Here is a 279,847-nt window from a genome sequence, read left to right on the forward strand (position 1 = left end):
GACAAGGTCTCTCATAGCCCAGGCTGACCTCAAATTCACTCTGTAGCCAAAGATGATCTTAAACTCTCGGTCGTCCTTTGTCCCGCCTTTACCTCACAACCCCCTGTCCTTGGTTAGGTAGGTTTTCCTTGCTGGGTGTGGTGGCACCTGTTGGTAATCCCTGCACTCAGGAGCCAGGCTATCAAATCTGAGACCAACTGGAGAGCCTGTCTCACCCAGAAGGCTGGAGTCAGTCAGTAAAAGTTCAGTCAGTAAAGCGCTTGTTCTGCAAGCCTGGGGACCTGAGTGTGGTGTCTGATCTCTGCAGCCCCAGGCCTGGGGACATGGACACAGAGGGACTGCTGAGGTCAATGTCCAGCCATCCTAGCCTACTTCAAAAGCTCAAAGCCAGTGAGAGACCCTGTCTCAAAACACAAGCTAGAGCATACACGAGGAACAACACTTTAGGTTGACTTCTACCCTTCTTATATAGACATGTATGAGCACACACATCTGCACATATATGAATATGCACACAAACACAACCTCACCATACCAAGATAGGAGTAAACCAAATGTGGTGGCACAAACCTATAATCCCAGCACTTTCGAAACAGCCCTGGCTGTCCTGGAATTCTAGTTGTAGACCAGGCTGGCCTCAAACCCAGAGATCTGCCTGCCTCTGCCTCCCGAGTGCTGGGATTAAAGGCGTGAGACCATGCCTGGCTTGAGAGTAGCAGGGTACTGGGGACAGGCAGCATTTCGATTTTTTTTTTTTCACTTTTTTTGGCGGCGGGGGGGGGGGGGGGTTGTTGTTGTTGAGACAGGGTTTCTCTGTGTAGTTTTGGTGCCTATTCTGGATCTCACTCTGTAGACCAGGCTGGCCTCGAACTCAGAGAGATCCACCTGCCTCTGCCTCCCAAGTGCTGGGATTAAAGGCGTGCGCCACCGCTGCCGGCTTTTTTCACTTCTTAAATGTAAACCCAGAGAGGTAGGATCATAGGATTGTGGCCACTCAGGGAGCGGAAGGAGTCTGAGCCGTAGGGAGCACAGTCCATAGCTGATGATCCTGGGATAAGAGGAGGTTTGAGAACAGAAAGTAGTCAATAGCCGCTGATGACGGAAGCCTTAACCTCTGGGTCCTGTACTCGGGGCTAGATCAGTGTGGGCCTACTAACTCCCTCTGGGTTAGCCAGTGGACAACAGAGACACATTAAATCCCACTGGATTAGGCAAAGAGTTCTTTGTGATAATACTAGAAAATAGAATTCCTAATTGGGATTTCAAATTTCTATATTTATGATTTCCTTGGGGAAATATAGGTCTCAGTAGGGGAAAAGTCAGTGGAGAAAAGGTCATTGCTAGCCTGGCCAGATTACCTAACTGAACTATTCCTGTCTAGCTCATTTATCTCCTCGGCCTTCTGGCCAGGCGTATTTGAGGACAGATAGGAAGGACCAGTACCAGCAGCCCCTTCTCTGGTCCAAAATCTCTGTGTTGCCCTTGCTGTAAAAGTCCTGACCTGCAGGTTGTGACCTTGACCTCTCCACTGAAGGGGTCTTCTGCTTTCTTACTAGCTGCAGGAATTGCTGATCCCTGGCTACGCTGGCTGAAAAGGCTCTTGGAAACAACTGGCCATGTGCCGGATGTATCTTTAGCCTGTGGGGCTGAAAATAAGGCGGGGAGATCAAGGGGATTGAATGAGCTTGGCAAGACAGGGACCTGTCCCGCCATTTGGAGGACAAAGGTTGGTGTGACCATTTGGGATTGGTTGTACTGCCTCAAAGACAAACTGTCATGAAAACCAGGCCATGTTTGAACTCTGCCCTGCCGGAGTCTTGCTTTTCTTGGCCGGTGACCTTGTTGGACAAAGCCAATGACGAGACCCAGCACCATGTGTACCTTTGCAAGTGGATCGACACCAACTCCACTGGGTAGTAGGGTTCTCTGGAGATGTCAGACAAGAAGAAACTGAGGCACAGAGTCTTGAAACGATTTTCTAAAGGAAACCAAGCAATGAGATGATGCTTTGCCTGTCAGAGATGACAGTCACTCCCTCTGGCTCAGCTTTTTGTTGTTGTTGTTGTTTTTCTTTTAAGTCTTTTGAGACAGTGTCTCCTATACCCCAGCTTAGCTTCAAGTTTTCCATGTAGCCAAGGGTTGTAGGCATATGCCACTATGCTTTTTTTTTTTTTTTTTTTTTTTTTTTTGGTGGCTTTTCGAGACAGGGTTTCTCTGTGTAGCCCTGGCTGTCCTGGATCTCACTCTGTAGACCAGGCTGGCCTCAAACTCACAGAGATCCTCCTGGCTCTGCCTCCCAAGTGCTGGGATTAAAGGCGTGCACCACCACCGCCCAGCAATTATGCTCTGTTTATGTGGTGTTGGGGATTGAAAGGAGGACTTTGAGCATGCTAGGAAAGTGCTCTACCTATGGAGCTACACCCCCAGTTCCCCACACCCTGCTTTGTTCTTGACCAGTCCACACCCTTGTTTACTTTCAAAGTTCAAACAACCATAAAAATGAGTTGCAGAGACCAGCTACCTTTTCCTTACCAAACCATAGGTGCCTAATTATTCTATCCACCTGCCTTCTGGCTTTCCAGTTTTCTTGGTTCTCCACAATCAACCTAAACTGCATGTTGCATCCAGATCTCTGTGTGGGCTCTCCTCAAACCACCGGAGTTCCTGCACCTACCTGTTTGCAGACTCACAATTTTACATGTCCTGCCCAAGTAGGAGAGGCCCGGGAGGGTAGGGTGGCACATAGGTCAGGGAGAGTAGGTTTCCTGCCTTAGAAGCTACTCTGTAGCCCAGGCAGTGGGCGCAGGGACACTTTAAACAACAAGAACTGTCCCTAATGGGTGTTATGTACGTGAGTGCCAAGCACACCTGGGTCTGGTGTAAATATTTGTGAGCAAGACCTCAACGGCTAAGGTGCCTTTCCAGGAAGGTTAGCTTTGCCCCTGGCTCCTGGACCTAGACTCGGGCCTCTGCCTGTCTGGTAGTGCTTGTGGGAAGTTGGGGAAAGGTCAGTGGAAACAGTTTAACTCATGCCTGGAACCGCTCAGGAATCTGGGGAAGGTGCGGAGTCTCGTGTCATCATTGGCTTTGTCCAACAAGGTCATCTGCCAGGAAAGGCAGGCGTCCAGGCAGGGCAGAGTCCACGAGTGGCCTGATCTCCACACATTCTGTCTTTGAGGCAGCAGTACAACTGATCCCTCCCGAGTGGTCATTCCAACCTTTGGCCTCCTTTCTCCTGTACCATGGGAAAAGGGACGTGAAGGACCGTGAGTGTGGAGAGCTGGGTGGAGATGCGGCTGCTGCCCTTCTCTGCTACCTCCTGTCCAGATCTTTGTTCCATTGCTTTAAGAATGGACCCGCAGGGCTGTGGTGAGTTCAAGGCCAGCCTGGGCTACAGAGTTATAAGAATGGACCCACAGGGCTGTGGTGAGTTCAAGGCCAGCCTGGGCTACAGAGTTATTATTATTTTTTTAATCAATTTATTATTTATTTATTTATTTTTAGAGACAGGGTTTCTCTGTGTAGCTTTGGAGCCCATCCTGGAACTCGCTCTGTAGACCAGGCTGGCCTTGAACTCACAGAGATCCGCCTGCCTCTGCCTCTCCAGTGCTGGGATTAAAGGTGTGTGCCACCATGGCCCGAAACCCTGTCTCAACAAACCAAAAAAAAAAAAAAAAAAAGAAGTTTCCAGGGACAGTGAGGTGGCTCATAGGGTAAGAGGAGGTGCTGATTCCTGCACGTTATCCTCTGCCCTCTACACACAAAGCATGGTGTTCCTGTAAACCCACCCCAGCCCTCCCCACCCCGTCTGCCTTCAAATAAATGAAATATAATAAAAAGGGAGTTTCCAGAGGAGCATCGGTGGGCTAGCAGGTGCCCCCCGCATAGCGCAAAATGTAAGTGATGAGGTTAGGATAGTGTCTCCCTCCTGGCTGTGTAGTGGACGTTGTGGAGAAAGACGAAAGAAAACCTGTCAGGGTCTTTCTCTTGTTTTCTGCTGTTCCTCCCTAGCTACAGCCACACCAGCTGTGTAAGTGTGGGAAACCCCGGCGACAAGTCCCCTGGCTCCACCCTTCACTCCGAGAGCTAGAAAAGGAAACACATCAATCATCACAAATTGCTCAATAACTCTGGAATGTTCGTTTCTATTCCTGTTCCCTTCTCCGTTTTCTTGGCCGGGCTTCTATCTCAACACTTGCTATCACATTTAAACGAGGCTTTTAAAGATGCTTTCCCTCCATGGAGCCTAAAGCCCCATTCTCCATGTACAGTGGGGTCAGAAATATCTGCCTTTGGGTTTCGGGTCTGCAGCTCACGATGCTGTAGGAAATTCAGTCGGCCTGCCTTTTAGGCAGTTGAGACATTTATTGACACGTCTCCCACATTCCATCCTACGACTTTTAAAGGGTGAGTGGGGTCTCCCGTGGTAGCACCCCCAGATATCTATGCAGGTCCTACTCAGTTTCTATACTGGACACGCAACTTACTCGTGTCTGTGGCATGTCAAGGGCATGCAACCAATCAGCTCGAGGAAGGCTTCCTCGGAAGCCAATCAGAGCCTAGGGAAGTGACCTCACCCAAGGGAGCGCTGTGTGGGCGAGGAAGCATCTCTTAGAGATGTGAGTGTCCCTAAATCACTCCCTTCCTCCCCACCCTCCGTACTTCCTGGAGGATAACACCGCCTACCCCCTCCCCAAAGTAGAGTGAGAAAGGCTAACTAAATTCCACAGAGGAAAAGAACTGAAAGAGAAGCTGCAAGCCATACACTCGCTTTGGGAGTGGAGAACAGGTTATTTAGGGTTCCCTAAATATGCCTTTCAAAGTGGGCTCTCCGGGTCCTGGAAGAGAACTGTGTAAGCTGAAAACAGTGTGTCACTCCTCTCTCTGGCCCCTGGCTTTCTTGACTCTGAACAAAAATAGCTGCAATCATTTGTAAATAAGGACACGATCAAGGTCAAGTGTGAGAAAGAGAGGGCTGTGTCCTTGTGGACGTGCCTGAATACACAAGTTCCTGTGCCCGCGCTGGAGACCAAGGACTGGGGCAGGCAGCTGGTCTATGGGAGACCCCGTGCTCTTCCCCAGAGTCGCTTTCAGACAGTGTTGAAGGAGATTTCCTGAGTGCCCACTGTCGGGGGAGAGAGGTCAAGGACAAGGTCCCAGCGGCACACAGCACAAGCTGGACACTGGGGGCACACGCCTGGGATCCCAGCTGCTTGGGAGGCTGAGAGTTTAAGGCCTGTTTGGGCTACAGAGTCAGTTCAAGGCCAACTTGGGCAACTTATCAAAACACTGTCTCAGAATAAAAAAATATATAAAGAGTTGGGGACATGGCTTAGTAACGGAACACTTGCTTAGCATTTGTAAGGCTGTAAATTCAATCCTCAGTACTTGGGGCAGGGTGGAGGGTGTGTGTGTGTGTGTGTGTGTGTGTGTGTGTGTGTGTGTGTATATGTATGTGAATGACTTGACTGGACATCCCCTTCAGAAGGCCTTTCCTCCCACCCCTTCCGGGTAGACATCACTCTGAGAGACAGATACAAACACTTTATTTACAAATACAAAACAGGCCTTACTCCTTTTGACTGTCTCCACCCCAAGTGTGTCCATAAAGGCTTATAAAAGTTGGGTAGAAGTGTGTCCACAGCTGTGTCCACTCTAACAACAACCCAGTTACACTCCAGCTCTTCTTTCATACTAAGATACCAGTCCTCTCCCCACGTGGAGAGGCGACACAGATGTGAAGGGAAGGAAGGTGGCTCATTGTCACATCGTCAGCACGCCCCGGGGAGCACACAGCCCCCCCCCCATTCCGACTAAATGCTTTCCTCTCAAAAGGAAATAATAGGAAGTTTGGTGTGGTGGTGTACCCCAGTAATCTCAAGACTTGGGAGATGGAGGTAGGAGGATCAAGAGTTCCAGGCCAGCCCGAGCTACGTGAGATCCTATCTCAAAAACAATAATAACAAAAACAGGACAAACCCTAAATAACTTTAGAGCCTAATCTCAAGTCAAGGAAGACACACGGGCCAGGTTTTCAGTATATAGCCTCATCCATATTGTCATCACTGTCACCTCCAAAGTCCTCTCCATTGTCAAAATACGACATGATGTAATCAGTTTCCTGAAACGTAAAAAGAAGCAAAGATCAGCAATGATCTCGGAGTTCTTCTTCCCCGTCTTTCCAGGCTCTCTCCCTCCCTCCCAGACACAGCTTTCCAGGTCTGGGACACCCCAGACAAGCGTCAAAAGTTAGTTTTATTTTTATGTGTCCGTGTGTCTTGTCAGCACCTGTGGCTGTGTGCTGCTTGCACACCTGGTGCCCTCAGGTGCCAGAAAATGGCATCAGATGCTCTGGAACTGGAGTGACAGGTGGTTGTGAGCTGCCATGTGGGCGCCAGGGATGGCGTTTGAGTCCTTTGGAAAAGCAGCAATTGCCCTTAACCACTGAGCCACCACTCCAACCCTATGCCATTTAAATTTAAATTACATTTATTTATTTGTGTTCGTGACCACGTGTGTATGGGTGCATGTGCATGTGTGTAGGCCCTGACACACGCATGGATGTCAGAGGACACTTGCAGGAATCAGTTCTGTCCTTCACAGAGTGGGTTCCGGGATTGAACTCAGGTCATCAGGCTTGGCAGCAAGCACCTGTGCCCTCTGAGCCCTCTCGTCCACCATGTTATGTGTTTTGAGACTAGGCCAGAGGCAGATGAAAATAGAGCCATGGGTGGCGTTGTCACTCTGGGCCCTGCACCTCTGAGAACATCTCCTGTGTAAGAGTTGAGAGTGGGATGGCTCAGTACAAAAGGAGCTTCCTGCCAACCTGCAGGACCTGGGTTCGATCCCCAGAACCCACATGGTAGAAGGAGAGAACCAACTCCCACAGGTTGTCTTCTGACCTCCACACATTTGCCATCACACACACACACACACACACACACACACACACACACACACAAATCAAAAAACTCTTTTGTATCATAAATCTGGTGGTATACTCCTGTATTCCCAACACCAGGAAGTAGAAGCAGGAGGATTTCTGGGAGTTCCAGGCCAGCCTGGCTTACATAGTAAGACTCTGTCTCAAAAACAAAACACAAAAACAAAACAAATGTGCTCGCTTCGGCGGCACATACACTAAAATTGGAATGACACAGAGATTAGCATGGCCCCTGTTCAAGGATGACAGGCAAATTCATACAGCAGTCCATATTTTTCCCACTTGAGCATAAAAATACCAACAACCGCTGGGCGGTGGAGGCACATGCCTTTAATCCCAGCACTCGGGAGGCAGAGGCAGGCGGATCTCTGTGAGTTCGAGGCCAGCCTGGTCTACAGAGTGAGATCCAGGACAGACACCAAAACCACACAGAGAAACCCTGTCTCGAAAAACCAGAGAGAGAGAGAGAGAGAGAGAGAGAGAGAGAGAGAGAGAGAGAGAGAGAGAGAGAGATGGAGAGAAGAGTCCAGAGCTTGGGAGGGGAAGAGAGGTCTGAGGGATAGGGAAGAGCAGCAGTCCCCTTCACCTCCTCGTGCTCTTCTTCATCATATTCCTCTTCTTCTCCTTCTTCCTTTTCTTCTTCTTCCTCTTTCTCTTCCTCTTCCTCTGAAGTCACTTCTTCCTCTTTCTTCTCCAGAGTCTCATGTGAGGATGAACAGGAAGAGAAGCTCACACTCAGCTACCACAGGGGGAACTGAGGCCCTAGGGGGCCTGGAGTCCAGCTGTCTATCATAGGTCCTCCTCACCTCTAGTCTCTGTATTGTCTCCTCCTTATCGTCTGTGGTCTTGGGGGGCCTCCTGGGGAGTATAATGGTGGTCCCTGTTTGGAGGATCAAAAAGTGAACCCTGGGGAAGCAAATCTCCTAACTAGCTTTCTCTCCAGTTTTAAAACTCTCTCTCTCTCTCTCTCTCTCTCTCTCTCTCTCTCTCTCTCTCTCTCTCTCTCTCTGTGTGTGTGTGTGTGTGTGTGTGTGTGTGTCTTGTGTGCTCAAGGAGACCTGAAGAGGGCACTGGATCCCCTGCAGCTGGAGTTAAGGCAGTTGTGAGCCGCCCGGTCTGAGTGAAGCTGTACATGCACTTAAGGACTGGGTTACTCTCAGGGTCGTCTTCTTTCTTTTTCACAAAATGTTTTGTTGTATGTTATTGTGTGTGTGTGTGTGTGTGTGTCTGTGTGTGTCTGTGTGTGTTTGCGTGTGTGAGTGATGTGGAAGTTAGAATGGGCTCTTCTTTCCACTCTGTGAGCTCTAGGGATTGGTGTCTTTATCAGCTGAGCAATGTCTCCTCCTTCCGGGCTCTCTGCAGCGCCCTCTGGCAGCAAACCTGCCACTCTGCTGCCCTCCCGTGGTTATTGTGGCATCAGCCGTGAACCCTCACCCTTCTCCTGGTTCACTCACGTTCTTTCTGTAGCTTCCGAACTCGAATCTTGAGCTCCCGGGGTAGCCGCCGCCAATCTGGGTAAAGTGAGAGTGTGGAGGTCAGCAGGACCCTGTCTGGGGCGTCCGTGAGCCACGACTAAGGGGCAGGGGAGGATTTAAAGGACAGGAAGGAGGACTGGTTTGAAGTCTGGTGGCACTGTTAACAGAACCCCAAAGTGTTGAGAGCACATCTAACATTCTAGTTTCTAGAGGCTTCGCAGGAAAGGGAGGGCGGTGGTTCCAGGTACCTCAAGGCACCTCTGAAGAAGGGCATTCGGTGAGGGCTAGTCACCTACCAGGGTTCCAATCGATGGCATTGTCAATCGGCCCAGACATCTGATACTTGTCTGAGTAACGTTCCACATCTGAGGGGTCAGAGGTCAGGAGTCAGAGTTTTATCCGTAGGAAAAAAATTGTTCCTAAGGGTCTACTCCTCTTAATTCTATTACTTATTGATCGCCCCACTCCAAACCCAGTGGGGTGAGTTTCAGTGAAGACCTTCCCTTTCCAAAATGCCTTTGTTACACTTCGCCCTTGGTGCAGACTGCTCTTCTGAGAGGCAGCGTGCTTCGCTGGACAGTACACGCCAGGATAAAAACCAGGGGTTCAGTCTTCTCCTTCCCTCTTACTAATAGGGTTAGCTTGGTGAGTCTCCCACCTCTGGGGGCCTTCAGCTCTCAAGGCCTCAGTGTTAAAGCCTTAACTGCCAATACTAAAACACTGTACTTCCTCAGCATGGGTAATTATCTGTTACCCCAAGCCGGCCTTCCTCGGTCTCCTGCTCTCACTAGTGAAGGGAAAATGCTTGGCATAGGTAGGGTTCTGAGACCTAGCATGGGGTCCTTCCAACTAGTTCAGAGGCAGCCGAGTTGTGGTAAAGTTTGTACTGCACCCCACTAGACACATGAGCTGCTAATGCTTCAATGTCCTATCAGCCCCGAAATTAAGGTTCAATTCAAACCTCGAGTAAGCCGATGCGGTTCAGACACAGAGGGAATCTTAATGCTCTCTCCATTAGACAGTGGACATCCTGAGTCGCCCTGGTCCCCAAGGGTGCTGGGCATGGGCACTGACCTCTCTTGGGGACAGCTGGCCGGATGAAGTACGGGAGCTGCCTCATGGCCCCACGTAGCTCTTGTTTCAGAGCCAGGACATACTCCCCTTCCTCTCCTGCGGGCAGAGGCACTGGGTGGAACTCCAAGGGCTGAGGAGGCACAATGGTTAGCTTAGGACGAAACCGCTGCAGAAAAACCTTAAAGGGCCTTCCCCTAAGTGGAATCCATTGTTCCCTGTAAACAGAGGGCCAGAGGAATGGTAGGGCAATACGGCATCTTTTGAAAGCTGGGGAGTGGGGAGTATGAAGAGGAAAAGATAAATATCCCTTTGTCTGGAAAGCGTCTTCTGTGGGTCAGGACTCTGGAGACAGAGGGTCAAAATGAGGGCAGCTTATGATGGGCCAGGAGGATTCTATGGTCACATGTAGTCAGTGGGGGGCACATGGGAGTCTTAGGAAAGGAAGGGAGACACTCACAGGGAAGAGTGGAGAAGGCTGTAGAGTGGGTGGGGGCAAAGCTTCACCCTTCCCAATGCCCACAGCCTCCATGTTGAAGGTCAACTGGCCTCGGCCACGACCCCGGCCCCCACCCCGGCTGGCCATGGTGGAGGGGGCCTGGATACTCCGAGATCCAGTGAGAAAAACCTAATAAAGACAAAAACAAAGAGATAAAGAAGTACAAGGAGCTACATGACACCCGATGTTCTATGTCAGGTGACTTTTTTCTCAATGCTGAGGTTCAAACCCAGGACCTTTCTCATGCTAGGTAATACTTTATGTCTGAGCTGTATTCCAAATTGTTTCTCTGTGACACTTAAAAAAGCCAATGGTGATTGGCAGTGGGTGGTGCATGCCTTTAATCTCAGCACTTGGGAGGCAGAGGCAAACAGATCTCTGAGTTTGAGGCCACACTGGTCTATACAGGACAGCCAGGGCTATGCAGAGAAACCTTGTTTTGAGAAAAAAAAAAGCAATATAAATAAATGATAAAAGATATAATTAATTAATTAAAAAATAAATAAAACAGCAAATAAGGAGTGATGCTACAAACCTGTAATCCCAGCCCCACACTTGGAAGGCTAAGGCAGGAGGATTGCAAGTTTGAGGCTAGCCTGGTCTACACAGAGTTCCAGGCTACTCAGGGTTGAATAGCAAGATCATGTCTTGAAATTAAACAAATAGGGACCTGGAGAAATCGTTCAGTGGTTAAGAGTATGCCCTGCTTTTTGCAGAGGAATGGAATTTAGTTCCCAGTACTTGTATCTGGTAGCTCCCAACCATTTGTAAACCCAGGTCCAGGGAATCTAACACCTTTGTCGGGCCTCCATGGGCATGGGTGCCTGCTCTCTCTCTCCCTCTCTCTCTCCCCCTCCCCTCTCTCTCTCTCTCTCTCTCTCTCTCTCTCTCTCTCTCTCTCTCTCTCTCACACACACACACACACACACACACACACACACACAACTTTAAAACAATTTTATTTACGTGCATTGGTGTTTTGCCTGCATGTATATCTGTATAAGGGTATCGGGTACCCTGGAACTGGAGTTACAGACAGTTGTGAGCTACCATGTAGATGGTGGGCATTGAACCCAGGTCCTCTGGGAGAACAGCCAGTGCACTTAACTGCTGAGCCATCTCTCCAGCCCCCTTTAAGACATTTTTAAAAAATATTTTTAAAGGGGGGTTGGAGAGCTAACTTGGTGCCTAAAAGTATATGCTGCTCCTGCAGAGGACCTGGATTTGGTTCCCACCTCTCACATCAGGAATTCCCAACTGCCTGTAACTCCGTTCCAGGAGATCCAATGCCCTTATATGACCTCCATAGACATTTCACACACATACATACACACACACACACACACACACACACACACACACACACACGGGGCTCCTATAGGCAAGTAGGCACACACACATAAGTCAAGTTAATATTTTAAAAGATTTTAAAGCATGAGCATTAATAAATTTCGGCTACAGAGCTGTCTCCATGGTTAGGGGTGGGAACTGCTCTTCCAGATGAAGTTGATTCCCAGCACTCACAAAGGTTGGCTTCTAACCTCTCGTAGCTCTAGCTCCAGGGGATCCAATGCCGTTGACCTCCATGGGCACCTGAATTCATGTGCACACACACAGACCCATAATAACAAAATAAATGTTTTTATTTTGGAGATTTTTGTGTTATTTTACGTGTATGAGTGTTTTGCAGGTATGTGTGTGTACTGTGTGTGTAGTGCCCACAGAGGCCAGAAGAGGGCATTGTTTCTCCAGAGACTGGAATTACAGATGGTGGTTGTGCCTGGTCAGGAGCTGGTACTTGAACAGAGCTCTTAATCACAGAGCCATCTCTTCAGCCCCACAATAAGAAAAATCAATTAGATTACAATCCCAAAGTACAAAGTAAATGTCCATCAGTACATAGTGATATAAATGACTGGGAAAAGACCAATGTCCTATGCAGAATTCTAAACAAACTATGTAGATAGTCCAAACTAAAACATAAACCAAAGCATGTAGATATGCCACGCTAACAGGACAGGAGCGTAATTCCTGATTCATAAGTGAGTTGTCCCACATGCTTTTGGCAAATTGGAGGGTATAGAGTAACTTTCTAGTGGACATCCTGCAGCCAGATGGCCAAAGTCAACATCCACAGCAGTAACTCACATGGGTAATACATATTCTTAACAGGATATAAAGACATTTGTTTCTTTTCTTGTTTTGTTGACTCAGGGTCTCAATAGCCCAGGTTGGCCTGAAACTCACTATGTAGCAGACAGTGACAGTGACCTGTGATCTGGGACTACAAGCCAGCAGCCTCCTTCTCGTTCTCCTCCTCTTCTCCTTCCATCCTTCCTTGACAAGGTGTCCTTATGTAGCCCAGGCTGTCCTTGAACACTCAGCTTCCCGAGTGCTACACCTCCATGTATGTGACGGATTTGAAATGCTACCTTTACCTCCATGTCATTGTTCCCGACACGCTTAAGTCTAGTTTAGTCAGTGAAAAACAATGGCTTCCAACAGAGGGCTAGCCTGCAGCACGTCTGACCAGTTCTCTTCAAAACTGTCAAGATTATAACAAATAAGAAACTGAGAAACTGTCATAGCTCACAGGAGCCCAGGGGGATGAGATAAAATGTAATGGGGTATTCCAGATGGGATCGTGACACATGAAAAGACCATTATATAAAAACTGAAGAAATCTGAATTGTAGTGTGAATCCTAATTGGTCTTAAAAATAAAAACCTGGAGCCAGATATCGGGGTAAATGCTTAAAGATCAGAGAGACAAAAAAGCCAGCCACAGCCACCTCTTACCTCACAATTTCTCAGCCTGAAAGGGGTGAGCTCCAGGCTCCTCCCACCTCAAATTGCTCTCTCCGCCCAGCCATATCATTTTCTGTTTCCTCTTTCCTAGTGCTGGGATTAAAAGGGTGTGTTACCACTGCCGGGCCTCTGTGGTTAACTAATGGCTAGCTCCGCACTCTGATCTCCAGGCAAGCTTTATTTGTTAGAGCATGAACAAAATATCACCACATTGAATGGAATGTGAACCTTGAAAAATAATAATACACCAGGCAGTGGTGGCACACACCTTTAATCCCAGCACTTGGAGAGGCAGAAGCAGGTGGATCTCTGTGAGTTTGAGGTCAGCCTGGTCCTCAGATTGAATCCAGGACAGCCAGGGCTACACAGAGAAACCCTGTCTCAAAAAGAAAAAAAAAGAAAAGAAAAAATATCCCCATAGTATAGTGGTTCATTAATTGTAACAAATGCATTATAGTAATATACAACATTAATAGTGGCAAAACTGTGTACCAGGATATATGGAAACTCTGGGGGTTATCTGCCCATTTTTGTTTTATTTTATCTTATTATTTTGCAGTACTGGAAGTTGAATGCAAGGCTTTCCACATCTAAGAGAGCACTTAGTGGATACACTACCTCCTTAGCCCTGTAAACATTGTTTTGGGTGGTTGGCTTTCATGTGTTCCTCTTCTTCCTTTCTGTCCTGTGTATTCAGTTTTTCCTATAAGGTATGAACACTTCTTTATAATAAGAGAAAATTACTAGGTAGGCATTGTGGCTGGAGCACTTGGGGGGCTGAGGAAAAAGGACAGCCAAGGAGTCTGGGGCTAGCCTGGGCTACACAGATATTCTAAACCCATGATCCTCCTTGCCTTACCTCCAAGTTCTGAGATTACAAGTAGTGCCAACATGAGCAGCCAATAAATAAAATTATTGATTTAAAATTTTAACCACGGGTCCAAGGAGAAGTCTCAGTGGGTGAAGGCCCTTGTCATGCAAGCTTACAACCTGAGTTTGATCCATGGAGCCAATGGGAAACAGAGACAGGAGATTGGTGGAAGGTTACAGGCTAACTAGCTTCAAGTTCACCGCTCAGTGGTTAGAGAACCTTGCCTCAACAAGGTGGAAGAGCGGGGGGACAGATGAGGTCAGAGAACTTGGAGAATTCTCTCTCTCTCTCAGACACACACACACACACATACACACACACACACACACACGTAAGAGTTTAAAACTGAACTAAATGTAAATATATTACATATCTTCTATACAGAATCGTACGTAAGACTAATCTATACCAGGAAGAAGATGGGTATCTGGGGAGGTAGGAGAGTCTCTCTCTTTTTTTTTTTTTGGTTTTTCGAGACAGAGTTTCTCCATGTAGCTTTGTGCCTTTTTCCTGGAACTCACTTGGTAGCCCAGGCTGGCCTCAAACTCACAGAGATCCGCCTGGCTCTGCCTCCCGAGTGCTGGGATTAAAGGCGTGCGCCACCACCACCCAGCGAGTCTCCTTTTTTTACCATGAAAAAAAGTGGGAGAAAAGATAGCTGTTGAGAGAGAGAGGACATTTCACGGCGACTCAGGACAGCAATCTTATCACCGTGTCTTTGGCTCCTTCCGAGGAAGAGGACTACGCAGCTGGCTGTGGTCTCTTTCCTCTTGACAGCTCCAGCTGGAGGAACGTGGTTCTGATGGCAGGGCAATGGGGAGCTAAGAAAAGGCCAAGAACTTGGAGGCTAGACAACTCTAACCCCATTTCCACATACTCACACATTCAACAAGTCATCACCAAAGACACGGAGGAAAACGACAATACTATTTAATGCAGGCATCAAGGTGGTGGTCAGAAACTAGACAGCATGGCTCCTCCCCTCTCAGCTCAGGAATCTGTAATGAATCCATTTAGGATGATAACGCATGGGACTGTAAACCCACTCAAAAGCTACAGCTACGGAGATCAAAGGCCCCATTGGGTAGTCACTGACGTTGTTCTGCTAAACACCTCCTAAATAACTATGTTTTCAACTCATGGGTTAGTGCTGATGTCGGCTTTGGTCAGAGGAACAGCTGTTACCGTCAGCAGTGACACCAGAGACTGGTCAAAGTACAGAGAATACAGGACTTGTCGGTTGTCACGCCATAAGACACCAGTGTCACCCACTCTAAGGCTCAGGAACTTGACAAAAGGGAGGAAAGGCTGGAGTGTGTGGAACACTGACTTCCGGACATGGCACGGCTGTGAACCCTTGAACTCACAGCAAGTGTGATTAACTACACAATGATCAGCACAAGACTGGGTCTGTTCATGTCCTGTCTCTGAAGGGAGGGATCATGGGGACCTACTCCTCCCCAAGAAGTTATAAGACGTGAGCAGCTGAAGGCAGAAACTGCGGGGAGAGGTATTTTCTCCAGTGGTGTAGCCACTGGAAAGGTTCTCAAGCTCCTATAAAGAAACCCTCCTTGAGCCTGGCTGGGTGGCGCACACCTTTAATCCCAGCACTCGGGAGGCAGAGGCAGGTGGATCTCGGTGAGCTTAGGTCAGCCTGGTCTACACAGAGATCTCCAAACCAGCCAAGGCTACATAGTGAGATCTTGTCCTTAGAAAAAAGAAGAAAAAAAAAGAAAGAAAAAAGAAAATAAATAATTTCCTATGCACCATAAACAACCCTAATGAAACTGATTGCATCACATACTGAAAAGACACAAAAGCACCAGAGACTCTAAGTGGGAAGAAGAGGGTCAGCAGGAATGGGAGAGGGACAAGAAAGGGTAAGTGTGTGTGTGTGTGTGTGTGTGTGTGTGTGTGTGTGTGTATGTGTGGTGTGTGTGTGTGTGTGTGTGTGAGAGAGAGAGAGAGAGAGAGAGAGAGAGAGAGAGAGAGAGAGAAGAGGGTCAGCAGGAATGGGAGAGGGACAAGAAAGGGTAATTCTCTGTGTGTGTGTGTGTGAGAGAGAGAGAGAGAGAGAGAGAGAGAGACAGAGAGAGAGAGACAGAGACAGAGACAGAGAGACAGAGAGAGACAGGGAGACAGAGACAGAGAGAGAGAGAGAAAGAGAGAGAGAGGATGTGATTGAAATACGCTGTACATAGATAATTGGAGCCCATCTATTAAAATGTCATAATGGAACCCATTGTTGTGTATTAACATGCACTAATAAAAACATTAAGAAGAGATTCCTGAGGAAATTCCAAGCCTCCTACAATGTGGCTCAGATCTGCTCTATTAACATCAGCCCTCCCTAGTGCTCCTCAGTGCACGGTGCTTTCCCCACACACCAGCTTGCACACCATACACTCAGGCCCGGTTAGACACACCTTTGTACTCTAGTAAAAGTTACTAAAGAGCACCTTTCAACAAAACATACCAAAAAAAAAAAACCCCTACCAACAACTACATGGTGTTTAAGGAAGGCAGAGCTGGGTGTGGGAGCACATGCCTGTGATCCTAGCACTTGAGATGTAAAGGCAGGATGCTCTGGAGTTCAAGGCCATCCTAGGCTACACAGTGAGTTTCAGGCCATCTCAGGCAACATGAGTTCCTGGCTCAACACACCAAAAACAAACAAACAAACAAAAGTCCAAGTTCTGTCAGGTCGTAGGTACATAAACTCTGATTCTTTCTTTGTCTGTAAAATGGGAATAATAATAAACCCACCATCTTAGTTACTTTTAAATTGCTGTGAAGAGACACCATGACCAAGGCAACTTACAGAAGAGACTTTACTGGGGGCTTACAGTTTCAGAGGGTGAGTCCATGCCCATCATGGCAGGGATGGCAGCAGACAGGCAGGGATGGCACAGGAGCAGTAGCTGAGAGCTCACATCTCATCCATAAGCATGAGGCAGAGAGAGAGAGAAGGCTAGCTGGGAACAATGAGGGCTTTTGAAACCCCAAAGCCCACCCCCAGTGGCACACCTCCTCCAACAAGGCCACACCTCCTGATCCTTCCCAAACAGGTTCACCAACTGGGGACCAAGCATCCAAGTACATTTGCCTCTGGGGGCCATGCTCACTCAAACCACAACACCTACTATGTGCCATGAAGTTGCAGAATGCTAACAAAACTCCTGTGCACCCCTGCTGCTTCCTACATGGAGTTTATATTCTGGTGGAGCTATCAGTTTACAAATAAGAGTTTAAGCCATGAGAGTAGGTGAGGTCCCAAAATGAGATGTTATAGTGAGCAGTCTTGGGGCACTCTAATTCTGTATTTGTAGTAAATATGATAAGATGTAATACTGTGTTAGAACTCTTACAGATCTAAATTGGAAAAAAAAAATAATTCCCTCCAAAAGAAATGCTTGCTGGGGATGTATCTCCAGGATACACCCCTTGCTCAGGAGGTGAAAGGCCCCAGGATCAAGCCCCTGGCACTAGAGGGGAAAAATAGCAAGTAAGATGGGCTTTTGTTGGTCGGGTGGTGGTGGTGGTGGTGGTGGTGGTGGTGGTGGTGGTGGTGGTGGTGGTGGTGGAACACACCTTTAATCCCAGCACTGGGGAGGTAGAGGCAGGTGGATCTCTGTGAGTTTGAGGCCAGCCTGGGCTACAGAGTGAGTTCCAGGAAAGGGGCAAAGCTACATAGAGAAACCCTGTCTCGAAAAACCAAAAAAAAAAAAAGACGGGCATGTTGTAGACATCTGTAATGCCGGCACTAGAGAAGCCGGGACTGCAAACTCTGGGCAGGTCCAGGCTACACGGTAAGATATCGTCTCAAAAAACCCAAACCAAATCGAAACAAAACAAAACAGACCAAGGCTGGACATGGTGTCGAGTACCTTTAATTCTAGCACTTGGGAGGCAGAGGCAGGTGGATCTCTGTGAGTTCAAGGCCAGCCTGCTCTACAAAAGAGTTCCAGGCCCGTCAAAGCTACATAGTGAGACCCTGCCTCAAAACAAATAAACAACAACAACAAAAAGGGACAAAGAATATAAACAGAAAGTTGACAAAATAATGGTCAATAAAACCATTTTAAAATATATCTCTATCAATCTATCTATCTATCTATCTATCTACCTACCTACCTATCTATCTATCTACCTACCTACCTACCTATCTACTTGAAACAGGCTCTTTCTACATAGCGCAGGTTGTTCTAGAACTATGTAGCCCAGGCTGGCCTCACACACGGATCTGCCTACCTCTGCCTCCCAAGTGCCGGAGTTAAAACCTCTTGTGGGTTATGTGCATGTGAGTGCTGGTGCCCATGGAGGCCAGCGGGGGCAGATTCCCCTGTAGCTGGAGCTGCAGACAGGTGCTGGGAAATAACTTGGGTCCTCTGTGAGAGCAGCATACCCTCTTAACCACTGAGCTGTCTGTCTGGCCCTGCTTTAAAAAATAGTTTTGTATGTATGTGTGTGGACAGTGTGTGCGTGTGCATGTGTTTGCGTGTGCATGCGCATGTGGGCTGTGATGCGTGTGGAGGTCAGAGGACAACTTTGGGTGTGGTCTTCACCCTCTGCTGCTTTGGAGGCAAGGTCTTTCTTGTTTGTCATAGCTGGCCTGAGAGCTCCTGTGGTGTTACCCCGCAGGCCGCCACATCTGTCCTGCTTTACACAGGTTCCAGGGATACAAACCTAGGTTTTCCAGCTTGAGATGGAGGTGGTTTTTATGGACTGAGCCATCTCCGCAGCCCAAGAAAACCAATTTCTACCTAACAAAGGGACTAACCAAAATTAAAATGATAAAATAAAAAATAATCAGGCTGTGGTGAGGTTCCCCTCGGATGGACATTGGCTGTGCTGGTTAGATTTCTGTCAACTGGCACAAGCTAGGGCCATCTGGGAAGAAAGAATCTTAATTGGGCCTGTGGGCAAGTCTGTGAGGGCATTTTCTTGACTGATGATGTGGGAGGGCCCAGGGCACTGTGGGTAGTGCCACCACTGGCCAGGTGGTCTTGGGTTGTAGAGAAGAGAAGCTGAGAAAGCCATGGAGAGCAAGGCAGTCAGCAGCGTTCCCCCATGACCTCTGCTTCAGCGTCTGCCTCCGGGTTCCTGCCTTGCTTCCTTCATGACAGACTGACTGGAATGTATAAACCAAATAAACACTTTCCTCCCTAAGTTGTTTTTGGTCATAGTGTTTTATCACAGCAGTAGAAAGCAAACTAAAACATGAACACACCTCAATGGGAAGAGCAAACAACCTCTCAAGGTTTTTAATCTCAATCTGGAAACCCTACTGTTAAAACTGTGGACTATTCCTTTACACTGTGTGAATATGTGTCACTGTGACTGGGTTAATAAAGAAGCTGACTGGCCAATAGCTGGACAGGCAGAGGTTAGGCGGGACTTGCAGACAAAAAGAGAGCTTGAAGAAGGGGAGGAGTAGCGGGGCGGTGGTGACATACACCTTTAATCCCAGCATTTAGGAGGTAGAGCCAGGCAGATCTCTGTGAGTTTGAGGCCAGCCTGGTCTACAGAGCGAGTTCCAGGACAGGCACCAAAACTACACAAGACTAAACCCTGTCTTGAAAAAAAAAAAAAACAAACACAAAAACAAAACAAAAAGAAGAAGAAGAAGAAGAAGAAGAAGAAGAAGAAGAAGAAAGAAGAAGGGAAGGAGTATCTCAGAATCGAAAGGAGATGTGGAGAGAAGGAGATGAACTTGCCATAGTGAGAAAAGGTACCAAACCACATCTCAGAGTGTAGATAAGAAATATGGGTTAATTAAAAATGTAAGAGTTGGCTAGTAACAAGCCTTAGTTATTGGCCAAGCATAATAATAAATAATAATAAATCTCTATGTGGTTATTTGGGAACTGACTGGCAGGACAGAAAAGTCTGTCTACATAAAATCCATCCTAAATAATCACATATTCTCAATAAAATATCAGAATGTTGGTTAAAGAGTTATTTATGGGAGCAAAAGTTGTGAAATAAACTAGGCATGGTGACGCATACCTACAGCCCTAGCACACAGGAGGCTAAGGTATCTAGGGAGTTCCAAGCCAGCCTGGGCTATATAGTGAGACCTTGTTTCAAACATCAAATTCTATAATGACATAAGTGGTCTAATGATAGATGATTTTTTAAAAAAGCCATTTTAGAGTATTATCAGTTATCACAAATGTCATGACCTCAAGTTATATACAGGCAGAAGGAGGCTCATAATATGGAATGTGAGGGGCGAGGGGGAATATGATCTAAAGCCATGTTTATCTGTTATTTTCTTTTGTGTTTCCATCCTTGGTATAAAATTGAATTTGTGCGGCCCTATATACTTATAAAACACACAAATTTATGCATGCATACAGAATAAACCGAGACTATCTATCAAGATGCAGTAACGGGCAGGTAGTTGGCCCAGCAGGTAAAGGCACTCACTGCATGATATGCAGGTCCAAGGACCTGAGCTCCATCCCTGGGACCACGTAAGGGTGAAATGGAGACATAACCTCACAAAGCGGCCCTCTGATCTCGACAGGAGCGCTCTGGCACATGTGTGTACAAGTACACGTAATAATAATAGGGTTTAAAATTGTAAAATACTGACCAGTAAATACTACATTAGGATTATGGGATAATGCACTCTTTTATTACTACATGTTTGCAAGTTGTATGGAATAAATGGGTATCCTACAATTAACAAGTAAAAAGGATGTTTTGTTTTTAAGAATGCAGGAGAGGGCTGGAGAGGTGGCTCAGTGGTTAAGCGCACTGCTGCTCTTCCATGGGACCCTGGTCCGATTCCCAGCACCCACATGATGGCTCACAACTGTCTGCAGGCACTGTATACACATACCGCACAGACATACACGCAGGCAAAACACACACACACACACACACACACACACACACTTAAAAAAGTGTAACATTGGTGCAATCTTCCTGTTTTACAATGGAAATGTAGAATACACTTCATTCCTCTGACCTCCACATGTGTGCCATGGCACACATTCCACCTAGCCCCACTAATAAATTAAGTTGAGCAAATAAAGAAAAAATTAAATAGTGGGATAACTCGAAAAGAACTAGTGGGTTTTTTTTTTTTTTAAACCAAAGATGTTGGCACAGAGGTATGGGTATAGCTCAGGGGCAGAGTTAATGCTTAGCATTTGTAAGGCTGGATTCACTCTTCACAGTTAAAATTAATTTTTTTTTAATTTGGGGTGTAGTGGTGCAAGCCTGTTACCTCAGCCTTTCAGGAAGGCTGAGGCAGGAGGACCGTAAGTTGGGGGCCAGCCTGCTTGTGCTGCAGAGCAAGAACCTGTCTCACAGTCACTCAGCAATTCATTGAACAGATTTTTAGCAGAGGGCTCTCTGTGATCCTCATTGTCCAGCATTGCGTCTGGCATGTAGTAGGTGCTCAGTAAATACCTGCTGTTTGAACAACTGACTACATGAGTCCAAAGACCTTCCACACTTGAGACCTCGTGAGTCATACTGCCTCCCTTCCGGTTCTCTTTGCTGGTTTCCTTCTCTGGTCTGAGAGTAATTATAAAACATTAATGCAATAAACCACCAATTTAAAGGTCCTTAATTATAGACCATGTTGTCTTCTATTGTTCCCTTATTAAGAGTTTAAATTCGTCCTCCTTGTCAAGAGCACTGGCTCCCACAAATCAATTCCATTCAATTAACGCTTATTGAGCACAATGTATTACCGACCACAATCTGTCTCACCAAACCTTCCGTCCAAATAGAAACTTCAAAGGAGAACCTGTAATCCTAGTACTTGGGAGGCTGTAGCAGAAGGGCAAGCTGGAGGCCAGTATAGGCTACACAGCAGGAGTCTGCCAATAAAAAGGACGGGGCGGGATGAGAGAGAGGGCCAGCCCCACGAAATGGTAAACACTCTTGCTGCCAAGTGGCCAGAAAACCTGAAGTCGTGGCTCAAGTTGTCCTCTGACCTCCAGGCTCCAAGCCGTGGCACGCACGTCTACACACAAATACGCACACAAATAATGTGATGTTAAGAATGAAAGAGATTCCAATAGTGCTAATCGGGCAGTGTCAGGCTGGGATCAATTAATCCTTCAAGAAAGGCGATCCAGGAGGAAAGCGGTGGGTAGGGGAGAGCGTTTCGGCTGACTTGATAGAGAGCAGGAGTCTGTCGGGGCTCTTGACAGGGGGCTAGTGTTAACAGACGCGGGCGAGGCTGGTACCATTCTGAGCTACAAGGATGAGCCTTCCTCGCCTTCTGCTTTAGTATCTGTCCCCAGGCACGACAGCAAGCCCTGTCTCTCTTAGATGTACGGTCAATACAGCAATGGGAGCCGGGGGAGAAAGGGTGGGGATCCAGAAGGGGGCTGATCCGACAGGCTGACAGGAAGCGTTGTCTAGCTTGCTGTCGGCACCGGAGGACTAATTTGGGAAGTACCGGACCAAACCGGGTCAGAGTCACCAAGTCGAAGCCTTACCTGCCGTCCCTCCCCCACTCGGGGCCCACGCAGCGGCCAACTTGAAATTCGCTTTTCTTCCTCCAGCCCGCGCTCTAGGCCCGCCTCCCCGAGCCCCCCATTGGTGGGTTTCCCGGCCAATCTTGGCGAGCGGAGGCGGGCCAGGCGAGGGGGCGGAGGGAGCGAGCCACGCCGGAACTGAGGCTTGGGAAGTGGGGCGCGCCGAGACCCGGGGCGGCCGTCTCCATCTCAGCCCGGACGGAGCAGGCTCGGGATGAGCAGGAGTCGGCCAAGATGACCTGCTCCTCAGAGCTCAGCCACGGTGGCTGAGCCAGAAGAGGAGAATCGCTGCCGGGGCATGGCCTCCTGGGTTGGGGAGACTGGGCTGCGGCTCGGCAGCGAGTTCGTTCCCAGCACCCGCCTGGAGGCTCCCATCCGCCCGGCTCCAGCGCCAGCGGCTCTGGCGCCCTCTTCTGGCCGTACGACGTGCGCGCCCCCCACCTCGAGCTCCTCTCTGAGTCAGTCCTTCCGTGACTTCCGACCCTCTAATCTAACGCAGGCTCCAGCACCACCAATAAATACTTAAAATTTTTTTTTTTTAAAGACGGCCTGGCTACCCAGTCTAGGCTGGCTTTGAACTCATGGTACTTTTGCCTCTGCTGTTCCTGAGCGTGGGCTACCAAGCTCAGCTCATAAATGCTCCCCCGCCCTCCACCCCCGTAGACTGGAGCTGTGTCTTAAGAAGTGGGAGCAGGGAGGGGGCTTGGGGATCAGAGAAGTCGTTGGGGGAGAGAAGGCAGGAACCCAATGGGGTTCCTTTCTTTCTGTATTTTCCACTGCCCTTCAAGCCCCTTGGTAAAGGTGGAGCGAGGGGGGGTGGCGGGGGGTAGGAAGAGGGAGTCATGCTTTCACAAGAGTAGAAAGAGGGAAATACTTCAGGATGGAGAGGAAGCTAGGAGTAGTCAACAAGAACATGCCAGATGTCAGAGAAAATGGCCTTTAGACTGGGGAGTTGTTTGTGGGTGCAGTGCTGTGTCCAGTTTTTGGACTAGTACAAAAACATAGTTGTGAAACTTTGGGGGAACTTGCTTAACCTCATCACAAGAAGACAATAGTTCCCACCTTATAAAGGAGTTGTGAGGGTTGGAGATGGTGTGTGCAAAGCACTCGGCACATCAATAACTAGTATAAGTGGGGCGTTTTCCCTACAAATATTTCTCTTCCTTTCCCAATAGCATTTTTTTTTTTTTTGCATCAGTATATGGTGGCTTTTGCCATTTGAGTTCTCTAGGATCCTTGATAAGCTTTCCAAACCCTTAGTACCCATCCAGTGCTCCCACTTCCCTTGGTACCTTCCAACTGGACACAAACTCATCCCTAAAATATGCAGATGGCAGCCTTGGTAACCATGGAGACAGGGCAGGTGGCACGGAGAGGCAGAGGCAGTGAGAGCAACAGATAGGAAGAGACAAGGAGTGATTCAGGCAGGGACCTTCAAGCGAGACAGAGTAAGGAGACGTAAAGAGAGCACCGTGTAACAAGGGTTCAGTCATTTCTCTGCCCCTTTCCTCTCTCGTATAGAGACACTTCTTCAAATATGGGGGAAAAGGAATCTGAGAATGCCCCTTGCCCTGGAAATGCCCTGGGAGGGCCACCTTCCTCATTCCCAAGGGAACTGAGATCCAAGTGTCTCTGCGGTGTGTGATGTTGAGAGAGGTGCAGCGGGGGGCACACTGCTGTCTGATTCCAGGCTATACTCTCCCTGATATTTAAACTATGGGAAGGGAGCCACATCTCCTGCCTCTCTCTCTGATCTGTGTGGACGCCGCTGCAGATCCCAACCGCCTCCCTACACCCCTCTCTCTGCACAGTGTGCCATATGCCGTGTGTGGCAGTCAGGTCTGGCATACTGGATATCATGGAGACCTGCTCAAGCTCTACGAAGAATCAGAATCGGGATGGTTCCTGAATGGGTCGCCGGAGAGTCCCCTAAGGAGCGTTTAGGTTTGTTGGGGCTGGGGGAGGTGGGTTAAGAAACGGAAGTCAAGATTGGAAGCACTAGGTTTTTGTTTTTTTTTTGTTTTTTTTTGGTTTATGTGTGTGCGCATGGGGGTGGGGAGCGGCTTGGTGCCGGACGCCCCCACCCGCAGAGACTGGGCTATAAATAGCACAGCAGAGCTCCGCCCCCACCCCCCCCCTCTTCTCTCCTCCGGAGCCGGCGCTGTGCCCGGGGCGCACCGGGAGGAGGGACCAGGATCCAGCGCTGGGGCGCAGATACTGACACCAAGGGAATCCGGGTGCCCCCCCACGCCATGTGGGCCCCCAGGTACCCGGCTCCTTCACCCCGGAGGCCCCCATGGCCCCGGCCTCAATCCTGGCCAGTCAAAGATTATGCGGACATTCAGGTATCTATTTGGGGGTACAGCCTGGGAGGGGGAAGAACGAGGAGCAACGGGGAACACAGCAGGGGTAAAAGAATCCCTAATTCTTCCTCCACCCCTTTAGGTCCCAAATGCAAGCTGCTTCCTTCCCCCCACTCAATTTTTGGGGATGTGGCAATCTAAAAGAGGTTAGGAATAGAAATATGTGTATGACTGTACGGGTGCATGTGTGTGGGTGGGTGGCGTTCAGTATCCTAGAGAGGGGGATTCCAAGTGTGGATAAGAAAAGGGGGATGTTGGAAAGGTCTGATAAGCCGTGGGGTGCGAATGGGGGGGTGCGAATATCTCTGCGCGTGCATGTACGTATTTGCATGAGCCCTTCAGTGCGGATGCACCCTTCCCACCTCCTCTGGCATGCACTGGGCGGGGAGGGGGGGGAGGCTCAAAGGCAGGAGTCAAGAGGAAGGACTGTGCATTGGAGACCCCCCCCTCTCCCGTCATACACCAGGCATCTTCATCGGTGCCTCAGTTTCCCTACTGAGCCTGTCAATAAGCTCTCTCTCCCTCTCTCTCTCTCCTCTTTTTCACAGGGATAGGCTTTACCACCAAGACCTCAGGCCTCTCCCAACCACCACCCCCACATTCCTAGCCATCTTCGTCAGGTCCCATTCCCGGCTCCATCGGTGCTTTCGCCCGAGCCGCAGCTATGCTGCACACCGAGGGCCACGCTCTTCTTCGGGCGGTGGGTCAGGGTAAGCTGCGCTTGGCCCGTTTGCTTCTGGAGGGAGGAGCCTACGTGAATGAGGGTGATGCCCAAGGGGAGACTGCGCTAATGGCGGCCTGCAGGGCCCGCTACGACGACCCTCAGAACAAGGCGCGTATGGTACGCTACCTCCTGGAGCAAGGCGCGGACCCCAACATCGCAGACCGTTTAGGACGCACCGCGCTCATGCACGCTTGCGCCGGGGGTGGGGGGGCCGCCGTGGCCTCTCTGCTCCTGGCCCACGGCGCAGACCCCTCAGTCCGAGATCACGCTGGCGCTTCGGCGCTGGTCCACGCCCTGGACCGCGGGGACCGCGAGACCCTTGCCACGCTGCTGGACGCCTGCAAGGCCAAGGGCACGGAGGTCATCATCATAACCACGGATACCTCGCCCTCGGGCACCAAGAAGACCAGGCAGTATCTCAATTCCCCACCGTCCCCGGGGGTAGAGGACCCTGCACCGGCTCCTCCTAGTCCAGGGGTCTGCACGTCGCCTTCCGAAGTCCAACTGCAGACTGCAGGAGGAGGACGGGGGTTGTTGTCCCCTCGCGCCCAGGAAGAAGAGGAGAAAAGAGACATATTTGAATTCCCTCTTCCTAAGCCCCCTGATGACCCTTCCCCTTCCGAGCCTCTCCCCAAGCCGCCTCGACACCCTCCAAAACCACTCAAAAGGCTCAACTCCGAGCCCTGGGGCCTTGTGGCGCCTCCTCAACCGGTCCCTCCCGCCGAAGGGAGACCGGGGATGGAGCGCCTGGCCGCGGAATTCAACGGCCTGACCCTGACCGGCAGACCGCGTCTTTCTCGGCGTCACAGCACCGAAGGCCCGGAGGACCCGCCTCCATGGGCGGAGAAAGTGACGGGCGGGGGTCCCCTCTCGCGCCGAAACACAGCGCCCGAGACTCAGGAGTCTGGTCTGCCTTCAGGGCTCCGGCAAAAACTGAGCCGCATGGAGCCGGTGGAGCTCGATACCCCTGGACACTTTTGCCCTGACTCGCCCGAGTCCAGCCGCTTGTCCCTGGAGCGCCGGCGATACAGCGCCTCTCCGCTGACCCTCCCTCCCGCGGGCTCAATCTCTTCCCCACGCCAGTCCCAAGAAAGTCTGCCCGGGGCTGTATCCCCGCTGAGCGGACGCAGGCGGAGTCCCGGGCTGCTAGAGCGAAGGGGCTCCGGGACCTTGCTCCTGGACCACATCTCGCAAACGCGACCCGGTTTCTTGCCTCCTCTCAACGTCAGCCCCCACCCTCCCATCCCCGACATTCGCCCCCAAGCCGGAGGTCGGGCACCCTCACTGCCCGCCCCTCCTGGGGCACCAGGGTCTCCCAGGACCAAGCGCAAGTTGGTGAGACGCCACTCCATGCAGACTGAGCAGATTCGCCTGCTAGGGGGTTTCCAGAGTCTAGGCGGGCCGGGGGAACCAGGGCGCTGAGAGAAGTCAGAGAGGCACCGAGGAGGGGAAGGGTCAGGACCCCGATGGCAGGAGAACCAGTTGATACCTCTGACACGGGATCTCTTGCATGTGCTCACGGCACTGTGCACGCACACATGGGTAAGCATGTGTCCACAAGCACAGTACACTTACTAGCCAGGAAGGATAAATACTGTGTTTACTGGGCGTATAGACCCACGCATTCGTGCCCTGGTCATTTCACACGCACACGGGATTACTTGGGTACCCAGAGGCACAGCACACCAACAAATAGAGGACCACTTGTGCTAGGGTCCCAGGCTCCCTGGCCTTTATTCGGAAGCAGCAGGGAGCCCCCACTTGAGGCTGGTCTCCTGGATCTTTGCTCTCCTGAAAAAGCAATCCCTTGCTTTCTATGTATGCCCGGAGACGTGGCCTATCATACTCTCGCATACTCTATTTTCTCTTCACGAGTATCTCACCCCGTTCTGCAGGTCTTGCTTCTCCATGCCTGGCTCCTTGCTCACACCCGGCATCCATCCGCTTTTCAGGATGTCTTCTTCTCTTTTCTGAGGCTCCAGCAGCAGCTCCCGGTCTCGGTTCTGTTGCTGCCTCTCATGCCCTCAACTTCCGGCTTTTTCTTCCCACCTGCTCCCCCGACCCACCCAACACACACCACTAGGGACCGCCTTGTTGACCCCAGGGGGTGGGTCATGGGCTCTAAGTTGCTCTTCTGTGTGTCTGAGCTTATGAACACCCCTACAGGTAGAAGTGGGGAGGAAGCCCAAGTCAGTCCTCTTACCACTTGAAATGTCAAATAAATGTGTTCCGAAGTCTCTGTTTAGTCTCTGCTGCCTGAAGGGGTGGGGTGGGGATAAAGAGGAGAGGGATGGGGGGGCGATGCTAACTTACCATTACAACCACCCCGGGAGGGTCTCCAAAGGTTACAGGAGCCCGACTGGCCGATTGTGGTTGTAGGTTTTCAGGCATGTGATGGGCCTTCCCTGCAGTCTCCCCATGCCTGGCCTTTAATGATTTAAGATTCTTACAGAAACATGCCCCCCTTCTCCATAAGCAGATACAACTTCCTATTTTTTGACATTTTTTTTGTTTTGCTTTTTTTTTTTTTTTTTTTATAAACACAGGGTTTAATTTCATTTCCCCAGGTGTGCCTCGTCCATTTTCTTTTCACCTCCATGTTTAATCTCTGAGCCACCCTAGGAGAGAGGGCAGGGCTGGTAAGCTCACCCAAGACGAAGTAAGGAACGATAATCAATCAACAAAACCGTGTTATAGTGTGTGTGCATGGGCGTCTGTGTATGGGAAAATAGTTGGAACTCAGCCTGAGGAGTTCTATGAACAAAGTGACCCTTTCCCACACATGTCCTGAATTTCTCAGTTTGATAGGTTTCTGCATGTATTCTAGCTCTTTCTTTCTGTACAGTGATAAACACATTCTACTTTCTCTCACTCCCTTAGTACATAGCTGAAATCTGAAAACCACCCCTAAATGTAGCATAGAGAAAAGACGAAAATCTTTGGATCAGACCACTTATGTCTGAATCCCCCTTACCATCTAGCTATTCGATTTGGAGGAGTGTATCTAGCCTTCCTGAGCATCACTTTCCTTGTCTGTGAAATAATAAAAGTCTGGTTTGTGCTTGCTATTATTAGGTAAGACAGTACACTAAAGTATACTACATAGCATGTTCTCACTGAAGCCGGCATCGTGCTGCGTTTTAGCTTCACCGCCAATTGTATATGAACTTAGACTAGTCACATGACCTCTCTGAACCAGACAAGGGATCTCTAAGAATCCTTTCCGGCTACAAGTCTACCCAGCCGTGCATCCAGGCCTATTTTTCCTTCAAGCCCCGCCCCAGAGGTCTGCCCGGATTTCTAGCGTTTACCACAGGATTCCCAAAGATGCTCCGAAGCTCTCCCTCTTAGACTGTATCGCCTTTTCTCGTCGCAATTGGCTCCCGCAGCCTCCGCCTTCCTCCATCATTTGCCTAAGGCGGCGCAGGGGCCCGCCCCTTCCCTCCCTCTCCACCAGTGATTGGCATGGCCTCTGGCTCGGCCCCGCCCGCCCTTGACTGACAGCTGGGCCCCGGCACCGCCCTCAGTCCCTCGGCTCTTGCTCACCGGGGTCGCTGGGACCGTTAGCTCGCCAGGCTGGCCAGCCGCGGGGCCCAGCTCTGCCGCCGGCCGGGATGGAGACGATGCGAGCGCAGCGGCTGCAGCCCGGCGTAGGTGCCGGCGGGAGAGGCACTCTGCGAGCGCTGCGGCCGGGGGTGACCGGGGCCCCGCCGAGCGCCGCCACACCCCCCGCGGGCCCGCCGCCCGCCCCGCCGCCCCCCGCCCCGCCCCCGCCGCCGTTGCTGCTGGCTGGTGCCCCCGGGCTGCCCCTGCCCCCCGGCGCCTCGGGGAGCCCTGCGGTGCTGCGCGAGGCCGTGGAGGCGGTGGTGAGGAGCTTCGCCAAGCACACGCAGGGCTACGGCCGAGGTGAGTTGTGTCGGGGGCTGGCCTCCGGCGGGACCCACTCTAGGCAGGGGGCTGGCTCCCGCTGTCCGCCCGGTGGCTCAGCTTGGCGTCCAGCCCTCGCGTGCATTTCCTTTTGGGGAGTTTCCTTCTGGACACAGACACAGACACACACGCTTGCGCGCGCGCAGACACACACACACACACACACACACACACACGGGGGGGGGGGAGAGAAGAGTTATTCATGTATTCTCCAGAGACTCCTTTTTTTTTTTTTTTCAGATGCAATCCTCTTTTCTTTAACTTTTTCTCTGTCAGCAGCAGAACTGGAGGCTTAAGGTTTTTAACGTCCTTCTCCCTTTGAGAAGCGGCCCCTATTGTGTGGAGTCCTGTCCTTTATCTCAGACCCAGGACATGCCTCATACCTACACTTCTTTCCTCTCTGATTTCAGCAATTCCTGTACTCGGGCTCCTTAACCCTGACTTTGTAATTCTTCACGTACTTCTCCACCCCACCCTACCCCCACCGTGAAATTTCCGCCCCGACTTCAGATCTGCTGGAGAATTAGGGAGTGCTTTCAAAAGTCACTCGCAATAATCGTTTCTTTGAATCTGGACCCACACCACTGAGGCCGAGCCAGCTTCCTGTGACTTGGTCCCTCACTTCAGTGTCTTTCAGTTGGGAACCTCACAGCTCGGGCCTCTGGCTGGCTGGCTCTGTGTTCCTGGCCCCTGCCCAGGAACTGAGGATAAATCGCAGGCCTTGGCTCTCTCAATGCTAAATTCTGTGGAAACGAGCCAGGCAGCAACCCTATTTTGCTTAGAAACCTCCAGCTTAAAGATGCCTAATTTCTGGGAAGAGGGATGTGAGGATTTTCTTTGTTGTTTTTGTTTAGGCAATGTTAACCAATTTCCTGTCAGAACTCTGGTTCCAAATTCAGAGGTTAAGCGACAAGGAACACACAGTGAAGGATGTGTGAGCCAGACTTTAAGTCTGGAATCTCAAACACATCACTTCTGTTTGCTTGATCAGGTCCTCCTTGGTCTGAAAGCAACTGTATCCTTTCTATTTTAATAGGAGAAAAGTTGCTCAGCATTCTCCTCCTCCTCCTCCTCCTCCTCCTCCTCCTCCTCCTCCTCCTCCTCCTCCTCCTCCCCTTCTTCCTCTAGCTCCCAACTACTGGCCCTCTCCTTCCCTCCCCCCTCCTTGCCTCTTTCCTTCCTTCTCGAGGAAGCAGGACTGAAAACAGCGAGAACAGGCTTTGGAGACCTGTCACTTGCCAGCTCTGTCTTTAGGAGGGACTCATGACTTCACTGAGCAACAGCTTCTTCAAGAGTTGTGCTATGGGTTAATTAAGATTCTGATAATTAAGATAATTGAAGGCAACATAATTGGGCACTTAAAATGATTGTTGGCTCAGATTTTCTGGTTAGCTCTTCCTTAAGAACATGTTTCATTTTCTCCTACTCTTAAATATTTGTAGCTTTGTAAAACCAAAGACTTCAATGAAAACAGATGTTCCAGATCCACTTTTGTTGCATGTCTGATGGTTCGTTTACTATTAATTTCCCTGCACTCTAACCAGTTTGGATTCTAACCATGGCTAGGACTCTGTGTGGCGCTGGGCATACAAGTGGCTATATTTCAGAAACTCGTGAGCCAATGTGGCTGCTTCCCAGATGGGTTCCTAGGTCTGATGAGGCTGTATGACAGAACTGCCGTCAGCTACATCCTGCTGCCTCAGGTCTTTTACGTCAATTCCAAGGGAAACATTTGGCCTCGGGGTGTCGTAGTAGCCAGTAGTCACCCTAATTCTGAAGAGTTCCTCTTGGAAATGTCCAGGTATTTGATGAACATTATAGGGAAATGTAGCCTCTTTCCTTGCCCCTGTTTCTCTGCCCTGAAGAGCCTCTGGCTGGGTGTCTAGAAAGGGCGAGGGAACAAAGGGTTCGCACTGACAAAGAGCAGGCAGTCAGGCTTCAGACTCTGTGGTGAGGCTCTCCTTCCGTCTCCCCACCTCCCACCACACTCTTATTATTCCTGAGTTTCTGGTTTCCAGTCTGGGTGTCCAGCTAGCGCTGTAGGAGAATTTGGCTCTCTGCTGATTTGGCTCAAAGTCCTTCACCACATGGAACCGCTTATTCTGCTTCAATTAATGGGCAAAGCTTCCACTGGCATGTACCCATATACCCTTGTGACTGATGGCATGATAGTCAGGGGGTGGCTGGACTGCTCTGAGTATAAGTTACTTTGGTCTCTGTCCAGATCAGCCTTTCATCTGGCAACACCTTACACACCATCTTCAATTCACATCCTTTGTCTTCTTCCTGTCGACTCTAAGCTCACTACTTCCACTACTGACTTTTTAGATCGACCTCCACCAGTGTTGGATCCCAGCAGACACGCACGCACGCATGCACGAACGCACGCATGCACGCACACACTTCCCTCTTTTGTTATTTCCCTACTCCCCATTCCCCTACCCATTCCTGCTCAAAAGTCACACACACTGTTGTGCTGGCTATTTTGGTTTGTTTTGGCTTTTCAAGACAGGGTTTCTCTGTGTAACAGCCCTAGCTGTCCTGGAACTCCCTTTGTAGACCAGGCCGGCCTCGAACTCACAGAGATCCACCTGCCTCTGTCTCCCGAGTGCTGGGATTAAAGCCACCACCGCCCGGCTTGGTTTGGTTTTTGAGAGAAGGTCTTGGTATATAGTCCAGGTTGGCATGGAGCTCATTGTGTAGTTCAGGCTTTCGAATTCATGGTGATCCCCCTGCCTCAGCTTCCCAACTGCTGGAACTACAGTCATGTGCCATCATGCTTGGCTTGCTGTTGGATCTCAAATCACCTCACAGTGTATAGAATTTGGATTGGGGCCCTGGCCCTGTCATACAGTGGCCATGTGATCTTGGCGATAAGCCTTACTCTCTTTATGCCTTACCTGTTCCAGTTACCCATTTAACAATATTTACTGTTCACCAGACACAGTGGTGAACAAGGCACATATTTAGTCTCTATCTTGATAGAGCTCAGTCTGCTTTAGAGCATGTGTGAGGATTAATGGTGCAATAAAGCAAGATAGTACAATAGAAAGAGGGCTTGTCTGGGAGCCAAATGAATTATTATTTCTTAATCCTACTTCTGTTACTTCCGGTCTGTTCCTTAAATTGTATGCTTTTTGCAAAATGAGTATTATAGTACTTGTCTTGATTTAAAATTTGTGTGTGTGTGTATATGAGTGTTTTGCCTGCATGCATGTCTATGCTCCATGTTCATGCCTGGTGCCCACAAAGACCAGAACAGGGTATTGGATCCCCAGGGACTGGAGTTACAGATGGTTTTGAGCCACTATGTGGGTGCTGGGAATTGAACCCAGGTCCTCTGGAAGAGTAGTAAGTGTTTTAAACCAATAAGCCATCTCTCCAGCCCAAGAATAAATGAATTTTATGTGATATTTTCTGCTTAGCTACTCTTTGTCATCAGAATCAGATTCTTTTCCTAAAAATGTCACTGGAGCTAAAATAGTATGAGCATTTACAATTTTCAGAAATAATGGATCCACACCCCTGTGAATTTCTCGTGGCTATCATAACAAAGTATCACAAATTGTGCTGCTTGAAACAACAGAAATGGAGTGGGTGTGGTGGTACACATCTGTAATCTTACTTGGGAGATGGAGGCAGGAGCAACAATGAAATTCATGGCCATCCTTGGCTATATGGGGAGTTTGAAGCCAGCCTGGGCTATACGAACCCTCGTTTCAAAAAACTAAAATGAAATAGTGTGTTCTTTTACAGTTCTGCAGGCCAGACGTCAGCATCAGTATCACTGGGTCAATCGGGTGTTAGCAGGATCCCGCCAGAAAGTCTAGCCTTGGCTTCTCCAGCTTCTGGTGGCAGCGGCATTCCTGAACCCTGATCATGACCACATCACATCGCGTCTGCCTCCATGCCTTCTCCTCTCCTGTGTTTTGCCAACTCTGAGTGCCCCTCAGTTTTATTGTTTCTTTTTGGTTTTTGAGACTGGCTCTTACTTGTGTAGTTCTAGCTGGCCTGGAACTCATAATGCAGATCAGGCTAGCCTTGAACTCACAGTGATCCTCTGGCTTCTGTCTCCTGGTGCCACCAGTATAATCTTTGATGATTTCCCTGAGTCAGATTCCTAAAACACACCTGCAAAGTCCTTGTCACAGGAGGTGATAGCCGCAGGTTCCAGGGACTAAATAAACACATCTTGACGGGATGCACTATTTAGCCTTCCTATGGCCCTGCCAAAGTCACTGCCACTTCACAGTGCTGCCCTTCCAAAACTTCTGTACACCGTAGGCTAGTCATGGTCTCCTAAAGACTGGGAAGGAATGTTAGGTAAAAGATTGTTGAGCAGCATCTCTCTTTTCCATAGTGTGTTCGATGAGCCTCCGCCAGCTTATTCTTACAAACCTGTATGAACAGGGGAACATTTTACCTTCCAATGTCATTACCTGTTTATTGTCCTCACCACAGTACTGTCTTTTTCTTACCTCTGTGTTTGTTTTGTTTTGTGAGGAATGCTCTCTTGTAGTCCTGGCTGGCCTCAGACTTGCAAACCTTCGGCTCAGCCTCCTCAGGGCTGGGATCATAGATGTATGCTTCCTACCCTGGCCCTGTAGTTATTCTTTTATTATTACTATTGCTGTTCCTATATCACTCCCCTCATCCTCCACAGCGCTTGGGAATTAAACCCAGAGCTAGAGCTTTGTGCACGTGAGGCCAGTACTCTACTACTGAACTATACCTAGATTTATTCCCTTTTTTAGATCTATTTTATGAGGTAGGTGTGGGGTGTGTGTGTGTGTGTGTGTGTGTGTGTGTGTGTGTGTGTGGCTGGCTGGGTCTACGTGCAGGTGTGTGCATACCCTAGTTCACAAGGAGGCCAGAGGTGGAACTGGATCCCTCAGAGCTGAAGCTGCAGGTGTTTGGTAGACACCTGGCTTGATCTGTGGGTGCTGGGATCCGAACTTTAGTCCTCTGGATTGCTCAACAAATGCTCTTAACTGCTGGGCTCTCTTCCCAGCCCCTCTTTTTATTCTCATGATTTCAAATGTTCTTTAGTTTCATGGTTTCCTGGGGAGCTAAGGGAAGGGGAGACTGGAGCTGGGGCTTGCACCGAGGCTTCAAGGATGCTAAGCACATATTCTTAACAACTGAGATACAATTCTAGCCCCGATGTGTTATTTTAATGTCTTTATCGATGTGGGTATGATTTGTCACTGACATTTCGTTTAGACAGCCATCTAGTGTTTTATTTCCTGCAGTAAAACCCTGAACATCCATCCCCTCTGTACCCTCACATCATGGTATAAGGATTTAACATTCCTCACTACTTTGAACTTTGCTCAACCCGGCATTTTCAGTCACTTCACAAAGCATCGCATCTGTCAAACAGATTCTGTTCAGCACTTCTTCACATATCCTACAGAAACCATTATGTCCTGATGCCTCACTGAAAGTCTGATTACAAAAACAAACAAACAAACCTGTTGTGCAGCGGTGGCACATGCCTGGAGTCCCAGCACTTGGGAGGCAGAGGCAGGGAGTCTCTGAGTTTGAGACCAGCCTGGTCTACAGAGCCAATTCCAGGACAGACAGGGTTACACAGAGAAACCCTGTCTGGAAACAAACAAACAAACAAAACAACCAACTAACCACCACCAAAAAAAAAACAAAAACAAAAACAAAAACAAAACAAAACAAAACAAAAAAACACCTATGGGCTCCTCACTTATAATGTACAAACTCACACAAAGCACACAGACAGAATTTTCTGTATGTTTCAGGGGACTTGTGAGCCCTTTGGAAGCTCTGACATGGATTGTATCTCGGGCTGGGTTTCCCAAGCTAGAAAGAACATTGGCTTTAGGATATATAGATTCATGCTGCAACTCTGCAGGCCTTGAGCCCTGGAGGAAGTCATCTGCCCTTCCTCAAGCCTGGCTGAGCTCCGGTCTCCTCCACTCACAGCATTACTCTGAGCATTTTCAAGTGTAGGACATAATGAATTGCTTTAAAACAAAACAAACAAACAAACAAAAACCCCTCTTCCCCACTCTCTCGTTTCACACTCAGTGTTTGTGGAATTAGCTCCCCCATTTGACTTTGAATAATCATTTAAAAAACTAAGCCTGTGCTGGATGGCTGTGCTCAGTTTAACTAGAGCTGGGCGGAACATGGGTTTTGAGCAGGCCCTTCCCCAGGGCGGCCTCCCCTTCCCTTTCACTCCCTGTCTTCCCCGTTGTTGGCATTGTTGGCATGTTAGGGGAGCTGTCACTTGTCTCAAAGAAGGGACGATGGAGACTGAAAAGAACTCGGGAGAAAGAACAAAGAGAGCGAAGCTCTCTGGGCAGGAGTGACTTGAAGATGGGAAAGAAAGCCTTTCCTTTTGCTAGAAGAGTGAACACTTCACAAGTCAGTTACATGTGGGAGATGAGAAAGGCCTTATGCTGCTTTCCCAGCTGGCTGCCGTGTGGGGTCTTTGCTTTAGTTTGCAGAGCAGGTAAGGGCTGACTTACTGGCCACTTGGCTTTGATCATCTCGCTGGCCGGGGTTGTGCACTGTTCCTTCCCTCCTCGAAGACTAAGTTTTGCTTGATGAAAAGGTTTGGGCCGGGTTCCTCTTCAGAAGCCAAACTGGCTCACAGCTTCGGCCCTGCCCTCGCTAGGTCCATCACCCCTTCTCGCACAGGCCACGGCTCCTGTTGCTGTCCCAGTCAATGACTGAGCACAAACAGGGATGCTAACGCAGCACATGGAGATGGAATGCCTTTGACCTAAAGGTTTCTTGGCTTGGCCAAACCTTTCTTGGAACTACATTGCCGCATGAGCAATCCAACCAAGTCTCTCTCCTCCCACATGTCAGACCTTCCTTCTCCTACTTCTCCGATAAATCTCTTGCATGTTTTTTTTGTTTGTTTATTTGTTTGGGTTTTGTCAAGACAGGTTTTCTCTGTGTAACAAACAGTCCTGGCTGTCCTGGAACTCACTCTGCAGACCAGGCTGGCCTTAAACTCAGAGATCTGCCTGCCCCTGCCTCTTGAGTGCTGGGATTAAAGGCATGTCCCACCACCGCCCAGCTATCTCTTGCATGTTTATCTCATCTTAGTATCGTCTTCACAGACCAAAACTAACACAATTTGAAAAAACGGATGCGTTTTTGTGGTATCAGGAATGGGAGGGTGGTCGTGCTGTAAGGTGCTAGAAGGCATGTGTGATGATTTATGGGGCTTCAGTAAAAGCCATTTGAAGTGTTTGGAGACCAAGTGATCCATTCCACCGATGAACTGACCTGATCCCCCCTTCCTATATAAAATCTGCTGCTTTGAATCTTGCCCTAGACAAGGCCCTGCTCAGTCTCTTCGCTGCCGTCTTTTGCAGCTGCATCCTGAGTTTCACATCCCTTCATTTTCCTGCAGCCACAGTGGTGTCCTATTCCACGTGTTGGCTGTGCTCCATCCTCGCTCACAGCCTTCATACCCACTGTTCTTTATAGGGAATGCTGTCCTCTCATCTTTTGCCTAAGGAGTCTCTGCGCATACTTCAGTCTAGTCATCACCCCCTCAAGGTGGCTTTTTTGATCTTCTTAACACTAGGTGAGAGCTGGGTGTGGTGGCACACACCTTTAATCCCAGCACGCAGAGACAGAGGCAGGTGTGTCTGTGAATCTGAGGACAGCCAGGAATATGCAGTGAGACTCTGTCTCAAAAAACAAAACCAGGCTGGGCAGTGGTGGTGCATGCCTTTAATCCCAGCACTCGGGAGGCAGAGGCAGGCGGATTTTTGTGAGTTCGAGGCCAGCCTGGGCTACCAAGTGATCCCCAGGAAAAGGCGCAAAGCTACAAAGAGAAACCCTGTCTCGAAACCCCCTCCAAAAAAACAAACAAACAAACAAACAAACAAAACAAAACCAGTCAATCACCCAACCAACCTCTCAAAAACACTAACCAGAAATGCCCACAACAGTTCTCACTGGCTATCGCTCTTATCAGAGTTGCAGTCGGCTCAAACACTTGAGATTGTCTGGCCAGTGTCTTTCCCCTTCTTCACAATGTTGCCCAAAAGAAAAGGAGTCATTGTCTCAGCCTAGGGTCTGGTTCACAGTCAGTCACAGAGCAGACACTGGTAATATGTTTGTGGAATGACCAAGCCCATCCATCAAGGAATGGCAGGGAGTGCTCTAGAATACTGTGTCGTCTCTGGAGTTTGATGTTTCCCTGCTTACAACTAATAACTTCGCAGTTCCTGTTTAATAAGTGCTTTGAAGTCACACGATTTCTGAACTAGAGATAATGGACTTTATGACTCACAGCACAGCAGAGAGCATCAGGTACCGTAGGTGCTTCAGTCTTCCTGCTTCCTAAGTCCGAAGCAGAAGGCTCAGCTGGGTTTCATTATGAGAGAACAACACTGAGCTCCAGAACCTTTCCTTTTGTAATAAGCACTAAGCAAGCTTGTTCTTCTTATTTATTTATTTTGTCGTCATCAGCATCAGCATCAGTTTTGTGAGACAAGGTCTCACTCAGTAGCCCAGGCTTGCTTGGAACTTACTTTGTCTAATGTCTCCCAGGCAGGTCGATCTTGAGGTAGTCCTCTCGTCTCAGCCTTGTGAATGCTGGAAAATGAGGTGTGAGCCCCTCTCTGCGGGCAGCAAGCTCCTTGCATCCCCCTTCCTGCAAACACAGTCCTGCGAAGTGACCCATGGAAAAAGTAGGCAGGGTTTTGCAGGGTTGCCGCAAACCCAGTAAGGTGTGGAGGAGCAGAAGAGACCCACGGGGAGTATTGCCCAATAAAAGGTCCCTCTACAAACCATTTATACCCAGACAAAGCCTCCGAAGAGCATCCACACCCTCCATTCTCTCTCTCACAGTATACACATGCATTCTAGACTGGAAAGGAACTGATCATTGGTTTACTCACTTGAAGCAGAAGTTGGAGTCTTATTTCCTTGAATGGCAGGGTTGTCTAAAGTTTTCAGCACACTGTGGGGGGCTAGGTTGGCTATGCCTGTAGTTCCAGAATTTAGGAGACTGAAACAGAAATGTCTCAAGCTCTGGGCCAGCTTGGGTTACACAGTAAGACTGTTTCTCAAAAACTAAGTGGCTGGAGAGATGGCTCAGCAGATCTGGTTTGGTTCCCAGATCCCACATGGTGGCTCTCAGCCATCCAAAGTTCCAGCTCCAGGGGATCTGACACATGCTTCTGACCTCCATGGGTCCCTCCCACATGTGCTCAGGCATATATCCAGGCAAAAAGCACTCACATACATAAAAGAAAATAAATAAATCTAAAATTCTACTGCTTAAATGGCTGAGCCATTTTTTTCTCAGCCTCACAAAACAACTTTTAAATGAAACATTGTAACACAATACAATCCAAAAATATACTAATTTTATAATTACATGCTGGGGAATAATGGGAAAATATTAAGTCTTTGTTTTCCGTAATTAAACGATTATGTTCCTATAAGATCTGAAAACTTTGTGTTAGAGGCACTGCAGTTGGTGATGTGCAAGGGTCTCCAGGCCAGGCAGGAGGAGGGTCCCCAGGCCGGGCAGGAGGAGGGTCCCCAGGCCGGGCAGGAGGAGGGTCCCTAGGCTGGGCAGGAGGGTTTCAGCCACCTTAGTGGCAGCATGAGGCACCAAGGCTGCAGTGTCGCGGAGACACTCCACCACCACACTGTCAGAGACACCTCGGTTCATTTCACATTTGAGCTGGATTAATTTTCAGTTGCAGCACATTCAGAAGCCTTTTGCTCTTCTGTCTCCCACTATCCCGTTTATTTGCCTGACCCCATATAAGGTCACGAGAAGGTAGGAGCAGGAGGACCAGGGAGGAGGGAAGCCCAACTTTGGCATGCTGATCTGTGGGTCTACGTTTACTAATCTAAGGGTTTTAAATGATGACCAGGAGCAAGGGACTTGGTCCAGGCACCTAAAACCCAGCAGTCCCTGGAGCTGCTCTCTGGGCTGAGCGACCTGCTTCTCTTGCAGTGAACGTGGTGGAGGCTCTTCAGGAGTTCTGGCAGATGAAGCAGTCCCGGGGCGCCGACCTGAAGAATGGGGCTCTGGTGGTGTACGAGATGGTCCCTTCCAACAGCCCTCCCTATGTCTGCTACGTCACTCTGCCGGGGGGAAGTTGTTTTGGGAGTTTCCAGGTAAGAGTTACAAGGCAGCAGCGTAAGGAAAAGTGTGTACGTGCTAATAAGGGCTCTATTACTTTGGCCATTAATCTCTGCCTGAAGTCACATATTTGAGTCACCAACTCTAGGCAAATCCTCCTGGCAAGCACCAGAGGCTCATGAGGTCACCGAGGTGCCTCATCAGCATGCTCTCTTTCATCTCAAATTTGATTGGGCCTTCTCTTACTGTGTCAGACTCCCAGCACCTAACCTTTGCATTAATCTGGCTTCCACAATTGCACTCCAACTTCCTGTCATTTCTTCTTTTTTAAATGTGTAGGGGTGTTTTGCCAGCTTGTATGTCTGTGCGTCACATGTGTGGAGTGCCCCAGTACCCTGGAACTGGAATCCCAGATGCTTGTGAGCTGCCATGTGGGTGCTGGGAATCAAACCTTGAGTCCTCTGGAAGAGCAGCCAGTGTTCCCAACCACTGACCCCATCTCTCCAGCTCTGATTTTATTCTTTAAATTTATGTATTTATGTATTTATGTATTTATTTATGTATTTATTTATTTATTTATTTATTTATTTATTTATTTATTTATTTATTTATATGCATTGGTGTTTTGCCTGCATGTATGTCTGTGTGAGGGTGTCAGATCCACTGGAGCTGAAGTTACAGACAGTTGTGAGTTGCCATGTGGGTGGTAGGAATTGAACCCCAGGTCCTCTGGAAGAGCAGCTGGTGCTCTTAACCTCTGAGCCATCTCTCCAGCCCCTGATTTTCTTTTTCTTTTTCTTTTTCTTTTTTCTTTTCTTTTTTTTTTTTTTTTTTTTTTTTTTTTCCGAGACAGGGTTTCTCTGTGTAGCTTTGCACCTCTCCTGGAACTCACTTAGTAGCCCAGGCTGGCCTCGAACTCACACAGATCCGCCTGGCTCTGCCTCCCGAGTGCTGGGATTAAAGGCGTGCGCCACCACCGCCCAGCCTGATTTTCTTTTTAATTACATGTATATGTATGTTGTCTGTGTGGGGAATGTATGCCTGCTGGTGCCACTGAAGCCAGAAGATGATGGTAGATCCCCTGGGGCTGGTGTTACAGGTGCCTGGAAACCTTGTGATGTGGGTACTGAGAACGGAACTCAGGTCCTCTGCAAGAGCAAGAAGTGGTCTTAACTACTAAGCCTTTTTTTTCCAGCCCCTCTTCCTCCTCCTCCTCCTCCTCCTCCTCCTCCTCCTCCTCCTCCTCCTCCTCCTTCTTTAAAGACAGACTTTCATGTAGCCCAGCCTGACCTCAAACTACGTAGGTAAGGATGATCATGCTGAACTTGTGATCCTACTGCCTCCGTCTCCCAAGTGCTGGGACTATCTGTGTATGCAGTGCTTGGGGACCGACCCCAGGGCCTCCTACATGCTAGGCAAACACTACAGATGAGTGCCAGCCCCAGCCCCCAGAGTACACTGTTTTGAATTTTTCCTATTGCTAACATTCTGTACAGATATGAAGCGCTGGCCATGGTAGAAAGAACTACCTTCATAGGACAGTAAGAAGTTACAGGGCTAAAGAGAGTTCAGCCATTACGAGCACTTGCTGCTCTTTCAGAGGACCGAGTTCAGATCCCAGCACTCACACCAGACGGCCCCAAACCACTGTAACTCCAGCTCCAGGGACCTGACACTCTCTAATGACACAAGCGCACGCACGCGTAAAAGTAAAAAAAAAAAAACAAATTATAAAAACTTTGAAAGAAATTATTGTAGATGGATATGAATATAATCATCAAGAATTGACTCCCCACCCACATTTCAGACAGGAAGGCGATCTTCCAAAATGTCAACTTAAGAGTCTGCACAGAAGTTTAAGGAATCTAACCAACAGACACCTTGGGTTAGTTTTGGTGTGGTTGTGTCACCTTCAGATAAGGTAGGGACCCTTGCTGTTTCCATAGCTCCTTGGGTCCCCCATTGTCCCGGCCAGCGGGGATCTTCAATGGAGACCCTAGAAGGGGGAGTGGGGAATGAAAGGGACAAGAGACACAAAGAATTGACAGCAAGACAGTATTTTGATCAAGCTGCAAAATTTTATTTTTCTCAGGCAGGTTTTATAGCAAGCAGAGCAGGAAGCTTTCTCTGGGAAAGAAACCAAGCAACCCAGCCGCAAAACATTCTTACTAATGGTCAGTGTAGTAAAAAGATAAGGAAATTTTCTAATAACTCGGGACTTGTCCAGGCATGTCACAAGTTTCTGGTTAAGTGGCTCAATACTGGAGAACAGAAACTTAACTCAGGCAGGCAATATGGCATGGCTTTTAAAATTGTCCCCAGCACCCCACCATATTAACTTACATCATTACTGATTATCTCTTCAAGGGTTTTGGAGTGTTCTGGTTTTTTTTTTTTTTTCTGGCTCTGTATATATGTATATGTGTGTGTATACACATAGGATTGAACCCAGGGCCTTGCAAACTGTCTTCTTTCTTATTTGGTATTGAAAATCTGCCACCTGCTGGGCAGTGGTGGGCACGCCTTTAATCCCAGCACTCGGGAGGCAGAGCCAGGCGGATCTCTGTGAGTTCAAGGCCAGCCTGGTCTACAGAGTGAGTTCCAGGACTGCCAGAACTGCTTCACAGAGAAACCCAGTCTCAAAAAACCAAACAACAACAAAAGCACACCGCCCACTCAGACCCGAGCACATAGACAATCACTGTTGCATTTTGAATGAGAACCACTGTAGCTCTCAGTTCTTGCCTCCAACAGGAAGCCCTGAGGAAACCTTGTTGACTTAGTTTGTTTTTCTGGACAGGGTTTCTCTGTAGTCCTAGCTGTCCTTGAACTCACAATGTAGAACAGGCCGGCCTGGAACCCGTGGAGATCTGCCTGCTTCTGCCTTGGGGTGCTGGGATTAAAGGCGTCACGACGACTGGCTTGGAAGCCTTGTTTTAAACCACATGACTCAGCACTTGAGCCGTTTCAGGTAGATAAATATAAGCCCAGCCTGGGAAGACGAATGTTTACATTTGGTTTTCCCTTTTCATGTGTGGTGTGCAGATAGTGTGTGCAAGTACACTTTTGTGTGTGCATGCAGACTCCTGCGTTGATGTGGGCAAACGTCCTCAACCACTCTTCCTCCTTACTCACTGAAGCAGTCTCTCAGTCAAACCCAGAGTTGCCAACATGGCTGCTCTCGCTAGCCAGCTTCCTTTAGGGATCCCATCTCTGGTGTTCCGAGACTGCAATTTCAGACAGGCGTTACGTGGGTTCCGGAATCTGGGGTCTGAATTCTGGTTTCACACTTTAACCACTGAGCCTTCTCAGCCCCCACGTTTCTTACTAAAGAATACTATGGCTCCTTCTTCTCACCTCCTCACAGTCTGAAGGGCAGTTTGAACTTTATGATGCTCATGAAGGAACCGTTACTGTACTTGGTTACTTTTTGAACTGAAATGATCTCTTCTTGGCCTCTTCAGCTCATTGTTTTACATCCACCTTGGCAGGTGAAACTCTCCCGGTAGCTTTCTTCACAGCCGACTTTTCAGAAGCTGTGTTATAGGATAAAGCAGTTAACGGGCTGGTACTAAAGTAGAAAAAGGAACTGAAGAAACTGAAGTGTTAGTGTGAATGTATCAAGCTCCATATGCCGTCTCGAGGGAACAGTCCACTGAGGGAAATAAGGAGGAGTTAATGGTGATAGTTAAGTGACGAACATCTCCCACTCTCCTTTTAAAAGCTGAAACATCAAACCAGTGTGGTGCGGCATGTCTTTAACCCCAGCACTGGGGAGGCATGGGGATCTCTGTGTGTTCAAGGCCAGCCTGGTCTACATAGTGAGCTCCAGAACAACCAGGGCTACAGAGACCTTGTCTCAAAAAGCAAAAAGCCACACCATTCCTCTTAATCATGAATGGCAGAGGATCCAGAGGCTTCTTCAGTACCTGACAAAAAGACTACTTATACCAGAGCAGTATGATGGCGAGGGATCTGAAATTGGGATGGGCCAAGCCTTCTGAAAATCAGATTTGCCCTGCTGCCCGTGTTGGCTACAGTTTAAAACAAGTTGCTGTTTCCCCTGCTTTCCTCCGTCAGCCTTTCTTCCCTCAGCTACCTATCTTCCTGCATCTACTGGTGGGGGGACATCTTCAGACTTAGAGCCTGTGGAGGAAGCTCCTGTGGCCTGCCTGTTTACAGCTAAGACTGAAGAGCAAGACTCCCAGATGGATGCTTCTAATGGGACATGACGTGTTTTCATCTTGGGTTATCTAGAATTCAGACATCCTTGCCTGAGGAGCTGGCCAGGATCTGGCTTTTGAGTAATTAGTTCTGTTGACAGTTTAAATAGAGGCATTCTTCATGTCTTAGGGTTATACGCTGACGTCAGCAGCCTTCCCCGCTCTGCATTCAATTTGGTGTGAGCTAGTCATCTCCAACTCTTTAATGACTTCAGGATGTTGAGTCAAAGTTATGTTTTCAAACACCCCAGCCATTTCACAGTAAAGCTTCGGAAAGTGTGATGAGCGCAACTGATTCATCTACGGTGTCCAAATGCCTTCCTCCTCAGTGGCGTGCTTCCTGCTGTTCCTTCCTCCCTCGTAGATGCACGAGTACATACTCTCTCTCACTCTTTCTCCCCTGCCTAGTTTTGCCCCACAAAAGCCGAGGCCCGGCGAAGTGCTGCGAAGATTGCGCTAATGAACTCCGTGTTTAACGAACATCCATCCCGAAGAATTACTGATGAGTTCATTGAGAAGAGTGTCTCAGAGGCCCTGGCATCTTTCAATGTAAATAACTTGGACATGGGAGGAGGGAGAGTGGGGGTGGGGGAGCAAGGGAACCCATGTGTTTTTGTTCTTTGCTGTCTGCATTTCTCTTCTGTTTACTCCATCAATTTTTTTGTGTGTCATGTGCTCCATATCTGTCTTTAATTCTATATCTGTGTTTTTATGTTTAATGATTTGTCTCTTTGTGTTTCTTTTATATCTAGATACTTTTAATTCAGGATGTGTGGAATTAAAAAAATTTTATGATAGTCATGGTGATACATACATACCTTAAGTCCAGTGTTCAGCACGCAGGCAGATCTATGTGAGTTCCAGGATAGCCAGGGCCAGAGGGAGAACCTATCTCAAACAAACAAAAACAATACTAAAATCTTTATCATGTCTGTGTGCATGCCATGGTGCATATGTAGAGGTCAGAGGACAACTTCTGGGAGGCCATTCTGGTTCTCCTTTTCTACCATGAAGGATCCAGTGTCAAACTCAGGTTTCCAGGCTTGGAGGAAGTATCTTTACCTGCTGAGCCATCTCACTGGTCCCAATTTATGGAATTTTAGAGCTATTAAAATAATGAAATAATTTCATGCTTGACTTTTTTTTTTTTTTTTTTTTTTTCGAGACAGGGTCTCTCTATGTAGCTTTGCGCCTTTCCTGGAACTCACTCGGTAGCCCAGGCTGGCCTCGAACTCACAAAGATCCACCTGGCTCTGCCTCCCGAGTGCTGGGATTAAAGGCGTGCGCCACCACCGCCCGGCCATGCTTGACTTTTACTTCTAAGTTTGGTTTAAAATTTCAGTTCCTGTTCCTTAAAAATAGGTAGCTCTGCAGCATGGGCTAGGGAGAGGTGCCCTCCTCTCCTAGTCAACACCTGAGGCAAGTGGGAGAGCTGGCCCTGCCCCTCATTAGCTGCAGCACTCAGGGAGAGTGGCCCCACACCTCACCTGGGCAACACAGTAGAGCAGGCCCTGAAGGTGTAGGTGTGGGAGATCCAACCCTGAGGACATGAAGGTGTAGGTATGGGAGAACTGACCCTGAGAACTTGAAGGTGTAGGTGTGGGAGATCCGACCCTGAGGACTTGAAAGCAGGAGAACTGGCCCCGCCCCTTGCTCATCACTGCAAGGGGTGAACTAGCCAGGACAATGCTGGAGAGCTCACCGTGGTGGTGAAGACAGGAGAGAGCTGGCTGGCTGACCAACCCTGCAACTACCCAGAACCAGAACCAGGGTTATGTGTTGACCCACCCCAACATCCATCCCATCTGTGATCGGCTGGATATGGGGGCGAGAGGGGGATGCCAGTCCAGTGGACCCAGGACTGCAGGATCTTTACAACACTGGGCAGCAACGGGCTGTCCAGGAAGAGTCCCAGGGAGGGCCCAGTGTCGATGGTGCAGCAGAGACCGGGGACCTCCAACCAGACCAATGATTCTTTTCGATAAACGCCTGCATGTAAAAATATATGGATAAAGGGGTTTACTTCGTGACTCACTCTGTCACACTGCAGCTTCCATGACAATATTTTCCCCTTCTTCCTTTCTTTCCCTGCTTTTTCTCTTAAATTTTCTCTTGTTTTATTTTGGGGTGGGGAGGGAGATGGGTAGGATTGGGAAGCATGATATGTGAAAGACACAAAGAATTTAAAAAAGGGGGGGGGGAGCTTTGTGAGTGGAGACAGATCTAGAACTTGATGGCCATTCACTGTACCTAATCACAAAGCTGAGTTTCCTGAGAGACGGAGAGAGGAAGAGGCCCAAAGCCAATCTCTGGCCTCCACACTAGTGTGCACACAGAATATACTCTTAACTATTTATTTTTATTTCAATGTAGCAACTGAAAATTTTAAAATCAAATGTGGGAGCTGGAAGACTGGCTCAGCAGTTAAGAGCACTTGCTTTCTCAGAGGACCCAGGTTCAGTTCCTGTGTCAGGAGAGCCGCCTGGAACTCCAGTTCTAGTGGATCTGCTACCTTCTTCTGGCCTCTGTTGGCATTTGCACACATGACACACACATTTAAAAAAATCTTTAAAAAAGTCAATACGGGGCTGAAGAGAGAGTGCAGTGCTGAAGAGCACTGGCTGCTCTTCCAGAGGACCTGGGTTCGATACTTAGCACCCACATGGCAGCTCACAGCTGTCTGTAACTCCAGTTCCAGGGGATCTGATGCCTTCATGCCAATGCACATAAAATAAGTTATTTTAAAAAAAGTAAATACATGGCTCATGAAGGGCTGGGTGATGGGTTAGCATATAAAGCATTTGCCTTACAAGCAGGCAGTCCTTAGTTTGATCCCCAAAGCCCATTTAAAATGCTAGTGTGGTGGCTCATGTGTGTAGTCCAGAGCTGTGTATCCCTGGGGCTCTTTTGCCAGCCAGTCTGGCATAATTGGTGAACCTCGGGCCAACAACACTCTGTCTCAAAGGAGGTGGTCAGTGTTTCTGAGGAATAACACTTGAAGCAATCCTCTGGCCTCCAGATGAGTACACATACACACGTGTGCACCGGTGCACACACTCATAAATATGCACAAACATGTTACCAATTTCTATTGGATAATGCTGGTCCAAATGATAACTCTGATTGAAAACCTACTTGTGTTTTTCTTTCTTGTTACCAGGGTAACAGAGAGGAAGCAGACAACCCAAATACAGGGATTGGTGCGTTCCGATTCATGCTGGAATCTAATAAGGGCAAGTCAATGCTGGAGTTCCAGGTACTGTCCCACCTGCTTCCCTGGCTCTAGTCACACAGGTCAGCCCGATGCACCAGCTAGTTATCTCTACCTCATTATTCTGAAAAAAGGTGGAGAGAAGGTGGTTAGATCATCAAAGTACAGTTACCTTTCTTCCCCGAGTTACACCAGAGTTGATTACATGTTAGATGCTTCCACAGATACATTGTATAAAAAGTTCCCCATTTGACTCTGATGCGGTCTAACTTAAAATCACTATCCCGATGGTATTAGCCAGGATTCTCTGGAGAAACAGGACAGATAGAACATGCATTCCTCTCACACACAGTTTATTAGAATGGCTTGTAGGCTGTGGTCTGATTTCTCCAAACAAAGGCTGTCTCTAGGAATCCAGTAGCTGTTCAGTCCTCCAGGCTGGATGTCTTAGCTGGTCTTCAGTATATACCAGAATCCCAAAGAAGTGGGCTGTAATACCAGTGATGGAATGGACTTGCTGTGAAAGAAAGTTTCTGTCTTCCGTGTCCTTTATATGGGCTGCCACAAGTGTGGCCCAGATTGTGTGTGTGTGTGTGTGTGTGTGTGTGTGTTCCCACTTCAAATGATCCAATCAAGAAAAGAACCTCACAGTGTACCCAGCAGAGCTTGGGGTTTAGTTAATTCCAGGTGTTATCAGGTCAACAACCAAAATTGGCCATTACACTGGTATTTCCTATCTTCTTCCCTCAGGAGCTAATGACAGTTTTTCAGCTGCTGCACTGGAATGGCAGCCTTAAGGCCATGAGGGAAAGACAGTGCTCTCGACAGGTAAGAGTCAGCTGAGGGAAAAGGGCAGAAGAGCTGCCTTGGGCTGTGTTAAACGGCTACCAGGCTGTAACTACGGAAGGCCTTATTTCAGAATTCTCTTTGCTCTTTTATTCTTTTTGGTTTTGTAGTTTTTTGAGACAAGGTTTCTTTGTGTAGCCCTAGCTATCCTGGAACTCGCTCTGTAGACCAGGCTAACCTTGAACTTGAGATCCACCTGCCTTAGCTTCCTGCAGGTGCCAGCCTGTTCTTGTATTCTTTGCTCTCTGCATGCCACTGCAGTCCTTTCACCTCCTTCCCGACTGTAGTTCCCTTAGGGAACCCCCTGGCTGAATCGGGCTTGGCAGCTCCCACCTCTAATCCCAGCACTTAGGAGGCAGTTCCATGCAGCTAGTGCTAAATAGTCTCAAAACGAAACAAACTATCCCCCTTGGCCTCTCTGTTCCCTAGCTGCCATGACATGAACTAGTCTGCTCCCTCATGATGAGCTGTCAACTCTGAAACTGTCACACTCTGGGCGTCTTTCTCACTGAGAAGCAGGAAGGACCAAGTCTATCACATTAACATAATTTTGCCGAGTTATGGGCATTTCCACAGACCCTTGAGCAAGTGTCCATGGTGACTTGGAACAGTGTGCTGAGGTTTTCACACATTCAGGAGATTTTGTTGTTTTTAAAAGATGACCACATTTCCCACCTCAGTCAAACACCCGCACGCTGCTGGGGCACTGGAAGGGGTTGCCTGCCCCCCTGAGCTCTGAGCCCTGGCTGCTCTGGACTCCATTGTCTGTGCACATATTCACCTCCCCCCACTTCTTAGTTACTCAAACTCTTATAACACAGGGGCAAACAAATCTTTGTAGGTCACGTGCTAACTTCAGTTCAGACATCAAGGCTAAGTTCCATTGCGGTCACTGTACTATATACTGTGTATGACATGTGCCTGTCTGTTGGGGTTACTGTGCTATATGGTATGTATGACTGACTTGTCTTTACCATTGGGGTCCCTGTGCTCTATGTTTTTACCTTCTCAGTGATCTTTGCATTCCTCTCTCTGACCAGGAGGTGTTGGCTCATTATTCACACCGGGCCCTGGATGATGATATTCGCCACCAGATGGCTCTGGACTGGGTGAGCCGGGAGCAGAGTGTGCCCGGGGCACTGTCTAGGGAGTTGGCCTCCACTGAACGGGAGCTGGATGAAGCCCGGCTGGCAGGCAAGGAGCTGCGCTTCCACAAGGAGAAGAAAGACATTCTCATGCTGGCTGCGGGGCAGCTGGGCAATATGCACTCCTCCAGCTGCTGAACATCTGTTGCCCTCTATTGCCATGCTCTTCAGCTCTTTTTTGTATGTCTCCTTTCTAAGGCGTAGGATGATTTCTGTATATACTTTCTCAATTTTATACTTTAAAATATAGAGAGATATATATGTATAAATTCTATACCTGGATTCCTATTTGCTGAGATCCCTTTTCTAACTTCCAGTTTGGGGATGTAGTTACCTTTGCAGTATCACTGTTTCATTTTAGAGCTTTGTTGACTTTTAAACCTTCAAATTAAGGATGTAATTCATTTCAGTAGTACAGTACAATTTACTAAGCGTTCATGTCTCTCTTTCTTAAAATAGCAGTCAGCTCGTCAGGCGGTGGTGGCGCACACCTTTAATGGCAGCACTTGGGAGGCAGAGGCAGGTGGTTCTGAGTTTGAGGCCAGCCTGGTCTACAGAGTGAGTTCTAGGACAGACAGAGCTGTTACAACAGAGAAACCCAGTCTCAAAAAACCAAAAACTAAAACAAAACAAAGCAGTCAGGTGTGATGACTCATGGCTATAATAATCTCTGCACTCAGCAGTCTGAGACAGTACTGCTGTGAATATGAGGCCGGCCTGGACGACACAGTCAGTTTCAGGTCAACATGGGCAACAGTGTCTCAGATGTTCTCAAAGCCCTCCTCTCCTACATGTAAAACAACAGCTGGAATAAGGAGTATGTGCCCCACTTCATTCACGATCCTGCTTTCTCTAGATTGAACCAGGGTGAGTGTGGAGCCTTTGGCTTGAGGTGGGCCTTCTGATGCTCCTTTCCTGCTTACTCTCCTCCTTCCTTGCCCCCAAAGGCTCCTTTGTTTAGGGGCTTCCCTACCTTATCCAGAAGGAACAGGAGATCTGGCTTCTTTTTGGCTGGCCTGGAACTCATTCTCTAGACTAGGGGGGCGTCATATTAGTGGCAATATTCCTGCTGAGAGTATAGGCCTGGGTCACCATGCCTGACCTGGTTTTTATTTTGAAGTCTCTCCGGAGAAACTGCCCAAGAACAAGAGAATTATAAATCTAATCCACATGGAGGGTGGGGGGCAGCAATGAACTGCTTCTGGCTTCTCGATATCCTTCCAGCAGTCAAGATTTCCGGATGTAAGAAGAGGGTGAGGGGTCAGCAGACCTTTCCCCATCATTCCCTGCTCACCATACTTAGTAAAGATACACACTTTTCCCATTTCATTTTGTTTATGTAGCCCAGGCAGGCCTCAAACTCTCCTTGTAGCCTAGAATGACCTCCAAGTCCTGAGCCTGCTGCATCCACCTCCCATGTGCTAGGATTACAATGGAACACCTCAGCTGCCTTAACCCCTCCTTCAGTGATTGAAGAAGCATTTTGCTCTTTAGAAACTGTATCTGTTCTATTTAGTGAGAACCATGTTCCTCTCAGGCCCACTGAGCTGTGCTGTTTACTCTTAAATGTTACACCTTAGTTCTCACTTCCTGTGTCTTCCTTCTTTTCCTCCACATGGACTGTGAGAACAGGAGTTGATAAAACTTGGGTGAGAACGTGATTCTTCCTAAGTGGGACCGTGGAAGCGAGCAAGAGAGGAAAGAGAACTAGGTACTTGTGTGTGAAGAGAGAAATGACCAGGACGATAGGCAGAGTTCTGTACTTCTGGATAATTTTATGTAGGAAGCTCTAGCTCCCCTTGTTGCTGTGATCTCTGCTATACTGTATTAGTGTTCAGTGCACTTTCTATCATTATACTCTACTGCAATTTGACTTCCCACTTAACAGTTGCAGTTTGCTTTTAGATTAGGAACTAGGCCTGACCTAGTGATGCAGGTCTGTCATCCCAGTTACTCTAGAGGCTCAGGCACGAAGGTCAGAAATTCAAGGTCCATCCCAGGTAGAGCGAGTTCAGAGGCAACCTGGGTAACTTAGCAAGACTGTCTCAAAAACAGGACGTGGAAACAGGGCTAGGGATAGAGCTTAGTGTGGTAGGGTTTGACTGGCATGGGAGGGCCCAATTCAATCTCTACTGCAGAAAGAGTGGTGGTTGGGGGGAGCAGGAGATCTGGAGGGAAGAGGGGAGAGAGGGAGTAGATTAGACCAGTTAGCTCACTTGGGAAGAGCAAGGTGAAAAGCAGCTTTCTTGCTTTTGAAATCATCTTTGTGACAAGAACACATGGGATCAGGTAGAGAGTCCAGTTACACCAGTGTCAGTGCTTAGAAAAGGGTCCCTTGATTCCCAGCCTGCCTCTTTATTTCACAAAGCACACTGGTTTGGAATAGAGGCTCCCACATTGCATGGTAGGTGTGTCTGTTTTAAACTGGTATATATAACCCAGAAGCGACGAGCCATCCCATTTCTCCTGGGCTCCTTTCTTTGTGTAAGATGTATTAAGGGGTATGAGCTTGGGGAAGAATTGTCCTTGTACCTCCTGGATTCATTATCTTTCTCAAAAACTCATGACTCCAAAGAACATGAGAAAAATCGTTCTGTCCACTTTTGATGTTGAAGATTTTAGTTATCTTTTTGGTACTTTCTATGTATTTTATATGTAAAATTTTACACAATTAAAAATGGGTTGTCCAGTAAGCAAGAATGACTTTTTCCCCTGTGATAGGAGCACATGTAGTTCCAACCTGCTGTGTATCTGAAGCTAGCCTTGAGTATTGACTACTTCATCCCCCTACCTCCACTTCCCAAATAATGAGATCAAGGCCATGTGCCACTCAGCCTGATGGTTGTTTTTTCCTGTCTGGTTTTTCGAGACAGGGTCTTACTGTGGAGCCATAGATGGCCCCAAACTCGCAACAGTTACCTTTCTGCCTCTGCTGCCAGAATCTGGAATTACAAGCATGTGTCACATCCTGCCGGAATGACTGAGGCAGTTTATCAAAGGAGCTCTAACTTGGCCTCATGAACCCACACATACACCGACAAAGGTTTTGAGGCTGGTGGGAACAAGATCATACTGCTGAGGGAAAGCAGCTGCCCCCCTTCTCCAAAGAGTGAAGGAGCCTGGATTTTGCCCATGGCCCTTTCTCAAGCTCATTCCCACGATGGCAATTTAAACTCTATCCATATGATTCGCAAATATATTTCTTCCATCTCAACTTGTTTTGAGCTTTGATATCTGTATTTCTGCACACTGGCCATCACCGTCCAGACACGACAGAAACGCTGTGGATTCATATATCCGAGATGAAACCCGTTTCTCCACTCTGGCGCCTCCCCGACGTCCTAGATCAACTGCAGAATTATTATTCACCTAGTTCTTTAAGGTCCTCCTCAGCTCTTCCCCGTCACCATCCGATCAGTCACTGCCTGTTGAGGCCGCACTCTCTATGAACCCCAATCTGTTTCCTGGTTTATTCAGTCCTTCGTCACGTCTGAACCAGACCACGGCAGTAGCTTTCCAATTGACCTCTGCGTTCACTCCTGTTCTTCGCCTTCTTTAAACTGTCGTTGAGCTGTTTCTACCTGTGACAGCATTCCCCAGTTTTATATGTGTGCCTGAATAACAGCATTTCCCAGTTTTATATGTGAGCCTGAATAACAGCATTTCCCAGTTTTATATGTGAGCCTGAGGTAGAATAAGGCAGGAAAAAAACAACTATTTTATACTGATTTATTGGTGGCTTACTTAGAGCACTGCTTGTACTGCCTATTTGCCAGTCATGACTTCATTTGCTACCTGAACCAAGTGACCTGGAGAAATAGCCAGAACGATGGGTCATTGCCCTAACAACCTGCTGACTGCCTGTACACTTCTGTAAAGTCTTGCTTGCTTGGCTGCCCCATTTGTGGCTTTAGAGTATAAAATGAGAGTACAAACTGGACCTGGGATAGAAGCCTTTCGGGAGCTGTGCTGCCTTCAGTCCATCGCCGACATATCCTCTCTCCCACTCTCACTGGTGTTGAAATGCTTATTCTATAAAGATTCAACATCGTATTCTTCAACAAGCTCTTGATGTCAGCCAAGATGATTTTAGTGGTAGATGGACCAACACATTAAAAAAACAAACAACCACCAACATTCTCAAGTATTCCAAGCTGGTCTTGAACTCTTGGTTTATCGGAGGATGACCTTGAACTTCTGAGCCTCCTGCCTCTGAGAGCTAGGATTACAGGCATGCATCATCATAGTAGGTGTATGTGGCCCTTGGGGCCAACACAAGGCTTTTTATATTATATTTTTGTGCAAATTTACTGTAGAAAAATCTTGCTTTTCTACTTATAGTAGTAGTGATTAAATGTCCTTTTAGGGTAAATTTATGTTTTAAAGATCTGTTTAAGGAAAAAATGCCAAGCAAAAATAATTTAGAAGCTATGGGGGAGGGAGGTATTTCCAAATGTTAAAAGTCATAAATATAGGGCTGGAGGAGAGATTGCTCAGAGGTTAAGAACCCTTGCTGCTCTTGTGGAAGATCTGAGTTGGGTTCCTAGCACCTCTACTGGGCAGTTCACAACAGCCTGAAACTCCAGCTCCAGGGGATCTGGTATCCTCCTCTGGCCTCTTCAGGCACCTGTACTCAGATTCCACCACCACACAGACACCAATAAGGCAGGTTGAGGTGGCTCATGCTGAGGCAGGCAGATAGATCTTTGTGGGTTCAAGGCTAGCCTAGTCCATATTGATTTCCCGGCCACTCAGGACTACATAATGAGACTTGTCTTAAATAAATAAATAAGTCTTTTTTTTCTCTTCAGAGCTGAGGACCGAACCCAGGGCCTTGCGCTTGCTAGGCAAGTGCTCTACCACTGAGCTAAATCCCCAACCCCTAATAAATCTTAAAAAAAAAAAAAGAAAGAAAGAAAGAAAGAAAGAAAGAAAGAAAGAAAGAAAAAAATAAAAATATGAACACTCAAAATATTTTAGGAGAAATTTCTTATTTTAGGATTAAATTGCAAAAATCCTTAGCATGGCAATATGATCCTAAGCTGCCATTTATACATTTACTTCCCAGTCACATAACTTTAAGCATACAGAATTCCTTTTCATTCTGAAATTCATCAATTTCTTCTTTACCAGTTATAGTTTTGAAGATAATTAAATACAAAGAAGCATCTTTACTATTAAAGATTACATTATAGCCGGGCGGTGGTAGCGCATGCCTTTAATCCCAGCACTCAGGAGGCAGAGCCAGGGGGATCTCTGTGAGTTCGAGGCCAGCCTGGGCTACCAAGTGAGTTCCAGGAAAGGTGCAAAGCTACACAGAGAAACCCTGTCTCGAAAAACCAAAAAAAAAAAAAAAAAAAAGGATTACATTATAATGGGGAAAAACAGTCCATAAACAAGCTAGAAACAAAACAAGGCAATTAAATATCCTTTTTTAAATTCTAAGAAGGAAAGAAGCAGGAAAGGATGATAAGAATGCCTTCAGGTGACAGTATTGAACCCTAAAGGATGAGGCTGAACCAAAGACCTGGAGGAATAGCATCAGGATGGAAGGAGGCCAAGCATTGTTGGACTGCAGCATTCCAATAAATTCCCATCTATCTACCTATCTATCTATATATAGAGGGGGTGGTCCAGGCCAGCCAAGGATACATAGTGAAACCCTGTTTTTTGTTTGTTTGTTTGTTGAGGCAGGGTTTCTCTGTGTAGTTTTGGTGCCTGTCCTGGATCTCACTCTGTAGACCTGGCTGGCCTCAAACTCACAGAGATCCACCTAGCTCTGCCTCCAGAGTGCTGGGATTAAAGGCGTGCGCCACCGACGCCTGGCCTAAAACCCTATCTTTTTTGTTTTTTGTTTTTGTTTTTCTGAGACAAAGTTTCTCTGTGTAGCTTTGCGCCTTTCCTGGAACTCGCTTTGGAGACCAGGCTGGCTTTGAACTCACAGAGATCCGCCTGGCTCTGCCTCTCATGAGCCACCACCGCCTGGCTGAAACCCTGTTTTTAATAGAAGAGGGATTCATTCCGTTAAGTTCTGTGACTCTAGAGAACTCTGACAGTTCAAAAATGGAAGGCACACTTGTGAGAGATTTTTCTGCTTGGTTTGAAGTGGGTGAATCCACTTCTAGTCCAGACCTTTGAGGAAGGAGGACACAGAGCTTTGATCCCTATCATGAGGTGAGAAGACACACCTCTAATCTGGTCCACACCTTCTGCTGGAGAACACAGACAAAGGAAGCTTGTGCTCTTGGCCTGCTTGCACATCCATTCCTTCACTGACATTAGAGCCAATTGCTTGGGAATTCCAGCATATGCAGAAGACCAACGGAGACACCCAGGTTCTGGGACTGGGCAGCCACTAGATTCTTGGACTTTCTATTCACAGCTAGCCACTGTTGGATTAGCTGGACAGCAGCCTGTGAGTCATTCCAACAAATCGTGTGTGTGTGTGTGTGTGTGTGTGTGTGTGTGTGTGTGTGTGTGTGTGGAGAGAGAGAGAGAGAGAGAGAAAGAGAGAGAGAGAGAGAGAGAAATATTGAGGCTCATTCCATAAGTTGTGACTAGAGAACCCTAACACACCATACAACCTTCAAGGATGTTGCAGCTGCTCTTCTAAGGTTCTGGTGCCTCCTTTCCTTCTTGTCTATCTCTGATTTGTGCCATGCTGGGGACAATACCCCAGGTTTCATCACTACTACTATAAACATACTTATCAGTTAAGCTACAGTCTCAGCTCCGAGAGACTTACCTTTAAAAAAAATTGAAGCCAGGTGTGGTGGGGCACACCTTTAATCCCACCACTCCAGAGGCTGAAGCAGACAGACCTCTGTGTCTGAGGCCAGCCTGGTCTACAATGAGACTTTCAAAACAACAATAAAAATTTGCATCTGCCTGGTCAATCGGATTTCAACTGTCCTCATCTACTAGTTTTTCTTTTCAGTTTTTCAAGACAGGGTAGACGAAATTCTAAACGGTCTTATTAAATAAGGAAACACAGGGCCAAATATATACCGAGTTAAAAGCCCAAGAGATTAGAGGGCTAGCAAATAGCCTTTAGCTTACCAGTCGCTGCCGCCCTGAGAGAGAGAGAGAGAGAGAGAGAGAGAGAGAGAGAGAGAGAGAGAGAGAGAGAGAGAGAGAGAGATAGCATAGGAAAACATAGCTACGCGTTCTGGCTAAAAGCTGAAATCCAGCCATGTGCTCTTGCTTGAGATGATTTGGGCCTGAGCTCAGGCTTCCTTAAGCTCTGGCCAAGCCAGGGCTTGAAACCCCTGGCCTGTGAGGCCACCAACAGTTTTTAATGAATTCTTGCCACATCTGGCGCCCAACGTTCGTGGTACGAATTCAAGAAAAAGCTCCTTGCCTGTGGCCTTGCGGGCCCAGCTACACTCGGCCAGTTATGGTGGCACTCACACATTTAATCCTAGCATTCTGGAGGCAGAGATTCATCCGGATTATCTGTGAGTTCAAAGCCACACTGGAAACAGCCAGGCATGGTGACACACGCCTTTAATCCCAGGAAGTGATGGCAGGAAGCAGAAAAGTATATAAGGCGTTTGGACCAGGAACTAGAGCTAGTTAAGCTTTTAGGCTTTTGAGCAGCAGTTCAGCTAAGATCCATTTAGATGAGGACACAGAGGCTTCCAGTCTGAGGAAACAGGATCAGCTGAGGAATTGGCCAGGTGAGGTAGCTGTGGCTGGTTCTGCTTCTCTGATCTTCCAGCTTTAACCCAATACCTGGCTCCGGGTTTGATTTTATTAATTAGACCTTTTAAGATTGTGCTACTGGTTTCTCTATGTAGCCTAGGCAGGTCTCAAACTCAGAGATTCACCTGCCTCTGCCTCCCAAGTGCTGAGATTAAAGGCATGGCCTGTCTACTAGTTTTCCTAAGATTCTGTACCAGGGGCAGCTTTTGAATTGGTAATGTTGATTTAATTTTTTTTTAATGCTTCCTATAAAGATTGGATTTCGTTTTCTTATGCTTTAAGTTACTTTTTAGTCTTAATTTTTCTTAACATTTACTTATTTGCATATATATGCGTGTGTTTATGTCATGTGCGAAGGCAGGCATGTAGAGGTCAGAGGACTACTTGCAAAAGTCGTTTCTTTCCTTTCACCGTGTGGGTGCCAGGGACCGAACACAGGGTGTCAGACTTAGTAGCAACAGCTTTTTCCTGCTGAGCTATCTCATCCGTACTAACTCTCGTTGTTTGAGATTAAAAACAAAAATTTAATTCGACTTCCATTTCCTAGCATGGAGTGGGAAGGAGGAAAGCAAGCCTCTAATAAGGAAATCAACACGGCTTTATAAGGATTTCTTGTTAGTTGAAGGTTTTAAGAGAAAGCCAATGACTTCACTCACCCTTTGAATTTGTCCCAGTGCGGAAGCGCTCGCGACCGGCACCATTTTATTTTATTTTATATTTTTTGAGATAGGGTCTCACTCTGTAGCCTTAGTTTGGCATGGTGGCACACGCCTTTAATCCCAGCAAGTGGAAGTCGGAGGCAGGATCTCTATGACTTCGAGGCCAGCCAGGGCTACTTAGACTCTGTCTCAAAACAAAACACGCCAAACTATGTTGCCTTGGCTGGCCTGGAACGCACCATGGAGACTATGATGGCCTCGAACTCAAAGTGATCCACCCGTGCTCCCGAACTGGGATTAAAAGCGCGCAGGCACACCAGATTTCCAGTTCCACTTTTTTTTTATAGGTTTTTTTTTTTTTTTTTTTTTTGGTTTTTCGAGACAGGGTTTCTCTGTGTAGCTTTGCGCCTTTTCCTGGAACTCACTTGGTAGCCCAGGCTGGCCTCGAACTCACAGAGATCCGCCTGGCTCTGCCTCCCGAGTGCTGGGATTAAAGGTGTGCACCACCACCACCTGGCTCCAGTTCCACTTTTAAGTAGATCCGCCTGCGTCGGAGAGTTTTCACCACGCCGAGGGCGGGACTTGGAGCCGATCTTTGATTGGTTAGCCTGACTGGTGACGTCTCCCCTCCTTTGATTGGTTAGCCTGACTGGTGACGTCTCCCCTCCTTTGATTGGTTAGCCTGACTGGTGACGTCTCCCCTCTTTGATTGGTTAGCCTGACTGGTGACGTCTTCCCTCTTTGATTGGTTAGCCTTACTGGTGACGTTTCCCAGCTGCGACAGCTTCCCGAGGTGCCTTGCTCTTAGCGGCACAGACGAGAGCCGTGAGAGAAGCAAGATGGCGGACGTGCTGGATCTTCACGAGGCCGGGGGCGAGGATTTCGCCATGGATGAGGATGGGGACGGTGAGGAGAGTGGAGGCGGCTGCGGGAAGAGGGGAAGGGGCGAAAGAGGAATGCAGTAGGGGAAAATTTCCTGGGATGCGGGCCCACGAACTGGGTCTCGACCAGAGAGACTCCGCCCCCTTGGGGAGGGCATTGGGGGCGGAGCCGGGAAGGGACCAAAGCCAGAGTTTTATGCTTCCAGATAGTCTTGGGAACGAGACAGTTTTTTTTTTTTTTAAAAATGACTCTTATTTTTGTTGCTTATTTTCTCGTCTGGAACGCTAGAAAGCATCCATAAACTAAAAGAAAAAGCGAAGAAACGGAAGGGCCGCGGCTTTGGGTCCGGTGAGTGTGGGGAACAGGGTAGAATGGTCTACTTGGGGTCCGAGGGGAACATATTTGAAGAACAGTTTTCGGTGATCTGGTATGTGTTCTTTTAGAAGAGGGGTCCCGAGCGCGGATGCGAGAGGATTATGACAGTGTAGAGCAGGATGGCGACGAACCTGGACCACAACGCTGTAAGTAAATAGGACTTGTGGGAAGTCTCTGTGTATTGACACTTAAATGGGAATAAAGTAAAGTAAGAGAGATTAGCTAATCTCAGGAGTCCAGTCATTAACTACTGTAATTTTGCTTGGAGTTCTTTTTTTCTTAAACCCCCCTAGCTGTACTAGAACTCTTTTAGACCAGGCTGGCCAGGAACTCACAGAGATACGCCTGCCTTTGCCTCCCAAGAGTGCTGGGAATAAAGGTTCGTGCCACCATACCTGACCTTTTTTTAGTTTTTTGACAGTCTTACTATGTAGCCTTAGCTGACCTGGAACTTGCTTAGTAGACCAGGCAGGCCTGGAACTCAGATCTGCCTACCTCTGCCTCCTGAGTGCTGAGCTTTTTATCTTAGGTCCTCATACAACACCCTCCCTTACCCAACAGCTGTTGAAGGTTGGATTCTTTTTGTCACTGGAGTCCATGAAGAAGCCACTGAAGAAGATATCCATGACAAATTCGCTGAATATGGGGAAATAAAAAACATCCACCTTAACTTGGACAGGCGTACAGGATACTTGAAGGTAGATTTTCTGCTTCCTTCCTTCATAACTCTTAGATACATTGGTGATTGTTTTGTATTTGCTGTGGTTGGCCAAGAACAGGGATTAAGTGAATGATGCTGGAAATTGATTTTGTTACCCACAAGAAAGAGATGAAAACAAAATGGGTATGCTGTGTGTATAATTGATTTACTTTTCACTGTATGGAGCTGGTAAATTTTTCTGGTTAAAGATGCAGTTCAGGTTTAAGGAAGAGGGTGCTTGATGGTTGGTGAGGTAAACTTTTGATACTTTCATGTTTTCCCCAGGGGTATACTCTCGTGGAGTATGAAACATACAAAGAGGCTCAGGCTGCCATGGAGGGACTCAATGGTCAAGATTTGATGGGACAGCCAATCAGTGTCGACTGGTGTTTTGTTCGGGGTCCACCAAAGGGCAAGAGGAGGTAAAATGGAGGAGGGCAAACCTTTATTTTGGTGAAGGGAGCAGAGAAGATAAATAAGGATTTTGTGACCGGGTGGTGGCGGTGGCGCATGCCTTTAATCCCAGCACTCGGGAGGCAGAGGCAGATCTCTGTGAGTTCCAGGCCAGCCTGGGCTACAGAGTGAGTTCCAGGAAAGGCGCAAAGCTACACAGAGAAACCCTGTCTCCAAAAAAAACAAAAACAAATAGTAATAATAATAATAAGGGTTTTGTATTGTCTCTCTGATGCATCTCCCTCCTTCTTCATTTCCTTAGAGGTGGCCGAAGACGAAGCAGAAGTCCAGACCGGAGACGTCGTTGATAGATCCACTGTTGACCAGGTGGTCTCGCCATGAGTCCATTTGGTTGTGCTGCCTTGCATAAATAGGGTTAGGGTAGAACTTTTGTTTATATTTAATAACTTACCCTATCTACTTAGTATTGCTTTGAGTTAAAAAAAATAAATAAATGTTTCATTTTGTTTTCTACATTTAAAATTATTCTACTGTTCTGAAGACTGAAGAACTATTTAGAGTAGGCATTCTGAGTCATTGGGAAATACTTCTGTCTGGAGTCCAATTCTGAGTTTCTAGAAAGGCTCAGGTAGAGACTCTGCTCATCATTTCTTTTCTTAGAATGATAAGAGAGCAAGAGTAGTGAGATTTTTTTATGGCATTAGGGAATGATTCCTCCGTACTCTTGTGAGCAGGTATTATATTAGTGCTTCATGTGCTTCTCTGTCACACAGTCTTGTGTAGCCCAGGATGGCCTTGATCTTCTGATACTTTGCCTCTGTCTTCCAGGTACTGAGATTCCAGGCATGGGCCACCATATCCAGTTTATGTGGTCCCTAAAATTAATGGGGCCTTTGAGCCTGCTCAGCCAGCTCCACCTTGAATATGGTGCTGAACATGAAGTTTGTTAAGTTCTACAACACAAACCCAGCTTGAGTACTTTATCATGGCCTTTGTTTTGTTTTGTTTTGTTTTTTTGTTTTTGTTTTTTCGAGACAGGGTTTCTCTGTGTAGCTTTGCACCTTTCCTGGAACTCATTCTATAGCCCAGGCTGGCCTCGAACTCACAGAGATCCGCCTGGCCAACTTCGGGATTTTTTGTTTGTTTTGAAGTCTGTGGGTCACTGTGTCACTGTGGTTCACATTGGCCTTAGACTTGAGATACTCCCCAGTGCATAATGGCAAATATTAAACTTAACATTTTTTTCAAATGTTACTGGCTGCCTTTTCCTTCCTTTTGATAAATTGCTGGGGGTTTTGGATCGAATTGGTTAAGAATATATTTTAGTAGCTGGGCGGTGGTGGGCACCCCTTTAATCCCACCACTTGGAGAGGCAGAGCCAGGTAGATCTCTGTGAGTTCGAGGCCAGCCTGGTCTACAGAGTGAGATCCAGGACAGGAACCAAAACTACACAGAGAAACCCTGTCTCGGAAAAAAAAAAAAAAAAAAGAATATATTTTAGTTTAGATTTGCAGGGTTAGGGTGCCTTGGTTCTTTCTGGTAATGTGGACTGAATAACTTAGTTTGGTAAAACATTTCTAGATAGTCTGAAATATTTGAGAGTGAGTTGAGCAAGCAAGAGAGACTTCAGGAAAATAGTATCAGCCAGAGAGACATTAGATGAACTACTGGGATATGACCTAGCTATTTTGAATTAGTTGAGAAGATCCTCGTCTATCTTACATTCTTATGTTTTTGGATGTTCTTTTTGTTTGAGGAATATAAAAATAGCTCATAAAGGGGTAGGGATGAGGGTCAGTTGGTAGATTGCCTGTCTAGTATGCACAAGTTCTGGTTTTTGTTTATCCACCCCACACCCAATGGACATGGTGGTTCCTGCCTGTAATCATAGCACTTACGTGAGTGGGGAAGGCTGAAGAATCAAGTTGGGTTCATCCTTAGCTACATTCCCAGTTGGAGGTCAGCCTGGGTCATACGAGAGCTTGTCTTTGGGGAGAGGAGGTGGGAAGAAGGGAAACTCACTGTGTGGTCTTCTAACTTTCCTTTCTCCTACAGAACTTAGCCAAGTATTGTAGAAACCCTCCTTTTAACTACTACAACTTAGAAACTTGGTGCTTACAGAAATAAGAAGTAATTTTGTGCTATTCGTAATGCCATTCTTTACACCATAAAAATTTTTATTTATGTGTGTCTGAATGTATGTTAGGTGTCCCAATGGTTTTTTTTTTAATTTAGTTATGTAATTTATGTGTGTTTTGTCTGCATGTGTGTTTGTACATCACATGTGTGCCTGGAAGTGTCAAAACAGGGCTCCAGATCCTCTGGGACTGGGGCTACAGATGGTTGTGAGCTGCCATGTGGGTGCCCAGATTGAATCTATATCCTCAGAAGAGTAGCCAGTGCTCTTAACCACTGAGCCAACTCTCCAGCCCTAGGTGTCTTTTTAATAATAGGTGGTAGAGATCTTGTTTATAACTTTGTTGTAATTTTTTTGTCTGCCTTAGAACTATAGTCGGGCTTTTTTGCTGCACCTGCTGCTACGTTTTAGGCAGGCTCTTAACACTAATTGTATCGGGCTAGCCTGGGTCTTACTACACTTCCCTCCAGTGCTGGGTTGTTGAGGTAACAGGTGCAAACCAGCTGCCCGGGCTTGTTTTACATTTCTTATACTTTTTTTTTTAAAGATTTATTTATTTATTATGTACACAGAAGAGGGCACCAGATCTCATTACAGATGGTTGTGAGCCACCATGTGGGTGCTGGGAATTGAACACAGAACCTCTAGAAGAGCAGTCGGTGCTCTTAACCTCTGAGCCATCTCTCCAGCCCCACATTTCTGATACTTTATGATTGGAAGATGACATCTTTTGTGAAGACAGGTTCTTGCTATGTCACCCTGGTTGACCTGAAACTCATGACATAAACTAGGCTGGCCATGAACTTGTAATCCTCCTGCCTCTATCTCCAGAGTGCTGGGATTACAGGCATATACCACAATGCCTAACTAATCTTTGTAGCTATAAGTTAAAGTAAAAATCACAAGCTAAGTCTGTCACTCTCCACCTTTCAGTGTGTCTCCTCTTACCTTAGGATAAACACAAACCTAGCCCACCTTTCCTCTCTACACATTATCCATTTTCTAGTCCTCAACTTCAGGAGTAACTTGTGAAACCCACATTTACTTGTTTTAACATCTTTCTGTCTTTCAAGAATCAAATTTTACCTCAATTTCCCAGATTTGAAGAGTGGGTTACATACACATTCCATTCTTAACTCCTAATGTGCCTGGGCATACTAGGCAGGAAGTTCCCGTAAGTACCTGGAGCATTTTAGTATACTCAGAGTTGATGGACATTATTTCTTTAATGGAATGAAAACAAGATTTAACGCCGGGCAGTGGTGGCGTACGCCTTTAATCCCAGCACTGGGAGGCAGAGCCAGGCGGATCTCTGAGTTCAAGGCCAGCCTGGGCTACCAAGTGAGTTCCAGGAAAGGCGCAAAGCTACACAGAGAAACCCTGTCTGAAAAACCAAAAAAAAGAAAAAAGAAAAGAAAACCACAAAATTAAAATTTAACCCAAAGCACCAGACTTAAAAAAAAAAAATTCATGTGTATGTGTTTTGCTTTATGTGTTTGCCTGTGTATTATGTGCACACCTGGTACCTACTGAGATTAAAGGAGGTGTTAGATCCCCTGGAACTGGAGTTACAGATGGTTGTGAGCCATCATGTATGTCCTGGGATTGAACCCGGGACATCTCCAAGGACAAGTGCTCTTTGAGTCGACTCTAGCCAGACTTCATTGTTTTTGTTTTTGTTTTTTTTTTTTTTTGTTTTTTTTTTTTGTGACAGGGTTTCTCTGTGTAGCCCTAGCTGTCCTGGAACCTGTTCTGTAGACCAGGCTGGCCTTGAACTCAGAGCTCCACCTGCTTCTTCTGCCTCCCTAGTACTGAGATTAAAGGTGTGTGCCACTATGCTCACTGACTTTGTTCTTAATAGACCTGTAAAATGTCTTTCCCTGTTCTGAAGTTTTTCTGTACCAGTATCCTAGAAAGGTGGGACAGGAGGGATGCAAAGAGGTGGAAATCAAATCACTCAAAGCCAGCCTGAGGAAAGAGATCCAGATGCAGATACTAGGGTACTGCTTTTAAATAATTGTACTTTGCATGTGTGAATGTCAGCTTGAAGTGTGTATGTGAACCACGTGCATTCCTGGTACTCATGGAGGCCAGAAGAGAGCATCTCCTGGAACTGGAGCTAGAGACAGTTGTGAGCAGCCATATGCATGCTGGGAATTGAACCCCAGTGCATGGCAAGAGCAGCAAGCACTCTTAGCCACCAAGCTAGTGCCCCTTCACTTAAAAATAGTCAGGGTCTCAAAAAAAGTGATTTAAATGAAAAAAAAAAAAAAAGAGTCTCAATATGTAGATCTGGCTGGACTGAATGGAGCTCTAGATAAATTAAGATGGCTTTAAACTCTGGTCTGCCTCTGCCTCCTAAGTGTTGGAATTACAGGTATGTGCCATCACATCCAGCAAAATGTAGGTCTCTAGCATGTAAATGATCTTCCCAGGAGATAGCAGAGGCTCCCTCCCTGAGGATCCAAGGCTAGTACCCTGCAAAGCATGCTGTGGGGTAACCTCCTAGTGTGCAGCCCTGACAACTCACCTGAGTGAGGCAAGCAAGGTTCCCCCATACGGCTCATTTACACTTGTTCACACTCTGCACTTGAGCGCTGGGTTAAAGCGGCTGGAGTACTGCTCCATGGCAGGAAAGCTATCCACATGGCAATTAGTTTTTAGAGGCATGGCTGTCTATATGCGACGTCTCCAACTAGACACTGGACAAGAATATTTCAGATAGCATCTAGCATAACCGCAGAAGTGACCGTTAAGTTGGCAACGGTTAAAAGAGTCAAGAGAAGGGATGGAGCTGGCTGCGTTACTGCGCTGCCTCTGACCACAGCACGGCCAGGTTTCTTCCAGCAAAGTCACGCAGAGCACAATGGTCACTCCCATTCGGACCTTGCTGCCCCTGAGAAAGTGGGCATCTCTGACGCATTTCCACTCGTCATTTCGCCCAGACCGTCCTTCACCACTGCTGACCCCGAAGGTGTGCCGGGGCCTGCAGATGTGGTAGACTGTAGCCTGTGAATTTCGTCCCTGGACTGTTCATCTATTCCGGAGGAGGTTGCCAAGCGGGATCTCATCACACCCTCTTTCCCTTAGACCGTTAGTCTGGGCTCCAGGCTTCTGCTGCCCTGGGCTCTTCAGCACCCACGGCGGGATGGGGCGGGAGGTTGCAGCCTGGTCTGGCATCCTGCAGCTCCGCCGGGCTCCCGCAGGCCCCGCCCCTTGCTGCTGAGGCTTTAAAGCAGAGTGTGCCCCCGGGGGCGTGCTTAGAGGCCGGAGACCGTCCCAAGAGGGTGCTCTGCCGGAAATGCACCCACGATCTCGCTTAGCGTCCTGAAATTCCGCCACAGGGCAGGCTCCGGCTGGCTGGCTTTCCTGCCGCCGTTTGTCCCTCGCGAAGCCCCGTTGCTCGCCCGGGAGGCGTGACTAGGGGCTGGGAGCAGGCGGGCTGCGGCGCCGTGGGCCCGGGCTGCCGCTGTCATGGATGCCTGGGTCCGCTTCAGTGCTCAGAGCCAAGCCCGGGAGCGGCTGTGTAGGTGCGGCCGACGGCGGAGCGCGGGCGGGAGGGCAGAGCAGGTGCCCGCGAGGCGACGGGCGCGCTACGGGGTCCCCAAGGGTCAGCCGTGGCTACGGGGGCCCGCGCGGCCCGGGAGGCGCACTCTGCAGCCGGTTGTGAGATGACTCTTTCCTGCTCACGGGAAAGATGGGGAAACTGAGGCATGAGTGGGCCAGCGGGGAGGCCGCCCAGGGTTACCGTGTCCGCACAGCCACGGTTTCCTCACTGCCGTGGTGGCGTGAGGGGCGATCCTTCCGGTTCTGCGTCGGCTCTCCGGCTGTCACCCAGGAGCAGCGCTGGCTCGCCTCTCCTTTGGGTTCCATACCGTTCAAGGACCTTAATCCCTTAGTTTACCTATCTGGAGGAATAGTCTGCCCTTCCACTAGATGGCCCGCTGTCGTGTTTGTATATAAACTCGCTGGTGGATGGATCCCGGCTGCTCACGGACCCCTTTAGGCCTCACCCCTTGAAACTCTTACTCTCTTTACTCCAAATAGTGCTCTCCACCCTCTCATAGGCTTTATTTTCTCGTGTCTTTCCCTTCCCCTGGCCTTGAGGAAAACCAGAAAGATATTAGTGTGAAAAGGGAGGAAGTGTCCCCGGAGGAGTTTTTGTTTTCAGATTTGTTACTATTTGTCTGAGTGTTTTGTCTGCAAGTACGATGTGCACCACATGTGTGTCTGGTGCCTGCAGAGGTCAGAAGCGGGTGACGGATGTTCTGGACCTGGAGTTACAGACAGTTGTTAGCCACCATGTGGGTTCTGGCAATGGAACCCCGGTCCTCTGCAAGAGCAAGTGCTCTTAACCGCCTCACCAGCCCGCTGCAGGACGTATTTGGCAGAGAGGTTAGGGAAGCCTGTCCCTTACTTCTCCTGTCCTCCCCTCCAGGGCTGCCCAGTATGCCTGTTCCCTTCTTGGCCATGCTTTGCAGAGACATGGCGCCAGTCCTGAGTTACAGAAACAGATTCGACAACTGGAGGGTCATCTGAGCCTCGGAAGAAAGCGTAAGTAAACCAAGCCTTGCTTTTATCATCCTCAGCTGTGAGCCCATTGCTCTCCTTCCTGTATTTTCCTTTTCTGTCTGTTTTCATCCTTTGGATTTTCTGCATGCCTCCAACTGAGATGAGACAACAGGCATAAGAAAGTTAGCATGGATTGGAGAGAACGGGCAAGTCAAAACTAAACCGGGACCAAAATTAATTGCAATTTGAAGCGTAAAAAAAGAACGAGCCCGTGGGCAGCAGTGGCGCACGCCTTTAATCCCAGCACTCGGGAGACAGAGCCAGGCTGATCTCTGTGAGTTCGAGGCCAGCCTGGTCTACAGAGCGAGAGCCAGGATAGTCACCAAAACAACACCGAGAAACCCTGTCTGGAAAAAACGAAACAAACAAACAAAAAAGAATGAACTATGTTTACTCTTTCTTATTGTATGTTATTATTGCTTACTCAACTTTTCCCTTTTTTCTCTCTTCTCCGCCCCCACCTCTGCCTCTCTACTTCAAATCCCTTGCTTTCCCTTGTTCTTCTCCACAAGTGCTACGCCTGGGTAACTCAGCAGATGCTCTCGAGTCAGCCAAAAGAGCTGTGCACCTATCAGATGTCGTCCTGAGGTTCTGCATCACTGTTAGTCATCTCAATCGAGCCTTATACTTTGCCTGTGACAATGTTCTGTGGGCTGGAAAGTCGGGACTGGCTCCCCGCGTGGACCAGGAAAAGTGGGCGCAGCGTTCATTCAGGTTCGGTTTTCTTTTCTCCTACAAGACTATTTGTGGCCTCCATCCTTCATGGCTTGCACATGCACATGTGCGCACGTGTACACACACACACACACACACACACACACACACACACACGTATAATATTTCACTTTATGTGTATGGATGTTTTGCCTGCATGTATGTCTGCACCATTTGTGTGCCTGGTGCTGGCAGAGGCCAAGAGAGGGCACCAGAATTGGAGTTACAGATGGTTATGAGCTGTCATGTGGGTTCTGGGGATCGGAATCCAGGTCCTAGGGAAGAGCAGAGGTGCTTTTGCACATTAAACCATCCCTCTAGCCCCGTGTACACACGTTTTTAAAGTGTTATTGCAGGAGAGGGAGTGCACCACGCACACGTCTGTGGGTCTGAGGGCAGCAGGCTTTCTCCTCCACCGTGAGTTCCAGGCACCAAACTCAGGCTTGCGAGGCAGGTGCTTCCTTCCGCCTTCCGAGCCGTCTCCCGGCCTGTGACTTGCTATTTATGAGACAGAGGTAGCTCGGGATTTTCTGAGTGTACAGTTGGCTTTTCATAGCCATTTCCTCGTCTTTTCATTCAGGCAACCACAGAGTGAAAATGTCGAGGGGAAAAGCGCATCTGAATCGAACATGTCAAAGTGTTTTGTGTCATTATCCTTAAACAATACAGCATAACATCTCTTTGCATTGCATATATATTGTATTAGATGTTATAAACAGCCTGGGGGTGGATACAGAGGATTGTGTAGGTTATATATATAAATTCAATATCATTTTATATAAGGGATTTGAGCAGCTGTGGATTTGGGTAGGATTTGGGTGGATAGGCAGGATGCAGGATCCTGGAATTAATCCTCCATGGCTGCCAGACTATATATTATTCATTTCTTTGTCTGCTTTTGAGACAGGGTCTTACTGTATAGCCCTGGTTGACTCGCTATATAGACTATCCTGGCTTTGAACTCACAGAGATCCGCCTGCTTCTGCCTCTTGAGCGCTGGCACCACTGCCCAGCCTTCATTCATATCTTAAACCATAAAAGAGTAATAATATCAGATGGAAGTTGGATTTGCTATACCATAGCTGACTGAGATTGTAGATGATAAATATTGTATTACTTTAATTATGTCTAAACCATAGATAGTCTACCCTCATTGCCTTCCTACACGTTTATTCCATTTCCTCCCTTTTTTAAATGTTATTTATTATTAGTGTTGGGGGCAGGTGGCATTGCCACACTGTACGTGGAGGTCAGTTTGCAAGGGTTGGTTCTCGCCTCCCACCGTGTGGATCTCAAGGTTGAACTCAGGTGGTCACATTTGGTGACAGAGCCTTTACTCTGCTGAGTCAGCTTGCCTGGTTTTTTATTTCTTTTGTTGTTGCTTCTGCTGCTGAGACAGGTCTCACTGCACAGCCTGGCTTAGCCTTGAACTCAGGGTTCCCCTGCTTTAGACCTCTCCACTCCCAGCTCTAGGACAGGATTACAGGCATGTGATACCACGCCTAGTTTCTTTTTCTTCCGTGATATTGGGGTCTCACAGGGCTGAGAGAACAGTCTTCTACAAGCATGAAGGCCTGAGTTTGATCCCCAGAACCCCCCGACACACACGCAAACACAAACTAGGGATGGTAATGCAATCTTGTAATCCAGCAATATGGAGGCTAATCAGGAGGATTCCCAAGGCTCTTTGGCCAGCCAGCCTAGAGCAATAATGAGCAAGTTTCAGGCCAAGTGAGAAACCCTGTCTCAAAAGACAAGGTGGATAGCACCCAAGGAGTGACCCCAAGGTCCGGGCCTCACATGCATGTGCACGTGTGTGCATGCACATCTACAAATATGTGCACCTGAACACGTGAAAGAGATGGGAATCTCGGATGTTGCTCAGGCTGGTACAGGATTCCTGGGTTCAGACAATCCTCCTCCCATAGCCACCCCAGTAGCTGGGACTCCACAAGTATGTACCACTGCCGCTGTGCTTGGCTTTTCCAAAACTATTTTCTAGTTTCTTACTATGGGCCAGGAGATTAAGCCGAAGCCAAACAAATGTGGTGCCTGACCTTGAACCTTAAGGTCTGCAGTGAGGTGGCTCAGTGAGGAAGAGTGAGCAGACCTAATGGTCTGAGTTCCAAGAAAAGACCCACTCCAGAAAGTTGTTCTTTGACTTCCATATGGATACCATTGCACTTGTGCCCCCCCCATTTACACACTCCACATAGTAGTAACAAATAAAACAAATAAATTTAAAAAGAGAGAAGAAACCAAGGCTCATTACAGTGTAGGGAGCCAGCTACTAAAACAATTAATTATACCTATGAGATGGTTGAGTGGGTTTAAAGTGCTTACGGGGTGAACCTGATGGCCTGAGTTCAGTCCTTAGAGCCTATGATGGGAGGAGAGAATTGAGTCCGGAAGTGAGCCTTCCAACCTCCACACATGTACCTACACACACACACACACACACACACACACACACACACACACACAGGTATAGCGATTATGGAAGAATGATGCAAGGTACATTAAGAGGGGCTGAGAATGTAGCTCATTGGTAGAGTGCTATCTAAGGTATTTAGGTTTCACTGTAATTAGATAAGAAGAAAACAAGTGGATACTTTTAAGAGCAGATGTAAAGCTGTGATTTACACTCACACTACTAGCTACTTTATCAAACTCAATGGTTAGGGTAGGGACAAGAATGGCCACAGAGAGACTAGTTAAAAGACCAAAGTGCAGTCTAGATAAGAGATGATTGTGGCCAACGCTTGGAACACTAGAGAAATATCGTATTTTTTCCCAGGGGGGTAACACAGACTCCCAGTCTTTTGAAAGATGTATTTATAGTCATTTTAGTTGGTATGTATCTGTCGGCACGTGTGCATAGGAGTGCAGGTGCCCACAGGTGCTGGAGGTGTTAGAGTGAGTGCAGGTGCCCACAGGTGCTGGAGGTGTTAGAGGTGAGTGCAGGTGCCTACAGGTGCTGGAGGTGTTAGAGGTGAGTGCAGCTGCCTACAGGTGCTGGAGGTGTTAGAGGTGAGTGCAGCTGCCTACAGGTGCTGGAGGTGTTAGAGGTGAGTGCAGGTGCCCACAGGTGCTGGAGGTGTTAGAGGTGAGTGCAGCTGCCCACAGGTGCTGGAGGTGTTAGAGTGAGTGCAGCTGCCTACAGGTGCTGGAGGTGTTACAGGTGAGTGCAGGTGCCTACAGGTGCTGGAGGTGTTAGAGTGCAGGTGCCTACAGGTGCTGGAGGTGTTAGAGTGCAGGTGCCTACAGGTGCTGGAGGTGTTAGAGTGCAGGTGCCTACAGGTGCCTACAGGTGCTGGAGGTGTTAGAGGTGAGTGCAGGTGCCTACAGGTGCTGGAGGTGTTAGAGGTGAGTGCAGGTGCCTACAGGTGCTGGAGGTGTTAGAGGTGAGTGCAGGTGCCCACAGGTGCTGGAGGTGTTAGAGGTGAGTGCAGGTGCCTACAGGTGCTGGAGGTGTTAGAGGTGAGTGCAGGTGCCTACAGGTGCTGGAGGTGTTAGAGGTGAGTGCAGGTGCCCACAGGTGCTGGAGGTGTTACAGGTGAGTGCAGGTGCCTACAGGTGCTGGAGGTGTGAGTGCAGGTGCCTACAGGTGCTGGAGGTGTTAGAGTGAGTGCAGGTGCCTACAGGTGCTGGAGGTGTTGGCTCCCACAGAGACGGAGTTACAGGTCGTTGTGAGCCGCCTGACATAGGCTCTGGAAACCAAACCTAAGTCCTCCAGAAGAGCAGTGCAAACCCTTAAAGACAAGCTGTCTCTCCAGCCTTCAGGATTTGTTTTAAAACTAGGACAATGTATTGAGTGTAGATCACTGTTACTAGGGTAGATTAAAAACAAAACACAGGCTGCAGAGATGTCTAAGTCAAGTAAAGTGGTTGTTGCATATAAGCATGGGGGCCTGAGTGTAGCTGGAGAGCTTTTCTCTCCGGTCCCGCCAAGTCCTGCCAGTCCTGGAGCCCACTTATAAAATAAGCACACAGACTCTTACATTATTTAAACTGCTTGGCCATTAGCTCAGGCCTATCATTGTCTAGCTCTTACTCTTATATTTAGCCCATTTCTATTAATCTTTACTTTGTTGCGTGGCTCGTGGCTTACTGGTACCTTACATCTTGCTTGTCCTGGCAGCGGCTCCAGGAAGTCTCCTGCTTCACCTTCCTGTTCCCTCAATTCTCCTCTCTGTTAGTCCCGCCTATACTTCCTGTCTGGCTACCGGCCAATCAGTGTTTATTTATACAGAGCCATATCCACAGCAATAGTGATTATTTCATAATACACATATTCAAAATATCACTGTACACTTAAACATATATAGTTTTTGTTTGTTTGTTTTGTTTTGTTTTGTTTTTTGAGACAGGGTTTCTCTATGTAGCTTTGCGCCTTTCCTGGAACTCACTTGGTAGCCCAGGCTGGCCTCAAACTCACAAAGATCCGCCTGGCTCTGCCTCCTGAGTGCTGGGATTAAAGGCGTGCGCCACGACCACCCGGCAACATATATAGTTATACCCCAGAAATAATAAAGAAAAAAGAACTCTCCTACTATTTTATAATTAGTATGTGTTTATGTGCACCTTAAGATCCTGGCTTAAAATTTGTAAGTGTCATGAAATCTGCCAAGATTGACTTCAAATTTCATTTTTGAGACAATCAATATAACACACCACACTGAGCTGGAAGGACGGCAGTGGTAATGTGCTCACCATTCAAGTGTGAGGACCCAAGTTCGGATCCCCAGAACCTGTGTTAATGCTGGTAGGCATGAAGATAGGGACTCTCTCAGAACAAGATGGCTAGTCAGACTCTCCTTGTACAGGTAAACTCTGGAGTCAGTTTAAAGACGTGCTTCAGTGAGTACGGTGGACACAGCCTTCCAAAGCCAAGCTTGGGCCTCCGGTGCATAGATGTGCCCAGGCATTCACACACACTTGTGTATACATATACACACATGAAACATACACACACACACACACACACACACACACACACACACACACACACACAGGGTAGGGGGATACACTTAACTTGACCCTAATAATGTAAACTATTTTGAGAGAACAAATTTAGCTGTTCAAGAGACACATACAGCCTGAAGTGGTGATACATGCCTATAATCCCAACACTTAGGATCAGGAGTTCAAGGACAACCTGGGTTACATGAGACCCTATCTCAAGAAAGAGAGAAGAAAAAAGATGTAAACATATTTTGACCATTTAAATCCAATCTTTAAGAAAAACAAAACAAAACAAAGACCCCTCCAAAAGGTCCAGAGATATTAAGTGACTGCTAGAGATGTTAGATTATAAATTCCTTCAGCACAAAAATACTTTTTTTTTGCCCTGTAGCACTGGCTGATTAACTCACTATGTAGGTTAGCCATAGCTCAAACTCAGAGACCCCCTCCCTGCCTTTGTCTCCAAGTGCTGGAACTAAAGACATACACCACCATACCCAGCCCATTCTTTAAGGCCAGGCTTTCTCTGTGTAGCCCTGGCTGTCCTGAAACTTACTCTGGAGACCAGGCTGGCCTCGAACTCAGATCTGCCTGCCTCTGCTTCCCAAGCGCTGGGATTAAAGGCGTGTACCACTACACCTGGCTCATTTTTGTTATGTTCTGAGACAGGATTTTTTATTTCACTATGTAGTCCAGGCCGGCTACGAATTCTCCATCCTGCCTAAACCTTCCTAGTGTTGGATTTACAGGCATACATTAGCTAAGTCTTAAATACGAAAGCCTATGAGGTTTTTTTGTTCTTGTTATATTGGCTCTGTGTGTGTGTTACAAGGTCTATACATGTAGACGTCAGAGGTAGACTCCAGACATCTTCTACTGTTCTCCACCTTATGTCTTGAGGCAGGGTCTTCTACTGAACCTGGAGCTCTCCACTTGGCTAGACTGGCTGGCTGGACAAGACCCTGGGATCCTCCCAGCACTGGGGTCACAGGCATGAGCCACTCCACCGGGCTTTTTATGTGGGTGCTGGGGACCCAAACTCAGGTATTGGTGAAATTATTAAGGCCACTCCACATAGTTAAAAGGCAGATTTATTTAGTGGATAACTTACAAATGAAGGGATAGGTAGGTTGCGGGGTCTGGGGAAGGTGTATCGCAGTCCAGCAGTGTTCCCTGGAGCTCTGTTCAGTCAACCTCCACCGTCCAGGGTCCTGGAACCGAGAGAGAGCGCTGGCCCATCCCAATCTCGGGTCTCTAGGCTCCTCCCTTGGCCCTGCCTTGTAGGCGTGACAGTTGCTAAAGCCTCAATGGGGGTTGGAACTTCCAGATCAAAGCTGAAATGGCTACCCACTACACACTATAAGCAAGATTGTCAACATACTTACAATGGGGCTGGAGAGATGACACAGCACTTAGAGCTCTGTCTGTCTGTCTGTCTGTCTTAGTTAGGGCTTCTATTGCTGGGAAGCAACATCGTGACCACAGCAGCTCTTATAAAGGAAAACAGTTAATAGGGCTGGCTTACAGTTCAGAGGTTTAGTCCGTTATCATCATGGCAGGACATGGCGGCGTGCAGGCAGATCCTGGAGAAGGAGCTGAGAATTTACATCTTGATCCATAATGCAGCAGAAGGAATCTGTGTGCTGGGTGTGGCTTGGGCATATATGAGACCTCAAGGCCCACCCCCACAGCGGCACACTTCCTCCAATGAGACCACACCTATTCAACAAGGCCACACCTCCTAATAGTGCCACTCCCTATGAACCAAGCATTCCGACACATGAATCTCCAGGGCCATTTCTATTCAAACCACCACATTGTTCCTCCAGAGGACATGGGTTCAACTCCCAGCACCCACATGGCATTTCACAACCACCAGTAACTCTGGTTCCAGGGCATCTGACACCGTCTCTGGCCTTCTTGGGTGCCAGGCATGCACATGGTACACAGACATACGTGCAGGTGAGACACTCATATACGTAAGATAAGAACTTCAGAAACGGTCATAACCTTATGATGGCATCTTTTTAATTAAGAACACCTGAGCGCAGATCTACCCAGTTAGCAAATTTTAAGTATATGATGCAGTTGTATTAACTGTAGTCACCATGCTGTATGTTAGATGTAGACTTATTTATTTTGTAGAACTGGGTGTTTGAACTGGTTAATGTCTTCTTGTTTCTCATCCCCTCTAGTCCTGGCAACCACCACCCTATTCTGTGTTTCAGTGAGTTACCCTATGTAGATTTAACATGGAAGTGAGATCATGTGTCTTTCCGTATCAGATTTATTGAACCTAGCGTATGGTCCAGAAGGAAGGACAGTTCTTTTCTTGGTGTTGCTGAGACTGAACTCAGGGACTCATGCACACAAGGCAAATACTCTTACTCGTGAACTACATTCCTATTTCTAAGGCAGGATGTGGTTTTTAACTTTAAAAAATTTATTTATTTATATTGTGTATGTGGGTGCATGTGTGTGCCATGGTGTCTGTGGAAGTCAGAGGACAAACTGAGGACATCAGTTCTATCTTCCATGTGGGTTCTGGGGATCGAACTTAGATCTTCAGGCCTAGTGGTGAATACTCTTACCCACTAAGCTATCTCAGCAGTCCCCAGAGTGGACATTTCCAGTGGTGGGTTATAGCATTTGCTTCTGACACTCTGATATGGATAGGCAAGTGTTTTGCAGTGCATGAGCTAAGTGTTTCAGTTTGTGTAGGGTTTGCTGATGACTGTGTGCCCTCCTAACATGTGTGTCTGCCTGTGCATCCCAGGTACTATCTGTTTTCCCTCATCATGAATCTGAGCCGCGACGCTTATGAGATCCGTTTACTGATGGAACAGGAGACTTCAGCTTACGGCAGGCGAATGAAGGTTTCTGGAGTCCCGGGAGGAGTCGAGACTGGGGGGCCTGGAGGACCCGCGACGCCAGGGGGATGCCTGCCACAGCTGGCTCTGAAGTTTCGACTCCAAGTCCTCCTCCTGGCTCGCGTCCTTCGAGGTCACCCCCCTCTCCTGCTGGACGTGCTCAGAAACGCCTGCGACCTCTTCATCCCACTGGACAAACTAGGCCTCTGGCGCTGTGGCCCTGGGATTGTGGGCCTTTGTGGTCTCATTTCCTCCATTCTGTCTCTTCTCACCCTAATCTGTCCCTGGCTACGACTCAAGCCCTGACATTGTGATACAAGATAAGGAGGGCGCCTGACTTGGTGAGATGGAATCTTAGATTGTCCCCCATGTGCCAGCCTCTTTCTAACTGGACTCCTTGATTGAGGTTACAATCCAGATACTTAGGGTGAAGGGAAGAACCTTGCCAAAGACGAGGTCAGGAAGGCGATGTCGGCGGAAAGACTCCAGCACGCCTCGAGAGGTGTTTGGGCCTCTCTGTTGTCGACAGAATCTCTTTGCTCTCTTCCCTTTATCTGTCTTGAGTCTGGTTAAGAATTTGTCACCATGCGACAGAATTGTCTTTCTTAGTCCCCTGTCCAGATACTTAAACAGAATTACTTTTTGTAGGAGAAGCAGAAGTTTTGAATGGTAGAGTGCTAATTGTATTCTTTTCTGAAGCAGCATGTAGCATATTTTTTCCTTCACAGTCCATAATTTTTGAGACTTTATTTCATGTCCCAGCTGACTCTTCCCTCACGTCTCCACACCGAAGGCCATGACACTTCTCCCCTGCGTCTTCCTCGCCAGCCTCCTCCTGATTTGGCCCTGACCCTTCTCTCCTCCACGCCTTCGGGTGTCTGCTCACACTTGGATATTAGAGTTTCCCTCCTCACTGGCTCTTGCCTTTCTTTAACTCTCCAGAGCGATGCTGTGTCTGGCCCCTTGCTGTAAATACTGTACAGTGAATCTGTGTAGTAACTGTGGTCTATGCCCACAGTGCTAGCAAGCCTCTTCCAGGTCAGCGAATTAAAGATCAGTTTGCTCACTGATTGATTTATTCATTTTCAAGATGGGGGTCTCACTCTGTTACCCAGGCTAGCCTGAAACTCTGAGTTCTCTTGCTTCAGGCTTGTGTGTAGCTGGGAGAACAGGTGTGTGCCACTATCCAGCTGCTCATTGGCATCTAGTCTGGCCTCTCGTGTTCTGGCCATTTTAAGCCTTAGTTCCTGTGACTATGGGTGGGTTTCCATGGCATTGGCAACTAACATCGTTACCTACAGGTTTTCATTGAAAACTTAAGTGTTGGGGAAAGTAGTGGGCAATCAAAAGTGCTAAGATGTTTCTACCATTCTTGTGACATTTAGAGCCTCCTTACATTGGGGTGGAATATTCTAAACCAAAGCAATTATGTGGACACTACAAAGCACACCTATCTGCAGACATAGACTCTCCGAAAGCTATTAAACACACAAACATGACCAGAGCTCAGTGAACTGGCAGGGTCACACAGTGGGACTGCCCTTCGCATAGGAGGCAGGAGAAGACTGCTGTCAGCTTTTAGTCTGCATGTCTCAGGTTGAGATTAGTACGGCAAAAAGAAGTCGTCTCTAACTCCTGCTCTCCGTTCCAAACGGGAGGAAATCACTGTACACCAAATACAGAGGGGAAAAGTAGCCTCACAAAGGGTCCAAAGCTGTTCTCGCTGAATATCACTTGAGGCCTCCAGAGGGCAGCACCAAGGCAGAGGCCTGGACTGAGATCCCTCTGTCCTCTTGGTCCGGGGCTCCCCACGGTTCCCCTCCCACCACCCCTCCCATTCCGTCCAACTTTATTTTTAGCTGCCAGTGGGAGGGGGCAGGATTGGAGGGAAAGTAAAGAAAACAGCGAAGGAGAGGGACAGAGAGGCACAGAGGGCTTCTTGGACAAGACCGGACAAGCAGGCATGGCGCGCCTCTCCGTTCCTCACCTGTTCGTGCCCCTGGTGTTGCTGACAGGTGAGGGAGAAGAACTTCATGGTTTCTGGTGGGAATGGATGCTATGTGGATTGTTTAGAATTGGGACTATTACGGTTAAAATTATTTGGGAGTTCGGGTGGAGGTTAATACTGATACTATATTTCACGTGTGCGCTCATATTTTTAGATTCCCAAATGGCAGCGGTTGAAGCTACCTAGGGCTTGAGTAAGATTTGCACCTAGTTATCTAAAACCTTCGCCCTAAACTCCACAGAAATGAGGATACAGAATAGAAACACGTTTCTCCTCTTCCATGCAGCTAGTCTGATCCCTACCATTACCCTCCGGGTTTCTCCCTACCACTGGCACTCCCTGGCGTAATTGCCTTACTATGTGGTCAGAACTCGGGGTTCATCTAACGAATTCCTGGCCTTATAACCCTGCCAATTTCCTGGATGCAAAAAAAGGCTCACATGCAAAATACCTTTCTGCAAGCGAGCACAGTTTGAGTTGAGTTACAGCTACTGGAGGGTGAGAGTGGGGCTGAGGGAGAGTGGCCTGAACGGAAGGAGCGAGAAAGTGGAGAAGAGAAGTATGGGAGGACAGGAGGCCTGGAAGTTTTCCCTGCTGGTACCCTGTAATCTTTGTTTCCTAAAATACCAGCTCTGATTTTAGGGGAATTGGGGTCAGAAGAAAGGACTCAGCAGGACATGGTAGGGGACCCGGAAAGTGGGCTAGACTTTGAGGAAACTATGGGCAAGGGGTAGTTGGGAGGTGGAGGAGATAAGCAGCAGATTATGGGGGAGTTTTTTTTTGGGGGGGGGTAGGACCCTTAACAAGGATAGATGGCAAACTCTGTGTGTGGGCAGGCCGGTGGTTCCACCCAGTTAATTAGCACTGGCTGGAAGCAACCAACGTCCTAGACCTTGGAGAAAGAGTCCAAGTGTGACAATGTCAAGAAGGAATGGAAAGGAGACACCCAGACACGGGGCTCCTCGCCCTCCTCTCCTTCTCCCCATGGCCCCGGGTTTGGGAAGAATTTGGAAGGGTGGCGGCGATTCTGTGGCTGCAGAAGGGCGAGCTCCCTCTTTTGGATCTCATGGCTTAGGAGGGTGTGTAGGAGGAATGATGTGGAAAGAGTAACTTGACCTTTCCGGACGTGTCTGTGAAGGAGATTTCAGGAGTGAGAATGGAAATGCAGCTGTGCTTCAGCGTGGCAGAGGGCCGTGGGACCCCCACGCAGGAAGAGAATCGTCCCATCGTCCCAGCTGGGGCTCTGAGTACATGGCATTGACGGAGGCCTGGAGGGCTTATACATAACCAGGCAGACACATGGAGATGGAGATGCATCCTCTTGTCTTGTGCATCTCTTGGCTTCTCCAGCCCTTCTTCAACTACCGACAGGTTGATGCTAATTATGATCCTGGCCTCCCAGGTCTCTGCTCCCCCTTTAATCTGGATGAGCATCACCCACGCCTATTCACAGGGCCACCGGAGGCCGAATTTGGATACAGCGTCTTACAGCATGTTGCGGGTGGACAGCGATGGTGAGAAGGGAAGCGGAGGATCATGGGATTGGGACTGTGGTAGCTCTGGTGAAAAGGGAGGCAAGATAAGTGGGTCTCTAAGCTCTAAACTTAACATCTCCATGCACCTTCCCTCTCTCCTACATTAAGTCATGTTCACCTGATGCTTATGTCCATATTTCCCTCCCAGGATGCTGGTGGGCGCCCCTTGGGATGGGCCTTCAGGTGACCGGCGTGGGGATGTTTATCGCTGCTCTATAGGGGGATCCCACAATGCCCCATGTGCCAAGGGCCACCTGGGTAAGAAGATGCCTGACTCTTCCCCTGCTAATCCCTGATTTTGACACCCAGTAACTGAGTCCTTGTACATCAGCTTCTTTGCTGCCCCCATAACCTACACAGACCTGGCCTTCAACTCGATACTGACTCCTCTTCATGCTCTTCCCAAACTACACAGAACTAAAGCACCCAGTCTTTGACCCCATGACTTCATTCTCTTCTACCCCTCCTCCAACCAGGTGACTATCAACTGGGAAATTCCTCTCAGCCTGCTGTGAATATGCACCTGGGCATGTCTCTGCTAGAGACAGATGGTGATGGGGGATTCATGGTGAGCTAAAGGGTCTCAGAAGGTTCGCGGCAGGGAAAAGAACATTATGGTAAGGGAAATGAGTCCGTATAGAAGAGTCAAGGAATTCAAAATCCCTAGAGAGCAAGATAGGGTACCCCATGGTGTAATCTCAGTTCTTTTTTAACTGGATGCATGTTCTGAGGGGCCTCTCTCAGGTTTGGGAGTAACTATTTCCCCTACCCACCCCAGGCCTGTGCCCCGCTCTGGTCTCGCGCCTGTGGCAGCTCTGTCTTCAGTTCTGGAATATGTGCCCGTGTGGATGCTTCATTCCGGCCCCAGGGAAGCCTGGCACCCACTGCCCAACGTGAGCCAGTGCAAGGGCCTGAGAACTCAGTTCCCAGATGGGGGTGCTGGGTCGGGGAAACAGGACAGAAGACTTGGCGGAGGGTCTGCATGGCTCCCTCATCATTCCCAACAGTGCATGCAGCAGCCTGCTGTTTGCTGACATTAGAACCAGAGCGACAAGACACCAAGATCTGGCTTAACCAGCTTGAAAAATGCAGCTTATCCTCCGCCATCACGTTTACATGATTATTCCTCTGTGTGCCGTTTATTTTGAACCTGCATTTCCCTTTGTTTACAATGTTCTCTACCCCAGTGCATTTTCTCAGAATCTTCAATGTCTGATTTTTGTGGGTCTCATGCATGCCAAGTGAGCACTCGGCTATTGAGGTCTCCCCCAGTCCTTTCATATACCTTCTTATTTTATTTTATTTTTTTTTAAGGTTTATTTATTATATATACAGTATTCTGCCTGCATGTATGCCTGCAGGCCAGAAGAGGGCACCATGTGAGCCACCATGTGGTTGCTGGGAATTGAACTCAGGGCCTCTGGAAGAGCAGCTGGTGCTCTTAACCTCTGAGCCATCTCTCCAGCCCCTTATTTTATTTTTTTTAAAATAAAGTTTTTTTGGTTTTTCGAGACAGGGTTTCTCTGTGTAGCTTTGCGCCTTTCCTGGAACTCACTTGGTAGCCCAGGCTGGCCTTGAACTCACAGAGATCCGCCTGGCTCTGCCTCCCGAGTGCTGGGATTAAAGGCATGCGCCACCACCGCCCGGCAAAGTTTTTTTTTTTTTTAAGATTTATTTATTTATTATGTATATAGTATTCTGTCTGCATATATACCTGCAGGCCAGAAGAGGGCACCAGATCTCATTACAGATGATTGTGAGCCACCATGTGGTTGCTGGGATTGAACTCAGGACCTCTGGAAGAACAGTCAGTGCTCTTAACCACTGAGCCATCTCTCCAGCCCTCATATACCTTCTTATTTGCCGCCTTTTTGGAGATGGTTTTATTATGTAGTCCAGGATGCCCTTGAACGTGGGATTTGCCTGCCTCGGCTTCTCAAGTACTGGGATAGTAGACATGTACTGTCATGTCTGGCCTCTGCTGGCTCTTTGGTTTACCACTATCAGAAACAACCCTCGGAGCTGGACCTGCCCCTCAGTGGCACATTGTAGAGCATGAGTAGAGCCCTTAGTTCAATTCCCACACAGACACGCACATACAGAAGTGATGCTTTCTCAGTCTCCCATACACAGACTAGTGGTAGGTTTCTACCCAGGGCGTATTTCATTCTTCACACTTGTCCTCCTCTTCTTTCGTTCATCCCTGCACTTAGGACCTGGCGTAGTCCTTTCCTTGCATGTAAGAAGGAAGTCCTAGCTTACACTGAAGCATCCTCCTGTGATGTTTTTCATTGTTGGCTCCACCCCAGCATCCTCCCATGTCTGTTTCCCATCACTATGTTTCCCCTTCTAGGCTGTCCTACATACATGGACGTCGTCATTGTTTTGGATGGCTCCAATAGTATCTATCCCTGGTCTGAAGTTCAGACTTTCCTTCGGAGGCTGGTAGGGAGACTGTTTATTGATCCAGAGCAGATACAGGTAAGAGAAGGATATGTGGATGGGCTTGGAGGGAAAGAGATAAATAGTTGTGATCCCTTTAGTGTAATCAGGCATGTCCGACATCTTGAATAGCACCAGGACATTGTCATCTGCAGAACTCGTGATTAAGAAATGTGCAATTAAGTTAGCAAAAAGTCACAAAAATCTCATAATGTTTGAAGTAAGTTTAGGATAGCTGTCCTTGGCTGCACGCGGTTGCTTGGGGCCCATGGGCTACAGGCTGGACCTGCCTGAGGGGTGTTCATTTCTTCTCTGTCCTTTCTTCTCCTTCATCCTCTGCAGACATCCCATTTGGGAACATGGCTTATTATTTTCAGGTAGGACTGGTACAGTACGGGGAGAGCCCTGTGCACGAGTGGTCCCTGGGAGATTTCCGAACCAAGGAAGAAGTTGTGAGAGCAGCCAGGAACCTCAGTCGGCGGGAGGGACGAGAAACAAGAACTGCCCAAGCAATAATGGTGGCGTGGTGAGGCATGGGGAAGGGGATGTGGGAGAATGAAGGATCAGCAGGGCGGGGAGAGGGGCTGGGGTGTAGCGTGGCCATCACAAGATGCTCTGTATGCTTATCTTTGTCTGTGTGCCGGAAGTTCACAGAGGAAGGCTCAGCTGTCTGCTGTCACTGGACTCTCTTCTACTGTGTTTTACAGTGTCTGTGTGTCTCTCCTTGTCTGGTCTTGTGACCAGAGCCCCATCTCTTCTGTGCTTCTGTGTCAGTTCTGATCCTTAGCTTTTCAACCGCTCATGTCCTAGCTTTCTTTCCAAACTCAACCCTAAACTAACTAACCTCTGGGAAGATGGCCTGGCCCCACAACCAGTATCTATTCTCCGTGCCCTTGATCTTGTCAACCCAAACACAGCGTCTGCTGAATGAATCTGTGAATGACTAAAGCCTGTACTTATTTACACTGATGATAGGTTATTCTATGTGTTCTGTGGCATCCAAACATTCAAACCGTGACTTTGTGCCAGTTTTCATGTTAAACACTGTTGGGGAATGGCCTAGAAGATACAACATCTGACCTCAGTGAACTGCTGACAGTGTTAAATACATTGTGTGTGTGTGTGTGTGTGTGTGTGTGTGTGTGTGTGTGTGTACACTCACATGCACGCTCATACGCATGACTGTATCTCATTCTTTTCTCTTCTTAGCACAGAAGGGTTCAGTGAGTCCCGGGGGGGCAGACCCGAGGCTGCAAGGCTGCTGGTGGTTGTCACTGATGGAGAATCCCATGATGGAGAGGACCTTCCAGCAGCACTAAAGGCCTGTGAGGCTGGGAAAGTAACACGTTACGGGATTGCGGTGAGACTTGGGACTGGTGCTTTTTGGTTTTGTTCTGTGTTGTATTGCATGTGTGTTTGTATGATGTGTGTGTGTGTGTGTGCATGTGTGCACATACCATTATATATATATGCAGGTCAGAGAACAACCTCAGATAGTGGTCCTCACCTTCCACCTTGTTTGAGACTGGGTCTCTTGTTCAGCTGTATACAGTAGGCCAGGCTAGCTGGCCCACAGGTTTGGGCCAGTCTTCTGACTCAGCTTCCTGTCTCCCGGTAGGAGCCTGCTAGGATTGCAGATAAGCTTGTGCTATTGTCCAGCATTTTATGATTTTGTGTGGGTCTGGGGATCTGAACTCAGGCCGTCAGGCTTGCGTGGTGAGCACTCTACTCACTGAGTTATTTTCCCAGACCAAGAATAGACTCTGGATCTAAAAAGAGAGATGGAGAAAGGTTTTCAGGATGTGAAACACAGAGGAAATAGTATCAGCAACTCCCTGGACTTCAATTGTTATTTCCTTCCTCTTTCTTTAGCTGGCTATGTTCTCTATCAGCTCTAACAACTTACTTCGCACAGCTAATAGACCCCCATCTTGAACTCAGGTCCTTGGTCACTATCTCCGGCGACAGAGAGACCCTAGCTCTTTTCTTCGGGAAATCAGAGACATCGCTAGTGATCCAGATGAGCGATTCTTCTTCAATGTCACAGATGAGGCTGCGCTGACAGACATTGTGGACGCACTGGGAGACCGGATTTTCGGTCTTGAAGGTAATGATTATCCTGGCGAAATGGAAGACTGGGTTGGGGGCATTCTAGAGTGAGTTCAGTAGAGCGAGCTCCCCTGATAGCGCTTTGCAATTTTCTCGTGTCCAAGGGTCCCGTGGAGAAAATGAAAGCTCCTTTGGGCTAGAAATGTCTGAGATTGGCTTCTCCACCCACCGGCTACAGGTTGGACAGACCCTGACCCTCTGCAACATCCTCGAGCCCTTGATCTCTTCATAATCCTCTCCAGTCTCTGACTCAGATAACTTCAACCCTATGGCCCGTCCAGATTTCTCCTTTAACCAGACTGCATGCTGACCTTCATGCCTTTCTGACCGCAGTGTACCCTTACATGAGCATCTCACTCCTGCATCCTGACCTTCACGCCTTTCTGACCGCAGCGTACCCTTCCATGAGCATCTCACTCCTGCATCCTGACCTCCACGCCTTTCTGACCGCAGCGTACCCTTACATGAGCATCTCACTCCTGCATCCTGACCCTCCACGCCTTTCTGACCGCAGCGTACCCTTCCATGAGCATCTCACTCCTGCATCCTGACCTCCACGCCTTTCTGACCGCAGCGTACCCTTACATGAGCATCTCACTCCTGCATCCTGACCCTCCACGCCTTTCTGACCGCAGCGTACCCTTCCATGAGCATCTCACTCCTGCATCCTGACCCTCCACGCCTTTCTGACCGCAGCGTACCCTTCCATGAGCATCTCACTCCTGCATCCTGACCTTCACGCCTTTCTGACCGCAGCGTACCCTTACATGAGCATCTCACTCCCGGGGAGTCGTTTTTCTCCTATCCCCACTGTCTTCTCAGTGTCCTCGTCTGGTTCTGCCCCTCAGGATGGGATTCTCTTTGGGATGGTGGGGGCCTATGACTGGGGGGGCTCGGTGCTATGGCTTGAAGAAGGTCGCCGCCTTTTCCCCCCACGAACGGCCCTGGAAGATGAGTTTCCCCCTGCACTGCAGAACCATGCAGCCTACCTGGGTGAGTAACAGAGATGCGGGGTGCTGGGAGGGTGAGGGAGAGCCAGTAGGGGGTAGGAGGCACTCCCTCTTCACTCAGGCAGTTTTCCACTGATCTCTCTTGAGAACTCACCTGATGCCCTTAGCACGCCGTCCACTCTTACCTCATCTTCTTTTCCTTTTACATCTGATCCCTCCTCGCTTCTAGGTTACTCTGTTTCCTCCATAAGTCTGCCGGGTGGACGCCGCCTCTTTCTCTCGGGGGCACCGAGGTTTAGACATCGAGGAAAGGTCATAGTCTTCCAGCTAAAGAAAGATGGGGCTCTGAGGGTCACCCAGAGCCTCCAGGGGGATCAGGTATGACATCAGGGGAGGGTGGGACCCTTGGGTCCCCAGGACGTCCAGGCTGAAGAAGAATGCCGAGGGAAAGGGCAAGGCTGGGAAGTCCATGCTGAATTCTGGTAGACAGTCTGTCAGGGGTGTGAGGACCAGATTGGCAGACTGGTGAGTGCTTCCTCCTGAGTCCAGCTGTCCACAACCATCTTCTCTCTGGGCTCCTCACCACCCACCTCGCCCAGATTGGCTCATACTTCGGCAGTGAGCTGTGCCCATTGGATACAGACAGTGATGGGATAACTGATGTCTTCCTTGTGGCGGCCCCCATGTTCCTGGGTCCCCAGAACAAAGAGACCGGACGTGTTTACGTGTATGTGGTAGGACAGGTGAGATCGGTGGGACCCCCCAGGGTGTGTGTGGGGTGGTGGTGGAAGAAGGGGAGAGAGAGACACATACATCTGAGAGCTCGCTGAGAGGTGAGGGTCACCAGATAAGCGATTCCTTCTATCTCCTCACCACTACAAGCAAATTTTGCTGATGCTCCAAGGAACCCTTCAGCCAGAACGCTCCCAGGATTCTCGATTTGGCTTTGCCATGGCTGCTCTTCCTGATCTGAACCAAGATGGTTTCGCCGATGTGGCTGTGGGGGCACCCCTGGAGGATGGGCACCAGGGAGCATTATACCTGTATCATGGAGCCCAGAATGGAATCAGGCCCCATCCTACCCAGGTTAGCAGTGTGGTGGCATATGCCTTTCACCCCAGAAGGTGAATCTCTGTGAGTTCAAGGCCAACCTGGCCCACATAAGTGAGTTCCAAGCTAGGCAGGACTGCATGGTGAGATGTCTTAAAATCAAAATAAAAACAAACAATTGAAAATGGGACTCAGTGGTAGCAAGGGAAGGGAGTTGTTTTCTCTGCTTATTTATTATCCACTTGGCTTAAGAGTCGATCCAAGCTGGTGCCCGTATTCATAGGTTGAGAAGTGAGATGGTGAGGGAGGGAGTCCTGAGACAGGAGAATTTTTCTTATTCTCTTGATGGATGGGAATGTTAGAAAGAGGCTTGCAGGAGGACAGAAAAGCAGATGGAGCCCTTCCTCAGTCTCCCCTCCCCCACAGCGGATCGCTGCTGGATCCATGCCACAAGCCCTCCGCTACTTCGGCCGAAGCGTGGACGGCCGGTTAGATCTGGATGGAGATGATCTCGTGGACGTTGCTGTGGGTGCCCATGGGGCAGCCATCCTGCTCAGGTGAGGGGGTATCAGCTTGGGTAGCAGTGCATAGGATGGCACAGCTGATAAGAACAAAGGTCACAGATTTAGATTTGGGTTCCTTGGTCAACTAATCTGATGCCTAAGCTCCTAGTTCATAGAATAAAAGTAACTGTCACTATCTTACTGGTTTGTTGCAGATATCAAATGGGATGGTCCACATACAGATTTCTAACAGTGCTTATTTATTGTTATTTTATGTGTGGGGGTGTTTTGCCTATCTGTATCTGTGCACTGTGTGTATGTACAGTACCCGTGGAGACCAGAAGAGGGTATCAGATCTCCTGGAACTGGAGTTTTACAGCTGGCCTTAAGCTGCTTTGTGGGGGCTAAGAACCAAACCTGAGCCCTCTGGAAGAGCAGCCAGTGCTTTTAATCACTGGGCCACCTCTCCAGCTCTGACATTAGTGCTTATCAGATTGAATGTATTGTTATGTGACTTCTGTCATAGGCTTCTGGGAAGGGTGACCTATTCAGACCTTAATTTTTTTTTTCTTTCTTAATCATGGGGAAGCAAGTACTAAGGTTGCAATTCTTACCTTTTTCATTTCTTCTTGTTCTGAAGTGCAAGCTCAGACCCTGAACAGCTCTACCACTGAGCTCCATCCTCAGTCTAGGGTTGTACTTTTGTGGGTGGAGGGGAGACTTACCTGCTCCTTTTAGAATTTCTTCCCCACCCTGTTCCCAGCTCCCAGCCCATCATACACCTGCTTCCAAGCCTGGATGTGACGCCACCGCACATCAGCGTGGTTCAGAAGGACTGTAGGCGAAGAGGCCAGGAAGCAGCCTGCCTGACGGCAGCCCTGTGCTTCCAAGTGACCTCTCACACTCCCGGGCGTTGGGACCGCAGGTTCTGTGAGTGACTACAGTGTATCCAAGACAATTCTCAAGCCCTGGCCCGCCCTGGTGTCGGTACTTGTCTCTGTTCTCATGCTTGCCTCTCCCGATCAGACATACGCTTCTCAGCATCCCTGGATGAGTGGACAGCTGGGGCGCGTGCGGCATTTGATGGCTCTGGCCAGCGGCTGTCCCTGAGACGGCTCCAGCTCAGTGTAGGGAATGTCACCTGTGAACGGCTGCACTTCCACGTGCTGGTGAGGAGGGGGTGGGTAGGCGCTGCTTCGCACTGGGCCTGAGAGTGAGGGGAAGCCTGGGTCCCAGGGGCGTTTCAACCAGATCAGCGACAAAACTGAAGCAGGGAGGCTGAGACAATTCAGAACAGGGGTCAGGATGATAGGACTTGCTCGATAATTTGTCACCATGAACTCTGCCAAGTCACTTAGCTGCCGCCCCTCAGGGTCCTTGGCTGAAAGGGATGATACACGCGGATAACTGTATCAGAGGGGTTGTATTTGAGTCACAGTCCATCGTATTGTGACAACCTTGGGACACGGTGCCCAGGACATAGAAAGGGCTTCCTGGACGGTCACACTTGGTGTCCCCTGCAGAGGCCTGGCTTCTGCTCTGATCCTGTTTCCCCACGATCTGTCCTTCGTTCTGCTTTTCCTCAGGACACGTCAGATTACCTCCGGCCAGTGGCCTTGACTGTGACTTTTGCCTTGGACAACACCACCAAGTCAGGGCCTGTGCTGGATGAGGGATCGTCCACCTCTGTCCAAAAACTGGTTAGCGGTGCCGTGCCCTGCGTGGTCTGGGGTCCCAGGGCTGCTCTTCCAGTGAACTTAAGAGAAAGGGGAGGCCACACACAAATGGTGAAATCTGATCCGGGCTCTGGTGACCAAAATACAGCCTCTCTTCTCTTCACTTTCCCCCAATTCCAGTCCTTTCCCTTGCCTTCCTCCCAGCCCTCCGACCCTCGCCTCTCTTCTAGGTCCCCTTCTCAAAAGACTGTGGCCCTGACAATGACTGTATCACAGACCTGGTGCTTCAAGCTGATATGGACATCAGAGGCTCCAGGTTAGAGGGGATGAGCTAAGCAAGCCGGAAGGGACTCAAGGGGGGCTCGAGAGTTGTTTTTGAGACAGATTCTCCCTATGTAGCCCTGGCTTGCCTGGAGCTTGCTATATAGACCAGGCTGCCCTTGACCTCACGGAGATTCACCTGCTTCTGCCTCCCAAGTGCTGGGATTAAAAGCATGTGCCACCATGGTTGGAAGTGAGAGTTTTGATTTCTTTTACCTCTCGGTCTTCCCTTTATTTCCCGTTCTTAGGAAGTCTCCATTTGTGGTTCACGGCGGCCGGCAGAAACTGCTGGTGTCAGCAACCCTGGAGAACAAGAAGGAAAATGCCTACAACACTAGCCTGAGTCTCAGGTTCTCTAGAAACCTCCACCTGGCCAGTCTCACTCCTCAGGTACCCTTGGGGGAAGGGTCTGAAGCGAAGGAGAGGAGGGAGGAGGATGAGATTATCAGCTTTGGCTATGGGGTGCTCTGAAGGAAGGCTCAGCATTTAGCATCTTAGTGGGTGGAAGAGCAGCCCCAGCTCTGACTTCCGCCTCCAATCCTTTGCCTTCAGAGGGCCAAATCAGTGAAGGTGGAATGTTCGGTCCCTTCTCCCCACGCCCGGGTGTGCATCGTGGGCCACCCAGTCTTCCAGGCGGGGGCCAAGGTGAGTTTGGGCCCACGATGAGGAAAGGGGCCGGGAAAGCGGGGGTCTGGGATCCGTGGGGCATGGAAGTTCTGGGGAGGAGGTAGACACAGGCTCTCGTTCCTCTGTGGTTTTCTCACAAGGAAGAATTTCTCATTATTCCATCCACGTCCCTTACCCCCAGGTGACCTTTCTGCTAGAGTTTGAATTCAGCTGCACCTCGCTCCTGAGCCAGGTCTTGGTGAGGCTGACTGCCAGTAGGTGAGAAGAAAGGAGCTTCCTCCAGCCCTCTCCAACCCCTCTCGGGGGTCTGGACTGAAAGTCGGAGAAGTGGGTGGCTGGAAGAAACAGCCCTGATTCCTCTAGTAGCAGAGAGGGTCCCTGAGGAGGGACCGGGATGTGACCCCCCCACACACCTTGACCCTACAGCAGTAGCCTGGAGAAGAACGAGACCCTTCAAGATAACACAGTTCAGACCTCTGCCTACATCCGGTACCAGCCTCAGCTCCTCTTCTCTAGGTATGGCTGGGCTCCCGGCTGGGACCTGTTCTGACCCTGACTCACATCCTTTGGTTCCTCCCTGGCCTTCCGCGAGCTTCGGTGTTCCCAGGAGCACCAGTCCTTGGGCTGCTCAGTCTCTTGGTCCTCACCCCTACTCGTAGTTAACCTTTGCTCTTAAGCACCTCACTTTCCTGGCCTTGTCAGGTCCTGAGCATTGGAACTAGGGCGAAGAGGTATGGGGTATGGCCGTACATTGTTTTAAAAATCAAGTTCGTGTTATGTTCAGTTTCCTTCTTGGTCCCGCATCCCTATCTCATTACCCTCGGCTGACCCTACCTTCCCGGAATCCATGTCTGTATGCCGATCACGTGCCCTGTGTCATTCTCACGGCTGTGGCTTTACACCTCCTGGCTTGGTGTCTCCACAGTGAGTCCACTCTGCATCGATACGAGGTTCACCCTTACAGGACTCTCCCAGTGGGTCCTGGCCCTGAATTCAAAACCACTCTTAGGGTGAGAAGCTGGTGGTGGGGAGCGGTCTCGGCATGCCAGGGGTGGGGCTGGGGGAGGGGCAACAGCTGTGTGGGGGAAGGATGAGAAGAATCATCGCTGAAGGGGAACAAACGAAGCAGGTCCTCTGTCTCTCGCCTCCTTCCAATTTAAATTCTTCTCGCAGGTTCAGAACCTTGGCTGTCACGTGGTCAGTGGCCTCATCATCTCAGCCCTCCTTCCAGCGGTAGCCCATGGGGGCAATTACTTCCTGTCGCTATCTCAGGTCATCAGTAGCAATGTGAGTCTGGGCTAGCGCGTTGCAGTCTTGAACTGGTGGACTCCTGTCTGCCGGCCCACTGCTCGCCGAGAGCCTCCTCCTGGGACCCACCATTCTTTTCCAGGTGGCTTGGGAGGGAGGAAAGGGGTTATCCAGACAGGGTCTTTCAAGCTGGATCTTCCTTTAGGCAAGCTGCACGGTGCAGAACCTGACTGAGCCCCCAGGGTCCCCTGTGCACCCAGAGGAACTTCAGCACACAAACCGACTGGTAGGAGTCCCCGGAAGGTGGCTGGGACAGGAATGCAAGCAGAGACTGGTGTCTGGTGAAAGGTGGGTGGGAAGTGGAGATGGGAGCGGGAGCTGTCCACTCCAGCGTCCTGATCGGTCTCTCTTCTGACAGAACGGGAGTAACAGCCGGTGTCAGGCCATGAGGTGCCGCCTTGGACCACTGGCGAAGGGGACAGAGATCTCTGTTGGTCTGCTGAGGCTGGTTCACAACGAGTTCTTCCGGAGGGTAAATCTGCCCTTTTCTCCTCTCCGCTTCTATCAGAAATGTTAACACGAGATTAGGAGGTCGGTAGACTCCGGTTCAAGTTCAGCCTCCCTCTGACCATGAGCAAGTGATTTCATCTCTCTGGTCTTTCTTCCTCATCTTTTTGGTTTGTTTGGGATTTTTTTGTTTATTTGAGACAGGGTTTCTCTGTGTAGCCCTGGCTGTCCTGGAACTCACTCTATAGACCAGGCTGGCCTTGAACTCGCAGAGATCCACCTGCCTCTGCCTCCCAAGCTCTGGGATTAAAGGCATGAGCCACCATGCCCGGCTTTTGCCTGATCCTTAAAATGAGAATGATGGTACCTAGCTTGTGGAATTGTTAGAAGGAGGTAATGAGATGGACATATGGCAAGCCCTCGATATCTCGATAGAACATAGCCACCACCCCTGTATTTTCCTCTGCTTAGCATCCCTTAGTTCCATCATCATATGAGTCGGTTAATAGAATGCCCACATTTAATCAATAATTCATCAGGCCAGGGGTGGTTGATGTATATCCTTAATCTCAGCACTCAAGAGGCAGGGGTAAATAGATCTCTGTGAGTTCAAAGTTCCAGGCTAGCCTGGTCTATATAGCAAGCACCACGCCAGCCAGCCACTCTCGTGAGTGCGTGTGCACACATACACACGAGTGCACACACATGAGCACACACATGTGCACACACACGCTCATACTCCAAGTGTCTGTTATAGGAATGATTCTGTGGTTAGTCGACAGTGAGGAGATTAAGACCTATCATGTATCATGTCTAACTCATTGTGGGTTTTAATACTTTTTTGTTAAACAAGTGAATACAGTAATTGATATCATTTACAGGATTTTATGGGGCAGTGGGAAGTAAAACTGCGCAGATGATAGGGATCTAGATTACGAAAGTCTCGGAGCTGGGGAGATGAGATTGAATTTACTATGATGCTCGGCACTCAGAAGTCAGCGTGGGCAGGGAACTGGCATCTTATCTGTAAATGGCTATTTAGCACTGGGTGTTTATGTTGTTTAATACGATACATGTAACTGCTGCCTTCACTATTGGGAGGTCTCTGGGCGATAAGCCTAAGTCTTAGGTGAGTTAAGTCTGACGAATCATTCCTCTCCACATCTGGTACTCTCTCTAGCTTTCTTGGTCATCTTGTCTGATTCAGCTGTGTGCGTGTGTGTGACTGAGGATTGTATCAGAGGCCTCTGGGATATAATGCAAGCATTCTACCACTGACTCCCCCAGACATTTTTATTTTTTTTCAAGATTTATTTTTATGTGTGCATATGTGTGTCCATGTGTAAGTGTGTGCACTTGTGTGTGAGTGCTCACAGAGAGCAGAAGAAGGAATTGGGTGCCCTGGAGCTAGAGTTACAGTTGCCTGGGTGCTGGGACCGAACTCTGGTCCTCTTCAAGAGCAGCAGACACTGGCTGACCCATCTCTCCACCCCCTATCCCAGGATCTCAGTGAATTGTTCCAGTTAACCTCGACCTGATTCAGTCTCCTGAGTGCTGGGTTAGGGTGTACACCCTCCTGAGTGAGTCCTGGGGTTAGGGTGTACACCCTCCTGAGTGAGTCCTGGGTTAGGGTGTACACCCTCCTGAGTGAGTGCTGGGTTAGGGTGTATACCACCATAGCTAGCTTAATTACTTTTTTAGTTAACCTTTGTTAAGAAGCCACTAGGGGCCGGGCCGTGGTGGCACACGCCTTTAATCCTAGCACTTGGGAGGCAGAGGCAGGCGGATCTCTGTGAGTTCGAGGCCAGCCTGGTCTACAGAGTGAATTCTAGGAAAGGCTCCAAAGCTACACAGAGAACCCCTATCTCAAAAAACCAAAACCAAAACCAAAACAAAACAAAACAAAACAAAACAAAAAAAAGAAGCCACTAGGGGGCTGGGGTGACTCAGTAGGTAAGTCATGAAGACTTGAGTTTGCACCCCAGGACCCACATAGAAAGCTGGAGGCAGTGACATGTGCTTGTAATCCCAACAATGGTGACATAGGAGAGTGATTCAGGTACACCCCTGGACGCTCACTGGCCCCCTAATCTCACCTGCTTGACAAAGTTAAACACACACACACACACACACACACACACACACACACACCACTACACATTTGTCCTAGATACTGGCAGCATGAAGGCTGGCCAGACATGGTCCTTAACCTCCAGGATCTCACAGGCCAGTGGACAAAGACAACGATGTAAACCCCAGGTGGATTAGGTTCAAGGCACGAGGCTCTTCTCAGCTCAGCTTCTGTAAGAGGTCCCTGTTGAGTCCACGGAGGCCACTTGTACTTGTGTCCAGTCTTACCTGCTCTTCTTTCAAAGCCATCAGGATTCAGTCCCAAGGTTCCACTGAGTGACTTTCATCCTAAGCACTTCCCAAAGGCCCACTGCTAAACACAACAGCTGGATAAAGTTTCCCCTCCTAACATCTTGCAGCAGACACCAAGATTGGGCACTCAACCCGCACTTAGATCCTGGCATCAGGGTTAGTGGGAGTTGGCAGGAAACATGTCCCTAGTCTCAGAGTAGAAAGCTCCAGCCCACTGGAGTCCCTAGAAGGAAAGGGGAGTTGGATGCCCTTGTGGACAGTATTTTCAGAGCAGGCTTTCTGTCTGTTTTCCACTCTTTTTCCCCATCGATTTCCAACATCTTCCGGCCTTCAGAGCCCTAATAACTGCAGCTGAGCTTCAGCTTTGTTCTCGGGGGTCCACACCACCAGATGCTGGCTCAGTTTCAATGTTTTCCCATCTGCTTGTCTCACAGGCCAAGTTCAAGTCGCTGACCGTGGTCAGCACCTTCACGTTAGGAACCGAGAACGGCAGCGTCCTGCAACTGCCAGAGGCCTCCTCCTGGAATGAGGTAGGACTGGAGCCATGGAAACAGTGGCAATGGGATGGGAAAAGGATGGCCATTTTCTTTTTCCAATTTAGTTTTTAACATCTTATGAGTATCAGTGTTTTGCCTGCCTGTGAGTGTACCATGTGAGTAGAGGTCAGAAGAAGGCATTGGATTCCCCCCAAACTGAGATGGTTTTGAGCTACCCTGTGGGCACTGGGAACCAAACCCAGATCCTTTGCAAAAACAAATGCTTTTAGCCACTGAGACATCTCTCCAGCCCCACAATGGGAGTTTTCAGAGCAAAACTATATCCATTAGGCGGTAGTCCACCAATCAGAGGTGGCACTTCCGCTACCTGGCTTCAGTGTTTTTAAGTAGGTGGTTGTTGTTGTTGTTTTGTTCTCTATTGGGGGGCTGGCTTTGTTATCATGTTGAATGAGGCTAGCCGGGTTAAAGGGCACAAATAAAACCCAAGTCAGGTGTGGTGATGCATGCCTGTAATTCTAGCACTGGCAGGCTGAGACAGGAGGATTGCCATGAGTTGAAAGGGCAGCCTGGGACATATAACGAAACTCTGCCTCAAAAACAAGCAAGCAAACAAACCCACAGAAGCCCGTCTCAAAAGCAAAGCATGGCAAATCAAAACAAAACAAACTCTCCTTGACATGCAGAGCCTGCTGGAGGTGATTCAGACCCGCACCACCCTCATCTCCCTGTGGATCCTCGTGGGCAGTGTCCTGGGAGGGCTGCTCCTGCTTGCTCTCCTCGTCTTCTGCCTCTGGAAGGTGAGCCCAGCCAGCTTTTGTGGGTGGTGGGAGCGTTGTGCCCACAGTTTGGAGCATCTTACTGTCGAGAAAAACAGGCTGTGTGCTGGGCAGTTAAACAGGCGGGGGGGGGGGGGGGGTGGTGGTGTTATGTTTGGACGTCCTTCACTCTAGTCCACAAATGTTGCTTCAGTCAAACTCAGCCAAAGAAAATAAATTTGAATCTCATTTTTGGGAGCAGAACAAACGCCAAGACCTCAGATAAGCAGGAGGGCTATTAGCAAGGCCCTCAGTCGGGGCATCTGGCAATGACTTGAATCTTCCCCTCTCTAGCTTGGCTTCTTTGCCCGTAAGAAAATCCCCAAGGAAGAGCAGACGGATGAGAAGTCGGTGCAGTGACTGCAGCGGACGGACGACTCCGAAGGTCCTCTCTGGCGGCGGCCTCTTCTAGAGACTCGTGTCAAAAAGCGAGGCTTGGCTCAGAGGGAAAAGATGCTTCTGGAAAATGTCTCCAGACCTGCAGCCTGACTTGACTTTTGAGCCATGGGTATGCTGCTGGCAAGAGATGAGGCTTTGCCTCAGACACGAAGGGCTGGCACCCAAACACATAATGCCCCCACCCTGTGCTTTTTCCTCCTGACATGCCCGGTTCCACCTCCAACATTGGGCCTTTGTTTGGGGCCCTATCTCCCCTATTACCAGGGGTCCAAAGATTTTTTTCCTGATTCCTTTTAGATCCCCTTGTCCTCCCTCACAATTCCAAAAGGAAGGTTCTCCTCCATCGCCCACCCACCTACCCCGAAACACTTTCTCACCTTCCTGCCTGCTCCCCACTCCGCAGGAGAGAGCTGACGTTGACTTAAAAGAAGTAAAGTCAACATCTGCTGCTTTCCTGTGGAGTCCAGTGATTCATAGAGCCGCCGGATGGGGAGAGTCAACAGGAAAAGAGGGAGGAGGAAAAAAAGCCACGAGAGACGTTCTGTACAATTCCAAGGCACAGAGAAGCGTTCAGACAGGCAACCGCCAGCCCTCTTGAAACCTGAGACTCCTCGGGACGCCCGCCCTCAGGTGCTGGGGAAACCCAGCTGGCCCTGGGCTCTCGGGTCCCAACCCTCATCCTTCCTTCTCTGGGAGCAAAGCCCGGAGCCGGCGCTCAATTTTCTGGACCCAGGGGCCCCCTGGTGGTTCAAACTGGAATAGCAGGGAAGCGCGTCGGCGGCTTTCTCACCTTGCTCTTTGGGGCTTCCTTAGAGAAAGGGGCTTTCACCACACCGGCTTTGGGAAACAGCAGCCCCCCTACACACACACACACACACACACACACACACACACACACACACACACACACACACACACACACACACACACACACACACACACACACACACACGAGATCCGAACAAGGGACATCGGCATTAGAAAGCCTCAGTGGCTGGCGTGGGCTCTCCGGGGAGTAAGCCCTTACCTGTCCTGCATCGGCTGTCTCTGTGGAGTAGTATCTCCCAGGAAGATGTTTCCAGGCTCCTGTCGTGTGCTACAGGTTTCTCTGTTGGAGTGAGTTTTTCAGCCCTCACTTGATGTTTACTGGAAATCTCAAGTTAACTCCGAATTCCCTCCCTCTTGTCCTATGTTTTGGTTCATGGGCGACTGGAGTTCTCATAGTCACTGGTAAACGTTTTTTATTGTAATTAAGACTTGGAACGCGGAGAAGAGAGGAGATCTGACTGGGCAGCTGCCACAGAACCTGTCTTCCCAGGCCCTGTCTGCAGTGTTTATTTTGGTGTCCCTGGTTTTCCTGCAGAGCCTCCGTCCTGGGCACTGTCGTTTCTACCGCGGTGATCAGATGGTCAGAACAAATAAATTCCGGTATCAAATGACTTCTAGTTCTGTTTGAGTTTCCTAGGATATAGGCTGCTCAGAAACGGAAGTATTGTGAATGTTTCTGTGGCTCTTCCACAGGCGATCTGCTCCAGCGTCCTGCGATTCTCACCTACTTGTGGTACCATAAAAAGTCTGGGAAACGCATAGGCCGGATCAAATCTGGGTCTTTTTCTTTTCTTTTCTTCTTTCTTTCTTTCTTTCTTTCTTTCTTTCTTTCTTCCTTCCTTCCTTCCTTCCTTTCTTCCTTCCTTCCTTCCTTGCTCTCTCTCTCTCTCTCTCTCTCTCTCTCTCTCTCTCTCTTTCTCTCTCTTTCTTTCTTTCTTTCTGAGACAAAGTTTCTCTGTTTCCCTGGCTGGCCTGGAACTTACTCTATAGACCAGGATGGCCTTGAACTCAGAGATCCTTCTGCCTCTGCCTCCCGAGAGCAAAGGCCAGTAGCACCTCCAGGCTCGGGTCTTTCATTTGTGCCATGTCTTCTTGAACAAGTCAGAATTTCTTGGAGGTTCAGATAACAAGAGATTTTTGTGGACAGGGTTAGGAATGAAGGCAGATTTGGGTGTACAGGCTATCCTTTTTCAAACACACACGACCTGGGACAGATTTAACTCCCGCGTTAGCTTTCTCATGTTTACACTAGAGGTTCTGAGAACTAGATGAGACAGTCCAGGAAAAGTGAACATGCAGTAAATGCTTAATAAATAGTAGCCATATTACAAAATATATTCTGTTATAAAATAATCTACCATTCGGTGTGCTGTGAGGCCCAAGTAGGAGGCGTACTGAAGTTCAAGTGGTTCCGGTCCTGATTTGATCCCTCTTTGTGCTGTTGGCTCCCTTCACCAGCTCTTATCCTGGGCCTCATGCCCTTGAAGCAGACTCTTCAAATATATGAATGAACCTTGAGAGAGGTGAAGGGTGTGTGTGTGAGTGGGTGGGGTGGGGGTGGGTGGGAAGAGATTCATTCCATAAGTTCTGTGACTCTGGGGAACCTGACTAATATAACCGTCATCGGAAGAGCAGGAAGTACTCTTGACCGCTGAGCGTCCCTCCAGCCCTTCTTTTCTTTTCCGTCCCCCCCCCCCCCCCCCCCCCCGACAGGGTTTCTCTGTGTAGCTTTGGTGCCTGTCCTGGAACTCACTCTGTAGACCAGGCTGGCCTCGAACTCACAGAGATCCGCCTGGCTCTGCCTCCCGAGTGCTGGGATTAAAGGCGTGCCCACCACTGCCGGGCCAGCCCTTCTTTATTAAAAGACCACTTTGGGGCTGGCAGAGAGCTCAGCAGGTAAAGGAGCTGGTCACCACGCCTGACCACCTGCGCTCGATCCCGGGATCACGCCCAGGATAGTATGATGCGCTCGATCCCGGGATCATCCCCAGGTTAGTATGATGGAGGAGCAAACCCTGCGAGTTGGCCTCATGGACACAGAAATCAGGAAACGTAATAATTTTTTTGAAAGAAAACTTTTATTTTTCCTTTGTGTCATCGTTTCTTGGCCTTTTGGCTAATATCAAATGTATCATTTGTGTCCTCCCGGCAAGGACACACACACCTGCCTTCTCTCCGCCCCCGGCTCTGGAGCAGGGCTTTCTCTAACGGCAGCCCAGTCCGCAGAAAGCCCATTGGTCTGAAGCAAAACCAGTGTAGAAGCAACTGTAGAAACCATGGTCTCTTCGTCTGCACTACACTGCTCCTGTCTTGTTGCTTCTTTGCTCGTTCATTCATTCATTCATTCATTCACTCATTCACTTAACAGGTATTAAAGACCTAATGTGTGCCAAGCGAGGGGACTAATAAAAACCACAACTGCTGCCATCAGAGAACCTGATAGGAAAAACAAAGATGTAAACACACAACAGGAAGGTGGTGGATGTGTAGGTGACAGTAAGCAAGCACTGCCAGGAAGGGGCTGGAGAGGTGGCTCAGTGGTTAAGAGCATTGACTGTTCTTCCGGAGGACCCAGGTTCGATTCCCAGCACCCACATGGCAGCTAATAAGTGTAACTCCAAGATCTGACAACCTCACACAGATATACATGTAGGCAAAACACCACTGCAAACACACAAAAAAAAAAAAAAAAAAAAAAGAACTGCTAGTAAGTCACACACCAAGATGCACACCCTGATGGTCGGGTTGTCAGGGTTTTCAGGGGAAATATATGGCAACCATTAAAAACAAAAACACCAATGAGAATACACCAGCTGCAAAGAGATTTATGTATGGTCTGCTACAACAGTTTTTTTGTTTTGTTTTGTTTTTCAAGACACAGCTTCTCCGTGTAGCCCTGGCTGTCCTGGCACTCACTCAGTAGCAGTAGGCTGGCCTCGAACTCACAGAGATCCGCCTGCCTCCCGAGTGATGCAATTAAAGGCGTGCGCCACCAAGCCCTCTTCAGGCTTCTGTTTCAGAAGAGCCTCGTAAACCATGTTCAGAATGTCGGGCTTGGAACATCTTAGAGGTACTGCCTGCTGCCAAGCCCCACTGCCCGAGTCAATTCCTGGACCCACACGGTGGCCGGAGAGAGCAGGTTGTCCTCTGACCTCGCCAGAAGTGTGCCTGTAGTACACACTCACGCCCCCCCCCACCCCCCGATAGAGCAGGTTGTCCTCTGACCTCTCCAGAAGTGTGCCTGTAGTACACACTCACCCCCCCCCCCATAGAGCAGGTTGTCCTCTGACCTCGCCAGAAGTGTGCCTGTAGTACACACTCACCCCCCCCACCCCATAGAGCAGGTTGTCCTCTGACCTCGCCAGAAGTGTGCCTGTAGTACACACTCACACCCCCCCCCCCCGATAGAGCAGGTTGTCCTCTGACCTCTCCAGAAGTGTGCCTGTAGTACACACTCACACCCCCCCCATAGAGCAGGTTGTCCTCTGACCTCTCCAGAAGTGTGCCTGTAGTACACACTCACGCGTCCCCCCCGCCCCCCGTAAATGAATTAATGTAAAACTTCGGGCTTTATTCCATAGAATTTCATGCGTATTTGGGTGGGCTTGCTGGGGTTACCGGGAGGAGAAGGGAGAGGTGGGAAGGCCAGACGGGGTGGCTGCAACCGACACCGGTCCAACAAGAATGACAAAGAACTGAATCCAAAGGACAGTAATGTGGAAGGGAGTTGGATGGGCAAACATACAGTAAAAAAAAAAAAAAAAAAAAATGTCCCCTTGCTCCTTTCTAAGAGCTGCGTTAAGCCCTCAGCCTGATCCTGTCTCGGGTTTTGTTCCTGGGGTCGCCGTGGGCCGCACATCACACACAGGTGCTCAAGCGCCTCGGGCTTCCAAAGTCTTCTCCTTTAAAAATCTTCAGGACTTGGGTTTTCGTCGGGGAGGGGAGGATGAAGCACAGGCCACGGGCTAAAGGCCTCATCCCAGGTGAAGGGACGGTTGGTGACATCGAAGCTCGTGGAGGTCCGGGACGGGCTGGGCGCCGGAAGGGCGGGGTGGGGGCGGAATCTGGGGCGGAGCTCCACGCAGAAAGGCTGGGAAGGTAAGGCCTGGGAGGCGCCTCTGCGGAGGCTGCGAGCATCCTTCTCGGACTGAGTCTCGGACAGAGTGCGGGGGGCGGGTCCAGGCCGGGGGGCGGGTCCAGGCCGGGGGGCGGGTCCAGGCCGGGGGCGGGTCCAGGCCGGAGGGCGGGGCTTGGGGCCCGGCCCGGGTGGCCGCGGAAGACTGCGGGCTTTTTGCCTCTGCAGGGGCGGGGCTGGGCAGGGCCAGGGGCGGGGTTTTAAGCCCAGCCTTTGGTTTCACGTCTCTGATTGAGCAGGGTGGGATCTGGGGCGGGGCCTAGGGCGGGACCCACTCTGCTTTTTGACAGCTGTCTCTCCTCCAGTGGGTTTGAGAACCTGTGGCCCGGCTCTCTGCGCGTCCCCGTCCCCCCGTGGCCCTAGCCCCGGCCATGAAGCGCATCTTCTCCTGCTCCAGTTCACAAGTGGCGGTAGGTGGGAGAAGGGCTGGGACTGGGATCCGAGTCCGGTGTTGACAGAAGTCCTGAGTCCCATCTCCATGGACGATCGCAGTGAGCCTGCACCAGTCTATCGTGCGCTGCTGCGCCGACAATGCGGCCGCCAGCTCTGCTAACTGAACTTACGTTCGAAACCTGTCTCCCAAAACCTGTCCCTCAGCCTTCCTAACCTCTTCCTTCCCAAGGCCTTTCCCCTGGGCTCCTTGTTCTCCCAACACTTATGACTTCCAGTTTCTGGTATGCTTTCCATGACCCTGTTCTCTACTCCAGCTCTGGCTCCCAGTTCCCACCCACCTCAGACATCTGCCCTACCCCCACCCCTAGCCTTTGCTTCCGTTCTTACTTCCACCCCTAATTCCTGCCCTATGGCTTCATTTTCCATCCCTGCCTTCTCCTCACAACTTTCTCTCCCATAGGGCTCCATTTTCACTGTTTGCTTTCTGCCCCCAAGGTACTCTCAGCCCTAGCGCCTTCTCCACAGCCTCCTCCACTCTTGCCCTCTGTTCCACTCCACACTTCCTCTCCCATTCTTCCAAGCACCACTTCAAACCTCTTGCCAACTGTCCATCCAACATGGAGCCTCTGTTTTCTCTTTGATTTCCGGCCACCTTTCCCCTCAATATTACTCCTGCTACCTTTTGCCTGGTCCTCCTGCCTGCTCACTGTGGCTTAATCCTGCAAATCTAGCCCAGTGGGCAGGCACTGTCGGAGGACATGCAGCCACCTGGCTGATCCCCAAGAGCCTGGGTGAGTTGCCTGCAGAATCGATCCTGGCCAGTTCACTGCAGTGTCTGGTCCTCAGACTGGTTCTTGGGACCGGTCACGTCTCCCTGCCTGGCTCTCTCTCTCTCTCTCTAACTCCTCCTTTGTCTGGCTCAGGATTTGTGTTCCTTTTCTTTGATTCAGTTAGGGAAATTAGATGGTGAGGGGTAAGAAGACAGAGTCGCTGGCAGAGGTTCCTCTCTTCTCCGTGCCCCCCACTCGAGAGCAAAGCAAAGATTTCAGAACACAGTGGTTCGGGGGGAGGGTACAGCCTCCTCCTCTAAGGAGCTTTTCTGGAGTGACCCCTGTGAAGGGATGGCGTCTTTTGTGGAGATGGGGGTGTGTGTTACTTGGTACTGATATTGCTTAGCTGACTTGTCACTCATGAGCAAATGTGGGAAATGTTCGGTTATCTCACTGTGCATGGGCAGGCCACAGAAACCTGGCAGAAAGCTGTGAAGCAAGAGGAGGAACTGTTGAGGCCTGTCTCTGTTCCATTTACATTTGCTTCTACACAGAGTTTCCACACACTGACCTACCAGTCAAAAGGCATTTACTATTACAGGCAACAGAGACTGCGGCTACCTGGGTTCTGTCTTAACTTCCAGGGATTTTTTTAATCCACGTCTACTTTCCCCTAAATATGGAAAGACCCCAGGATTCTTCCCTTTCAGATTTATGGAGTCTGCTGTCTCCTTAGGAAGGGGATTATTTCATTCTTTTTTGATTCTCCTACCTAGGCCGGACCCTGCTCAGCTTCTGAAATTGAGCAAGTTCAAGGTGATATGGCCGTAGGCTCTTTCTGACTCTCTCAGCCTTGGGCAATGCCTCCTTTCTTAGATGCTGGAATGAGCAGTGGGCTACATCTTGGGATCTAGAACGTTCCCCCTTCCCTCTTTACTTTTTTTTTTTTTTTTTGGAGACAGGGTTTCTCTGTGTAGCTTTGCGCCTTTTCCTGGAACTCACTTGGTAGCCCAGGCTGGCCTCGAACTCACAGAGATCCACCTGGCTCTGCCTCCCGAGTGCTGGGATTAAAGGCGTGTGCCACCACCGCCCGGCTCCCTCTTTCCTTTATGACCCCAGTTCTTCACATGTTTGACCATGAGAAAGGTCTACTCATTTAAATAAACTCTTAGTGTCACAAGACTGTAGTATATTAAGAGTGTGGGACGTAAGGGCACACTCTGAGCTACATACTTAGGATGAAAACATTTTTTCCTCAGATCAAGCTTGCCAAAGACTTTAAAATAGGCTGGCTTCAGCTATAAGTTATTTTCTCAAGAAACTCCCCCATAATAAGCCCCCAGATAACGTTCTCCACTCACCACACTAAACCTATTTGCAGATAGGTGACAGATTTCCAGGACATTCAGAAGCCTGGCTTCCCAATTATGCCAGCCGATCATCTCTCTTTAACCCCATTCACGTCCTTGCATGAGGACCCTTCCTTAGAGACAAGGACTGAGTGATCTGTGACCTTTTAACTGTTAATCTGCATCAGGCTGGAGATGTAGCTCAGCTGAGAGTGTTTGTCTAGGATGCATGGAGCCCTGGTCAGTCCTCAGCTCCATTGTAAACCGGGCACGGTGGCACATTCCTGGAATCCTAGCACTCAGGTAGAAGGATCAGAACTTCAAGGGCATCCTCTGTTACAGATGGAATTTGGGGACAGTCTGGGATACATGAAACCTGTCTAAAAAAAATGTAAATCAACAAAATCTAATATACATCACCTACTGTCAAGGAAGACAACAAAAACCATCTCCTCTAGTCTCGGGTTATTTGATTCAAAGTCGATGATGTCTTCAAGGGTGGCATAAACCTGAGTTTACTCTGCCTGGGCAGGACATAGACCAAGAGATGGGCCGGTAAATAGCGTTCAACCTATGGCATGAGCTCAGCACAGAGGATTTCTATTGCATTTCAAATGTGTGTCGGGCCCTCATCCCTAAGGCACCTTTCCGTTTCCATCCACCTAATCTTCAGTAGAAGCCACTGGCTCCTGCACTACCTGTTGGTATCTTCCAATCTAGATAGGAAGCCTGGGAGTTCAGGATAGGAGAAGGTAAAATTACGTCTACACGAGTTCCCTAATCTCGGTTGTAGAAATAACAAAGCCTGTCCTTGATAAGGCGCCTACTGGTTAATTGGGTGATTACCCCCTGAGGCTGTGAGGGTAATCCAGTGTCTCCTTCCAAGATGTTGCGGTGAGCCACAGACTGAGTCTCGGACTTTGGAAGCACTCCTCTTCTCCCTTGGTTTCCAGTGGTTTCGTCACGAAGACTGTCTACCTGTTCTAAACTCATCTTGGTATAATGAGACTGACTATAGGAGGTAAACCAGGCAGAGTTGGAAGGACCTAGCTGGAAAGATATAGCCACATTGCTAAAACACACTTTACCACCTACCTAGCTTGGCTAACTCGTCGACTGGCATGAGCAAGAGCCTTCCACTTGCTCAGCTGGAGAATTATAAGCTCTGAAACATCCAAAGTGTTCCCAAGCAAATCCAAGACGGATGACGACTGGAACTGCCATTTATTGTGTGTCAGCTACGTGACAGACACAAAGCTGTCTGCTCTCACATCATTAGGAAAGGGAGGTTCAAGGACGTTTGTACCTGCCTGACACTCACAGAGACAAGCTGGGCATGGTGACCCACACTTGAGATCCCAGCACTCCAGAGGCAGGAGGAGGAGTACGAGGCTAGTCAAGGATGAGTAAGGAGAACAAGAATGCTGTAGGAAGAGGGAAGAGAGTTTAATTTCCGAATGGAGAACTCGAGGTTAAGGTCAGCTGGTGGCCGTGGTGTATGGTGGGGGCATTGTTCCAGCTGTTTCCTCTCAGATGACCTGGTTCACAAGGGGCACTGAAAAGCGTGCTCTTGCATGTCAGGACCTGTTAGGATGTGGAGGAGTGATTTTGCTTGCTTTGCCTTTTGAGAATAAACCTGTTTGGAGACTCTCCCATGCAGGGAGTGATGTCCGAGATCAAGTAGTTTTGCCCTGGAGGCATTCTCAAACTTTACCTGGAAATAACTAATCCTTTTCCCATCGCTCTGTAACAGTGTGGTCGGATGTGGGAGTTAGGTCTGGATGCAAGAGGCCCGGGCGATTTCTAAAGCCAATACTGTTACTCTTTTATGTGACCCTGGACAGATGTTTAACATGTGTGTGCTTCCATCTCTTTTTCTAGAAAGACACAAGCTAATCATTCCTAACTATTTTTCAGGGCTATCTGAGGCTAATTGGAGGGACTAGGAGAAGTTAACGAGTGTTACCTCAGAATCCATCTATCCTAGGCAATTTTATGGCTTGGACCTTTAAATCTTTCCTGTGTTGATGATTAACAATTTGTCCCGGCTGTATAAACAGTACTTGAAAATGAATTACTGGGCTTCCACAGACTCTATTTTTTTTCACCCTTTCCTATAACCTCTTTCTTGTTGAGATTATACCTCATAAAACGCAATGGACCACCCCCGATTTCTCACTACTTCCTGTTTTGTTGTGAAGATGCCATACATTTATGTGGTTCTGTCTACATTAACTTGTTTAATGCATTGTGGTGAGGTGGTTATTATTGCCTGCGTTTTATGTGCAAGGAACCAGGTTGGAGTGTTTAATGGCTTCCTCTAGGTCACATAGCTGAACCAGACTCAGTCCCAATGACAAAATGCCCATCTTGAGGACTTTTCCTCCATACCAATGGTCTTCGCATTCCTCCTTCCTGCTTCGTGTCTCCCCTCTCTGGACCAAAGCGGGCTTCTCTGTGCTAGCAGCAGTAGGTGTTTTCATATGGCTCTCTCCTTTATGCCCGGTAATGCTTCAATTATTTTAATTACTCCTCCACCCTCAAAACCTGAGCTGGAAGGATGGAACAATGTATGCTGAGGCAATGTATGCTGAGGCGTGGCTGCTGTCTGGGACAGCTGCTCCCTGCCCGAGGAGGAGAGGGGGGAATCTCTTTCTGCCTCTTCTTGCTGCCTCCCTAAGCACGGCTAGGAAGTGGCTTGCCTTTGCTGGTTGCTTGCAGTGAAGGGGTTAAGAGACTAATAGGAGAGAGGCATAGCCAGCTATGGTATAGGAAAGCAGAATCTCTACAACTGCCTCCCACCCACTGCACCCACAATTTGGGGCCCAATGTCAATAGCTAGAGGTGTTTAGTTGGCTGTGACCTGAAGCTAGGGACCTTGGTGTGCTTTGCAAACCAGTAAAGACAAAAAGCAGGCGGGGGTGGGGGGGTGGGGGGTATTGAGAGGCGTTGTGAACCAATCAGGAGCAGTCAGGTTGGTTCAGTTTGTTCTAGAAAGACCTAGGGAGCACCAAGGCAGGGGTTCTTGCTAGGATTGCATCTAACAACAGTAGTCATGGTGATGATTACAAAGAGTCTTGCCAGGTATCGTGGTTTAATCCTAGCATCAGGAGACAGACAGAGCAGGTGGATCTCTATGAGTTCAAGGCCAGCCTGGGCTACAGAGTGAGTTCTAGGCTAGCCAAAGCTACATAGACTCTGTCTCAAAACTAACTAAATAAATAAATGGAATCTCAAAATGCTAAACATTTGCTATTATTAATCACTTTGAAGCTATGTGTGGTGGAGAACTCCTGACATTCCAGCATTCAAGAGCCTGAAGCAAGAGGGTCTTGAGTTTGAGGCTAGTCTGGCTACATAGAGACTCTGAGCTAGCCTGGGCTAGCTTGACTCTGTTTAGCTTTGGGGTGGACAGTTGCTGTCGATAACTCTTGGTGACAGGTGGAGGGGTTAGGATTTTACTGGCCCACTTAAGAAAGATCTGCTGCTCTGGGCCCAGAGACCATGAGCAGGGAGAGCCTCCAGGAGGCTCCGTTTCTCTTGCAAGGCATCTAGTCTCGCTTTTCTTTCCCCACACCATTGCCAGCGCCAATATTCATACAATCTGTAACTCCTGACTAGGTGGAGAAATGGAACCGTCGTGATCAGAAGCTGCTGGAGGCCGTGCAGCGGGGGGATGTGGGACGCGTGGCTGCCTTGGCCGCTAGGAAGTCAGCCCGGCCCACCAAGCTGGACTCAAATGGCCAGTCCCCGTAAGTAAGTCTTCTTGACCCCACCCTGGCATGTGGTTCTTTTGGAACACCTCAAACCTCAGGACGATCAGGGCAGGCCTGTAACTTCCGAGCCCTTTCACTGTTTGGACCGGCGGGTAGACGGGCAAGCAAGCCTTTGCCGTGTGTCAAGCACAGAACACGTGAGGGAGGAGCACCCGGTCCCTGAGTGCCAACCGCCCCACAAGCCACAGTGACTTGAAGAGGATGTAAAGCTCATTAAACCAACAGAGAACTAATTGCTGAACAAAATTTCCTCATCGCAAAAGTAGGAGGGTGTGTGCTGGGGAAGTTAGGAATGAAGGAGTAAGTCAGGGGAGTCCTGGGGCGAGAGGGAGGGATTGGGAGGAAGGCTGTACCCTTGCCGCCTTCCGCTCAGTTCCGGCTCCTCTATATGTCACTTCCGGCTCTCTGAGGATTCGGTGCTGGGAGAGGCAGGTGGTCATGTCCCCCCCCCAACATCCCTGCAACAATCTGACACCCCCTGGGATTTGTAGCTCTGCTGGCTTTTCCAGTAGCAAGCACCCTCTGACTTCGTGACCCTAGGTCCTGGAGGCAGGCTTCTCTCTTAGCAAGACAGACTGGGAGAGAGAGCTTCCCGCTCTGCTTTGGGCTAGGGAGCAGAGGAAGCAGGGCTTATTAAAGCCCCCCTTGTTAGCTGTTCTGGTACCTGCTTATGATCCCAGAACTTGGGAGGTCAAGTCAGGAGGATCAAGCATTCAAGGCCAGCCAGGCCTATATAGTGAGACTCTATCTCAAAACAAACAAACAAACAAAAACCCCAATTGATCAGAATAATTTAGAATATTAAACATGATTTTTAAAAAAAAATAAGCGCCTCCCCGCTTTGTCCCCCGGTCTTTCATCCTCTTCTGTCTTGGCGTTGACACTGGCAGGTTTCATCTGGCGGCCTCCAAAGGCCTGACGGAGTGTCTGACAATACTGCTGGCAAACGGGGCTGACATCAACAGCAGGAATGAGGATGGTGAGTCAGCCACGCCCCCAGCCTGCCCATTATGCCGCGGGACTGGCGCAGAGGGGCCAGGGCTGGGCTCTGATGGAGGTTCCCGCTGTGGGCCTTTGCTTCTGTGCTCAGTGAGTTTGGCCGGCGTCTCTCCCGGGGTTCCCCACCCCGTCAGCTAGGCACACCTCCCCCTTACTCTCGCCTCCACCGAAGGTCCCAGCTGCTTGGGGAACAGGAATTTCTGGCCCGATGTGGCCTAGAGCTTCTCCCTCTAATCTCCCTCTGATTATCTGTGCGTCTCCTGCCCTCCCTCCCAATGAGTCACAGGCATTCACGGGGCCACCCACCCTCTCTCTCTCTCTCTCTTTCTCTCTCTTTCCAGGAAGCACCGCCCTGCACTTGGCCACCATCTCCTGCCAGCCACAGTGTGTTAAGGTCTTGCTGCAGGTAAACACAGTCCTCTGACACCCCTGTGCAGGCAGCAGATAGATGCTGCGTGCCCCAGCTCTGTCCTGGAGTAACTGACAGTAGTCAGCTGTCTCATTCCCAGGAACACAGGCTTGATGGTCATTCATCAATATATTCACAAACATTTGTGTGACGTCCGCTCTACACGCATGCTTCAGGCTGTCTTTGGGGGCAGGTCAGAAAGCAGGGTACCCAAGGACTATTGAGCTCTGCCAATGGCAGAGCCGCTGCAGAGACTTAACTGCTATGTGTATGGGCAGGGAGAAGAAAAGCAGGGGTGTCCAGATAAATAATGTCTTTGGGGGAGGGGCTAGTGAGAGGGCTCAGCAGTTAAAGGAACTTACTGCCAAGTCTGATGACCTGAGTCTGAGCCCCAGAACCCGCAGGGTGGAAGGAGAGAACTGACTCCTGTGAGTTGTCCTCTGACCTCCACAAGCATGTCCGTCCGCACCTCTTCCCCAAGTAAAATAAATAAATAAGTTAAAATGTGGAGGAGGGCCATTAACCAGGTAGCACAGTGAAAAATATACACATGCACATGAGACATGTGGATGATCTGAGTCTTCAGTAGACCACTGAGCACACACTGACTGGTCTACGTTCTTGTTTGTTTGTTTGTTTGTTTTTCAAGACAGGGTTTCTCTGTGTAGCTTTGGAGTCTGTCCTGGAACTCGCTCTGTAGACCAGGCTGGCCTTGAACTCACAGAGATCCACCTGGCTCTGCCTCCCGAGTACAGGGATTAAAGGTGTGTGTCACCGCCGCCCAGCTTGACTGTTCTACTTTTATTACTCGTCATCTTTTCCAAATTTCACACAGTGGTCCCCAAACTCCAGTCAGTCCAGCTGTCATTTCCTTCCATGTGCTTATTTACAGATCACCTGCTTTTTCCTTTGGCCTTAGTTAGGAAGTAGGTCTAATTTCAAGGCCGCCCATTATCTGCAGAGAGTAGACTGAGCTTGCATGGCAGTTGGCTTCCCCTCACAGCCATGGATGGTCCTCTCATTCCTTTTCATATTACCATGGAAACTGGCAACTGGATCTGGGGCATGGGGGGAGGATGCTAACACCAAGCTCCACTGCTGCTTCTCTTTGTGGCTGTTTACAGCATGGCGCTAATGAAGATGCTGTGGATGCAGAAAACCGCAGTCCCTTACACTGGGCAGGTGCGTGCCTGTGCTGGGGGGGGGGGGCTGCTGGGAAGAAGGCTGGGAAACAGACAGCCACTGCCCTGATGGGAGCTGCTGCGTTATAGCCCAAGTAGGTATTCTTCAAACCTCTCCTTAATGAACCATCTTTCAATCCTTCCAGCCTCCTCTGGCTGTGCCTCAAGTGTCCTCCTGCTGTGTGACCACGAAGCCTTCCTGGATGTACTGGACAACGTGAGTATCAGACAGGCCAGTAGACAGTGAGTGTCTCACACCAAGCGGGAGGCCAGGAGTTTGACTGGCCAGATTCTGTGATCCCGCCTCCATCTCTCCTCTTTTCCTTATCATTTGGGAGCTCCTGACTCTTTGCACAAGACTGTTTAGCCCCAGGACCCGAGCTTGTTTCAACAGGGGTCGGGAGAGGGGGGAGTAGGTATGAGGTGGAATCACTAAGTCCTTAGTTCTCCCTGGCTCCTCATGGCCTCTCCTTCCCACAATCTCTGCAGGATGGACGCACGCCCCTGATGATTGCATCGCTGGGCGGTCATGCGGCTATCTGCTCACAACTGCTGCAGAGAGGTGCCCGAGTTAATGTTACAGACAAGGATGACAAGTGAGCTGGCCGTCTCTGTCTTCCATCCCGATCTCCAGTTCTTCACCAATCTAGAAAGGAGCCTGTGGGCAGAGGGCATGCACTATCTCTGTTCTTGGGGACCTCCTTCCTTTCCACAAATGGCTCAAAAAAGCTCTGCGCCGTGCACTGACTGGCTAGCCGTGCTGGCACAGATGATACCAGAAGTAGAAAGGCAGCCTCTGGGATCACAGCTTTAATTTACTAGTTTTCAAGTTATTTCCTAAACAGTGGAATCCTTTTCTTTCCAGTTTATGCAGAAGAAGAGTGGTGGTGTAGACTTGTAGTCCAGTGCGCAGAAGGTTGAGGCAGGAGGATCATGAGCATATATGCTGCTGCTGCTGCTGTTGCTGCGTGTGTGTGTGTGTGTGTGTGTGTGTGTGTGTGTGTGTGTGTGCTCTCGTGTAGAACGTTAGCATCCTATAAAGCAGACAAAAATGGAGCCCCCCCCCCCCCCCCCCGCAGGGGTCCCATCCTCTGATGCTGCTTGCTTGTAGCTCCAAGGACTGACACTGGAAAAGCCGTGCTCTGGCCTAACGCTTTGTCATGGCTGGTGTTGGTGTGCTGTTCTGACTCCACTGAGTGAGGGCTTACCCTGTATGGAATTTCTGAAACTATGAGGGGAAAGCTGGTGTTCCAGATTTGTTTCCACCCACAGATCAGCCCTGATCCTGGCCTGTGAGAAAGGCAGCGCTGAGGTGGCTGAGCTGCTCCTGAGCCACGGAGCAGACGCTGGAGCAGTGGACAGCCTGGGGCACAATGCTCTGCACTACGCACTGCGTACACACGACAAGGAGCTGTGGGGGCTGCTACAGCAGGCCCTGAACCGGCGGCGGAGAGGCGGTAAAAGTCCTTCTGTGCCTTCAAGAGTCTCTTCGGTAGCCAAAGGATTGAAGAAGCTTCTCAGTATCCCACAGCCCAAGGAGGCAGTCTGTCTGAAAAATGTCACCTTAGTCCAGGGTTTACTAATTTAGTGCTGCTACATCACAAGATTCCGCGGCATAGCCTTTGCTCATTGAGTGCAACTCTGGCTATTGCTATTGTGATTTATTTATTTATTATTTTTAAAAATTTTTTTTGCTTTTTTTCTGAGACAGCATTTCTCAGAAAAATGTGTAGCCCTGGCTGTCCTAGAACTCACTATGTAGACCAGGCTGGCCTCGAACTCAGAGATCTGCCTACCTCTGCCTCCCGAATGCTGAGATTAAATGGCTATTGCTATTATTGTCATCCATGTGATTTCTATTTTTGCCCACCATTGAGTGATGTCCCAGTGCCTTCATGGTACCAGCACAGTGATCAATAAAAGAAATATGTGTACAAAATAAAAGAACACTCCACCTCTGGGATAGGAAACGGAAGTTGCTGGACAGTTAGGGATTCGTGGGACGAGAGTGTCACCAGGAAGACATGTGTGAGGGTTATCATGACGAGTGGCCACTTTTCCCTAGCAAATCTGGAAACTGGGTGAGAGCTGAGTTCTCATTTGTTCCGTGTCTTCTCTCATAGGTCACGGACTGGTTCAACACCCAGATCATGCATCTCAGGTATGACCCGAAGTGTCTCCCTTTTTGTTTCTGACCTACTCTCAAGCTATTCCAGTAGTCCGTGTGGGCACATTCACAGAAGCAAGGCCCTAGCAGGGGCTACACTAGTTGCACAGCCTCTCACCACTGGTTTTCTCCCCGCACAGGCTCCTCCACCTGAGCCTCAGGTGGGATCTCCACCTAAGAACTCACGGATAGCAGGGCCCGAGGAAGAGGAGGAGGAAGAGCGGGGCTCAGAATGGAAGCGGAAGTATGAAGAGGAGCAGAGGAAAGTGAGTCAGTTGGAGCAGGAGCTGGTGCGGAAGACGGAAGAGTGTAAAGCTCAAGCTGCAGCCTTCCTAGGCCTGGAGAACCAGATTCGAGAGCAAGTGCAAGAACTGGGGCATCTCCTATTGCAAGAGCCCGGGGCTGCCGGAAGACAGGGCCCGGGTCTCCGGCCTGGAGGAGATGGTATGGAGCAGGGTTGTCCTCTGAATCTGCTGGCTGAGCGAATCCAAGAACTAAAGAAGCAGCAGAAAGCAGCGGCCACAGTCAATCCAACAGTAGCTCCCAGGGGAGCTGAAGAGTTAGCCCCAGCAGAGATTCAGTATGAAGTCCATAGAAAATCCCAACCAGAACAGGGGCCGCCCCAGAGCCCAAAGTCTCAGGCCATCGAGAAAGCCACGGGACAGCGACTGAACACCAGTGGGGGACAGAACCTTGGCCTCGATAACACCGATAACACCGACCAGGTGTGTGTTGGCCAGAAGGAGAGGTCCCCGGCCCCAGGGATTGAACAAGCGGGCCCAGTAGGAGAACCGGTGGGCATAGCAGCCGTGAACCAACTCCTCCTACAGCTAAGGGAAGAGCTGGCTGCCGTGTGGCGAGAAAAGGATGCAGCCAGGGGGGCTTTGTCAAGACCAGTTCTGGAGGGAGCCCTGGGGACTCCCAGGGCTGAGGCTGCAGCCGCTGCCTGGGAGAAGATGGAAGCCAGGCTGGAGAGGGTGCTGGTGAGGCTGGATCGAGCGAAAGCGGGACTGCAGGTGAAACCCGAGGTCTTTGCCCAGGGGACCAGAGAGGGAGCCCCCAAAGCAGTCCCGGGATGCCCTAAAGAGCACGAAGAAAAGAGGGCTCCTGGAGCCAGAGGAGAACCCCTCGGGGCCCCTGGAGGAGAACAGGCCTCAGGAGGAGGACAGGCGAAGGGGCACCTGGAGAAAGAGGTGTCAGCGCTGAGACTGAGCAACAGCAACTTGCTGGAGGAACTGGGAGAGCTGGGGCGCGAGAGGCAACGCTTGCAAGGAGAGCTGCAGTCCTTGACCCAGAGACTACAGCGGGAGTTTGTGCCCAAGCCTGAGGCGCAGGTCCAGCTACAGCAGTTGCGGAGGAGCGTCGGGTTGTTGACAGAGGAACTGGCCATGGAGAAGGAGGCTACAGAGAAGCTGCGCAAGCGACTGGCTTCCCAGAGCAGCGCCCTCCAAGGACTGTGGAACTGTCTGCCCCCAGACCTCGTGGGCAAGGGGAGTGCACGGAGTACAGCTGCAGAACCCCTGGAGGAGCTGCAGACCTGCATCAGCATCCTGGTGGATAGGCACCTGGAGACCCAGCAGGCGCTGGCTCGCTTGGAGGAGGAAAACCAGCAGCTGAGAGGATCCTTGTCCCCCAGTGGGGAGCTAGAGGCCTCCCTGAAGGCTACAGCATCCCCCCAAGTGGCCGCCCTGGAGCAAGATCTGGGGAAGCTGGAGGAAGAGCTGCGGGCAGTGCAAGCCACGATGAGCGGGAAGAGTCAGGAGATCTGCAAGCTGAAGCAGCTGCTCTACCAAGCCACAGAGGAAGTGGCCGAGCTGAGGGCCCGGGAAGCAGCCAGCCTGCGGCAGCACGAGAAAACGCGAGGCTCGCTGGTGGCCCAGGCGCAGGCTTGGGGCCAGGAGCTCAAAGTTGTGCTGGAGAAGTACAATACAGCCTGCCGGGAGATGAATCGGCTGCGGGACACCGCGGCGGAGGAGCGTCGCCGCAGCGAGGACCTAGCGGCTCGGGCGGCCGAGCAGGAGCGCCAGGCGGGCGAGATGCGCGGGCGCTCGGAGCAGTTCGAGAAAACCGCCGAGCTGCTGAAAGAGAAGACAGACCACCTCATCGGGGCTTGCCGGGACAAGGAGGCCAAGGTGAGCTGCGAGGTAGCCTTGAGAGCCTGGCAGGGAGTGGCGCTGCGTTTGCGGGGTTGCAAACCGAAGGTCAGATGAATACTAAACAGAGTGCCTGGCGCTTGCAAGGACCGCTCTTTGCTCGCCTAGGGCGAGAGAGGTTTGGGGTTGAGAATGGAGCTCAGGTGGCATACAGATAGAAGAAAGAGATAAAAGTAAGCAACATAGTACAAGAGAGAAGAGGGTGTGGGTACTAAAATTTAGTACTCAGTGTTCAGAAGCTATGTATGCCCCCAGGGATACACCAGGGAACACCATGGCCAATTAACATTTTATCTTAATCCTGCGTTAGTCCAGCCTAGTGGTGTAAAGTGTTCTGTGGTTTTTCTGAGGTTCTGCACTGACTCAGAGTCAGATGGGTTAACTGCAGCTGCTCTTCCCTCCTGCTCCACTCAGAATGGGTCCCGCAAACGATCTCTGTTGGCCAAAAAGACACTGAAGCAAAACAAACAAATCAACAACAACTAAACAGTTGGAAGAACTGTGCTGGCGGGCACTCAGGAGACAGGTTCAGGGTCGTCTTCAGCTACAGAGCTGGTTCCAAGCCACCCTGGGCTCAGGAGACCCTGTCTCAAGACGCCAAGCAAAACCAAGGCACAACAGAGTTTGAAAGCCACTGTTTTCTTGGTGCTATTGGGGAATGAGACATATTTTATTCACTCTAAACCATCAATTTTCAAATGGATTTAGTAGCTGTAGAACTACCCCCTAAATTAATGAATTCGGATTTCTTGCTAGAACTTGTACAGAAAGAAGTTCGAATTTAGAACCATGGAAGAATATAAACAACATTTACCTAGTGTACAATGCATAGACGGAAGAAATGCTGTCCAAAATAGGCATCGTCATAGAAGGGAGCTAAAGGAGTCATTTTGCCAACAAATGGCAAAATGTCAACAAATGGCAAAATGTCAATAAATGGCAAAATGTCAATAAATAAAATAATTTAATTTGGTTAAATGAAATTTGGTACAGTGGTTGAGTAGTTATGGTAGTTATGGTCTCTGGAGGGAGATTGTCTGAACTTGAATTTCAGTTTCAAGATTTTCACTGGGAGCCAAATGTGGTGGCCCATGCCTGTAACATTAGCCACACACACACACACACACACACACACACACACACACACACACAGAGTAGGGGGTGACAGCTTGGGTTGAGGGATATAGCTCAGTGGCAGAATGCTTGCCCAGCCTTAGGTTCCGTTCCCAGAATTGATAATAAAACAACACATAAAACTTAATAGCTGACTGATTTTGGACAACTTTTTGTTTTGTTTTATTTTGGGACAGGGTCTCATTATGTAATGTTGGCTGGCTTAGAGAAGTAGACCAGGCTGGCCTTTAACTCTTCGAGGTCAGCCTGTTTCCGATGGACTACTGATGTTAAAGGCTTGTGTCATCACACCTAGCAAGTAGCCCCTTCAAAACTCAGTTTTCTCTTTAATAAGATTAATTTATTGGGCTGGATGGCTCAATGGTTAAGAACAATGGGTCCTCTTCCAGAGGACTTGGGTTCCCAGAACCCATGTGCCAGCTCACAGCTATCTGTAATTCCAGTCCAGGGGGAGTCAGTGCCCTTTTCTGGCCTCCACAGGCACCAAGCACACACATAGTGTACAGACATGCATGCAGGCAAAACACTCACACACAAAAAATAAAAATTAAACTACTAATGTAGTGGTGGCTGTAAAGATTTTATTAGATATAAAATTTATTTTGGTGTGTGGGAATGTAGTTTACTTGGTAGAATGCTTGCTTAACATGCGTGAGGCACTAGGTTGGATCCCCAACACCACACACTGAGGTGCAGGCATAGAGCTGGAGAAATGGCTCAGCAGTTAAGAACTTTTACTGCGCTTGCGGAGGACCTGAGGTGGGTTCCCAGAACCCTTGGGCAGCTCACAATCGCCTCTAACTGCGGCCTCAGGAGATCCAAGGACTTCTTCTGGACTCTTTGGGCATTGTACTTACTTGCACCCACCCATATATAGACACACACATAAATAATTAACTAAAAAAAAAAAATCCTTTTTAAAATTCAAAGGGCTAGAGAGATGGCTCAGTGGTAAAGAGTACTGGTTACTCTTCCAGAGGACTCAAGTTTAATTCCCATCTATAACTTCAATTCCAGGGTTTCTGAGGGCACCAGGCATGCGTATGGTACATAGACATACATGCAGACAAAACACCCACACACATAAAAATTAAGTAAATAAAAGTTGTAAAAAAGTTGATGTAGGAGAATCAGGTGGCCAAGGTTATTCCTTATATTTGAGACCAGTTTGATTTTTATAAAACCCTGTTTAAATAAATTATTATAATTACTTAGAATAGCAGTTTGCAGATACAGAAGCCAGGCATGGTGGCACATGTCTTTAATCCCAGCACACTAGAGGCAGAGGCAGGCAAATCTCTGTGAGTTCGAGGCCAGCCTGGTCTACAGATCAAGTTCTAGTACAGCCAGGGCTGCACAGAGAAACTGTCCCGGGGGGCGGGGGGAGGATTTGAGGATATGGCTTAGTGTCAGAGCATTTGCCTAGCATGAGTAAGGCCCTGGGCTCAACCCCCAGCACCACTGGAAAAAAAGAAAGAGAGAAGGAAAGAACATGAATTGCTTTATTGGGCCCAGAGAAACCGCTCAGCAGTTAAAAACACTTGCTGCCCTTGCAAAGGACCCTAGTTCAGTTCCCAGCACCCACATGGTGACTCACAACTACCTCTGACTCCAGTTGTAGAGGATCTGAAGTCCTCTTCTGGTGTGCACAGACACCAGCTACACAGATGGTACACTTATATACATGCAGGTAAAACAATCATGCATGCTGGGTGTGCTGGCTGGAGCCTTGAATCCCAGCACTCTGCAGGGAGAGGCAGGGGGATCTCTGTGAGTTCAAGGCCAGCCTGGTCTACAAATCGAGTTCAAGGACAGCCAGGGCTACACAGAGAAATCTAGTCTCAAAAAACCAGAACCCCCCTCTCTACACACACACACACACACACACACACACACACACACCCCAAAAACAAAACAAAACAAAACAAAACAAAAAAACCACCCTCATACTCATAAAAAAGAAAATACTCAGGATAATTTTGGGCACATGTTAAGTACTCAGTAAAAAGTTGCTATGGCTTTTTAGCACACACCTTTAATCTTAGTACTCTGGATGCAGAGGCAGAAGGATCTTTGTGAGTTTGAGGCCAGCCTGGTCTATGTAGTGCGGTCCAGGCCGTTCAGTGAGACCCTGTCAAAAACAAAACAAAAACCCAAACAAACAAAAACTAACAAAAGATCATGAACTATAGAGCCAGAGAAATATTGGTTTAAACCATTATTTATTAGCTGTATGATTTTGTGTTTTATTTTGGTTTTAGACAGTCTCACTGCATAGCTCTGGCTGTCCCGGAACTCACTATGTAGACTATGTGGCCTCAAACTCACAGAGCTCTGCCTGCCTCTGTCTCCCAGCTGCTGGGATAGAAGGTGTACACCGCCATACTGGTATAGCTACATGGTGTAGTAGAATATTTTAAGCTGTGTTACTTTTGTTTATGTTACATTTGTTTAACTCTATGAAGCTGTGTTACTGTGCCTGTCTAAAACACCTGATGGTCTAATAAAGAGCTGAACAGCCAATAGCAAGGCAGGAGAAAGGATAGGCAGGGCTGGCAGGCAGAGAGAATATATAGAGGGAGAAATCTGGAAAGGGAGATCTAGAAGGAGCCAGAGAAGGGGAGAATATCAGGGGCCAGCCACCCAGCAAGGCACGGAGTAAGAGTAAGATTTATGGAAGTACGGGAATGGGAAAAGCCCAGAAGTAAAAGGTAGACTGGGCTAATTTTAACAAAGGCTATTAGGGTCCAGCCTCTAATAGTCTTTTCCCAAGGTTTCCAGAAGAGACGCTACCAACGGTGAGAAATGATCTGAGGGAATGAATCCAAGTACACAGAGCTCTTTAGTCCATCCTGTTTATTCTTCTGAGACAAAATTCTATCTACACAGCTTCAGTTCCGTTCTCATACTTAGTTCCTCTCTGTTCCTTCTCCCCCTGTCCTCTCGCAGTTCTGAGTTCTTTCCATCTCGTTCTCATCTCCGTCTTCATCTTCATCTTCACTCCTATCTCCATCCTCGTTCCCTCCTCTCCTCTTCCCCTGACCCATCTCCACACCTACAATCAGCCGTACTCTGGCCCTGCAGCTTTCTGGTTGGGCGGGGAAGTGAAAGCTGTCTCGTAGCTTGATGCACCTGGAATGAAAAAAGCCCTTATTTTCTAAGTAAGTTGCTCATGGGGAGTCTAGAGGTGCCACTTAGGCTGTGAGAGAAAGGGGGGCCTGAGCTTAATTTGTATAAGAAGCAAAGCTATGTACCTAAGGTCGTCCTAGCCTAGGCAGTGTCTCTGTATGGATATTTACCTTAATTCAGGAGACCAGCAGGTGGTCCGGAATGCTATTTCTGTCTGCCATTTGTCTTTGGATGTTTGAGAGGTAACTCAGATAAAATACACTGTAAGAAGTTCTTAGAAGAAGAATTAACTGGGAAAGCTACCATAACGCACAGGAAAATCATTGCAGGAACCGGCTAATTTATATTTAAAAGCGAATATCACCAAGACTCCTTGAGGCTTGGCTTTTTCCTCTGGAAGAGCCCTGCTTCTTCCAGGTATTAGCTTTTGCTGTAGACAGCTGAATTCCTGATTCATATTTCTGTGGCCCGCAACATAATTTAAAGTTAAGGAAATAAGGCAAGCTAAGGCTGGGCATTCATAAGTAAGAATAAACCTCCATGTGTGATTTATTTGGGAGCTGGGTGGCGGGCCCCCCAAAGGAGTAAGAAACAAACAACGACATGGTTTTGAAAACGTATGAAACTCCTACCCATAAAAAAGTGGATAACAATCCTTTCCTGGGTCATCTGAGGAAAATGACTTGGATCCCTTTCTTTCCTTTTGGCTTTAGATCAAGGAATTGTTAAAGAAGCTGGAGCAGCTTTCTGAAGAAGTCCTGGAGGTCCGGGGGGAGAATACCCACCTGGCCCTCCAGCTGCAGGTATGGTTGGCCTGCAGGGAAAAGGATGGTGATAGAGAAGAGGGTGGGTAGTGAAAGTGGGGAGTTTCAGAAGACTAGCCAGGCAGTGGTCCAGGCTAGACCAGTGACGCCAGGCCAATGGCGTCAGCCTGGTGAAGCTTCACTTTATCCTTCCCTCATGCGCGGTGAGTGTGAGAAGGGTAGGCATGTGACTTCTCATGGTTGCTCCCTCTCAGGATTCCCAGAAGAGCCACGAGGAGACCATCTCCACCTACAGGAACCATCTGCTGAACGCTGCTCGGGTGAGCTTGGCGGAGTCTGGGAGGAAGCAGGGGTGCAGAGTGGAGGTGTCCCTCCTCGTTCCTAGACAGACCCCTGGACCCAGGGGCAGGTCTCTGGATCTCATTCAGTAGATCAAGAGAGGCTATGTGTGAACGTGGCAGAGAAGTGTCTGCTTCTCCTTTCCATTCCCTAATCCACTGCGAGGCTTTTCCCTGTCCTCATGCCCTTCTCCGTTTCCTCTGAGGTGACTCTGCCCCAGTCATGGAAGCGGAAGTGAGGCTTGCTCTTTTCTTAGGGATGATGACTACAGGGAGTAGGATTACAATTCTGTACCAGGTGCTTGCTTCCTAGTCATAGTGCGGCCCGGCCCGTACAGCAATCCTGAGCAGTAGATGCCATTCTCTTCCTTGTGAAGATGGGAAAATAGCCAGGGGAAAGTTAAATATTTAAAGTTACAAGTGAGGGCAGGGGCTGTAGCTCATTGACAGAGCACCTGCTTTGTGGGCAGGAAGCCCTGCTCAGTCCCAAGTGCTGCAAACCAAAACCAGCACACCAGACAAGCAGAATTTGCTAAGGATGATGTAATTAGAAGAGGTACTGATTGGTATTCTACTATACTACGAAAATGCTCCCTCACCTGCTCTTTGTCATCTCTTACGTCTTTCCTGCCACCTCTAGGGCTACATGGAACAAGATGTGTACAATATCCTGCTTCGAATCCTCAGCATGCAGGAGTGAGGCAGACTCTGAGCACCCTCAGAGATGATGGCCTTTCCTTTTTGTGAGTTGTAGGTGGAGGGTAGTGAAGGCTGGGGCTGGGGAGAAAGGACTTGGGGGAAAGGATGTTGTGGAAGGGACTGGGGTGGTTTCGTCTGCCACTCTGGTGGCATACTCTGGGAGTCCTGTAGGGCACAGAGCATTTGCAGTGAAGTCAATTGAGGAGACAAAGCTTGAGAGTCCTTAGGGGGAGTCAGGACTCTGTGAGCAGGTGGCAGGAGAGTACCCGGGGGTGACTGGGTGGAACAGAGAGGAAGGATGGCTCGAATGTTTTCCCAAAGTCTGGGGTAAGGAGATGCCAGTGAAGAATGATGGGTGGTGGACAGTGGTGCAAGTATTCCCTAGGGCGGGACTCGACAGAGCCCAGGCTTTCTCCTTCACTCCCACACTCTTCATTCAAAAGCCAACTATCTCCCAGTCTCCGCCCACCCTTCCGGGGGCAGCCTCTTCCCATCCGGAAAGACCAGCATCCCCTTTAGCATGTTGGTGTGGGCAGGAGGAGAGCGAGGGTCTGAGTTGTGTGCATTTCCTCCTTGAATTTCTTCTTGCAGGGAGTAAGGGCACTCACCGCCTGGTTCACAGAGCCTCTATCAAGCTGTGGTGGGCGGGCGGGCGGGCGGGTGCCATTGCCCACTAGGGGTGGTGTGGGTCGGGCTTCACTGGGCACACGGACCCCAGACCTGAAAACCTGGATCCTGGAATCAGCACAGAACAGAATTATGGATGTAAAACCAGCTCCGTGGAGAATAAAGCAGAAAGACGGATGGCCTGGGTGTCATTGTGGTTTTTATACCAAAAAAAAAAAAAAAAAAAAAAAAAGGGTGGGGTGGGAAACAAATCTTGATCAAAAAACGTAAAAAATTCGCTGGGTGTGGTTGGTGCACACCTTAATCTCAGTGCTTGGGAGGTAGGGATGGGCCGTGCAGAAGTTCAGAGACAGCCTTGGCTACACAAGTGAGTCCAAGGCCAGCCTGGGCTACAGTTGCCACTCTGTCTAAAAACAAACAAACAAACAAACAAACATTACATTCTTTCTCCTCCTGTTAGCAAAGTCCCTGCTAGAATGGTGAATTTGTAGCTGACTAAGCTATGTGGATACACCACTGTCACAGGAGTTCAGAGTGCACATTAGGGCCCACTCCTGGTGGTGGGTAGACGGACTTGCACTGGTGTGCACCCAGCATGGCCGCCACGGTAGATTTACTGCACTGGGGATTCTCCCCAGCTACCTGTTGGCTCCTCCCACTCCCTAACACCGGATGATGTTGTTGTTGTTGTTGTTTTTTTTGTTTTTTTTTTTTTAGACAGGGTTTCTATGTAGCTCTGGCTGTCCTGGAACTCTCTCTGTAGATCAGGCTGGCCTCGAACTCACAGAGATCCACCTGCCTCTGCCTCCTGAGTGTTGGGATTAAAGTCCTGTGCCTCCCTTTCATTTTTTGATAGCCCAGTCTGCTGCTACTTCCTCATTTCTAAACTTTGATTTTGACCCATAGTAAATGCATTTTACATTTGATATGTACATATCTGAAATAGTATTTTCTGTTATGCCCAGCTTGTGGGGACCCCCAAAAGACCACCACGGAGACAGAATCCCATATGTAAAAGCAAAGAGCCTTTATTTTCAAGCTCTGAGCTTGGTCTCTCTGTCCAACAAACTGGTGAGAGCAGAGAGCCCTGAACCCAGGCAGGGTAGAGCTTTTATCATAGTGGTTGGGGTGAGGGGTTTTCCAGGGTTCAGGACCCTGATTGGCTGACAATTGTCTAGGGGTATCTGTAAAACAAAAATAGGTGTGTGCCAGACTCAGGGACATCTGGCCACCTCATCTAATGGTTGGAATGTTTGGGATGTCAGGTACTTCCCCTTAGATGTAGGCCCTCCCTGGGTGGGGTCAGTTTATGGCTTTTCCTGGGTCTGGGTGTTGCCTGTCAGTAAGTCTGTCACAGCAGCTGTGTCTGGGCCTCTAAGCCTGTCATGGCAGCTGTGTGGTCAAGCTGTTTTGGGGCCCCTCCACATTTTCCCTGATACTTCTATGCTCTATGATTATATTCCAATGAAAAATGATTGGTACAATCCACTCATGAAAGAGTCAAAACCCATAGTTTCAAAAGTAGCCCTCCATGAAAACACTCTTCTTTTGGTCTTTCACAAACTGTCTTACCAACATGACGCTGACCTCCCATCCCCCATACATCTCCCCTCCCCCTTTACCGCTAGTATTTTTTCTTTACCTCCTGAATCCATGGTCTTTTCATGCGTGTGTTTACGTGTGTACAGTGGGTGTGCTCCTGCCCTTGTGTGTGTAGAGGTCAGTGCTGGTTGTAGTTTTTGATTTCTATCTTTTTTTTTTTCTCCTTGATTTCTCCTTTCACAGCTTATCTGTGACCTCGCAAGGAACACGGTTTGGTCTCAGTGCATTCACTAAAGTGTGCTATGGAAATGAGAGAGAGAGAAAATCCCTCCTGTGGAAAGATATAATTAAAACATAGAGTACACTTCCAGGCTTGGAGGCGGTGAGCCCGAGGCTTTGGATGGGCATCCCACAGACAAGCAGGGGAAGGCTTCTGTTCATCGTCTTAGGAAGAAAAAGAAGGGGTGGTTGTAGAATGTGTGCCGTGGAGACAACAGGACAGACATCAGTGGCAGTTGGGGGTCAAAGAGGGCTAGTGTGTGGGCCTGGAGAGATGGCTCAGAGGTTAAGAGCACTGGCTGCTCTTCCAGAGGCCCTGAGTTCAATTCCCAGCACTCACATGGTGGCTCATAACCATCTGTAATGAGATCTGGCGCCCTCTTCTGTATACATAATAAATAAATAGATCTTTAAAAAAAAAAAAAAAAAAGGGCTAGTGTGGAGTCACAGTGCACACCCAAGACCTGTGTTACAAGCTCACGCACGAGCTCTCTCTTTACTTCTTATTTTTGTGACAGGGCCTCACTCACTATGTAGCCCAAGCTAGCCTTGAACTCACAGCAATGCTATTATTTCAAAAGCCTCACACCTTTCTATAAGTGAATATTTTAAAATTAGATTTGCCTTCCATTTTGGCCAAGATGAAATAATAGAGCTCAGTCAGGGCTAAATAAAAAATTGAACAGACTATGTGGACCAATGGTATTCAAAATACAGAAGAAAAAGACAATGATCCTTGAGAAAGGCATGAGTCCCATGTCACCTCTAATAATTGCCTAGATGAAGAACCCCAGCGGGATGTGGCAGACTCCTTGAGTTGAGGAAATGAAGCTGGGAACTCACAGAAGCTAGGCTTCAGGACAGGTAACTGGAGAACAGAGAATTTCACAGAGAAACTTGTAGAAATTTGCAGAGCTTACTGGTCTGCACCAATTCAGGGATATACCACATGGAAGGAGAAGAGAGAATAATCCATGGAGAGCGCAAGGGTGAGAGAAAGTCTGTGGGGTTTTGGTTTCTGAAACAGGGTCTCGTGTAGCCCAGGCTAGCCTCAAACTTACGTAGCTGAGACTCCTTGAATTCCTGATCCTCCTGCTTCTGCCTCTTATGAGCCAATACCCAGATTTTTTTTTTGTTTGTTTTTACTTTCATTAGCATGGAAAGTAGCATGTTTTCTTACTTTTTCTTTTTCTTTTTTTTTGGGGGGGGTGGAGTGGGATGGGAGTTTTTTTTTTTTTTTTTTGGTTTTTCGAGACAGGGTTTCTCTGTGTAGCTTTGCGCCTTTCCTGGGACTCACTTGGTAGCCCAGGCTGGCCTCGAACTCACAGAGATCCGCCTGGCTCTGCCTCCCGAGTGCTGGGATTAAAGGCGTGCGCCACCACCGCCCGGCTGGGATGGGAGTTTTAAGACAGAGTTTCTCTATGTAGCTTTGGAGTCTGTCCTGGAGCTCGCTATGTAGCCCAGGCTGGCCTTGAACTCACAGAGATCCACCTGCCTCTTTCTCCTGAGTGCTGGGATTAAAGGTGTGTGCCACCACCCCCTGGCTTCTTATTTCATCTTAATGGCATTTCAGAATTTATATTATTTTTATTTATGTGTATATGATGTATGGTTCTGTAGAGGCCAGGTGAGGGTGTCCGGCCCTGGGGCTGGAGTTACTGGCTGTTGTGAGCTACCTGGCGTGGGTGCTGGAAACTGAACTCAGGTCCTCCGGAAGGACAGCAATCACTCCTAAGCACTGAATCATCTTTCCAGCCTCTCTTTCTGGCAAAACACACCTCCTGGTTTTGGTTGACTCTAACTGGCCCTCAACGCCTGCCTCCCATCCTGGCCTAAACCCTTCCCGCCCAGTATCCTTTTCACATTTGTTCTATTAACCTCCCTACCACACATCTCCTTAAAGCCTCCCCCGAACCCACTCATGGGGTCCTTTCTAGTTTCCTGAATCTACATTGCCTCACTCCCATGCAAATACACACATACAAAAATTAGAGGCCAAGACCTGCATATGACTCAGAATATTATTTTTGTAATGACTTATTTGCATGTATGTTTATGATGGTATACCACACACATGTTTGGAAGAGTGGGTTCTCTCCTTCTACCATGTGGGTTGCAGGGGGATCAGACTCAAGTTGTCAGCAAGTGCCTTAACCTGCTGGGCCATCTGTTCAGCTCTTGTCTGCCTGCCTGCCTGTCTGTCTATCTATCTATCATCTATCTGTCTGTCTGTCTGTCTGTCCATCCGTCCGTCCATCCATCCATCCATCCACCCACCCACCCACCCACCCACCCACCCACCTATCTATCTATCTATCTATCTATCTATCTATCTATCTATCTATCTATCTATCTATCTATCTTGAGCCAGGGCTTCTGTACTGGTTAGTTTTTATTGTCAACTTGACACAAATGAGTTGCCTAGGACGACAGAACCTTAGTTGAAAAGTTGTCTAGATCACGTTGGTCTTTGGGCATGTCAGTGAACATTTTCTTGATCTCTGACTGATGTGTAAGGGCCAGGCCACTGTGTAATGTGATGAGTAATAGCCCAGGCTATTAAGAAAGCTAGCTGACCATGAGCCAGGGAGGGAGCCAGCGAACTGCATTATTCCTGGATGGTTTCTGCTTCAGTTCCTGCCCTGACTTCCCTCACTGGTGGACTGTGACTTGGAAGTAGAAGCCAAATGAACCATTTCCTCCCCAGGCTACTAACAGTGGGCATCCTCCTGTCTCTGCCTCTACACTGCTGTGGTTACAGACATGTCTGTGGAGCCAGGGATCGGAACTCTGTTCCTTACGCTTTCCAGACAATCAGTTTAAGGGCTGAGCCATCTCTCGAGACTCTCCATGATCTTTTAAATGAAGATTGTGAGATGCGGTCTTTTCGGTTTTTTATTTTCCTTTCAAAGATTTATTTTTATTTTGGGTGTGTGAGTGTTGTGTCTGCATGTATGTCTGTGCATCCAGAGTGTGCAGTGCTCAGGAGGACAAAGAGAGCATCTGATCCTCTGGAACTGGAGTCACATGTGGTTGTGAGCTGCTGCCGTGTGGATGCTGGAATTGAGTCTGGGTCCTCTGCAAGAGCAACAACTTCTCTCTCTTTCTCTCTCTCTCTCAACAGGATCTCACAATGTAGCTCTGACTGTTATGGAACTCACAGAGATCCACCCACGTCTGCCTCCAAATGCTGGGATTCAAGGCCTATGCCACACACCCGGCTGCAACAAGTGATCTTAACTGCTGAGCCATCTTCCCAATCTAGGGGCTTTTCTTTATGATGCTCATTCTAAAATACTTTATTTGGGGCTGGAGAGATGCCTCAACAGTTAAGAATGAATACTGAGCCTGTGGTGGTGGTACACCCAGGAGGCTGAGGCAGGTGGATCTCTGTGTGTCTGAGGCCAGCTTAGTCCGCAGTGAGAGACCCTGACTTAAAAAAAACAACAACAAATAAACAAACAAAACAAAATAAAACAAGAATTAGTACTGCTCTGACAGAGAACCCTCTGACTTCCAGCCATGGTGGGCAGCTCACAACTGCCTATAATTCCAACTCCAAAGGGATTGAACACCTCTAGCCTGTGAGGGTACTCGCCTTCTCTCACACACATAATAAAAAAAAACCAAGCTGGAGCCTGCAAATATCTCAAGTAGGAAGCACACTTGTTGCTGGGTCTATGATGGAATACACACACGTACACACACACACACACACACACACACACACACACACACAGATACACACAGGATAAATGTAAAAAATTCTACCTGTTAAAATCTTTCCTACATTTGACCCACATGGTCCCGTGTAACCACCATTCTCTGTTTTAGGTGCACATGGGGATAAAGAAAAAAAAATCTGAATAAAAAAAATGATACACATATATCCTAAAGCAGTTTTCAATAGATAAGTGACCCTTAGGTCCACAGTGAGAGAAATCTGATTCTTGAAAGGGGAAGGGACATTCAGGTTCTGCTCTAGGGCAGAAAGATTTGATCTCTCAGCCGCCTGACCGCCCCCACGAGCCTGGCTACTACATGAGAATGAGTTCCTCCAAAATCTGGAGCCTTGGCCTGGTGGCCTAGAAGCGGCCCCCTCCTGTTCTCCCTCAGCCCACCCCCTGCTGGGTGAGGCTGGGTCAGACTGCAGGGGGTTGCCAGCAGTGGAGTCTGGCAAAGAGACACTGCTGTGGAAAATTGGGGCTACACATGGGCTGAGGGAACTGGTCCAGAGCTCAGCTGATGCAGAAATGCAGCCGAGATAACGTGGGTCAGATCAGAGAGAAGGCACAGGCCAGCTCTGAGATTCATGTGGACGTGAAGGGGACTGTTTTAAGGGTGAGAAAATGGAGAGAAGACTCCTAGAGAAGCGGGGAGTTGCCAAGGAGGGCACAGAAAGGGTTCAGGCATTCCTGAGAAGAACAGCATCCTTGCCCCTTCCTCTCAGGTACTAGAGATTATCAAGCACCGGCACATTCCTTATATTTCGAGGTTTGGGAAAACCAAGAAACTGCAGAGAGGAAGGTCTAGAGAGGGAGAGTTCATTTGGTTAAGTTCAAGTGTGTCAGGGAACAGCTTAGGTTATGAAAACCAGGCCTTTGGCTCCCTGGAGGGAGCTGATCCCAGGATGGCAGCTGGGAGGGGTCAGGATATAATGGAGGAGAACCTTCCCTGGTTCCTGCCTTTCTCACAACATCTCCCCCTTAAACTGTCACTTCAAATGCACACAGTGACTTTTCCTCGGTTTCATAGTCCCCACCCGGAAGCTGCTCCAACCCTGATGCTCCCTCTCTTCCCCCTGGACCGTCTAAGCGGACTTTGGTAGGGACCTGTCGCTTCATCCCCCTCATTTTCCAGGTTTTAGATGGTAGGATGTGTGTATACAGGTGAGGCGGGTGAAGCTTGGTGGCTGATGGTACCATCCATACTATGTTTTCAATTTTATGTGTATGTGTTTGTCCACACCTGTGCAGGGAGGTAAGAAGAGGGCATTGGGTCCCTAGAGCTGAAGTTACAGGTAGTTGTGGGTGCTGGGAACTGAACTCTGGTCCCCTGCGAGAACAGTAAGTGCTATATTCACTGAGCCCCCATCATTATGTCTTTGAAAGGTCCTAATGGGCAACATTAATTTATTAAACACATATTTAAGGAGTCTACTATGTGCCAGCCACTGGGATAGAATATTAAGAGCAGCACAGATTAAAACAAAACAAAACAAACAAACAAACAAAACAAACAACAACAACAAAAGCGGCCCTGGGGAGTATAGCCAGGGCCTTAGGCATCTGAGGCAGGTACTCTACCACCAAGCTGAATCCTCAGCCTGGGTTCTTATCAACAGAGCTTGCAAAGAGGATGAAATCGATGTGAACACTGGAATGTGCAACCTCATATTCACACCGGACTGAACCCAGGGTTCCAGGCACATGCTCTTCCACTAGGCTAAACTTCCAACCCCAGTCTTAATGTACCTTTTACTATTTTCATTTAAACATTTATTACATTTGTATTTATCTTGCATGCCCTGGCATGTGTGGCAGTTAGAGGATGGTTTTGAAGGCTAGTCCTCATCTTTTACCATGTGGAGAGTGGGTTCAGGTCAGCTGGCACCTTTACCACCTGGGCCATCTTACTACCCACCCCCCGCCCCTCCCTGTTTTCAGACGGGGTTTCATGTAGTTCAGACTAGACTTGAACTTCCCCCACTCCCACCCCCCACCTCGAGACAGGGTTTCTCTGTGTAGCCCTGGCTGTCCTGGAACTAGCTCTGTTAGACCAGGCTGGCCTCAAGCTCAGAGATCCACCTGCCTTTGCCCCCTGAGAACTCACTATGGCTGGTGTTGAGCTCACAGAGATCTGCCTCCCTCTGCCTTTGGAAAACTGGGATTTGAAGGTCCTCCACCAAACCTGGCTTGGCCTTCAACTCTTGATCTTCATGCCTTCATCTCCCAAGTGCTCAAATTATTATTATTATTTTTTTTTTGAGACAGGGTCTCACTATGTAGCCATGGCTGTCCTAGAACTCTCAGCAATCCACCTGTCTCTGCCTCCCAAGAGCTGGGATTAAAGGCGTGTGCTACCACACCCGGCTGATTTTTATTTTAATTTTGTTTAGAGACTGGGTCTTGTCATATAGTCTTGGCTGGAGTGGAACTCACCATGCAGACCAAGCTGGTCTCAAACTTGAATTGATTTGCCTGCCTTCGGTATGCTGGGATTACAGCTGGGAAACGTGTCCAACTTTCAAATGAACACTTTTAGGAGATCTTCTTTTGATGTATCACTAACAATTAAGATGAAGCTTATGCCGGGTGGTGGTGGCGCATCCCTTTAATCCCAGCACAAGGGAGGCAGAGGCAGGCAGATCTGGGGGTTCAAGGCCAGCCTGGTCTACAGAGCGAGATCCAGGACAAGCACCAAAAACCCTGTTTTGAAAAACCAAAAAAAAAAAAAAACCAAAAAAAAAAAAAAAAGGATGAGACTTACTTTTTTTTTTTTTTTTTTTTTTTTTTTTGGTTTTTTTGAGACAGGGTTTCTCTGTGTAGCTTTGTGCCTTTCCTGGGACTCACTTGGTAGCCCAGGCTGGCTTCGAACTCACAGAGATCCGCCTGGCTCTGCCTCCCGAGTGCTGGGATTAAAGGTGTGCGCTACCACCGCCTGGCTGAGACTTACTTTCTGTACACTTTTATAGCTTTGTTGAGGTATAATTGACATACATAAATTTCAAGTATTGGCAATTTTTTTACTGTTCATACAAAATTTTCTGTTCTTATAAAAAACCATAATGGCTTAATTATGGAAAATAAATATTTTAAACATTTTCCTTTTTTTTTTTAAAGATTTATTTATTATGTATACAGTATTCTGCCTGCACATATGTCTGCAGGCCAGAAGAGGGCACCAGATCTCATTACAGATGGTTGTGAGCCACCATGTGGTTGCTGGGAATTGAACTCAGGACCTCTAGAAGAACAGTCAGTGCTCTTAACCTCTGAGCCATTTCTCCAGCCCCCTTTAAACATTTTCCTATCATCACTCCTTAGAATGTTTCAAATTAGTATATGTTTGGATTGTATTGTTAGAAAGTTTGGTTGTTAAAACAATGCTTTTTGAGTTTCTAACTTGGGTTTCAATAAAACAGACACAAACAAACAGCACTTTATTAAAGGTGTGTGCCACCACACACAGCTGCTTTCAACTATAATAAATGGTAAAGTTATATGTATACCAAAGAATCAGAAATTTCTTTATGGCTGGACAGTGGTGGCACATGCCTTTAATTGTATCACTCAGGAGGCAGAGGCAGGTGGATCTCTGCAAGTTCGAGGCCAATCTGGTCTACAGAGTGAGTTCCAGGATGGCCATGGCAACACAGAAACCCTGTCTTAGAAAAAGGAAAAAAAAAAAAAAAAAAAAAGGAAATTTCTCTATGGTTTATTGTCAATGAATGCTTGATTTATATACTTACTTTTCGATACCAATTTACCTGAGGCCTGGGGTCACCAAAAAAGTCTTGAACAAAAAGGGATATCAAGTCTAAGAGGAAACAAAAGAATAGGGGTCAGCGATGAGCTCCGGTGGCCGTGAGCTCCGGTGGCCGGGCCAGTAGCTCAGGGGCACAGCTGTTGCCCAGCCTGTACAAGGTCCGGGGTTCACCCCCAGAACGGACAAAAAGCATCAGGGCCTGATTAAGACTCAGAGGCCAGAGGCAGCAGATGGGACTTAGGGCCAAATACTTCGTCTCCATTCAGCTTGGGGGCCATCATTTCAGGCAGCAAGGAACACTCCTCTCCCATCCCCAGTGTTAGGAGAGGGTGGTCATTTCCCTAGGAACTAAACCCAGGAAGCAGTCAAATGCGTGTGTCAGGCACCGAGGCATATTGTTAGCACCGTATGGCTTGCGGCTTGGGTCGGTGCTCATGGAAAGGATCACACCGAAGGCTTAGGCTAAATGGGATTATTCCTAGTATTTATTAAAGCCTTTATTTTCTGTACGCTCGCTGTTTGTGTAACAACCTGCCTCTGAGGTAGACTGAGCTTTGGAAAGGTTTTAAGTCCTCAACACCTAACAATCCGTAATTAGCACTTTAATATTTACCTCCCCTCCTTGTCAGCGACTTACTGGACAAATGACATCATCCCTCAGGCCCCAAACAACTACAAAAACTAGTGTAAGGCACACTGCCCTAAAGTAGCTACCTTCATAGATGCAGAAATGAATTACTCAAGTCTGCCAGTGAGTGGCCAGCTTGGTTGAGACAGGGCCCACTGGGGGAGGGGCAAAGCTTTGGAGGAGGGGGTAGGCATTTCAAAGAGGAGCAGACTGCACTCACATAGAACCCAACAACCGCCTGTAACTCCAGTTCTAGGGGATCTGATGACTTCTGGCCACTTGTGGGACTGTGTGCATGTGGTACACATACATACATGCAGGCAAAATAATGATACACATAAAATCAAAATAAAAAAATCTTTTTGAAAAACAGCTCTTGTAAACTTAATGAAATTGTAAATAAAATATGCAAGTTATAAAGTGTACAACTAGTTGATGTGAAAAAAACAAAAAACAAAAAACAAAGAGGGGCAGAAGTGTCTCCTCCGTATGTGTACCTCTCCTGTGTTCGTTTGAACGACACCAAAACTGTGGGATCCCTAGTTGCGGTAAGCATATTTGGAGGTCGGGTGATAGAGGGCCATCTGCAGGGTTTGGATTGTTTATTTTCCATGTGTAGCCCAGGCTTTCCGCTAGGCAGATGGCGATCTCATCCTAGAACCCCTTTAAACAACCAGATTCCCGGTGCACACAGTCTTGCCTCCCCGCCCAGCCCAGTCCTTACACTCCTGGAAGGGATCAGAGTTACTGAGCCGTCGAACGCCGAGAACCTCTTCTCTCCTAAGCGCTCCCAGGAGTTAACATCTCCCGCGGGCTCCTGGGCTCCGCCCCCTCTCCCCTCTCCCGGTCCTGGCGGGCTTATCCTGGAGGGGGCGGCCTCAGCAGCAACGCTAGCCCGGGCGGAGCTCTGGCCCGGGCGGAGCTGAGGCTGCAGCGTCCAGCGGCGGGACCCAACTCCAGCTGTGCAGCCTGCAAGAGCCCCGCGAGCCCGGTCCGCCCTGGGGCCCACCCCCGCAGCTCTGCAGGTAAGTCTTGCTTTCCGCACCCAACTTTTGCTGCCGTCCAGCCTTTGAGTCGTGCGGCGCTAAGCCGGAGCTACGCTTGTGGCTGCTGTGTGTTCGGGGGAGACGGATCGAGGACAGCCTTCTCCAACAGTTCACAAGTCCCCAACTTCCCTAAAAAAGGGCCAAGCGCGTCGCTCCGGGGATCGGCAGAACTCTGGGACTTCGCTGGCTAAACTTGCAGCTCCGGGGGTGGGGTGGGGTGGGGTGGGGTGGGGTCGGGGGGGGGGGGGACACGGGCTCCAACTTCGCCGCCCTTCCCCCTTCCTCGGAGCTCGGGCAGTTCCGGATACTTTCCCCCCTCCATCTCTCCAGGATCCTTGGCCCCCTAAAAGCCCATCCCTTGGGGCCCGCCTCCTCTCCGTTACCCGCAGGGCCCCGCGATCCCTGCGCCGCACACTCCCCGCGGGGGGCCACCGCGTAGCCCGCCCGTCCGCCCGTCCGTCCGCCGGCCGGGACACTTGCCGGGGCGGCGGGGCTGCGGAAGACGGGGCGAGGCCGGCGGCCGTCCGAAGCCCGGCGGGCGGGGCCGGGAAGGGGAGGTGTAGGGGGCCGGACGGGGCGGAGCAGGCGGCCTTTGCGGCCGGCGCTGGGGCGGAGAGTTTGCGCCGGTCCCTGGGCCTGAGCTCCGGCTCGGGCTGGGGCGCCGGCGATGTCTCAAGATGGCGGAGCTGGGCGAGTTAAAGGTACCTGCCCCCTCCCCCAGCCCCGGCGGGACGCGCTCGGCCGCGCGCCGGGGCGGGGAGGCGACCGGGCTGGGCGCCGCGGGGCCCGGGAGGGCGCGGGCGACGTGTCAGGGCCGGGCAGCAGGGATGCGCGGGCAGCGGCCGCGGGAAGAAGGGGGCTGCGGCGGCGGCGGCGGCGGCGGCGGCGGCGGCACCCCGGGGGCGGGGCCGCGGGGCAGATGCAGGGGTGGGGCGGAGATGGGGGGGGGGGAAGAGACAGAGAGAGAATTGTCGCCGCGGGGGGCCGAGGCACAGGGGGGCGGGGACGTGGGCCGTAGCCGCTTTTAGTAGTATATAGGTGGTTGCAGGGTAGCGTCAGGCGCGAGAGAGCTGCGCCAGGGGCGTAGGGGCGAGTCCCATCGGGCCGAGAGATGCGGCCGTCCGTGGGGAGACTGCAGGGATGGGACCCCAGGGCCCGAGGCTGGCAGGCTCCCGGGGACGTGCAGCCCGGGATGGAGGCTCTGGGGCTGCGGTTGGCATCTGAGCCTTGGGAAGTACCAGTTGGCAGCCGAGGCGTAGGGGGCGGGGCCGTATGGGAGTGTACCTTAAGGGATGGGGCAGGAGCATCCTGATGGCTCAAGGGAAAGGACTGTCTGAGGGTGGCGCTGTCGTCGTTGGAGAGGTGGAGGAGCGTGAGCCACAGGGTCGAGAAAGAAGTTATAAAGCCAAGGGAGAAATAACAACAAGTAGGCGGAGCTAAGAGTGGAAAGGTAGAGGGGAAAAGGTTTTCATCACATTCCTGGAAAGGAGTCCAAGAGGAAAAGAACCTGGGGAGCTAATGACCTGCCTGCCTCGTGACTAGGTCTTCTAGACATTCACAGAAGGGAGCCCTACAAGGAGAGAGATCTTGCCCCTCTCCCCCCAGTTCTTCAGGAAACCACTTCTAAGGGCGTTCCTCAGAACCTTAGACCGTCATCGCCCCCATCTTCTGGCTTTTCTCCATCCTGGTCCTGGACAGGCTTGAGTTCTAGCCCCTGGGTCATCACCCTTTAGGAGCTTATTTTGAGCTGGGCGGTGCTGGCACATGTCCTCGGGAGGCAGAGGCAGGTGGGTCTCTGTGAGTTCGAGGCCAGCCTGGTCTACAGAGCGAGTTCCAGGAAATGTGCAAAGCTACCCAGAGAAACCCTGTCTCGAGAAAACCAAAACAAACAAAAAAGCTTGCTTCTGTGCCCTGGTCCATGGATACCAGTCTCCTTCTCCTGGGGTCTCTGTGAGAACTTTGCCCTGGTTTCCACCCCTGTGGGAGAGAAAAGATATTAGTTCCTGACCGATGGAGTAAGTCAGGCTAATTACCTAGACTTGTGGATTCATCCTTCTCCCCTACAAGTTTTGGTAGCTTCCTTCTAGTAAAACAGGATTAAAGGAGTGTGGGTATGTAAATAATGTAAAAAGCGTATGTGTGAGCTGGCTGCGGCGGTGCACGTCTTTAATCCCAGCACTCAGGAGGCAGAGCCAGGTGGATCTCTGTGAATTTGAGGTCAGCCTGGGCTACAGAGCTAGTCCAGGACAGGCACCGAAACTACACCGAGAAATCTTGTCTCGAAAAACAAACAAACAAAAGTGTATGTGTATTTGTGTGTGTGTATGATGATGGAGTGTTGAACTCTGACCTAAAATCCCAGACCATAAAAGCTTCAGTTCAGAGATACGGGGAGAATAGAGGTGGACTGAGGTGGTTGGGAGGGGTGGGCTGTGGGGTACAATCCTCTAGCCACCTGGCCTGCCTCTTCCTCATGGGGCAGCCTGGCCTGAATCCTTCTCTTTCTCCTAGTGTCCAATCCTTTTCCCAGGAGACAGGGACACCCTGAGAGTCTGAGCCCTGGAGAGACTATAATCAGCTTAAAGGAATGTCTGGATTAGGGGTAGGGATGGGGCTAGGTGGTCCCTGTGGGGTCAGCTAGTCAGGTCAGCACCTCGGAGGTAGTGCCCTCGTTTTGAGTGATTTTCAACAGCGGGGGTGGAGGGGAGGGGCCCTGTCCTCCAGGAGCTCAACTTCCATGTCATCCGCAGGACGGGCCTTTGTGATGTGGGATCCTTTCTGTGCCCTTCTCCCCAGCACATGGTGATGAGTTTCCGGGTGTCTGAGCTCCAGGTGCTCCTTGGCTTCGCTGGCCGGAACAAGAGTGGACGGAAGCACGAGCTCCTGGCCAAGGCCCTGCACCTCCTCAAGTCCAGCTGTGCCCCCAGTGTCCAGATGAAGATCAAAGAACTTTACCGCAGGCGCTTTCCCCGGAAGACCCTGGGCCCCTCTGATCTTTCCCTGCTCTCCTTGCCGCCTGGCACCTCTCCTGTAGGCTCCCCAGGCCCCCTAGCTCCCATTCCTCCCTCCCTTCTCACCCCTGGCACCTTGCTGGGCCCTAAGCGTGAGGTGGACATGCACCCTCCTCTGCCCCAGCCTGTGCACCCCGATGTCACCATGAAGCCACTGCCTTTCTATGAAGTCTATGGGGAGCTCATCCGGCCCACCACCCTCGGTATGGCTGACTGTGGTCCCTCGGAATCTCTTTCTGGACTCGGGTTCAGGCTGGACTTTTTTTTTTTTTTTTTTTTCTGTTAGATTTTAGTCTGGTAGGACCAGCAGTCTGGGATGGGAGCATGGCTTCCGAGGCATGGGCTTGGGAGTGACTCTGTCCTTGTGTCCTCAGCATCCACCTCCAGCCAGAGGTTTGAGGAAGCGCACTTTACGTTTGCACTAACCCCTCAGCAGGTGCAGCAGATCCTCACATCCAGGTACCTCTCCCGCCCTGCCTTGTCTGTGGGGACTGTCTTCTCTGTTCTGCTTTGTCTCTCATTCTTTTCTCCCCGTCTTCCGTCTGTGCCCTGGACGTCTTGCGCTCTGTCCATCCCCGCCCTCTGAACTGACATTTCTCTTTCTTGTTGCAGGGAGGTTCTGCCAGGAGCCAAGTGCGATTACACCATACAAGTGCAGCTAAGGTGAGTTGCTTCTTAACAAGGGTGGGTAGAACATACCCTCTTCCTGCCCTGCCCAGTCCACTCTGGCCCTGGGACTCTTCGGGATGCTGGGGGCTACAGATACCTCTGACTGATTTGCTTTCTAGCATTCCCTGCTTCAATGCTGGACTCACCTCGGAAAAGTGCCACTTACCATTCATTGACCCTGTCCTTCCTCCCCAGGTTCTGTCTCTGTGAGACCAGCTGCCCCCAGGAGGACCATTTCCCCCCTAACCTCTTTGTCAAGGTTAATGGGAAACTCTGCCCCCTGCCGGTAGGTAGAGATTCCTTCACTTTCGGCAACAAATAAATACTAAGTGTAAAAACCTCTTATGAAAAGATGGGCTGAGCACAGTGCCTGCCATGTAGTAGTTGCTCAGTTGATTGGCAGAATCAGTAAAATCTCGAGAGTATTAAAATAGGTCCGACTGGTAGGGCGGCCATGCTTCTGTGGCAGGTCACACAAACTGTACTTGATAAATGTGTCTGTGTTGTGGGGGGTCAAATTTGGGTGAGTAGAAAAGTGGGGTGGTTCTGGGAAGAACTGAGGATGGGAGTGATTAGGATCAAAACACATGGTATGAAATTCTCAAAAAATTAGTAAAAGAATGAGTCAAATAAAACAGGGCTGAATAATTTTCCTCAAAACCCAGAGGAGGGGCACTTGTTTAATACAAAGGGTTAGAAAAGACTTCTAAGAGGTTATGATGTCAGATGAAGGGAAGATGAGAAGTGTCTCTGTTGTTCCCCGGGACTCAGTGACTGGTTCCTGGGGTAGTAAATAAGCTCCTCCCTTCCCCCCAGAAGTGAACCCCTCACACGGCCTGTGTAGGGCCCTTGTTTTGCATTACCGAGTGGATCCCTACTCCTTTGCTGGCCTCCCTCCAGAGAGTAACCTGAGACAGGATTACTGTTGTTAGAGTGGAACCCCTTCCCAGTGCTCTGACTCCACTAACAAGTCCCTGCCTTCCTCAGGGTTACCTCCCCCCCACCAAGAACGGCGCTGAGCCCAAGAGGCCCAGCCGCCCAATCAACATCACATCCCTGGCTCGGCTCTCAGCCACCGTCCCCAACACCATCGTGGTTAATTGGTCATCTGAGTTTGGACGGGTGAGCATGGCCAGAAGCCTGAAGAGGCTACAGGGGAGTTGTCTATCTGGGGTTGGGGGTTCATCTGCTCTTTATGGGCCTCTCTGCTTAGGGCCACGTCTCTGGTCTTTGTGAGACAAAGTAAATGGGGAAGGAGGAGGTAGGAAGCAGAAGCTAATTCTCCCTCCCCCTTCCCCAAGTAGAATTACTCCTTGTCTGTGTACCTGGTGAGGCAGTTGACTGCAGGAACCCTTCTCCAAAAACTCAGAGCGAAGGGGATCCGGAATCCGGACCATTCCCGGGCACTGAGTGAGTAGCGTTTCCTCTTTCCACCTTGGGCTCAGGGGTTCCTGCTGCTCTCCAGGCTTTATCACCAACTCTGTTACATGGTCTCCAGCCCACCCCCAACCCCTGTGCTTCTCCTCAGTCTCTGTGGTTGAGAATTAGAGCCTCAAGCAATGGTAATAGCCTTGCATTCCCAATCGTACAACAGTTCTGTATCTCCAAGACCCTAATTCCACCCCTACTGAGTTCCGAGTTTTCTGTCCCGAAAAGCCCTGAACTTCGTTCAATCTAACCCTCACACGATGCTTCCCTTCCATCGAGGTCGTCTCTAACGTAGCCCACATTTCACCCTGCGGTGTTTAAACATCTTCAGGGATGGAGAAATCTCTTTTCCATACCCAACCTTCTTGATCCAGATCCACTCCTGTGAGTTGCCGTGGGCCCCCAGAGACTGCTCAGTTGCCTCCAGGCTGCCTCCAGCCTTGCTGACCCCATGGCTCTCTCATCACTCTTGTTTCAGTCAAGGAGAAACTGACGGCTGATCCTGACAGTGAAGTGGCTACTACAAGTCTCCGGGTGTCACTCATGTGCCCGGTGGGTACGCGGGCCGAGGGGACGTGGGAGGAAGGTTGGGTTGAAGTCTGAAGACGGTTCCTAAGGGTACCAGAGCAAAGTTTTCTAGAATGAACTCTCTCTCATCAGCTAGGGAAGATGCGCCTGACCGTCCCATGCCGCGCCCTTACCTGTGCCCACCTGCAGAGCTTCGACGCTGCCCTTTATCTACAGATGAATGAGAAGAAGCCAACATGGACGTGTCCAGTGTGTGATAAGAAGGCTCCCTATGAATCTCTCGTTATTGACGGGTAGGGCTTTGCTGCTTCCCTCTGTCCCAGGACAGTCACTTAGATGCCTTCCCCACTTTAGGGCTTACTTCTGGATCTCAGCTCTCTCTGCATCTCCTTTAGTCATGCACAGTGTGTGACACTAAGGACTTAGAATAGATGATATCATGCTCAGCATTTTGCATGCACTATCTCAAGTGCTGTTATCCCAGCCTGTGCTTTATTTCTGTGCCAGCAACAACCCAGAGAGGTCCAGGAGGGTGCGTAATAGAGATGAGGAGACTGAGGCACAGGAAGCATGTCTCAGCCAGCTCCCAGCCTCATGAATCCCCATGTCCTCTCCTAGTTTATTCATGGAAATTCTTAACTCCTGCTCGGATTGTGATGAGATCCAGTTCATGGAGGATGGATCCTGGTGTCCAATGAAACCTAAGAAGGAGGCATCTGAGGTTTGCCCCCCGCCAGGGTATGGGCTGGATGGTGAGTGACCCCCTGCTCCCCAATTGAGCTAAGTCATGGATGGTCCTTTTTCTGAGACACAGTCGTCTTAACCAACCACAGGCCTCCAGTATAGCTCAGTCCAAGAGGGGAATCCATCAGAGAACAAGAAGAAGGTTGAAGTGATTGACTTGACAATCGAAAGCTCATCAGATGAGGAAGATCTGCCCCCACCCAAGAAGCACTGCCCTGTCACAGCGGCCGCCATTCCAGCCCTTCCTGGAGGCAAAGGGTAGCAGAAGGGGCGGGATGGCAGACCTGCTTTCTGATTACAGGCAGGCTTTGGGAAGGGAGGGTGGGCGGAACGGGACCTTGGGCAGCTGTGCTTGGCCTTTTCTCCAGCTCCTTCTTTCTACTCAGAGTCCTGACATCTGGTCACCAGCCATCTTCGGTGCTGCGGAGCCCTGCCATGGGCACACTGGGCAGCGATTTCCTGTCCAGTCTCCCACTACATGAGTACCCACCTGCCTTCCCACTGGGGGCCGACATCCAAGGTATCACACTGATCCTAAGTGGGTGGATGGGGGTCCTGCCCCATCATACCCTCTCTAGACCTGTTCCTTTGCAGAGCCCCAGGGACAGGGGGATTATATTCTTGTGGTGAAGGAGTCAGAAGGGGGTTGATTTTGATTTTTCTTTTCCTACCAGGTTTAGATTTATTTTCTTTCCTTCAGACTGAGAGTCAGGTAAGTGGTCGTTCCTAGCAAGATCTGAGATCTCGGAAGAGTCCTTTCTAGACCTTAATGGCACTGTCTTTCCCTGTCCAAATCCCTAGGGATTTCCAAATGCTTTTCTGTGAGAGGAGAATGTAGCAGCCTGTCTCCCTGTCCCCACGGGCACTTCATGTTCACACCTATGTCTTCCTAGCTCCTTTCATGTAGTTCTCTTTCTGTCCACCCGCCCCCACATGTACTTAGAGCCTTCCCCTGTGGATGCTCTACACATTTCAGACACCCACAAGGCCAAGAACTGGGTATCTGGCAGGCCTGTCTCAAGGCAGGGCATGGGGAAGGGTCTGGGGAGGAAGGGCAGAGATGGAGAGGTCCCCTGCGTTTCTTGTCAAGAACGCCTTGAGATCCACAGGGCTGGTACCCCACAGAGCAGTTTCAAGATGAGTGTTGGGAGGTGGCGAGTCGAGGCAAAGCCTGAAGCTGTGTCCTTCATCCCCAGCACTATGGTCCTTCTGTCATCACGTCGCTCGATGAACAGGACACCCTGGGCCACTTCTTCCAGTACCGGGGAACCCCCTCCCACTTCCTGGGCCCGCTGGCCCCCACACTGGGAAGTTCTCACCGCAGCTCCACTCCAGCGCCCCCTCCTGGCCGTGTCAGCAGTATTGTGGCTCCTGGGAGTTCCTTGAGGGAAGGGCACGGAGGACCCCTGCCTTCAGGCCCCTCTTTGACTGGCTGTCGGTCAGATGTCATTTCCTTGGACTGAGTTTCTTGGATCGTGAAACTTTCATTGGCCCCCAGCACTGAGCAGATGTGCTGTGGGTTCCCAACCCCTGGGTACCCTGATCCCTCAGGGGACTTTGGCCAGAGGCCAGACCAGGCCTTCATGGATTCCTGCTTTTGGCCTTATCTCTGCCTAACGAGGCTGGTACTCAAAGGGTTAACATTTAACCTGTTCTAAAGGGTGTTGGGGTCTGTCTTTGGAAGTGTTCTTCGATGGTGGCACATTCCTTGGGGTATGGTGACCTAGGCAGTGGGAGGCAGATGGAGGGTTAGGGGCTGAGGGAAGAGGGGTTCCTCAGCCTTTACCAGATCTACAGCCTTTTGGGGAAAAGGCATGTTCCTGGCCCTCCAGACGCCTTCCCTTCCCAAACCCAAACATCTGTCCTTTTCATGTCCATTCCGTTCTCTTTGGCCACACAGTCAGGTGGCAGATCTGAGACATGAAACTTCAGAGATGGACAGAGATCTCTATTTTGGGTTGCGGATTTCTTTTTTGTACATAACTAAGAAAACCCCAAATTATCCAAAGATGACTTCCCCTGCCTTTTCCTTCCCAGTATGACTTGAGGAGGAAACAAGGTCTTAGTCCTGATTCCCAGGGGCTCGGGAGCAGGGCATGGCCTGCCTACTGCCTGGGTCTCTCTATTTATATATTTAAGTTCACAATGTTTCTTATGCTAAACAACCAAGGGCCTACGCTTCTAGTGACCTGTGGCCAGGCCTAGATCATTCTGCACCTTTTGTGGGATGTGGGGACTCTGCGTTCTCCTTCCCACTCCTCAGGCCCCTTTAGGGCCAAGGCCCTATGTTGTGATGTTACTTTTTATCCTCAGAGTTGTAGCAGAGTTCTCACCTACAATAAAGGTTGTGAACGTTCTGTGAGCGTCCTGGAGAGAAGGGATTTTGTACCTCACTTTCCAGACCCCTGGCTTGTGGGGCAGAGGGTCCATGTTCCATCTTTTCACTTTTAGAAAAACATTTAAAAATTTTTATTGCCGTGTATGTGTGTGTATGTATGTGCATGTGTGCCTTGGCTTTGCATGTGGACGTCAGGCCAGCTTTATGGGGTAGGACCTCTCCTGCCACCTTGAAGGAGATTGCAGGCATTGAACTCAGGTCTCAGGTCTTTGCAGCAGAAGCCTTTCCATCCACCATCTCACAGACTCCCATCCTTCCTTTGCTGGTCCAGGCTCCATGTAAACTTCACTTTTCCCTGGAGGGAGTAGGGGCATTCCCAGCAAGCATATGGTGTCCATAAGAACGCTAGACCATCCCAACCCAATGCTGTGGTACCCTCAAGTCATTCCTTACCTTCACCTGCCCAGATGTTGCAGCCAGAGCCTGAGAGCAAACTTGGTTCCCGTGCTGACCCGTTCTTTGTCCTCTGCTGTGGTTGGGGTTGTCCTCAGGAGTGTGGACACGGGCAGGAACAGAGGTTGGGTTCCTCCGTCGTCCCTCAGTTCGGTTGCACTGGATTACGACAGTTTCTGTCCGGGTTGTGCCTTGTCGCTTACAATGAACTTTAGTATGTTGAGCCATTTAATCCTCCCAACTCTTAGGTAAGGCAAGCGAGTGTTAACCTCACTCAACAGAAAGGAAACACTCAAGGAGGTTAAGTGACTCTCCTATGGGAGAGTAGGGCTCAAACCATGGTCTTCAGTGCTAGCTAGTTGGAGCACAGACCCTTAACATTTGGAGTCTGATCTCAGGTGGTCTTTTAGTTATCAGTAGGGCAACCCGCTCCCTAAATCTCTTCCACAACATGTAACTCTAAACTGCAATCCCCCCACGTATGCATATGCATGTATGTTGTGTGCCGATTGCTAAAGTCAAACTCTTACGGGAGAGAGGGTGGTAGGTCCTGGAGGAGACGTCTGGGTGTCTCTGTGCCATCCTCTGTGGCAGCCACAGCCGTTGCTACATCTGGTCCCAGCCACATAAAGGCACTCACCTCATTTGGATTTATTTGGATCCGGGCCTGGGGATAGACATGTTGATTCATCATTTAGGGGAAGAGGCCACAGGAGGAGGGGACAGTCCAGGGGTGAGCGCAGCCTATAGCTTAGTTATCTCCCCTGTCCTCTTAGTCACAGAACCAGGTGGTATGCTCTGTCCTCTACTGCCAAGCCTACCTGGAGCTGCTGCTGTGACTCCTGGGAGATCACGAGTATGTAGAGAACAAGGTGATGGTATTTGGGGAAACCCCAGCTCAGCCTAGGAGGGTAGGCAGACTGAAACAGAACAAAGCCAAACCAACTTGGCATATGGAGAAACTTCCTATTTTTGAGACTTTGTAAACAGAGCTTTAGGGAGACAAAATGCTGGCCCACAGCCCAAGGAGTGGGTGGTAGGTAACCTAACAGGCAAGAGGGACATAGATGAGGGCTATGGTTTGGGGACTCCATTCCACCCACATTTCTTTCCCCCAGTGGCCAAGGCAGATAAAGATTGTTCAATGGGCCTTAGGGGTCGTTGAGGGGCTCTGTCTCACCTCCCACAACCCCAGAAGGACACAAGAGAACTGGTCCTGGGGCAGCTGTAACCCACACTCTTCCTGCAGCTCTCGAAGCCCACACTCCAGTATCTGCGAGTCAGAGGGAGCAGCAGGTCAGAGTGTCCAAAGCTTAATCCCACCATGTCCATTGTCCCTCAGCCCACACCCAAGGAGACCCCACTCATGGGTCTCCTGGTTGGGTCGGCAGACTGGTACCTCCTCATCAAGTTCCATGTGGCCACCTACAAGAAGAGTAGACCCAAGAGTGAACGGTGATTGCTTTCACCAGGAACCCCATCCTCCACTGGGCAGGGGAAATTTGTAGCTGTGGATGCTGACCTTGGGCCACCACTGTACGGGACTACCCAATAGCAATGTGGAGGGAAAGGGCATTGTCTTCCATAGTCTGTTCTTAGGCGCTCACCTGGAGGGACCCAGATGTTGGGGGAAATGGGGAGGGTGCATGTCCTTCGGGTCAACAAGACAGTCTGGTCACTGGACTGAAGAATCACAGCCACAGCCACAGCCACACCTCTATTCGTGGTCAGCTCGGTCCTGGAGCCCCCAGGCTGCTGGTCCAGAGCCGCAAAAGGGCAGAAAGGGGGTCTCTGACAAGAGGGGGTTGGCCGGGCTAAGGCTTTGAAGCAGGGTGGGACTTTCAGAAATTAGGGGTGCCGCGGTGGGAGCTAGCCTGTCGCCACCCGCCCCCACCCTCTAGCTGCCCTCGCTTTTCCTGCTGGTTCCCTTGTCCCGACCTGGATTGGAAGCCTCTCCGAGGCGCCGGGGAACGAATGGCTGGAGAGGACAAGCCGTCCTCGCTCCAAGCTGCAGTGTGCGTGCTACGGCCCCGGTCCCTGCTCGGCGCCCAGGAGGCCACACACACTCTGCGTGAAGTTCGCCGACTCCAGGCGCCCGGCCAGGCGCAGCAGCAACCGGGCAGCAGCCATCGCGCGGCTCTGGTCGCCGCTTGCCTGGCGCCCCCTGGTGGCCCAGCGCCATGAGGCGTGCGACTTCCGGTCCGCCTGTGCAAGCCAGATTTTCCAGACAGGCTGGGAAATTTAGACACAACTTTTGGGGGCAATCCCTGCATGTAATGCTCATAGAACACAAAGAAACCCGCTACACATTCTCATTTCCTCTTGGGTTCTTTCTGACTTCTCTGTTTGGGACAGCAATGCCCAGGCTGAATGATTTCTGGAGAGGCGTGTAATTCCCCGACACCCCTAGGCTGAAGTTCACCTAAGGCCCCGTCCACCTCTCAGCAAGTAAGCGCCTTAAACTAATTACGGCTCCATATCAGACGCCTAACAATTTTTAAAAAATGTAAAGCAGGGTCTCATGTAACCCAAGCTAGCCTCAAACTTGTGTAGTCAAAACAGGTGTTGGCCTTCTGACTACCAGGTCTCCATGTCCAGCCCAGTTGGTGCAGTTCTGAGGATCAACCCCAGGGCTTCTGTGCATATCATGCTTAATAAGTGATGGTGAGTAGCTTGAAGGCAGAGCCGATCTTTTATCTCAAATATATATATAATCACGTTTATGTCAATTTGGGGGTAGGGTGGGCATGCACTTGCCATGGCAGGCTTGTGGAGGTCAGAGAAGTCAGTGAGTCCAGGGGAAAACTTCAGGTGGTCACTGTCTGATTGGAGTCAAGGCCTACTCCAAGAGATGGCCCACGCCTGACACTTCCTGGGATGGCCAAGAACCTGAGACTAGACAGGCCGTGGACCTAGGGGAAAGCCAGATACTACTGTCTGCTAAAGGAAGGCAGCAAGCAATAAAATGACTGCTAACATCATTCTGCTGTACTCATAGGTTCGTGTCTTGCTCAGCCATCCTCAGAGAAGCTTCCTCCCAGCAGATGAGAACAGATACTGAGACCCACACACAACTGGATATTCTGCAGAGAGTGAGAGATCTTGGAACATTTGGTCCTAAATGCGATGTCTTCATCAAACTCCCTCCTTATGGCTCAGAGAACTCTGTGGAGGAAGGGGATGGGGAGGAAGATCGCAAGAATCAGGGAGTGGAAGACACCAAGGAAACAAGGCCTTCCAGGCACAACAGGAATGGTATGTACACACACACACACACACACACACACACACACACACACACACACGAACGCACAGAGATCATGGCTTCAGGTATATGAGCTGTACAGGTCTAACCCAGATGGGGTCCCAGGACTGAGAGGGGAAGTGGACACATACCCCATCCTTAACCAAGAAGCCATTACAATTGATAACTGCTTGCATTGGACTCTGACTGGGTAGACAAACCACACCTAAGGGCAGGCCTAGCAGTCGATGGCCAACACAATCAAACTCAATGGTATCTCTGGAGGTTCTTTGTCTCATGCTTTGTCTGCATTTTTTCCCTTACAGATTTCTTGCTTATTCATTACAGTGTCTGATTCTGTTTTTATGGGTTCTCTCTCTCTCTCTCTCTCTGTGTGTGTGTGTCTTAGCACCTGTGTTGCTTTTGTTCTGAGTTTTTGTTGTCTTGTCCTATTCTGGTTTGTTTTTATTTTATCTTATTTTCATTACTTTTAGAAGCCTGTTTTCTAATGAGAGAGAGAAAGAGTGTGGATTTGGGTTGGTGGGGAAGTAGGGAGGATTTGGGACTTTTTTTTTTTGAAGCAGGGTGTAGCTGTGGCTGTCCTGGAACTCACTCTACAGACCAGGCTAGCCTTGAACTCAGAGATCCACATCTCTCTCCCCAGAGTGATGGGATAAAAGGCATGCATCACTACTGCTTGGCTAAAAACTATCTATTTTTGATTTAAAAAAAATTCAGGTTGTCAAGGTTGGCAACAAGAAACTTTACTTCCCCACTAGGGACGGCCCCATTTATTTTGCTACATTGTGTTTAATGAAGAAACTGGCAATATATTGACATTCAAGTGTTGAATTATAACATCCTTAAGAAGAAAGGAAAGGCCTTGTAAGCAACACTTAACTGCATTAAGTGAATTGAAGCTGCTGGGTCAAACTGTATCCAAGATGCTGACACCATCTGGGGGGGACCACAGAGAGGAGGAAAGGAATACTTTTGTGTGTGTGTATCATGTCCCAGACATTATATTCAAGTGTTCTACATATATAATTTCAGATGTGCTTGAAGCCCAGACCTGGCAAATATGTCTTTTGTTTACATACTCAATATAACAGCTCGGGCCACTTTCCCTGTCAGTCCTGGACACAGGTCTTCTTGCTGCGTGTGCACCCATGTTTTCATTCTAGTATCTGGGAAGCAGAAGCTGGATTGCTGCAAGTTTCAGTCTAGCTGCGTCTACACAGTGAGTTCCAGGCCTGCCTAGGTATATAGTAAGACCCTGTCTCAAAACCAAACCAAAACCAAAACCACCAACAAAAAAGCCCCAAACAAATACAAGTTTTCCCCTCTTCCCACAGCAGTCTTTGACCTTTTGCACACTGTGTGCATGTGTTCAACATTACAGCTCAGTGAGACAGGTGTAGACTTTTGCAAATGGAATTAACTATTAGGAGGAAATTTGAGGGACTGTGATCGTTTGAATATGTCCTACAGCTTCCTTTGGGCATCTCAACACTTGGTCCCTGACTGATGGCACTGTTTGGGAAGTTTAGGAAATGTGGCCTTGTTGGAGGATATCACTGGGTGTCTTAGTGAGGGTTTCTATTGCTGTGAGGAGACACCATGACCACGGCAACTCTTATAAAGGAAACGTTTAATTGAGGTGGCAGCTTACAGTTCAGAGGTTTAGTCTATTATCACCATGGTGGGAAGCATGGTGGTGTACAGGCAGATATGGCGCTGGAAAAGGAGTTGCTATCTTGATCCTGCAGACAACAGGAAGTAGTCTGAGACATTGGGCATGACTGGAGCATATATGAGACCTCAAAGCCCACCTCCACAGTGACACACTTCCTCCAACAAGGCTACACCACTGTAACAAAGCCACACCTAATAGTGCCACTCCCTTTGGGGCCTTTTCTTTCCAACCACCCACTGGGGCAGGCTTCCTGCCCCAGCCACCATGCCTTCCTTCTGCTCTCTTGGACTCTGATCCTCTGGAACTATAAGCTCAGGTAAGAGCAGATCAGAAGCTGACAGTTGGATGCCTTCCTATCTCATTATTTTTATACTTGTGTGGATGTGTATCTATGTGTGCCATTGTGCCCAAGTAGAGGTTAGAGGACAGTCTGTGGGTTCTGGACTAGGCCGTCAGCCTTGGTGGCAAGCTCCCTTACCCACTGAGCCATCATCTTGCTGGCCCTCCACCTTATTTGCTGAGACAGGGTCTCTCTGAAGCCCTCACCAGTTTGTCTAGACTGGCTGGCCAGTGAACTTCAGAGAGGTGCCTATCTCCAGGGTTAGGGCTACAGGCATCACACCTAAATTTCACATAGGTACTGGGCTTCTGAACTCAGGTCCTCATACTTGAGCAGCAAGGATTTCACCCAGTACGTCGTCTTGCTGGCCCCTCGATGATATCCTGATAAGAAGTGATACATACAATTTATGATTAATCTTATTTATTTCAGGTTCTTCCCCCTGTGACGATCTGATGAGAGGAGAATATGGGCATGAGTCTATTAACAAATTTTACAAAATACGCCAAACTCATGGTTATCATGAGCAGTAGGGAAGACAGGAGCAGAGGCTCAGAACAAGAATCTGAAACTTAGCTGGGTGGTGTAGCACACATCTTCAATCCCAGCACTTGGAGGGAGAGGCAGGTGGATCGCCATGAGTTCGAGGTCAGCCTGGGCTATAGAGTGAGTTCCAGGACAGCCAGGGCTACACAGAGAAACTGTCTTGAAAAACCTAAAAAGAATCTGCAACTTATCTCATTGCAAAGAATTCATCCAAGCACCTTCTTCTTGTCTTTTTTCTGTCTCCTAGATCTTTTGAGAAGGATGCTGGTTTCTGGCTGGGGATGGCGCTCAATGGTACAGCAGCTGACTGGCACGTGAAAGCCCTGAGTTTGATTCCAGCACTGCTTCTTCAGGGTCACAGTCTCTTCATGGTGCTCTCGATGTACGACTCCAGCAAGAAGATGGTTTCATCGACCTGGATCTCACTGGCATCCAACCTGAGTGAAAAAGTGAAAGCATTTGCCTGGGGTTAATGCTCATTAGCATACTCAAGATTAGAGGCTGGGCTGGGTGTGGCCATGCAGATTGGCTTGTTGTTTATCCGAGTGTGTGGAAAGAGAGAGAACCAGGAGAGCTGCCGTGCATTCACATTTCTCCCTTGTCAGGCACTGTGGAGCTGCTGGGCTCCACAGACAGCTTCTGTCCTGGGAGAACTTAAAGCTTCACTTGCAAACATGGGAAGAAGAGCACTTCTATGGAAGAGCAGAGGTAAAGGGTCGTGTGCTTTAAAACCGGAAGGCAAGAGTTGTGTTAATCAAGAAGAGTAAGGACCTTCCCCATCTGATAAAACCAACAAGGGAAACAAAGCCACAGTTAACTCCACACTTAATGGTGAAAAATTCAACTTTTCTCCCTTAGATCAGGAACACAGCCAAGATGTCCTTTACAACCTTCTAGTAGAGGTGCTATCAAGGCAATTAGGCCAGTAAAAAAAAAAAAAGAAAGAAAAACAAAAAAAAAACAAATCCAGAATGACATAGACAGTCTCTAGGTATCCATAAAAAATCACTAGAAGTAGTAAATTTACACAATCCCTGTTAAAGTAAAAGGAAATGAAGATGGAATATACTGCTACAAAACTATGAAAGGCCTCATGGCACAGCAATGAATTTGGATTTCATACTGTAAAAAATAAATCAATAACTCATCTCAGCCAGTGTGGTGGTGTACACTTGTAATTCCAGCACTTTGGAGGTGGAGATGGTGGACGTGACGGAATTAGGTCAAGGCCAGGATGACTATATGAGACCTTTAGTCAAAGTGTAAAACTCCTTCCAAATCAAAGGATGAACTACCTTACACACGAGCAAGGAAGCCAATAAATCATTTCAACTACAGGAGTGATGCCATCCATCACTTTAAAGACAATAAATAACCTGAGGGCTGGAGAGATGGGCCAGAGGGGGAATTGCCTGCCATCCAAGTGTGAGAACCTGAGGCTGGAGTCCCAGCACACACACACAGACACAGACACAGATACACACACACACACACACACACACACACACACACACACACACACACACACAAGCATGGTGACATGTGGTTTGCAGGATGAAGTTATTGCAAACCTCTCAGTAAGAGATGAAGGACCAAGATGAAATGCCAGACTTGAGGCTGAAGTAAAATTCTCAGTACTTGGTGAATGACAGAGGATAGAAAAGAAGCAAGATGGCCTCAGAACTGCTGACCTACAAAAACAGACAGGCTCAATCCTTTTTTTGGAGACAAGGTCCCTCTCTATAGTCCTGCCTGTCCTCGAGCTCATAGAGATTCATGCCTCCCGAGTGCTGGAATTCAAGGCATGCTCTACCACACCTGGTAGGTTCAAGTCTTTTAATTAGGCTAGGAACGATGCTGCTGCACTTGGGTTTGCTCATTAAATTGGAGAGCAGGTTGTAAGGCCGATTGAAAGGCATCGCCAGTACAGTCTCAGTCCCCAGCACTCACTTGTTAACGTTGCGTTTCAGCGTCTCCAGCTGCTGCCGTTCCGGGGCTGTGATCATCTCCTCTATCTCCTGCAGCTGCACGTCCTCTGCACCCGTGGCCTGCATGGACGCGATGATGGCCTCTACCCTCTGAGACTTTTCTAGTAGCCGCCTAGCAGACAGTCACAGCTTTAAGGTATGTTTCTTAACTCTGAGATCCTCTCGTCTTCTAGCCCAGAGGCCCAGTTCCTTCTTTTCCATGTTTCATTTAAAGACACTGTCCATAACTTAATCACAACTATAACTTCGTTCCTGAAACATTTATTGCCCCTCAATTGCACTTAAACTCTGGGGTCAAGCACATGCCTCATAAATTTGCAAAATTATTCAATTGGGGGTATAGTCAACAAGTTTAAACTAAGGCATGGTTATGTCAACCCAAACCTAGTACTACTCAATGCAACTATACTGTGTACTGGGCTACGGTTACCATTTCGACAGCAAGTTTTCCCTCAGGCTTTGGACCTTGAAAAACGTACATGAGAAAGTGTTGGGGCCCACAGGTACCGGGAGAACAGACTCCATGTATTCTCAAAATGTTTTAGTTATTGGTTCAGTGGAAAACACAGTACAAAAAACAAGCTCTGTCTGACAGAGAGAGAGAGAGGAGAGAGAGAGGAAAAGAGAAATGTAAACAATTCACCGGAGAAGGCACTCACTTGTTCTCTTTCGTTTCAAACTGCCGCCTTTCTATCAAGTTGGCTATGCTCTGAGGAAAGAGAAGACAGACTGGAAACGTGAACGGTTCTGTTTAAGTACCGTGGAGTGGGCAAGGGAGGGGGAAGGGCACCGCTGTGTGAGAGCCTGGGGAGAAGCCCACACGACACGGTTACCTTGTAGCACCTGTGCAGCAACATCCTGGCAGCCGACAGCACATTCACGGTGTACAGATAGAAGGTCCTGGACGGGGCGTGGTCTGGTGTTTTAGGAATTTCCTGTTTGTCCACAGAAATAAAGAGAAGTTGTTCTTTGGAAATGGCGAAGTGGACACCCATTCATCTGGCACTATCAGCCTTCATATTTACTGATACTTCTTTCTTTCCTAGCCAATCAGTAGTGATTATGTTTATGACATCATCAGCCACATGAAGCAGGCTGCCGGCTTTCCTTTTTTTCTACAGCATTCTGAATGAAAGGGCAGGCAATTAATATTTACTGAGTAAACTCTACACATGCCAGGTGGATTGCATCTGATTTTCATAATAGACCTTATTTATTAATAATTGAGACAGTATGATACTGTGTAGCCTATGCTGGCCTCAGATTTTTAATCCTCTAGCCTTATTGAGTACTGGGATTATAGGTACACACTACCACAGTTGGTCTAAACCACACTGCTCTTATATCATTATCCACTGTGGGCACCCAAATTACTCAAGGTCAGAGAATCTGAGCTTGCTTTACCCAGCAGGGCTGCATAAAGAGATGATTTGACCACGGGCGTGGTTACCAGGTGTTTGGAAGGGTCTACACTTGGCTGTGTGGTGTGCTTTGATCTAGCAAGGGGGAGGTCTTTTGCCTCTCCCCTTGGCATATTATAAAAACCCCTTTTGAATAAAGCTCGGGGCTGTTGGGTATTGACTCAAGTCCTCCTATCCTGCATCTCTGTCTTTCTCCTCATCATCTAAGTCTATCTTACTACCTAATACTTCCTCATTCCTCTCTCCTCCACCCAAGAACCCTTCGAAAGGTGGGAGCTGGTTGGAGCTGGTCTCCCACAGACTCCCACAACCCACCACCATTTTACAGATATGAAAATGATGGTAGTTGACTTGCTTGGTGAATTGACTCCAAAATCCATCCAACTTGCTTCCTCAAAGGGTCCCCAACCTAGTTTTACAAGGACCCAAGATATGCTGAATGAGTTACTCTAGTAAGGATTTAAGGCTCTCAGGAATTATGGGCTGGGGGCTGGCAAGGGCAGGAGAGTTATAGTTGTGAGCTGATTTCTTGGTGTGTTGTCTGTCTCCCTTACTAGGCCAGTTAAACTCTCTATGATCCTTCATGGTTTGCTGTCTGTGTTAATCTTTCTTTTCTGTTTCAGAAGTGGCTGCAGTATCTCTCTGTGGACCCAGAGTAACTTCCCCAGGATGTTCTTCTGTTGTGGCCAGCTTGCTGTTCGGCAGCCTCTAAAGCTGTGGCTACCTGGAGTGATATGAAGTTTTCTGAGAGCATCTTGTACAGCATATCCTTTGCCTCCTTTGCAGGAATCATTGCAAAGTCCTCCACCTGCTTCTGCTCCAGATGTTTCTTCTGCAATACCAGACGGAATATTCTGGCACAGCGAGACCCGAATCTGGGAAGGGACAAAGCAGCACGAGGTATACTTTAGCTCCTAGTCCCAGAGTGTAGACAAACTATCCCATATGTGGGGGCAGGAGCAGAGAGGAACAGCATTCAGAGTTCTTCCACAGCCCACAAGTTGGTGACGGCACTGTTAATCATAACTTGTCACCAAATGGCGACCCCTTTAAGTGCCACAGTTCTTGTATTACAGAGCTTATGGTGGCTGGTGGCATTTGCCTAGTTAGGATTTAGCTCTATAGGGAAGAATAGTACTCCTGGAAAGATGAGATCAAGTGTGGCAGGGTATGCCATAAAAACCAAATTACCTGTTCAGTGGGGGTGTGGATAGGAAGTGTCTGAACCAAACCCCAATCAGTGACCCCTCTTACCTCTCCTGGATGACAGACTCCAGAGTTGCAGTGGCTAGGGATGCTAATGCCTTATGGAGGTCTTGATGTAGAGGATTAAGGGCAGTCAGTAATGTTTTGGCCTCATCATTATGACCTTAGTTTCATGACTAAATTCCTAATTTATAACTAAAAATTAAATAATATTTTGCTTTTCACATTTTGTGTATGATATATAAGCATATTAACATTTGTAAGGGTTTTGCTTAAGTAAACTTATTTTTATTTTTATTTTATGTGCATTGGTGTTTTGCCTGTATGTGTGAGGGTGTCAGATCTTGGAGTTACAGTTGTCAGCTGCCATGTGGGTGCTGGGAATTGAACCTGGGTCCCCTGGAAGAGCAGTCAGTGCTCTTAACCACTGAGCCATCTCTCCAGCCCCTCTTTTTTTCTTTTTGAGACAGGGTCTTGCTATGTAGCCCAGACGGACTTTGAACATTCGACTTTCTGCCTCAGCCTCCAAACTGCTCCGATGGTAAGCACTTACCAGCATCTTGCCTTTCCCAGCTCCTCTCCTCCCCTAGCTCTCTGCCTCACCTCTACCACCTTCCCTCTTTCTCTGCCGCAGGGCCGGTGATTGGCCCGACGCCTTGCACAGTCTTGAGTGAGATGCTACGGAGCAATGCCAGCCTCCGGCTCTCTTTATTTTCATTAATGTAACTCACTGAAAATTCACAGAAAAACTGATAGACAGTTATTTCAATTAGGCATTGACAAAATCCTTTACTGTGGTGGCATATGCCTCTAATCCCAGCACCTGGGTGGTGGAAGCAGGAGGACTGCGGGTTCAGTGCTAACATCTAGGCTACACAGTGAGTTCAAGACCAGCCTGGGCTACGTGAGACTGTTTCAACAACAAAACAAGACGATCTTTCCGAGGTCACCCTTCTGCTTCCTAACTCGGGGGTCCTGACAGAACAGACAACTAGGAAGGATACTGATGACAAACATCCCTCCTCCGCTGTCGCCAGACTTTCCAATAAACTCTAGCTGTTAAAGAGAGAGTGAGCGGCGTTAACCGAATGGAAAGTCCAGTAATGTGTTTCCCATGGAGCAAATCTGGCCAAGAGTCTGAAGCAGGTAGCTCCTGCTGGATGACGGGGACTGTGTCTGGGATGGCTAAGTAGACAAGAAGGCTATAGGAGAATACTGGGACTTAGTGGCAGAGATAAATTATAAACAGACCAAGGGGGTGGGGAGACTTACCGGGTCATCTGCCAGCAGCGTGAGGTACTGATCGAGGACTTGCTTAGAGATGTTATAGCCAACAGGCAGGGACCTGAAGATCTGTGGAACAGAAGTGGATGTTGGAACTGGGGCCTGGGAATGCAGAACTGTTAATATGACTGAAACCAGATGTCCTAATTTCAAGTTTCAAAAACATAAAAATGCCTAAAAATATTCAGATATCATTGTTTATAAGAGTAAAACAAAGGCCAAGAGGGACGCAGGCCTTTAATCCAGAACTCGGGAGGCAGAGGCAGGCGGATCTCTGAGTCTGAGGCCAGCCTGGTCTACAGAGCATGTTCTAAACAGCTGGTGCTACACAGTCAGACCTGACATAAACAGTAAGACAAGAAACAACCCAATGACAACAACAGTCCAGTGATAAGTAATTCAACTACAACCAAATATGGTGGTACGTGCCTAATACCAGCTATCCCAGAGGCTCGGTCAGGAAGACTGGGTTGTTGTGTAGCATAGCCTCCAAGGTTAAACCTTCCACTCTGGAGGGAGGCTCCTGACTCTGGAAGCTAAAACTTAAGTCTCAAGAAACTCATGAAATTTACAAGGGTCAAGAACTCAGAAAGTAGGGCCTTTAATCATAGCACTAGGGAGACAGAGGCCAGCCTGGTCTACAGAGCAAGTACCAGGTCAGCAGAGACTCTGTCTTAAACAAATCAACCAACTTCAAAAAACTTAGGAACAATATAAAGTATAGTAACAACATTAAGTATAATTATAAAGGAATAGAAACGTAGTGTTTCAAATGCCAAGGCTTTCATCAGAATCCATATATATATATGTTGTAAGACAGCCTTCCCTGCTGCCGTCCAGCCCAGCTTTGAGTTCCTGAGCTCAAGCAATCCTCAGCAGCCTTCTGACTAGGTAGGAATCAGGCATGTGCCAGCATACCTGGCTGCTAGAGTCTTAAGACAATTAGAAATAATTGTTTTATTGACAGATATTTCACTATAATAATGGCGTAACAATTTTTTTGGAGATTTATTTATTTATTTATTTATTTATTTAGACAGGGTTTTTCTGTATAGCCCTGGCTATCCTAGAACTTGCTTTGTAGACCAGGCTGGCCTTGAACTCAGAGATCCACCTGCCTCTGCCTCCTGAGTGCTGGGATTAAAGGCATGTGCCACCACGCCTGGTTTTATTTAAATATTCTTTATGTGTATATATGTTTTGCCTGCATGAATGTAAGTATACCATGTGTGTGCAGTGCCCAAGGAAGCCAGAAGAGGGAGTAAGATCCCTTTGAATTAGAGTTATAGACTGTTGTGAGCTGCCTTGTGTGTGCTGAGAATTCATCCTGGGTCCTCTGGAAGAGTAGCCAGTGCTCTTAACCACTGAGCTATCTCTCCAGCCCCCATGGCTTAACATTTTAGAAAGTTGGATCCTAAGTGGCCAGACATTTCGGTGCTTACCATTTCCAAGAAATCCTTGCCCCACTCCAAACAACAGACACTCCCTTTTCCCCAAGGCACAGGCATCCACGTAACCCCAAAAGCTATGTCCAATAACTGTGATACCTACATCGATCAGAAAGCTAGCACAAAAACAGGAGGCTAACTCGGAGTGGTGGTTCAGACCACTAAGCTCAGCACTGGGGAGCAGAGGCAGGTGGATGTCTGTGATTTCAAGGACAGCAGGGCTACATAGAAAGACCAAAACAAAACAAAACCCCAATCACAGCAAAACAAAAACAAAAAAGGGAAAACTGAAGCATACCTCGTTGGAGGACAGTGGCTGGGTAAACGGGGCACTCGAGGGAGTGGTGATCTCACTCATCCGGAGCATTGTGCGCACAATCTCGCTGCTTGTCTGAAAAATAAACTAGAATTCAGAATTCACTGCTGCCGCCTCTGAGCCGGTGGCCACATCTGACAGCCAGCTGAATGATCGACCTTATTCTTTGCTGAACACTGGCTGACCCACGTAGACATTACCTGGTCCATTCGGTTTGCAACTGCGCTCACAATTGCTTGGTCCCGGAAGTGCTGGTGGAACCTGTCAAGGTTGACTTGCCAATAAATCCCGTCATCTGGAATGGGCTGAGGTGAGAAAGATCAGAGAGGAACACTGGATACAGTGCAGTTTCTGAGGAGACCTGAAAGTCCCATTGGTTTTGATATACTGTGGCAATTAAATGGCTTAGAGAAGGAGAGGTCAAGAGTGGATCAGTGTGCCCTGACAAATTCTAACTTCAAGTTCTCTGAACTCACCTTCCTCCTCCTCCTCCTCCCTGTTAACCTCCTCAGTTCCCTCAAATCTCTCATGGAACACCTCCCGGACTCTCTGCAGGTGACTTCCTCCTTGTTTCATTGGGGACATAGAAGCCAGAACTCACTCAACTTTGTGCAAACATCTTCCCATCTCCTTTTCTTCTTCCCTCTCCCAGAAAATGCTCGTCCTTTTCCCTAAGTGCAATGGCCACGATGCTCCTCCAGATGGTGTCCTCATTGGGTCTCGGGATCCAGATCACATTTGTTCCTGTCCTCTAAACGTGCAGCCTCCCCGTATTGCTTTCTTCTCAGCAGCTTTTACCCTGCTCAAGTCTCTAAAGAACCCCCTCCAACCCCCAGGCTGGTTGGCTTCCTTCCTTCCCCTTGGGCCGGCCACAGCTGGCCATCCTCACTATCTCCCCTCTGGCTTTGCCATCTCTACCATCTCCACATCTGCCTGAGATTTCAGTCACTGGCGACCCAGTCCCACCACTGTCCTCAAGGACCTCCTTGTGGCTAAGCTCAGGACATACTTCCCAGTCCCGATCTTTGACTTTTTTGAAGTATGTGGCATAATTGGACATTTTCTCAACTTACCTCCTAAGTACAGGGGCTAGAGCTTTGTGCTACCACACTCAGCTAAATGTCTACTTTTTAATTTGAGACAGTCTCTCTACATAGCCCTGGCTGTCCTGAAACTTACTATGTAGACCAGGATAGCCTCAAACTCAGAGATCTGCCCACCTCTGTCTCCTGAGTGCTGGGATTAAAGGCGTGCGCCACCATGCCTGGCAAACTATCTTACTTAAAAAAAATAAAAAAAATTTAAAAAAAAAGGTTTATTTTGATTTTATGTGTGGTTGTCTACATGTATGTATCTGTACCAAGTGCATGCCTGGTGCCTGTGAAATCCAGAAGACAATGTTAGATCCCCTGGGACTGAGTTACAGATAGTTTTAAGCTGCTATGTGGGTGCTGGGAACCAAACCTGGGTCCTCTGCAAGAGCAAGTGCCCTTAACTGCTGAACTCTCTCTCTAGTCCCTCAAGATTTCTTTCTTTAGTTCACGTTATGTATGTGTGTCTGCGGTGTGTGTGGGTGTGTGTGGGCCAAGGTAGCAGAAGGTGCTGATCTCTGGGAGCTGGAATTACAGATATGGTGCTAGGAATCAAGCTCTGGTCCTCTGGAAGAGTAAGAGGTGCTCTTAACTGTTAAGACTTCTTTCTAGACCATAGACATCTACTTTTGTTTACTTTTTGAGGCAGGATGGCTGGTGAGTCCCAGGGACCCTCCTGTGATTTTGGGTTGGGCCACATTTATAGCCTGAAGATTAACATTTGTAGATCACATTTGCAGATTTTAATAGTCCTTAGCTTGGCTTTCTTTTTTTAGACAGGGTTGAATGTAGCTCAGGTTAGCATCAAACTTACCACATAATTGAGGGTGACCATGAACTCTGAATCTTCCTGTCTCTACCTCCCAAGTGTTAGGATTACAGGCATTTACCACTACATCTAGCTAAAAAGTAATTCTGGCCACTACACGGTAAGGATGCAAGAAGGGAGACACTGAGAAGAGTACCAGAGCAGTGCTGACCAGAGACGATAGTCCTGGGGGCTGGAGAGATGGCTCAGTAGATAAAAGCACTTGTTGTACAACCATAAGGAACCGAGTTTGAATCCCAGCACCCACGTAACAAGCTAGACATGAACTCCTAGGTGCCTGATGTCAGCACTGTAAAGGAAAAGATTGTTGGGGCTTGAAGCCCAAGAAAAACAGACAAACTAAAAACTCCAATCCCACAATCTCCAGGTTCAGGGAGAGAACATGCTTCAAAGGAATAAGGCAGGGATTGCTAGAGGATCTACTAGTCTCTGCCTTCCAGGGGCTGCAATTAAAGGCATGGGCTATCACACTGGTTACCACCACTTCTGGCTTTATTTGGTACTGGAGAATCAAACCCAGGGCCTCATGCAGGCCAGGCAAGCTATCAACCAACTGGGCCACACCCCTGGCCTAAGTGTCTATCTCTAAGACAGGGTTTCTCTGTGTGTCCTTGGCTGTCTGGGGGCTTGTTCTGTAGACCAGGCTGGCCTTGAACTCACAGATATCCTCCTGTCTCTGCTAGCCAGTGTTGGGATTAAAGGTGTGTACCACCTCTGTCCAGCTTTTTTTTTTTTTGAGACAAAGTCTCCCATGTAGCCTTGGCTGGCCTGGAACTCACTACGTAGATCAGGCTGACCTTGGACCCAGAGAGATTCTCCTGCCTCTGCATCCTGAGTGTTGGGGCTAAAGGGATGCAACACCACATCCAGCCCTGCTTCCTCTTTTGCATAAGTTAGCACCATTATTCAGTGAAATAAGTTAAGCCTCAGGAGGGAATGGAACATTCCTTCCACAAAGTCCCTCCCACTCTCAGGAGTTCTCCCTGTTCTTGGTAAAAAGGGGGCAGGGGAGAAGTGGGCAGAGATAGTAATAGCATTCCTTTCTATGGGTCTATTCCTGACCAACATTTACTGACATTCATAATCCTACTTCTCCTTAGCCAGAACTTTTAGGTTCTGTTGGAACTCTGAGGGCTATCTCTGGGCTGTTCTGACTGCTAATCAGGAAGCCCCATTACCTCTTTGTGATCTGTGTATTTTGGTTTCTTGGCCTTGGGCTCTCCAGCAGCATCCTCGTCAGATGATCTCCTCCTCTTACCTTTTCCTGCCGAATAAAACATTGAACAGTTAGACTATGTATCATATGGTGTCAGGAAACGAAGCAGGTGCCTCTTTATCCCGAGATATTTGTAGCTGCCTCAAGTTAGAGCTGTGTAGGAGGCTGAGGATCTATAAAAACAAGTCAATGAGGGGATCATCTAAAACTCAGTATGTTTAAACAAATCCATAGTCTTGAAGTTGGGTAATCCCAGCACTCGGGAGGCAGAGGCAGGTGAATCTCTGAGTTCCAGACCAGCCTGGTCTACACAGCGAGTTCCAGGATAGCCAGAGCTACATAGTGAGAACCTCTCTTGAAAAAAACCAAAAACCAAACAAAGAAAATCTGGGACTGGAGAGCTGGCTCAGTGGTTAGGAGCACTGGCTGTTCTTCCAGAGAACCTGGGTTCAACTCCCAGCAACCACATGGCAGCTCACAACTGTCTGTAACTCCAGTTCCAGGGGATCTGTCACCCTCACACAGACATACATGTGCATAAAATAAAAATAAATTATTAAAAAAAAAAAATCTCACCGCCCCCCCCAGCCCAAAAAAAAGAAAATCCATAGTCTTTGCCCTCAAACTGCTGCTCCTCCTACACTTCCTCTCAGTGAATGGCACCATCATGCTCCCATGGGTGCAAATCAGACACACAAATGTCATTCTTGATACTGGTCTTCTTACTGCTTCTATATCTGCTTCTCACTAGTCTGTCTCTATTTACCCTTGCCCTACCCTTTCAGCCTTTATTAGACAATTTACAGTGTAAGTCAGATCATGTCACGTCTCCCTTTGCACTTAGGTTAAAGAACAGACTCTACAATGCCTTGTTAACCTAGTCCTTCCACTCTCTAGCCTTCTCTCAAGCTTCTCTGGACCTTGCTCGCCTAGCTTCTACACTGACCTTTCACTTTCTCTGATGTTCCATTTCTTTTTCTTTCTTTTTTTTTTTTCTGGTTTTTTGAGACAGGGTTTCTCTGTGTAGCTTTGCGCCTCTCCTGGAACTCACTTGGTAGTCCAGGCTGGCCTCGAACTCACAGAGATCCACCTGGCTCTGCCTCCCGAGTGCTGGGATTAAAGGCGTGCGCCACCACCGCCCGGCTCCATTTCTTTTTCTTACTACACACTAGTCTTCAAAATACCCATCTTCTATCACCTCACTGGGTAGGTCCTACTTCTTCATTAAGATCCAGATCAAATTCCCTTTTCTCAGAAAAACGTAAGCCTTCACCCACTGCATAAATCCATTCCTCCATACCTAGCTTCTCCGTAGTCCTTGTCACAGTGTGTAACATATCTATGTGATGATGTCTTCTGGGAAGGGATCATGATTTTCCATTATTACATACTACAGTGACTGGCAGGCACAAAGTAAGTAACTGGTAAACAATCAGAAGTTCCTTCACATAACAATCAGTGAAGAAGAATCCACAATTAGGGCAAGTCACAGTTTCAGGATGAAAATTCCTTACCTATCAAGCTCAGTTTAGGAACTAGGTACATGTCTTTTTCATTAATGACAAGGGTTGGGGCAGGTGGTGGTGGCCCAGGGTCAGAACTGTCAGTGGCAGGAACCAGGGGACAGCGCTGTACAAAGTGAGTATCTGCCAGTCGCACGAACGCATTGGAGACCTCGGCATAGTCCATGGTCTTGCCATCTGTACAACAGGAGGAAAGAGGCAGGTGAGGTGGCCTAAGAAAACGGAGAGCCAGACAATCTATGCTTTTGCTAAGAGCTGTAGATCCAGTACTGACCCTCCATGGTCTCTGTGAGTCGGTCTGCTACTTTCTTCACGACAGCTGACATTGTCATCTTGCCATTCAACAGGAGCTCCTCCACAATCAGCTCTCCACTGTCACTGTACAGCGTTTTGGTTGTATAGATGTACCGGGGATACCTAAGCATCCGCAATACTCGGCTGCACTGGGCTTCATACTCCACCACACTGCGTTTATGCACATGATAGATCACCAGGTTATGGTGGATGAGGACACAAAGGGCCTTCTTCACCTAGACAGGACCCGAAAGAAAGAGAAGAAAGACCTGGAGCTATTTAGCTCATTACTGCTGAATACCGCCCACCCCTGACAGCTTAGTAACTGTCAGAAAACTAGCCAAGAGTCTTCTGAATCTTTTTAAAAAGCAACTAGGTCTGCTTTGAAATAATACAGGCCCATCTGAGCAGGACCTGCCTCTTGTCTGCCCCAAGGACTCCTGTGTCTACAGTACAATGTCTGCAGCCAAACTTATCCCCAGGGCCCAGGACAGGGGACCCAGGGCCCATGAGCAGCAGAATCTGTTGTGGCAGCCATCTGGGCCAGTTCCTGCCATGATGGGACAAGGACTGAATTTGACTTGACTGCACATGGAATCTTACTTCCTCTTTGTGTTAGTGTAGTTAATGAGAATCACATGTCAATGGAAGAAATCAAGAGAATTCCTTGCTATGATGTTCATATTGTCCTTGATCTCTATCTTCTAGTTTTCTGTTTTGGATCAGGGTCTCATGGAGCCCAAGGTAGCCTTATACTCTTATGTAGCTGAGGTTGACCTTGTATTTCTGAGCTTCCTCCTCTCAAGTGCTGGGATCATAACATAAATCAACCACACCCAGTTTTATGAAGTAGTGGATAGCAAACCAGGAGATCCTACACGCTATGTATTCACTCTACCAACTGAGCCACATCCTCAGCCAGGATCATGACGGAAATCTTTCACACAATTGACCTGTTTTTCCTATCATTTTTATTCCTTAAAGGCAGTACTAGATTAGAAGGCTTCCTGTGAATAAACGAGTGTGGTATGGGAACGACAAAGATCACTTACACAACCAAGACAAGCTAGGAACACTCTGAGAAGCTGTACGCTGGGGCCTAAGTACAATACCCCACCCCCACCCCACCCCACCCCACCCCATAGTGATTCTGATCACAGGGCAGGCTTTCTGTATTTCTGTTTTTTAGGGGAAGGAGTATCACTGCTGAAAAGTGGCTGAAGGAAATAAAGAAGTTAAAGAGAGCAAACTGGTATCATCTAAACATACCTGGTCCAGTGATGTTCCTGTGTCATGGGCAATCACCCTAAGAGGCTGGCTGCCGGTTCTGATTAGGTGGACGCCAATTTTTTCTACAATCTCACCAAAATGCTCTTGCAGCAATAAAGAGCACAGTTTAATTTCTGCTTGAGTCATTGTGCCCGAGAGCCTCAGAACTGGGAAAGAACAACAATATAATTCACATATTTTTTTCTTCTGGAGGGCAGCTTGACAAATACACATCAAAATCTTAAAATCATGCATATATTTGCTGTAATACTTTAATTTGGGATCCTCTGTTCCAAGGAAATAAAAAAAAAAACCCAAACATGCCATTAGTTCTCTTCATAATACTGGCACAGACATACTAAAACAGCCCACCATCTATCAATATATTATCGTATAGCCAAAGATGAGCATACATTATGCAAATATTTAAAATGACTTTGCACAATATAACTAGCATAAAATTGTTTGTAATGTGTTGTAACAGAAGTAATTGCAGTGGCTGGTTATGATGGTGTACACTGCCTGTAATTCTATCACTCAGGAGTCAGAATCAAAAGAATCAATAGCTGGTGGTGGTGGTGGTGGTGGTGGTGGTGGCGGCGGCGGCGGCGGCGGCGGCGGCGGCGGCGGCGGCGGCGGCGGCGGCGGCGGCCCACGCCTTTAATCCCAGCACTCGGGAGGCAGAGGCAGGTGGATCTCTGTGAGTTCGAGGCCAGCCTGGTCTCCAAAGCGAGTTCCAGGAAAGGCGCAAAGCTACACAGAGAAACCCTGTCTTGAAAAACCAAAAAGAATCAATAGTTCCAGGCCAACCTGGGGTACAAAGTGTTGGTTCAAAGCCATCCTGTGTTAGACGGAGATACACCCATTCATCAAAACAAAAGACTGGAAAACTAGACATCAAATATATTTTCTAAATCCAGGTATGGTGGTGCATGCCTGTAGTTCTAGCATTTGAGAGGTGGAGGTAGGTCAGGGGTTCAAGGTTACATATTGAGTTCAAGGCCGGCCTGGCTACATGAGACCCTGTCTCAAAAAAAGTGCCATTTCCTCCTATATCCTATTTATTTTTACGGGATTATATGTGGTTTCAATATTCTTTAAAGGCTGGATTTATCTGGGTGTGGAGACTCACATTTGTAATCCCACCACCAAAGCATGAGGACTGTCATAAATTCAAAGCCCACCTGGGCTACATAATAAATACCAAGCAAACTTGGTCCAGAGTGTGAGACCTCTAAAAAAAACGAGGGAGGGGAATGCAAATGACTTGCAATCTGTCATAGATACAAATAACTAAGGTTCACGGCTCTGTGGGAGTACAAAGTATCATTCCCAAGCCATAAACCACAATTTAGAAGTGAGGAAGTACAGAACAGCTTCTCAACAGGATGTTTCAATTAGGAAGAGGAGTCTCTTCCCTTGAGAACCATATTAAATTTCTACACCTTGACAAATGGGAAACAAGCAGAAATGCATGTAGTTGATGTATAAATTACCTCCCTATCACAAGCTGTACCTGCCATTATTCATCTATTTCTCCAACGCTCTAGTACCTAAGTCTTTGTCCTTCTTGCCAAGTTGTCGCAGGGGAGACTATTTCATTTATCCACCCGTCTTTGGAGAAACATCCCTAGATCAGTTGCCATCCTTGAAAAGCATTTCCAAGGCGCCTTGGCTCCTTTCCCTTCATGCAAGTTCCTGTTCCGGACTTCGTTTCTCGGCCCTGACTCAGGGCCTCCACATTCCGGTGGCGTTTTTTCACTAACCTCAGGGTCAGTGCTAATTTAGAAGCTCCAAATGTTATCCTCCGGAGACCAGCAGCCTAAGCTCAGGGGCAGCCCACCACCCCGCCGGGAAAGTAGAGCGCCATCCAGGCGGACGCGGAAAAGGGTCAGAACGCGGACCGCTCTAGCCGGCGGTGTCGGTGGTTTCCGGGGGACGCTCTCTCTCTGCTCTCGGTGGCAGGCTGGAGGACCGGCCAGGGGCTGTCTGAGGTGCTGGCGGGCGGTCCCTCCTCTGCCTTTGGTGCCGGGAGGCGGGCCTCGGGTCGCGCGGCCGCTGGCGGGCGGGCCTCTCGGGGCCGGGCGGGCTCACGTGACCCTTGCGGGTCCAGGAGCGGCCGGCCGCACAGAGGAGGCGGCGACGGCGGCGGCGGCGGCGGCGGCGGCGGCGGCGACCGCAGCCCAGGAGGTAGCGGCCTGGGGAGGGACCGCCGGCCGCCCTTTCGGACATCCGCGGCGGAGGCGAAACATGGCGGAGGCCTCGGCGGCGGGGGCGGACGCGGGCTCCGCTGTCGCCGCGCATCGTTTCTTCTGCCACTTTTGTAAGGGCGAGGTCAGCCCCAAACTACCGGTAAGAGCCCCGTGTGTCCCGCCCTCGGGCGCCGCGCAGGTGCTTGGCCACGAAGGCTGGAAACGGGGTCTTAAGCCGCCTGCACACCCCTGATTCCCCTGACACCGGTGTCCTCGCTACCTGCTGCCCGCTGTCCCCTGGCACTGGCAGCAAATGCTAGGCGTCAGGGCCCGGGTCGGTCACTCCTGCCTAGCCCGCATTTCCGCGGCGCGTCCAACCTGCCCCTCATTTCGCTTCCGCTCTTGAACACCACCCCCATCTTTTTTTTTTTTTTTTTGTCTTCCTCGGTGAATTCTCCGCTGAGTCTCCGCTCGGTTTGCTTGCAGGACTCTTCCTGGTCTCCTTTCCGCGATGACCTATCCCCCCCCCCCCCCCCCCCCCCCCCCCGCGTACTCTTTTCGTGGATGCGGCTCACCTTCCTCTCTTCTCTTCCCCACCACTTCTCAACCGGGTCCTCCCCCTTCCGCATCCTCAGTGAGACAAAATAGCGGATTGCCGGGGAGGACTCCCTCGTAGGTTGTGTTGAAGTACGGAAAGAGGAGGTTTGGAAGGTAACAGGGAAGAGGGAGATGTTGTTCTTCAGTGGTTCCTGGGTACTTGTGAAAGTGAAAATAGCAGTGTACTAATGACTTGCAGACCGTCTGCGCTCCCTGTTGCTATTGAAGGAAATGGCTTTAGGAAGAAAGCAGGACGTACTGTTTCAGCTTAGTTTATTTTAGATGTCACGCTGCCAGTGTCTTTAGCTCCACTTTCCAAGCCCACCCCTTCATTCTTTCTGTTCAGAAACAAACAAACAAACAAAAAAATACAGAACACAATGTTGGGGACTGCTTTCCTCTGCTATAAAATTGGTTCTCACACGTTTCTGCCAGGCTGTCAGCCAATAGAAGGCCAGTAGAAAGAGAGGAAACCGCTTCTGCAGCATGCTAGCCAGTGCTAGCAACCCCAAACCAGAAGCTCCTTTGGGTTGAATTGTAGTTTCTGTGGAGAGACTGGCAAGGTGAATGTTAGTCATACATTTGACTAATTGTCTTTGTCCAATTATAGTTCTTTTTCTTGGGGTGGTGGTGGTGGTGTCAAGGTTCCTTCTTTAGTCGGGTGGCTGTGTTATAGTTTATTTTATATTTATGGTATCTTGAATACACTTTCTGTTTGTTTGCTTTTTGCATCAGGGTCTTACCATGTAGTCCTGGCTGTCTTGGAACTCTATTCAGACTAGGCTGACCTCGAACTCACAGGGATCCTCCTGCCTCTGCCTCCCGAGTGCTGGGATTAGTGGTGTGTACCACTGCACCTGGCTTTGAATGCGCTCTTAGGAGTAGGCCTACTAAGTTTGTGTTTCTAATTTTTTAGAAGTACAAATGGAGTCCAGTGAATAAGGACTTGAGTTAAAAGTTGTGCTGGAGACAGCTAAGACATTTCCTTTTCTGTTTGTTCCACCTCCAGCTCATAATTAGCTTCATCTCATGCCGACTGGTTTCACTGACTGTCTTCACTGTATGCTGATGTGCTGTCTGCCACGTTTCAGTTTGGGAAAGAATATATATCTTATTTTTTCCAGCAGATACTAGAACTCTCACTACAGAGAAGGAGTATGGAATCTAGCCACTGTGTGTAACACCGGTGACATGTTATTGAAAGTGATTGATGCCTTGTTAAAACATTACGGCTTTAGCCTTTGGCTGTGTAAGTGTGTATTCACCGATTTGCCTTTCAGAGTGAGAAGACATACTCTAAATGTATTTTTCTTTTGATTACCTGAAGTCTTTATTTCAAAGGGATGATTTGAAAGCTTTTTAGGTATTTTTCCTAAACCTTAGAGAGATGCATGGATGATCTTTGTTGGTCTTTTTACTCTGATTTATTGCTTGTCAGGCCTCACTTGTAAATTGAAGCTTATCAGTGTTTAATATAACCAAATGCTGTCTGTGTACAGACAGAACGGACACCTGGAGGTGAGGTGGAAGCATGTGTGGTTCTGTCTGTGTACAGACAGGACGGACGCCCTGGAGGTGAGGTGGAAGCATGTGTGGTTCTGTCTGTACAGACAGGATGGACACCTGGAGGTGAGGTGGAAGCATGTGTGGAGGTGAGGTGGAAGCATGTATGGTTCTGTCTGTGTACAGACAGACAGGACAGACACCTGGAGGTGAGGTGGAAGCATGTGTGGTTCTGTCTGTACAGACAGGATGGACACCTGGAGGTGAGGTGGAAGCATGTGTGGAGGTGAGGTGAAAGCATGTGTGGTTCTGTGTACAGACAGACAGGACACCTGGAGGTGAGGTGGAAGCATGTGTGGTTCTTGTTCTTAAGGAAGACAAGGCAAACAAGGAAAAATGAGCAGTCGGCACGCATTGCTTAGGGAACAAGTTCTGAGAAGAGTTAAGTGGTTTTCATGCTTGTGCAACCTTTGCAGTCTAGGTAGGTAAACTAAAGTGCGTCGTGGTCTTGAGGATTGAAGCAGGCCTTTATACACACTAGGCAAGTAAGTGTCTGCCACTGAACTGTCTTAAGGTATTTACTTACTTATTTCCTCTTATGTAGATAGCGCTGGCTAGTTTTGAGCTCAAGAACTTCCTGCCTAAGCCTCCTGTTATTGGATTACAAGCAACAAACACCCTTTCACTCCCACCCCAGCAATAGGATTTCTTTTTTTGAGACCAGATTTCTCTGTGTAGCCCTGGCTGTCCTGGAACTCGGTCTGTAGACCAGGCTGGCCATGAACTCAGAAATCTGCCTGCCTCTGCCTCCTGAGTGGGATTATAGGTGTGCACCACCACTGCCTGGCTAGCAACATGTTTCTTAATGGAACTATCCTGTAATGTCTCTGTGAAGTCAGTGATTCACAGAAAGGTTATGTAGTGCATGGCAGCAAAGTGAGGGCAGAGAGTATGTGGTTTCGGTTTTAGAGAGGAAGATATGGTTGCGTTGGTGTCATTGGAGAACTATGACAGAGGAGGTGGAGTTGAATGTCTTTTGAAGGACAGGTATAATTCATCTTGAGAATAAGCAAGACTGGAAGGTAAGAAACGAAAGTATGGGTCGAGGAAGAAAGGAGACTACTGAGTAAATCTTTGTTGTCTTTAGCTGACAAATTTGTTGTTATGGGGTACAACATGATGTTTGATATGAATACATAGTGGAATGGCTAAATCAAACTATTTTTTTTTCTTTTTTGGTTTTTCGAGACAGAGTTTCTCTGTGTAGCTTTGCGCCTTTCCTGGATCTCGCTCTGTAGACCAGGCTGGCCTTGAACTCACAAAGATCCGCCTACCTCTGCCTCCCGAGTGCTGGGATTAAAGGTGTGCGCCACCACCGCCCGGCCTAAATCAAACTATTAATTGACTTTGACATACATTATCTCACACTTTTCAATTTTTATTATTTACGTGTGTGTGTGTGTGTGTGTGTGTGCATGCTCATGAATGGGTACCATGGTGCCAATGTCAGAGGACAACTTTCGTAAGTCAGTTCTCTCCTTCTACCACATGGATCCTGTGGGGGTCAAACTCAGGTAGGTAGATTTGGGTGCCTTTACCCACTGAGCTGGCCCCACCTCACATACTTTTGATTCGTGGTTTGGACACTTACCGAGTCTGCTGTTTTAGCAATTTTTAAATTCCATGTTAATTGTAGTCACTGTGTTAGACAGTAGTTAATCAGCGTTGTTATGTATTTTTAGGAAAAGCTACAGTGAAGTCAAACTTAGTTTTTTTTTTTTTTTTTTTCCCCTGAACAGGCTCTCTCTATTTAGTTCTGGCTGTCCTGGAACTTGCTCTGTAGAGTAGGCTGGTCTCCAACTCACAGAGAAATCTTGCCTCTGCCTCCCAAGTGCTGGGGTTAAAGGTATGTGCCACCATGCTTGGTTGTTGTTTTTTTGAGAGAGAGAGTTTCACTGCATAATCTTGGCTGGCCTAAAACTCAGTGTGTAGACCAGGCTGGCCTTCAATTTAGAGATCCTCTTGTCTCTGCCTCCTGCAGTGCTGGGATTAAAGGGTGTGCCACCACCATATCTGGCCAGACTTAGTTTTGATTTATGTGGGAACTAGTGACTTTCATTTTGTTTCATGGGCATTTTTAAATCTGTAATCTCAGGCAGTTATCTTGGAAATATTTATCAGAAGAAACAGGTCAGTTAAGTGTACTGTTCAGTACAAATTTGTCTCTGCTATTGATAAACCAACTCAAGCACTAATGACATGATCTTCATATAATTATGTCTATATAGGACTGCATGGAAGGTTTTGAATAGATAAATCCTAATGTAAACTTGAGATTCTGTCATTGTGAGGACCCACATAAATAGGCATTCATAATTCCTTGAACTGGATGAATGATGTGGGAAATCTGACTGTCCTTTGAGGATAAGCAGACTCAGTTTATCATGGATAAAGTTTTTCATTGTCTTAACTGAATTCACAACTGTAGAGGATACTGACTGTTGTAACAGCTGGATGTCCAGAGCCGTCACTTAATAGGGCTGTACTTACAGAGCACCAGTTTATGATAGCCTTGTCCCTGCTTTTGTGGGGGTGGCGCCATGGAATGTTCAGGGTCTCAGATGTGCTAAGCAAGTGCTCTACAGTTGACAGGTTGTAAGATTCCCTTCCCAATCGAGGAGGGAGTACTTCTTGATATTTGCCTGCCTGCCTTCCTGCCTGTTTTCTTCCAGCCCTCTCTTCCACCTTCCTTCCTTTCCTTCCCATGTGCTGGAGAGAGAGAGAGAGAGAGAGAGAGAGAGAGAGAGAGAGAGAGAGAGAGAGAGATTTTCTCACATAGCGTAAGCTAGCTTCAAATTTTCTATGACCTTGAATTTCTGATCCTCCTGCCCCCATCTCCCAAGTGCTGGGATTCAGGTGTTAGATAAAGCATATGCCATTACACCTTGTTTGTGTGGTGCTCAGGGCCTCATTCATGGCAGGCAGGCATTCCACCAGCTGAGCCTACTTCTTGATAGATTTATTTATTTATTTATTTATTTATTTATTTATTTATTTATTTGGTTTTTAGAGACAGGGTTTCTCTGTGTAGCTTTGGTGCCTGTCCTGGAACTCACTCTGTAGCCCAGGCTGGCCTCGAACTCACAGGAATCCGCCTGCTTCTGCCTTCCGAGTGCTGGGATTAAAGGTGTGCGCCACCACTGCCCGGCTTCTTGATAGATTTTTAAGTACCCAAAGGCAACTGCAATAGCTTATCCAAAGTGTATCCCTGAAACTGCCCTTAGGTTTTGTTTATCATTTTCCTGTGAGGGTGCATGGACCTAGGTAACTTTAGGGTTCCTAACTTCGGACTGAGAGTAAAGTATGTCTGATGCTATGTAGTTAAATCACATGGCAGCTGAAGTAATTTTATTTGGTGAAGAAATACTTCTCACTGCTTCTCCTGATCTCTCTTTCTCCTAGCTGGGTGTCTTTAGTTTGTATCATTCCTGAGAAGAGGACAAAAGTTCATTTAGAAAGAAGGTACCAAGAAGTGAGGAGAAAGTATTGAAGGGAATTTAAAAACAAAAATATATTCATATTACCTCTTTATGCCTCAAAGAAGAATCTCCAAGTGAATCACTCAGGAATTGCTCTTACTAGAAGACTTTTCATATTTATAATGAAGATAATTCTAGTAAAAAGTAGTGAGTACCATACTTGGGATTTGGGGAGGCAGTATTTTTGTTTTACGACAGGGTCTTTCTATGTAGCCCTGGCTGTCTTGAAGCTTAATATGTAGATCAGGCTGGCCTTAAACTCACAGAGATCCTCTTGCCTCAGCCTTTGGAATGCTGGGATAGCAGGGTTCCTCTAGCATAGGTCTTTATTTCTTTATTTCTTTTTTTTATTTACTTATTTTCTTGTGTTTTATTATTATTATTATTATTATTATTATTATTATTATTATTTTTTTTTTTTTGAGACAGTGTCTCACTATGTAGCCCTGGCTGTCCTGGAACTCACTCTGTAGACCAGGCTGGCCTCAAATTCACAGAGATCTGGCTGCCTCTGCCTCCCTAAGGCTGAGATTAAAGGTGTATGCCACTATGCCCAGCTTCAGAATTTCAAAATACAAGATTATGATTACCTTGTCTGAAGAATTCAGGTTTACAGATGATAGAGTAGAATGGCATTATGTATTTTTTTGATCATCAGATGATAGAAGAAATACTTGAAGGAGATTTCTAGAAGCTTTTACTTCATCTGCTTGTTCTATTGGAGCCAAGCCTCATAGGAGTAATTATGCTACATTGAAAGGATGACTGGGGCTGGAGAGATGCTCAGCAGTTGAGAGCACTGGCTGCTCTTCCAGAGGACCTGGGTTCAATTCCCAGCAACCACATGGCAGCTCACAGCTGTCTGTGACTCCAGTTCCAGGGGATCCAACACCTTTACGCAAATGCACATGAAATAAATAAAAGAAAGAAAGAAAGGATGACTGGACAGAATTCCACAGAGGGCTATTTCAAGGAACGTAAAGGTGTCCTCTCTCCCCACATACTACCGCCCTCCCCCATTCTCCTTTCAATAGAGGTCTTACAAGGTTGAATCTGGTAGTGATAATTATATAGTAGAGTAGCCTGCATTGGATATTGATGAGACTAGTGTGATTCTTAATGTTTCATGGAAATTAGGGCGTTTCCCAAATCCAGATGACAGACAAGTCTAGTTGAAGACTGCGGGGATATTAAGGGACTGGTGGATTTCTCACTTCTTAGTTCTCTGTTATCTTTGATCTAATAAATGTCCTTCTTTTTCGTAAGTAATGTTATCTCATTTGGATCTTTACCAACGACTTAAGCAGGGCAGGTATTAATCATTGTGTTGACTTGTAATGGCTCCAATAGAGGAAAACAGTTTGAGCATCTCATAATAAAGGTAGCTAAATGGTACATTTCTTTAAGAATTTATACTATTCAACTGGAGGAAAAATTAGTGATTTGAGGTAAGTTTCAAAGATGCTAATCATTAAATCACCTTACTCTGTTATCTGTGACTTAATATCTGTAATGTCAACATGATTAGTATCAATTACTTACTAATTTTACTGAATGGGGGATAGCAGTGTTTTGAGAGCGTTTTTCTATTTTGTTTAAAAAATTGTTTTAAATTTATTTAGTCTCTGTGTGTGTATCAGTGTGCTTATGCAGTGATGCATATGTGGAGATCAGAGGACAACTTGTGGGAGTTGGTTCTCTCCTTCTATTAGATACAGGTCCTGGGGATTGAGCTCAGGTTGTCAGGCTTGGTGACAAGTGCCTTTATACTTTGAGCAATCTTGCTGGCCCATATTTTTCTTTTTTTTGAGAGAGGGTCTCATGTAGCCAGGCTGCTTCCAAATTGTAGTGGAGGGTGGCTTAGAACTCCGGATTCTTTTCTCTCCTGCTTGGATTAGAGATGTACTCCCGCCATGCTCTTTTGAGGTCTTTAAGGAGCTGTAATGGGCTGGCGATATGGCTCAACAGCAGAGCTCCTGCCTAGCATGTGGAAGGCCTTTTGTTCAATCCCTAGTAACTTTAGTTGTTATAGTGCTGCATGCCTGTGATCCCAACACTTGGGAGGTAGAGCAGGAGGATCAGGAATTCAAGATCATTCTCTGCTATATAAGTATATATGAGTTCAAGGCCAGCCTGGGACACATGGGATCCTGTTCAGAAAAAAAAAAAAAAAAAGGTTCTAGTGATATAAAATGCAGTGCTGTGTTTGAACATAAAGTGTCAGCGAGTGTGTTTCACGTAAGATCAAGAAATAACATTGTTGGTGTGTGTGTGTGTGTGTGTGTGTGTGTGTGTGTGTGTATAGTATGTGAGAGACGTATGTATATGGGCATGCACATCATGCTACCTGTGTGAAGGTTTGAGGACAACTTTGGGAGCCAGTTCTCTCATTCTCCTGTGGGTCTCAGGGATTGAATTCTGACCAGGCTTGTGTGGCTTCAAACTCACTATGTAACTCAGGATAACCTTGACCTTCAGATCCTAGTGCCTCCACCTCTCAAGTGCTGGGTGCTGGAGTTACAGATGTGCAAGACATATTCTACTTATTTTAGACAGTGTTTCACTCTGTAGTCCGGACTGGTCTGGAACTCATTATCTCAGTGTGTAGCTTAGGCTGCCTTGAACCCTTGGCAGTCTTCTTGCCTCAGTGTTAGGATTACAGATATGAACTGCTATGCCTTAGCAAATTTGTGTTTTTAACGGTGGGAGGTTAGTTATAGCCTCCAAATTCAGACTAGCACATATGTGTATATTGGGGGAATTTTGCAGGACTTTCTCAGTATGAGGAAGGAAAAAAAACCCTTAAGCTTATTGCAAATAAAGTCCCTTTGGGAGCATAAATGCTGACAGGATGTTACCACTTTGTGTTTCTATTCTTTAGTTGGCTTTTTAGTAAAAGTAAAATGACCTTTACTTTTGTTCAGATTCAGGCAGCCAGCTTGTGAGGAGAGCTGGGTTGTTTCTTTTTCTGTATTGTCAAATTAGAAGGGATTTAATAATAAGTGTGCATTTCATCTTTCCACAGCTTAGTTCTAAGAAATGAAAGAGAGATATAGCACAGTGGGGTTTGATTGGGGGCCATTTTGCTCTTCAGGGAACATTTAGCAATTTCTGTAGACATTTCTGATTTTACAGCTGGGGGCTGGGGGAGGACTGCAGCTGTCATCTGGTAAGTAGCAGACAGAGCTGCTGTAAACCTGCTGTAGGCCCAAATGTCAAGAATGCTGAGGGTGTGAGAAACCCTGGTAATGAAGAAAAGGATGACTTGATGGGCATTTTCTCAGTGTGCTAGTGGTGCTTAAGGTTTTGTTCCAGGGTAGTTTTTATTTCCAACTTTGGGATCTTGATGAGAATTTTCAGTAAGATAATTGAGACAGTATAATTTGAGCCAAAGCTCTCATGGGAAAGGACGCTTTAGAACAGGGACTGGAGTTGGCTAGCTGGTGGCGGCCATTTCATCAGAGCAGATCTGTTAGACTCACTTTCTCTCTGTGGGGAGTGAGACAAGAGGCATTAGATTACTTACCTAAGGTTACACGCTGTAACCTAAAAGTATCCAATTTTTTGTTGGTTGGGAATTTAGTAACAATGTATGTAATTTAGTAAAACAGTTGGGATTTCAGTCTGAAAACAAAAGGAAAAATACAACAATCCTAACTTTTTCCTGTAACTCACCTTGGTATTTTTTTTCTTTTGTCTCTCTTGCACATTCTTAAGACGTTTCATATGTACAGACGATCATCACATTCTTGAGCTGTTAGTTTCTTTAAACTCTTCATTGAATGGGTGAATTGAAGTTATCAGTCTTCTTTTAACACTTATCCTTCCTGTGATACAAAGTGAATTTAAGAATACATATTAGGGGGCTAGCCGGGCGGGTGGTGGCGCACGCCTTTAATCCCAGCACTCGGGAGGCAGAGCCAGGCGGATCTCTGTGAGTTCGAGGCCAGCCTGGGCTACCAAGTGAGTCCTAGGAAAGGCACAAAGATACACAGAGAAACCCTGTCTTGAAAAACCAAAAAAAAAAAAAAAAAAAAAAGAATACATATTAGGGGGCTGGAAAGATGGTTCAGTGGTTAAGAGCATCGACTGCTCTTCCAGAGAACCTGGGTTCAATTCCCAGCACCCACATGGCAGCTCACAACTGTCTATAACTCCAAGACCTGACACCCTCACGCAAACATACGTGGAGGCAAAACACCCATGCAAATAAAAAATAAATAAATTTTTTAAAAAAGGATATGTGTTAGAAGCTGGAGTCACCTGCTGAGGGGTCTTTGCTTTCCCTGGATAGTGATGACGAGAGGCAAGCAGCCCCAGCAGCTTTTGTATTCCCCAAGTGTCTGATAGATAGCAGCAAGTTGTGGCAGTCCTTACTTAGACAGGAGCATTGGCAAGTGGCACCTCCAGTATTTCAGGTCCCCATGCTGGCTTGGGTATTGCAATCCTTGGCTCTTAGTGCAAGTCAGTCGTTACAGAACACAGGTTAGTATCTGAGACCTTTGGCCCGGAACACTTTCCTGTCTCTGTACAACTTTTCTGCTGGTTTTTCTCTCTGGTTCCTTAACAGCCATTACTTGCTTCCTGCTCTCCTGTGGTCTTCCATGTCCCTACCTTCTACCTTGACTGCTTTTAAATTGTTCACTTGTCAGTGGCTGTTGCCAGAAGGACTTGAGGTACTACTAGCTTCTGTTGAAACAGCGTTGAGTAGGCAGGATACAGGAAGGGAGCCCTGGATACATATGGAGGCTGTCTAGGAACCTGGTACTGGGTGCAGCCGAGATTGCCTAGGTGCGAGTATACCCTCGTACTAGGGCAGGATCCGTAGGTGAATGGAATTCCAGGCAGAATCCCACAGGCAGCACAGTATGGATGCAGGTCTGTGGTACAGCCAGTGGGTGGTTGAGATCTCCACAGGCGGCGGGCACTTCTTTGTCAGTCTCTATCTCTGCTGTTTCTTCAGCTGTCAAATGGTTGTGGGTGCTTTCCACTGGGAAGCCAGACTCAGTGTGCTCAGTGTGCTGGTCCTATTACAAGCAGGCTGTATAGGAACCGCATCAAGGATCAGAAGCTGCTTGGAGCTCAGAGGTTAAGGTCGAGGTCAACCCAGGAGTGCAAACAGCACGCAGGTACAAGCTGCACTTCAGGAGTGGTGCCATTATTGTGTCGGTGCAGCTGCCAAGCACTGTGCAGCCCTTAGTGTACCCAAGGATTGGTTTGTCCGCGTGCTGCTGGTCTCTGCTGCTCTCCATTTCCAGCTGAGCTTGCACATGCCCCAGAGCTAGTTCCAGATCCACCATTGGAACACCAGAGGAAGGTAGCATAGGAATGTTGCTTAGTGGACTCACTGAGTGAGCTTGTGTCTAGTCTAGGAAATGGTTTTACCAGTCACAGCTGTTTGCTGGGCAGATCTCACCTCTCCTTCAGCACTAACCACAGTCATTAATGCCCGTGTTTTGACCCAATCATCAGTCGAAGTACTGTTTGACTGACAGTGCTTTGCTGAAGGCAATTTGGGCAGTAAGAGAGAGTGTAAGAATGACTAATTAGTGAGTGAGAGTGTCCTATCTCTAGCGTTCTTGCTTATTTGCAGGAAATCAAACGTAAGAAAGAGTGCTTATAATATAAACTTACGGAACTTATTAACACTGGGAACAATTATAACAGACTTTGAAAGCACTTAATGTTGTGTACCTGCTAAGTGCCTGGAGAGAAGTGGGTCCGACCGGCTTAGGAATGGAGCTGTGGAATCTTGATTGAAAGGCAGTACATGAACACTAGAGAGAAAGAGAACTTTAAAAGGAGAGAGAGAGAGAGAGAGCTAGAGCGAGGAGGGGGGACCTTTATCAAAGCAGAAATACTTTAGATTATTTTTAGAGTTTCAAATATATAAGTTTAAGTTAGAAGCTGAAAGAATTATTTTTTTCTTCATTTGTTAGTAGCTCAGTTTTAAAAATTACATTTACTTACTGTTTATGTGTGTTCATGTGTGTGTGCGCACAAATACATGTCATGTTTCAGTTATGGAGGTCTGAAGATAACTTGCAGGAGGAGTTGGTTCTCGTCACTATGTGGGCCCCAGGGGTAGAACTCAGATCATGTGGCTTGGTGGCAAGTTCCATGAGCCATCTCACCAGCTCAATAGTTCAAGTTACTTAGTGGTCCCTAACTACATATGTATTAGCCTGAAGCTTGTCAGCTCTCCTGATTTTAAATCAGAAATACTTTTCTTGTGTGATAAGTATGTCTTCAAGCCTTTTATTCCCCAAATGGACCAGCAAGTTTTGTCTTTCTTGAAAGCATATTAAAACTAAATGTAGTGGCACATGTCTATTAATCCCAGCATTAATGCCCTTGTATTTGGAAGCTGTGATGGGAGAACTCTGAGTAATACAGATGTGTAGGTTGGAGGATTAAGAATTTGAAGTCAGCCTGGGCTATGTAAGGAGATCCTGTTACAACAAACTAAATCATCAAAACAAAACAAAAAACCTAGTAGGCAGATACAGTGTTCTGTCTAGTAGACAGGTACAGTACTGCTTATTGTCACTTTCTGGGGAGTTATCTTTGTTTTTTGAGACAGGGTCTTGCTATATACCTGGCTGGCCTGGTATGCCTATATCCCCCCCCTCCCCGTGTGTGTGTGTGTGTGTGTGTGTGTGTGTGTGTGTGTGTGTGTGTGCGCGCGCATATGTGTGTGTGGTGTACTCTTTGTTTTTTATTTTAGATTTATTTATTTTATATGTATGAGCGTGATGTATATATGTGCACCATGTGTGTGTTTGGTGCTCTCAGAGGTCAGAAGAGGAAATCAGATCCTCTGGAACTGGAGTTGTGAATGTTTGTGAGCTCATGTATCAGAATAAACCTGGAATACAGCAGGCTCTAATAAAGTCACTGAATAAATGCAGAGAATGCTGTTACTGCTGTTAGTTTAGTAGTGCCTATATTAGTACTACCAAATACAAGTTAACTTCATAGTTCTTTTTTTTTTTTTTTTTAAAGATTTATTTATTTATTATGTGTACAATGTTCTGTCTGCATGTATGCTTGCAGGCCAGAAGAGGGCGCCAAATCTCATTACGGATGGTTGTGAGCCACCATGTGGTTGCTGGGAATTGAACTCAGGACCTCTGGAAGAGCAGTCAATGCTCTTAACCTCTGAGCCATCTCTCCAGCCCCAACTTCATAGTTCTAAACTTCATAAATAAAAGCAATGACTGTGTAGATGTGTGTGTCCTCAAAAAGCAAAAACAAACAAACAAAAAACCCACACCCTATCAGACTTGGTGTAAATCTGCAACTCTTTTCTATTTATTTATTTATGATTTATTTTTTTATTTTTTATTGGTTCTTTGGGAAGTTCACATCATGCACCCTAATCCCACTCAACTCCTAGTCCCTCCATATCCACCCCTCATTTTTGTAGTGTTCCCCCCCAAAGAAACCTAAGAGAATAAAAATAAACAAACAAACAAACAAAAAAGGCCAGGTGGTGGTGGCACAAGCCTTTAATCACAGCACTTGGGAGGCAGAGCCAGGTGGATCTCTGTGAGTTCGAGGCCAGCCTGGACTACCAAGTGAGTTCCAGGAAAGGCGCAAAGCTACACAGAGAAACCCTGTCTCAAAAAACCAAAGGGAAAAAAAAAAAGAAAAACAAAAACACTTCGCTCCTCCATCTCTCCGACTCTCCATCACCTCTTCATTCATCTTAGCGGCACAGGGAACTGCAGTGTATCACACAGTACACCCTTTTGTCCAAACAGCTTTACTTGCAAACGTTCATTGTGGAATGAGTTGTTGATACTCATTCTGACTCGATACACCATCAATACTGGAGGCCAGCTTACATTCCTCTCTGATATCCTGTTGTTGCCCTGGGTGATGGAGGTCCTGTGGCTATGGTTCAGCAGGATCAGTTCCATCACCCACTCCAGCAGGTCATTGATGGGGTGGATGTTGGGGTGTGCCAACCCAAAGTCCTGGATGTGTGCCTGGGTGGCACCTGAGTCGGTCCGTCGAGGCTGCTGGGACCACTCCTCTCAGGTAAGGGGTGGAGCCAGCTCTCCCATGCCTGTGGTGAGGGTTGTGGGGAGCTTTCTCAAGTGTGTGTGTGGGAGCAGCTCTCCTGTTGGGGCAGGGCCATCATTGTCCATTGTCCCTGAGAGGCAGGGGTGGTGGAGAGATTGGGGTGTCACTCCTGGCCAGTAAGGGGTGGGGTCAGCTCAGCAGGGCCCTCAGTACTTCAACACATGGTTCAACACATGGTTTGCATGGGTCCCTGTGGTAACATGGGCAACGGACATCCACACAGACTCCAGCTGCTGCAGGACCACAGATCTAGTCATGATCATCAGTTTGAGGCCAGATGTCACCATGGCCCTAGGCAGTAGTGTAGGCCTCTCAGATCCAGGTGGGCCTAGCAGCAGTGTGGTTCCAAGGCTCCAACCTGGCCCCATGTGGCGGTTCAGGCGCTGGGTCACACGGCCCCCCATGACAATGGGAGCCACGGACTTCAACACAGACTCTGGCTGCGTCAGGGCCATGGATCCAGAAATGGCCCCTAGCCACAGCTCGGCCCAGGCATCAATATAGCCCTGGGTGTCAGCACAGGCCACCATGATCTGCATGGTCCCAGCGGCAGCATGACCTTCAGATACTGAAAACCTTAGGAGGGAAAATAAAGCACTAACAACCGACACAGTGACTGATCATGTAATCTCAGCCCTGGCAAGGTCAAGACCAGCCTAGGTTACTTAGAGAAATTTTAAACCAAAAATAAAAGTTATCTTTTATCCTTTAACGCATTATGCATTATTGAACCTGTCAAGGCCTTAGCTTTCCTTTTGTTCCACAGAAGACGAGAACCTATGGATTGCTGCCGGGTTAATACGGTTTGATCAAACAAGACCCCCTGAAAAATATCCTATGGGAACAGATGGCCCAGATGATCCAGCATTTCAGAGCACCTCTCTTGCAGTTTCCTCTGAATCCAGAAAGGTTTCAAGGCTGCTGGCTGAGATGATCGAGCCTCACAGAATACTCTAGTCAGGACTTGACCATAATCCTAAATTTCCTTTGCATCCCCATAAGATTACCAGCGCCACCTATCAGTAGGAAGTAGTCTAGAGAACTATGTCCACATTCTCAAAGATAAATTATGGACATTTGTCATTTGTTTAGGGCCAGATAATGGATAATGCAAGTTGTTATGGATAATGGTCAGAAAAAAGCTGAACAAAGGAGATTAGATTCAGGGATCTTATTCTAAAAAGAAAAGGGGAAATAGAAATGATAGGACAAAAGTATAGCTTATTGAACCTACTTTAATCCAAAGAACTATTAATCTTACCTATTTTACATTAGTATGGATTTTGGTTTATTGATACAAATTTAAAGTTAATTTTGTTATTATATATATATATATATATATATATATATATCTTTGTTTAAGGTATTATGTTTATGCAACTCATTTAAAGTTATATATAATTGAGAAATACATATTAATAGTCATCTATGATGATCAAATTTATAGTCATGTTAAGTTTTCTAGGTAAACATAGATATATTTCAATTAGGTAGATAATCTTCAAACACTTCAAAGACCTATAGAATGTGGCATTTAAAATGTTTTAAAAACTTAGACTTTCTGGACAGTGAGACACATCTGCTCCTGGCAGCACCAATTTACTTCAAAGAGGAAGATGGGCATCGAAGACATTCCATATGGAGTTTATCTTCTTCTTGGAAACACTGACCATTTGGGCAAGAAACTGTTCTTCCCTGGACTGCTTGACAGTATGTTATATAAACTGGACATGCAGGACCCATGGGAAAATGACCACTGAACTTTGCCAAAAAAAGGCGAGAAGGTCCTTCAGGTTCCTGCTCCACAGAAGAAACTGCCAGACATTCTGCAGGACACAGAGAAAAGTGACTGATGAACTTATTTAGCCAATAGGTGGAAGAGTCCTTCACATTTCCTGCTTCACTGAAAAGTCTGGGACTCTAGGCTTGTAGGCTGAAGGTGGATGCCCCAGTGTTACAAAAGAATTTTGGGTGACTGTCCAGGCAGCCAGATATCTCTGTCATTTCTAGATGTTTGGAAGTGTCTTTCAATGCCCTTCCTGTTTACTCAGGTGATATTATATCCTTCTGGGGTCTTTGATGGAGTTGAAGACTAGATAGTTATAATTATAGTTTTCCTTAATCATGATAAGAAGTAAACTAGATACGAAGCTTTAGACTCACAAAAATAGGATAGATGATAGAGTATTTTCCTTAATTGTGCCAAATACAAATAGATTAGATATTATAACTGTAATTCTTGCTTGATAACTGTTTTGTTATATGTAATTTTACTATGTTAAAATGAAAACCTTTTTTTCATTATTTATTTATTTATATATTTATTTATTTTTCTATTATCAGCTTGATACAGTATAAATTCTTATCCTAATAGTGAGATGTTTCATTGAGGCTTGCCCAGTAATTGAGTAAAACCAAAACTTATAATCCACAGTCATCCTAGGGTCCCTCTTGTTATGTAGCCTCCCTGGTTCTGTGGGTTGCAGTCTGATTGTTCTTTGCTTTATATCTACTATCCACTTATGAGTGAGTACATACCATGTTTGTCCTTCTGGGTTTGGGTTACCTCAATCAGGATATTTTCTAGTTCCATCCATTTGCCTGCAAATTTCATGCTGTCATTGTTTTTCTCTGCTGAGTAATACTCCATTGTGTATATGTACCACATTTTCTTAATCCATTCTTCAGTTGATGGGCATCTAGGTTGTTTCCAGGTTCTGGCTATTAGGAATAGTGCTGCTATGAACATAGTTGAGCATGTATCTTTGTGGTGGTATGATTGAGCATTCCTTGGGTATATGCCCAAGAGTGGTATGGCTGGGTCTTGAGGTAGATCGATTCCCAATTTTCTGAGAAACCGCCATACTGATTTCCAGAGTGGTTGTACAAGTTTGCATTCCCACCGACAGTGGAGGAGTGTTCCCCTTGCTTTGCATCCTCTCCAACATAGACTGTCATTAGTGTTTTTGATCATAGCCATTCTGACAGGTGTAAGGTGGTATCTCAGAGTCAGAAAACCTTCCTTTTTGATTAGACAGAAAAGGGGAAGTGCTGTGGGATGGTCTTTCTGTATGCTGTGAATGTGTGTTGCTACCACTGGTTAGTAAAGAAGCTGCTGTGGCTTATGGCAAGGCAGAATACAGCCAGGTGGGGAATCCAAGCAGAGAGACAAGGGGAAGAAGGTGGAGTCAGAGGAGATGTCAGTCCATTGCCCAAGGAGCAACATGTCAGCAGACCAGTAACACCATGGCCACATGGCAAAACATAGATTGATAGATATGTTTAATTTAAGATGAAAGAGCTAGCTAGCAAGAAGCCTCAGCCATAGACCAAACAGTTTGTAATTAATATTAAGCCTCTGACTGGTTATTTGGGTACTGGCAGGTGGGAAAGGTATATCCTGCTACATGTATGTTTGTGCATCATGTGCATGCAATACCCATGGAGGCCAGAAGAAGGCATCAGATCCCTTGGGACTGGAATTACAGGTGGTTGTGAGCCACCAGATGGTGCTGGGAATTGAAGCCCAGGGTTTCTGGAAGAGCAGCTAGTGCTCTTAACTGCTCAGCTCTCTCTCCAGCTCCTTGATGTAGGGCAGGCTGGTCTCAAACTGGAGGGAATTATACTGCTTAGAGCTGGAATTATAGCTGTTTGCTACACTGATGTTTTGATATCCACGTACATATTGAAATGATAATCTGTCCTATTTTGAGTAGTTTCAGATTCCTTACTCTTGACAGCTTAGGCTATTCAGAAACATGGTTTAATTCTTATTTTGAGGTAAAGTACCTAAAATTAGGATATTCGAAAGGTTCATTTTATGTGCTTTTACTTCCCTAACTGCTGCAGTATGCTTTTATAAAACATATTCTTTTTGTTGTTGTTGTTATTGTTTGTTTGTTTTGAGACAGGGTCTTATTAAGTAGTTCTTGCTGTCCTGAACTTGCTATGTAGACCAGGCTGGCTTTGAACTCACAAAGATCTGTCTGCCTCTGTTTCCTGAGTGTTGGGATTAAAGGCCTGTGTTCCCACACCTTTAAAGAGTTAAATTTATTCTTTGAAACTTTCATGCATGTATACGATGTGTTTTGAAGGGTATTTATCTTTATTGTATGTATATGGGTATCTTGCCTGCACATACGTATATGTATCATCTGTGTTCCTGGTGCCCAGGGAGGCCAAAAGAAGGCATCAGGTCCCCTAGAATTTGAGTTACAGACGGTTGTTAGCTGCCATGTGGGTGCTGGGAATTGATTGAACTCAGGACCTCTGGAAGAACAGCCAGTGCTCTTAACTGATGAGTCACCTCTCCACCTCCCATATTTAATGTATTTTGATCTTATCCACCCACCACTACTTCCTTCCTACTTCCTTCAGGAACTCTTTAACTGACTTCTCTCTTGACTTCATGTCGTCTTTTATTTTTAGTGGTAGTAGTCCCCAGACTGCAGTTAGTGCTGACCATATGCTTATGAGTGTGGGTCATCCACAGGGGTATCGCCAACCTACCAGCAGCCGCATCTCCAAACAACTGCCAGTGGCTCCCCATCTCAGGGTGGGATCTCAGCAGCTCTTTCCCAGTCCATGCTGGGATTTTAAAAGATTTATTTGTTTAAAATGTTTAAATGTGTGTATTTTGTCTGCATGCATATCTGCATGCCTGTGTGGAGGTCAGAAGAGAATGTCAGATCCTCTGGAACCAGAGTTATAGAGGGTTGTGAGCCACCATGTAGATGTTGGGAACCCAACCCAGGTTCTCTGGAAGAGAAGTAAGTGCTCTTAACCACTGAGACATTGTTCAAGCTCCCATGCTAGAACTTTGACTGGCTTGATCTTGTGCAAGTTTTGTGCAGGCAGTCACAGCTTTGAATTAATGCATGTGTTTTTTTTTGTTTTGTTTTTGTTTTTGTTTTTGTTTTTGTTTTTGTTTTTTAAGACAAGGTTTCTCTGTGTAGCCCTGGCTGCCTGGCTGGAACTTGCTCTGTAGACCAGGCTGGCCTGGCCTGAGATCCACCTGCCTCTGCCTCCTTAGTACTGGGATCAAAGGCGTGTGCCACCATACCCATGGCTATGTGTTGATGTTATATGTAGAAGACAGCTTTTCTCAGCTCTTCTTTCCATGCTCTCTTACTTTTTTTCTGCTCACTCTTCCTCCTTATTCTCTGAGCCTTGAATGGGAACGGTTGACAGAGATGACCCATCTGTGACTGAGTACTCATAGTTACTTATTCTCAGCATTTTGTTAAAGTTGGAGTCTCTGCATTAACCACTGCAAAAAGCAACTTTTCTGACCAAAGTTGAGAACAGCACAAATCTGTGGGTAGAAACAACACCTATAGCCTGTGACCTCCTCACCCAGCAGCTTTTGACCAAGTTTACAGTACTAGACATAAAACCCCTAGAGCAGGATTCCTATCCAATCAGAAAACAGTTGGTTACCCCTACAGTCATCAAGCTACTATTATGTCAGTGGGTACAACTTGCTTGGAGGGATGGTATTGTAGCGTGCAGGGTTCGGCAATAGGTAAGACCATTGAATCTTTTCTCCCTTAGAAGCCCACATAGCACCTTCCAGCACTATGAAAACTAACCAGCAAGGAGTGTTTCCTGGTTAGTTTGAGATTGATTTATTAATTTGGTGCAACCAAAATGGGTGGTATCTTCAGCAGTGGGGTCTTACCATTTTGCTATGATGGTCATCTAGTAGCAATGGCGATGTTCTATGTTGTTTTGGATGTCTCTGTGCCATCCTGATCAATAACTTGTTGGGAGGTATATAATACCTGGCATTGAGATTTTAATTAAATAGTCTATGTCTTCTGTGAGCAGTATTACCCACCCATGCAGGGTACCTCTTATCAAATGCCCTTACACACACACACACACACACACACACACACACACACACACACACACACACACGATTTGTTATATGACTGCAGGTCAGAAGAGGGCACCAGATCTCATTACAGATGGTTGTGAGCCATCATGTGGTTGCTGGGAATTGAACTCAGGACCTCTGGAAGAGCAGTCAGTGCTCTTAACCTCTGAGCCATCTCTCCAGCCCTAAGATTTGTTATTTTTAAACATTGTATGTGTATGAGTGTTGTGCCCACATGTGTTTAAGTTTACCACACATGTGCTTGGTGCCTGCGGAGGTTAGAAGAGAGCATCCTACCCCAGGAACTGGAATTCTAGGCAGTTGTGAGCCGTCATGTGGTGCTAGGAACTAAACCTGGGTCCTTTGAAGTATCAGCAATTGATCTTAATCATTGAGCTGTATCTCTATCCCCATATCCTATTTTAAAAATTAGCTTACAAACTATTGGGTTTCCATAAGGCCTCTTTTTATGTCCTTGATTTTGGCTAACCCATCCCCTGCTCCCTGCTTTCTCTCATCTACTACCCCATCTCCATTTAAACTTTTAACCTGGAGTATTCCCCTGTTCTTCAAGTCACTGGTTCTACTGTCCCTCTAATTATAGTTTGCATTTGGGTTGCAAGACCAGAGGTTTCCATACAGCCTTTTCAGTTTAGGTAAGCCTTCCTCCGTCCCTCATGTCCTCGTTCCCTACCCTTCTCCATAGGTGAGCCTTCCCATCCCAGTATGCTCCTTATATACTTTGATTTTACCAGATTTCAATGCCCCCTCTCTCAGTGATAGTGCATATTCTTAATAGATGGTTTCAGTGACTTTTGATTCCAAGTTACTTTCTTTTTGAGCAGTGCTTGGTAAACAGAGTTTGGAATATATTTTCCTGACTGAATGTTGTCAATTTTGGAAGAAGTTTCTTTTTGGCTAAACAGGCTAAATTTTGTCTTTGAACTATTATGGTGCATATCAACGTGTAGTTGGTTTTTTTTTTTTTTTCCTTCACTCTTTGGGGGCCCGGCACCCAGCTCCCAAATAAATACACTGAGACTTATTCTTACTTATGAATGCCTGGCCTTAGCTTGGCTTGTTTCTAGCCAGCTTTTCTAACTTAAATTATCCTGTTTCTCTTTAACTGCATTTTGCCTCTTGGCTTTTTACCTTTTTTTATTCTGTATATCCTTCTTTCCTTCTTACCCCGTGGCTGGCTGTGTGGCTGTGTGGCTGGCCACTGGCGTCCTCCTCCTCTTTTCCTTTTCTCACTCTCCCCCTTCTCTTGATCCTAGATTTCCCCTCCTATTTATTCTTTCTGCCTGGCAGCCCCACCAAGCCCTCTCCTGCCTACCTATTGGCTGTTCAGCTCTTTATTAGACCATCAGCTATTTTAGACAGGCAAAGTAACAGCTTCACAGAGTTAAACAAATGCAACATAAAAGAATGCAACATATCTTTGCATCATTAAACAAATACTCCACAGCATAAACACGAGTAATATATCTTAAACTAATATTCCACAACATCGATGTTAATGATTTATATTGTACTGAACATTGTGACACACCAGTAGCCATAGTACTTAGTAGAGGCAGGACAATAAGGAGTTTTAAAAACTTGAAATATGCAATTTTGTGGATTGTTTACCATTTTCTCTGTTACTGAGTTGTTGCTTTAAGTTGGGGTAAGCAAAAGTACTGTAATTAAGTCTTGGTGGTGTCGAGGTGGCTCCATGGGTAAAGCACTTGCTGTGCCTACCCAATAACCCGAGTTTGTTTCTAGAACCCGTGTAAGGTGGATGGAGGGAATGACTCCACAGAGTTGTCCTCTGACTTTCACATGGACACCATGGCACATGTGCTCACACACATTAATAATAATAAATAAAAAATAATAAATTAAAAAAGTTCAATCGTGCCTATGTCATGTTATATGAGGTTAAATGTTTCTAGGTGTGTGTGTGTGTGTGTGTGTGTGTGTGTGTGTGTGCGCGCGCGCGCGCGCGCCAGCTCCAGGAATCCTCTTGTCTCTGTCTCCCCAGCATTGGGATTACAGACACACAGTTGTGTGTGTGTCTCTCCCCTCCCCCCATTTTTTTAATGTGAGTGCTAAGTATCTGAACTAGGTCTTCTGCTTTACTAATGAGTCATCTTTTCATTCTCAGGCCTGCCCCTTTATCCTCTCATGCTGGAGTTAGAGATGTGCCCCACCCTGCCTAGTTTTTTGTTTACTTTTCTTCTCTGATTAGTTCTTACCATTTAGCTTTAATTTTGTTTTTTAAGCAAGTTTGGCTTATTTTCCATTTGACTGAGCTTGTACCCAGGAACACTTTGTCCTGTGACCTGCTTTTCTGTCTTTCTACACAATGAGTTAAAGGAGGGTGGTTGATTCCACTGTCTCGTTTGGAGTCCCTGGTGCCAGTGTTCAGTCATAGCCTGGAGTGAAGAAATAAGTGAAGGTTGTGCATGTCACTATTCCTAGAGTGACAGATCTGACAGTAGCAATCTCTCCACGGACAGCAGGCAAGTACACTGTTACTGTGCCAGATCCCCGCCTGGCACGTTGTCTGCTTTTTCTTAGTGGCTAAAAGAACAGTTTCTTTTAAGATGTCTTCAATTCAGAGAACTATTTTCAAAGTGCTTACCTGGAATTTGGCTTTTTATTTTTATTTTTTTGAGATAGGGTCTCACTGTAGTCCAGGTTAGTCTCCCCAGTGCTGGGATTACAGGCATGAGATACCATGCAAACTTTTCTTTATTCTAAGTGAGTGGTTGGATCCGTGAATGAGAAAGGTAAGTTTATTACTTTTTCCTGAGGGAGGGTTGGGAGAAACAAAGTCTGGAGGACGGTGTCATGTTGTTGAGACAGGTCTTTCCTGTCTCCACAGAACTCAGGAGCTTTTAGCCTTGGAATTCAGCTGACATTCTTTTTTTTTTTTTTTTTAAATTAAAAGATATATATTATTTTACTTGTGTGTGTGTGTGTGTGTGAGAGAGAGAAAGAGAGACAGAGAGAGACAGAGAGACAGAGACAGAGAGAGACAGAGTGAGACAGAGACAGAGAGAGAGAGAGAGACCAACCAGAGGAGGGCGTGATCTGCTGGAGCTGGAGCTACAGGTGGTTGTGAACTGCCTGACATACTGACATACTGACGTACTGATGTACATGCTGGAGACTGAACTCTGGTCCTCCACAAGAGCGGTAAGTGCTCTTAACTCCAGAGTCACCTCTCCAACTCCACAGCAGTTGGTGCTCTTGAAAAGGGAGAACCAAACTCTAGAATAAAGCAGGGTCTCCTGGCAGCAGTGGCACATACCTTTAATCCCAGCACTTGAGAGGCAGAGCCAGGTGGATCTCTGAGTTCGAGGCTAGCCTGGTCTACAACTTGAAAACCAGGACAGGCACCAAAACTACATGGAGAAACCCTGTCTCGAAAAAACAAACAAAAAGACAAAACAAAACAAAAAAGCAGGGTCATTGACCTATAGTTATCAATTGGCTTGGAATTAAGGTATTTTCTTAGGAGTTATGACGAGTTTAAAACATTCATGATCCTGATTTCTTTCTTTTTTTAAAATTTTTATCATTAAGAAAATTTCTATTCATTTTACATACCAACCACAGATCCCCCCCCTTCTCTCTCTTCCCACCTCCTAGCTTCCCTCCCAACCCCCCCCACCATTCCCACCTTGTCCAAGTCAAGGTCTACCATGGGGAGTCAACAGAGCATGGTACATTCAGTTGAGGCAGGTCCAAGCCCCACCCCCCTGCACCAAGGTGTGCAAGGTGTCACACCTTAGGCACTGGGCTCCCAAAAAGCCCGCTCATGCACCAGGGAAGGATCCTGATCCCCCTGCCTATAGCCACCACCCCCCGCCCCCCAGTTCAAGCTAAACAGCTGTCTCACATATCCAGAGGGCCTAGTCCAATCCCAGTTCATGGATTTCCACTAGTTTGGCTGGCCATCTCTGTACGTTTTCTCATCATGATCTCAATGTTTCTTGCTCATAGAGTCCCTCCTCTCTCTCATTGACTGGACTCTTGGCACCCAGCCATGGATCTCTGCATCTGCTTCCATCAGTAACTGGATGAAGGCTCTATGATGACAGTTAGGGTATTCACTAATCTGGTTACCGGAGTAGGCCAGTTCAGGCACCCTCTCGACTATTGCTAGTAGTCTAAAGTGGGGCCATCCTTGTGGATTCCTGGGAACCTCCCTAGCACGCTGTTTCTCCCTATTCCCATGATGTCTTCATGGTAACCCAGACCCAGAAGGACAAACATGGTATGTACTCAATCATAAGTGTATACTAAATGTAAAGCAAAGGATAACCAGACTGCAACCCACAGCTCCATGTGACCCTAAGAGGGACACATAGATAGCCCAGTGAAGGAGAAATAGATGAGACCTACATGAGCAAACTGGGGGTGGGGGGTAATGGAGGGCAAGGAATGGGGGATGAGAAAATAAGGAAGTGGGAGGTTCGAGCTGGAACAGGGACAGAGTGGGAGAGCAAGGAAAGAGATACCATGATAAATTATCCTGATTTCTAATTAGGACTTGCTTAACTGTTTTACCATATGATACTCAAAGAGAATGAGTGTAAGATGTGGCAAACTTAGTATTATGATCTCAGAACTTGACTCTGTCAGACTAGTCAGGAAATAGGCCTTTTGTTTTAGATATAAGAAAACAATTTAGAGTTGCTAATGTATACATAACACCACACTGATATACTGAACACTTGATACAAACTTGTATAAAGTTCAAGAATATGTAAGTTTCACAATGTGGGACTTGATATAATTAGGTCCTGTCAAATGTCTTATATTTTGATAACTGGTCTCTGAAAAGGAAAGTAATACATTCAAGTCATCCTGTCTCCTCTCTGGAGTCCAGTGCTGCGTGGCTTTCTTGTAACTGGGTAAACATTAGGGGTAAGCTGTGTGTAGGGAGCTGTTCCTGATTCAGATTATGAATGGTAAAAAGTATTTCTGCTTGTTTATAGTTTTAGATTAAATAGCTAGTGAACATCTGAAATAATTGAGTGTACCCAATACTAAGCACTTCTATTATTAACTTTTTAGTTGACATGTAAAATAATGGGTTTCATTACATTGTACTATGTGTGTGTATACCCCTGTGCTATGTGTGGAAGCCAGGTGATTCTCTTCTTTTACCATGTTTGTTTCAGTGATCAAACAGGTTTTTAGGCTTAGCAGCAAGTGCTTTTACCCCATGAGCCCTCTTGTCTGCCCAAGATAATGGTTTTCAATGTGAACTTTTATTTTTATTTTAAAATATTTGCATTTCTTTGTTTTTTTTGAGACAGGGTCTCATTGTGTAGTCCTGATTGGCCTGGAACTCTTTATGTAGACCAGGCTGGTCTCAAACTCACAGAAAGATCTGCCTGCCTCTGCCTCCTGAGTGTGGAGATTAAGGCATGTATCATAATGTCTGGATTATAATAATAAGTATTATTATTATTATTATTATTATTATTATTATTATTGTTATTAGTGTGTGCATGCATACATGCACATGTGTGCATGCCATGGAACATGTGTGGAGGTCAGAGGACAACCTATGGGGTGGGTTCTCTCTTTCCACCATGAGTTCTGAGGATCCAACTTAGGTTGTCATCTTGGCAGCAAGCACCTTTACCTACTCACTGAAGTGATTACTTATATGGTTTTATTATTAAATAAAACTCAGGAGTCAGATGTCAGGATAAAAACCTGATTGATCAGAGAAGCAGTGGAGAAGCGACCAGTGTCCTCTTCTCTCCTTCCTCCATTCACAAGGGCTTGTGAATCTTTCTAAGCCCCTCCCTACTACTTCCTGTGTCTCTCTAGATGTCCTGGGTTCTCTGAAACCTCTATGGCTCATTCTGATAAGCTAGTACCTAGCTTCTCCCTCTGATTCAAGGTAAACTTTATTGCGTAATCTTAGGAATGTTAGAGTGTGATCAGAATACCCCACAACACTCAGTCATCTTGATGGCCCAGAATTTTTATATGTATTGTTGGACCTCATTCTTACTCCCTCCCCTGTCTCTCCTGTCCTGTGTCCTCTCCTACTTTGCTAAATCTGTTTGTTTGTTTGTTTGTTTGTCTTTTGTTTTTCAAGACAAGGTTTCTCTGTGTAGTCCTGGCTGTCCTGGAACTCGCTCTGTAGACCAGGCTGACCTCGAACTCACAGATCTGCCTGCCTCTGCCGCCTGAGCGCTGGGATTAAAGGTGTGCACCACCGCCGCCCGGCCCTTTGCTAATCTTTTTTTATCTCCCCCAGTACTAATCCCCTTTTGCTTTTTTTCACATTTGTGTGAACATGTAGTTAAATTAGATCCTGCTTAGGAGAGAAAAGAAGATGTTTTGTCTTTTCACTCTTTATCTCTCTTCCCCCTCTCCCTTTAGACCTCTACCTCCCCCATCATAGTCCTTCTGCTTTTGTGTGTGTGTGTGTGTGTGTGTGTATGTGTGTGTGTGTGTGTGTGTATCAGTATAGATTTAAGTCTGCTACAAAATAGGAGATGAAATGTGATATTTGTCTTTCTGAGTCTAGCTTATTTCACTTTATCAAGATGATCTCTAATTCCATCTATTTTCCTGAAAATTACATGATTTCATCCTTTTTTATGGCTGAGTAAAATTTCGTTCTGCATTATCTATAGTCCTCCACCTGTTGGTGAACACAAGGCTGACTATAGCTTAGCTGTTGTGTATAACACAGCAATAAACAGAGATGTACAAGTGTGCCGATTTAGATTCCTTTGAGTATATCTACCAGATTGGTAGAGCTGAATTACATGGTAGTTCTAGTTTTAGTGTTTTGAGGAAACTGCATGTTGATTTCCCACCAACACTGTGTAAGGATTTTTTCTTTTTCCTCCTACAGTCTCTCTTACCAGCATTTGCTTCTTTCCAAATTGGAGTTGTTTCTCAGATTTTATTTTGTGGGGCCTGGGGATCAAACTCAGGCCTTTATGGTTCAGGACAAGCACCTTATCCACTCAACTGTCTTGCAGCCTCTGTTTTCTTGGTGCTAGCCTTTCTGATTAGGGTAAGATGGATTCACAGTGCAGTTTTGATATGGATTTCCATGAAGGCTAAGGATATTGACCATAGTTTTCTAACATTGGTCGTTTTTATTTCTTTTTTTGAGAACTGGTATTCAGTTCAGTTATTGATTGAATAATTTGGTGTTTAATTTTTTTAGTTCTTTATAGAATCTAGATGTTAGTTCTGTCAGATACATAGTTGGCAAAGATTTTTTTCCTATTCCATCGTGGGCTGCATTCTCCTTTGACGATTGCTTCCTTTGCTGTGCGGTGTTGCTGGATGTCGGTTGTAGGTGCCACAGTAGAGAAGCTCATCACTAAGCCTTCATTTTCCGATGGGGCAGCTAGCTCACTCCAGTTACTTTATTCAGTCATACACAAGGTTAATTGGGGCTGGGAAAGGTTCCAACTACCAAAGTTACCTTGCTCTTGTTGCCTATAAGAGCAGACAACCCACACAAACCTCAATCCCTTAAGATCAAAAGTAAGAACTCCAGGTTTGCCAGGAGTGTCTTAGGACCAAGGTCGGTGCAGCTCCAAGCTCTCACATAACACCAAGTGCAGATTCTCCAGAGAGACAGCAGTTCTTCAAGGTTCAGATGGTCTCAAAACAATTTCTCAGCCTCTACTGATTGACCCAAACATAGCAAAGGCTTTACTGTAACATTTCGTTCACAAAGGCTTTACTATACATTTCACTTAAAGCCAGACATAAAGGCTTTACTTTACATATCACTACAATGCAGAAGCTTTTAAATTTCATGTTACCTTATCTGTTTTTCTTTACTGGTGAAGACTTTTCCACAAAGTCCTTGCCTGTACCTCTGTGTCTTGGACTATTTTGCCTGTGTTTTTTTTTTTTTAATCAGTTTTAGAATTTCAAATCTTACATTAAGATCTTTGATGCATTTTGACTTGAGTTTTATGTAGGGTCAGAAATGGGAGTCTAGTTTCATTCATCTGCAGGTGCATATGTAGCTAGAGTCTTCCCTCTGCTGGAATTAATGGTGCATGCCACCATGGCTGGCCTTATTTTATGTGTGAGTATTTCATCTGTATGTATGTGTGTGCACCATGTGCATGCAAGTATCCATAGAGGCCAGAGGGGGGCACTGGATTCTCTGGAATTGGAATTACAGACTGGGCTGATTGTGAGCCACCATGTGGGTGCTAGGAACCGAACCTGGGTCCTCATCTGTAAGATTATCAAGTGATCTTAACAGCTGAGCCATCTCTTCAGCTCTCCTTCCCTAGTTATTTTTTTGAGAATGTCATGAGTAGCATTTTTTAAAAAGCAATCTCATTCTTGGCAGGTTCATTAGTGGAATATAGAAACACCATTTTTGTAAGTTTTTTATCCCAATATTTGCCAAAAGTATCAGGTCTGAGAATTTTCTGGTGGATTCTTAGGGTCTTTTTGTCCTGCTAGATCAAGTCCTCTTGCAAATAGGAATAATTTGAGTGTTTCTTTTTCTTTTTGAACCCATTTACTTCTTTCACTTTCCTTATTGCTCTAGTTAAGACTTGGAACACTATTTTGAGTAAGAATGAAGAGAGTGTGCCTGGTCTACAAAGTGAATTCCAGGTCAGCAAGGGCTGTTACACAGAGAAACCCTGTCTCAAAAAACAAACAAACAAACAAACAATCAACAACAACAACTAAGAGTGGACAGTCTGTCTTGTCTATTCTGATTTCAGAGGAAATGCTTCAGCTGCCATCAGTCGTTCACTAGTATAATGTTGGCTATGAGCTTGTTATGTATAGTCTTTATTATGTTGAGATACGTTCTTTCTGTCCCTCGTTCCATCAGCAATTTTATTGTGAAGGAATGTTGATTGAACTTTGTTAAAGATCTTATCTGCATCTAATTGAGATGATCATGGGATTTCTATCCTTAAGTCTATTTATGTGCTATATTACCCTTATTGACTTGTGTATGTTGAACCAACCTTGCATTTCTGGGAGGAAATCAACTAAGTCAAGGTGCATGATCTTCTTTTTTTTTTTTTTTGAGACAGGGTTTCTCTGTGTAGCTTTGCGCCTTTCCTGGAACTCACTTGGTAGCCCAGGCTGGCCTCGAACTCACAGAGATCCGCCTGGCTCTGCCTCCCAAGTGCTGGGATTAAAGGCGTGCGCCACCACCGCCCGGCATATCCTTCCATTCTTTTTTTTTTTTTTTTTTTTTTTTTGGTTTTTCGAGACAGGGTTTCTCTGTGTAGCTTTGCGCCTTTCCTGGGACTCACTTGGTAGCCCAGGCTGGCCTCGAACTCACAGAGATCCGCCTGGCTCTGCCTCCCGAGTGCTGGGATTAAAGGCGTGCGCCACCACCGCCCGGCGGTGCATGATCTTCTTAAGGGGTTCTTTAGTTCAGTTTGCAAGAAATTTTGTTGAGAAATTTTGTATCTATGTGTATTGTACTTTCTTGGACTGCCAGCTTCCAAATCATGACATGGAGACTTATTATTAATTATGAATGCTTGGCCTTAGTTTAGGCTTGTATATCTTAAAGCTCTTAAAAGCACTAGCTCTTATATCTTAAAACTTATTTTAACCAGCTTCTCTTCATCTACAGTTTGCCTCGGGGCTTTTTACCTTTCTGTCATTCTGTATGTCTTACTTTCCTTTTTCTTTCTTGTTTGGCTGACTGGCGGCTGCCTATCTTTCTCCCTCAGTCTCTCTTCTCTCTATCTGCTAGCCCTGCCTATCCCTCCTCTGCCTAGCTTTTTATTAGACCAATCAGGGGCCTCAGGCAGGCAAGGTGAAATAGCAACATGTCTTTATATAGTTAAACAAATGTTGCATAAACAAAAGCAACACACCTTTAAATAATTAAACTGCATAAACAAATGCAACACATCTTTACATAGTTAATTCTGCAACACAAACAAATGCAACAAATCTTTACATAGTTAAACAAATATTCTATTCTACAACATCTATGTTCATCAAGGAAATTGGTCTGTAGTTTACTTTTTCTGTTGTGGTTCCCCCTCCTTTTCTTTTCCTTTTTTTTGAGACAGGGTTTTTCTGTATAGCCCTGGCTATCATGGTCTCACTCTGAAGATCAGGCTGGTCTCAAACTCAGAGAGATCTGCCTGCCTCTGCCTCCTAAATGCTGGGGTTAAAGGCGTGCCTGGCTTCTGCTGTGTTTTTGTCTGGTTTTAGTATCAAAGTAATATTAGCTTCATAGAATAGGTTTGGTAGTGATTCTTACTGTCCTGTTTTATGGAAAAGTTTTGGAAGCATTGGCCTTAGCTCTTCTTTAAAAGTTTAGTAGAGGAACTAGAGAGATGACTCAGTGGTTCAGAGCACATACTGCTCTTGAGGAGGTCTGGAATTGGAGTCCTAGCACCTATGTCTGGCAGGTCACCTCCTGTAATTCTAATTCCAAGAGATCTGACACCTTCTTCTGGTACTCTGGGTCCTGCACTCACATGCATTTAAACATAATGCACTTAATATAAATCTAAGAAAAAGAAAAGTGTGGTAGGATTTGTGCTTACTTTCACAGCACATATATACAATTTAATGATACAGAGATTAGCGTAGCCTGTGTAAGGATGACATTTGCTTTCTATTTTTGCTGTCTTGCTGAACCTCCCCATCATGATGGACTGTCACCCTCTGAAACCATAGCCAAGACAAGCTCTTTCCTCCATAAAACAAGTAAGGAAAGGGGAGAATTTGGTGTGGATTGTCAGGTGGGGAGACTCTGTTACCACGTCAGTTTTGTTTCTTAATACAAATTGGTGTAATATCTTTTTTTTTTTTTTTTTTTTGATTTTTCGAGACAGGGTTTCTCTGTGTAGCTTTGCGCCTTTCCTGGATCTCGCTCTGTAGACCAGGCTGGCCTTGAACTCACAGAGATCCACCTGGCTCTGCCTCCCAAGTGCTGGGATTAAAGGCGTGCACCACCACCGCCCGGCTTCTTCTTCTTCTTTTTTTTTTAAACTCTCCAGCTCTTCGATTCTTTCCCCCATCTTCTCTATAACATGAGAGTGGATCTGACATGTTCACTCAAAGCCAACCTTATTCCCAAGCATCATAGAGACTCTTCACCATTGCCTGTGATTGATGGAGTGGAAGAAAATACTCATCCTTGTAAATGTCATCTGCTGAGGTGTCTCATGCAGAGGTATTTTTTCTCTTCCTTTCTCCCTTCATGGACTTTCTATTCAGGATGGCTCTATAAAGAAGAGTACAGTTGGGTTGGAGAGATGGCTCAGTGGTTAAGAGCACTGGCTGCTCTTCCAGAGGACCCAGGTTCAATCCCAAGCACCTACATGGCAGCTCACAACTGTCTGTAACTTGGAGAAGAACTGGATACTGAGATGAAGCCACACACACACACACACAGTCAAGAAGAATGGACAGCTGAATTAAAAAAAAAAAAAAATCAACAATTTCCAGAATTTAAAATCCTGAATCATCACATGACACTAGTGGAATTCAGGTATTTCTGGTACATGGACTGCTCTCACCAAATGTGAGGTCGAACTGTTAACCTTGTGTAAATCTTACTTCACAAATGAGTCTGTCAGATACGCTAAGCCTATAGGCTGACGATGATGCCCCAGCACTGTGGAGAAACCTCGGGTGACTGTCCAGGCAGCTGTTTCTGTCAACTCACATTTTTTTGGGAAGCTGCTTGCGTGCACTTCCTGTTTTTATTTTTGTTAGGTAATATTTCCTTCTTGGGTCTCTGAGGGAGTTGAAGATTAGTTGTAGTTAAAGTTTAGATAGTTATAGTTTTCCTTATTAAGAATTTTAGAAAAGAAACTCACTAAAGAGTAAGTGTATAAATTTGAAAGACATTATAAGATAGTTCTGTTAGTAATATAAGTTAGGATAGAAAGTGAATCAGGTACATTTTGGACTTACCAAAATAGGATAGATAATGGAATTATTTTCTCTGAATTTGTCAAATGCAAATGGACTAGACATTGTTTAGGTATTTATTGCTTGTATATGTGGTATATAGTTATTGTACTTTGGGATATAGTTTTTCTTATATTAGTTATAACTTTTTTCCTTTTTTCTTTTTATTAAAATAGAAAGGGGGAAATATAGTGATATTTTATTTGTACTGAAATGTGATTTTATTTGTATGTTAATAAATAAAGTTGCCTGGGGGTCAGAGCTAATAACAAGCCATAGCAGAAGCCAGGCGGTGGTGGCACACACTTTTAATCCCGATCACATGACAGGCAGATCTCTGTGTGTTCAAGGATACAGCCAGCATGGAGATACTTGCCTTTAATCTCAATACCAACCGTAGAGACCTAAAGGTCTGTAAAGACAGGCAGTGACGAGGAGGTCATGTGGTTGGGTTTACAACCAATAAGAAGGCAGAACAGAAAGTCAATAAAAAGACAGACACACAGGAAGTAGGTCTCTTTCTGAGGGGAAGGATGGCAGCAGTAGGAAGGGTAAGAAGGCGGTTTTAAGTCTCAGCTCTTAGCTACTGCTCTGACCTCTTGGGCTTTTAACTCTGCATTTGGCTCTGTGTTTCTTATTTAAGAAGACTGTTACATCTACAGTAACTCCAGTTCCAGGGGATCTGACACCCTCACATAGACAGATAGACATTCAGGCAAAACACCTATGTACATAAAATAAAAAAAAAAAAAACAGATCTTTAAAAAAAAGTACAAAAGGTAAGGAAGGTAATAAAGTCCAAGTTAAGAAACAGACCAACACTGTGACCTCTCCAACTTGGCTGTGTGTACTGTGATAGGTGTCAGAGACAGAAGTACCAGCAGATGCAAGAACTTTGTATTATTTTGAACCTTAGCTACAACCAGAGAATGAAATAGAAGAGATGATAGAATAGCAGTTGGCCAAAGAATACCAGTATGACACACAAAGGCTTCTTAGCTACAGAATACCCAGGCCTCCACTCTATTACCAGAGATGCATGGTGAACACATGTATAAATCCTTCAATGGAAACAACTAGATCTGGAAAACCCCACCATAGAGTGTCTAGATCTGGAACACCATTATTGGTCTGGTTACATTGTACCCCAGCCTGAAACAATCAGGCCTTGAAAAGCCATCCCATAATTGGAGGGTTAGGTTGAATTCTTTTTGAGATTGATTTTCTTTCTTCCTCTCTCTCTCTCTTTTCTTTTTCTTTCTTTTCTTTTTTTCTTTTCTTTTCTTTTTTCTTTTCTTTTTTTTTTTGAGACAGGTTTTCTCTGTGTGGCCCTGGTTGTCCTGGAACTCACTCTGTAGACCAGGCTGACTTCAAACTCAGAGATCTGCCTGCCTCTGCCTCTGAAGTGCTGGGATTAAAGGTGTACTCTACCACACCTGACTTGTCTAAAATTAACCCAATTTATATTCATGTAAATTTGTTTTTTATGTGGGAGAAAGGAGGGGAATCACTGTCCCTGGGAGGGTGTAGCTTAAAAGAGCAGAAGAGATTCAGGATTTATATGACCTTCAATTAATTTTACTTTTACGATACTTCATAGTATACCTGTTATGAATGTGTGTCATCCTCAGTGTGAATAATGGAGGGAAAATGTTGAGAGCTCCTGATCCACAGGGTAGTTCATGGTACTTTGAAGTTTTCCGTAGTCTGTCCCTGTGTGACCCATCCTGAACATCTACCTTCGTTCTGTTCCTCTCTAACCTCCAGACCTGCTGTTTTCTTTCTTTCATTACTTTCTTTTTGACAGAATCTCACTATGTAGCTCCAGCTGGAAGTTGCTGTATAGACCAGGGTGGCTTCAAACTCACAGAGACCCACCTGCTTCTGCCTGCCTCCCTGGTGCTGGGATTAAAGGTGTACACCACCTGGCTCCCAAGTGCTATTATCTAACCCACAGTCCTACATACATAATTTCCTTCTTCATTGAACAGATTAATATCTTAGAACTCTGTTTTAGAAATACCTTCCCTGGGTCTTCTAGGCAAAATCTAGAATTTGTTTCTTTGTCCAGTGTTTATTTGTTAAGGCATTTATTTTACAATATTACTATTTCTTGATTTAATTGGTTCTTCATCAAATTAATATCGATGTGAGGAATTGCTCAGGAACTTTTAGGAAAACGTGGATATTCCAAATGTTACTATTCCAAATAGTTACTATTCCATTTTTGTTTGAGATAGTTACAGCTTTATCAACAGCAGATTGACTAACTTTAGTGTTCAGAAAGTGGATGGAACCAGAAACTAGTTGAACATGTCTTTCTCGGGTATATTTGAACAGACGAAGCACACTTAGAAAACTGTGATAGAGCAGTCTTGGAGGTGTATTCTTTCTTCCCCCAAACTGTGATATTATTTAAAGAGAGATTTATTTATTATTTATTTATTTATTTATTGTTGGTTTTTCGAGACAGGGTTTCTCTGTGTAGCTTTGCGCCTTTCCTGGAACTCACTTGGTAGCCCAGGCTGGCCTCGAACTCACAGAGATCCACCTGGCTCTGCCTCCCGAGTGCTGGGATTAAAGGCGTGCGCCACCACCGCCCGGCGAGATTTATTATTGAAGGATACAGAAACTAATTAATGGTGCTGTTGCAGTTACTTAAATTCCTTTAAGAAACATATTTATTATTATTATTGTGTTGGGGGCATATGTGTGGCGGTCCGAGCTCCTCTGTGGAATTGGCTCTCCCCTTTCTTTCGTATGGGTTTCTGGAATGGCATGGAGGGTGGCCTAGCTTGTGTGGTGGTGTGGTTTGGAGGAGAATGGCTCCCACAGACTCACAGGTTTGGATGCTTGGTCTCCAGCTGGTGCTGTCTGGGAGGATTGGGCGATGAGGCTTTGTTGGAGGAAGCAGGTCTCCACTGGCAGGCTTTGAAGTTTCAAAAGACAGAAATTCTGAGTTAGTTTCTCTGCCTCCTGTTTGTGGGTCAAGATGTGAGCTCTCAGCTGTTCCTGGTGCCATGCCTTTGCTCCACCATCCTGGACTCTACCCCATGAAACCATCAGCACAGTTTAACACTTTGTTTTATGAGTTGCCTTGGTCATGGTGTTTTGTCACAGCAATAGAAAACTAAGACACATGGCAAGTGCCTTTACCTGCAGAGCCGTCTCACTGTCCTTAGTTATTTGAATTCTTATTCCAGAAAAGAGCTGAGGATATTCTTTTTTTTTTTTTTTTTGATTTTTCGAGATAGGGTTTCTCTGTGTAGTTTTGCGCCTTTCCTGGAACTCGCTTTGTAGACCAGGCTGGCCTCGAACTCACAGAGATCCACCTGCCTCTGCTTCCCAAATGCTGGGATTAAAGGTGTGCGCCACCACCGCCCGGCCAAGAATATTACATTTTACTTGGGAACCATTGCTAATCAGAATATAGATTAGAAAATCTGAGAGTTGTGGCTCATGAATTTTATCTTAGCACTTGAAAGACTGAAAAATGAGGAGCTCTGTGAGTTTGAGACCAGCCTGGTCTTCATGGGGAGTTCCAGGCCAGCCAGGGCTACATAGTGAGACTCTGTCTCAAAAAACGAACACACAAACCAAAAGATTAGAAATGTTAAAGCCTCATTTAATTTCCTAGGCTATAAATTGATTTATGCTGTGACCCAGTTTATCTCTTAGATGTACATAGTACAAAATAGTAGTTTCTATAGTCATCGATACTAGTGTTTTGTTGTTTTGTTTTGTTTTTGTTTTCCAAGACAGAGTTTCTCTATGTAACAGCTCTGGCTGTTCCGGAACTCGCTTTTAGACCAGGCTGACCTCGAACTCACAGAGATCCAATTGTCTCTGCCTCCCAAGTGCTGGGAATAAAGGTGTGTGCTACCACTGCCTAGCTAATAGTAGTATTTTTTTTTACTACCTTGATACAAGCATCGGAGCTGCTATTTTTTATTGACTTTGAAGAGAAAATTAGATGATTAATTTTTCCTAGTTAAAGAAATAATTAACTGTCTTAGTTAGGGTTACTATTGCTGTGATGAAACATCAGACCAATCAACTTGGGGAAGAAAGGATTTATTGTGCTAATGCTTCCACATTGCTGTCCATCATCAAAGGAAGTCAGGACCGGAACTCAAACAGGGCAGGAACCTGGTGTCAGGAGCTGACGCAGAGGCCATGGAGGAGTGCTGCTTACTGGCTTGCTCCTCATGGCTTGCTCAGCCCGCTTTCTTATAGAACCCAGGACCACCAGCCCAGGGGTGGCCCCACCCACAATAGCTGGACCTCCCCTATCAATCACTAAGAAAACACCTCCATAGGCTTGCCCACAGCCCAATCCCATAGAGGCGTTTTCTCAGTTGAGGCTCCTCTCTGATGACTCTAGCTTGTGTCAAGTTGTCATAAAACTAACCAGGACACCAACCATCCAGTGTTTGCCATTTCCCTCTCAAACAACAAGCCAAAGACATTAAAAAGAAATAACCCCAAACCATCCCAAATAAAAAATGAAGACAGAACAACCAAAGAAACAAATCTTTAACACTCTCCCTATTCTCTCATTGAGAACTACTTAGGTAGTTGTGAAACTATTTTGTAACTATCTTAGGAAATTCTTTATTTCCAAGATTTATTAGGACACAGCCTGGAAATTAGTAAATACATACATTTCAAAGCCAGCTTGAAATGTATTTTTGTTTGTTTGTTTTTGAGACACATTTCGATCAGTAGACCAGGCTGGCCTCGAACTCACAGAGATCCACCTGGCTCTGCCTCCTGAGTGCTGGGATTAAAGGCGTGCGCCACCACCGCCCGGCATTAAAGATTTATGGTTTTTTTTTTTTTTTTTGATTTTATGTGCATGTATGTCTGTGTGAGGGTGCCAGATTCCCTGGAATGGGAGCTACAGACAGTTGTAAGCTGTCATGTGGGTGCTGGGAATTGAACCCAGGTCCTCTGGAAAAGCAGCCAGTGCTCTTAACCACTGAGCCATCTCTCTAGCCCCTGTTATTTGTTTTTAGTGGGGCCGGACAGATGACAGCTCAGCTGTTAATAGCACACATTGCTCTTGCAGGGCCTGGGTTCGGTTTCTAGCAGTCACATGGATCATCAGTAACTTCAGTACCAGGGGATCTACTGTCCTCTTCTGACCTCCACAGGCACCAGACATGTACTTGGTACACAAACATACATGCAAGCCAAACACCTATAGACATAAAATAAGTAAATACATCTAAAAATGTTGAAAGTTTTTATTACATTTTTGTTTATTTATTGTGTGTGTGAGTGTGTGCATGAAATGGCGCAAGTATGGAGGTAGAAGGGCAGTTTGCAGGAAGTCTGTTCTTCCTGCTGTGTGGGACCTGTGGATCCAACAGATCATCAGGCTTGGCAGCAAAGCTCCTCTGATGAGTCATCTTGCCAGCCCGATCTTCAGCCTTTGTACTTAATGGTATTTGAAAGCGACATGCTTAGGTTCCTAATGAAATGAAAAACTTTTATTTACTTATTCTTTTCTTTTATAGGAATATATATGTCCCAGATGTGAATCAGGCTTTATTGAGGAAGTGACAGATGATTCCAGGTATTGTATAATCTTATGAGTAAACCAAACATTCTAGTATCAAAGCTGTTTGCTCTTAGTGTTGACTGAGTGGATTGGAAAGAATCTGTTTTGTAACTACCCTCTGCTGGAGTAGAGACTGTGTGAGTGTGAGTGTGCACATGCACACGAGGACAGAGGTCAGGAGTGGGAAAGGGAAGACAATCTGGAGAGCCCTGTGATGATTTGATTTTATCCACCGCTCCTGATTGTGTCACACCTGGAAAACATCTGTACCCATATCAAAACAAATCCACTAAGTTTTCCTTTATTTCTTTGGGAGTCCTCTTGAACTATTAATTAATTTTTAATGACTACTTTGTTGCCTGAAGTTAAATTGCTGTTACACATATTTGGTGGGCTGTGGAGTGACTTCTGATAAGGACTCTAACGGGGCAAACAGCATATTACAGGAAGGGAAACTTGAGTTGTTTCTCGGCCTTGAGGAGCCATAGGTCCTTGTTCAGATGAAGAGTAGCGTTGTCAAACTTTGCCATCTTGCTGCTGTAATATTAATATTTGGGTTTGTTCTCTTGGCTTTGGTAAAAGTATAATATTGATAAAAAGAGGGGATATTTTCTTTAAGTGATAGTATATTTCATGATTTCTATGAATAAATAATGTAATAACTTAATTTTAGCATTTGACCAATTAACAAAATACCAACTGCTTAAAAAGAATTTGTAATCTGAAGTCTTTTAATTTTGGAGTGACTTTGGAGATTTATGTCAGTTCATAATTCCTTTACATTGCTGTTGGCAGAATATAAAGTTGAAGGTCTCTTCCACAACCAGAAAAAAACGGCACATTTAAAAGTATGTACTGTTAGTTTTACTGCACTAATGGTTGATGAATATACATGTAAATGAGTTGGAGCTTCTGGGGCATTGTGTGGCATGGGATCTAGTTTGGTACAAACACTTGAATGTTGATGTAACAGTTTTGGTTTTAAATAACAATGCCAGCATTATGCCTGTAAGATTAGCATGAGAGCAAAATTAGCAGTGTGTGGATGGCATGTTAACTTTGGATTTTTTTCTTATTTGTGTTTTTATAATTGCACCAAATATGTATTTAAGACACTTATGCTCTGCATGTGTTGAATAAAGAGTATACTGGTTGTAGGGGAGTAACTTATGGGTGGTCCCCTAAGTTTTAAAATAGTAATTCTGATTTCTTTAGACATAGAGAACTTTTATACAAAGTACAGTTATACCTGAGTATAATGACTAGCTGCAGGCTGAATACTTTTCTAGCAGGGAATGATGAATTCCGTGGACTATTTTCACTCAATTCTTGTATTTGTGCCTGTATCAATCAAAGATTGTCCTGTATAGATGCTATTGGTGGTGACTATTCAAATGTCAATATTTTGGGTTTTGAATGAAGTCAATGTTTTTAATGAGGGAAGAAATCTTATTCTTAGACTCAGAGTCTTTCAGGCAGTGAATTATTATTCTCTTCTATAAAATTTGTAAGTATTTGCTGGCTTTAGTACTTAGCAATTACAGTGACTAGTAGTAGATGGTAAAAATTTATTGGAGCTGAGCCTGATGCTGTAAACTAGGAATTCTAGTTACTCAGGAGGCTGAGGCAGGAGGATCAGAGGATCATAACGCTTGCCCAGGCTATAGAGTTCACAGGCCAGCCTGAGCAACTTAGACCTGGTCTCTAAAGAAAAAGTAAAAAGATGATAGAGCTCAGTGGCAGGAGTGTTTGCCTCTCCCATTTGAGGCCCTGAGTTCAACCCCGGTACCAAAAAACCAAATCACTACAAGGCAGTCTTTGCATGTAAACATAAGACATGAGCCCCATCTGCCTCCACACATAGAGGACAGCTTGTAAATTTTCTTAAATTTTGTAAAACTTATTAGAATATTGTTGTTTTTATTATCCCTTCTCTATGCTTAGTTCTTTTGCTCTTAAGGTACAGAAGAATTTTAAAGAAAGGAAATGTTTCAGGAGTCTCAGGGAAGCAGAATTCTAATAGATAACAATTGAATTTCTGAAATCAGGCAGTAAATTACGACAGGAAAGAAGCCAGGCATGGTGGCCCACTCTTGTAATCCCAGCATTTGGCAGGCTGAAGCAGGCAGGATCATGAGTTTGAGACTAGTCTGGGCTACATAGTGAGTTCAGGGCCAGTTTGAACTGTGTGGTCAGGCTGTGTCTCATAGAGAAATAATACACACCGCAACCGCCACCGCCACCGCCACCGCCACATCCACCACTAATCACACAACCCTGGAAAGATGAATCTTGGAAGCCTGTTAAGTTTGGGCAATGAAATATCTATGCAGCCATGCACTATGGAATCTGGTAGTTCAATTATTATTTAGTACAGATGTTACAAGTGTCTTGTTGCACAATTGCAGTGATTTTTTTCAAAGCATTTTTAACTTCTGACACAAACAGTTATCAACTGGTTTCTCATCAGAGTAAGGCTTGAGAATGAGTACAAAAAGGATAATAATTGCTTTTGGTTTAGACTAACTAGGATATGTTTGTCTTCCCAGTGAGCTGAGCACAGTTCCTGGACTGGTATTGGAATTCTGAAAATTAAAGTAGTTTGTAGTAGTTCAAAGGTTTATGATTAGGATGTATGCTTGTATTTGTTGCTCGAAGAGCTCTCTAGCAGTTTTTGTGATTCAGTCCACCCTCCTTTCTCAAAAGTGTTAGCCAGTTCCTTCTCTGCAAATTTCATAGGGGCAGTGGGATTTAATTTCTTCCTATTCTTTTACGTCCTTGGAAAGAGGTATTTTATCACTTAGACATGTGCTATTAGTTCAACAACTTTGATTTTGGAATTTTAGGTAGGGTATGCCATCACAAGGTTTTCAAAGGTGAGGAGTGCCTTTACTATATGACATCTGACAAATATAAATGCATATATATGAGATATTAATAATGAAATACAGTTTTTGACCTTTCAGTTTATATTTATGAAAAGAGGAAAGGGTTGAAATGGTTGAGCCAAATCCTAGCTATTTATAACATAACAGAATGTAGAACCAGAGTCAGAGGGATGTGGAGGAGTCATATTTGGTTGGTGAGTTCAGAGGCAATTAATAGAGGATGTAGCCTTGAAGGGTGGGTAGGGTAATCTGAGAATAGGATAACCTATTCAAAGAAGAACTGGCTGTCCTGGAACTCGCTCTGTAGTCCAGGCTGGCCTCAAACTCACAGAGATCCACCTGCCTCTGCCTCCTGAGTGCTGGGATTAAAGGTGTGCGCCACCACCACCACCACCTGGCTCAAAGAAGAAATTGGTATTGAACTCTTCTAATCTACTAATCTACCAGGCCCTTTAGATTACGTATTTAGTAATTTCAGAAGATACTAACCTCAGTTGTCTTGATCATCTATCTGGTTCAATGGTTACATAGTGAAACATTTGTTTTCTTAGACTTTTTGAGGATACATATTTACTTTTTTCCCCCCTTGCTAGGCTAACTTTGAATTGTGTTACTGGCTGTGAGTCTTTCTGTGGATGGCCCTTTTCCCTAAATTTCCCAGACTTACATCCATTTGATGTAACTTTTAATTCATTTGAAAACCACTTGGTTTTGTTGTTTATGACACTTTTCTTTCGCCTATTATTGTTTTATTTGTTAAGATATTCTTACAGACACAATGTCTTTGGCAGGTGTCCTGTAGGAATGAGTTGCTTTTCCTTATTGAGCTTTGTTCTCATTTTGCCGTTCTATATTTAGCTTCTGGGAAGGGAGCTCATTCCTGGGAATAGAATTACCACCGTTGCCTTTTCTCTTTAGTTTTTTAGGTGGTGGTGGCAGCAGCCGGATAGACAATAGCACATCGACACATTTTGCAGAGGTAAGTTTTCCTTTGACTGTAGAGCTTGCTTAGGAAGTGAGTGGGGATTAAAGTGATGACAGATAGTCACCTAGTGCAGCACTGCGTCAAAGATAAACTGAGTGTAAGAAAATGTGATTAGGGGATAGTAGCCCCTGGAAGATCTGTGTCCTCGGTAGCTAGGGGTTTAGCATGTTTCTTCTGAGGAGAAAGTCATAGCCTGTAAGCTGTCCTACTTCAAACTTGGTTGTGTTTTCTTTTTTGTGCTGCTGCTTTGTGTATATGAATAAGAAGCACGTGCTGGGGTGAATTGTTAACCAACATTGTGCAATACTAGTTTTCAGAATTTACCTTTTGTTAACATAGTAGTATGATCTTTCAGATTCTAAGGGACCTTTAGTTAATTAGTTAACTTCTATTTCTTTGTATAATGTGAAATCCATATGTTGAATCAATCCCTCCCTCCCTCCCTCTCTTCCTCTCTCTCTCTCTCTCTCCTCTCTCTCCTCTCTCTCTCTCTCTTCTCTCTCTCTCTCTCTCTCTCTCTCTCTCTCTCTCTCTCTCTCTCCCCACCCCCTCTCTCTGTCTCTCTCTCTCTGTCTCTCCTCTCCTCTCCTCTTCTCTTCTCTTCTCTTCTCTTCTCTTCTCTTCTCTTCTCTTCTCTTCCCTCCCTCCCTCCCTCCCTCCCTCCCTCCCCCACCTCTCTCTCTCTCTCTCTCTCTCTCTCTCTCTCTCTCTCTCTCTCTCTCTCTCCAGGTTTCACTGTATGGTCCAGGCAGGCCTCAAACTCACTTTGTTGCATTGGCTGGCCTTGAACTCATAATCCTCCTGCCTCAGCATCCCAGGTACTAGGATTTATAGGCATATGGCATCATGTCCAGCTAGAAAAACAAAAATCTGAACTATTATTTGAAAATAGAGCCCTAGGGTATTAGTTTATGTCTTTGAATATCATACTTTGTGTTTTTTTTTTTTTCCTTTTTTACATGTTTTTCATTGATCTCTTTCTTTTTCTTTGGGCTGTGTAACTATTTGCACCTCTTTTTTTTTTTTTTTTTTTTGAGAAAGGGTTTTATAAAGTTTCACTATATTGCCTAGGCTTGTCTTGAACTCATGAGTTGAACTGATCCTCTTGCCTTAACCTTTGGAGAAGCTGGGACTATAGACATGTGCCATTATACTTAGCTCTTAAACTGTTTTTAAGGATAGTTCAGTGGTGTTCACTCCATGCTTTTAGTCCTTTAGAGACTATGGGAAAACCCAGTTCGCTGATAGCAAGTACTTCTGCTTTTCTCTTTTTCTTGTGTACCTCTCTGTTGACACGCAGCTTGCTAGGCATGGAAGCTGACAAATAACCAAACAGTTTTTAACGTTAAATCCCATAATGAGAATTATGGGATGAAAAAATGTCTATCTATCTGTCTGTCTGTCTGTTTATTATTCATGTATGCATGCATGCCAGAAGAGGGCACCAGATCTCGTATCTCATTACAGATGGTTGTGAGCCACCATGTGGTTGCTGGGAATTGAATTCAGGACCTCTGGAAGAGCAGTAGGTACTCTTAACCACTGAGCCATCTCTCCAGCCCTGATTTTTTGTTTTTATTTACATATTCTTTTTGTTTCAGAAATATAGTCTTTTCAAGTATAACTGAAGTACCAGGAGACCTAGCCAAATATTTTGATATCTGTGTGCAAATTGAAGATTTATTGGTAGTGTTTTTGAAGAGCAATAGTTAATAAGCCCATAAATCACTGAACCTTTCTCATTTTGAGAATTATTTTGAGACTTGTATGTGTCTTCATCTCCTTTTGATGATGTTATAGTCAAGAATTGTGTTAAGGATGTTTCCTTTTGTTTATGTCCTATGGTATCTAGTTCTGAGTTTTTTAGTAGACTCTTAACTGCTTTAAGACAAGTTGCTGTGAGTGTGACTCCAGACAGGTCATGTAACTGACTGCTCATTGGTATTTTCTTGTTGATAGATTGAGAATCATTTAAAGTATACCCTGCATGAGGCTGGCAGCCTTCTTGATTTCAGCATTTCCCAGAGTGTACTATTCTTGGAAACACAGTCAATTTGATTGTGCATATGTAGAAGAAACTTCACTTGATTTTAAGTATTTATTCTCTTTTAGGAAATGGAAATAGGTGGATCTGTCAGTTTTGTATGTATGATTCATGAGGAGGAGACGCATTGAGTAAGAAGGAAAATTAATACATGTGGTCAGCATTCTAACTTCAGTGTTGCTATATCTGACACTGTGGCGGGGGCCACCCTTCAGGTGTTAATTTTGCAGAAGTGATGGTTATGAATTCATGTTCCTTAGTTAGCAGTGACATGCAAGGTTTGTAGCAATCATGCCCAGTCTTCCCTCTGTAGAATTCTTTTGTCATTATGCCTTAATATTTAATTTTATCCGCCCCCCCCTTCTTAAGACAGTGTCTCAATATGTAACCCTGCTGTCCTGGAACTCACTGTGTAGACCAGGCTGGCCTCTAATTTCCAGAGATCCACCTGCCTCTGTCTGCTGAGTGCTGGGGTTAATTTCTTCCTTTTAAAGTGATGTTTTGCATTTTATAGTTGGAAAAATGTCTTTATAATATTATAGAAATTCCCAGGGATTTTGAAGAATTAGGTGAGAACTGTTTTTGTATGTAGCACTTCTGTTAGAAGTAGGGGCAGGAAGCAAATGTCTGGTTGCCCTGCCTGCACAGCATTACAGTGCAGCTGGAGAGCAAGTTTAAAGACAAGAAGTGGGTGAGAAGACACGATACAGAGAGTGTACCGAGCCTCCTGCAGGGGCGTATGTAGAAAGCACAGCCAAAGGACGATCTTTTAGTCTCCAGGAAGGATCATGTGCGTGTGACTAAGAACACAGACTCTAGAACCACGTTACTTGAGTCCAGATCCTGGGTGTGCAACCTACTGACTGTGTAACTCTGGCCAAAGTTCTTACAGTCTTTCTGTGCCTGTCTGTATCCTTGGGAAAATATGGGGGAAATGGAAACATGTACCTCATAGGGATGTTGTAAGGACTAAGTAAATAAACACATGCTAGGTATGTAGACCCCAATGTCTGTCATAGGTCAGGGCTGTTAGATTAGAGCCATGAGTGCACTTCATGGAGAAGGATTAAATGAAAAAAATCTGTCTCAAAATAGGATTCTTAGCTATGTGTTTTTATGCCCATGTCCCTGGAAATAAAAATTTTTAGAAATAAAGATATCTAGAGCAACAACACTTACTTTCAATGTTCTAATTGGTTATTTTGCCAAAGGCTTATGCTTGATTTCACTGTGTTTTTCTTTAGTAAGTTGCTTAGACAATTACGAATTTTTTTTTACAATTAGCTGTATTTCTAAATGTATATATATATTTTTTTCTTTTTTAAAAATTTATTTTTGTTTCATGTGCATTGGTGTTTTGTCAGCATGTATGTCTGTGTGAGGGTTTGTCAGATCCCTTGGAACTGGAGTTACAGACAGTTGTAAGCGGCTATGTGGGTGCTGGGAATTGATCCTGGGTCCTCTGGAAGAGAAGCCAGTGAGTGCTCTTAACTGCTGAGCCATGTCTCTAGCCTCCCTAAATAGATATATTAGAAAAGCTTAGTCCAAGAAAATTTCCCAAATACTTAATATTAGTTTATTTTCCCTTCAGTTGAGGCTGGAATGGGGAGGGTAGCTGGGTGGGAAGAAGGCGGGAGAGGTTTACCAGTTACACAACAACAGTGCTCTGAGTGACATGTGAGGGCTCTGGAGGGTGAGTCTAAGATGTCGCACAAGTTTGGAGAGTGAGAGGACATTGCTGTTCTGAGGTTGCTGATAATAACCAGATAAGTGAGCAGAACAGTCTTGTCATCCGTCCCCCCCTCCTTGAAGACCCACTGATGACTTGAAAGTCTCTGACTAATACCTGGTGACAGTGAGGTCACTGATCAGGACAGGTCACTTCAGTGCAAGAAGGCCTTTGGAGCCAGAGGTGTAAGGCTTAGGGTCAGGCCTGCTTCAGTCTCCAAAACGCGTGCACACAGACACACAGACACACACAGAGACACACACACACTGTCTCTCTTTCACAGAGAGAGAGAGAGAGAGAGAGAGAGAGAGAGAGAGAGAGAGAGAGAGAGAGAGAGAGAGAGAGAAGAGAAAGGGGAGGGAGAGGGAGAGGGAGAAGGGAGTGAGTGTCAGAGACTCACAGACAGAGAGTCAGTTGATTGTGGCTGCTGCCACAGATGGGCTGAAAGTAAGATAAACGAGCTTGCAGGTGTGCGCAAGAGGATAGGGCGCCCCGAGCAGTTTAGTAAAATTGGTTCTGTTACATAGACACATACAGTGGCAGTGAACAAAGGTGTAAAGTATTAAGAATATCTCCATTTGCCAGGGTGGTGGTGGTTATGGTGGTGGTGGTGGTGGTGGTGGTGGTGGTGGTGGTGGTGGTGGTGGTGGTGGTGGTAAAGGTCCACACCTTTAATCTCAGCACTTGCCTTTAAGGCAGGCAAATTGCTGAGAAAAACCAAACCAACCAACCAACCAACCAAAAACCAAAAAAGAATATCTCCATTCGCATTATTTCTGGATTCCTTCTTGATATATTTCTTGTCATATTTTGTCCTGAGACATAAGCACTGAGAAATTAAGTAGGTTAGTTTTTTTTTTTTTTTTTTTTTAAACAGCTCTTACTGTGTGGCCCTTGCTGGCTTAAAACTTAGACCAGGTTGGCTTTGAACTCATAGAGATTTGCCTGCTTCTGTCTCTGCTTCCTTAGTGCTGGGGTTAAAAGTATGAACTACCATGCCCAGCCTAAGAAAGTTTTCTAAAAATTAATTATCTCTCATATTCTCATTATTTTATTCTTGCGTAAATTTTTCTTTGGCATAATACTTTCCATTTCCATTTCTCCTACGCATGCCTCATAACTTTCCAGTTGTAATCATCGAGTTTACTCCTCTGTGCAGCCCTCACTGTCCTGGAACTCACTCTGTAGACCAGGTTGACCTCAAACACACCGAGATCCTCCTGCCTCTGTCTCCCGAGTGCTGGGATTAAAGGCGTGGGCCACCACCGCCTACTGAGTTTAGTAATTTTGCTTTTCACAATTTAATTAGGCTTGTGCTGTCTGTCTTGTGTTCCTAGTCATATATTTTTTTTATCATATATTATCTATATATTTTATGACTTCATCTTCTTTTTGTGCTCACAGTGTTTATTAAACCATTGCCTTGTGTTGGATATGTCTGGTTATATGTGATGGTTGATCATGGAATTACACTTTTCTCTTGCCCTCCTGAGTCTAGAACATACTGAGAGATAAAACATAGCAACCAGACAGGTGGAAATAATCTTGAGGGGCTGGAGAGGTGGCTAAGTGCTCTTCCAGAAAACCAGGGTTCAATTCCCAGTACCTACAGGGTGCCTGACAATGGTCTGAACTCCAGTTCCAAGGGGATTTGGTGTCCTCTTCTGGATTCCTTGGGCAGTGCACCCATGTGGTGCACAGCCATAAATACAGGCAAAACACCATACACTTAAAATTAATCCTCAATTAAAAATTAATTTTTCTTGAACTGAATTGAACAACACAGTTGAATTGTGATCGGGTGGATATCCTAAGTTTATACATGATGATCCATCTGAGAGTTAGGCTGTAGAGTAGGTACACATGCTCGGAACCACTTTCATTTTTTCCCCCTTCATTTTTGCAGCTTCCTAATACAATAACTCCATCCACTGGAGAAATATAATTGGTAGCAATTAGATACTTGCTACACACCAACCAGATCATCTTTCCTGTGTAGTGAAGAGGAATAAGGAATGAGTGGAGAGCTCGAAAGTGGAAATGAGAAGTCAGATTCTTCTCTTTTAACTTTTGGGTTTGATAGTTTATATTTGTAGTCAGCAGGGCACGGAATAGTATCAGGTATTTGAGAGAAGATCAATAATATGTGAGACTTTCATCAGCACCTTCCACTATATCAGTTCATGCTCTAGGTGTGCTTGGGACCTATGGTAGGCATCTTACCTTTTGCCTGCATAAAGCACTGAGTTGATCAAGAAATAAAGGCCAGTCGGAGGTGCACGCCTTTAATCCCAGCACTTGGGAAGTAGAGGCAGATGGATCTCTGTGAGTTTGAGGCCAGCCTGGTTTACAGAGCAAGTTCCAGGACAGCCAGGGCTACACAGAGAAACCCTGTCTCAAAAAACCAATATACATATTATGTACATTAGATTGAACTGAACAAAATTGTTGCTATCCATTTGTTTTGATCTGAGACAGTTTTAAATGATTAGACACTTGCTGCTCTCCTAGAGGACCTGAGTTTCATTTCCAGCACCCATACTGGGTGACTCAGGACCATCTGTAACTACAGCCCCAGTGGGATCTGACTCTTCTGGCCTCCATGTGCAGATACTCTTATGTGTACATACCCATCCTTAGCCCATACACATATGTATGTGGTGATATTGTGCTCCCCAAAATATTGTGCACCCTAATAAACTTATCTGGGGTCAGAGAACAAAACAGCCACTAGACAGACATAGAGGCCAGAAAATGGTGGCACTCACACCTTTAATCCTAGCCTTCTGGAGGCAGAGATCTCTGTGAGTTTAAAGCCACACTGGAAACAGCCAGGCATGGTGACTCACGCCTTTAATCCCAGGAAGTGATGGCAGAAAGCAGAAAGGTATATAAGGCGTGAGGACCAGGAACCTAGAGCTAGTTAAGCTTTTAGGCTTTTGAGCAGCACAGTTCAGCTGAGAGGCATCCAGTCTGAGGAAACATGATCAGCTGAGGAATTAGCAAGGTGAGGTGGCTGTGGCTTGTTCTGCTTCTCTGATCTTCCAGGGTTGACCCCAGTACCAGGCTCCAGGTTTGTTTTTATTAACAAGACCTTTTAACAATTCATGCTACATAGGTAATTAAAAATAAATCTTTATTAAAAAAATAAAACTAGTCAGGTTGTGGTGGTGGTGCACATCTTTAATCCCAGCACTTGGGAGGCAGTGCCAGAAGGGTCTCTGAATTGGAAGCCAGCCTGGTCTACAGTGTTGAGATCTAGGATAGCCAGGACTACACAGAAAAATCCTGTCTAGAAAAAAAATAAACAAAAATTAAAAAGTCTGCAATGATGGTAGCTAATCTTCAGATAGTTTTTGAGGGTCCCTTTTCTTTTATTACTTTGGTATTACAAACATTTTACTTTTTATGTTCATTTTAAGGGGACGGGCATGGTCGAGTGTCTTGTATAGTTCAGGCTGGTCTGGATCTTGCCATGTGCAAGACCTTGAACTCATGATTCTTCTCTGAAATGCTATGATTACAGCATACTTTGTTTCCATTTATCTTTTCTGTTTGTGGCAACTGGTCATGTGATACACACATGCATGTAGGTGGTGCTGCTCAGTTTAGTTTCATTTTTCATTCTGTCTAGGGCCCCAGCCCATGAAGTGGTGCCGCTTTCCTTGATTAACCTTATCTGTATAATGCCTCATAGAGATGCCCAGAGGCGCATCTCCTAGATACTTTTAGATCCTGTCAAGTTGACAGTCAACACTAACCATCATAGAGCAGCTACTCTAATGCCATTTAACTCACCTTGCGATGTCATCTAATGCTTCTATAGCCATTATAATGATTTATTTAATGATATAGTATCACATAATTTATTTCCTAAGCTGGGATACTGTAATTGTTTGAAAAAGAGTGACTTCTATAAGCTCATATATTTGGAAGCTTGATCTACAGTTGGTGGAACTGTTTGGGAAGGATTAGAAGGTGTGGCCTTGTTGGAGAGGGTATGGCTTTTTGGAGGTATGTCACTGGGGGGTGGACTCTGAGATTTAAAAGCTCACACCATTCCCAGTTAGCTCTGTCTCTGCCTTGTGCTTGTGGATCAGATGTAAGCTCTCATCAGCTGCTTTAATGTCATGCCTGCCTGTCATGATGGTCAAAGACTAATGCTTTGGAACCAGAACCCCCAAATTAAATGCTTTCTTTTATAAGTTGCCATGGTCATGATGTAATTAAGATACAGATTGGTACTAGGAAGTGTCATAATGCTATAACAGACCTGACCATGCTCTTTTTTGGAGAAATGTGGATGACTTCGTCACTTTGGTCTAGGAAAGTGGTTGAGTGCTATAAGCCTATAAGTGGGGCTTAATGGGCTATCCTAGTAGGAGTTTGGAAGACCGTCTCAGGTAGCCCACACTGGCCTTGAATAGCTGAGGGCTGGCTTTGAACTCCTGATCCTTGTGCCTCCCCTCCATGTGCTAGAATTACAATTGTACACTACCACATCCAGCTTTGAAGTGTTCTTTTGTGTATACAAAGTGATGGAATTTACAAGAAAGCAATACCTGTGGGTGAGTTTAACAAGGTTGAGGGATAGATAGAAAAATAAGTTTGGGCTGATTAGATGCCTCAGTAGGTAAAATGCTTCTCATGAAAACTTGATGCTCTGAGTCCCTGGATCTCATGGAAGAAGGAGAGAACCAACTCCCAAAAGTTGTCCTTTGACTGCCACATGAACACTGTGGGGGACACACACACACACACACACACACACACACACACACACACACACACGTATGAACACATCCCAATAATAATGCATTATAAAAATTTTAAATCAATTTTATTTTATATACTAGCAATGGACAATTGAGGATTGAAATTATAAAAGGTATCATTTATAGCCGTATGTAGTGGCACACCTTTCATCCCAGCACTCAGGAGGCAGAGGCAGGTGGATCTCTGAATTTCAGGCCAGCCTAGTATACACAGTGAGTTCCAGGACAACCAGAGCTACATAGTGAGACCTTGTGAGGTCTTGACACACCTGAGTTTACATAGCCTCTTGGTTAATTTTCATCTATAGATATCTAGAAATGTATTAATCTCATTTAGATTTTTCAATTTATTAGAATGTAAGTTTTCAAATATTTCCACAGTGAACCCCAAGATTTCATTGGAATTTGCTGTAATATTCCCATTTTGTCTCTAATATTATTTTTTTGAGTATTCTTTCTTGATGAGTTTGGCTAGGGGGTCTGTCAATCTTGCTTATCTCTCAAAGTACTCTGTTCCATGGATTCTTTGTATTTTTTTTAGTTTCTGTTATTTTCTGCCCTGATCTTCATTAGGACTTCCTATCTACTGATTTTCAATTTACCTTAGTCTTTTTTCTGAGACCTTGAGGTGCATCATCAAGTCGTTTATTTGAGTTCTGAATGTAAGCACTCACACCTCTATGATTCCCTCCTAGAACTGCTTCACACTTTATCGTAGCTTCTAGGAAATCGTGTTTTCATTTGCTTGTAGGAACTTTGTACATTCCCACATGATTTTTTTCAGTGAGCCATTGATCAATCAAGAGTGCTTATTAATCTCTCTCGTTTCTATAGAATGTGTAGTTTCTCTTGCCATTGATTTCTACTTTTATTCCATTACGATCTGATAAAATATAAGAAATTATTTAATTTTTTTCTGTATTTGTTAAGGATTTTTTTATAGTCTAAAATGTAGTCTGCTTTGGAGAAAGTTCCATGGCTACAGAGAAGAATGTGTATTTTGCAACTGTTGGATAGAATATTCTGTAGAGATTTGATGAGTGCATTTAATCTGTGGTACAGTTTAACTCTGAAATTTCTTTGTTGAATTTGTTTAGATGATGTATCTGTTGATGAGAGTAGGTTATGAAGTTATTAGTGTTGTATCTGGACCTATGTGTTTCTTTATGTCTAGTGGTATTTTCAAATTGAGAGGAGTTCACATGCAATATAATTCACTCTTTTAAAGTATGAAATTCACCAGTTTTAGTATGTTCACGCCATTGTATAACCATTACCACTAATTCCAGACCTCTCACATACACACACACACACACACACACACACACACACACACACACACACACACACACGAAAGTGTGGGGGAGGGAAAGAGAGGGAGGGAGGGAGGGGGAGAGAGAGAGAGAGATGTGTATATGTGTTGTTTCTCTGGCACTGCCCACATTTCTTTTGAGACAGAGTCTCCTACTGGCTTGGAATTCACCAAATAGGCTAGGCTGGCTGACCACCAAGCCTCAGGGATCTACCTATCTTTACTTCCTCAGGGCTAGCATAATTCCACAGCTGGATTTTTTTTTTTAATGTGGGTTCCTGGGGATTGAATTTAGGTCCTTGTGTTTGTAAAGCACTTTACTGATTGAACTATTTCTTTAGTCCCCAGAACTTTTTCATTAGCCTCCAGTCTTTCAACCATTTAATTTATACTTCTTACTTCCCTACAGTTCTCCCACACCCATCGACCACCGATCCGTTTTCTGTGTCTGTAGGACAATCGCTATAGATGAATCATAGTAGTCAGCTTTCCTGACTAACTCTTTTCCACTTAGCACGTGTTTTCAAGTCTCATCATGTTTTACCATGCTTCACTGCTTCTTTCCCTGCTGTGGCTGCACAATGCATTATGTAGACACTCACTTTTCCCTTTGGTGCTGGGAATCTCCTAGCTTCAATATGCAGACACGCAGTCTGCTAGCTGAGCCTAGCTCCTTGTGATTATCCAGTATTGTGTGTCTCTCTGTTAGCTAGTGGCCACTGGAGCTCTTAGGAGTAGTGCTGCTGTTAATATATTTGTACATTTTTGTGATATATTCAGTTATCTTGATTTTAATAACCAACAGGGAAAGTCTTGCGTCATATAATTAACTGTTTAACTCTGAGGAACAGACCTTAATATTTTAAGTATGTGGATGTGATTGTAGTTGGCTCAGAGAAAGTTCTGCCAAACGGAAGATACCATCTAGCCTGTTGTTCATTTTTACTTATATTTTAAGAGATGTACTTAATTTGTGTATCTCTGTGTGAGTGTGTGCATGTATGGAAGCCAAAAGAGGACCTTAGGTGCCATCCTCTACCACTCTCTGCTTCTTCCTTTGAGGCAGTTTTCCTGGCCAGGCCAGAAGCCAGCATGCCCTAGTCATCCTCCTGTCTCCCCCTTCACTGCTGGAGACAAGTGCTTGCTGGGATGTCCAGCTTGTTATGTGAGTGCTGCCATCCAGTCTTCAGCCTTCATTGTGGGCGCGTGAGCTCAACTGCCCCAGCTCTCTGTCTTGTTTATAATGACACTGGAAGCTTTGTCTTTTTACTTCTACTCAGAGTAACTTATTTCGTTGTTTTTTAAGACCAAGTTTGTCAAACTGTGTGATCCTTTTGAATGTTTTACTAAAGCCCTCTAATTGTTCACGGTTAGAGTCTACTTATGTAAGTTGTGTCCTGAAGACCCAGTTCTGTTAATGAGCTCCCTCCCCTTATGCTCGTGTAAGTCTGCTCTGCGACAGATGACCCGAAGCTATTCTTATCCTTGGTGTTGGTTTGGAATGAAGTTCTGAGAGGTTCCCTTTAGTCTTTGTTCTACACTTAGGGCATGCTGTCACCTGGGGATGAAAATAGGCTAGCAATACCCTGTTACTCTCAGTTTGTACTAAGTGCATTTCCAATCAAGTAGCAAAGTTCCTCAGCTAATGTTGAAGGTGCTTTGAATTTTCTACTTTATTAGTTGTGATAGCAATTAACAGTAATCTAAAGAGTGTAGTTAACCGGGCTAGGAGATGGCTCTATGATAAAGTACTTGGTGAGGACTATAGTTGGGATCATAAGAAACCCACATAAGCCGGGCAGTGGTGGTGCACGCCTTTAATCCCAGCACTTGGGAGGCAGAGGCAGGTGGATCTCTGTGAGTTTGAGGCCAGCCTGGTCTACAGAGCGAGATCCAGGATAGGCACCAAAACTCACAGAGAAACCCTGTCTCAAAAACCAAAAAAAAAAAAAAAAAAAAAAAAAAAAAAAAAAAGGAAAAGAAAAAGAAAAAAAAAAAAGAAACCCATGTAAAAGGAGAGGGAGAAGCATTTTCTTCAGTGATGTAGCTACTGGCAAGGTGCCCATCCGTCTGTAAATCTGCAAATAGCCTGACTGTATGCCCTTGTGAGCAACCATGCTGAAACTGAGTGGTCACCAAAAACATACACACAGAGGAAAACAGTAACAAAACCAAACAAAAGCAAAGCAGAAGAGACATCGAAGTAGGAGGGAGTTGGCTGGGAATAGTAGGGATAGCAGGAGTGAAGAAGGACGAAAGAATTGAATGGGGAGAGTCTCAGTGAGGGTCCTGTTGCTGTGAAAGGACACTGTGACCACAGCAACTCTTAAAGGAAAACAGTTCATTGAGGTGCGTCACTTACAGTTTCAGAGGTTCAGTCCATCATCATAGTGGGGAGCATGGCGGCATACAGGCAGACATGGTGCTGGAGTAGCCAAGAGTCCCACATCTTTCAGGCAACAGGAAGTCGACTGAGACACTGGGCAGTATCCTGAACATAGGAAACCTCAAAGCCCACCCCCATAGTGACACCCTTCTCTCCAACAAAGCCACACCTTCTAATAGTGCCACTCCCTATGAGATTATGGGGGCCAATTACATTTAAACACACAGGGAGTGTGTGTGATAAAAATATGTTATCTACATGTATAATTAATGTATGCTAACAGACATTTTAAAATAAAAAAATAAAAAAGCCAATGAATTGTAAACAAAATATTTGGATAGCAGTTACTTTTGGAGGTAGTGAGAAGGATGCATAGAGAGTTGCAGTAGCTTTAGAACTATAAACTAAGAGATGGTTTATGGACTTATGATGTATTTTTTAACCTCTTTCATGTTATTTTACATGTATTGAGTATATTATGATTGTACTCTTAATCCATAAAATATCCATGACACAGTGCTACTGAAGAGAATGCTATGGCAGTATCCTAAGGCAATTTAGCCTTTATCTTCTATAATACTTGCCTGTAGCTACCATAGTATAGTGTCTGTATTAGTTACTTTTGTATTGTATTAGTTGTCTCTGTGACTACAATTCCCAACAGAGACAGTTTAAGGGGAGCATGGTTTATTCTGGTTCATGATTTCGATGTTGTAGTTCATTGTGACAGGGAAAGCATAGTGGGACAACTCAGCTCATGGTAGTAGGAGCGCGTGGCAGAGACTGTTCACTTCTTCACAAACTAGGAAGCAGAGAGACAGCTGGGTCTGCAGCCACACCTGTAGCCCCCAAGAGGACTGTGTGAGACTTTTCAGCTTCTTCTTGTTGTTGTTGTTTTCCGAGACAGGATTTCTCTGTGTAGTTTTGGTGCCTGTCCTGGATCTCGTAGACCAGGTTGGCCTCGGAACTCACAGAGATCCTCCTGGCTCTGCCTCCGAGTGCTGGAATTAAAGGCGTGCGCCACCGCCACCTGGCGACTTTTCAGCTTCTAACCATAGCAATTTCTTTTTCTTTCCTGGAGTAGGGGTGTTTTGGGGGATTGGTATCTATATTTTCCTACTTGAAAATAAAATTCTTTTGAAGCAGAAGAGTCTCTTTTTGAGAAAACTTGTTTTGGACTGGAGAGATGGCTCAGCAGTTAGGAGTACCTGATGCTCTTGAAGAGGACTCTGTTGGATTCCCAGCACCCATGTTCTGTGGCTTCCAACAGCCTGTAACCTTAGCTACAGGGGATCCCGTGCCCTCTTCTGGCCTCTTTGAACTCTGCACTCATGCATGCAAACCCACTCACAGAGACACACAAAGTTTTAAAAAAAGCTTTTAAAAATGTTAATTTACCTTTCCTTTTCCCCTTTGCTTAGTGATTTTCCTCCCAAACCCAGCCTTTCTCCTACCCATATTAATGATGAAAATGTATACAACATAGTGCTCTTATCAGATATAGCCACACTGCTTTGTCACAGCATTGACACAACCTCTCTCTGATGCAAGTACCAAGTCAAGAGAAGTATTTATAGACATACATCTTTACTTCGTGGTAACGACGTGTTCTTTACAATTGGAGAAATGTATTTGTTTTGTTGGTAATATAGACTCCACTTGTGACAAAACACAAAGGTATAATATTGATCTGAATTGTTAGTTATACATGGGATGGACCTTTAGCTCATATTATATTTCTGAAGGGGAGATGGTGAGAGGCACGTGGATATGGATATCAGGTAACTGTTAAGGAAAGGAACTAGGTATTTGTTTCCTTTCTTACATATGAAGAAAATTAATTATTTTAAGTTTTAAGTTATTTATTTATCTGATTATTTATTTATTTACAATCAACCAATGCTAGGGATTGAGCTAAGAGCCTTCCTCATTCTAGGCAAGTGCTCTTATATGGAATTAGGGAAATATATTTCACTGTTTTGGAGCTGTTGGAATTTCGAAGTATTAAAAGTAACTCCTTTCTTTCCTTTTTCTAATGTGTGCTTTTTTAAAAAAAACTTGTTGTTGCTAGCTCTGGGACCGTCTGGATCACACAATGTTTTTACAAGATTTTAGACCATTTCTAACTAGCAATCCACTGGACCAAGATAATAGAGCCAATGAGAGAGGTCACCAAACTCACACTGACTTTTGGGGACCAAGTCGGCCTCCAAGGTTGCCAGTGACGAGAAGGTACAGATCTCGAGGAAGTACTCGTCCTGACAGGTCGCCAGCTATTGAAGGGTGAGTTGTTGTGTTGAGTTCTTAAGGGTTGTTTCAGGGGAGGACATACCGGCATAATCACATCTTATGAGGTTCTCAACCTTACTTTTGTGGACAAGACAGAAATATAGACAGGATGAAAATGAAACTAAATTGAATGTCATATTAAGTATTATCAGATTGATGATAAAATAAAGAGTGATAAATCTAATACACTTCTCCGTAGCATTTTTATAAGTGTCTCAGATTAACACAGAGGGGATTTATCAGCATTTTAGAAGAAACTGGGTTTGGCAGTTCATGCTTATAAGCATTTGGGAGTCTGAGGAGGATCATGAGTTCAAGACCAACCTGGGTTAAATATCAAGACCATGTCTCAAAAAAGAATGTGGTGGCACAATCTTTTATTCCCAGTGCTAGGGAGGCAGAGACAGACAGATTTCTATGACTTTTTGGCCCTTCCGGTCTACAGAGTGAATTCCAGGATTGCACAGTGAGACTATGCCTCCAAGAGAGATAGATAGGTAGGAAGGTAGGTAGGTAGGTAGGTAGGTAAGTACGTAGGGAGGGAGGGAGGGAGGGAGATGGAGAGATGAAAAGAAAGAAAAAGTAAAAAGAAAACGTTTGAAAGATACCAAGAGATATATCAAGTATATTACATAACATTGGGATCTGTCTTAGTTACTTTTCTATGCTGTGATAAAACACTATGACAAGGCAGGTTCTAAAAGCAGAGTTTAATTGGGCTTCTGGTTTCAGAGGGCTCAGTGTCCGTCCTGGCAGGACAGCATGGCAGCAGTCAGTAGACACGTTGACTGGAGCAGCTGAGCTCATATCGTGATCTGCAAGTAGGAGGTAGAAGAGAGGGTACTGGGAATGCCGTGGGCTTTGGAAACCTCAAAGGCTGCCTGCCCTCAGTGACACATCTCCAACAAAATCACACCTCCTGTTGCTTCCCAAACCATTCCATCAATTGGGGGCCATTGTCATTCATATCACTACAGAAGCAAAGACCAGGATTTAAATAGATGACAACAGTGGGCTTAATGTGAAATGTCTCTGTCATCCCCCACTTAGAACCAGTTTTCATAAGCTATTTACATCTCCCCAGTAGCCCAGGCTGGCTTTGAACTCCAATCCTCCTGCCTTAGGCTCCCAGTTTCTGGGATTATAGGAGTGTGCCACCAAGCCTGTTTTATATTAAATTTGTTAAAGGAAAGGGAATTTTTTTCTACTGCCTTCACACTCTGTGTTAAGAATGTTCCCTGTGTCCCATTCTTCCTGCACACAGATGTAAAGAAAGCTAGCTGAGTATAGATTCAGCTTTCTGTCCTCTTCTGAGAGGTGGCAAGGAGAATGGTGTTGAGGATGTATTTGTGATTAGCCAGCCACAGTGTCTGCTAATCAGTGACAGTGGAATAAATGGTATGTCTGAGCAGTGTGTGATGGCACAGACTTGTAACCCCAGCTCTTGCGAGGTGAAGGCAGGAGAATCTGGAGTTCAAGGCTAGCCTAAGCTGTGTAATGAGCTTGAGGCCAGCCTAGACTACATGAGCCTTTAGCTAAAAGGAAAAACAAAAGCAAACTAAGGAACAAGAAAAGCATGTGTCAGATGAATTGTACTGTACAGTCAACATTTTTCAATGTGTATCAGTCTTCTGAGGATTTTTATTTTATTTATTCTCATTATAGGTGTTGTAAGTTAAGATTTTGGGTTTCTCAAAATGTTTTGTACATTTTGGTCATTTAAATTATTTCTTGATGAATTCTTTCCTTTGTATAATCACTAGTGTATTTCTTTAAATAGACCCACTTATTTTTAATTTCTTTTAGATGTTGTATTGTGAATTGAACCTGCATGTTTTTAGATGTCTAAACATCATTGACTATATAGTCAGTAGTAGTTTTTTGTTTTTTTTTTTCACTTACTTTTCTTACCAAATAGAGACCATATCTTGGAATATGATTAGAAAATACCAGATTACTTTCTGAGGGTTCTTGAAATAGGGAATTGGTGTGGAACCCATTTTTCACTGTCGGGACTCCCTAAGTCTACTGTAAGGAATCTGGTATGTATCTCCCAACACACACACACACTTCCTTCTAACTATCCCCGGAGAACTCTAGGTTTTACCTTGTGACGACGTTCTGCTTGTAGCTGCTGCCATCTGCTGCCATCTGCCCTCCGTGGATGGAAGGCCTGGCTGATGGCAGCACAGCAGAGTGGGGGATGAAGAGGGACACGCCCCATTGACTGCCCAGCCTCAAGAACTCATTGTTTACAGTTTACCCAGGTTGTGGTATTGGGACTAAAACACAAGGTTATTAATGTCTTTCATCCTGTTAAGACTTAAGTTCCAAGAAGAAAAAGATCACTATTCCTGCCATAACATAATGTTTTTCATTTGTTTGTTTCTTTTTTAAGGCAGAATGTTGCCATGTCTTGCCTGAAGTATCCTATGTAGCCCAGACTGGCCTCAAAACCTTTCAATCTTCCTGCCTCAGCCTCCCTGTTACTGGATTGTAGGGATGAGCACTATACCTTGAGAACTAAGCTTCTTTTTAAAAAGAACAGGACATACATTAGGAGCTGTATTAGTGATTCTGTGCACTTCTGGGATAAAATACCTGATAGAAGCAGCATGAGGAAGGAAGGGTACAGTCCGGCATGGTGGAAAGTCCTGGGGCAGGAGCCTGAGGTGGCATTCAAGATTAACCCTATTGGGAACCAAAAGTAAACCTGCTTTAAAAAGAAACTGATTCCCTCTCACTAAAATCAGGAACACAGGGGGAACTACTACTAAACACCTTTCAAAAACTAAGAGTCAGTGCAGGGCTGGAGACCTGGTCAACAGTTAAGAGTACTGGCTGCTCTTCTAGCGGATACTGGTTCAATTTCCAGCACCCACATGATGGCTTGGCTCTGATGTAACTCCAGTTCCAGGGGATCTGATGCCCTCTTCTGCTTTCTATGGACACTGCATGCCCAGGCACCACGCAGGCAAAACACCCATATACATAAAAATAAACAAATTAAAAATAAGTATAGTGTGACATTGTGTCATCTGAATACTGAACTGGGTGTGGAAGATGTGCTTCCAAGATGTCTCCTTCTTATTAGAAGGAGGCCTTAGTTTCCTCACCGTGGCTCTTTCCATAGAGCGCTTTGACTGTCCCTGTGACTTGGCAGCTGGCTCTTTTAGGGTAAATGATCCCGTATAGACAGAAGTAGAAGGAAAAAAATCACGATGATAACTTTTTGTATGCTAATCTTACAAGCTACACAGTCACTTCTGCCATATCTTGTCTGTAAGATGTGGATCACTAAGTTTAACTAAGTTTGAAGGGAGAGAAATATTGAATAATTTGTAGACATATTTGTCCTTTGGTCTAATATTAGCTACTGTCAAAGTTATGTTGATTAGCTTAATGCCCTTGTTAAAAAGGAATGATGGGTCCAGAATGCCCCTGGGTCATCATCCTTTGAACCCTTTCTCACATTAGTATCATAGACCCAAGGAAATGTTTTAAGAACTACATCATAACATCAGGTTTTTTTTCTAACCTCATTGACAAAAAAATAGTATTTATCTTTAAGATGGAAGAACCCACAAAGAGCAATAATGGACTACAGGCAGTGGACTGATTTCTGCTGCTATCTTTTGTATAATGATCAGTTGAAAACAATTGTGGCTTAAGGTATTAGTTGTTGATTAGTCAGCCATGATTGTAGAATATTTCTGTGTGTTGTTTTATCTCATTTTTTCCCTCCTTTAACAGAATAATACAACAGATCTTTGCAGGATTCTTTGCGAATTCTGCAATTCCTGGATCCCCGCATCCCTTTTCTTGGTGAGTGACCATTTTTTGTCTCTATTATTCTGCTTGCATAGTACCATTTTGGATGCTGTCATTTCTGTACCTTAGAGAAAGGAAAAGCTGCATAGGTGAGTATGTGGATGTGCCTGGGATGTTGGACTGCCATTGTTTGCCAAACCCAAACTCAATCAGAGCTGACTTTTCCTTGTGGATGCTCAGGACAGCTGTCCTGGTCCCTTAAGATATTGGCTGGATATACCTGGTTCCTTTTCTGTCTTGGTCTGAGGATAATGTTGAGGTGGGGAATGACCTGGTCCCTGCCAGGTTTGGTATCTGCTTTGTGAGTTTTCCATATGGACCAAACAGGAAGATTTTGTGCTTTAAGAATTTCTGAAGTTGAAAATATAACATTCTACTTTCATTTCTCAGAGTGAGAAAGTTTCTCAAAACAAACCAAAGACACACGTAGTTCAGTTTCAGAGTGACACTTAGGCATGGCAGGGATTACAGAGAGTGTCTTCCAAGAACCATTTTTGCTTTAGTCATTTGTGACTTCCAATGTTGCTATAGAAGGGGTTTCTGTTCAGAGATATCTCAGTCCCTCCCACATTTATCCCATTTTATAGCCTCTGGTTACTTTAAATGTGGTCTAGCTAGAGCCTGTGCCTTCATCCAGGGTACTGCACCAACAGCACCAAGGAAGAAGTCTGGCCAAGTCCCTTTGTAAGTGCTGGGTCATAATTCACAGGAACTTTGTGGCTGCTTCTCTACCAGGAAGTCCTTACTGTGCAGGACATGTGCAGCCTCTTTGAGTGAGGGAAGTCTGCTGTAGATTTGGGTCAGCCAAAACACAAACTTTTCTTAACCCACAGGCAGTGAGCTCTTTGTGCTCTGGGGTGTTATGTGGCATTTTAGATGGCATCACATTTTGTTCCAGTTAGGTCAAATTTGTTGAGAATGGAAGCATAGCTCTAGATAATCTGGCTGATCTTTCAAATACAGAGAATTTCTTTGCCTCTCAATTCTAGAGGACTAGTGACTTTTCAGCTCTGAGAGAGCAGAATCCCATTGCTAGTTTCCCCTGTGGTATAAGGCCGAGCCTGGTCACCCCACCTAATCCTGTCTGTCTCATCTCACGTATAGGAGCGGGATGCTGCACTCCAACCCTGGGGACTATGCCTGGGGTCAGACAGGGCTTGATGCCATTGTAACCCAGGTGAGGAGCTGCCTTTTGAGAGGGTGTCTGTTCAGTGTGTCTCATGGTTCCACAGGCTCCCTGCATCCTTCAGCTACTTTCTGAAATGGCAATCACTCTGCTTTCACTGATATTTTGAGCTTTTGGGTTTCTGTTTTTATAAATGGATAGATGGGCTGTGGGTTTAGCCTAGTTTCCATGTTCCTACTAGGCATCAGGGGATTTCTAGAAGATGATTTTACCTCTAGAGGAAGAAAGACTTCTCCTGTAACAAAGCAGTAATTTAGTCCTCTGAGGAACAGATGCTTCTCACCAAAACCTAGGGTTTCCCACGTTGAAGCAGGGACTTCTGCTAGATGGAGTAAAGTAGAGGAAGGAAGCAGAGACCAGACCTTCCATGCTGTGTGCAGTCGCTTCCACTTGCTGGTGTTCACTTGAACTGGACTGCTGAGAAGAGAAAGCATGTTGTTTATTTCGGAGTCTTCTCATGTACAGTAATACACCCATTTCTTGGCCTTTTGCTGCTTTTCATACTCGCACCTTCTGACCGAATGAAAGTTTGAACCAGTTAGCTGTTACTTTTTATTAGCTGTAATTTTATTCAGGACATCACAACTCTCGGTATCTTAAATTTGTTTTGTGCCCAAAGGTGAGCCTTTCAGTTAAGAGTCTGTCTTATAGTCATGGCTCACACTGGTGTCACTCCGTCCTTGTGAAGCAGCTGTGAGTGTTCCAGCACCTGGAAGGGGACCTGGCCTCTTGGAGTCCTGCAGAAGTTAAGAGCAGTGGACATTCTTAATGCCTGCACTGTTTGTTCCCAGCTGGAGTGGCTCCTCTCCAGTTACTGAGATAATGAACATTGCTGCCTTTTCTTTTTGTAGCTTCTAGGACAGCTGGAAAACACAGGTCCCCCTCCAGCTGATAAGGAAAAGATCACTTCTCTCCCCACAGTGACAGTAACTCAGGAACAAGTTGGTAAGTTATTTTCATATTTGTTATGACATCTTATAGCATCTGATCTAATGTTCGGTGCATTTCTATTCTAAAGCTGTGGTTTCCTAACAGTCCTGTCTGGCTACCAGCTGTGCAGAACCTAGTTAGCATGATCCCATTAGAAATAAAGAGAGACAGTCATTTGTATAAAACTTGATTATAATTAGTACAAGAACTTACTATTGGAAACAAAACTCACTAAATGATTCAAAAAGATGTTGAAAATAGTGTTGGACACATGATATCACAAGGAGAAGAAGAGGACAAATATGAGGCTGGAGATTTGTTTCACATGTCAGGTGCAGTTTGTTTGAAAACTTTTCTACTGTCTAAAACATCTTGAAACTTCTCTTGGCAGTTTGAAGGTTTTTCTGCAACAAGTCCCTCCCTGTGCTTCTCAAATCAGAGTCCACTCCAGATCTAATAAGAGAGGTTTATCAGAGGAGGAGTGGATCTGGAGGAGAGGGGAGGTGTGGTGATGCTGGGAGGAGGGGAGGGAGGGGAAACTGAGGTCAGGATGTAACGAATGAGAGAAAAACCAAACCAAACAAAAAGTGGTTTGTGTCTAACTCAAACATGATGACTGTTTGGTGGTCTTCAGTCACTTGACCTTCTGAAAGGGGTCCTCAGATGGGGGAGGGAGGGATGTCAGATCTTTAGGAAGGGTCTCTGGAAGTAATGTGTCAGAGAAAGTGGAAAGAAGAGAGTGGACACAGAAAATAGGGAGGCTCTTGCTTTAGTTCAGATGGCGTTCTAGTGATGGTGCCAGTGCCGACAGACAGGAAAAAGTATGTTTAGAAGTGTAATTTTGAACTAGGACATGGAGGCACACACCTTTTATCCCAGCACTAGAGAGGCAGAGGCAGGCAGATCTCTGAGTTCAAGGCCAGCCTCATCTACATGGTGAGTTCTAGGCTAGCTAGGGCTGCATAGTAAGATCCTCAGAAAAAAGAAAGAAGAGTTCAATTTTGAAAAAAACATTAGTTGTATTACTGACTACATAGTAATGTGAAGGAGGCAAAAGGATCATTAAAGGCATTAGAAGATTCCAGAGCACTGTAAAGGCGACACTGCCACCATCGGGTAATGGGGAACATGCCTTGGCCCTGGTCTGTGTAAGGAGATACTGTGATGGTTTTCATTCTGAACTTACTGATTTTGAGGCACTGAGAGTCCACACAGAGATGAATTGTGGCTTATCCTGAAGCTGGTATTAGATGAAATTAGCTGGAGGTGAAGTTTGGATTGCTAAAGGGTTAAAGTCGGGGTGCTGCCTAGAAGGCTGTTGTAGTAGACCTAACATGAGAAGTGGAACTGAAAGGAAGGAAGGAATCTTTAAGGGGCTGTCTTATCCAAATGCCTTGATCACCATTAGAGCCTGGAGCATAGCTCAGCCATTATATACTATTTTTATAGTATATAATATATACCATATTTCTGCAATTCAGAATTTGCCACCTAGAACTTTCAATAATAGTAACCATTTCCTCTGAAGCCATAGTCTTCTGTTGGTTGGTTTGGAGTCCTGAGTGCACTTGTCTCCTGTAGTTCTGTGGCACCATCTCCTGGTACAGCCTTAATCAGCAACTTCAGAGGACCCTGGGGCAGCCACATCGAAGAGAGCAGACTAAGGAAAAGAACAGGATGACGGTGGTTCAAACACTGACGAGACACTACTGAGGTTGCTGAGACCAGTCCCTCAGTTATGTCACTGTTTTCTAGGCAAAGACTGGCTGGCAGAGGCTGGCACACGTTTGGGAGGATGTTTTCCCTATTTTACTTTATAGATAAATAAGTTTCTGCTTTTTTTTTGGGGGGGGGGGAGGCAGGGTTTCTCTGTGTAGCCCTGGCTATCCTGAAACTGCTTTGTAGATCAGGCTGACCTCAAACTCAGAGATCAGCTGCCTCTACCTCCTGAGTGCTGGGATTAAAGGAGTGCACCACCACTGCCTGGCATCTGCTTAATTTTTCAATTTAAAAATTGTTTGTTTTGTATATGTGTGCACATGTACCGCAATGCATGTGTTTAGGTAAAAGGATAACTTGTGGGGGTTGGTTTTCTTTTTCCACCATGCAGGTTCCAGGGATTGAACTCAGGTCATCAGGCTTGGTGTCAAGCTCCTTTATTCTCTAAGCCACCTCACTGGGTCAACTCTGATAATTCCAATTTGTTGCACTCAAAATTGGGCCCACTGTATGATTCCTGCTAGGTCTGTTGGAGTTAGCCTCTTTCATTTCTGTGTCTGCTGCCATTTCTGTTTACATTCTGAGTAGAGTTCATACTTCTTATCTCCCACCACTTAGATATAATTCCCCCCTTAGTGTGTGTGTGTGTGTGTGGGAAACCTTTTATTAACGCATTTCTTGGGTTGCTAGAGACAGCTTGTTTGGCCTTGTTCTTTTTTATTTGTTTGTTTTTAAGGTAGACTTTGTAGCCCAGATTAGCCTTGACCTTCAGCGCTTCTTCCTCTCCCGTGCTGGGGTTACAGGCCTGCACCATATGCCTGGCTCTTGGTCGTTTCCTTCCTTCCTTTTGCTTGTTACTTTAAAACGCACCTCTTCCTCCAACAGATACGGGTTTAGAGTGTCCAGTGTGCAAAGAAGACTACACGGTGGAAGAGAAGGTCCGGCAGTTACCCTGCAACCACTTCTTTCACAGCAGCTGCATCGTGCCCTGGTTAGAACTGGTGAGTACGGCTGCCTCTGCCCTGTGACTAGGCGGCCACCTGCCAAGTTACCTGTTGGCTGGGGTGAGCTGGCTCAGAGTAAAGAAGGAATTGCAGTTCAGAGAGCCAAACCAATCAGATGTTAGCCTCCCTGGCTGGCTCCTAGTGTCGTCTACATTGTTTTGTTCAATTATTATCCCCTGCAGTGCTTCTGACCAGAGGGGAGTATACTCTAGCACACAGGCCTCAGTGGCATGCCAGCAGGTCTTGTAAATAAAGTGTTTCTGAAACACATTTAACAGACTGTGGCTGTCCTGTACTAGCTAGGCAGGGTTGAAGAGTTGTACCGGAATTGATGTAGTCTGCAAAGCCTTGAACACTTATTCTCTGTCCCCTTAAAGATTTAATTTAAAATTTATAATCATGTATATGTGTGTGAGGTGGGAATGGATATGTACACATGAGTACAGATGCCCTCAAAGACTAGAAGAAGGTATTGGATTCCCTGGAGCTTGGGTTACAGACAGTTGTAACACATGGGTGCTGGGAACTGAACTCAATCCTCTACAAGAGCAGTGCATGCTTTTAACCACTGAGCATCTCTCCAGCCCCTCTCTGCCCCTTTAAAGAAAGTTTGCTTAGCCTCATCTAGAGTCCATGGGGAAATGATTGATAGTTACCTTTCTATTATATTCAGGTCACTGTTAGCAATTAGTTTTGTTTGCTGTTATGTATTAGGTTATTAACTTACCCGGGAGATATCCTGGTATGGTATCTTTCTCTTTGTCAACTCATTATTTATTTTATTGTTTTGGTGGTACTAGGGGTTGAACCTAGGGCCTTGTGAATGCTAGGCAGGGTCCCTTCAATCATAATTGAGGGTGAAGTGGCATGTGGGTACACAGGCTGTGTGTGCATGGGGAGGCCAGAGGTCAACTTTAGAGGTTATTCCTTAAGAAGTGTTCATTTTGATTCTTGAGATGGTGTCTCTGGCTGGTTGACCTGGGACTCGACACATGAGGCTAGGCTAGCTGGCCACAAACCCCAGGGGTCTGTGTTTCTGCCTCCCTAGCAATGGGATTACAAACATCTGTCACTGGCATTTTATATGGGTTACATGTGACCTGTTACATGGGCTCTGGATTTGTTTGTAACTATTTTACTGACTGAGCCATCTCCCCAGCTTGATTTGGGGGTTTCTTGAGTGTTTGGTAGTCCCAGCTTCTCGGGCCGTGCTGTTGACATGGACGATATCATTTTGTTTCAGCACGACACATGCCCAGTATGTAGGAAGAGCTTAAATGGTGAGGACTCTACTCGGCAAACCCAGAGCTCTGAGGCCTCTGCAAGCAACAGATTTAGCAATGACAGCCAGCTCCATGACCGATGGACTTTCTGAGACTAAACCACACCTGAACCAGGGCTGCCTGTGTTAGTCTTCTTATCATAGCTGTAAGTTGTTTCAAAACTACACAAACAAACAAACAAACAAAATAATAGATGGATTTAGGAATCATGTAAGAAACCCCAACCCATAATATTAATGCAATGAGTGTATTTCTCTAAATTTAAAGTTAGGACCTACAGGTGGAATTGTATCTACAACCAAATGCCTCCTGTTCCTGAATTCAGAGTGATACTTTTCTAAGTGTGAAACTTAATTATGTCAGTTTGCTCCTGCCTGAATAGAATCAGTTCCTTCAAGTCCAGCTCGGGTTCTGCTGTCATGTTGTCTGTAACGGACATCTCTACCTCCTCTTCCAATCTCTAGCCCATCAGTGGGGATTTTGCAGCAAATACAGAGGAGCCAGAGCCCTAAGGTCTTGTTGTATGATGTCTTTGTGTCTTAATTGTACAAGAGCACCTACTCTTGGCCATTAGCAAGGTAAGAAGAACTCAGGAGTCTGAGACTCGAATACTGTTTGTCTTGATCTTCAGAGAGCAACTCAAGGAAATTACAGTGGGAAGGAAGAGTGACCTGCCATCTACACTTTGATTTCCTTACTTTAATTCAGGAAGTGCAGTTTCCCTAAGAACCAACATGGCATGTCTTAGTCTTGGGTTGGAAGAAATCTGATTTTGGTTCCTTTTTGGCAATAAGTTGGGCAGCATGTAGACACAGAAGAGAGATGTTGGAAATTTTTACTACTGAGATGTTTTTAATGACCCTCAACTCATTGTTTACTGTCTTTCATACTAGGGACCTTACAATAATTTCCCTCATAAAAATAGGATTATTTTATTAAGTGCTTCTACACCAGTTCACTTTTTTGGTAATTCATTGTTATTTAGGAATTGAAATTTTATGTTGTCTTGTTTAAGTTTGTAAAGCCCATTTTTCATGTGGGAAGCTTTTCCTGTTTTGTTCAGTTCTAGCTATAGTTCTGATCTATCAATCTGATCAATGTAATCATGCCCAAAACAACTTAGTCTGGGAAAGGTAGACCTTGCTTGAAGTTCTAACAGTGCCCATACACATACTCTGTACATGTTTAAAGCGGAATAAATGGAGATTGTTGAGAATGCTGTTGGACTTGAGTGTCTCAGAAGGACATAATGGGGACATCTATCGGCTGTTGGTGTCCCGCAACGGGCACTGAAGGTATGCAGATGGCTGCGTTGTAGCATAACATCAGCATTTCAGAGTTCATGACAATCAGAACAAGGTCACTATAGTTTGGGTTTGGTGTGTCTCTTTCTTGGCTAGGAGTCCTTCCCCAATTTTTGATGACTTACATTCTGGGGGTGAGTGTGTGGATTAAAGATGTCTTTGTATTTGGTTAGAGGATGAAGAAATTGGGGAGGGAAAAGAAAATAATGAGAGAGTGGCCTGCCCCTAAAGGTTGTAGTCAGAGTATGATTCAAAAGCCAGTTCTAGTGGCATGGGCCCTGTAATCCCAGCTGTTTGGAAGGCTGAAGCAGGAGAGTCACAGTTTAAAGGTTTGCCTGGGCTACATAGTGAATTCAAAGCCTGCTTAGACCACTTAGTGAGATTCTATCTCAAAATAAAAATATAAAAAGAGGCTAGGGATATTGATTAGCATAGAACACTTGCTTGGTATATATAATGACCTAGGTTCAATCCCTAGTATTTCCAAAATGTGTGCTTCATGTGTACACATGCATACACACATACATAATTTAAATAGCTTAGAGGAAATGAAAAATATTTTCTTATATCCTTTCATGCCCTGCCTTCGTAGTGGATGTTTCTTCAGGGATGGGGTGGGGGGGTGGAGTGATCTGTTTATTGTGGTTAGGCCATAAATGTAGCCTGAAAATACACAATGACTTTGGATTGGAAGGAGAATCAGAGGAAATAAGAATTCTGTTACGAATATTTGGTCATTAACCTGAAGGAAGATGTATTAAAGCTGGAACATGTAGATGTAACCAACCTTCTTATTAAATAAGAAACACAGAAGAAAGCCAAGAGGTCAGAGCTAAGAGCAGAAACCTTACCCTTCCTCCTGCGGTGGTCCTACCTCTCCGAACCAGAGCTACTTTCTGTGTTAAAGTCCTTATACAGAATTTCTATTCTGCCTTCTCATTGGTTGTAAACCCAACCACATGACCGCCTCATCACGGCCTGTCTGTACAGACCTCCAGGTCTTCTATGGTTGGTATTGAGATTAAAGGCGTGTGTATCCAATACTGGCTGTATCCCTGAACACACAGAGACTTACCTAGCTCTGCCTACCAAGTGCTGGGATTACAAGCGTACGCCACCACTGCCCTGCTTTCCTATGGCTTGCTAATAGCTCTGACCCCGGGCAACTTTATTTATTAAGATACAAATAACATTTTAATACAAATAAAATATCACCATAGGTACACATTCCAGTTTTCGAACAAACACTTGTCTCAGAAAGATGATGGTAGCTCCGAAGTGTTAGTCTGCTCACTGTGTCCAGAAATGCCAAGACAGGCAGTTTGTGTTTCCTGTGAAACATGGAACACAAACACAGTTTGTTACACCTGGGAAGCTAGAACTAGACATTAATTTACACAATATGCAAACAAATGCTCTAATTCATGGTAGAGCACACAGACAACATTACTTTCATTTCTTGTGGTCTCTTAAGAGAGGACAGAAGGCATTTTGCTGTCTCCCAGACTTGTCCACTCAGTTTTTAGTGTTCCTATTATAGGAGGTACCACAGACTTCTGGGCTAGTTTATCTAAGGAATTAGGATCTTCAGACAAACAGAACTGATTGGATGATAGAGAAATAGATTACGCTAAATCACAAATTGGCTTGTGCAGTCCCGGTATCTTTAGTGTGAAGTCCAGGAGAGCAGTGAGTGCAGCTCTAGTCAAGTCTGAAGGCCTGCACACCAGAAAAGCCTCCACAGGCCCGAGGAAGCTGATGAGTTCCAGCGCCACAGGCAGGGAAGACAGATCTCCCAGCTTAGACATTTGGATAGAAGGAGTTAAAGCATCTCTAGCTTGAGAGAGAATAGCCTTTTTATTTAATTCAGGCCCTCAATTGTTTGGGCTTCGGAATAATATGTTGTTTTTCAGCCAACTGAGTCAAATGTTAATTTTATTAAAAAACACCTTCACAGAAACACTGAGAGTAATGTTTGACTGAATATGTGGGCCTCCTGCAACCTAGTCAGATTGCCACTTAGACTTGACCATCGCAAGGAGGGAACATAGAAATGATGCATGGAGAGATTTTCATGCCATGTGAGCAAAAGTTAATTCCTGGTAAATAAATGTCTACATTGGCTTAGAGACTACAGTGGGATGGTATATAGTATCTGGACATAGTTTAACCTGAAGTAAGAGATGCAGCCCATTCTAGGAGAGAAGAGAAGAAACATTTTATATTCTTTGAACTAACACCAGAATGTGAGCTGGGATTAAAAGCTTATTTTCATAAAGCTTTACCCTTAAATGTGAAACAGTTTAGATATGTGCCCACTTCCGAGGGCTAGTAGTGTCTTAGTTTCATTTCTGCTGCTGTGATAAACATCCCACAAAAAGCAGCTTAGGGGAGGAATGGTTTGTTCGGCTTGTATTCCAGCTTGCAGTCATTGTGGGGAAAAGGCAGGGGCTTGAAGCAGCTAGTCACATCCTTAGTTGAGCAGAGAGAGAATACAAGCATGCATGCCTGCTTGTCTAGTTCCCTCAGCCCCCATTTCACTCGTACAGTTCAGTGTCCAGTCCATGAAATGTGCCGCCACTCATGTTCAGAATGGTCTTCCCACCTCAATCAAGAAATTTTAAAAAATTCCTTACAGGAATGTCCACATGCCAACCTAATCTAGGTAATCCCTCATTGAGAGTCTTTTCTCAGGTGATTCTTGGTTGTGAAAAGCTGACAGTTCAAAATGAAGCATCATGAGACCTTTACATTAATATTAAATGCCTTACCCTTTGAATTCTATGCAGAGCTCAGCAGATTTTTCTTATTCTGATTTTTGCCTGCTCTTTATTGATAGAAATACATATTTCTCTGTATTTGTATATACAGATATTCTTATCTGCTGATTTGAAACAGTTGCTTGTACATTCAGAGCATGATGGACTTGAAAGATGGAAGACTATGGTCTAGAGTCTTGCTACCCTTGCAGGGACTAATTGCCTTTCATATTTTTCAGACAGCTGAGTCAGATCTGTTGTTTTAGTGCCTTTTCTATTGCCTTGACAAAACACCATGACCAAGGCAACTTATAAAAGAAAGCATTTAATTTGGGGCACATGGTTTCAGAGAGTTAGAGTCCATCATGATGGGGATCATGGCAGCAAGCAGCAGATGTGACCCTGGGGCAGTAGCTGAGAGCTTCTGTTTTTATCCAAAAGCAGGAGGCAGAGAGCGCTAACTGAGAATGCCTGGGCTTTTGAAACCTCAAAGCCCACCTCCATTGACACTCGCCTTCAACAAGGCCTTATTTCTAAATCCTTCCTGAAGTTTCCACCAACTGAGGACCAAGAATTCAAATATATGAGCCATAGGGGCCATTCTCACTCACACCACCACAGTTAGTTTGGCCAGATGGAATTAGAGGGCGTTGTGGAGTGCAGAGAAATGGACACTTAGCCTTATTTCCTGAGCCTTTAAAGTGTTAGGGCTGAGGAGCTGCACGGAATGAAAAGGAATGACGTGGTATTTAAAATTAATTTTCCCCAGAGTTCCCATTTCCAATTCTTTGAAACGTTGAGAAGCTGGAAGACTCTAGGATAACATGCCTCTCTTGCTCTTTGTAACTTTTTGGCCCTTTTCTTACCATAATGGTTTAATTTAATTTTTAGAAAAAATAATTCCTAGGCTGGAGAGATGGCTTAGGGGTTAAGACCTCATATGCTCTAGTCCCTGTGCAAAGGTGACACACACATTTGTGAAGCATTCCATATTTTTAAGGGAAACACACTCACCCATCCACCCACCCACCAGCAGTAGCAACAATAACAACAACAAAATAACAGGAATCAACAATCACTGGTCATTGACATCCCTCAATATCAAAGGACTCAATTACCCTATAAAAAGACACAGACTAGCCTGATGGTGGTAAGGGTTACACAGAGAAACCCTGTCTCACAAAACAAAAACAAACAGACACAGACTATCAGAAAGGATTTGAAAACAGGATCCATCCGTCTGCTGTATTCAAGAAACATACCACAACATCAAGGATAGACATTAGCTCAGGGTAAAGGTTTGGGAAAAGATATTATACGCAAATGGACCCAAGAAATGAGCTGGTGTAGCCAATTTAATATCTAAAATAGACTTCAAACTTCAAACCAAAATTAATCAAAAGAGATAGAAAAGGAAAAATCCACTAAGATGACATTTCAATTTTTTTTTTTTTTTTTTTTTTTTTTGGTTTCAAGACAGAGTTTCTTTGTGTAACAACTACAAACTCATGGAAACAGAACAACTCTCTCCTGAATGAAAAATGGGTCAAGACAGAAATAAAGAAATTAAAGACTTTCTAGAATTCAGTGAAAACAAATACGCAGCATACCCAAACTTAATGGGACCCAGTGAAAGTGGTGCTAAGAGGAAAGTTCGTAGCACTAAGTGCCTGCATTAAAAAATTGGAGAGGTCTCATACTAGCATCTTAAAAGCTCTAGAACAAAAAGAAGTAATCACAACCAAGGGTAGTAGATGGTAAGAAATAATCAAATTCAGGGTTAAAATCAGGAGGGAGAGATAGGTGGGGCTGGCAGGCAGAGAGAATAAATAGAAGGAGAGAAAAAAAAAGAGGAGCCAGAGAGGGAGGAAGACTTCCAGGGGCCAGCCACCCAGCTACACAGCAAGCCTCAGAGTAAGAGTAAGATTTACAGAAGGAAGAGAATGGGGGGAAGCTCAGAGGTAAAAACCAAGACGGGTTAATCCAAGTTAAGGAAAGCTGGCTAGAAACAAGCCAAGCTAAGGCCAGGCATTTATAAATAAGAATAAGCTTTCATATGATTTATTTGGGAGCTGGGTGGTGGGCTCCCCAAAAGAGTAAAAAATAAGCAACAACATTTTGGCATACCAGTGTGGTGCTCAAATTTCTGTAGTGCCTGAGAAAGCTTTAGAAGAAGAAGAAGAAGAGGAGGAGAAGGAGGAGGAGGAGGAGGAGGAGGAGGAGGAGGAGGAGGAGGAGGAAGAGGAAGAAGAAGAAGAAGAAGAAGAAGAAGAAGAAGACGACGACGAAGAAGACGAAGACGACAACAACGACGTGGCTTCTTAAAGAGTTTCAGCCTGCTGGCCAGCCCTTGAGCAGCCAGTACATTAAGTAGGAACAAAAACCTAAGTAAAAACGCCTGCCACAGCACAAGTGTCAGCATTCTAGAGTTCTAGGGAGGTTAAGTGCAGTTCCTGGTCAGACAAGCCTCCGACAGCCTGAGAGTTTCACACTTGGTTTTCAAAACCCAAGAAGCAGGCGGAACCAGCTGAGAGCTGTGTACAGAGGATCTAGGTGTAGGTTAGCAATCAGTGTGTTCATCCGTTCAAAGAAGGCTGAAGACAAGAGAGGTCTAGACAGAAAAACCTGAACAGGTTACAGTGTGTTTAACAATGTGCATAGGCTTAAGAAAGGAAAAAGGGTATAGTCCTAGAAAGAAATGAATAGTTTAAAAATAATAATAAAGTCTTTAAAGAGAGAGTAAAAGTAATATAAAAGAAAAAAAGCCACGTAAGATGGGAACTACACAGGGAGTCCTGATCCTGTATGTTATTGTATTGATTTTGAATTTTTTGATCGTTGAAAAGCAAAGGACAGCTGCAGAGAGACCTGGAATTGGAAGAGGGACTGTTGAAGTAAATCAGTCTATATACTTTAGGGAAAACTTAACTTTTAAAAAGTCAAAAAATATACTTGTCAAAGGGAAATAAAAAAATGCTTTGGAGTTTTGTTCTCACAGGAGATGAAAGGCTGTGAATTCCTTCAGGGTAAATATGGATCAGGTTTGGTCAGGCAAGACCTCCTGAAACTCGACAGGTGAATTTTATTTAATCAAACACATCTTTTCATCATTAAACAAATGTTCCAGAGCATAAGCAAAAGTAACACACATTAAAATAATATTCTACAATAAGATAAACATGCTTGTGATGGCTATTCTTGGTTGTCAACTTGACTACATCTGGAATTAACTAAAATCTGAAAATGAAGGGCACACCAGTGAGGGATTTGTCTTAATTAAATCACTTGCTGTGGGACGACCCACCTTTAATCTGTATCTTTTGAGGTGGGAAGATCCACTTTTAATCTGGGCTACACCTGGTAGCAGCCTGTATAAAAGACAGGGAAGAAGTCTTTTGTTCTTTGCCTGCTTGTCCTTGCCCTTGATGGCAAGTTCATTCCTTCACTGGCATTAGTGCCTTACTTCTTCTGGATTCCAGCGTATAATGAAGACCAGCTGAGACACCCAGCCTGGTAGACTGAGCAACTACTGGATTCTTGGCTTTTCCACTGGACAGCTATTTTTGGACTAGTAGGACCCCAGCCTGTCGGCTACTCTAATAATCACATATATGTACATACAATGTATTATATGAATACATATGAATTATTATGTATTATTTACATATGTGTAAATATTTATTCTACCAGGTTCCTCTAGAGAACCCTGATGAATACAGTGCTGTTTGTGAGATTAATGGAGATTTGAAAGTTGGGTGAGACTACTCTTGGAGTTCCCAGAATGAATCTCCAAAGTTCTGTGTATGGAGCTGGGTAAAGATTGAATGGAATGGTGTCATTCCTGTGGGAGGAAATTCTGGCTGGCACTAATGCCCTTGTCTGGGCACACAGGCCGGGTACTGCAAGGCTGCCCAGGGTTTGTAATGGAAATCAGAATACAGTGTGCGTGACTAGGGCATGTTCCAGGTCAAGTGTGGCTCTCGGCTGAGCTAGAAGATGTTCCAGACAAGAGGAACTGCAGACATTCAAGTTTGAGGTTGGTTTGTTTGTTTGTTTTTAACATATAAATTTTTTTGTGTGACAAATTAGATGGTGTCCACATAAACGAAGCGTCTGTTGTAGCTTTTCCTTCTCACTAAGACCCTTAGGCCTATGGATCGTGGGTGTTGCTTGTTGTGGTTTTTTCTAATCAGAAGTACAGCTGTTTTTTTTGTTTTTATTTTTGTTTGGTTTGGGTTTTTGACACAGGGTTTCTCTGTGTAACAGCCCTGGCTGTCCTGGAACTCGCTCTGTAGACCAGGCTGGCCTCGAACTCACAGAGATCCATCTGCCTTTGCCTCCTGAGTGCTCAAATTAAAGGCATGTGCCACCACTGCCCAGCAGCAGTACAGTTTTTAAAACCTAAAATTTATTAGAAATCCTCCCAACAAGAAGAGAGATGGCTATATTTCTAGCAATTTTTGATGAATGAATATGGCAAAAGGCTGCAGTGATTTCTGATTTTAAATCAATTTGTTTTTGTTATATCTAGCTACATATATATGTATGTATATTTTATTAGTTATGTCCAGTTACATATATATGTATACATGTACGTATATGTATATATGTATATACATGTAACTTGATATATATACATATATATGTAATATTTATTTGTACAGAAGAAAATGGCTTTGTAAGTTCTTTGTAATAGCTCAGTGGCTTCACAAGTTATGAATTATTCATACAGATTTTGGGGTTCATACATGGAAGTCCATGGACTTATTTAAAATTGAAATTGATCGTGTGAACACACTTTAAAACCAAGACAATATTTCCAATTTCTGCTTAACTGAATCTTGAAATAAGCGGAATAAACAGATTCTTTAGACATTTGCTTTCTGGTTGCTCATTTATTCTGCTTAGTTCAAGGCTTGTGAATGTCTTGATAAATGAGCAGAGACCACATGTCTGGTGTGTAGCTCTGTGTGCACTCTGGTTGGTACAGCATGGTGTATGGAACCGTCCCTGTTGTTGGCTGTGATGCTGAAGTCACTGACGAGCTGAGTGGTCACAGAAGATCCTCTAGAGAGTCATTTTAATGTGAGTGTACAATGCAGTTAAAGCCACAAACAGGTAGAAAAGCTTATGGAGAATGTAATGTAGGGAGAGAGTTTTGGAGACTTTGGAGTCAGGATTCAGATGTCTCTGGGTTCCAAATCTAGAGTCTTATTTGATCCTCAGGAAAACACAACAGTAGTGATAGCCCCTTTACACACCTGTCTGTAACTGCAGGACAGGGGATCTGATGCCCTCTCTGGCTTCTTTGGGCACCAGGCATTCTTGTGCACACATGCAGGCAAAATGTTCAAACACATAAGATAAAAATAAGTTTCACTTGCCCAAAGACATGCAGCTCTCAGTTGCAGCGCCAGAATTTGGATCCAGGTTTTACACTTCAAGCCTAGTGTTTTTATCTCTAGAGGACAGAGAGTCAGAAATCTTTAGTTTGAAATTCAAGACCACCCTATTAAAGACATTACTGTAACATGTCAGCCCTGGGTCTTGGTCTCTGTTAATCTTAGTTTCCACATTGGGTAGGTCAGTGTCAAAAAGATGACAGGTGAGATGTCTATTTGATGGCTTGCCACTTAGCTCCACCCGATTGTCTCTATCTTTTCGTTCATGTCGTCCCTGCTGTTGGAAATAGCCTGCCCCTTGTTCTGCTTGTGACGAGGGGTTGTCTGTCCAAAGTCAAAGAGGGTCTGTGAGTTTAGGAACAAGAAAAGCCTGCAAATAACTGCTTTGAGCATCTTTGAAAAAGACCAGTGACCAAAGAGGCTGTAGGTCCTTGTTGAAGGTAGACGATTGCAGTCCGCAGTGTCCCTGGGCCGTGTGAGTTCCTCACCTCTTCTAGCAGTGTGTGGGGTCCACGAGCACCAGCGTCTGCCTTGTTTTTTTGTTTTCCTTCCAAGTCAGTCACTGGACCTGGTTCTCCTGCTCCCTTTCCTCCCCAGTTTGCTTGTTTTGTCTTTTTTTCCTTTGCAGTGTTAAATAGTTTTTTTTAATTGTATTTTCCTTTTTAAAGATTTATTTTGTGTGTGTGTGTGTGTGTATACACGTGCACATGCGTAGGTGTAAGCGCATTGGAGGCCAGAAGAGGGCATTTGGTGTCCATCATTCTCTCCCTATTCTTCTGCGGTAGGGTCTCACAGTTTCTCCACTAGGCTGGAACCCAGCAAGTCCCAGAAATCCTCCTGTCTCTGGCCCCTTGAAGCTGAGCTTACAGGTGTTTGTGGGAACTCTTGGCTTGTTACATGGGTCCTGAGAGCCAAACTCCAGTTTTTATGATTGAACTTAACCACTAAGCCATGTCTCCAGGCCTGATGTTCTTTTTTAGCTTGCTTATTGGGGGCTGGTGAGATAGATCGGCAGCTAAAAGCACTTGCACAAGCCTGGCTTCCTAAGTGTGATCTCCAGACCTCACGGTAGAAGGAGAGAAGCAACTCCCAAGAGTTGTCCTCTGACCTCCACACACACACGCACACGCACACGCACACGCACATCATACACACACATAAAATTGAAACTTGCTGATTTTACTGTGTTGCAGGGGAGACAAAACACTATTTTGTGGTATAAAACAGACCTGGTGTTTAAAGATAGCACACTATCTTTATGTGGCCATCTGCAGAATGTTTTCTTTATTGGCACTGAGGTGGGGGGAGAAGGCAGGCTCATGCCGGCAGGAAGGAAGGGAGACCCAGAAGGAAGCCAGATGTCTACCAGATCCTTGGAATGATTGTATTTATTGGGGTCGGGGCACAGCACTCCCGTGGCGGTCAGAGGACAGCTTGTGGGAGTCAATTCTGTCTTTCCACCATGTGTGTGCAGAGGCTTGAGCTGAAGCTTGGCAGGCAAGCTCCTGTTCGTGGTTGAGCCATCTTGCTGGCCCTCCAGATTCTTGGATTACTTAGCATCTGTTCCTTGTACCATTCTTCTCTGTGTGGATTGTCGGATTGATCTTGCTGCACCTTCTTTCTGAGTTTTATTCTTTATCACAAGGTGTATAGAGCTGTAGAAAGAAAATGAATGGTTTGTATTATTACCTCACAGCTTAGACCAGCGTGAAACAGTATCTGATTTGAGAAGTCTCGCCTGTCCTGAGATGTGTGTATGATAGGCTCTCATGACTAGAGAGGGAAGGGGAAAATGTATGAACATAATACCCATGTTGTGTGGAAGGCGCAGAGGGAGGCACAGGGATCCAGGAAACTCCATCTTTAACCTCACATGAAAGAAGGCATTATAACGTGGTCTCCTGTTGGAGCCCATGTAGGTTTCCTAGTGGCTTTACCCAGCAAGTCTGCATAAAGAGGATGATTGGACCACGGGCCTGAGGACCAGGTGTCTGGGACGGTCTGCACTTGGCTGTGCTGGGGGGAGGTCTTGGCGTTCCTTTAAAAACCCTTTGGCAGCGACAGGGCCTGATGGATTAGGATCCAGGTCCTTCTGAGGCTATTCTGTATTTTCTATCTGTTTCTTTTCCCTCTATCCTTCTAATATTTCCTGCTGCTCCTGCTCAAGAGTACCCTGGGGAAGAGTCGGGGTGGGATGGCCCCCCACAGTCTCTATGATATTGTGAAGGCGGACAAAAACGTGTGCATCTTTCTGCCGAACACTGCCTCTTCCATAATTCTACTAAGCCTTGGGTTGGAAGAAGGTGAAGAGAAGGAAAGGCTAGACATGGCTGCTCACCCCTGTAATCCCAGCGGTCAGATGCCTGGGTAGGACTGCGAGGCGGAGGCCAGTCTCAGTCTCTCTCCTACAGCTTCCTAACATAGGGAGTATATGATTTAGCTTTGTTGTTTTTTCTTCCTTTTGTGTACCTTGAGCACAGGAGAAACTAATTGAATTTAAAGTTTTGTTCTTGACTAGAAAAGAGAAGTAGGAGCTGAGACTTGCTGTTCTAGGATGAATCTGGAGTCAGGTAGTGGTGAGAGTGCAAGGCTGGACTCAGTTTCCCCTTTGAGTTTGTGCTGTGCCTGAAGAAATAACATTTATTAACAAGAATCTAGTTTAACCCACTAGGGAAACTTGTATTCAGTATGTGTAAAGAGTCAGACTGCTCCATCCTCACACACACACACACACACACACACACACACACACACACACACGTGTGGAAGCTGGCCTTTGACTGCCAAGGACAGAGACTTGCATCAGTTATTTGTTATGCAAAAGCCTAGTGACAAATTGTTCAATGTCCCAGTCTTTCAATACGCAGTATGGTCCTCTGCTTTGTGGAGCAGCAGGGTTCAAACTCCACCTCAGCCCAGCCCTGTCTCCTGCCTTGTTCAGCTTTGTATAATAGAGACCTATCGCCTGAACTGGAGTGCTGTGTTTGTCTCCTACAGCCTTTCCTAAGAGGACTGACCTCTTGCCCAGAGGACCGTCCCATTCGTCTGTCTCCATGGAGACACAGAGTTAGGAGACTTGAGTACCTTCAGACCACTTCCACCCACACACTGGTTTGTACTTTTCTGTAGAGAGCCAGGGCTTGGGGGCATCTGTCCCTTCTTCCGAGCTTCCTTTCTGGACTTTCTCTCCTAGGAAATAGTTAACCTTGCAAGGATACAGACTCATAGTTTGGAGCGCTGCAATCTCCTCTGGACGTACCTTGAAGGGCCACCAGGCTGGTGACCATCACCCCCCAGGCCTCTGCTTGCGGGAAGCCCGAACTGAGAGTGCTCTCAATATGGCTGAAGCCAGGGTGCTGCTTCTGACTCTGGCTTATCTCGGTGTGGTTCCCTGTTCCAGGTTCAAAAGAGAATCGTGTCAGATTCATAAGGATGTCAGAAGTCAGAGCTTCCTCTTGTGACATTTCCCACATGATCTCAAGGAGTGCCTGGCAGCACGATTCACTTCCAGAATAAATAGTGTTGGCATCTGTGGGCTGTGATGATAGGCTTAAGCTTGGTAGATGAATACAGAATCTAGCCTTCAGCAGATACAGAAATGCACAAAGACCTCGGAGGAGCTCTAGAGTTTTGACAGAAAGGTGAAACAGCTTACCTCGGACTTGGGTTTCCCTAGATTTCATTCATTATAAACAGTCTTCTGTAACGGACCAAGTAATAAAGTTACAATCTTTGTGCTGGAATAGAGCTGGAGCTTCTGTCATTGCCTCTGAGTGAGCACTGAGGGTGAGTTGTCAGAAGACAACAATAATGCCACCTCCTGAAAGTCTGCGGAGGTTAATAGCAGCACAAGGCCTGGTACGTGCTAAGCACTCAGTACATGGTAGGCATTGTTTATTAATGCCACCTGTTGCCTATCTGCTCTTGTCTTCCAAAAGGAACCTATTTCCTCAGGTGACAGTCCTATGTGCTGAATGCTTGAATAGCTTTCCCTGTCATCTCAAGTAGAAACACTTGGGGTGCGTTAGGGAACTAGGTATAAGGAGCAAGGACTGTTGCACCCCGTTCTGTTGTCCAGCGCTTGGCACTGTGCTCAGGATGCACAGTGAGTGTTCATTAAATGAATGAAGAGGGGCAGGGGAAGAGCCACTCCTGCAGTTTAACTGGAGCGGGGTGGCCAAATAAATACAATGAAATTGCCTAGGGCAGTGGTTCTCAGCCTTCCTAACGCTGTGACCCTTTAATACAGTTCCCCATGTTGTGGTGACCTCCAAACATAAAAGTATTTTGTTGCTACTTCATAACTGTAATTTTGCTACTGTTATGAATTGTAATTAAATTTCTGATATGCAGGATAACTGATATGTAACTCCCAAAGGGGTTGTGACCCACAGGTTGAGAGCTGATGGGCTAGAGCCTCATACTAAGCTAACATGATTTAGACTTTGTAGACATTGAGAAGCCATTAATTCTTTGAGTGATGGCATAGAACATACAAGCTAGCCTTCTAGATAAATCTGCTGGCAATCTAGAGTGGATTGGGACAATACTTAGTTGGTGGCCCATTTATTGAACAGTAGATCCTGTAGCAAGTGTAAAAGAGAAAATGTTGGCAAGCTCAAGGACCTCGCTTGTTAAAGTTGAGAGGAATGTTTTAACTATGCTGTGAGAAAGACTTGGAAAACATTTGAAAAGAAAATAATAAATGTAGGGAAAACTTGTAGTAACTTAATAGATGAGTGAAGAAAAGGAGGAACCAGGGTTTTGACTGAGTCATGGACGGATGCTAGTCTCAGGAAGACAAGTTTGAGGAGATGGGAGCGCTGCCAGGAAGTGGCCCAGCTGTTAGTGGGGGTGTTTGGTCAGAACATTGGAGAGGAGGTAGAGCTGGAGAAGGTGATTGGTGGGTCACTTGCAAAATGCAGGTTTAAATCAGAGTGGATGCAAACTCGGGGGAGGGTAGAAAAGGTAGACTAGGTGAGGACTTAGGTTTGATTGATGGGAGGAGGAAACAGAGGCAAACTAAATGAGAAACAAGTCAGGACAGTCGCAGAAGCCAGCGGAGAGGATTTCAGTGGAAGAAAGAGTGTTAGAAGGGCCGAGTGACGGGCCATATAGGCAGGTAGCAGCCAGCAAGAAAAGAAGAAAATATAGATCGGACTGGAGTGAAGTGGAGCTGTGGAATGATTAGCACCATAGACAAAAACAGGAATGTTTACTGAAAGGCTGCCTCTCAGAGTTTCATTCACTAGGTGGAGAGCTAAGATAGTGTTTGTCTACTGACATGGTCTAGCTGTGTAGCCCAGGCCCAAACTTAGGATCAGTCTTGGTTCCCTGAATGCTGAGGTTACAGGTATGTGCCACCGTGCTAGGTTGATGGATACTTTAAACAAATTGTATGAGGCTGGCATGTGGTTCAGTGGCAAAGTACTGGCTTAGCATGTTCTAGGTCCTGGGTTCAAGGTCTAGCATGGAGAAGAGGTCATACAGTCAGCAAGCTATTTAAAGCTTTTTATGTCCAACAGTGCCTCTCTTCTCACATATATTGGTAGTTTGGCCAGGTATAGAATTCCAGGTAGAAGATAACATTTTTCACAGAATTCTGAAGGCTCCATCTCAGATGGGCGCTTCTAAAGCTTGGCTAGAGTCATCACATTTAGGTTTACTGGGGTGGTAAGGGAGCAGAGGAGGTGAGCACACCATGAAGAACATGGGCAGAGGTCAGAAGCCTTGCTCCCTTGGTGAGCTTAAGACCCAGAATGACTATTTTGAGTCCTCGCAACTTTCTGACTTCTGATTCTAGAAAACTGAGTTTATGGGGGCTATCCACACTTTTTGCTTTATTTTTCTGTTTTAATCCAGTAGCTTGAATAGATACATTTCTTAGAGCTGAATGCTTCTTAGGGCAATCACCCATTTTATTTTAAAACCATCTCTGTATTTGAGAAAATATATATGGCCTCTTCTCTGGGAGAACTCCAGAGTAGGCATCAAAAGGCCTGGGTTATAGACCTGCATTTTTACTAGCCCAGTCAATGAGTGGCATTGACTAAATCTCTTCACCTCCTGATGACTCATTCTTCTAATGAGAATGCAAGGGCTGTTCTAGAAAGATGCTAATAGTAATGACAAAGGTGAGATTACCTTTGTAAAGATACTTTGAGGGAAGGTTTGGCATAAGGTGTATCAGCTGGTGGGGTGCTGGGAGAGGACTGGGGATAGGAAGGAATGACGCCAAGGGGATTGCTCGCTAGGACTTCACATTGCTACTGGAAACTCCCACCGTCAGCCCTGCTCGCTGCTCCTCTGGTGACATTTGGTAATTAGGGACTCACCTGTGACTAGAACAGAGAAAAAATGACCATGGATGTAGATTTCTGGCCTCTGGCTTCTGGCACAGCACTGGTAGGTCCCACTGTCCGATGGTGTGGCTTGTTCTATGGTGAACACCAACTGAGATGACTGTTCAGTGATGCCATCTGTCCCAGGATCCCTTTTAACCCTTAGCTGTTCTAAGCTGGTCTCGGGGGAGCAGTCCCAAGACCTGTCTTTGCACCAGAAGAGCATTAGTCCCTCAGCTTCATCCTTCTTGTGCCACAGAGTACAGGTGAAGTCCAGTTGCCCTCCTCTCTGGGATGCTGAGCTGGTGACATGGATGCACCCTGGAACAGAAATGCAGAAGTTACCCTTGAGAAGCCAGGGAGAGTTCCTTAAGGCACACCTAGCTGGTCCCTGTCAGTAGAGTACAGTCTGACATTGACAGTGGCAGATGGGACACACAACTTCTAGTTGTCCCTGTTGACAGTAAGCACATTGCCTGCCTCCTCTAATTCTCCTGGGAGGTGAGACTTAGACCAGATACATACATGTGAAACTTCTACTCCGTGATGCTGCGCGGGTGTGTGTGTGTGTGTGTGTGTGTGTGTGTGTGTGTGTGTGTGTGTGTCTGTCACTGTTCTAGTGCAGTGACAAAGCACTGTGACCAAGGCAACTTACAAAAGAAACTGTTGAATTTGTCAGGGCGGGTTAGGGTCCATGATGGCAGAGTGAAGGCCTGGTGTCAGGAACAGCTGAGAGCTCACATCTCAGACCACAAGCAGGAGAGAGAGCACACAGAATGGTAAGAGACTTTGAAACCTCAAGCCCAACCCAGGGACACATCTTCTCCAACAGGGCCACACGGCCTAATCCTTCCCAAATAGCCACTAATGGGGACCAAGTATTCCAGTTGCCAAGACTTACTCAGGACATCTTGTTCAAACCATCAGAGCTCTGCTCTCAAGTGTGTAGCCCAATGTAAAGATCAGAAAAATACAAGCCAGGCGGTGGTGGTGCATGCCCTTAGTCCCAGCAGAGGCAGAGGCAGGCAGATCTCTGAGTTCGAGGCCAGCCTGGTCTACAGAGTAAGTTCCAGGACAGCCAGGGCAACACAGAGAAATCCGTTTCGAAAAATCAAGTAATAATAATGATACTGATAATAATAGATAAAATAAAACAAATTTTTAAAAGATTAGCAGAATACTGCACTCCAGATTCCAGGCAGTAACAGGGCAGCCATGGCTAGAGGCAAGATGTGCAACCCCCACTTGGTAGTGGCGGAGGCAGTGACGGTGATGTTCCTGGGTCTGGAGTAGAGTGGATGAGTCGGGGCAGGGGAGGCCCTATACCAATGGGGAGAACGTGATGGCAGGGCAAAAATCCATTCTTGTATGAATGCAAACAGTTGTTTTGAAATGTTTTCCTACTTTGGGGAGAGAAATCAGTTGTACATCATGAAGTCAAATGCCTGGGAAGGCCTTAGTTGAAATCTGCAGGAAGTAAGGAGAGAAATGAAACGGTGTGGGCATAAGATGAAGCTCCAGGAAAGGTAAGACAGATCAGTGTGCCAGGAGAGGGTCTCGGGCATATTTTTAAGCCAAAGCTCAGAAGCAATAAAGCCTCAAAAACTCTACTCTCGTGGTATGATTCTACCAGTGTAGCTGTGGCCAGGCAAGCCCTGAAGAAAGCCCTCAAGGACAAACAAGCCCCCCAAAAAGAAAGGTTGGGGGAATGTAACAGCCCCAAACATGGGTTTCTACCTTGTTCAAAGGAGCCCCAGGAGGAGCAAGGCTGAGCAGCAGTCTGCAGAAAGGAAGGGTTAGAGGAGTGTTGGTTGAGAGTAGGAAGGAAGAGGGCGTGAAGACCGACTTCTCAGGGGAAGACAGAAGCATGGCAGCCACCAAGCAGTTCTCAGGGCATCTGTGTGGTGGTGGAATACCAGGGGGCCTCGCCTGGTTCACTGACACCAGAAGTCAAGGGGCCGTGTGTGCAGAGAATCCCTCCAGGGGTTGCTACGTGTTAGTGTACTGTTTTCAGCGTCTAAGCAGAAGCCACTGCGTGGATGCTGCCGGAGCCACGGATCCCCTGGGGAAACTGACTAGTCACGACCAGTGTAGGAACTGCCAAATGGAGCTGTGTGCCCCATGTCACAGTGCGGTCCGGAGGGTTTCCGGCACAGTGATGGCGCTGCTGCAAGGCTGTGTGGAAGCCTGCCCATGGATGAAGCATTAGCTGTTGCTTTGTCCTCCTAGCCATCTCCCTTCTTCAAAGGACAAAGACCCAAAGGGAAAAAATTGTTTTCATGCATGAGTGTGGGGTGTGTGTGTGTGTAGGCCAAAGGACAGCCTCGGTGGCATCTTCAAGATGCCTACTTTGAGACAGGGTCTCTGTCTAGATTGCGCGGTCAGCAAGCCCAAAGGATCCTCCTGTCTCTAGCTCCCCAGTGCTGGGATTACAGTACATGTCACCATCCCTGGCATTGTTGTGTCTGTTTGGCCAGCACTTTACCAATTAAGTGGTCTTCCCAGCACAGGTTTTTTTTTTTCTTTTTAAATATGATCTTAGAAAATTAAGCTGCATTAAATTTTTAAAAAATAATTGTTCATTTTATGTATATGAGTGTTTTGCCTGCATGTATCTATATGTACCATGTACATACCTGGTGTCTAAGGAGGATAGAAGAGGGTGATGGACCCCTGGAACTGGAGTTGTGGATGGTTGTGAATCATGATGTGGTTGCTGGGAATTGAACTGGGTCCTCTGCAAGAGCAGCAAGTGCTCTTCACTACTGAGCCATCTCCAGCCCTGCAGCTGCTTTAAAGAAGTACATCTACATGCCTTTGCACTCTAGTGTTTGTGAGTGTTGTGCAGGTTTCCAAAGGTAGATTTGAATGGATGGGCTTACGTTATCAGAAATCTCATATCCTGATTATGTTGTACACTGTCTTGTTCATAAGTCAGATGTTCTATTTCCCTTACATGTCAGACTCGGCACAGGTTTTAGAGGAAGGATCAGACATGAATGAGGATGCTTCAAGTCCACGCCTGTGAAAGCTCGAACCCCTGTGCTGCAGGATCAAAAGCAGGTGGTTGTGAGGGAGCACTGCCTCTGTGGCCTTAGCGGGATGTCTCCAAGCACTTGCTCTCCTTACACCTTGACGGGCACATGTCAAAGTGTATGGCTACATATTCTTAAAGGTTTCTAAGGAAGTCGGTCTTCCCTTCCACTGTTTTAAAGTTTAAAGGCCCCGTGGTCTGAAGGCACCAGGTGGGCACAGATCTCTTCTTTCACAGGATGCAGCTTTTCCTGGCACCACAGACCATCGGGGTGGGTAAAGCAGGCAGGGAAGTGCTGCTTCCCTGATACACTGAGTGTATTTAAATCTACCTACCTACCTACCTACCTACCTACCTACCTACCTGTCTATCTCCACAAAATAAAAAATTACTACCAAATTCTGCACTTACTATAATTGAGGGAGCTTACGGGTTCCTGCGCGTGCCTGAAAGAATCAGGGAATCTTCACAGAGAAATCAGCACTTGTGTTGAGACTTTTCCCTACAAGAAAACACGCACAGAGAACACCCTTCCCCGGAGCCCCCAATTCTCCTAATGGCTGTCTCTGTCCTGGAACCTATTCTCACCACCACATTGGAAGTCCACAATTGCCAGCAGGATGGCCAGGGCACAACAGCTTCGGGCAGGTGACATCAGGATTTGCATGTTGTCAGCAACCCCAGAAATTCCACGTAAATGTTGGCTTTGCCAGTCCGTGGTCCCACACTCCTGAAAGCATAGAGACACATTAGATGAAGCCTTCTAGACCTCTAAGACTGTCTCCCTGTTTTAGGCTCAAAGTGTGATGGAGATGAAGAGAGCTTCAAGGTACAGAGGGTTTGGAAGTGATATAAAAAGATCAAGTGAGGTCTAACTGGAGAGAGGAATTGGGGTGGGGCTGGGCTGAGAGATGTTGCCTCTTTTTCCTGGGCTCATCTGGCAAATAGCCCCTGTTATATACATCCATACACGTATATGTAAACAATGTACATGTGGGTAAGTATATAATATATAAAAAGGAGAAAAAGAAAGGGGTAAATATAAGGGAATGAAGAAGGACTGAGTTCAGGTAAAGAGCACCTGTGTCATGAAAGATATAAAACTAATTTTGTTCTAGTTTCAACTCTAGTTTCAGAATGTCATGGATATTTTGGTGATGGATAAGTACAAACAATACTCTGGATAGTGAAGGTGTAAAATCGATGAAGAGCCACAGCCCAGAATGCTTGTCTCAGCTCCGTGGATGTTTACTAAACGCATAGACTTTGAGGCTGGCTAATTTTGATGTGTGATTTTTTTTTCTTATTTGCAAATTGTTTACAATAAACTTTTAATTAAAATTGTTTGGGTTTCCAATATTGTCTTAATAAAGTTTCCCTTGGGTTGAGATTATTTTCTTCTAATATTTTTATTATTTTATCCTTATATATTTAAATAATCTAATCCTGGTTAAGCAAAATTATGTCCACATTTTAAAAAGAACTCAAATGGAAAAGAAAAAAATCAACAGGAAGCTGATTTGGTAAGTTTGATTCACATAAGACATTTTTAAACGGGCGTGTGCTGTCCACCAACATTTCAGTCGGGGACAGTCTGCGGGTACACCAGTGGTCCTAAGAGATTATAATGAAATGGGGACAGAGATGAATGACTGGAGGGGCAAAAGAAAAGAGAACCCAGGAAAAGAGGGTGGAGGAAAAGGAAAGAACAGAAGAACTCCAAGAAAACCCACATTACAGAGGTTCACAGGCTTTGCAGACCTCAGCAAGTTTTGAGAACAGGGACCCCACATTGAGGTCCCTAATAGTGTGTCACCTGTCATCAGCAGAGAAGCCAAGCAAGCCACCATGTATGTATTTCTGAAGAGTGCCACACGAGGAGCTTTGGGCAGGTCTTTCAGGAGGGATGCCAGAAAAAGGTGGTGTGTCTCAGGGGATCATGGTCTTGAAGGCCTTCCAGTGGGACAGTATGTGGAGATGTAAGACAGTAATACCTTGACCTTGACCTCTGCAGACCTAGGTTAATGTGTTTTTTTTTTAATTGAATGTGTCATTTTTTTAACAGAAAGGTTAGAAAATAGGAAAAGTTTATAGAGTAAGACTGTATGTATATATGTACACACAATTCTCATACAGCTGGACAATGTGTACAATGTCTTTGTAGTTTTTTTTTCCCCCAGGCTGGCCTCAAACTCATAAGCCTTTTGCCTCAGCCTACCCAGCTGTACAGGCAAGGGCCAACCAAACTGGGATGTTTATGTTTTAGGCTAAATTTAGAATTTTTACTGTAAAGTAAAAATGTTAGAGTGAGCTAAGGTCACTTTCCGATTGAAACAAGTTTATTTCTGAGGTGCTGGGGATCCAACCCAGCAGATGGGGCATGGTCTATTGAGAGTGGCTGACGTACAGTGGTCGTGCAGTGTACAGCTGTGCTCAGTCACGCCCCAGGCCTTCCATCACTCACCACTCACTCATCATCTGAAGAGATTCCAGCCATGGAAAGTGCTCTATCCAGGTGTTCAATGTAAAACTGTGGGACTCTGTTTTTACTGTATACTGTGTCTCGTTATATCAATACTTACTGTTGAATCACAGTTGCCTACAGTATTCAGTATAGTAACATGCTGTGCAGGTGTGTGGCTCAAGAGCACAAGGCTGTACCATATGGCCAAAGTCTGCAGAGACACTAGGATTGTACAGTCAGGAAATCATCTAGTGATGGATCTCAATGTACCATCATCATTAGTGATGCGCAGTGTAATTATTTCTAAAATGGAGGCTCTCCACCATGCTATAATGTAGCAAGCAGGCCCTCAGCAGATGCTAGTGCCATACACTTGTACTTTTCCATGTCTAGAATCACAAGTCAGTCTCTCTGGTGCCTCCCCTTACAGACATCTCTCTCCAGTCTCAGTGAAGTATAAAGGGCTGTGACAAGAACAGCAGCTTACAAGACTTTAGACAAGGAGAAATCCAGGCCTGGGTCTCTGGGAAGGTTGCAGGACGGCAGTGGGGTTAGGCCCTGGCCGTTTTGCTGACTTTAGGTACTGGTACCCGAAGGATGCGGTAGGAGGAAGGTGGAGAACCAGCTGGGAGGTTTGGCTTGTAACCATGCTGTGCACTTGCTGGCTGTGAGATGCCAGAAGGTCCTGCCTCTCCTCCAGGACTGTGTCCTCAGGAACTGGTGCAGTGGGATGGGAGGGGCGGAGTAGGGACGCTTCCAACTCCAGAAAGACAGGCAGGCTGGCCTGCTGCAGGAAGCCCAGCGGGTCACTCCACCCGAGTGGCTTCGCGGTGATGAGGTCTAGCTGGACCGGAGTGTGTAAGTCTGTTTGGGCTCCTCAGCCGGGCTGGGGGCAGGCGGGAGGTGGAGGTGGGGGCACTGGAATAAGGACTCCCTTGGCAGAAGTGACCTTGATGCCTGGAGCACCTGATGTGGGCAGGCACAGCTGGCTAGAGCTCTCGCCGCTAGAGGGCGCTGCTTCCCAGCCCCGGGTGTGACCGTCGCCATGGTGCGGGCGAGGTCGGAGATGGGGACGACAACCTTAACTAAGAATGGAGAAGAGGAGGAGAGTGCAAGATTGGGTTCTGTGGGCCCAGTGACTTGGACTACTCGAAGCTGTAAATGACCCTCGTATATCAAGGGAGGGCAGAACTTTCTGGGTCCATTACGTCCCCGCCGCAGGTCCTGCCTTCCTCCTGGATGGCGGTGAGCTCTGGAGGGTGCAGATAGGGTTAGCGTCCTCGCCTTTGAGTCTTCTTTGAACTGCTCTGACCTCAGGGACTTCTGGACTCTTAGAAACCCTTGGTAAGAGATGGAGGACAGCAGTAAACGTCCTCATCTCTAAATTATGAGAAACCAGAGTTCCGGGGGAGCCATGGTGAACTTGCTTGGTGTTCTCTGTCCGCTCTTCTAACCCAGTTCACTGAGCTGGAACACAGCTTCCTAACCTCAGCTCAAAGGGAACTATGGGGGGCGAGATGGCTCAGCTGGTAAAGGCGCTTGCCACAAAGGACTTGAGTTTGGCTGAGACACGGTGGAAGGAGGTAACAGACTCTTGCAAGTTGTCCTCTGACTTCCACATGCACAGCATGCATATAGACACATATGCACCTACACACACTAAATAAATACAGTAAAAAATTGTAGTTTAAAGGAAACCAAGGAGCCTTTTGAAGACCCGGTGAAGCACATGAGGCTTGTGCTCACACGTGGTTCGTCTATTTCTCCTTTAATCTTGGGTATTTTGTTTCTTTTTCTGAGAATATGTGGAAACACTAGAGAGCTCGCAACCCTGTAGAGTGTATCTGCAAACCTGTAGAGTTTTTTTGTTTTGGTTTTTTCAAGACAGAGTTTCTCTGGGTAGCTTTGGAACCTATCCTGGACCTCACTCTGTAGACCAGGCTGGCCTCAAACTCACAAAGATCCGGCTGGCTCTGCATCCCGAGTGCTGGGATTAAAGGCGTGCGCCACCACCACCCGGCACCTGTACAGTTTTAAATACAGTCTCAATGTACTTTTGCTACCTTCTAATTTATTTTACAATAGTAAATTACGTTCGGTTATGTGTGAAGGAACAGATTAGTTAAAATGCTCTTTGTGGGGCTGGAGTGATGGCTCAGGGGTTAAGAGCACTGACTGATCTTGTAGAGTACCCGAGTTCAATTCCCAGCACCCACAAGGCAGCTCACACCTGTCTCTAACTCCAGTTTCAGGGGACCCCGATACCCATGGCAAAAACACAAACACACATAAAATGCTCTTGTAAAAAATTAATAAGATGGGTTGGAGAAATGGCACACTACTCTTGCAGAAGACAGGGCTGGGTTCCAGCACCCACAGAGTGGCACCACTGTCTGTAACTCCAGTCTGAGGGCACCCAACACCCTCCTCTGGCCTCTGTGGGCACCGGGCTCACATGCGGTGCATATGTGTGTGTGGCATGTGTGTAGTCAAAACATAACATATAAAATAAAAAATCAGCCTAGAATTAATAAAACAAAATGTATAGGATAACTAAGGAAACAAATTCTATACAGACGGTTGTTAGAACAGTTCTAGGAATGCATAATAGAGTAACACGTCCTTCTTCAGACCTCACGTCCATCTGATAACTACCATAATTTCTCTTTTTAAATTGTAAATATTTTATCTTATGTGTATAGTTGTTTGGCCGCCATGCATGCCTGGGAACCATTTGTGTGTCTGGTGCCTGTGGAGGCCAGAAGAGGGCACTGGATCCCCTGGAGCTGGAGTTAGAGAGGGTCGTGGCCCTCCACATGAACAGTTACTCCAGCCTTCGTCTAGTTCAATGAAATGTAACAGCTGCCCAAAGACTCGAGGACATCTGTGCTTTCTACTAACAGCAGATTCTACACTGGTTCCTTGCCTGCATTCTGTTTGTTTGTTTTATTTTGAGACAGGGTTTCTCTGTGTAACTCTGGCTGTCCTGGAACTCACTCTGTAGACCAGGCTGCTTTCAAACTCACAGAGGTCCACCTGCCTCTGCCTCCCGAGTGCTGGGATTAAAGGCGTGGGCCACCATGCCTGGCTCCTTGCCTGCATTTTTAATGGAAGCAAATTCCAACTCCGTAGTAGAGACTGACAAAATCAAAGATGTATTTTCTCCCCAGACTCACAAGTCCCATTTCTGATCTGACCTTGTGGAGGGTCACACACCCTAGGTTAGCAACCAGCTCTGATTCACAGGCGGAGTGTTCTTCACACTTGAAGGATGTAGCTGGAACTGAACTTAGGGCAGATTATGACATTTTTTTAAAACCCAGGGATTTAGAGGTTTACTCTGCCCAAACCACACCACGGCTAGAGGCCGCCCTGTTTGTGTCACCTCCAGGGCACACCACCAAGGACATGAATGTCCCTCTGAGATGCCTCACAGAGGCAGCTCACAACTCAACCCAGACCCAAGGGCTTTAGCAAAGGCTTGACAACCTTTGGTAACTTTCTTGAGGTAACTCTTCATCTCCTTCATATTTATAAAAATGTGCATCCTTCATCCACTGCCTTCTCATGAACACAGAACCAAAGAGAGCAGCCTGGAGGATTCAGCACAGCATGTGTGAGCTAAGCTTAACTCTAAAGCACTCACGGAGACTTCCCTCCCATGAATGTGGTATGGCTCTTTACCCTGGTCTGAACCAGCCAAGGACGTGAAGCCCTAAGAAGGGTGAGCACGCCAGCCCACAGCCATAAGTAGCCTGTCTCTTTCTCAGGCTTCTGAGGGCAGAGAACACTTATTTCCCTTTGAGAAGCAAGCTTCTCAGTGGCCTCCTGTGAGCAGGTCTGTCAAACATTCATCTCTCCTCCCAGAGCCCAGGTCCCCAACAGGCCTTTTTACCTCAGGACAGAAGTTCTTCCTCGCTCTCAAGCTGGGGGCTCACGTTGATTGCTCTTGATTCCTATACTGGCTTTTTTTTTTCTTCTCTTGCTAAAAAACTGTCTCCCCACTTCCGCCATAGCTCATAATCTCCTCACTCTCATATTTGATCTTTGAAAAACCACAGAATGGGTTTTTAGCAGCTAGGGGGTCTTCCTGCCTTTCTTTCCTCCACCCCTATAGTCTTTCCGCCTTCTCTCCATCACCTCCTTCTCCCCACTCTTCTCTTATTAGAATACACTAGGGTTCTGAGAGGGCTGAGAAAAATCACCCCTTTGAAATAGGTTCCTTTACCTTAGGAAATGAAGATTTTTTTCACTTGCTAACTGCTAAGGGTAGCATTGGTAATAGAAATGACCAGAAGATGTGAAGACAGAGCATGCTCTCGGGGATAAAGGCTCTGCGTCTTTTCCTGTGAGTGCCTTTTGATTTGGAGTAGTTGAGAGGGGGCAGACCTGTTCCACTCTGAACCCAGCGCAGCAGGAAGCCCTGTGGTTCAGAAACACCTGCCGTGATTGCCAACTGCCAGGATTGCCAACTGGTGCCAGGCTATCCAGAGCTTGAGTTAGCGTCAGAAGGAGGGGCATCGGGAAGATGCTCTCAGGGCTAATGTAGAGCAAACACTCTCACTGTTGTTATTGCTGTGGTTGTGATATAGTCCGTAGTCCCAAACTGTGAAGGGCTCTAGTGTTTGTGGTCCCACCATTTGCCTCACTGGGGCCATCCTCAGATGAGACAGAAATGTATCAGTCCCTCAGTGTTGGCCTTTCTTGGTGTGGTGAGCAGATTCCAGGAGCTTGGTCTTGTTGTCGAGAGAACAGTAAGTGTTCTGCCTGCTTAAAAAAAAAAAAGGAGGAGAAATAAAAAGAAACAAACTGGGTGGATGATAAATCATATTTTTATTTTCTATAGAATTATGGAGCTTCTGAATTGGAAGGACTACCTGGGGGCGTTGTCACAGGTTTGTGATCACAGCATTTGAGAGGCAGAAGCAGGAAGATTTTTTGAGTTCAAGGCCAGCCTGGGCTCCTAGACCCTATCTTAAAATAAGGAAATGACAATCAAAAGACAGGAAGAGCCACAGTTGTGGTTCTGCTAATCCCAGTCTGTAATGATGTACAGAAATGTCTGTGTTAGTGGTTCTCAAATGTGAGCATGTCCAAATTACCAGGCAGGCTTGTTACCAGAGTTGAGGATCTGGAATTGCAGCTCAGTGTTGATGCGGGAACACAGCTCTCACCACAGAGGGGACAAGAGTGTCTTCTGGAACCAAACAGGAGTCACCATGGCCTGGGGATATGGATTTAGGTCACCACCCCAAGTTCCATGTTCTGGTGTGGAAACTGTTTCATGAAGTTTTTATAGACACAGAAAATCATGAATCAGGGCGCTTATCAAGTACGTTGGAGGAAGCAGCAGGGAGGCGGGGAGAAGCCTGCTGGGGTCCTTAGGAGCTAGCCCATAGCAGCATTCCTAGCCTCCTGGATTGGAGGAGGCTAGGGTTCTGTTAATTCATTCCAAAAGATTTTAAGATGTCAGTCTGACAGGAAGCGGGCCAAAGAATGACTATTTGGGGAGCCAAAGATAGCCCCAGATAAGATGTAGATTGGCTCTTGACCTGTAACATTCCAAACTACATAATCACTGACATTCCGTCAGTCAGCCTTGCCTAGGTTTCAGTTTTAAGGTAGGGATGGCTGCTTTCTGGGAACTTCTTATCGCTGTTGAGAGCTTGTCTACCATGCCCAAAGCCCCGGGTTTGATCCAGACATTGCATAAATTAGGTGGGACAGATCTGAAACCCCAGCACTGGAGGAGGATCAGAAGTTCAAGGCCAGTCTGGGCTAGAGACCCTGTCTCAAAACAACAATAATAACAGCAACAAAAGAGCGCAGTTGGCCTGGCCTTAGATTTATACTAATAGCTAATCAGTTGGCACTCACCTGTAACCTCACAGCCACTGAGGAGCAGCTCACTGAGAGCTGACTGTGATCCTTGAAGAGTCCCAGACGTGTGGCTCAGATTACAGCCCATCTGCAGCCCTTTATTCTCACGTGGATTCTGGGGTCCCTGCTGCTATAGAGAGACAGTTACCCTACAGAAGAGCCTGTCTATGAGTCAGTCACATACTCCCTGACATCATGCTGACACACACACACACACACACCTGTATAATGGGTACACTTCCACTAGACTGCCCCTCTTCCATCCTTCCCCCACATCCCAGGAATTATGTGGTGGTATTGTGTTCCCCAAAATATTGTGCACCCTAATAAACTTATCTGGGGTCAGAGACAGAACAGCCACTAGATACAGAGGCTAGAAAATGGTGGCACTCACACCTTTAATCCTAGCACTCCAGAGGTAGAAATCCCTCTGGATCTCTGTGAGTTCAAGGCCACATTGGAAACAGCCAGGCATGGTGACTCACGCCTTTAATCCCAGAAAGCAGCCTTTAATCCCAGCGAGTGATGACAGAAAGGAAAGATATATAAGGTGTGAAGACCAGAAACTAGAAGTATTTTGGCTGGTTAAGCATTTGGCTGGGTAAGCATTTAAGCTTTTAGGTTTTGAGCAGCACAGTTCAGCTGAGAGCCATTCGGATATGAGGACTCAGAGGCTTTCAGTCTGAGGAAACAGGATCAGCTGAGAAGTTGGCCAGGTGAGGTTAGCTGTGGCTTGTTCTGTCTCTCTGACTATCCAGCATTTCACCCCAATAACTGGCCCCAGGTTTGATTTTATTAATAAGTACCTTTAAGATTCCTGCTACAGAGTTACACCTTCCTTCTCTGGAATATACCCTTCTCTTATAGCCTGACCTCAGACTCATGCTAAAGAACCCCTTTGAGACCTATAGAGAAAGAGCCTCACTCTGCTCACAAGCCTGAATTTCCGTTAGTGTCCCTAGCATGCTGTCTGTCCCTCCATGACAGTAGGGAGGACTGAATTCTCCTCACAACCCAGACGATGCTGGTCTCTGCCTGCCTGTTTATATGTCTACAGCATTAAGAACTCTTCTAATGAACCTCTTAACCAAAAGGACGATCTGCCTCACTGTACCCCTCGGCACACATGAGACCTTTTCTACAGCCAATGCAGCTTCCATCCTCTGGGTGCAGAAGCAGCTGTTTTCCTGTGTCCCCAGCTGCTGCTGCTGTGATGGGTCTGTCAGACATGAAGAGGCTCTAAAGAGACACTGGCTCTCAAGGAGACTATCAGGCTATGGAAGCAATGGAGCCAAAAGAAGTAGCCTCGCCTGAGGGAGAGATCGATCTCCCAGAAGATTCTACAGGCTTCTGATAACTTGTCAGACCACCTTAGCACATCTTAGACACAACCGAAGCCCAGACAGGGATGCATCAATGGTGGGCAGAACCACACTTTGATGGGACTGCTTAGAGATGCATCTTTGGCTCTCTATTTATATTATTTTTAAAGGATTTATTTGTTTTTATTTTATGTGTATGAGGGTGTGTGTGTGTGTGCGCGCCCTCTGCCTATAGACCACATGTGTGCCTGGTGCCCACTGCAGGTCAGAAGAAAGCAGCAGATCCCCTGGAACTGGAGTTATAGTCAGTTGTGAGATGCCAGGTGGGTACTGGGAACAAACCCAGGTATTCTAGAAGAACAGCAACTGTGTTTAAACCTGGAGCCATCTCTCCAGTCTCTGGGTCCTCTATTTAAACTAAAACTTCAGGACCCCAAAGATGGGGTCACCGGATCTTCGTCCCTCTCCTCAATGTGCATACACTGAATAAAACTCCATTTTCTGAATTTTACTATCAATTTGGCTGTTGTAACTGATTTTTTGAGGGTGCGGGCTGTGAGCCTAAGTGTGGTAACACTACTGTTGTGATATTGCTTGCAAATGGCTCCCTCCCTCCCTCCCTTCCTCCTCCTCCTCCTTTTTTGAGATAAGGTCTCACTCTGTAGCCCAGGCTGGCCTTGAACTCAGAGACCCGCCTGCCTCACCTTCTCTAGTGCTGTCATTAAAGGTGGGTGCCATCATTGTGTTCCAGATCTTGCATCCTTGCTTCAGTCCCTCTAGTGGTGGATAGCTCATTACCCCAAAAACTACTCACCTGTTACTTTTTTTCTTATTTTGATTAAAGATTGTTTTCATACAATATATTTTAACCATGGTTTTTCCTCTCACTCCCAGATGTTCCCACCTCCCCAGCTGCCAACTTCATATGCCAACTTCTCTCTCTCTCAAAAACCAAACAAAACAAGAAACAAAAACAAAAAAAGCTCAAGAAAAGCAAAATGAAACAAAAATGTATCAATTGTAGACAGCTCTTGGTTAGGGGGACCCTGTGCCCTCTTCCCCGCCCAGTGCTGGGACCTCGGCTGGCTGTGTGTCCTCTTCCCCGCTCTGTGCTGGGACCTCGGCTGGCTGTGTGTCCTCTTCCCCGCCCAGTGCTGGGACCTCGGCTGGCTGTGTGTCCTCTTCCCCGCCCAGTGCTGGGACCTCGGCTGGCTGTGTGTCCTCTTCCCCACTCTGTGCTGGGACCTCAGCTTGCTGGAGCCTGTGCGGTTTGTGCGGCTGCCACCATCTTGATGTATCTGGGAGACACTGCTTCCTTGGTGCCATCTGTCACCTCTGGCTCTTACAATCATTCTGCCTCCTCTTCCGTATAGTTCCCTGAGCCCCGAGGGGAGGGCTTTGATGAAGACACCCTGTTTAGGACTGAGTGTTCCAACGTCTCTCACTCTCTGCACATTGTCCAGCTGTGGGTCTCTGTTAATCCCCATCTACTGCAGGAGGAAGCTTCTCTGATGGTATAAGATGTTCAGTGGGAGCAGCCTCTCCCCTCTTATTTGGTGACTCTGATAAGGTTCCTGTCATATGTGCATATATTTAGGATGCTTCTACAGTAGTTTCCGTGTGGATCTTCAAATGGCCTTCTGTTCATTGTCCCTCCTTGTGTTTCTTCCTTTACTTCTCTGTCCCATTCCCCTATTCAGTCCTCCCATTCCAGTTTTCCTCTGTCTCTCTACAATGCTTTATTCTACCCCCCTTCCTCGGGAGAGCCTCTCCTGCAGTCCATTACCAGGTAACTAACCTCTGGTTATTCCAACTGTAGCACACATATCTAGAGAAAATTTACGTTCTTTCCCCTTTGGGGTCTGGCTTACCTCACTCAGGATAGTTTCTCCAGCTCCATCCACTTACCTGCAAATTTCATTTTTCCTAACAACTGAGTAATACTCCACTGTGTAAATGTACTACGTTTTCATTATCCATTCATCAGTTGATGGGCATTTAGGATGTTTCCCATTTCTGGGCATTATGAATAGAGAAGCACTGAAATTGGATGAGCAAGTGTCTCTGTAGTTTACCCGATGTTCTTTGTTGAATTCCTCAGTTATTGTTGAAAAACTCTTCCTCAAGTTACCTTTGTATCTCCCTTGGACTTCTGGACACGGGTCCCAATTCTGCCAAGGGCTCATGGATCGTGTCTGTGCTTGGTGATGAAGTCACAAAGCTTAAAGGTCACATGTCTGGGTTTATGTCCCCCCTCTACCTCTTTACTGTATGATTTGGGACAGGTCATCCAAGTTTTCTGAATTTCCCTCACCTTTAGACTTGGGATAATAGTTGATATTTAGATCATTGAGGCAAAACATGGGTCCTGAGCAGGGTAAGTCTTCAGTAGGTGTTGGCTGTTATGATTAACTTCATTTCATTGTTGACTTTAGAGCCTGTAAAGTCTCTGAAGAAAGTTAATTATTCTCAACCTAGGCACATGCCTGTAATTGTAGCACTGAGACTATCCAAGTGGATTCAAGAGGATCTTGAGTTTGAGGCCAGCCTGAGCTAGACAGTGAAACAAACCCAAAACAAACCAAATGAGAACTTGATTATTCTCCCTAACGTTTCTCCTTTGGAGGTTAAAGATCCCTAGTTTTTTTTTTTTTTTGTTGTTGTTGTTGTTGTTTTGTTTTGTTTTGTTTTTTTGTTTTTTGAGACAGGGTTTCTCTGTGTAGCTTTGCGCCTTTTCCTGGATCTCGCTCTGTAGACCAGGCTGGCCTCGAACTCACAAAGATCCACCTATCTCTGCCTCCCGAGTGCTGGGATTAAAGGCGTGCGCCGCCGCCGCCGCCGCCGCCGCCGCCGCCGCCGCCGCCACCACCGCCCGGCAAGATCCCTAGTTCTTTGGATGACTTCTTGTGGCTTTGTTTCCTCCAGCGCTGGGCACTGAACCTCTAGCCTTGTGCACAGGGCAGTGTTTTACTGTTGAGCCGCAGGCACAGCCCAGTGGCGTGGTTTTAATGTCTGCTTTCCCTTGTAACTCTCCTGTGGACGGACTCCGGACTGCCGTGCTCCCTCGCTAACTGCAGGAGCTCACGCCTGCCTCCTGTCTTCTTTTGCCACTGCTCCCAAAGATCCCAAAGTCAATCTCCACACTTCTCTGGACCACCTCAGTCTTGTGGACAGCGAAGATGCTAGAGGCTACCCAGCCTGCACATGAGGAGTACATGCTGCTGTTTTGCCTTGCTTCCCCTCCAGGCTCCCTTGGCTGACTCCGGAAACGTGATTTTTTCCATAGAAAAGGGTGACCTGCTACCCTGGCATAGCCAGGAGCTTTCTGGAAGGAAACCAATCCTCGGGGCCAGAGGGCGCTTGCATCAAAGCAGAGCGGGAATTTCGTCCCCGCCCCACCCCCTGTCTCTGTTGGCCTGTAGCCCAGAGTCCTTGGTAATGAAAGACAAGGAGGGGGCCAGGACTGTGTTACCGTAGAGACAAGGATGGCAGCGTCGGGGATTTGGGTAGCAGGTTGACAGAGCGGGTCTTGAGAATGTTTCAGCCTTGCTTCTGCTCTCCAGTCTATACTGAATGGTTCACCAAGAATTTGGGGCTCAAGTCCTTTTAAGCTAGAAGGCAGACCATCTGCCTGGTACTGTGGTGTCCCGGACAGTCTGTGCTCTCCTCCTGGACATAGCGGGTACCAGGTCCCATTCTAATCAGGCCTCCCACTGAAGGGAAGCCAGCCTGAGGAGGCTGGCTCAGTGCCTCAGCTATCACCCCCCCATCCTCCCACCCCGGCCCCACCCCCACCCTCCACACACTGAATTCCTCAAGGTCACTTGAAGTTTTCCACAGTGTCTCAGCCTGGTGACACACAGCCAAAGTTCCGCCTGGCCAGTGGACTCCCAAGCCCTTGCTATTACAAGCCATATTTTGCAATAAGGATAGAGATGCGCCTTCTCCAACTCAGGGCCGCACTCTTTCCTCATACCAAGGTAAGAACATGTAAGATCATCCACCCACGTCTGCTCATTGCCCCCTGAGCCTCGTCCAGCCTACGCTGTGAATCCTTTAGGGTCCTCTCTCAGGCGCCTTCCAAACTCTATACTCCAAGAAGTTGGGGGAAACTGGCCTACTGGACTTGGTGGATCCACATGTCCTCAACTTCTCACAAACCAGGAGTCCCAAGACTTCCTGATGACGAATACCTTGGATTCAGGATTTATTATTTTACTCTCCAGGACATTTCCAGTGTGATCCGTGTGAAAGAAAAGTCAGTATTCCGTCAAGGGTTCCCTGTGAGGGTGAGAGGCAGAACCTCCGTGGCTGGTGCAGAGGCTGTGTGCCACCTTCCTTAGCCGACCAGACTGAGCATCCTCATCCCGACAGACTCCGGGAAAGGGCGCCCTCATGGGGCCGATGGAAGTAAGAGCTAGTTTTTTTTTGTTTTTGTTTTTCCCTAGGATAGTAGAATTGTAGCATGAATCTTAAAAGGTCTTATTAATAAAATCAAACCTGAGGCCAGTTATTGGGGTGAATGCTGGAAGATCAGAGAAACAGAACAAGCCACAACCACCTCACCTTGCCAGTTCCTCAGCTGATCCTCTTTCCTCAGACTGAAAGCCTCTGAGTCCTCATCCAGAATGGGTCTCAGCTGACCTGCTGCTCGAAAGCCTGAAAGCTTAACCAGCCAAATGCTTGTAGTTTCTGGTCTCCACGCCTTATATACCTTTCTGCTTTCTGCCATCACTCCCGGGATTAAAGGCTCACTTCTTGGGACTAAAGGCATGTGTCACCATGCCTGGCTGTTTCCAATGTGGCCTTGAACTCACAGAGATCCAGAGGGATTTCTGCCTCTGGAATGCTAGGATTAAAGGCATGTGCTACCACTGCCTGACCTCTATGTTTAATATTGTGGCTGCTCTGTTCTCTGACCCCAGAAAAGTTTATTAGGGTGCACAATATTTCGGGGAACACAATACCACTACATAGAATTATTTTTTATCTACTATATTTCGGTCTATGGTGCTGGATAGAGAACCTCATGCGTGCTAGGCAAGTGCTCTGATGCTGAATGATACTCCCAGAGCTTTGATGGACTGACAGGCTGATTAGAAACAGGGTCTCCCCACATCGCCCAGGCTGGTCTTAAACCTACAGTGTGATCCAGGCAGGCCCTGAGCTGGAAATCTTGCCTTCACCTCCTGAGTGGCTGAGATTACAGGTGTGGGGTGTCACATTCTTACTCTGGCAGGTTAGGATTCTAAGCACACCAAAGAGAACAGGCACAGTTAGTTTGCTGTCTGTAATGCCAGGGGTGCTGGGAGCCCCCGTGGGGGCCATACTTTGAGGGAAGGCTTCTTTGAAGTCACGCCAGAGGTGGGCCACTGGTTCCTGTTCTTTCTCACAGACCCTTTGCCTCTGGGTGGGGTGGTCCCGGTCTCACAGCACTTTTCTTGCTGGTCTCTTGTCCCCACCTAGCCTGCTCCTTTGGGGCAGTGGTTCTCAACCTGTGGGTTGTGACCCCCTTGGGGTCAAATGACCCTTTCACAGGGGTCGCATATCAGAAATTTACATTACAATTCATAACAGTAGCAAAATTACAGTTATGAAGTAGCAACAAAAATAATTTTATGGCTGGGGGGGGTCACAACATGAGGAACTGTATTAAAGGGTCCTGCAGTAGGAAGGTTGAGAACCACTGCTTTAGGATCTCATGAGAAGCTGGCTGTGTAAGATGGAATCCAGGCCACTCACTGTCTCTGTGTCCCTCAGAAAAGTCAGCAGAGACCCTTAAAACCTACATCCCCAAAGTGTGACGTTGGTACATTCAAGAGCCTAGAATAAAGCCGGGCGGTGGTGGCGCACGCCTTTAATCCCAGCACTCGGGAGGCAGAGCCAGGCGGATCTCTGTGAGTTCAAGGCCAGCCTGGGCTACCAAGTGAGTTTCAGGAAAGGCGCAAAGCTACACAGAGAAACCCTGTCTCGAAAAACCAAAAAAAAAAAAAAAAAAAAAAAAGAGCCTAGAATAGCGCTATACTGTTGCATAGTACCATAGTTGACCTTTGGTGGAAGCAGACTGTATTCTGACCTCTCAGCTGGGAAAAGGGGGAGGGAATGGCTATAAAAATATTCTGCATGGGGCTGGAGAGATGGTTCAGCAATTAAGAGCACTGGCTGCTCTTCTAGAAGACCAGAGTTTGATTGCCAGCACCCACAGGGTGGCTCAAACTGTCTATATTCCAGTCCCAAGGGGTTCAACACCATCTTCTGGCCTCTGGGACAGACAATTACAGTGCACAGACATAGTTACTGGGAAAACACCCACTTTTATAAAAGTAAAGAAAAAAATCTTTCATAGCCGACTTACGAGTTTTACCAACTCATAGCTCTTCAAGGGTTCTCTGGCCTCCTCTGGCCTGAAACCTGCTTCATCTAAAAACTAGAAAATTCTGATCAGCAACCACATGGGGCCTCAATGCATACTGCTGCAAAGATGGGGGGCCTTGTCCCACATGCCACCTACCTATCCACACAGCTGTAAAACATTTATCTCCGTTCTGCATCTGGACCCGGGCCTCATAAATTCCTCTAAAGGTATGCAGCCTGTGTGGGTGGTTTCTGGAGATGTTGGAGGAGGCCAGTAACACAATGAGGCAAAGGAGACCGTCATAAAGTTGACTCACGACAGGGACAGAGGACAGACAGCAGGGTCTAAGATGCCACGGTTGGAGTGAGTTAATGAGCTACTGAAAAGGTAGAGTAATGTGGGGCACCCAAAGGTTGAAGTTGAAAAGACTGGGGTCTCTCAGGTCCCCTGTGGTTAGGCGACCTGTAGAGGAAAAGGACATTGGCTGTAGACGCAAAGGCACAGGCCTTCTTGAGGTGTCCTTGGTTAAGTCACTCCGTCTTTCTGGGTCTTTGTTTCATAGTCAGAAAGCTGAGGCATCTCAACGTTAATGGAAAGAACAGCTTTTTAAAAGTGGGGGAGGGCCTTGAAGAGCTGTTTCTGTACGGAAAGTGTGCAAAGGCTAGTAAGGGTATGAAAAAATAATGCTTATTGGCGTCCATAATTAGGGAAATGCAAATGAGCCGTTATCCCCGTTAGGATGATGACTGTTATAATAATAAACAAGCCGACAAACCAGGTGAAGTGTTTATGGGGATGTGGAGAAACTGGGACCTTTGTGTGCTGCTGGTGAAAAAGCACATTGGTATGGCCATTACGGAAAATGGCGCGGGGTTGATGGGATGACTCAGTGGGTGAACGTGCTTGAGTCTATACCAGGACCCACAGAACAGAAGGAAGAAGCTGACATCCATAAGCTGTCCTCTGGCCTCCACACACATGCATGTGTGCACACACTCACATAAATACATGCAACAAGTAATTAAAAAAGAGAACAGTGTGATGGTTCTGTCTTAGTGAGGGTTTCTATGGCTGTGAAGAGACACCATGATCACAGCAACTCTTAAAAAGGAAAAAACATTTAATTGGGGTGGTTTGCACATTCAGAGGTTTAGTTCATTATCATCATGGTGCAACATGGTGGCGTGCAGGCAGACATGGTGCTGGAGACGGAGCTGAGAGTCAATACATCTTGACCCACAGGCAACAGGATGTGGTCTGAGACGCTGGGCGTGGCTTGAGCATCTACGAGACCTCAAAGCCTGCCTCCACAGTGACACACTTCCTCCAATAAGGCCACACCTCCTACTCGTGCCACTTCCTATGAGCTTATGGGGGCCAGTTACATTCAACCACAGGTTCCTTAAAAAAATTAAACATAAGATCCAGCATTGCCACTTCTGAGCATATACCCCAAAAAATGGAAATCAGGTCCAGCTCAGGTAAAGGCCCTTGTCATCAAGACTGACCACCTGAACTGGGTCCATTGGTCCCACATGATGGAAGAAGAGAATCGACCCCCAAAAGTTGTCTTCTGCATGTGCTCACACACACACACACAATGAAGTAAAGGTGAGTGAATGCAATCAGAGGTTCCCAAGAGTGGGAAGCAGGGCTCAGATACCCAGAAGCAAACTGCTCACGGCTGGCTGGCTGGGGGTGGGCTACAGTTCAGGAAGGAATCCTGACTATTACTAGGATGAACCCTGAGAACATCACATTTCGAAAGGTCAGGGTGACCCTATTCTGCTGTAAGAGGAACCTAGAGCAGCCACAGTTAGAGACCAAGAGAGGTGGCAAGGGGTCGGGGAGAGAATGGAGAGCTGGTTCAGAGGCCCAGAGCTTCCGTTTGGGAGAATAACAGTTCCACGGAATGGTGATGGCGGCCGCCCCACAGTGAGGAAGTCCATAATGTCCCTGACCTGTGCACTCAAGTATCACTACACGCTGTACCGTATTAGTTTAAAAAGCAATTTAAAAAGTGAGGTCAGGAAGTCAAAGGACCTCATTAAAGCACTCCCATTTGCCATGTATTTGTTACGGAGTTGCCAACATAGGTCCTTTCCACTTTAGAACAAACCATGGCGATGTCCTGATGATGCCCCAGCTTGGCCACAGGAAGCCTGGAAAGTGTCTTCTGTTACTCCAGTGGTCTCTATGATGTTTAAAACTTGCTGCCTGGGGCTGGAGAGGTGTCTCAGAGGTTAATGAACTATTAACCGGGTGTGGTGGCGCACGCCTTTAATCTCAGCACTCAGGAGGCAGAGGCAGATGGTTTTCTGAGTTTCAGGCCAGCCTGGTCTGCAGAAGGGGAGTTCTAGAACATCCAGGGCTACACAGAGAAACCCTATCTTGGAAAACCCAAACTAAAACCCAAACCAAACAAACAAAAAAGAAAGAAAAAAAACCCTCAAAGGACATGTAGTCCTCTTTCAGAGAACCTGAGTTCAGTTCCCCAGCACCTGTATCAGGGGGCTCATGACTCCTTTATCCTAGCTCCAGGGGATCCAATACCTTCTTCTGGTCTCTTCAAGCACCTTATAGACACCTATATACACAAACTTACACACACAAACATATAAATTAAAATTAACAAAATAAATCTGAAAAAAAAAAGGTATATCCTTGCTAGTAGTCATGATGGCACACGCCTTTAATCCCAGCACTAGGGAGGCAGAGGCAGGTGGATCTCTGTGAGTTCGAGGCCAGCCTGGTCTACAGAGTGAGCTCCAGGACGGCCAGGACTACATAGAGAAACCCTGTCTCCAAAAATAAATAAATAAATAAATAAATAAATAAATAAATAAATAAATAAATAAATAAATAAAAGCCTAAACTTCTTTCCTAACCTCATGGTCAAATACATATTCAGAAAAAAGAAGGAAAAAGACAGGCATCAGCCCCGGGAAACCACCACACAGCTGAAGAAGCTGAATCTCAGCTGCATCCCAGAAATCAGATGAGCATCCTAACCACTGGTCAGGCAGCCTGGAACACTCTGCCCATCAGATACTGCCTAAATGGGATGTTATAATAGTATTAAATATCAATATTAAAATTAAATCGGGAGCTGGAGAGATGGCTCAGAGGTTAAGAGCACTGGCTGTTCTTCCAGAGGTCCTGAGTTCAATTCCCAGCAACCACATGGTGGCTCACAACCATCTATAATGAGGTCTAGTGCCTCTTCTGGCCTGCAGGCAGAACACTGTATACATAATAAATAAATAAATAAATAAATAAATAAATAAATAAATAAATAAATAAAATGAAAGCGAAGTACACATAGCAAGCTGAATCTCACAAATATTTGATTGAAAGAAATAAAACATACACATGTTTCTGTATGAAAAAAGCCTAGCTTTTTTGTCTTTTTTTTTTTTTTGTCACGAATCAACTATTTGTATATGCTTAGATCTGTTTTGGGGCTTTCTAGTTTATGCCACTCTAATTTATTCATTTGCCTACTTGGTTTTGATATCTAGACACAGAAACTCCTTCCTTAGTATCGACATTTAAAGACAATGTTATGTCTGTGTGTGTGCATGTACACTCGAGTGAACACACACGCACGCGCGTGCGCGCAGGTGTGAGTGTGCCATGGCATGCACGTGGAGGTCAGAGGACACCCGTGGAGTTGTTTCTCTCTTTCCACCTTTTTCTGAGTTTTGGGGATTGAACTGTGGTCATCAGGCTTGAATGACAACTGCCTCTACCCCTGAGCCATCTCAATGGCTCCCTTCCTTAGGCTTATTTTTATCTCTAAGACTAGTTATCCAGGTTCTACCAACAAGTGAGGGAAATTTCACTGGAAATGCCAATATCTATCTATCTATCTATCTATCTATCTATCTATCTATCTATCTATCTATCAATCTATCTATCTGAGAAAATTAAAGTCCATGTTATTCGTGCTCTTCTAGCTGAACGATATTTTGTAGCTTTCTAAGTATACCAGAGTATCAGTCCCCGCTTCTGGGGACTCGGAGCAGAGTCAGGGGATCTGGCCGCAGGACAGTTGCTCCAGCCTTGAGAGCTTCACTTGCCTACCCTAATGCCCTGCACCGCAATTGCCAATCTCTGCATGTGACTCGGTGAGGGAAGTGTTAGGAACTAGTGGGAGGTGTTTTTAACTTTGTGTTTCCGATCAGTTGCACAGGATACCGAGCTACCAGCAGGCAGAGTGTCATTCAAAGGGCCCCAAAGACCCCGAAAGTCCTGAGTCACCACCTTGTACTTCTAGCCACCCATTTTCATGAATGTTGAAACTGTGCACTCAGAAGTAAGAGGACTGATTCTTGCAACATGAGGTAGCATCATGCCCTGCACACTTACTAGACCTGGATGGCTATAAAAGTCTTCTTGAAAGCTGGAGACATGACTCAGTTGTCAAGAACATGTCCTGCTCTTGCAGGAGACTGGAGTTTGGTTCCTTGTACCCAAATGGAGACAGGGTGAGGGGGATTGGTGGGGTGGGTGTCTTACAACCACCTGTAACTCTGCCCTCTGTGGGCACTGCACTGTGTGCAAAAGGAAAATCTTAAAATTTAAAATCTTATAAAAGTCTTCTTAAGCCTCTGGTCAGTCCTCTGAGGTTATCAATATTATACATATTTTGCCGATGAAAAGCTGGATCTTTCTAAAAAAAATATTTTTATTTTGTGTGCATTGGTGTTTCACCGGGAGTATCAGATCCCCTGGAACTAGAGTCATAGACATTTGTGAGCTGCCATGTGGGTGCTGGGAATTGAACCCAGGTCCTCTAGAAGAACAGTAAGAAGAAGAAAAGTAACTCTAAAGTGATAAGATCATTTTTAGTTCTAGAATAGTCTTAACAACCTCCCCTCTATATTAACCTCCCCTCTAAGTCCATAGAAAATACTGGACAAAATAAATATTTTTTTTTTCCAAATTGGTAGTTGAACTTTGTTCAAGGGAACTCTGTGGATTCCAGAAATGACGAGAAAGATAAGAAACCAAAGTGATACTGGGCAACGAACCTAGAACCTGAGACTCTGCAGAGAGCTGAAGTCTCAAGTCTACAATGTCATGTGAGGGGGATAAACCAATTTTATTGGCAAGATTAATTTAGTGTTTCATTCGTATTTACTTGAAATCTTAGTATATGGTAGTCTTGTTGTGGGGTATCCACCAGAGAAGACTGCTCGGACAAGGGTCTAAGCTAACAGAATGTCTTTATTAGCCAGTGGGCGACTATACTGGGTGTTTGGGATCCCAGTGTAGCACTGAGCCTTTCTCAGGGTGAGCTGCACAAAAACCTTATGGTATACTTCAGTTAACAAGAACAGTTAGCCAGAAGTGGAACTACAGAAGCTAAAAAGCAAGGTTAGAACATTCAGAGACTTTCCCAGAACTATGGACTTTGATGGATTAGGCCTTTGTTTTAGTTTTGGCAGGTGGTGCTGTCCACCTGCTGAGTTCATGGCCTGAATGGCACTTCCATCACGGAGTCAGTTGTGCTAAAGCCTGGGGCCCTGTTACATTATATTCCAGGCATTTGAGACAAAGAGAAAAAAATATAAATCTTAGGAGCTGGAGAGATGGCTCAGTGATTAAGAGCCCTGGCTGCTCTTCCAGAGGACCCGGGTTCAATTCCCAGCACCCCCATGGTGGCTCACAACTGTCTATAACTCCCTCCCGACAGTTCCAGGGGAATTGAGGTCCTCTTCTAGACTCCCTGGGCACCTGATATGCATGTGGTACAGACACACACGCAGACAAAACACCCATACAAATAAATAATTTTAAAAAAATCTAAAAGAAAACACAAGTCTCTGTCCTCGAGGAATTGATATTCTGGTAGGAGGGAGAAAGGAATCAAATAACACAATACTTGAATGTGTTGGAACATTGCGAGTTTGTGGACAAAATGGAGCAGGGATAGAGAGATCAAGAAGGCTACAAGAAAGTGGCTCTCTCAGCCCAGATTCTGGGAAGAAAAAGAAATTTCTCTGGCAAATTCCTAGTCTTGGATGAGGGGTGGAGAGTGGAGGTGTCTTGGCTGAGGTGGACCTGACATGAATTCTTTCCTTAATGGAAACACCAAGGTAAGCAATTAACACAGATTGTAGATTGTTTCTTTACCTCTCAGTGGGGCAGACAGGTGTGGCCTGACCAAAGATAAAGTCTCCAGCTCCAGAGAACAAACAAACCAAAGAAAAGAAAAGAAACCATTAACCACATATTTAGGATTCAATGTCGCATCTTCTTGATGCCAAAGCCAGGGCTGGGCTGTGGCTCAGGGATAAGAGAATTAGCCGAGCACAGTAAGTTAGCCTTTGGTTAGATGGCTTGGGTTTTCAGAAGCAAAACCACCCCACACCCTATGCTATAACCTGTGCTCACAGCTTCTGACTTGCAGGACTCTGTAGCAAATCAGAGCTTACACTGCACATCCTCAAGGGTGCGGGGTGTGTGTGTGTGTGTGTGAAAACCCAGCAGATTTAGCCGGGCTGTGATGATGCCCGCCTTTAATCCCAGCACTCAGGAGGCAGAGGCAGGGGGATCTCTGTGAGTTCAAGGCCAGCCTGGTCTACAGAGAGAGTTCCAGGACTGCCAGGGCTACACAGAGAAACCCTGTTTAGGGAAAAACAAACAACAAACAAAACCCCCAACAGATTTAGGTTCCCCGAATCTTGAAGTTGGAAGTGACCCAGGAAATCCCAACTTTGTCTCCCTAACATTGGAGAAACCTTCTAGAAGAGCTTGCGGCTTATCGGCTTATCGTCTACCCCTTCTCAGACGCAGCTGGGGAAGGCCTGGGCGAGAGGCGGCAGGAGGCTTCTCCTAACCACAGGAGGCTTTATTGCAGCTGCAAAGGCCTCATCTAAGAAGAGAGGGGCGGAGTCCAAGGCTGGGTCTCCGTCCTCCTGGTCAGATAATCCTGGGCAGGATTAGTAAACAGATGAATCTAAGCTTTCTTATCTAGAAGATGAATATCATGTCACATGATGAGGGCTGAAGGGAGTAATGAACGTAAGACCTTGCAGGGCACAGAAGAGATAAACCTACTAGATCTATATAATCAGTGAAGGACTTACATTGCTCTTGCATTAATCACGTCAGACTCACTTGTAGGTATGATATTAAAACTTGTTATCGTGTGTGGGGAGGTCCTGTGTTCTACTCACAACACTGTAAGAAAGATAATTAGTCCAGCTCAAACATCTGGAAATTGGAAGTAAGAACTTGGACTCAGGTGTTCTGATCCTAAATATACAGCGCCCTAGTCTACCCTAATGCTTTGAAAGTTATGTTTGAGGTCAAGAGAACATAGCCCGAAGATGGAAGGCAGTTAGTTGGATATGATGAAGAGGCTCTGATGTTGGTCAGTCTAAACTCTTATCCACTGGCTTAGGTCACACGTGGGTTGAGGGCAAAATGAGACCCAGGGAAAACAAACGCTAGTCTTCCTAAGTAGAGGAGAGATGAGGCCACCCCGTCCACAGCCCGGGGCTGGCCTCCCTGCCGTGAGCAGTCTGCTGCCCTGGATTAGGAGTGTGGGCTGAGAACCCAGGTGAGGATGGTTTGTGTGGGTGTGGTTGATAGAGGTCAGCTGCTGCCCTGGCTGAGGCTGGCGGCCTTTTTAGCAGCACCAGCCCACGGGGGAACTTGTGAAAACTGCCCGGCTGCCTTCCTGAGAGCCTGCAGTGTGTGAGGAGGAATTCAGGTATCAGGAGTTGGAGAACAGACAGCCACTGGGAGAGAGGAGGGAGCATTAAAGAATAAAGAAACAAGGACGCTGGGCCTTGCTGCTGACCTGTGCGAGCAGGTGAGCCCTCAGGGCGGTGGGAGGCAGGACAGGTAAACAGGGGCTTTACTGGCCTGCTGGTGGCTTTCTGGGTAGGAGTTGCAGTGCCCTGCTCCCAGGATGGCCTCAGTGTGGAAGGTGGCTGGTGAGGAGCCCCGACTCTGACCCTGGGCTAGGGGCAGTGGGGTTCCTAGTGGGATTGGGGATTGGTTGGGTGTGACCCAGTCCTCTGTACATTGGATAGAACTGGAAAGGCAGAGGCACCTCCTCCCCAGCTGCCTTTCCCACCTCTACTCTTCCCCCCTTTTTGCTGTCCTGATGGAGCACAGGCGAGAAGACTTCCTACTCCCCACATTGTTAGGCTGGAGTGGGGGAAGGGCTTCTTTTGGCTGAGGGATCTTGAGGGTTTCCAGCTGGCAGGGAGCAGGACAGAGGTCACTTGAACTCAGACCACACGTCCCTGTTAAATACATCAGCTTTTAAATCAATCTGTGTCCAAAGTCCAGTAAGTTCCAAGACTAGTAGTGTTAACAGCAGAGAGAATTCCTAGTGGCCGGGTGGCTCCTTCTCCCATAGGTAAGACATGGCTTCTGTAACCTGCCACCTGGCCTGGAGACACTCTCTCCCTTTTCCTTTTTCTAGCAAGTGGCTGTGGGGAGGGGTGGGGGCCTTTGGTGGTGGCAGGAGGGCAGGTTACGGGGGATGTGGACTGTCTCCTGGGTTCGGTAGTTCTTCCTGCTGGGGATGTGAGGGCCACTTAGGCTCTACTTCATGAAGGCGTTGGTGAGCTGCTCACTGCCTTTGGATTGTATGAGATGGCGTGGTGGGGGTTGGGGGGGTGTTGTATGGATCTGAGGCACAACCAAGAGAGAGGCCACAAACCTCACAGGCCGCCAGGATGTTTCTCCTGAGACCTTGCCACCCAAGCATTTTGGGTAGAAGAGAAGACTCTTCCAGTGACAGCCAGCCCTTGGGCATACAGCCTACCCCAACTCCCTACCAGCTAGACAAAACAAGCACAGCCCCTCTGCGTCTCCGGCAAGTGCTTAGCCATGAGGAAAGCCACGGATTCCTGGGAGGGCTGAGTGGAAATTCAGGTCCTCCAGTCTCCCTTTGGGGTATCTCTCAATCTTCGTGTCTGTGTGAACCTGAAATGTCTGTGTTACTCTGAAACTTCCCCAGATGCTTCTGTGTGTGGGGGTATGTTTGGGAGGCGTTCATTTCCTAAGTATCAGGACCTTTACCTAAGGGCCGGCTAGCTCTGAAGACTGCTGGTCTGGGTTGTTTATAGTAGGTATGCTTTGCAGAAAGCATCACCCTGTATCCATAAGTCACAGGGCCCTGACTGCCTCAGGCCACGGTCGTCTACTCCAAGAGTCATATATTCTTTCATGTCCAAACAACTCAGGGACTTTGAATTGCGGGTTATGGCTGAGCAATTGTTCTCGTCCTTGACTCTTGTATGGTCTCTGCCGTATGAACTTGCTGATGCTGTTGTGTGTTCCTAGACCACTTGGTGTAGGCAGCGGCTGCTCCCCTGAGGGAGAGGGCACAGGTCCGGGAAAACAATGCCTGAGGTCTTAAATCATTTATGACAAGTCAGTAGATACATTCCTCACCTCAATTTTGTTATTTGTTGAAGGAAAGTCAGACATCACTTCCCAAGGGTTGTTCTGAAAATAACAATGTGTTTGAGGGAATTGAAAGTACAAATCTAAGACACCTGCTCTTCAGATGAGTACATCCAGCTGTCCTGTGGAGTAGCGGGATGCAACTGGAGACCTTGTCTGAGTCTTTCTGTGTAACTGAGCCTTTATTTTCTCACCTACAACTAAAGAGAGTCGGCCCTTTCATGTGTAAGGGGGATCTGTGCTGTGAAGGTGGGTTCCTGTGATTTGAGGGTGCATTCAAACGTTACCTTTCAAAAGGGACTTCCTAAATAACGCCTCCCTCCACCTCGTCACCATCTTCTATTACTCTGTAGCATCTGTCGTCAGAAATCATTGTTGAGTGAGTCAGAGGTTAGGCTAGCTCTTGCCTTTGCTACCTGCTGTGGTTCCAGATCTTAAGACAGTTCCTGGCTCAGAATAGATGCTTACATGTTTGGGTGGATGGAAGTGGAGGGAAGGGAGCTGGGACATGGGTTGTTTTGGTCACTGCTCCTTGGGAGAGGAGGTTGAGGAACTTGGATTCCCTGTCAGGCTGTCTGAACGTGGAAACGGACTTCTCCGCTCACATCTTGGTTAGATGACTCCATAGTTTTGTGTGGAAGATGGGGGAGAGCAGTAAGATGGAGATAGGCAGGTTTCACTCAAGCTCTCAGCAGCTCCTTTCCTTGGTTCTTCAGGAGAGACCGGCCAGCTCTCCTTAATCTCCCTGCCTGATTGGCGTCCTAGACAAGTGGTTAAGAGCATGGCCAGCTGCTGGTGGCGCACACCTTTAATCACAGCATAGGGGAGGCAGAGCCAGGCAGATCTCTGAGTTCGGGGCCAGCCTGGTCTACAGAGTGAGTTCCAGGACAGTCAGGGCTGCACAGAGAAACCCTTGTCTGGGGGCGGGGGTGGGGGTTGGGTTGGGGTTGGGGGGTGGTGAAGAGCACAGCCATTGGGACTGGAAGCCTGTGCTCCAGGTGTCACGTGTGTGTTACTCTCAGCGCCTCTGGGCCCCAGTGCTTACTGCTGGGAAAGTTAAATGCTCATGCATCTCACATGCCACATCATGATGGTCTTTAGTTCCCTTGCGATATGTGTGATTCAGAGAACACGGGACTCCCGGTGGTGACCAAGGTTTGGCATAGGAAGGATGGCGTCCTGACTACCCAATGGCTGCTGTAAGCTTTGCTCTAGGTTTGAAACGGCCACCACTTGAACCTGGCCAGAAACAGATACCTATTTATGAAGCTGGGTGGAACCAAGGAAACATGAAACTTAAAAAAACAAACAAACAAACAAACAAAAAAACCAACCTCCTCCCAACCGGAACAGGAACAGCTCATGGGATTCCCACCAGCTGTACAGAGTACTTACGCAGTGTGAAAATACCCCAAGGAGCTCTGCCTACTCCACAGGCAGCTTATCTTGACGGGGACACTGATGCAAATAACTGACATGTCATCTGTAATCTTTGGGCCCGAGTCCAAGGTGCTTCACTCTTTAAAGCTGACCCATTTTCTTCCTTTCATCCTTGTGTGCACTGAGGTGATTCTGTATCATTCACTTTCCATGAAGAGGTGTGTGCTCCTCTGCCTGGGGACGGCTTGTTCCTCCCACTCTACCTACAAGATCCCACAGCACAGTGTACCCCTTGAGGCTGGGAAGCAGAAAGAACCCAGACCTCACATTTGAGACTAGGCTCCGCATATCTAAGCAGGTGAAACCCACTCAGCCGTCTGGAGTCGTCCCCCCCCCCCCCCCACGTAAAATGACTCACTAGGGTTTCATTCAGTACCCACAAAGGGCAGGTAGCCTAGACAGTACATGTTAACTTTAACAAGAGCACATTTTCACTAGCCGAGCAGCTGGGGTGGAGCCAGTAGGTGTGTTTTGTAATTCTCTCCGCTGGATTCTGGGCTCTCTGGAGACAGGACAGTGTCTTGCCTGATCTGGATTGAGCCTGACACCTGCCTCATTGTAGGCACTAAAATGTACCTTGATGAACATAAAAAGGATGCTTTAAGAGGAGTGATAATCTACAGAGTGTGCTAGTCACGCAGGATTTGAATGCTGACTTGGACCTGGGAAGGTCTTGAATTCATTCACATGGAAAAAATGTTTACTTAGCACCTCCAATGAATGAGTAGTCAGCATTGGGGAAGGCAACCCAGGCAGAGCATGGCATGAACAAAGGGCAGGCTGGGTGTGGGTGGTCATGCAGAGACCAGCTTTGTATTTCCTCAGGAGCAACAGAGGGTAATGAGGTAAATCGCACCTGGGTCCTCTGAAAGAGCAGCACGTGCTTGATGCCTGAGCAGGAATCTAGGCTTTTGTTTTTTTGGTTGATGTTTTAGAGACTGACTGGTAAACACTGGTCGGAAAGTTTATCTAGAGGCAGGAGGACTCCGGAAAGTTTATCTAGAGGCGGGAGGACTCCACTAATAGACCAGGTATATGGAAAATGTAAGTGGGTAGAAATGCAGGTTTAGGGACTGGGGAGTGTGCTAAGCCAGCACACACAAGCCCCTGGGCCTGATCCCCCAGCACACACAAGCCCCTGGGCCTGACCCCCCAGCACACATAAACCAGGTGTGGTGGTACACGCCTGTGATTGTTACTCAGGTAGAAGCAAGAGAATCTGAAGTTGAAGTTTGAAGCCTGGGCTATGTGAGATCCTGCACAAAGACAAAACAACAGCAAAAATAAAGAACAAGTGTCGTGCTGGTTTTGGGGGAAACACTCATTCCAGCTGACCCCCAGGAGGCTTTAGCTATTTGGGGTACTAGTTCCATCAACAGTATGAGAGTGTCTTCTCTCAACGTTCCCTCACAATTTTGACTCCATCTCTCTCCCAGCCCCTGAAGCTCTTAGGTAAGCAATCAAAATGTGGAGGGCATTGAACTCCCAGACCGGAGTCCTGCCGTAATTATAGTACAAAAAGAATTTATGGAGCCTGCGGTAGGGAGGATTCGAGGTACCAGCCGATCAAATGACCTTTGGTATAAGAAATTTTATTCTTTATCATGAAAGAGAAATAAAAATTACTCACTGGGCCCGTCATCACTATTCTCTAGATAATTCTCAGTGGAATGCCTCCATGAATCCCCTGCATTTTAAATCTGTCCCCAGCTAAGACCAAACATCAGCTGTCATGATGGGTGGTACAGTTAGCAGATCTGTATTTCAGGGCCTTGCTTTTCCTTCTGTTTTGGTATTAGTCACATAGATACACTTGATGAGTTGAGTTTCCACAGATGTTGCTTTTCAAAGCAGGAGCCCTAGTGGCCTAATCCCGGCCACCTGCATCCAAATGATAAGATGTGCTCTAGGTAAATTATCTTTGAAGGATGAAATCAAAGTGCTTTTGTGTGGTTTGCCAGAGATTATTGTTAGTATTAGCTGAGCTGCAGTATGGCTTCTTTCTTTCTGTGTTGTTGTTTTTTTTTTTTTTTTTTTTTTTGGTTTTTCGAGACAGGGTTTCTCTGTGTAGCTTTGCGCCTTTCCTGGGACTCACTTGGTAGCCCAGGCTGGCCTCGAACTCACAGAGATCCGCCTGGCTCTGCCTCCCGAGTGCTGGGATTAAAGGCGTGCGCCACCACCGCCCGGCTCTTTCTTTCTGTTTTAAAGTTTATGTTGTGTGTGTGAGTGCTTTGCCTGAATGTATGTACACGCACTGCGTATGTGCCCGGTGCCCACGGGGCTCAGAGGAAGACGTTAGTTGAATTACAGATGGTTGTGAGTCATCATTCGGGCAACTGGGACTGAACTTGGGTCCTCTGCAAGAGCAGCCAGTGCTGTTAACCGCTGAGCCCTCTCTCCAGCCCCACAGCGTGATTTCTTTAATGCCCTTAGCAGAAGCAGCCTGTGCTAGGCTCTGATAGAGAGGGATGTGGTTGTCTAGGTGGGAAGCTCTTTGCCAGGGTTGACCACAGAGGGAATGCACAGCCTGTCTGCAATTTTGGACTTAACCTCCACATTCTCCACCAACTAATATATATATATATATATATATATATATATATATATATATATATATATATATTTTTTTTTTTTTTTTTCTATCAGAAGTCTAGTAACTTCTGTTCTTTTGGGTCACACAGGTGAGTGCGGATGCAGGAGGAGTAACCTTCTCAGGTACATGTGGGCTGATGCACTGGGTTAAACTTCTGGGAGTGTTGACTCTCTTCTCACTGAAGTGCTCAGGTTTTATAACAAGCATGGAGGTCAGTGAAGGTGAATCAGGTCCAGATAGCTCCTGCTTCCCCCTCCCACTTCTGCTTTAGTGGAGCGGACAGATTGTCCACTCATGGTTCTGTCCCAGGTTATATAATGGAGGACCCTTCCACAGGCTCAGTGACTAGGTTAAACATTATTCACTAGCTGACCTGTGAACTTTTATCTTTCAGTAAAACTGCTTCCTGGAGCAGCTGTTTATGTAGGTGCCGACAGGGAGAGACTCTGCTATCTCTGTAATTCTGAACACACGATTGATTTCTAATTACTGTTAGATAAGATGCCGGTGAGCCTAGGTACTTAGGACTAATGGTAGTAGATGACCATGCTTATGTAAAAGTCGACTACACCCAGACCATCACACAGGCAGAGAAGGCAGGGGCTGTCATTCCTGAGGCCATTGCTGACCATAGCCCCCATTTCCCACCGATAGGCAAAGCCCCTGTTTATCCTATTTCCTTTACCAAAGTTTTTGGAAATTCGATGATGCTTTCTGGTCGAGTGGACCCTTTGCCTAAGTATCCCCTGGTGACCATGGTCCACACAAGGACCAGATATCAATGTATAAAGTAGTGTTTTGCTCACTCCAGCTTCTCCGTCTTTACGTGTTCTTCAGGTCCCTGGTTGCTGGCTTCCACTTGGAGTTCATATGTTCTGGTTGGGACCATGTTGAGAACTTCAGCTCAGCCTTGAGGCTCTGCTAGAGCCTCTGAATACACAAACTGACAGGATTCTCTGGGGTCAGGGCAAGTGTCAGCGTTATCTGAGTGGTTCACTGGGAACAGAGGCATCCGCTCTTCCCAGTGGCTAAGGTTAGCTTTGCAGAGACTATCAGGAGAGAGTGGATGGATGACACCTGGCCTTGCCTGATACCCAGGGTGCCTGCATATTCTCCAGTCCCCACTCTTCCCCCACAGCGAAAAGAAAATCAGAGCACTTCTCTGGTGCTGTAGAAGAACGCCACTGTGTTGGGTCTCCCACCAGAGGTCAGGACCAATGTCTCATGTGGAGTGGGCATCCATGCTCCAGACTCTGTGCTCTGGAGATTTCAACATCCATCTGGAGTGTCACTGTCTCCATCAAGGGTACCCCCATTCTCACCTACATCCTCACTGTTAGCAAAGGGTTTTCTGGGGTTCAAAGCTACATAGATCTCGGTTTAACTCTGGTCCTTCCTAATGTATTTATCCAGGGTATAATGCTATGGGGAGGTGGTTAGAAAACCACACATTATTAGCTCCACATGGCTATGGTTATAGGCTCCCTTTATAGAGAGGAACTACTCTGTTATAAGGAACCTTCATGACTTCTTAACCTCTCCTACCCCAAGTTTGGTGTCTGTGTTTGGGCATTTCTGGCTTGTTACTTAGGTTCCTAAAACGGGTACAAATTTAAGAGTTCCCTGTTGAAGCTGCATGTTGTGGTACATGTCTTTAAGTCTCGCCGCTGTGAAGCAGGTACATACAGGTGAATCCCAAAGCCCAAGGTCAGCCTAGACTACACAGTGAGGTCCTGTCTCAAAAAAGGTTCCGTGTTGAATTGAAAATGCATTCAATCCTTTCCTCCCACTAACCATCAACAAAAAGAAAAAGAATCACTTTAAATAACCAATAGCAGGTTGATTCCTTGATGGTGCTGGGACTGGGGGGGGGGGGCATCCATTTCCTGGCTTTCATTGCCTCAGTGCTTTTGGGCACAGTGGGGTTGGCTTTTCAGTTTCCATAAACCTTAGCGAGGATTCGGTCACTTGCCCTGGACGTCTCCTTAATTCACTTCTTGAATACTGCCTTAGGTCGCCCACAAATACCCTGTCTTCCGTTCTTTCTTTTCTGGTTCTTTCTCATTCCTTCTAGTTGACGTTGGTTCTGTAGTCTACCACCCTGCTCTGGGCTGATCATCAATCTAGAAATCCTCACCAACCAGACTTCTGTTTTTAAATGTCAAACCCCAGCTAGGGTAAAAGTTACTTTTATTCTGTCATTTTTTCTTTACGCTGATGGTCATTTCCAAGAACCTCAGCGTGCCAAGATCACACTACAGCATGGACTGACCTGCAGTCCCCAGCCTTCCCTGCTCCTGCTGTACGTTATGGTGAAATTGCCGATAAGTCATGCTGACCGAACTACATTTTCTATAAAGATACACGATTATTTAAACCGGTTTCCTACAGATTTTTTTCAGTTTCCTGATTCCCTCTAGAGAAGTAATATCACCTGTAATATTCCAGACATGTTTGCACAAACTGCCAACCCATGGGCTCAGTTTTGTTTGGGTTTACATGTTCTTTCTTTTTTTCTCTGGTGTTTCGAGTCAGGGTTTCTCTGTGTAGCTTTGGAACCTGTCCTGGAACTTGCTCTGTAGAATAAGCTGACCTCAAACTCACAGAGGTCCTTCTGCCTCTGCCTCTGCCTCTGCCTCCACCTCCTGAGTGCTGGGATTAAAGGCATGTCCCACTACCACCCAGCATGTTATTTCTTAAAAGTCTGAAATGGGTACAAATTCTTTAAAATATGGGAGCATTTCACACAAATCTAGACTTGCAGATTCCTCTGAGAGATGGGTAGGCTTAGCTGGTGATGTCTTCCCTTGTCGTGGCAGCTGTCTGTGGGCATTCCCAGCTGTCCGGCGATAGTCTTCTTGAGGTGCCGTCACTGGCTTATCTGTTCGACCCTGCTGTATATTTTGGTGTGACACTTTGGTTTCACATTGTTAAAGTCTGTAGCTAGAGTTTTCCTGCCTGGCCCACAGTCAGGACAAATCTTTGTCACCCGCCAGTCCCACAGCCGCTCAGACCCAACCAAGTAAACACAGAGACTTATATTGCTTACAAACTGTATGGCCGTGGCAGGCTTCTTGCTAACTGTTCTTACAGCTTAAATTAATCCATTTCTATAAATCTATACCTTGCCACATGGCTCGTGGCTTACCGGCATCTTCACATGCTGTTTGTCATGGCGGCGGCTGGCAGTGTCTCCCTCTGCCTTCCTGTTCTCTCAGTTCTCCTCTCTGTTAGTCCTGCCTATACTTCCTGCCTGGCCACTGGCCAATTAGTGTTTTATTTATTGACCAATCAGAGCATTTGACATACAGACCATCCCACAGCAAAAGTCCCTAATTTTCTACATCTCCAGCTACTGTTCAGGAAAGATTGAAATGGATTCTAATATTCCATTCCCTGCCCACCCCCACCCCCCATTTCTCCGTGATCCACTGGCCGAGTATTCTGTCCATCAAAACTCCCTCACTTCCTGTGTTCTCCACACATCCCACGTGCTGACAGTTTTGTTAAGGTTAAAAATGGGAGCAACTGGCTGGGCATGGCCGCGCACGCCTTTAATCCCAGTGCTTGGGAGGCAGGGCAAGCAGGTCTTTGAATTCAAGGCCAGCCTGGTCTACGTAGGGAGTTCCAGGCTAGCCAAGGCTACATGAGACCTTGTCTCAAACAACACCAGCAACAAAAGGGAGCGTGTGTCAGTCAGCTCTTTTCCAGCTGCTGTTTTCCACTCTGAGACGCGTCTGTGTCTGTGGTTCGGTATCCTCTTGCTTCCCCGGCCTCTGTCTTCTCAGTGTGGTGGCCTTCCCTATTCGTTCTTGTTCCTCTCTTGACATTGTTTGGCAGTGTACATGGTTTATCTTGGAATTCCTCTCTAGATGGCGCTGGCCAGGGCTTTCTTTTCCTTTTTGCTAGGTGTTCCTTGCGGCTTTACCCTTCTCTCTCTCCCTGTCAGGCTTCACTTGGCACATCCATGCAGGCTGCCCTGGAGCAGGACTCCGGTTCAAGTCCCCAGAGCTACCAGAGAGCGTCTGCTGTGCCTCCTGCTTTAAAGCTGCCACACGCTGACATTGCCACCCCATTCCTCAATTGTACCCATTGTATTCCTATGACACAAGGTCTCTGGACGTAGCCCAGTCTGTGGTCTGGTGCTCCGGGGAGGGGACTAGAGCAGACACCCTGGGGGCAGGCCAGCAAAGAGGCTGCTGCAGTCATCCGCACGGGTGATAAGGGCCTGCCTTGGCCTAGAAACTGATGATAGATTAAAGGGCCGGGTGGAGGACCCACACACAGCACTAAGCGATAGGTTTGTGGCCACAAACTCATGCTCTTCCTGCTGAGCCTCCCAAATGTGAGGATTAAAAGCATGTGTCACCATGCCTGTCGAAAGCTGTGCCACACTGGGGTCCTTTGCGTCCTGCCTCATGAGGAGACAGAAGGTGATAGGGCCGCTGTCATAGAATATTACAGGCTGGTAAAATTCTACGGAGTGTCATTTTCTTGAAGGTCTAGAGGCCAGAAGAACAAGATAAAGGTGTCATTAAGGTTGGGCCCTCTCAGGGTCCTGTCCTCGGCATTCCTGATGGCGGCCTTCTCCTTGGGTCCTCGCATGGTCTTGTTTTCAGCGCAAGGGCATCCCTGGGTTCTCGCCCTCTTTCGAAAGGGACATCAGCCCTGCTAGATTTGGTCTCCTCCTGACCTCATTTAACTTGAACTGCCACTTTAAAGTCCCTACCTCCGAAGGTGGTCCCATCGGAGATTATGGTCAATGCTCGGGTTCCCAGGCAGGGCCATCATTCAGTCCATGCTAGAAAGGGAGCCACCAGCGGCAAGGTGGGAGCCGATATCAGAGCTGATTCATAGAATACCCCAGGGGAGGGTAAGAAATTCAAGGCGAATTATAAAAACCAGCCCTCATGGAGGAGCAGACAGGCTAAGCAGACGGCTGGAGAGTGCCAGTGTGCCAGCCAGCAGGGGCCAGGGGAGAAGTGTGTGGCCCAGATACCGTGTGCTGCATTCCGGCAGCTCCTCCTCGTAAGCTGGTCCTGGCAGCGTGCACATCCTGATGCCTGTGTTGTCACACCTGCTGTGTCTGACGCCATCTCAGCATGGAGAAATCTGAAGGGACAGGGTTGATGAATGCAACCTATTGCTTAGTGCTGTGTGTGGGTCCTCCACCTGCCCCTTCATTCTGTTGTCAGTTTCTAGGCCAAGGCAGGCCCTTATCACCTGTGCGGATCACTGCAGCAGCCTCTTTGCTGGCCTGCCCCCAGGGTGTCTGCTCTAGTCCACTCCCCATGCCGCCAGACCACAGCCAGATACCACAGGCTGGACACGAAGTTCTTCCGGGTCTGCCACCGGCAAGCTCC

At 46.8% G+C, this 279,847-nt stretch overlaps 12 protein-coding genes, 2 long non-coding RNA genes and 2 other non-coding genes across 24 annotated transcripts; 10 read left to right on the forward strand and 6 right to left on the reverse strand.

The window, feature by feature from the left end:
• Positions 1-5,529: 5,529 nt before the first annotated feature.
• On the reverse strand, positions 5,530-22,479 carry Polr3gl (RNA polymerase III subunit GL). The gene is made up of 8 exons (XM_059265902.1): positions 22,135-22,479; positions 9,950-10,117; positions 9,493-9,622; positions 8,715-8,783; positions 8,398-8,454; positions 7,750-7,823; positions 7,530-7,643; positions 5,530-6,121 (listed from the first exon to the last, which is right to left on the reverse strand). The coding sequence occupies exons 2-8, from the start codon at positions 10,073-10,075 to the stop codon at positions 6,035-6,037; spliced, it is 657 nt and encodes a 218-aa protein (XP_059121885.1). The 5' UTR covers positions 10,076-10,117; positions 22,135-22,479; the 3' UTR covers positions 5,530-6,034.
• LOC131913891 (U6 spliceosomal RNA) lies at positions 7,117-7,220 on the forward strand. The gene has a single exon (XR_009379970.1). It is a non-coding gene; the product is annotated as a U6 spliceosomal RNA (small nuclear RNA).
• A 1,795-nt stretch (positions 22,480-24,274) lies between the features above and the next one.
• Ankrd34a (ankyrin repeat domain 34A) lies at positions 24,275-27,499 on the forward strand. Of its 2 annotated transcripts, XM_059265903.1 has the most exons (3): positions 24,275-24,518; positions 24,619-24,682; positions 25,085-27,499. In XM_059265903.1, the coding sequence occupies exon 3, from the start codon at positions 25,201-25,203 to the stop codon at positions 26,680-26,682; it is 1,482 nt and encodes a 493-aa protein (XP_059121886.1). In that variant the 5' UTR covers positions 24,275-24,518; positions 24,619-24,682; positions 25,085-25,200; the 3' UTR covers positions 26,683-27,499. The 2 variants fall into 2 exon arrangements, with proteins under 2 accessions (XP_059121886.1, XP_059121887.1); XM_059265904.1 differs by lacking the exon at positions 24,619-24,682.
• Positions 26,971-28,984, reverse strand: LOC131913321 (uncharacterized). The gene is made up of 2 exons (XR_009379864.1): positions 28,807-28,984; positions 26,971-27,516 (listed from the first exon to the last, which is right to left on the reverse strand). It is a non-coding gene; the product is annotated as an uncharacterized LOC131913321 (long non-coding RNA).
• Lix1l (limb and CNS expressed 1 like) lies at positions 28,790-50,959 on the forward strand. Its single transcript, XM_059265906.1, has 6 exons — positions 28,790-29,166; positions 39,167-39,330; positions 43,927-44,067; positions 46,679-46,774; positions 47,480-47,557; positions 48,616-50,959. Exons 1-6 carry the CDS (start codon positions 28,875-28,877, stop codon positions 48,856-48,858), a joined length of 1,014 nt encoding a protein of 337 aa, XP_059121889.1. The 5' UTR covers positions 28,790-28,874; the 3' UTR covers positions 48,859-50,959.
• Positions 50,960-57,855: 6,896 nt separating this feature from the next.
• On the forward strand, positions 57,856-60,703 carry Rbm8a (RNA binding motif protein 8A). Of its 3 annotated transcripts, XM_059265911.1 has the most exons (7): positions 57,856-57,989; positions 58,254-58,313; positions 58,409-58,486; positions 58,902-59,038; positions 59,326-59,462; positions 59,756-59,820; positions 60,283-60,703. In XM_059265911.1, the coding sequence occupies exons 1-6, from the start codon at positions 57,923-57,925 to the stop codon at positions 59,799-59,801; spliced, it is 525 nt and encodes a 174-aa protein (XP_059121894.1). In that variant the 5' UTR covers positions 57,856-57,922; the 3' UTR covers positions 59,802-59,820; positions 60,283-60,703. The 3 variants fall into 3 exon arrangements, with proteins under 3 accessions (XP_059121894.1, XP_059121893.1, XP_059121895.1); XM_059265910.1 differs by lacking the exon at positions 60,283-60,703 and having other exon boundaries at positions 59,756-59,961; XM_059265912.1 differs by lacking the exon at positions 60,283-60,703 and having other exon boundaries at positions 57,857-57,989; positions 58,412-58,486; positions 59,756-59,961.
• A 3,645-nt stretch (positions 60,704-64,348) lies between these two features.
• On the forward strand, positions 64,349-75,779 carry Pex11b (peroxisomal biogenesis factor 11 beta). Of its 3 annotated transcripts, none has more exons than XM_059265908.1 (4): positions 64,349-64,495; positions 66,030-66,145; positions 66,676-66,877; positions 74,619-75,779. In XM_059265908.1, exons 1-4 carry the CDS (start codon positions 64,458-64,460, stop codon positions 75,016-75,018), a joined length of 756 nt encoding a protein of 251 aa, XP_059121891.1. In that variant the 5' UTR covers positions 64,349-64,457; the 3' UTR covers positions 75,019-75,779. The 3 variants fall into 3 exon arrangements, with proteins under 3 accessions (XP_059121891.1, XP_059121890.1, XP_059121892.1); XM_059265907.1 differs by lacking the exon at positions 64,349-64,495 and adding an exon at positions 64,993-65,121; XM_059265909.1 differs by lacking the exon at positions 64,349-64,495 and adding an exon at positions 65,175-65,302.
• Positions 75,780-76,675: 896 nt separating this feature from the next.
• Itga10 (integrin subunit alpha 10) lies at positions 76,676-94,564 on the forward strand. 2 transcript variants are annotated; one of them, XM_059265913.1, is made up of 30 exons: positions 76,676-76,727; positions 78,123-78,234; positions 78,404-78,513; positions 78,732-78,823; positions 79,034-79,148; positions 80,609-80,736; positions 81,075-81,223; positions 81,907-82,057; positions 82,639-82,804; positions 82,911-82,984; positions 83,655-83,799; positions 83,986-84,134; positions 84,356-84,499; positions 84,639-84,842; positions 85,233-85,363; positions 86,073-86,239; positions 86,336-86,478; positions 86,896-87,009; positions 87,216-87,301; positions 87,555-87,696; positions 87,859-87,951; positions 88,115-88,191; positions 88,360-88,449; positions 88,859-88,943; positions 89,107-89,220; positions 89,387-89,467; positions 89,600-89,713; positions 92,505-92,600; positions 93,251-93,364; positions 93,677-94,564. In XM_059265913.1, exons 1-30 carry the CDS (start codon positions 76,676-76,678, stop codon positions 93,740-93,742), a joined length of 3,504 nt encoding a protein of 1,167 aa, XP_059121896.1. In that variant the 3' UTR covers positions 93,743-94,564. The 2 variants fall into 2 exon arrangements, with proteins under 2 accessions (XP_059121896.1, XP_059121898.1); XM_059265915.1 differs by lacking the exons at positions 76,676-76,727; positions 78,404-78,513; positions 78,732-78,823; positions 79,034-79,148 and having other exon boundaries at positions 78,147-78,234.
• Positions 94,565-98,632: 4,068 nt separating this feature from the next.
• On the forward strand, positions 98,633-118,809 carry Ankrd35 (ankyrin repeat domain 35). The gene is made up of 15 exons (XM_059265916.1): positions 98,633-98,707; positions 99,050-99,154; positions 104,878-105,008; positions 105,923-106,011; positions 106,373-106,437; positions 107,565-107,622; positions 107,768-107,838; positions 108,111-108,217; positions 108,894-109,078; positions 109,745-109,782; positions 109,929-111,920; positions 116,918-117,007; positions 117,223-117,288; positions 117,947-118,049; positions 118,597-118,809. The coding sequence occupies exons 2-14, from the start codon at positions 99,116-99,118 to the stop codon at positions 118,004-118,006; spliced, it is 2,991 nt and encodes a 996-aa protein (XP_059121899.1). The 5' UTR covers positions 98,633-98,707; positions 99,050-99,115; the 3' UTR covers positions 118,007-118,049; positions 118,597-118,809.
• A 10,688-nt stretch (positions 118,810-129,497) lies between these two features.
• On the forward strand, positions 129,498-138,352 carry Pias3 (protein inhibitor of activated STAT 3). Of its 2 annotated transcripts, none has more exons than XM_059265918.1 (14): positions 129,498-129,594; positions 132,412-132,829; positions 133,001-133,085; positions 133,239-133,289; positions 133,491-133,581; positions 134,283-134,417; positions 134,600-134,705; positions 135,202-135,275; positions 135,384-135,544; positions 135,870-136,003; positions 136,085-136,253; positions 136,382-136,515; positions 136,670-136,707; positions 137,192-138,352. In XM_059265918.1, exons 2-14 carry the CDS (start codon positions 132,415-132,417, stop codon positions 137,456-137,458), a joined length of 1,860 nt encoding a protein of 619 aa, XP_059121901.1. In that variant the 5' UTR covers positions 129,498-129,594; positions 132,412-132,414; the 3' UTR covers positions 137,459-138,352. The 2 variants fall into 2 exon arrangements, with proteins under 2 accessions (XP_059121901.1, XP_059121900.1); XM_059265917.1 differs by lacking the exon at positions 129,498-129,594 and adding an exon at positions 130,193-130,316.
• Nudt17 (nudix hydrolase 17) lies at positions 138,297-140,916 on the reverse strand. Its single transcript, XM_059266594.1, has 8 exons — positions 140,853-140,916; positions 140,394-140,606; positions 140,186-140,211; positions 139,967-140,059; positions 139,608-139,706; positions 139,317-139,453; positions 138,787-138,945; positions 138,297-138,688 (listed from the first exon to the last, which is right to left on the reverse strand). Exons 1-7 carry the CDS (start codon positions 140,914-140,916, stop codon positions 138,789-138,791), a joined length of 789 nt encoding a protein of 262 aa, XP_059122577.1. The 3' UTR covers positions 138,297-138,688; positions 138,787-138,788.
• Positions 140,917-144,472: 3,556 nt separating this feature from the next.
• On the reverse strand, positions 144,473-160,429 carry Polr3c (RNA polymerase III subunit C). 2 transcript variants are annotated; one of them, XM_059265919.1, is made up of 15 exons: positions 160,264-160,429; positions 158,498-158,664; positions 157,209-157,464; positions 156,926-157,111; positions 155,374-155,459; positions 152,476-152,580; positions 152,258-152,350; positions 150,500-150,580; positions 150,232-150,283; positions 149,276-149,336; positions 148,746-148,896; positions 147,434-147,535; positions 147,260-147,309; positions 146,563-146,712; positions 144,473-145,049 (listed from the first exon to the last, which is right to left on the reverse strand). In XM_059265919.1, exons 2-15 carry the CDS (start codon positions 158,642-158,644, stop codon positions 144,968-144,970), a joined length of 1,602 nt encoding a protein of 533 aa, XP_059121902.1. In that variant the 5' UTR covers positions 158,645-158,664; positions 160,264-160,429; the 3' UTR covers positions 144,473-144,967. The 2 variants fall into 2 exon arrangements, with proteins under 2 accessions (XP_059121902.1, XP_059121903.1); XM_059265920.1 differs by having other exon boundaries at positions 160,051-160,429.
• On the forward strand, positions 146,190-150,297 carry LOC131913329 (uncharacterized). Its single transcript, XR_009379865.1, has 5 exons — positions 146,190-146,433; positions 146,583-146,736; positions 148,808-148,921; positions 149,698-149,768; positions 149,862-150,297. It is a non-coding gene; the product is annotated as an uncharacterized LOC131913329 (long non-coding RNA).
• On the reverse strand, positions 157,683-157,818 carry LOC131913936 (small nucleolar RNA SNORA5). Its single transcript, XR_009380007.1, has one exon. It is a non-coding gene; the product is annotated as a small nucleolar RNA SNORA5 (small nucleolar RNA).
• A 206-nt stretch (positions 160,430-160,635) lies between the features above and the next one.
• On the forward strand, positions 160,636-227,368 carry Rnf115 (ring finger protein 115). Its single transcript, XM_059265921.1, has 9 exons — positions 160,636-160,849; positions 197,748-197,806; positions 201,598-201,658; positions 215,982-216,193; positions 219,953-220,024; positions 221,135-221,207; positions 222,068-222,161; positions 224,751-224,866; positions 226,113-227,368. Exons 1-9 carry the CDS (start codon positions 160,748-160,750, stop codon positions 226,242-226,244), a joined length of 921 nt encoding a protein of 306 aa, XP_059121904.1. The 5' UTR covers positions 160,636-160,747; the 3' UTR covers positions 226,245-227,368.
• A 5,346-nt stretch (positions 227,369-232,714) lies between these two features.
• On the reverse strand, positions 232,715-245,714 carry Cd160 (CD160 molecule). The gene is made up of 4 exons (XM_059266596.1): positions 245,581-245,714; positions 241,953-242,279; positions 238,877-239,008; positions 232,715-232,809 (listed from the first exon to the last, which is right to left on the reverse strand). Exons 1-4 carry the CDS (start codon positions 245,657-245,659, stop codon positions 232,715-232,717), a joined length of 633 nt encoding a protein of 210 aa, XP_059122579.1. The 5' UTR covers positions 245,660-245,714.
• Between the last annotated feature and the right edge of the window lie 34,133 nt (positions 245,715-279,847).

The sequence above is a fragment of the Peromyscus eremicus genome, chromosome 6, assembly GCF_949786415.1.
Source record: "Peromyscus eremicus chromosome 6, PerEre_H2_v1, whole genome shotgun sequence".
In the NCBI taxonomy this organism is placed as follows: Eukaryota; Metazoa; Chordata; class Mammalia; order Rodentia; family Cricetidae; genus Peromyscus; species Peromyscus eremicus.

Bases quoted from the DNA above. Each gene is read 5' to 3' on its own strand.
- Polr3gl (XM_059265902.1), bottom strand. From the start codon at position 10,075: ATGGCCAGCCGGGGTGGGGGCCGGGGTCGTGGCCGAGGCCAGTTGACC. The intron at 8,455-8,714 runs GTAGGTGACTAG...CACTTTACCCAG, and splicing joins TGCCATCGATTGGAACCCTG to ATTGGCGGCGGCTACCCCGG. The intron at 7,824-8,397 runs GTGAGTGAACCA...TCCTCCAAACAG, and splicing joins TCGGAAGCTACAGAAAGAAC to GGACCACCATTATACTCCCC.
- Ankrd34a (XM_059265903.1), top strand. From the start codon at position 25,201: ATGCTGCACACCGAGGGCCACGCTCTTCTTCGGGCGGTGGGTCAGGGT.
- Lix1l (XM_059265906.1), top strand. From the start codon at position 28,875: ATGGAGACGATGCGAGCGCAGCGGCTGCAGCCCGGCGTAGGTGCCGGC. The intron at 29,167-39,166 runs GTGAGTTGTGTC...CTTCTCTTGCAG, and splicing joins CACGCAGGGCTACGGCCGAG to TGAACGTGGTGGAGGCTCTT. The intron at 47,558-48,615 runs GTAAGAGTCAGC...CTCTCTGACCAG, and splicing joins AAAGACAGTGCTCTCGACAG to GAGGTGTTGGCTCATTATTC.
- Rbm8a (XM_059265911.1), top strand. From the start codon at position 57,923: ATGGCGGACGTGCTGGATCTTCACGAGGCCGGGGGCGAGGATTTCGCC. The intron at 58,487-58,901 runs GTAAGTAAATAG...CTTACCCAACAG, and splicing joins CGAACCTGGACCACAACGCT to CTGTTGAAGGTTGGATTCTT. The intron at 59,463-59,755 runs GTAAAATGGAGG...TCATTTCCTTAG, and splicing joins CCACCAAAGGGCAAGAGGAG to AGGTGGCCGAAGACGAAGCA.
- Pex11b (XM_059265907.1), top strand. From the start codon at position 65,066: ATGGATGCCTGGGTCCGCTTCAGTGCTCAGAGCCAAGCCCGGGAGCGG. The intron at 66,146-66,675 runs GTAAGTAAACCA...CTTCTCCACAAG, and splicing joins TCTGAGCCTCGGAAGAAAGC to TGCTACGCCTGGGTAACTCA. The intron at 66,878-74,618 runs GTTCGGTTTTCT...TGTGCATCCCAG, and splicing joins TGGGCGCAGCGTTCATTCAG to GTACTATCTGTTTTCCCTCA.
- Itga10 (XM_059265913.1), top strand. From the start codon at position 76,676: ATGGCGCGCCTCTCCGTTCCTCACCTGTTCGTGCCCCTGGTGTTGCTG. The intron at 78,824-79,033 runs GTGAGCTAAAGG...TACCCACCCCAG, and splicing joins ATGGTGATGGGGGATTCATG to GCCTGTGCCCCGCTCTGGTC. The intron at 85,364-86,072 runs GTGAGGGGGTAT...CCCTGTTCCCAG, and splicing joins GGGGCAGCCATCCTGCTCAG to CTCCCAGCCCATCATACACC.
- Ankrd35 (XM_059265916.1), top strand. From the start codon at position 99,116: ATGAAGCGCATCTTCTCCTGCTCCAGTTCACAAGTGGCG. The intron at 117,008-117,222 runs GTATGGTTGGCC...GCTCCCTCTCAG, and splicing joins ACCTGGCCCTCCAGCTGCAG to GATTCCCAGAAGAGCCACGA. The intron at 117,289-117,946 runs GTGAGCTTGGCG...TGCCACCTCTAG, and splicing joins ATCTGCTGAACGCTGCTCGG to GGCTACATGGAACAAGATGT.
- Pias3 (XM_059265917.1), top strand. From the start codon at position 130,293: ATGGCGGAGCTGGGCGAGTTAAAG. The intron at 133,290-133,490 runs GTGAGTTGCTTC...CTTCCTCCCCAG, and splicing joins ACCATACAAGTGCAGCTAAG to GTTCTGTCTCTGTGAGACCA. The intron at 136,708-137,191 runs GTAAGTGGTCGT...CTTCATCCCCAG, and splicing joins TCCTTCAGACTGAGAGTCAG to CACTATGGTCCTTCTGTCAT.
- Nudt17 (XM_059266594.1), bottom strand. From the start codon at position 140,916: ATGGCTGCTGCCCGGTTGCTGCTGCGCCTGGCCGGGCGCCTGGAGTCG. The intron at 140,212-140,393 runs GTGAGCGCCTAA...CTCTTCTTGTAG, and splicing joins CAACATCTGGGTCCCTCCAG to GTGGCCACATGGAACTTGAT. The intron at 139,454-139,607 runs GTAGGCTTGGCA...GTCTATCCCCAG, and splicing joins AGTCACAGCAGCAGCTCCAG to GCCCGGATCCAAATAAATCC.
- Polr3c (XM_059265919.1), bottom strand. From the start codon at position 158,644: ATGACTCAAGCAGAAATTAAACTGTGCTCTTTATTGCTGCAAGAGCAT. The intron at 152,581-155,373 runs GTAATGGGGCTT...TTCTCACCTCAG, and splicing joins AATACACAGATCACAAAGAG to CCCATTCCAGATGACGGGAT. The intron at 148,897-149,275 runs GTAAGAGGGGTC...GTCCCTTCCCAG, and splicing joins GAGTCTGTCATCCAGGAGAG to ATTCGGGTCTCGCTGTGCCA.
- Rnf115 (XM_059265921.1), top strand. From the start codon at position 160,748: ATGGCGGAGGCCTCGGCGGCGGGGGCGGACGCGGGCTCCGCTGTCGCC. The intron at 216,194-219,952 runs GTGAGTTGTTGT...CTCCTTTAACAG, and splicing joins AGGTCGCCAGCTATTGAAGG to AATAATACAACAGATCTTTG. The intron at 220,025-221,134 runs GTGAGTGACCAT...TCTCACGTATAG, and splicing joins TCCCCGCATCCCTTTTCTTG to GAGCGGGATGCTGCACTCCA.
- Cd160 (XM_059266596.1), bottom strand. From the start codon at position 245,659: ATGCAAATCCTGATGTCACCTGCCCGAAGCTGTTGTGCCCTGGCCATC. The intron at 242,280-245,580 runs GTGAGAATAGGT...TTTCTGTTCCAG, and splicing joins TGTGGACTTCCAATGTGGTG to GGTGCATCCATGTCACCAGC. The intron at 239,009-241,952 runs GTGAGTCCCTAA...AACCTGGAACAG, and splicing joins TTTCTCTGTTCTAGTCACAG to GGAACCACACCGAGATAAGC.